This window comes from Diadema setosum, chromosome 4 (genome assembly GCF_964275005.1).
Source record: "Diadema setosum chromosome 4, eeDiaSeto1, whole genome shotgun sequence".
In the NCBI taxonomy this organism is placed as follows: Eukaryota; Metazoa; Echinodermata; class Echinoidea; order Diadematoida; family Diadematidae; genus Diadema; species Diadema setosum.
The window spans coordinates 13,389,203-13,641,306 of record NC_092688.1 but is presented as its reverse complement, the minus strand read 5'-3'; the positions used below and the strand labels follow the sequence as shown (position 1 = coordinate 13,641,306).

The window sequence follows — 252,104 nt, the reverse complement described above, 5'->3', positions numbered from 1 at the left end:
ATATTTTCAATTCCTATTTTTCAAAAATAGGTGAAAATTATGCTCAAACTATTCCTGCAACAGAAACTCATTTTACTGAATTTTTAGGTCAGCGCAACTCTGATTCCATATTTTTGACACCAACTAATAGATTTGAAATTATTGATATAGTTTCCTGTTTTGAGAATAAACGAAGTTCTGGTTATGATGAGATAGATAATTTCATACTTAAGGGTGTTATTTCCTCGATCGCTGATCCACTTGTTCATATATTCAATTTGTCAATCCTCAACGGTGTGTTTCCGGATAAAATGAAATTGGCTAAAGTAATACCAATATTTAAGAAAGGTGATAAACTTGAAGTCAGTAATTACCGCCCAATTTCATTATTGTCTTCACTTTCTAAGGTTTTAGAAAAACTTATTTATAAGAGAATGAGCAATTTTTTGAAGGTACATGAAGTTTTTACGAACTATCAGTTTGGTTTTCGTGAGAAACATAGTACTTCGCATGCTCTTTTATATTTCGTTGATAGAGTAGTTCATGCCATCGATAATCACTCTCATTTAGTTAGTATTTTCTTGGACTTCTCCAAGGCCTTCGACACCATCAATCATGACATTTTACTTTATAAATTATCGCATTATGGAGTACGTGGGAAGGCCTTGGAGTGGTTCAAGAGTTATTTGTTCGATAGAAAACAATTTGTAACAATTAAAAACAACGATTCAGATATCAGAGAAGTCAAATGTGGCGTCCCACAGGGAAGTCTTTTAGGGCCGTTATTGTTCATTATTTATATCAATGATTTTTGTCGTGTATCTGATGATCTCTCTTTTATTCATTTTGCAGATGATACTAACGTATTTTTTGCCCATAATGATATTGATTTTCTTGTTCACAAAATTAACATTGAATTGAATAAAGTGACAAATTGGGTTAGAGCTAATAAGTTATCACTTAATGCTCAAAAAACGAAATATATGATTTTTAGCAATACTGTTGATAGTTTAAACACTAATATAGTTTTAGATGATTCTCATCTACAAAGAGTATCAAATATTAAATTCTTGGGGGTCATTGTAGATGATAAACTTTCCTGGAAATCACATGTTGATAATATTTGTAATATAATATCGCGTAATACAGGTGTTACTAATAGATTGAAATTTCATATTCCTCAAAAAACATTACTTATGTTATATTCGTCGTTAATATTGCCTCATTTGAATTATGGAGTTTTAGTATGGGGCAACACGCATCAGAATTTATTTGAAAGAGTGTCCCTCTTGCAAAAGAAAGCCCTCCGCATTATCTGCCATTCCCCTGTACGTTCTCATACAAACACGTTGTTTACCTCCAATAAGCTCTTAAAAATTAAAGATTTGTTTTTGTATAACTTAGGCCAATTTATGTATAAGTATTGTAACAATTTGCTTCCGTCTATTTTTAATTCCATGTTCCTAAAAAACCAATCATTTCATGAATATCCCACTAGGCGTTCCAATGAATTTCACTTACCCCTCTTACGCACGATTCTTGCTAAAAATACACTTATTTATATCGGCCCAAATTATTGGAATTCTCTGAATCATGATATAAAAAACGCCCCATCCATACATTCTTTCAAGAGGAGACTGAAGTCCTTTCTATTGCAGTCGTATGACTTTCCAGGACTCAACTAGCCATTTGGCCTTCTCTCTCACATACAGACTTACTCTTTCCTCTTTGAAGAATAAATTCTAATCTTTTGGATGTCTGCTGCTATCCACGCTTTCGCCAAAAGAGTCAAAGACATGAACAATAATGATGAATGTCTATCTTATTCCTGTTCTCACGTCCCTTCAATTCCTTGCTTTTCTCCTTTCAGACGCTACAATCACTTTTTTTCCCCTCCACATCCATTTTCTGTGTCCCTTGATACACTTCTGTCGAAGATTGCTGTCTCTCTCTCTTGTGCATTTTCGTTTGCTATTTTGTCTTCTATTTGTTCATCGTTTCCATTCCGTTTTGTCCCGTACAGCCTTTTCTTCAGTAGTTGTTTTGCTGTCTAGTCTTGTTTCATATTTTTTCGCGTCTGTTAGTCTTGTCCATCCCGTTTTGTCCCGTACAGCCTTTTCTCCAGTAGTTGTTTTGTTGCCTAGTCTTGTCCTATGTTGTTCACGTCTGTAATAGTAAGTGTATTTATCTGTGATTCTAGTTCTCAGTGGGCTTCCAGACTTCTTCCTCTTTTTTTCCCCTCTCCTATAGTATTTATAATGCTTTAATTAATTTTTCCATTGACGTTATTATTCCAGAGGGGCCCACATTCTACAAGCTCTGTCTTTTTAGTGGGTCTCTCCATTTTTCGCACTTTAAGCAAAGTTATACATGTACTATATTTCGATCACTTCTGTTTTTTTTTTGTTTTTTTTACTATAATGTATAATTACTATGTGGTCCTCCTCAATTGTTTTATATTCTTTTCGATACATAATGTTATGTTTACCTTATTCTCTGTTGTCAAAAGAAGTGCAACTTATATGTTTTGTCGAAAAATGAAATAAACTTTGAATTGAATTGAATTATATATATATATATATATATATATATATATATACATATATACAGAGAGAGGGAGTGATTATATCAATAGATTCCATGCCTCTGGCTTATCACAATTTCTTCTAAAATATCTCACCCATGCACTTTCTCAAGTACTTTAGGATCCACAGACCCATTAATGTTAATGGATATTGAATTCCTGCTGTCATCTTCTCAAAGGAGGAAAACATTTCCCCTTACTTTAACTCTAAATGATTGATTCATTGCATACACCTTCCATGGCATATGCCTACACTGCAATCAATATCATATGTTTCAATTTACACAACAGAGGGGAATGCTTATATAAAAACAACAACAAAATGGTTCTGAATAGATAAAAATATGTTTCAATCTTTCAAATATGAAAAAAAAATGTGAAAGTTTTTGATTTATGTTTTATTACATCATATACCTACTCATTTGTGTAAAAGAACCAAGAATATCATGAAATTATTACTGAATCTTTGCCTGGAAACCTCTTATCTTGAATTCCAAAGGAAAAATGAGACAGACTTCCTAAAGTGTAGAATAATAATGTACCCAATGGAACTATATGTATGTAATCCCTTTGCTCATAAGACTCACATTTAAACAAACCTGCATTTTTTTGGAAATATACAGACATCATCTGGGGGAGCCTTTAAAACATTTTGCATGGATTCAGATTGTTTGTATTCAATTCTCAATCAAGGTGAAAGATATCAAACTAGAGCCAGACGGGCACTTGAACGAATGATTTGACAAGGAGATGTAAATATAGAAATCTTGGCGATACTGCAGGTCTGTTCAACAAGAAGATCCACTAGACCAAACACACACAAAACTCTCCTTTGTACTGGCACTGGAAATCTTGGTGATAAGTCAGGCTACTTCAACATAAAGATTCACATAGACCTCATACTGTGCATGAGGAGTACCAGATGGAACGGAAACACTGTGCACAGAATAATTATTCTACTCACAATGCGATGCTTTATTCCTAGTGCAAAAATATACATACAAATAACAACTTATCTCGCCCTTCATTCTACCACTCTCTCTCTCTCCTTCTGATTCTGATTTTCCTCACCTGACAACAAACTGCAGGGTACACAATATGCAGCTTTCAAAGTATGACATGCATTCCAAGTATGCTACAGTATGTTAAATTCCTCCTTCATCAAATTCATTTATAAATGATTTTCAGATGATATGAGACTTCAGAACCTTCAGTATGTCTACATTTTATCACCATTGTGTATTGGTCATTAATCAGGGGAAAACCCCCCAGAAAATGTGTTGTGCATTGCCTCAGAGAAAAAGAAAAAAATGACATGATTTGTGCCTCTATGCATTATTGGCAACATGAATGCTCTTCAACAATGGCTTAATGCTGTTAGGAAAATTTGATCATAGAAGCATTACTGGCAAATTTGCCATACATTGAACAACTGTTAGACCACACACACAACAAGCACAAAATACTGCTAGAAAGAAAACCAGGAATACAAGCTAATAAAGTCTGATAACAAAAATCAATTCATGAAGAAAAAAAAAAGAGTAGAAAGGTTGGTGCATTAATATGCCATTTAAAGCTAACGATTGCCATTTCTGTTGTCATTAGCACAATCCATACATAATTGTCTGACTAGTATGTGAAGAATGATACTTAGACAAAAGGCTAAAGTACCATCAAGAATGTGTAAAATATTATTGAGTTGTGAGCCTGAGAAAACAACAACAAGGTAATAGTTGCAATGGGCAAAGATGCAGTAAAAAGGGGACATGTATCTTCCCTACAGACCGTGGGAAAGTCACCTGTGATGTGTCAAGGCAATTTCTTAATTTTGTAGCAGCATTTGATAAGAAATGACAGTGCCTTTGGTAAGTACTGACTGATGACCAAACCAACTGGTTTTAGGGGGTGGGATGGGACCATTTCCTGGAATGAAAGTAAAGATTGCATCATAATACAGGGCTCTCAACCAGAGATGAATAAGGATGTTATCAAACCTGGAAAATTCTGTGAGGAAGCTATGCGTAATTGTCAGTGTGCTGACATCAATGTGGTTAGATCTAGGAATGCACTTTTCAATTCAGAATCAAACGGGGGTTACTATCAAATTCATGAAAGAGCTATGAACCAAGTACACATTTGCTCCCACACTCACCATATCCATAGCACTGTACATTGCATGCTGCTTGCTAGTAGAATAAACTATGTATGATACATGTGATTACCATGCATTACATGGAAAATCATTGCAATACAATGTATAAATACATATTGTGCATTTATTGATACACATAATATCTACCTGCTGGAAACAAGACTACACTGAATAATGCATGGGGTTGGTTTTTTTTCTGACTGTAATCTACAGAAGATGTGAAAATGTTCCACAATTCCCTTATCTTCTACTTGTTCTCCCATTTATTGCATGGCATGGCAAGTTCATGCATAATGTTATGGGTCTGTCTTTATCACATAAAAATCAATCTGCCTAGCCATCAGAGCTTAAAGTAATTTACAACATATTTCTTTCAAAAGATTGCATTTACTTCTGAACAAGGGATGATTATTACACAATATCTTCAGCACTAATAAATCGATACACCATGAAATGGGATACCAAAGCAGGATATTAGTACTGCATTGTGTTATTATACCATATGACTAGAAAAACATATATGTTACACCGTGAAAGCTACTTATAACAAGGAATATAACTAACCTTACATCCGTACATGAGATGTACCTTTAATTAAACTAAAGATATGTTACTTCACTTAATGAAGAACAAATTGGTGAGATAATTCACATATCATATGAAAAATGTTCATACCTAAAATATGTTTTTTATCCAAAATGCACATTTTCACATTTTGAATGAGAAAAACACATAATTGACATCATAAAATGATACCTATTTGACATTGTCATGACTGCTATGTTCAACATACTCATTTGTACTGACAGGAGGTATTTGCGAAGAAGAGGCTTTGCATTCTAAGAGAAATAGTGAGCTTTAGAATGCAAAACTTTCTGAATTTACAAAAATGCACAGGTATTCTTATACTGTTGAATAAACAAAGGCAGCCATTTTTTTCTCTTTTGTCTCATCTATTCATCTATAAGGCCAGACTTACAGTGCCACACTGTAGGTCTGGCCTTGTAGATGAACTGTGGGATAACATATTAACATAAATTTCTTTTAAAAAAATGAAACCATGGTGTCTGATGGGGCCAATGATCGAAAAAAATGCACAAAATAGTAGGAATAGGAATTATGAAATAATGATTGTAAGAAAAATCATCAGGGTAATATCATGTTAATGTAAGTATATCATCATTGTGATAATACATGAAAATGATTATGATAGTCATTATCATAGGAATGATAATTATAAGAATGAGGGTGATGGTAACAGTGAGTACCATTCCCACACTCAGTTGAACTAGATTTGCAGATTTAGCTGGATGACAGTGGCAACAGTGGGTCCTATGAGGCCTCTGCAACAGTCATTAGGGATCAATCAGGGGTAATCAATGTACCAATTTGTGAGTCAAAATTGTGAGCCAAGCTTGGGGCACAGACCACGAGATGAGGAGTGAGAAAGAGAAATCACTACCGTACCACAGACAAGCACATGAACATGAGAAAGCCATAAGTGATGGTGGTGGTGGTGTTTGTGTGTGTCTGTGTGTGTGTGAGCAAGTCTGCAAGCATTCGCTTTTGTATTACATGTATGTGTATGTATGTGTGTGTGTGTGTGTGTGTGCTAGCATTTTGGATTTCTTCACGCATGAATACTCCCAGGAATACACACCTGCTAGTCATGGTGATCAATCAGGGAGAATCATTGTACCAATTTGTGAGCCAAGCTTGGGGCACACAATTGGGATTGAGAAACAGAAATCACTACCACAGACTAGCAAGTAAGCATGAGACAGCATTTTAAAGTGGTGTGTGTGTGTGTGTGCACATGTATGCATGTGTGTGTCTGTCTTATTAACATTTTTGGATTTCTTCATGCATGAATTCTCCCAGGTATACACACCTGCTTGTTATGGGGATCAATCAGGGGAAATCAATGTACCAATTTGTGAGCCACGCAGGAGGCACAAGATGGAGGAGAGAAGAGCAGAAATTTCCTATGGCCAACTAGCAAAGGGAACATACGTGTCAGTATGTGTGTGTGTGTGTGTGTGTGTGTGTGTGTGTGCATATTCATATGTTTTAATTTGTGTAAACAGTGTTCATTTGTGTGTGTGTACTTCCATTTGTATAATTGTTCACACTGGAATACTTCCAGGAATACACACTTGCTAGCCATGGGGACCAATTGGGGGTAATCAATGTCCAATTTGTGAGCAAAGCTGGGGTACATGCACACAGCATGCATAACAGGGGATAACAGAAATGTCTGTGGCCTAAATAAACATGAGAGAGTCTTAACTGTTAGCCTGTGTTTCTATGTGCGTATCTATGCGCTCGCATAATCCTCCACACATGAATCCTTCCTGGAAGCCATACCTGCTAATCATGGTCACAAACCTTAATGGATGCCATTGATGATTAAATGGGTGCCCTTGGTTGCTTAATGGGCAAAATAGACCTTAGGATACACATAAGGATTCTTTAAAAAAAAAAAAAAACTTGAGATGGGTCTTTACATGAATGGGTAAAGGAAGACCCAGAGTTTGAATTTGTGTTCAAAGAGAAAGAGTTCTGCAACAGATGATAATGACAGAAACCATCATCATCACCACCAGCATAACAGAACAGGCATTTTGTTATCATCATCATTTGGTAATTTTTTTCTTGTTTTCAAAAAAAACTAGAAATATCACTGAAGGTGATTAATACCCCTGCCCCGTGACGAGAGTCTTACCCAAGCAATGATCTTTCCTTGATCTTCTGCCATTTAAATGCCGTTACCATGGCAACGCAGCTTCCGACACGTCCGAAAAATATGTCTTGCACATCTTCCCACCAAGACTATTGTGTGTGCCACATTTCATAAGCTTTTGTCAAAAACTGAGGAAGTAGTTCAATCCACAAGATCTTTCCTTGATCTTCCGCCATTAATATGCCGTTACCATGGCAACGCAGCTTCCGACACGTCCAAAAAATATGTCTTGCACATCTTCCCACCAAGACCAATGTGTGTGCCACATTTCATGAGCTTCAGTCGAATACAGAGGAAGTAGTTCAATCCGCAAGATCTTTCCTTGATCTTCTGCCATTTATATGCCGTTACCATGGCAACGCAGCTTCCGACACGTCCGAAAAATATGTCTTCCACATCTTCCCACCAAGATCAAGGTGTGTGCCACATTTCATAAGCTTTGGTCAAAAAACTGAGGAAGTAGTTAAATCCGCAAGATCTTTCCTTGATCTTCTGCCATTAATATGCCGTTACCATGGCAACGTACTTTCGGGTACTGTCAAAAAATGCGTCTTGCACATCTACAACCAAAGGCACACATCTGTACCAAGTTTCATGGAAATTGGGCAAAAACTGAGGAAGTAGTTTGCAACACAAAATTTTCCATCATTTTGGCTCATAATATGTGAGCTGTTACCATGGCAACATACTTTTTGTCACTGTCAAGAAATGTGTCATGCTGACCTATATCCTAAGAAAAACATTCAATATGAATTCCATGAGAATTGGAAGAACACTGATGAAGCAGTTTTGCCATGAAGCATTTTGCCCTATATTTTACCAATAACATGCCGTTACCATGGCAACGCACTTTTTGCCACTGTGGAAATATATGTCTTGCACATTAACATATTCAGATGAACATCTGTACCTAATTTCATAAAAATTGATCAAAAACTGTGGGAGGAGTTCGCGACGCAAGATTTGTACCCATTTTTGCCCATAATATGCCGTTACCATGGCAACGTACTTTTGGGTACTGTCAAAAAATACGTCTTGCACATCTACAACCCAAGGCACACATCTGTGCCAAGTTTTATGGGAATCGGTTGAAAACTGAGGAAGTAGTTCGCGACGCAAGATTTGCAACGGACCGACCGCCCGACCGTCCGCTGATTCCTATATACCCCCTTCAAACTTCGTTTGGCGGGGGTATAAAGAAGAAGAAGAAGAAGAAGAAGTAAATCCAAGTTGGCCACAGGAAATAGACATGACCTTTTACAGGTCCGTTGAACAACAAGCAACTGTTTGAATCTAGTACATATGGCTGCTGGTTACATCACACAACCGCAATCTTCATTAACCCCTCTGCATCTCCCACATTAGGAAACAGATGGAATGATAGAGAGAGATGAAAAATCACACAAAAAGGTCAGTTATTTGCAGGAGTAATTTCATACCTATCACCAAACATCTGCCATAAAGGTCAGTGAAGCACTTGCATATTATCTAAAATACCAGTAGAACTGGTTACATGAACAGAAAAGTGCACATTCATAAGCTACATTTTATTTCAAAGTAGAGTACAATCTTTGATGCAAGCAAGCTCCATTTATGATGAATTTCTGGTGGATGAATAATACAAGGACTGAAAAGAGTCCAAATTTGTTTCTATTTGAGTGGATATTCACAAAGTTTCTGCCAATTTGATGGATGTCATATGTAAATATGTTTGCCCTTTTCTTTCAAATTTGTGTTGTGTTTGCATGCCGAATGTTTAAGTTTTTTTTTAACGTCTCTATGTCTGTCTGTCTGTCTGCCTGTCTGTTTATTTGTTTTAACCAGACTTAAAAGAGCCATGTCACATTGTTTGCTACACAGTGTCATCAAAAGGAGCTATCACCAGGAGAAAAAAATGATTTAAATATATTAATATGACTTGACACAATGACATACTGTAATGTCAAACTGAAGTGACAGTGATCTGAAATTACATACCAAGAGTAATGTCTAGCACCCATGATCTCTGAATCCACTTTCTCCTGGGACCTCCTCATTAATTAGAATCTGAATCCCACACTATATTCAGGACACAATCCAGCTGTTCTCAGGTTTTGCTGTTTTCTTAAAATAATGTATGGAGTGCATTTTATTGTCAGGATCATGTATCAAGTTTCAAGTTTCAAGTTTCAAGTTTATTAAAAGTTTCCACAATACAAAAATTACATAAGAACAATAATATGTAACAAGGAATACATTGTTGAATATGTGATTAAAACAATTTGCAGAATTGAATATAAATTGACAATGCATGTAGATGCATATAGATGTAAAGTGGAGGGGTCTTAGAAAAGCAAGCTTGTATAATAAGAACCCCTGGAAAAGCAAGTTAAGACATGTAATATAACAACTCACTACTATATACAAACATTAAAGCCATAGAATAATTCTAGTGGAATTCCTCAATCCCTCACACACACACACACACACACACACACACACACACACACACACACACACACACACTACCTATGGAATTTTAAAGCAAAACATAATTGGCATTAGACTATGTTACTCAAATGGAAAGCGATGAGATGAAGTCATGTATGTAGAATTTAAAAGGAGCAGCATCAATGAGACTGAGAATATCGATGAAGCAAATACTTCCGAGCCAACACTTTAAATCTGGAAAAAGTGGTACTATCTGTAACATCTGAGGGCAACATGTTCCACTCTTTTATGCAAGACACATAAAAAGAATTTAGGGCAATACTGGTAGCTACACGAGGTAGATGCAGAAGGTTTTTCTGTCGTGTATTATGGGAATGAACAACTGAGTTTTTGACGAACAAATCTAGAAATAAGGAGGGAGAACTGGACATGTGAAGCTTGTACATGAATGCCAATGAGTTAAAACACACTAACTCGTTTAGAGGTAAACAACACAGCTGTAAGAACTGGGGGGCACTTGGCCTAGTAAAGTGTGAGCTTGTTATTAGCCTGATAGCTCTTTTTTGTACAATAAACAATTTATGAAGATGGCTGTTATAAGTATTACCCCAGGCAACATTACAATACATCAAGTGAGGCATTATGATGCTATTATACAGTGTAGTCAAGACACTTTTAGGAACAATAAATTTTAGCTTATGCATCACACCAACACCCCGAGAAGCTTTGGAACATACATTTAGTATGTGTTGCTTCCATGACAGAAATTCATTGATAGTAATACCAGGGAATAATACATTTTCGCTTGTAGCTACCTGATGTCCACCAATAATGAGAGAAGGGGTGTTTACAGGTATCCTCTTATTCCTTGTTCTGAAAATAACACATTGTGTCTTCTGAAGATTAAGTGACAATTTATTACAACAAAACCAACAATAAAGTTTGTTAAGTTCTTCATTTGCTGAAGATATTAAACTGTACGCATCCTTGTGGGAGGACAGAAGACTTGTATCATCAGCAAACAGTGAGTAAGTAAACAATGATGTAGCACTGATGATATCATTGATATAGATAAGAAATAATAGTGGGCCTAACACTGAGCCTTGAGGCACTCCACAATCAATGTGGGTGGAAAGCGATTTGGTCCCATTGACAACCACAAACTGCATTCGGTTTTGCAGATAGCTTTTGAACCAGTCTAAAGGAACTCCACGAATACCATAAGATTTAAGTTTGCTTATAAGAATGTGGTGGTCAATGGTGTCAAATGCCTTGGACAAATCTAAGAAAATGCCTAGACAAAATTTCCCTTCATCAAGTGCATGAGCAATAATGTTAGTTAAATGCAATACACCCATACTGGTAGAAGAATATTTGCGAAAACCAAATTGCTCGGGGATCAAAATGCCTTCTACAGCTAAATAATTATTTACTCTTGAGCATACAATCTTTTCTAACAATTTAGAAAATACAGGCAGCAAGGCAATGGGTCTGTAGTTTTCAATGTTTCTGTTATCACTTTTCTTATACACAGGAACTACTTTGGCAATTTTCATCTTGTCTGGAACTATTCCTTGCGACAGAGATTTATTAAATATGTCACACAATGGGACAGCAATGCTATGGATACACTCTTTGACAACCCTAGGAGCTATATTATCAGAACCTGATGACTTAGAGGATTTCAGTGATAAAGCTAGCATTATTATTTCAGATGCAGTAGTGGGCTTCAAAAATAAGGATTTGCTGTTTTTTGTAGGTTTCAAATAATCCTGAAAAGTATTGGATGTACTTGGGATCTTTTCACTTATCTTAGCAGCAATTCCTGTAAAATACTGATTGAAATGTTCAGCCTTTTGCGTATTTGTACTTAATGAAATATCACCATTATACATTTCTGAGGGAAGGTTGTGACATTTCCCCTTTCCGATCAATTTGTTTATATGGAACCATGTTTTTTTGATATCCCCTTTTATATCATGGAATAGATTTCTAAAATATTTTTGCTTTGAAAAGCGCACAACATTTGTCAATTCATTCTTGTAATCAACATAATTCTTCAGCCTATATTCTCTGTATTTGAGAAAAAGAAAAATGTTGAATATACATGTAGGTATGAGTTTTCTTCAGTTTGTCTTCTTATGTACAAATTTAATTTGTACAGATGGAGACAAATGGAACAAAACTCAGACAGAGAGAAATTGAAGAAAAGTCATACCCCGTATCTTCACCCCTACATGCTTAATAATCTCTTGATTTCAAGAAGAATGTTTGTTCCCTTCAACGTGATGGCACACCATACATTCCTTGAGTGATGTCCACCTCTTACGGGAATTCTAAAAGTGTTTCTATCAAGTCTATAAAATCTTCATGGACTTTGCAGGAGACCCAAAGAATTCTCTGGATGACTGATAAAACTTGAACTACGAATGTGAAGTCTTTCTGTTTCTCACATCCACAGGCACACAAATCAAAGCTTCTACTGAACTACATACTACCATGTACGTATGTATATAATCTGTTTTTAAAGCAGTTGGATCAGCATCTACTGTTCACATCCCAGAAGTGAGATGTCCCTGTCACAAATTGTCACAGTCTCAAGAATATGTGACCCACCACGACAAAAGGATCCGAAAGTCGCTGATGGCTGAGCTGAGAAAATCAAGTTTGAAGTCAGATCACCACATTGGTCATAACCATCAAATTTCTGTTTGGGGCATATTTTTGTAGTCTAATGTATTGTCTATCCTCTACCAAAAATTTCAAAGGTAAATGATTGAAGGAAAGGCGAGAAATTAGCATTTTCCGGGCCATGATTTTCTGACTTTCAACGGAACAGAAACGTGTCCGAAGATTTGGATTTAGTGTTGTCGATAGACTCCATCCCTAGCAACGAGGGATTGATCTTATTGGTCAGTGTGTGGCATACTTGTTACTGATTGGTTGTGCATATACCACTGGCGCTAAGCTTGAATAAACATCACAGAAGTTGCTAGGAGCATACCTTTTGTTGCTAAGAGGCAAAAATTGTCTTACCTCCCCTTGATCACAATTGCGTCAGAAGGAAATATGAAGGTGGTTTTCTCGAAACGCTGATTCCCTAGACCACTCGACATGCTCTCATAAAATCATTGTTATCCATGCAATCAGTTATTTTATGAGTTGTGTTATATTTCAAATCAAAGTGGAAGAGTAAGGGAATAATGTAATGTTATTTTTAGAAAATCAACCTCCCCCGTCTTTTGGATCCTTTTGTTGTAGCGGGTCACATATGTGATTACATTCTTTTAATTGGTATATGGGGGTGATGAGGATGTGTGTTCCAACAGAAAGTCTTTAATTTGCAGTCCCGGCAGCAGTATAGAAAGGATCAAGAATAAAAATCAATCCATTCTGAGAGTGCTCTCCAACATACTCAGAACTCTAAGTCTACTCTCCATGGGTTTTTACGATCAAGTTGTTAGTGAGAAACAACTTCACAATCGGTAATTAACAAATGCCTTGAAAATGAACCTCACTAGTTGTTGAAGATGTTATACTATCAAGCTTAGCACATGCTCGACAAACTCTATTCCAATTGTTAGCACACTCATACCATTTACAATAATCTCACTGAGTGTGAATCAGGGAAGGAATCATATTCATATTTAATATTTCATTATACTAACATGAAACTTGGATCCTACTCTTTGTACTTTGAAGTCTTTGTAAATATCTTTTTTCTCATCTAGCATCTTAACAAGTTACTAAATGGAATTGATAAGTACAAACTGTTAGTGACACACCAACGTATTGTGTGATTTAAAAAAAAAACCAAGATACATTGAATAGCACAAGCCATTAAAAACTCTTTTATTTTCATTATAACTTTAAAACATTTAAACATCTAACCCGTAACCCTTTGGTTGTAATCTTTTCAAAATGGTCTAGTGTATAGTGTCAGTTGATAACCAGAAGGTTATTGATGCTGTAGTGAGCCGATGGGTTAAAGCCCTTTGCTTTTAAGTTCATAACAGCAATATGGTTTGTACAAAATAATTGCCTTTTTTGTCTTTTGAATTTGTTTCATATAAAAATTAGAATATTTTGAATATATTTTATCAAAACAAGACAATGATGAGGCTTTCCTACTTGATTTAATAGAGGTGCTACTCTCCTGATAAATATCTAAATGTTCTAACTTTGACACAGATCCCTAATTATAACAAGAAGAAATAATGGGTCTGTCCAAATCATTGCAAGATAACATACAATCTATCATTGCCTCATCTAGAGTACCGTATATAGAACCAGTAGTTCACCACAGTGTCGGACATCTGACGACTGCTCCCAAATGTATGGATGACACAAATTCAGCATTATCAATGTAGCTGGAGTCATGTTTCTGTGGTCCCACTGAAATGGTGACATAATTTATATCATGTCCATGTACTGAAAACATTAATGAAAATTTTCAGGATGACATGGGAATCAATCTTCAGGGTCATATTTCTTCATTTTATTTGCTAACACTTACTGAGTCTTTTATCTAAAGAAAAGCACATGTGTTCTCTTCTCCAGCTCCTTTCTACCCTTTTATCATTCCTCAGTCTCATGAGTTTGTATCATTCATTTCCTTTCTTAGCCCTCTGTACCACTCCATCTGTTATCTCTGTCTTTAAATGCCTTTACTGTGTGCCTGGAATCCTTTAATCTGAAGCCTTGTAGAGGGCCAAGGGTATGACACATGCAAACACAAGACCACAGCCTAAAAGGCCTTTAAGATGATGGCCTGTAACTTTCTAGACCCTCTTGCCTTTATCATGAATTCGACAGCTTGTTCTGACCCCAGAGAAGTAAAGCAAGATCATCATGATTTCGTCAGAAGAATATCAAGATGAGATGATTTCAGAGCCACTTTTCAGAGCAGCTTGTTCTGACCCAGAGAAGTAAAGCAAGATCATCATGATTTTGTCAGAAGAATATCAAGATGAGATGATTTCAGAGCCACTCATCTTTCACGCCAAGGTGAATCTACTCCAGCGCCGTGATTGAGTTAGCGATAAGTCTGTAATATCCTGTCATGCCTTACGAGGAGGCGGTGGAGGAAGAGGGATTTCTCATCTAAAGGATGAGCACGACTTCATCTCCCGCATCCAATTTCTCCCACAGAGATAATCCCAAGGGACTTGGGATAAGGCTCACATCTCAAATAGCTCATCCTCCAAGTGTACAGAGGCTTTTGAGAGCACGTTTACCCACACGCCACCGTGAAGATACTCTACGATAATAAGCCATTTGGCAATATGTGCACTCCTATGAAAGCTCTTATCTGACTGCATGCATTCGATAAAGTTACTGGCAAGATGCATTTCTACATGGGAGAGGAAACCCGAGTAGAATTGAGATGAACATGGGCACGGCATGCTCAATAATAGGTAGAAAACACGAGAAGAGAATCCTGCTGGAGATTGCCGTTCCTCTTATCACATTCATGTTATCTTCCTAGCTGCATTGGCAACACTTCAGCCTAGGACATTCACTGATATCGAGGCATTCGCTTTCGGGCCACTGCTAGCATGTTTGAATTATGCAACAGCCATACATGCAATTGCTATATGGCTGAGATTTGTGCAAATTTACACCCATTGCATTTCTGTCAACCGAGGGCATTCCGCTCGTCTCTCCACTCCTGAAATCTAAACATGCCTCAGCATCTCAAACTCTGATTCAAAATAAGGTCGAAGATGTAGGCTGTACTCCACACTTTGTGCTTTGCATAGCAGTATGGGCAGTTGAAATCAAAGAAGTCTTCTGAGAAAACTTTTTTTTTCTGGAACAAAGCCAAGAACACGTTTAGGAGGAGAATATAAACAAGAGAAAAAAGGATCCTACATTCTACACAATAAACAGTGTTATACCTTGAGGTAAGACACTTTTAACTGCAAGAATTACAGCATGAAGGTTATGTGGAGAACATGTGCCCATCTGCGGAAAACTGTCTTTGTATGACCAAGCTCTAACAAGTTGAAGATGGACTGATTTTCCTTTGAGATGCATTTCCCATCTATCCCAGCCAAAGAATACCTGTACTTGGGGCTAGTCTTCAACATGATAACTCTTAATTGCATTTTCAGCAGCAATGATGCTAAACTTATGAAATTTCACATAAATCTGACATCATGATCATGTCAATCATTGCCAACATGCTCTATAATTAACAAAGTGTTCTTTCACACAGTAAGTGTCCCTACTTCTCTTTTACAGACCTCCTGAAGCGGCCCACATAAATGCCAATATGGCTCTTGAGTTCAAAATTAGCTACCAAAATATATCCTAATCTTCACCTTCATAGACTATTCTTTAAAAAAATAATAAATGCCCTTTACCATAAGGCCCCTGGTCATTAGGAAGCGTTATTTGTCATTGTAAGGACAAACATAAACAGCCCTATGGACAAGAATTGGAGCTGTCAGTACACCGTCATAAGAACTGACGTCATTGCAACTCAATGTATCGTAAGACGTTGTGCTAAAAAAAAATCAACACACCATTCTCTGGTTGAGATACTTATCTTGACACAGTGTATTTATAAACCAGTCCTCATCCTGTTGAATGGTAAAATGGACACCGGGGGGCATGTCAACTTGAAATGGGTACATTTTCTTCTTTCTGATACGCTAAATGGAAACGCGGATATTGTTTTTGAGTACTCATTCCGTGCTACACCACCACATCCTGTTATTAAGGGATGCAAACATGTTTTTGTTGTTGTTGTTATGTTAGTATATACTCACATCTGGCAGAATATTTTCAAGTCACATCTAAACCATACAAATAGTATTTTTGAATAAAAGATTTCATGTCAAAAGGAGGGGGTCATCATTCCATCATTTTCTTTTAAGCAGTATTTCTGTTATCACTGTCATTATTTTATGAACATCATCATTATTATCAGGTACAGTGCTCATCAATTAATTGGGAACCGCTGTAGCGGGAACCCCACTTAAGTGCAACAAAACTTGATGCAACGAAATTTTCATGTGTCACTTCCACCGCTTAATCAGAACCACAAACTGGTTTATCGGGACAAATGTGGCTGAAACACCTCCATTGTTTCAGACCTCCATTAATGTCTAAAGATAATAAGTAAATCCATAAAAATTATTGCAGGGACTGAATTTCCTTACCAGAAGGATTATTTTCTAACTAGTTCCTGATAAATTATGCTGACTGCAATCTTAACTTGCCGTTAGGCAGTGAGATGTAGCGCAGAGGCGGTCATCTAATTGAGCGTCGTTAGTACTGTATATCACCATAACTACTCTTCCAATGCATGTATGTGGTAACACCGCATCACACACCAACGTGACTGTTCATCACTCTAATCCCTTCTGCATGAAGTATTTCCATACCTGTGCACATCATGGAAGAAACAATGTACTATTCAGTGTTGTAGTCTTGAGCTAAAGCTGTTAATAGAAAACTTATCTCGCTTATTATAACTTCAATATGTTTCATGAGGTGAGTATATTCTATGAAAAGTGAATCACAATAACCTGTTTGGAAAGATGCACTGCATATAATCACTTTTTTCGATCAGAAGAATGGAAATGGCTTCAAGGGATCCAACAGCTTTTTGATTATTAATAATACAGGTCAGCTTATTACCAGGGTATTGAAAAGTATTGATATAATTCTACCAGGGACCTCGTGACATGCTATTCCTCCATCTGTACACACTAAATGTATGTCAATATTTGCAGTGCAGTTTGCATGTATTGGTTGTTGCTATGCCAGACAGGCAATAGGAAACCCTCTTGGTTATAGGAGAAGAAGAAGAAGAAGAAGAAGAAGAAAAGAAAAGGTGTGCATCAGATCTGCATCAGGTGTAGTGAGCAAACTGGTTTACTCAATTCAGCCTCAAGGGCCCCTCAAAGTGTGCAAGTACAGAGGGAAAAGGGTTTGGTTAGCCAGACTAGCATTGCCCCACCTCATTTTTTTCCCTCTTCCCTTCTGTGCTGTCAGGTGTGTGCTGCTTATTACTGCACCTGCCTAGCAGAGGGGTGAAAACTCATCTCTATCTCTTCCTTCTCCTCTTATTGCACACAAGATTGAGCCATCATTTCATTATGCACCGGGCAATCAAATATTCAGACAAAGTTGTTCAAGAGAGAGAAGGAGAGGGAACACAGATAATCAATAGGACGTTTACCAGACTATTCGGTTATAGAGGATAGTTTTCTCCTCAGATAAACCGACATGAATTTATTCTGTTCGTTTGCTTGCATGAATTAGTTTTTGCTCTGTCAGGCAAGTCTTGAAAGAGCTTTTTTAGCTGTCAGGAACAACCTTGGATATCAAACTTTGCATGAGATTTGAATAATATGTTAGTAAACCAGTTTATTCACTGTGCACAGAACATTTCAACAGAAATCATACCAAGTATACTGCTACTGATTCTATGTCTAATGCATGTTTACCTTGTATGATTCATTCATACGTCTTGTCCTGAGCAAAACAGTGCTGTTGTTTTCTCTATTGTGTTGTCACATATTTCAATGTTTTCCTTTGCTGTTTGACATACTTAAATAAAGTGATGATGTACACCAGGGGCGGATCCAGGAATTCTGTAAAGGGGGGGGGGGGGCACAACTAATATTTCTGGTGCCACTTCCGGGTTTCATTTCATTAAAAAAAAAATCTGTTTTAAAGAAAAATAGGGGGCGTGCGCCAGTTGCGCCCCCCCCCTCTGGATCTGCCACTGCACACACACCCTTGAGATTCGCATGTACAAAATTTCTCTCCGGAGGCAGATTTGAGATGAATGTCCTCAGTGTGAACGCACCTTGACAGCAGTGCATGGCTGGGAAGTGAGAGAGCTTGAAAAGTATGATCTTAGGAGGCACTGATTGAAAGCAAAGCACACTCTTGCAACCACTCTAATGCCTTTATCAACCCATATATGCTGACTTCATGAATAAACCTGCACCCCTCGAAAATTCTTGCTATCATCCACAGCTCTGCAATCTTTTCGGAAGATGTGGAGGGACGGGGAGGGAATACTGGATACCGGCTGATGGATGGTTATAATCTCTCGACTGTGATGTGGACACCACTTTGGCAAAACAAGGAGATGGGGCAAGAGGGGTAATGAAGTCTGCACACTCAGTTATGTATGGAAAGAGAATCCTTTCGATTCACCGGGACCATGTCCATGCTATCACGTAAGAACCGCATGAAGGCCAGTGCTCTGTATAAAATGAATAACATCATAGGCTTTTGCTCTCAAATTAATACTGTTTGTGTGAAAACTAGGTTGTGGCATTCTTTGTGACTGCCACTAAACTACCCTTTGAATGAATTAAAATTCTGCACTGTTATTTCTGTTTTAAAATGTTCATGCCAGTAGACACAATGTGAAGGCCTGGGTTGTGGAATGACACTAAATGTGCCTCACTTCTGTCTAAAAAAAGATGAACCTGTATTTTCACTTATTTGTACATTCACGACTCAATAACAATTTAATCCATGTCACTAAATATCTAGTTAAATTAATCTTTGTCTGTCCATCAATCTATTCATCTTTTTATCTGAGTTAACTATCAAGCTGTCTAGCTATCTATTACCTATTTTCCTCATCAGCCCATCCATCTAAAATTCCTTCTGGTCTTTGGACTATCTTTATCTTGCTCTTAAATGTCAGAGTAACCTGAATTTCTAAAGGTCCCCTCATCCTCTCTCTCCCTTGAAAGATTATGATATCCCAAGTTCTGTGAAACATCCCATATTGAGCACCCCAGCTGGCATGATGCTCGCAAACCCCCGCAAAAATGGGGTCTTGCGTGCCACTTGATTTGAACTCAAACTTTTTGTGCCATGGTGGAGATGAATAATGGAAGGAGGTTGCACCTAGATGTTAAGCTGCTCATCATCCCATGCAAATGAGCGTTTCCATGGGAACGGACACCAGATGCAGATGGATGCTCCTCGTGAAATGGGGTCGACAGAGTGTGCCTTTCTCCTACACCAGCTCAATCAAGATCTCATAGAAAGACTTCTCTTCTGGTCTTAAAGGTTGCAGCCTTCTTTCTACAGCCCTTTAAATTTCCACCTATTTCATAAGTGTATGTTCTTGTCTACATGCATTGAAGGCCAATGGCAATTCATGAAAATTTCAAGCCTCGAAAAAGGCTGTTGGCTCGAATTCCTAAAAATTTCATGACACAAATATTCTTGTTTTACAGTATTTGCCTCATACAACACCTCAGATGTCCACAGACGTTGTCCACACTGATTCTTGAATTTAGTACAGAAATGGCAATCATTTTTGTTGTTGTTGTGAAAGGCAAATGGGTGGCACAGAAAAGTCTAGTCAGTCATATGCAAAAAAAATCAATCGGTTGCAGTTGTTGACAGTAAAATGAGTGACTGCGCGCTTATAACTTTTTCAGTGCGCGTGGCAAAGATATGTTCATTGTGATGTCAGATGTGTGCAATAGTGCAAAAACTACAAGTTTATCATGAGCTTATCAAACACTGGAGTCAATGTAAATAGGTGACATCAGCTGTGCGCTATCCATTTTTGCTCAAACAAAATTGCCTGGCTCAACAGCGACAGCATGCAATGGTACCTTTAATTGCATGTTGAGTGATGAGTGATCGACCAATCGGATAGCTAGAATCCTTTTCAGTGTTGTATAATATAGTAGTAAGATGTTAAGACTGCATTGTGACCTACCCTATCCTCTCTTGTTCCGAGACTTCCAGCTTCTCAGCTTTCTCGATGACCTTGAGGATGGTGTCCTGCTCATCGCGGTTCAGGCCCTCGCTCTTCTGGAACTTCTTGGAAGAGTTGGTGTGAAACGACCAGCCTGTCCCAAGTCTGACAAAAGATAAATTAAATGAAGGTGATATTCAATGACAAATAGATATGGGCTGTGATGCAAGAATAGGGCCCTTATGGCATAAAATACTGAAAAATGAGTTTTCACTGTCACATTATAGAATGAACTCTGGTGTAATTAGATACAAATATGCAAACCGTTTTCTGAAATTCAACTCCTAAATGCCCCAATTATGACATTCTTAAAAGGATGTTTTGTCCACATCCAGCCATTTTTTGATGCGTCTATGTATGAGTGTGCAGTCACCTAGCTGATAATTTTTTTTGTTTCTGCACGTATTGTTTGTCAAACTTCTGTGGCATTTTCTGGCGTTCGTGCGTGACAGCGCTAAGAGCCCTTCTCTCGCGTTACGGCCCATATACAAAGCATAACAACACACTTAGTATGCTGTACTAACATCCAATGAAAATGTTCTATCCAACAACTAATTCATACCAATATTAAAAAAAAAAAAATCATCATAGGGAGATGTACTGTAGACTGAAAATATTTCAGGGGCATGACATTTCGTGATCGGGAATGCGTACATTGTACTAATTGAATGCATTCAGCACATAGGCATATGCACGTGCAAATACAATGTAGTAGACCAAGCATCTGTGTGTAGCTGCTGCCTGACCATGTTGCATGTATGTGTGGTGGGTTGTCAAATTTACAACACCCCCCCCCCCACACACACACAGAGAATATTCACCATCTATAGTATTTGATCAAAGGAGTTTGTAATCCAATCACCCTCTATTTTCTCCCACCCCAACAATTTGCCCCTTGCCCCAATAAAAAGAGCAAAAGAATTATGGTCATTGTTTATCTTAAAAGTTTTCAAAGAAAATATCACACAGATTAGCTGGCATGTGTATAATTCACATGTCCATATTTACATACTTATACTACCACATGAATGCCTGCAAACACACACAACGTAAAAATTTGTTTTTTTTAAATTGTTTTCGTTGTTATTGATCAGTAATCTTTTTGCACTCAAATAGGTAGGATTAATTTTATGTGTGTTTAATTCTGCAGAATCAAAATATAAAATAGGATTACAGACAATGAACAAAATAATCACGTTTTTAAAATCACACTAGTTTCATGTAACGTACGTGAAATGCGTGAAAATTTCCACATCATGAAAATTTCCACTTTTATATTAATACCACAATGTACATTGCAGAAATATATATGTCTTATAAAATGTCACCCATGGGGTACTCACTTTGCCCTAAGCGCAAGTTGTCTGTCGTTGGGGCAGGTCCACCGGTCCACCGAATTGCCCCCTCCAAACTCGCCCATCATGAAGAGGAACTAAATTATGTCACGCTGAGAAGGTCCGGATCTCAGGACGGAATGCTTGGCTTGCTCTAATAGCGCGAGGACCACCGGCAGCAAAGGACCAAGGGCCAGTGAGGGTGGGGTACCCGGGCCCTGGAGTCAAGGTGATACAGTGAGGGGTGTTACTTTGTTGGGGCCCCACTCAGTCCTCAGAAAGGGCAGCACTCCTTCAAACATCTGCCGAAATGCAAGAAAAACAATGTGATACACACAATTATTGTGATATTCATGAGAAGAACAACAACAACAAGTAGCTCATGAGAAAAATTCATTGGAAACTTACTGATGAAAACCTCCTGAAAAAACCTGCTCGAAAAAGCCTGCTCCTTTGCTAATAAATCTCAGGAGAAAGTATATGAAATCATATCAAACATGAAGAGTAGTGAGGTAAAACATTATCACCATAATAATAGGGTGTGTGATATGTCATTGGTCATCCCACAGCAAGCAAAACTGGGTTCATACAGCCCCCTGGGAATAAGAAGCATGGCTGTTCATGGGTGTCTGCACTTTAGATGCAAAGAGCCAAGACAGGGCCACTGGACGCTGTGTTTTACATTGAATAAATGCATCTTGTGCCATCAAATAACCTATTAGAGCCTCGCTGTCTGGAGCAAATATATGTATACAGTCCCTCAAAGAAAAGATGATCAAAGGCATTAGTTAAAAGCTGTTGGTAGGGTCTTTTTATCATTGTATCTTATTTGACAGTTTATCTATTTCTAGTCTTTTGAAAGCCGGTACTTATCATGGGGAAAATTAATTCCTCCACTGATAACACAACTTACTTTTTAGGTTTAAGTATTGAAGTAAAAGTCTGTGAGAATACATCATGAGGAATAACCTGACATAGCAGATTCTAAAATTCCTCTGAGATTTTTTTCAAAAAAAAAAAGAAGAAGATAATTTTGTTTCCAAGAAAAAAACATAACATGAGCTGGCTATGAAAACTACCAGTCCAATATCGGATGTCATATGGTCACACTGTGTATATGTGCCAATGTATTTTGCAATGATATGAATGTGTGTATAAGCGGTAAGTGTGTGTGCACACTGGGTATTTGAAAAGAGAGCAGAAGACAAGGGTTGGTATGTGTTTATGCAGCATGAATCACATAGTATAATAGGGTGTGATTGGGTGCCAGCATGTAGATTTCACTAAAATGTGACCAATCATTGCACACCTCTGAACAAATATGTTATGAGAGGGGTATGTTATCTCAATCATTACAAATGTAATTTTGCTGAAACACACTGTACTGCAACTAAACACACTCCGCTTGTAAATTATATGTTTGCCTCCAGACAGATAAGAAAAGGATACATGCCTTGGTTGGTAGGAAACCAGTATGTTCTCTGTACATCAGGTAAGCACACTTACACACACATACACACACACACACACACACACACACACACACACACATTATACACACAGGTAATTTGCCAGGGGCAGGACTGTCAATATTTGCTATCTTCTTCGACTTTCCGAACACAAGCAGCATACTCTGTGAAAAATGAACATGTGGCAGTTTTCCCCTCCTCAAGCAAGGGGTCACTGCACTTTGGAACAAATTGTCATGTGAACAATATCAAAAGTCATGTGATACCCCCTGGATAGAATAATGATAATCATGACTCATAAATTTCTCTTTAGTACAATGATCATTTGTTAAGTTCATTAGCACTAGCTACCACGACACTACAAATAGTATAACCAGGTTTAATGAGTCACATGTAATACTGTATACGCTGTTATTTTCGCGAACAGATATTTTCGCGAATGACGAGGTCATAGACATTTTTGCGAGATATTGTTTTCGCGAATTGACACCAACGCTTACATTAATACTCTATTAACACAGCACGTGGAGTCATTTTCGCATGTTGTTAAATTTGCGATCCAACTGTGATTCACGAAATTTGCGAAAATTAAACCCTCGCGAAAATAACAGCTTATACAGTACATCATGATACATATATGATAGATAACATCTGCCAAATAATGTGCATGCATGGGTAAACATTTCAGCTGATATACAACTTAAATTCTCAGTATTTCATGGGAACAAAATCAATGTTTCATAAGATTCTCACTTTGCAGAATCCTCCTTTCTCCTGATCAAGATCGCTGAAAAATTTGTATAGGCAATCATGCAACATGATTTATGCACTGCTAGTTGTTATCTAAATTAAGAAATACTAGTTCTGGGACTGCAAATACAAAACAATAGAAATGTCAAAATTCCTGTTTATCATATGAGGGTGTGTATGAAACAGGAAACAAAATAACCAAAGATTTTGATAACATATATAAGATGTTGTACAGATGACTGAAACAGTGTTTTGCAAGTATGCCCTTTTGAACAAATTGATTTAACCAAAGATATGGTCCGGTCTTATTCTCACCTTCATTTTGAAATTTTGATTTAATATTTCCTTTCGTGCAAGTCACAATACTGATGTTAGGTTTACTACTCGTATATAAGGATTTAAGGATAGTCTCAGGCAAGCTTTCTCATTGGATAAAAAAAGGTATAAATATATGCATTACATTGGATCATGTTAGCGTGTATTTGTAGGGTATTGTATCTTAATGGGATATTACTGTAATTGTTGCTTTTGTCAGTACTGTTATGATTTTATGTAAATGTATACCGCTATCAGCATGAAATGAATTCAAAGGAATGCGAACACGATGTACCCATTTTGTCCCACTGTGCACAGCGGAGCAGGAGGCTTGTCGATAAAGCTTGATTACATTCCCTGTGCCCGACTATATACCCGCCATGGAGAGTAGATCAAATGCGTACATGTAACAAACATGATTACTGTAGTATGCCTCTGGCGAAAAGGAAAAAAAAAAAAAAGATTGAGGGACATGAATAATGTGGTCTCTTGTCACTTTCAGTTGCCTCCTACCAGGAACAGATTCAACTGTACAATCGGCAGGGTACGCCTGTGATACATTACCGCAAATATATTGGATAGCCAACATTCGCATATATCAAAATCAAGATGGGTTCCAAAGAATTATCACGGAGATACTTGCATATTACATGCACTTGAAGGTGTAGTGACATTTCTTAAATCAGGGACAATTTTCTTTGCCGTTGTTGTTGTTGTTGTTGTTGTTGTTATTGTTGTTGTTGTTGTTGTTGTTGCTGCTGTTGTAGTAACAACATGCAGAAATAATTGCAGTTTCCGAGGAAGTCTCCTGAGCCTATCTCCAAATTGACTACCATTATGAAAACGTGAACTCCACATACGAAATGTCAGCCATTCACAAGCACTTCAGCAGACTGCAAGTTGTCTTTTGATACATCGGCATACAGAAGTTGGCTGGCAAATTCTATCCATCTATACAAGAAATCTTGTCTGCTTACGGACAGACAGGCTTTGTCTCATTAAAGTTGATGAAACGAGATGTGCAGAACATGCAGACGTCACTGCTACCTGTGGCCTAGCTACAACTTTATCTGCATTCGGACATGCACTCCATGTACTGGGAAGGATTCAGCTGTATAAATGTGATCCAGACTGCCGCTACTAAGTATCGGGGGTTGATTTATGGGATCTCATCTGGCAGTGGCTCCACGTGTATCATCCGCCACCGACAGATCTAATTCCATTATCTCAATTTACGGACACCGCACTCAGGCCCAATCCATTACCAACAGCGCTGATTTCCGGTGTTCAACCATATACACCGGGGGCTTCAATTTTTCTATCTTAATGCCTGCTTAACATTTTTACAGTATTTTCTCTTGAGTGTTATATGGCAAAGGAGATAATGGTTTTCATCCTATCCAGAAGATTAGCACACATCCATGGACTGATTTTTTTTTCTCTCTTCCAAATCTGATATGCAGTATGTACTTCTAAGACAAAGAGTTGTACATGCAGTAGCAGAAATGTATTGCAACTCCTTTCGTGCTATAGCAAAAGAGTTCTGTAGTTTTGGATCCCGAAGAAAATGTACATTGTATTTCATATTGGAAAAATGTGATGTTGAATAAACTCTTACTCTGCTAACATAACCAAGTAATTCATATATGGAGCCTGTATATAGGCCTTACACGAATTTGAATCAGAATATTACACCACATACACAGAAAAAGTGGAGAGATACTTGGAAGAATGACATCTTTTCTTTACAAAACAAACAAACAGTGATTGAAATAATCTTCACTTTTTGTTGAATAATCTGATACCCCTTTCAGGTAATCGTGGATGCGGGTAATAGGAGCAATAAGTCGTAAAATTTCGATTACATGAACGGGAGAGGAGTAAAAAAGTGCGCATTATTTTGATGCTGCTATTATCCGCATTATTGCAGCATGAGGAGTTGATCGAGAATACATGAACGCGTTTTACCACTTATGCGCACTAACATTCCACAGTTCGGTCAAAGGTCACTCGATTTCCCGCACAACCGCTGATTGCTGAGCTTGAGCGAGAGCTGTGCATACACGTGAGTATATCACCGGAAACATTACGTCATTATAGAGGCGTGCGCAGTAACCATAACAAATACTCCCGTCTTTCGCACCGTTATATGAACGGGCGCTCGTAAAAGTAGTGCGCACTTCATGGGATATATGAACGCGATTTTGATTACTTCATCCGCATTATTTGGATGCGGATAATTGAACCGCGATTACCTGAAAGGGGTATGAGAAGGCTAAGAAATCGTCCCGACCAGATTTTGAGGAAAAATTACACAGATTACATGGGATTGAAGGCCTGAATTTGTTGGTATGTAATCATGTTTACTACATTATTGTACAATGTCCAGCACAAAGAGAGTGATTAGAAAAGCTGTGCATCAACACTAAGAGCACATCAATGTTGGGATTAAAATTAGCTACTCCTCAACCCTCTCCCTACAATTTTATTAAAGACATTACTCATATGACTATGTAGCAGGGAGAAACCTCTACATGCCATTATATTTTCCTCTTCTTTTCCTTGCTATCCTCTTCAAGATAGCCTGTTTACTGATTGCACAGTAGATAAACAGATGGTACAATATCTACAAGAGTTGTTTATCAGTACAGATACACTTCGGAGCATGCTCAGGACAATGTGAAATGCAAAACTGGCTCTAATTGCCCTTGGCCAATCATCGCATGCAGTGGACATGTCACGGTCAAGTACGCACGGTGTTTGCAAGTGTGTGTGTGTGTGTGTGTGTGTGTGTGTAATGTGACAGATGGTCTTTTCAATGAAAGTCATTCAAATTTAATTGATTTTAGCCAAAGCCTCGTCACCTAAACCATGGCTTACGGAATATGAGTATGCCCTGTATAAATTCCACGGGGAACTACTCTCTCACAAAGGATATAGATTAACTTGGTGCATAGGCCTAAAGATCACCTTTGGTGAATGATATACAGCAATATCAACATCTAGGGTGCAATATATATGAATTATGATTCTGCCAGCTTCCACTCGATAAATTGATAGTCAAAAACTGCACGTATCTGAGAAGACATCAAGTTAATCTTTGCAGACAGGTGCATAATTGCATAATCAATTAAGCATGACCCACTGTGCAATGTTTAGTAAATGGAGCACAGAAGCAGCCAATTTAATCTTACCCACAAATTGAGAGAAGACTCTACTCTAGCCTAGACAGGTGTTTCAAGTAATTAAAGGGAATGTATAGTTTTGGTTGAGACGTAACTTAATTTTTGTAATATTTTTGGTGAGATAATGAGAAACATATGAAATATGAAAGAGCCTCTAATTCCAAGAGGGATTCAATGTTTATTTGATGAAAATTGGTTTGGAAATGACTGAGATATCCAAAACAGAGCAATCTTAATAAAAGGTGGGACCCACCTTTTATTAGGATTGCTTTGTTTTACTTTGTTTTTGGATGTCTCAGCCATTCCAAAACCGATTTTCATTTTATAAACTTTGAATTCCTCTTAATAGAATTGTATGCTCTGTATTATTTCATAAGTGGTTTCTTGGTATCTCGCAAAAAGTTGAAAGCCCAATCCTCTTCTCTACCAATACTGTACCATCTCTTCAACCCTTTCAGAATCACCACGCTTGAATCCTTGTGACTTTTGTATGTAATTATGTTGTCACTGAGATTGAAAGAATAAAACTGTATTCCCTGCAATTGCTTTAAAGACAAACTCTGATGCACATCTATGCAAATTATTTTTGCCATGCACTGCCCACATGACAACTACAATTACAGCACCCCACTGAATGCAGAACCCGTTTAAAAATTATAGACTTAAAAGGAGATTTTAAGCAAGCCATCTGCATATTGCCACATTAAATTTGTGTGACTCTTATTAATTGAAATGTAAACGACAAGTCTATTGGATGACACATGATGATGATAATATGATGATGAAGTAGAATAAGATGAGGAAGGAGAAGAAAACAAACAGAAGCAGAAGAAAAAGAAGAAGAAGAGGGAGAAGGAGGAGAAGAAGTTGAAGAAGAAGAAGAAGAACAACAACAACAACAACAAGAAGGAGAAGAAGAAGGAAGGTTTAGGATACAGTACTTAGGGCACCACAGGTTTTATGCCACTGGTATTGTAACTGCAGCCGAGAGAAATTCATTGAATATTCACGAGGCCTGGTGGAACGCCATGTTTGACTCCTTTACTTCATTCATACTAGCACGGCCTGCCCCAAGTGACCTAACACCCATCGCTAATTTGCCCCAATCAATAATACGAACCTTGCCACTTTATGTAATCTCAATCACATAATTGGGAGGTAGGCCACAGTCAATAAAAGCTGCATAGAATGTAGGCCACACTGTGTCATGAACAATTTTCTTGTCTTCACATGCTCTGCATACATGTTTCTGGAACCAGGCATTGCTGTAATGTCCCAAAGTGTGAATATTTTATCATAATTTATTCAGTCAAAAAAACAAAAAGAAACCCAACAAAACATACCGGTATGAAAACGAACAATACACACTAATGACATAATTAGCAAAACACAGAAAAAGCTTGCTCCCGCATCTAATCCTATGCAAACAATCATTATGTACTGTAAAAGTGGATATTTTCGCGCGACTAATTTTTCGCACTTGGCCAGACGAAAAGAGTTTCGCGTGTTTTTAATTCCGCGGAATCAAGACATCTACCACTGGAACATACAGCACGCAAAAATATTCGCGTACTTTTATTTTCGCACTTGTTTCTGGTTGCGCGAAATGCGCGAAAATTTCAACACCGCAAAAATTTCCACTTTTATAGTATGATATATGTTTGCTGCATAACACATGGAATAAAGTTGTGTATGAAATGAAGTACAGTCAAACCTGTCCATATATCGGCCATCCAAGGGAGACGGAAAAAAGTGGCCGTTATAGACAGGTGGCCGCTATAGACAGGTAATCCAACTTTGTGTGCATTGCTTTCATGTACATGTATCATCGTTGTATCCTTACATGTACACGTACAGTGTATGTGTGTACGTATGCATACACCGTGTTTCATGCATTTAACCATGCCGGTGTATATGATATTGTTGCACAGTAGCATGTTTATTGTCGTGAAGAATCGTGCATTATTATGACTGAATGAGGGATGAATGCAGCGGTGGCGATCACTGAACGTTGCTCGCACGGCTACCAAACAGAAAAATACGCTGAATTATCGGCTTGGCTACGGCTCCATTGGGTTTTTGGCCGCTATAGACAGGTTAATATCTCCCGCAGGAAACAAAATTTGTGGCCGCTGGCCGCGTTAGAGAGGTGGCCGCTATACACAGGGTCTTTAACAGGGCTTTTCTCTCGGGGGGATTTTGCAGTGGCCGCTATAGACAGGTGGCCGCTACAGACAGGTGGCCGCTAAAGCAGGTTTGACTGTATTGCATTCATAGCATTTTCCCAATCACATTGTGCATTCATATTCATATTGATCAATGTTTATATTATGCATGTATGTTTCATATTTGATATACCTGGTGTGAAGGTGAGCCATTACATGTATATCATTGCAATAGATTGTTTACTGCAAAATATTCTGCAAAGTGCAAGTGATAGAATGGGTATCATTTTCTTTGTATTTTTCTGTTACATGAAATGTGTGTATTAAACTTCAATAAAATGAATATTTTGAAAGGGTATCTCTTTTCTAGTCAAATGGAAAACATTGGTGTATGATGCAACACTCAGTACCTGCAGAAGCTCTTCATGGAAATCATGTTGGATTGGACATAGAAAGTCATGTTACCATAACGACAGAAGTTTGAATCTATATTCAGGAGGTTGTCATGACTACTAATGGCTTTCTGTAACAATTATTTGCCTTCCTTACAAATCAAAAACATTTTGCATGAGCGCAGCAGTTATTTCAATTCAATAAAAATATGAGAACAACAAAACATTGAGAGCCGCTCTTCAATAAACATCTGGAGAATACAAATGTGCATAGTTGTGTATCATGCCTTTACAAGCCACGCAAAAACTATTCACAAGAATACAGGATGTGGAATCAGGTATCAAAGTCTTCTCTACACACACATAGAAATGGGGAAAAAATATTTAAAGCAAGCAATGAGCATCTCTTGCATAAATCATGCATAGAAATCCACAGGGGTGGTATAATTGATATTATCCTGATCTAATTCTGATGAGATATTGATAAAGTTATAGTAAATTATCACACAGCAAAAAATTAGGTGTTGCGGACAATAAGGCCTGAATTCACGAAGGTGGTACAAATAAAACCATGGTTTAAACCATGGACAAAAACCATGGAGCGCCAAGTGTGGCATGGAATATTTCGTTACGAAATCAGTCATTTTGTCAATGAAATGATTACTTTGTAACAAGATGACAACATTCTGTAACTAAATGAATATTTCGTCCACGAAATGATATTTTCATTAACGAAACAGTCATTTTGTCGACGAAATGACCAATTTCGTAATGAAATATTCCGTGCGACACTTGGCGCTCCATGGTTTTTGTCCATGGTTTAAACCATGGTTTCATTTGTACCACCTTCGTGAATTCGGGCCTATGTGGCTATCAAAATCAAGTGGTATTTGTGCTACCAATATAGGAAAAGACAAGCTTCCTCACTGAGATGACATAGAATAAATCTTGACATTCAACCACAATTGAAAGTCATTTTCATCAGATTGAATTTCTGCCTTTGTTTCATTAAGCCCATAGATCGCACATAGGGGCAGAAATTCACGGAAGGGTGACTCTGCGTGGTCTAATGACCAATGCAGAATCGCAGCGCTCGTGATGTTAATCTCATCGAAAAGCGAGGTAACAGGAGCTAAAAACCGCAGCTTGCTGGTATACAGCGAGTCCTGAGCTTCCAACCAGCTGTGTTATACACTTTCCTGATTTCACCTTGCCCGTAGAGTGGCATGAAATCTCGTCAAAGTGTAAAGCGATATCGTCCCAATCCTCCTCATCTCGGCAAAGCACTGGTTCCACATGCATGCACACAGTGTACAACAAGATTCAGCAGTTGCTTTCCTGCAGGAAACCCACTGGCGATTTCTGTTACACACCAACAATATAATAGAGCTGTGACTATTTATTAGGAATACATCATAATATTCCCCATCCTGAATTATTTCTTTTAATCATCAATACACAGGCATAGACACTTTTTAAAGTCCATGGAGTCAATGCCTTTTAGCTTTTCAATGAACAATACAATGGCTTATGATGAAACCTCCTATAAAGCACCTGCATAATGTCACATAATCCCTTTGAACACAGTTGCACATAATCAGGGCAGTCAACTGACATTCTATCATTTTCATTTTACACATTTCAAGCCAAAGTACACTCTGCAGGCATGAAAAACATTACTGTAAAAGTGGAAATTTTCGTGCATTTTCTGCAGCCAGAAATCAGCACAAAAATAAAAACAGGCGAATGTTTTTGCATGTCCTATGTTCCACTAATACATGTCTTGATTCCATGGAATTAATGCAAAATTCATCATACCCAGCTGAGTGCAAAAGATTACCAGTGCAAAAATAATTACTTTTACAGTGATGTATTTTTTATGGGGGGCGGGGCAAACCATTGACCCTTGGACGTACCCCCAAAACACACACACACACACACACACACACACAAACACTAAAGCAATTCTGCATTTCCTGAAATGCAATGATGCAATACACTCAGAAAGTACATAAACTTTCAGGTTGGTTTTTCATTTTTCCTTTAAAATTTCTCAGACACCACACATACCACCAACAAGTGGGCACACATCATCAACCAAAACAATGTACTTTAAAATAAATTAATTTCACTGCTTTTAAATAACGACTATCTGATTACACCATATAATCTGTGTAATCTGGTATGCATAGCTGGATATACCAGAGTGTATTTCACTGTATTTTTTTTTTCAACAATTGTAGTCAGCTCTAAAGATTTAAGGCATAAAAGGGTTGTAGAACTGCAAGCTTTTCAATGGAAAACATGATTTTTTATTTAAAAATAATGATATTCTTAATGCCTTACCAAAAGGGAAAATTGTGAGCTGCTGACATCATCAATGCTCATTTGCATACATGCTTGTGGTTTTAACCATCAGCATTATTGTGAAACTTCACTATCCATAACTCCCTTATGCCCAGTTCAATAACAATTTTCAGGAAACTGTATGCTCCCATTCTGGTCATTCCATTCTTATTTTACTCTATTCATTAACCCGTTGAGGATGAGTTCCGAGTATACTCGGGCAAGGGTCTATGGGAAATGCATGTTGTAGCAAAATCAAACCATCCTCAACAGGTTGAAGCCAAATTGAAGAAGGTGTGGAATTCCACTTTGTGATGAAGCACTGCATGAAATTACTGAAAATAGTATGGTTTCTCTCTTGATCAAAAATATTTTCAGCCAAAAAAAGAAACATATCCCTATAAAAACAGTCAAGCTATACCCTCACAAAATATTGCAATTATTTTCACATTTTTTGCATTACTGCAAACATATCAGCCAACTAGATTGGCATTTTCAAAAAAATGAATCCCTACTCTTCAGTATTCATCACTCATAATCAGAATGGAAGATACAATGTGATTATAAACAAATAAACAGAATATAGGATATTACTACACTCTTAGAAAAAAAGGTTCTTTCGAGCACCATTAAATGGTTCTCAGCACTGTCACAATAGCGACACCCTTTTAGGTGCTCGTGAGAACCTTTTTTAAATGGTGCTTGTCGGCACCTTTTGCAAAAGGTGCCCATTAGAACCTTTTTCCCGATGAAATGGTGCTCGTGAGTACCATTTAAAAGGTGCCCATGGGCACCTTTTTGACTAAAGATGGGCACCTTTTTGACTCTTTTCAAAAGGTGCTCATGGGAACCATTTCATTGGAAAAGGTTCTAATGGGCACCAATGTTAAAAGGTGCTGACAGGCACCATTTAAAAAAGGTTCTCACAGGCTCCAAAAAAGGTGTCGCTATTGTGACAGTGCTGAGAACCATTTAATGGTGCTCAAAAGAACCTTTTTATTTTTTCTTAGAATGTAGTATGTGATTTGATGTCTGTGTATTTTTTGTGTGTTTCACATGTAGTGCTGGTAAGGTGCTTCATTGGCACCATTCTTAAAGGTACATTACCTATCTGCATTGAAAATGTGCATCACAAACTCATTTGAAATGAAATGAATTCATCTGAATTTCATCTCATCAGTCAAACATACGTTCAAAACATGTATATTAGCAATACATTAGCATGTCACACATTATCATTGACACTGGAAAAAAAAAAGAGCAAGGATAACACACCCATGCACACAGAGTTTCACAAGCATGAATACATGTGCATGACATTCACCAATATTTTTTCATGAAACATTACTCAATAACTGAAAACCATAGAAATTTGCTCTTTCACAAATTCGCAAAAATGTATTTATTCATCTTCACTTTTACAATCTAAAGGTGAGGTTTGTATTTGTCATGTTATAATCAGTCAAATATTCTTAACAAAATATTTTAATTTGTTCACTATTACAATTCTTTTTCCACAATATTTGTCATTTGTGTACCGAGCAGTTCTTGAAATACCATCACACATCTCTGTACAGATGATATGAAATAGCAAGAGGTGCATCAGGCTTTTGAAATACATAACAAAATTTCTAATTCTCTGTGAAATGATTCCTGCATGGATGAGATACAGTAATTGTGTCAGTCTCAAGAAAGGCAGAGGTCAAGTACATTACTTAAGTAGTATGAGGAACTTTTTCCACATATTTGCTAGTTTGTTCGGTGTTTTTTTTTTTTTAAGCATATTTGTCCTAAAAGCAACTACAAAGGGCAGGAAAACAATTCCATTAAACAGGACCTTTGGCATTGTCACAGAAAACATACATTATATTGCAGGTATGATACTTGGGATAGGATAAGCTTTACACTTCTTCACTTCACTTCACATTCATAACGTCGAGTATTTGAATTAACTTATCTTTGTTTGTATACGAGTGACCTTTTTTGTTGTTGTTGTTCTGCAATTTGAAAGCACCATAGACACATCTATACAACTGCAAACACAAGAAGCGTATCAATTCAGGTTAATCATGACTTCTGACAATTTACAGCATGTCCTACGAAAACACACATAAAAAAACAAGAAAAAAAAAAGAGAAAAGAACACATTGTTTTATAATGTGAAGGATAATAAGAATCCCAAGGGGAAAAGAGCTAGGATACGACACCCACACAGTTTCACAAGCATGAATGAACAAAATTCCTCAACCATGATCTAAAATATGTAACATTGGGAATCAATAAAAATTTACACTTTTTTTAAAAGCAGAGCAACAAATTCATTAGAGTAAACTATATATGATGCAGGCCTAAAGCTGAGGTTTGAATTTGCTGTTCTATAACCTGCCTATGACAATAATATGTTGTTAGCATTTTTCATTTTGTTCACCAAATTTGCCAACAGTCTTTTAAACACCACCACCACGTACATGCACATTTTGTATTTCTGCAAAAGCAATATAAACTGGTGACAAGAGGTGCATCAGTGCTTTGAAATAAATTACATAATCTTCAATTGTCTACCCAATACGTAATTCCTGCGTGGGTATAAATGCAATAAGTTTTACCAGTCTAGGTGCAAACTTTAAAAGTGTGCAGAAATCGACCACACAATGACAGGAGAAGTATAAAGAACATTTTCCGTTTGTGCTTTTAAAGTTTAGAACTATGAATGACTCCACTTCTCAGATTGGCATGTGGTCTGATCTCGGTACGTCTACCCCCCACCCCCACCCCCAATACAGTTGATTCAAAGCTGTTAAATGCAAATCATAGTGAAACATTATCACTGGTACATTGTAAGTTCAAAATACTGTATTGGAATCATAACAAAACATATGTGACCCTCCATCACACAAACCAACAAAAAGTCGCCTGACATGAATATTTGGTTGACGGCAGATTCTGAAAGAGCAGCTATAAAATGTACACTATAAGTCAATGCAAAGGGACTTACCTACCCTATCTACATATTTCTCAAAGGTTTTCTCTGGCAGCATCAGTGTTTTTTCTTTGACTCAGCTCATTCTTGGCTAGCGTAGGTTTCTGGTCGATGCTGTCAATGGGCTATCGGGCTAAAATTGTCATTCTGATCGATGTATTCTGTTGGTCACCCAGATCATTCTTGACTAGCCCAGGGTTCTGTTTGATGCTGTCAACGGGCTATCACGGGCTGTCATTCTGATCGATGTATCGTCTTAGCCACACAGCTCATTCTCGACTAGCCCAGGGTTCTGGCTGATGCTGTAAATGGGCTATCCCGGGCTCTTATTCTGATCGATGAATTCTTGTGGCCGCCCAGCTCATTCTTGGCTAGTGTTAAGCCTGCGACGGTTCTGGCCTATGTTGTCAACGCTCTGTCACGGGCTGTCTCTCTGATCAATGTAGAGTCTACCTTTTTCCCTAACCGCACCAGCGACCCAAACACGTACGTTCTGCTTCATCGTCCCGGCCGGAGTTACTTGTTCCCTGGTTTCTGTGCATGTTGGTGTGTCCACTTCCCTGACATATGAATTGAAAGAAACAATAGACCTACACCGCGTTAATAAAACAAAGTCATTGCTATAATTCGATAAACAGAACACGGCATTTCATGACGTGACTCCTTACTTAGAACAAGCCTGAAAACACACTGAAGAGATTTTGACCTACCAAGTTAGGCCTACTGGGCTGTAGACAGACCTCTATTTATGCCTCTATTAAACGTTAACAATGACAGTTATAACTTACCGTATAGAACAAAAGTTATTGCATGTACCGGTAGACCTTACCATGATACCCCGGGGCGCTCCTTGTACACAGTTATCTTTGCGTTCGGCATTCGGGCTGTGTTTCGGAGTTAGTAACGTTAGACTCTATTTTTAATAGGCATAAACGTACATGCAGGCCTAACTGCGACCAGCCCCAACAGTGTGTAACAGTGTACACGGAGCGTCCCGGGGTTATATAATGCAGGCCTAGCTAAGTAACTTAGCCCGGCCCAGTCGCTGTAAAAACGTGACAGCCATGCTCCGGCCCCGCACGGCGTCTGTTCGGGCTAGCCCATGGGCCATTGCTATGCCAAATTTCTAATTGTAAAGTGTTAGGCCTAACATCTTATTGTTAGATCTGGATGTACTGTACCTGGTAAACATTACACAAGATAGCAGCTTGGATCAAATTAGATCTAACATTAACGTTAGAATCTAGATATAGCTAACCGTTCACTGACTGAAAACGAAAACTGAGTGATGAATCTAACTTGATTTTGTACCAACGAATGTCATCTAAAAATGAGATAAAACCACATTAAAACTAAATATCTTACCTATATTCTCCTAAATTGTGATGACTGCCATGGCGAAAATGGAATTGACAGTGACACGTTTCCAGTCCACTTCAGACAAAATTAATGTCTAAACGTAGCCGGGTGCCGTTCGTTATATGGGTGTGATACTGGTGATGTATGTCCACAGCCGTCTGCAGCTTGCTGCTGCATGCATGGTATTGTATTGGTACTCTCCTCTTTCTGCCGCTGTGGTCGTAGGTTTGCATAGGCGCGCAGCAGGCAGGCAGCACAGGGCTACATATAGCCGCGGCGCGTGCCGCGGCGGTTACATAGTCCTACAGTGCAGTACTAGTATGTGTACGTTTACGCGTACGCATATTTGATCGAGCGCTAAAATTGGATCGTGGCAGCAGCTGTCAGTTGGCACGCAGCCAAGAGAAGTCATTAGTCTACGATAAAAACAATTTTATGTACTTTTTATTATCAAAGCAGTAGAAACACATACAATATTTTTGTACCAATACCACAGTTTTGGTGATTCTTACATCTGGCATTCGAATATACAGCAAAGGGAAAAATGAAAGTGGACCTAAAGATATTGTTTGACCTGCAAGAGTACCACAAATAACACTCGGGGACTGGGTCGCATACTAGCAAATGGTGACGAACGGAACCATTTCGATTGGGAACCATTTATAGGTGCTCATCGGAACCATTTTGCGAGAACCATCTGATGAGAACCATTTTGGAGCCGACGAGAACCATTTGAGAACCTTTTTTTCTTAGAGTGTACCACTTATGTGAGAATGTAGGGGCATATACACACAGTCCTAGAATTCCTACACAAATTATCAAGAATGAAACAGTAAGCTGTGACACAGGAAAATTACAAACATACATAAATCATGAACAAAGCACCCTCGTAGCCTGATTTCATCTAAAGATATGAATACATTTATGCCTTTATTTGTTTCTTGCTATACCTATATTCAAAACTATTGGGGGACAGCTGACACAATTTATTCATTTCAGAAGGTAAACTAATCCATAATATCTGGACCTTAAAGTATAATGCATTGGTGGCTATGTAAAGATGCATACACTGGAAAGTGGCTTTGTTTTTGGCAGTCAGAAATTGAGACAGAAATACTATCATGCAAATTATCCCATGCTGAAACTGCAATATCTACATTGAACCTCATTTGGGGAAAAGGAAATTGTCTAATTTGGGGAGGAAATGCCTGTAAGCTATTGACTTATCATATTTTGCTCATATTTGCACAGAAATTACTACAGAATTTTCTTTAAAAAGTTTTAGTGTGACACCAGAATGACAATAAAGGAAACTTCTGTGACTGCCTTTCACTGTCAAATTTTTGGTACAGGGTAGCTCTATCACAGCTCTAGGTAATTTAGACTGCAGAGTACGGGACTCTGAGCAAGCTTTCACTGAGGATTGCAAAGAAATAGCAAGTTTTGTCTGTCAACTCTCATATAATGTAAGATGTGTGTCATCTTGCACCCAACCTTACACTCTGAAAAAGTTGGAATAATTGGTGAAAAATAAATGATGAAGTATCCATACATTATTATGTGAACACACATGCTTACAGCTACATATTGGACTTACCAAACAGATTCAATTTCACCCAAGCAACAAAATCTATCGGCTGGTAATGGTCGGTCTCTTTAATACATCAGTTGTTAGTGCCAAAGAAGAAGGTGATATCCTCTAGACCTTCTTGTCAAAAACAATCACACACACCAGAAAAAGAAATGGTGATACCCTACAAAAAATGTAGATCAGACAGTAGCCGCACTGCGTTGAAATGAGAACGGAGGCGAACTCGATGTTCAATGCCGAGGAGACAGAGCTACAACAAGCGTGCATCCACAGCGGCCTACAGCCAGCTAAAGGGTGTATCTGGGCATGCTCCGCAGATCGTGCTGGTCATGTAAAGCGCGGCGCGGGGAGAGCGAGCAGCAGATGAGGAGAAAGGGAGAAAGGGAGAGAGCGAGAGTGGCACACACACGAGCTGACGAGGATAGGGTAATCATATGCGCAGGTTTAATTGCTTCTGGCTGCAGCATGAGTGAGCATGTAGCTGCTCTCATGAGGGAAGAAGAAAAAAATTGACATGGTGTGTGTGAAAGGTAGGCAAAGAGAAAGTGTATTATGCAAAAAAAAAAAAAGAGACACAAGGTCTATTGCTCTCTTTCCCTCCCTCTCTATCTATCTATCTGTCTGTCTGTCTACTATTTTTCATCTCTCTCTCTATGTACATTGTACACCAATATCCATCTGTCCATCTATCTATCTATCCCTCTATATATTCACCTTCTCTCTATCTCTCCCTCTCTCTCCATGTATCTTTTGAATACATCACATTCCTTTTAACAATCAAAACAATTACATATTTCTCTTGAAAATAATGTCAGTTTTTAAAGAAGAATTGCTGACCAAAAACATGATTTCATGACTTTTGTGAAGAACTGTGCTTAGTTTGTATACATTACAAGCATGGGGCTTAATATGATTGCTTGTTGTGCATGAAGTAACTTGGTGTCCAAATAAATTGCACATATATAACTATGAAAACAGACTTTTATGCACAGTCAACACTCCTTTCTTTTTCTTAATATGATTCTCTAGAATTTTTTTCTTTTAGACTCATGACTATAGTTCTGTAGCCATGACAATACATTAAATCTAGTTGTACTGCTCAATTTTCATGTAAACTTGTATGCCAATCTATGTGGTGTACAATATCCAATGACAAAATGTGCAGAGTCTGAGAGTGCTGAGAGCAATTAAAATCCCAAAGGGCCAAACATGGAATGCATAATGAAGGAATCAAAAGCTCATTGAAGATTCTCAGGATGATTACACAGTGTGTACAGCATCAAGGGCTGCAAGATTTGGGAGTGGGGGTGTAATAGTTCGAACAACAACTTCAACTGGCTGACAGAATGCACTATGGAAAGTTCATTTAAAGGTGAGGAGCAAATACAATAAAGAGCACAATATGCTTAATTCAGCTAATTAAACAAAAATGCCTTTATGAATATTAAACAGCCCATGTAGGATATCCGTGACAGCAGCAAGGTCTTCATACGTGAATAGAACCTCTATAATGTGTTTGACCTTGAAAGAGTGCAGATAATTTGAGGGATGTTCTTGAGTCTTGGAGTATGAATCTCTGTTCCAGAAATAAATCCACATCTACATAAGATATCCTGCAGGGAAATTGGAACAGGGTATACAAAATGAGATTTGGTGTTTATGTGCATTTCATCTTTCAGCTATAGGTTTTACTTACCCTGGCAAATTGTAAATTCATTTGGAAACTGGCAAAAGAAGTATCAAAACTGTTAATATGGAATCAGTGATTCGCAAGTGGGTGTGATCATTATTGCATCATTTGACACCTCCAGGGAAAATTTAGCATTTAAAAAAGCAAAGCACAATACATCATGTCTTTGCCATGAGAAAAAAAAAATAATGCAGCATGCAAAGTTGTTGTTGTTGTTGTTTTGCACACCTGAGCAAGAATAAACTTAACTAAATATTCAACAACTAAGTAGTTTTATAATGAGGTGTTTCAGATAGAATATAGGATGCATATAATCAGAGGATGAATCATAACCTCATTAACAGTGAAGAATATACTAACATATTTCACGAGGACAGGCAGTTACTGTCTAAAAAATCATTCTTGATTCAAGGTTTACCATTTTTCTTTTTGCTGTTATCTCTCTCTCTCTCTCTCTCTCATACATTGTACATTCTTTACTATATCACACTAGTTCTGAGCTGTATTCAAACCAATGAATACTTCTCACATAATCTCTGCCTTAGTGAAGCTGTAGAAGTACAGAATAGAATGCTCTTGTCACATCACTTTTGCACTGTAAAAACATCGGTGTTAGATTTAACACCATGGGTGTTCAATCTAATACCTATCAATCTTCAATAGAGGACCACACCCACAGGTGTAGAAAATGTATTGTGACGGTGTTAAAAAGTGTTCACCTGGCACTTCGTGGTGTTAATTTGACACTGTAGCTGGTGATATTTTTGACACTGCGCTAGAGTTAATTCATTAATGACACCGCATGGTGTTGATTTGATATTGGTGGTGTTAATTTCAATGGTATAACACCCGTCCAGCTTCAATAGGAGACCACATCAACTGGTGTTACTGTGGTGTAAATGTGTTTCAACATTTTTTTCAAAAATCAAGTACTTTATCGGAAAATTCTTCATCGTCTTGTTGAAATTCAGAATTAACAAGAAATTCAGTACCTAAGAAACTATCAAAAAAACAATTTTATATTTTGAAATAACACCCGGAGGTGTTAATCTAACACCATGAATGAGCACCGGAAATTTAACACCAGCTCGGTGTTTCATATTTAACACTGGACTTTTTGTAGTGTGCCTACTTTATATGACCTTCCACTATCTACCATAATCACAGAGTGTAATGGTTCCACCACCAGTCTCATCTTGATTAACTATAAAGTACATCTATTTCAAGTGCACCTATTTGAGCCTATCTCCAAACCAAATCACATTTTAACTGTGTAAACATGATGCAATGCAACTTCTGCTGTGGAAGTACAAGGTAACATAAAGAAAAAAAGCACATGCTCGTTATAAGTGGAGACATGCATGGTATGGGAGAAGTTATTGATCCCTCGAGTTCATGCAAATCTTCTCCAAATATTATGTGCTGCGTGCACAACCTAGATCGTCTACTGACAGCATGTGAGCCGGCTAGGTATTACCGTGACCTTTCGAGGGGGGAAATGTCAATAAAGGCTCACAAACCCTTCGCTTGTTGACAAAAGGAGGCATGGCATAATTGGAAAGTGAATCTAATGAGATTAATGATGCCACTGTAAACCTGATATGATTATAAACTAAATACATTGCTCCCTAATTTAATGCTTTAATAGGTAAACTGACATTGTCTCACTACTACATTTCAGATGTACCTGTAGTAAAAATCAGGGCCAGGAAAGGTTTCTGGCCAAGCATCAGTTTAAAAGCAAGTGAAATCAGAACTAAATTAAACTGTCTATAAATATGTAGGCTATGTCACATTTAAAAATAATGCTAAAAACTTACAACTTATAACCAGGTTTTTTTTTCATTGGTTCACAAAAGTATAAAGGTATCAAAACAAGGAATTCACAATGATCTAGATGATATTGTGAGGAAGATTTCATGACAGCCATAATGGATTCAAGAATCAATTTGTCTTTTTAAACTTACTATTGTCATGACTAAATGATAATGCCTCTGTTATCCATAAACTTGAAGCTCAATAATTCTTCATCACTAATACAATAATTTCTTAGCCTATCTCATATCACTATTTCGCAGCATACCTCAATGAAAAGAAGCTCTAATTACTTACAATTAGCACTGAGTACAAAAAATGCAATTTTTAATCATTATCATAAATCATGTCATATTGCAATAACTCTGCAGTACTGATCACCATGGCGATCAAAAAGTATGTATTGTGTGTGCAGTTATCTCTAGTGTATATTGGGTATTTCTTCATTGACAACCCCTTGGTCTCGATTATCTAGCTGTTGCCAGCAGCAACAGTATACATTAACCTCTAGAACATTTTGAATTTAGTCATTAACACATAACAACATGTTTTATGAGGAATTAAGTCACTTTACAAGATTACAATTTTGGAACTGAGGAAATAAAAATATAACTTTTGTACAGCTACTTGGCTGTACAGATACAATGATAGTTGATTCAACAGGAATGCAATATTGTCTACTCCCAACAAGTTTACTTCTTTATATGGTCTATCTGGCAATTGCACGACATCTTAACTAACCAATTAGTCTGCCCTATTTTCCTTTTATTTTGAAACATGAGTAATATCCTTTATGGAATTATATGTCCCAATATCAATATACAAGCGATGCTATCATTGTAACATGTATGGTCCAGGCACACAATTTAATATTATGTTGTCATCAAATACCAAACCAAGTTTAAATGATTTAAGCCTTGAAATATGTTTTGAACATAATCATTAACTCTTATAAATGCATTCTACTTTCTATACACACTAACACAAATTGTGTGGAAGTATGAAAAGTACAATGGATTTAACCCCCCCCCAACATATAGGAGAATAGATCGTATCACCCGATGCCCTTTTTTTCGGTGGTTCTGAATTCCGAACTCAGCTCAGGATGAAATTTCGGCCGAAAAAATAACACTAGTTATTCACAAAGCCCTGAAAATTAAGAATTTTGCAAATTTATATAAATTATTCTCTCTGATTGTTTTTGAAGATAGACTTCAAGTTAACCCCTCTTCAAAAAGTTATCTTTTAGTACGGTGTAAAATCGTATCATAATTCCGAATACGATTTGTGCAAAGGAATAATCAACATCTTTCACATCTTTTCCATGCACCAGAATCACAATTCATCAATTCGTACACATTCGTACCAAGCAGACAACAAAGAGAAAATCGGAAAACAAGGCTGAAAGTTCTTATTGTATGGTAAAATTTGTAACATGAAGATTTCGAACAATTTACATTGTACGTGATAAAGCTTGTGATGAATCGACATCTTCCTCCAAATCTGATGTGAAATATGAATTTCTTAGCGTTTCTTCATTTTTGAGTCACATTATTGGCAATTTCAGCCAATACAATGCTCTGCAAGGCTAATCCATGAAGTTCCACTAGTATTGAATGTCATTATCATGAAGAGATGTGCGTGTCCAGAATACCGGTACTGTATACGCTAGCTGTTATTTTCGCATACAGATATTTTCGCGAATATCGAGGTCATAGACATTTTCGCACGATCGCAATGTTGTTTTCGCGAATCGACCCCAACACTTACGTTTATGCTTTATCAACACAGTGCATGGAGGCATTTTCACATGTCGTTAAATTCGCGGTCCAACTGTGATTCGCAAAATTCGCAAAAATTAAACCCTCGCGAAAATAACAACTTATGTATACAGTAACCATGCTGTCTGGTAGGCCTAATTATTATGCGTATATATTTGGAGAATGACATGTACACAGAGAATAAGTAGTTGTTGTTGTTTTTTTATATTCATGCAAAGGAGAAATTTTTGGACCGACGAAACTGAGTTTAATAAAAAAAAAGAAATATTAAAATGTTAGGAAGTAATTCTGCACTTGGCATCCATTACAGGGCCTACCTGTATCCCAACTGCTGTCATGGTTCTGTGAAATATATCAATATTTTATATATAATTATATTACTGGTGGAAACCATTGTTTCAACTCATGCACTACTTCCAAAAAAGGAGGAACAGTAACAGGAAGAATTTTGTAACCATTTTTCTCATTCCTTATATCTCACATTTACATCTATAGACCTATTCTTTAAAGAGATGGTACGTCCTACAGTTTCAGTTGGGACGGGACTTCAGGTTTCCAGCATATTTTGAAGATTACAATTTTTAGAGAGAATGAGAATCCTTAATTATAAAATATGAAAGAGGATATAATTCTAAAGAGGAATTCTATTGCTAGTTTATTTGATGAAAATTGCTTTTAGAACAGCCGAGATATCCAAAACAAAGCAATCCTAGTTAAAGGTGGGACCTATATTTTATTAGAGTCGCTTTATGAATTCATTTGTTTTTGGATACCTCAGCCATTTTAAAACCAATTTTCATAAAAGGAACTTTGAATTCCTCTTAAATTGTATGCTCTTTAACATTTTATAAAATGGTTTCTAAGAATCTTGCAAAAAGTTAAAGGCTGAATCCTCACCTCAACCAAAAGTATACTATCCCTTTAAGAGAGAGAGATGGAAGAAGAGAGAGAGAGAGAGATGGAAGGGGAGAGAGAGAGGGAGAGATGAAAAATTGTTTTAAATCTTAATTCATTGTTTAATGTTTATATTTAAAAGCTAGGTTTATTTCATTTATCTTACAAAAGCTTGTCTTTACATCTCTCCTTCAATTCTCAGACATCATAATGCATGTAAGAGCAGGGGTGGATTGAGGAATTTCGTAAAGGGGAGGCACAGGTTTATACAAAATTAAAATAAAGAGGGACGTGCATCCGGTGCACCCCCCTCTGGATCCACAACTGAAGAGAGTGCTATACAAATTTGTGATAACACCACCCCCCCCCCCCCCCCATTATATGCTATGAATGCCACTTTTTTTCTTCTTTTTCTTTTTTTTTTTGTCTACTGGCTCATAGCCAGTTCATTTGTACTGCTCGCATAGAAAGGTTTATCATGTATTGCACGACGGCAAAACAGGGCTTACTCTAGAAAGAATGAAAATATTTCACGTTAGAACTGAACCTCAAAGGCAAGCTCCAAATACGTATACTTAACCGTACTTCGAGCTGAGCGGGAGTTTAAACTTACCAAATTGTCAAGTGCTGCTTGATCGTGACCACCTGCCTCTATCTCCAATGCCTTTCAATGCAGGCAAGAATGACACCTTGCTTGGCTGCCGACAACTTTACAGTTTCCAGATGTCAAATGACGCACTGATCAACACAATTTGTCTCTCTCGTTCATCATACGTGGGTCAATTTAAATGGGAGTTATTTTAGAGTAGCACAGCACGGGTGGATGGAGGAGTAGATCAAAGGTGGAGCAGTTCAGCGAGCAGTTCAGGTGGTATACATACGATTGTTTGACTTGCTGGCGTGCGTGCTTGTCTAAAATCCACCGAGGATAGAAATCTCAATGCTGTCTGCTAGAGCGAGCGGGTGATGGAGCACACGTCCACCGTACTACCCTATCCGGTATATCCCACGCACTCAGCCAGCCGCCCGCCGCGGCCGGCTCGGCCAGCTTCCAATAAGGTGGAGGGAGACGCACGCGCATCATCTACTAACGTTAGATGGCAATTCAAGGACCTCGCTGCACGTCGTCGTAAGTAATCTAGAACGGCATGCATTAAACTAAGATGAAAAAGTTTTCAGGAAGAAAAAATGACCTGTATTTTGAATGACCAATTTGTATCCAATCTGCACTGAGAATTTCAGAGTTGATGGATCTTCCTACAATGCTACAATATGTTATTATTAGTAATCGTCTCATCGTTAAGTTCTGCATATTCGGTACAGTCCGACTAATAGCAAATTATGTTGGTATGCAATGCGGTCAGACGCAAATTGCATGCCGCCTTTAAATTTATCTCTCAAAGTGTATTTTACGCGCAGTGACTTTTAGATATAACCCCGGGTCGCTCCCTTGTTCAGTTTGGGAAGGTCATAGTTATTCTAGATCTTGACTCTAGGTATAGAATATGCTCTAAGTTAGATCTACTAATTACATTGTATAATAAATTTGCAAACCCTTTTTTTTTTTTTGCGGGTGCCTTCACGTAACTTTAATTTGGTCCTTCTTGAAGTCAGGGATGCCAAGTTCAAACAATTTTTATGAGTGAGATTTTCATGACTCTGCATCTCGGCGAGCGAATGTGCGCGCGAGCGAGGGCGTGGGAGCTGTTTTTCCCACCTGTGGCCTCCCACGGTAGGGAGCTTTTTTAAATTTTTAGCTCTTAATGGTGCTATCAGGTGCTTACTTAATAGACTATTTTTTACTTATTTTGAAAGACAAAAGAAAATATACATACAATTGCAACTATCACTTTAATCTTTTGAGTTCTGCTCATTATTATAGGCCCAACTTGCAGACTTCGCCCGATGCGTGAGAAAAATGGGTGCCATGCGTGAGATCATGAGACGGCCCCTAAATGCTTGAGTCTCACGCAGAATGCGTGAGACTTGGTAGCTCTGTGAAGTATGCTGGGTCATGGCTAGGTGGAGTGGCATCAAACTTGAACTTGATGGGTTTGTTGTTCCAAAACTTATCTAAACCGATTTCAAAGTTGTAGACACTGGTTGCACCTATTAAGGTTTCACAAAACTATTTCAGGGTTTCCTATTAAACATGCATAAAGAATGAGTTTCTACTTGTAGTGGTACGCGATCTAAAATTCAAAAATATGCAACTTTTTACCGGGTCCTCTTGGGGTTGTGCATTTTGTTATCAGACCTAACAAAAAAGTCAGGCACTATTATAGGGCAATTCCGCGGTTAGTAACGTTACATTTGAACAAATTTTGATATTTACTTTTACTACTAAATCACCATTTATTCATTTCAAGTCAAAATCACATAAAAAACATGTTCATCCTTCCCAGGTTTATGATATAACGTTAGAAGAGAATGAATACAATCCAATAAATATTAGAATTGCTATGGCAACTAAAAAGGCTGGTTAGTAATATTACGAAAAAAGGACATGACAAAAAAAAATCAATGTCTTGTAACAAAAAGTGTGCAAAAATTCAAGTTACTTCAAACAAAGTGTTGCATTAATTCCAACTATTGCATCATGACAAATGTTCACGCAAATATTTTTAGCAGTTCAACTGATAATTCATTAGGTAGACCCCCAAAAGCATGGTTAGTAACGTTACAGTTAGTAATGTTACATTTGTCTGGAGTAATTCTGTGGGTATTTCACCCTTTTGTAATTGACAAAATGTCACAAGACTTCTGGAGTATCTAAATGTATTCATCTTTTACCCTTTAGCAAAACTTTGAGGAAAAATTTTCAAAGGAACTCACTGTAAGTGAATTTCAGCGTCCCCAGTCCCACATGTACATTTCAATTTTTTAAATGATGGTTTTAGATCTCGCAAAACCAATAAATGCGAAAAATAAAATCTACTGAATTTGAGAGAACAACCATGGTATTAGTTGATACCTAAATTAAAGAGTAAGATAAAGAGGCACATTTCTTTTATCCATGTATGTCCACCTAACTGCGGAATTGCCCACTACCTTTTCATTGACATGATTTCTCTCCCTTGGCCTTTGGTTTGTGAAACTTCCCTTCTCTACTCTCCTTTCTCCATGATTTTCCAACCTTCAACTTCTCCCCCCCCCCCCTTACTATTTCATCTTTCTCCTCCCAAAAATTTCTGAACCTTTTGCCCGATTTTTCACTCTGTTCTTTCTTAAGACTCTTTCTGTCCTCTTTTCTCCCATCTCCACTAGTGCAACTTCCACTTCCAGCTCACTGCTGCCCTCACTTGTCGCTGTCTGGCTTCCTCACATTCTCTCTCCTCAAATCTCCTCTTTCCAGGCTCTTCTTCTGCCAAGCAATGTTCCCTGCTAGGACAACATACACATTGTGTTACTGCAAACTGTTCTCCCTTTGGTAAAAATAATTCAGTTTTTAAAGCTTAATTTCATATCAAAATACCAGCACCAAGATTCTCAATGCAAATCTTTACAGCCCAAAGGCTTTGCGTTTGCGTTGATTGCAGTTTAAAAACACCCTGGTACTGGTATTTTTAGATATTGTGGTATCACACTGCATGTACTATAGTCTACACTGAGCCTGATGTATGTGTGGATTGAGGGAATGCAGTAATATAAGAAGAACGTATCAATGAAAATTTAAAGAAAATCAGACTAAAATTTATGATTTTGTAAAGTTTCAGTGCCACCATTGCTGGATGAGAAGACTAGGCCTACTATGCATGCCATATGTTCCAGTACTTGTTGTCTTGATTCCGTGGAATTAAAAACATGCAAAAGTCTTCAGACACGGCCAAGCGCGAAAAATTACAGTCAGTCCGCAGCACCCGATAATTCGCTCGCATTTATTCAAGTCGTATGCAAGCCCGCTCGAGGCTTGCATACGTAATGAGCTGCGTAAGGGGATTTTGTCCTTGGGCTTTCGGTAACAAAAATACACCTTATATTTACAAATTTGGTATCAAATTCAAGGAAAATATGTAAGCTATCGTCACATGTTACTCAAATTATTGTAAATGAAAAATATCATAGCGTAATTTGAGCTTGAAAAATGATGAAAAAAGTAATTCGTGCAGCACATGTTCAAGACGTCAAAAGAATGCCAAATTCACCTTGCGTCTCAATGAAAATGCATTATTTGGTAGTCCATCTCTTAATCTTTGTATCCATGTGAATATCTTTACAATTTGTTGCTTAATCCGGTCAGGAACCAGTAAAATATACATCGATGTCAGGGCTGGTCAGCTTGAAACCGTGCAATCTCAAGAGTAAGCTCCCTCATTGGACAGCGCTTGCATTCAGCGCTTGCATTCCGTCACGCTGCTACGGTTTCATGCCACGTGCGTGCATAGCGCATGCTTGCATAGGCACGCGTGTAGATTTCTGTGCTTCGGACAGAAGCTAGAAGCTAGAAGCAGTGGTACAGCGCGCGCTGAAAGCAAGCACTGTCCAATGAGAGAGCTCTTTCGCGCCACTGTACACTTTGTATGGAGCATACTTCTGGCTTAGGAGTGAATTTTACAGACATTTCAAAACGGAAAAACTAGTATAAATCATGCTTGCGTCTCCTTGACTCCAATATATGACGAGCATCTAAGTTTCCTCTCTACGAAAAAGCCAAAATCAGAAACAACAGTTTCTTAATCCGGTCAGGAACCAAAAACGAACTTTAGACGACAAAATCTTCCGTGAAAAGCAGGTAAAATTTACGCAAATTCAACTGATTATATCGTCATGATAAGAACCGATATTATACGCAAATTTAGTATCAAAATAAAGATCAAAGTCTGGAGAACAATTTACCGTGACTTATAACCATGATGAATGTATGTACAAGTCGCTACACTGTGAAAACTATAGCCCTGTCAAACTCTCGCAAAATCTCGCACGGACGAGACACTTTTCGAACGCAAAGATCGTCAACGAGAGTGCTGAATAAATCTTGCCGGATCGGCTCATTAGCATACGTGCTGCGGTCTGACTGAATTAGTTGCGTGAAAATATCCACTTTTACAGTATGTTAATACTGACAATGTTAAGGGTAATATTATTTCCCCTGCCTTCTGAAGGAGGCAAGTCAAGTGCTCTTTTATTATGTGAAAAACATATTGAATGTTCTTAATATTCTTTATCATGTTCTTTTAAGATGTGACATCACAAACTGTAGTAGTCTTCTTGTCCAGCAACGGTTGCGCAGAAGCTTTAAAAATTCCTAACTTTTAATGGATTGTCCAATTTTACTCAAACTTTTACCATGATGTGTTCTGCATTCTCTCAATCCACAGTTATGTTTGGATGAACTGGTCTTTTAACCGACCAATGTGCTATTAATGACATACCCCCATACATAAACTCAGCTAACATTTGAGAAGAAACAATGACAGCAGATTCATCCCCCTCTATGGTATAACTTCTGCATACATATGCAATTTTTTGCCAAAAACTTTGATTGGAATAATTCATTGATAGATATTAAAAACCAAATATCCGTCTAGATTTCAGTTAGCACTTAGTAAGCCTGTGTAAACATGTCGCACAGAAGCAGCACTACCTCTGGACGACGATGCTATACAGCAGTGTCCTGATGAAGTTCTGAGTAAATCCTGAGTGGTTGATGAGTAGAGTCCAGATGGCAACTGGCTAATGGCAACAATTTATCTCTGCATGTTACGATGCACATCTAGACAGACTCCTTAAATATACCCGCATTGTCAGTTCATCACTTTCTGAAATATGTTTTGAACAATGCCATTAATCTAAGTTCACAATTTGATATTTGTGAGAAGCAGGATGGTGATAATGCCAATATATGGAGAAAGCTCTCCTTCTTGATCTTTGTATATTTCTAAGTTATACTCCACAATTTTACCAGACTCAAATTGTTTCCTGAAGTGAATGTCTCTTTGCCTTTTTTTTTTTGTCTCAAAGCAATTGTTTGTTTTGATCTCGAACTTTACAATTCATGGCACACTCAACATATCAGGAGTAAAGTTTAACATTGTATGGTTCTTATTTTCCTTGATTAGATGCCCCCCCCCCCAAAAAAAACAACAAAAACAGAACAAAACAAAAACAACAACAACAACCCACAACACATTTTTAACATACATCAGTAAACACATTAGAATGTGCCCATTTCCTTTGTCCATTCTCATCAATATTTCTTTAAAGGGGACCTCCGGATGATTTTCAAATTTTTACACTTGAACAACTATAAAATAGTTAAACTGAGTACAGAGTTTCAGAATTTATAGTGATTGGGATGAGGAATGGGAATGTTTTCAAAATCTATAACAAATTACAATGAACAAGGATGATGACATCGCAGCCTCACCATAAAAATGTGTGAGTTGGGGCTCAAGGAAGCAGAACAAAAGAAGAAGGCATGCATTGATTTTTCACAGGTGAACTTGTTGAGCAAGTGGTATTGTAATGGAATTACACTGCTACATTTCTGAAATATATGAGGCTCTGATGTCATCAACACTGTTCAGTGTAATTTGTTTAAGATTTTCAATTTATTGGTTTCTCTGCTCAAGGACCACAATAACTTCTACGAATCTATACATGGAGCTGTTGATTTATGTACTACATGATGTGAAATTATGAAAATCGTCCGGAATGCCCCTTTAAGGCAATTATTTCAATCAGTTTTTATTCTTCTTGAGTGCCAGTCTTTAAGACCAAGACATGGTACATGTACTTGCTCCAGTGCATCCGACCGTAGTTCATATTGTGTAACAAAAACACTTTGCTTTGACTGGTCATATCATATTTATGGTAATTATGCATAGCAAAGCTGATATTTCTTGTAGCATAACATGTCCTTCAATGATTTCTGTATTATAGAATGGGACGATCACCATGAAGACAAAACGTTCACCCCTCATCTGCATGATGTCCCCTCTGTCCCAGACTAAATCCCAGAAGAAAATTGTGAGACGTCAGCCCGCTGAGGGAAAGCGCCGTAAGAAATTATTCTCTCAGCCCAGGTCGCCTGTGACAGACTTAGCACATGAGTCCAGCAGGGTAAAGCAGTCTAAGCAACCATTTCACCAGCAGCAGACAGTATCAGTAAAGAAGAAAAGTAGAACGAATAATCCTATCGACAGTGAGAATAATGGTCACAGCAATTCCCTGCCAAAGGACAAAGGAAAAAAGGTTTCAAAGGTGAAGTCTAAGAAACTGTCAAAAAAGATGCCTTCAAGGAAGAGACGGAAATCCTTTGGAGATGAGCCACCTGTGACATCACCCATAAGATTATCAGCTTCAGCCACCCTTTGCCATTCTACCAAATGCAAGAGACAGAAGATGTCCATTGTGGCAGAAGACATAAGGAAGCTATCACCAGCTATGGACAGTGGCCGTGCTAGGAAACACCAAGGCAAGAATCTTCCTGGTAATGGTACAGATCGCAGAGGAGAATCACGGGAGAGCGAAGAAGAGAGATTTGTCAACAGGTTCATGAACTCAAAGAGGCTGGAACAGCTGCTGAACAGCAGCAGTAGGAATGGTTCCAGAAAGACATCGGACACATCGGGAGACAGTCAAGACCTCCATTCTGTGAAATGCAATGGAACTGGAGCCAAACACAGAAACAGATCTCCAAAACCACAGCTTCAGCAAACTGTGCAGCACGCAAGCAACTCACATTCTGGAGAGGTTGACAAAAGCAGTGACGGTGAAAGGGAGGCATCATCTGATACCACTCAGCCTATCACAACCAGAGATCAGAATGAAGTGGAGAATAATTCTCACCAATCTGATGGTATTGTGGAGGAGACACAAAAGGTGGAATCCTTGGAAAGCGTTCATGCAGTGGAAGGGAATGGACTCGCAAAAAGCCAGAATTCTTGCCAATATGACAGCTCTGTTCAGACTCCTGACAAAGAGTCAGAGTCACCTTCAAAGGATGGACGGCCTGCATCGTCCCAGACACAAAGGTTTCCAAATGCCGTCTCACAGAGAAGTCCCCAGCCTGCAACTGAGAGAACCACAGATGAGAAAACTGCTGATCCTTATTCCTCGTCTCAGTCCCTGTTCTCGGATCTTGAATCTGGAAATGAAACTGATGCACAGGATGTCATCAGAAACAAAGTGAATGACTATCTGTGCTCTTCGGGAGAATTTGCTTCTGACACCGAGGATATCACTGCTGATGATTCAGCTTCACAAATATCTCAAACCAATTCAAAATACAGAGGCAACAGCGATGTGTGTCCTGATCAAGAGCATGCCTTTCAAGGAAGTCACCAGAAAAATGAAATATCCCTGGAGGGTGGAGATAAAGAGACAATCAGAGGAGCCACCAGTACTAGTGAAAACATGCATGAAATGCAAACCAGATCATGTCCAATCTCTGCCCAGGAAATGGTTAATGTAGCTTCTGATCCCGTGAAGGTTAAAGAATCGCTGAATGGAGAGAGTAGTCAAACAGTGGGTGAAGGCAAGCAAAATGAACAAAGTAGCATTACAGAAGATGATGAAGAAAGTGATTTGTCTTCTTTTCTTTTTACTGGAAGTCCAAGAGAACGAGAAACAGGTGCTGCAGCGAGGATTGATGATCAGACTCCCCTTGTTGGAGAGACCGAAAGGACCCAAAAGGGTGAAATAGGACCATCATTAACTCCTAACGTGTCTGCAGTGGAGAGCTCTTTTACTGCTATGGAAAGTTCTTGTGCATCATGTCATCTAACACCGGGCCAAAGAAAGAGAGAAGGGACAGAAAATGAGGACTCTGATTGTGGGGAGTGGGAGGAAATTGAAGCCGGGCAAAGCCATCTGGACCCAGTAGATGAAGCTGCGGATGTGCACCTGGAGAGTTTGGATATGGCAGAAGAGAATGGGGTTGGTTTGAAAGATGGAGAGTATGGAAATGATCCTCGGTGCTCTCTGAAACAGAACCAGAAGGATGGACAGGAGATATGTAAAGACACAGCAGGTTTCCAAAACTGTGAAACTTCTCCAGCAGTGCAAGAAAGGTCATCTAGTAAGGGGCAGAGTTCAGATCAAGATCATGGCAACATTTGCAGGAGAGTGAGTAAGAACAGATTGTTGTTTGAATGTTATTGCCACGAGGACTTTGCATTTCAGATTGTCGAAGCCTTGCAGTCATGCCCACACGTAGATCATAGCTCTCTTCTCACAAAGTGCAATCAGAGTGTTGTCCAAATCAGGGGAAAGTTCAATGGAAATGGGAGGCAGTGTGAGGTAGATACACCATTACAAACTGTGACCATCAAAGCTGAAGAGGACAGCGACAGGGAACAAGTTTCTGTTTGTGGCAGTGGAAGTGATATGCTGTGGGGGAGCAAAGATAGAGAAACTCACGTTGGTATTAGCAGTGGTGTGTATGGCAAAGAGACAGAACAATGTATATCAGAGGACAACAAGGATGAATGGATAGCTATCCTACCTGATGAGGGTCATCGTCCAAATGATACTGATTCAAACGAAAGTGATGAGGGAGCATCTAGCCAGTCTCCAGTGGGTGAGAGGCGCGTGCCTCTGCTTGTTCCTGATGGCAGGGGTGCTGGAGGCGACACCATGACACTCTTCATCTCTGAGTCTGACCTCAGCATCATCAATCAACAGTTGGATAAAGTGAACACGTTCATGTATGGGCTGAACAAAGTGGACAGCTTCAGTTCAGGTATGCTCTTTCCTACTGCAAAGAACAAGAACACTGAGCCTTGCATGTCAAATGAATCGCATCATCTTAATAAAGGGGGGAAAAAGCTGAAGAAGAAAGAGAGATCTGCGAGAAAAATAAAGAAGGGAAAGAAGAAGGGGGCCGATGTAATCGGTGGAACTTCAAGAAAAAGACTCATAGATGATCAGACCAGCTTCTCCACAGGAAGTTCTGTGATGCACCCAGAAGAATGGGATCCTAATCAAACAATAACGGAAAGCGACATTGAGCATAATATGGTGGAGATTGATGTGAACAAAAAGAAGAAGAAAAGGAAATCTAAGAAAGACCCTTCAGATGCCTGTAATACGTGTTTGAAGGTGAAGAAAAGGAAGAAGGTATCAACTGAATCCACAAAAAAGAAGATCAAACTCAAGATGCAGAAAAGCACATCTTTGGGAGACACTTCATGCAAAGTGAGCAAGAATAAATCTAAAGAAAGGAAGCAGAAAGATCCAACCCAAACTCTGTCAAAGAAAAGTAGGACAGACTCCAGTACTTTGTTGAAGAAAAAGAAGAAGCGAACAAAATCTGGAGACAGCAAAACGATTCTTCCAAAAAGATTTTCCACAGATGGAGCTGGATGTGCAATAAGTAGTAACAATGAAGCAACATACTGTGAAAGTATTAGTTATAGTGATGTCCAAAAGTCACTAAACTCTTCAAAAAGCAAGACCAAACAGAAGAAGGAGAAGACCAAAGTCTCAAAGAGTATATGTCCTGTCTTGTCAGACAGTAATAAAGACAAGAATACCAAGACTGTTATCAGAACCATGGCTACAGAAAAAGTCAAATCAAAGAAAAAGAAGATCACAGCTGAGTGCAAAGACTCGCAGGTTGCAGAAAGATCTAGGAATGAAAGTGGGGAAAGTGTGCAGAAAGAACCAAAATCTGGTGTTGATGGGAGATTTGGCAGAAATGATGACTGTGGTAAAGAAGACCTGCTGGTCATTTCTGATTCTCTGTTTCAGAGGAGAAGCAGCAATACATTATCCAATGATGAGAGGAAGTCTTCTGTAAATGTTGGCATGGACATGACGTGTGATGATGACGAACAATCCGAAAACCATGGTACAGCAGATATAAATGCAGAGAGGACTGGGCAAAAGGCTGATCTCTCATGCAAGCAGCAGAATGAGAAGGCGGGGAAGGATTCAAAAGAGAGTGCAAAATGTGGGAAGAAGAGCAAGAAGAGACTGAAGAAAGACAGTTATGTAGATCCTATCGTGGGAGACTTGAGTGAGTGGGTGGAGAGATGGCTTCCTTCACCAGTGAGCAGCGAGGGTAGTCTGGGCGGGAAGTGCAAAAAGGCAAAAGATCGTAGGGCGCACCGGAAAAAGGGTGAGGCAGGTGGCTCGAAGGGGAATACTCCAGATGCTAGTGCCAATGCCAGCCAGCACACTGCAGTGACGCGTCGGAGTGTAGACAAGAAAAAGAAGAAAAAGAAAGAGAAGAAGTTGGAAGTGCGTCGCGGATCTCTACGAGGAACAGAGAGAAAGAGCAATGGTGAGTCAGACTTGCTGTTATGAAGCTATTTAATTTACTTTTTAATGTCTCTGCGTAGTGTTTATAACAGAAAACATTGAATCAAAGTTTAGATACCTGATTAGATAGGTGAAATTAAGTGCAATCATGTACATGTAGAAGGTAAATTCCATTGTGCAGTGGCTTTGTGTGTGTGCACACAAAATTCTCTGTGCTCTCACCATGTTGACTTACAAAATATGTTATATGATTGAGCATTGACTACAGTGAGTAAAGTATGCTCATAATAATGGTTCCCCCCTGTGTAAGATATTTGTGCTTAGAAAGTACATGACCATGTACCATGACAAATGTCGGTAATGTCAAGCAGTACTGAATTGGCCAATCAAATATCATATCAGAAATACACACTTCACCATATTCTTTTCATAGAAATTATCAAATCTAGCTAGCAAAATAAATGCATTGCTTGAATATCTACTTCTAAAATAAGTGACATGCTGACTGCAGTGCCGATTATTATTGCTGAGAAATATTTTTGTTCACAGATGTGTCATCATTTGTAGTCAGAATTGTGCTTTAGGTAACGCTGCACACTGGCACTGGTCTGACGGTCCAGGACCAGTAAAAATCAATGTCGGACCAGTAACTTTTTCAGGAATGGACCATTCAAAAAAAATGGAAAAACTGGGTACCTCCTGGTCTGACAGACGGGTCGGACCAGTAGAAAAAATGATTTAGTGTGCAGCCCTGCTTTAGGTTTGTGACATGCCAGGAAGAATTAGAGCTGCTGATTTCATGTAGATGAAATCACAGACTGACATGAGCAGAATTATGATAATTTGTGTCTACTTTTCATTTGTTCATTTTCCTTGTGAAAAGAGAGGAAATGGCAAAAGCTCAGTCATGACCGGGAGAAGGTAGCAGCCGAAAAGATTTCTTCGATCAAGTCCACCAGTAATGCAGTGACGTGCCACACATTCAAGTCTGTCATTGATAATCATCTGAAGCAGCTGAAAAGAGGGAGCAACGGGAAGAAAGGGTGAGTGTCAATTTCAATTAGTTTATTAGCAGCTTCAAGTAAGGAATATGTCTTGCTGCATCGGGAGCATTTTCACAGCAGCTGGTATTTATCTCTCCAGCTTACCTGCACTGCTCAGATTTAGCCCCCATAAAAATCACCCTTGCCTACCTGTTATTGTGTTAATGTGTGCATTGTTACCTGATTGACTTCATTGCCCAAAAAAGTCTGAATCATATTGAGGGTCACTGTTAGCCTAACAACACAACAATGTGGTAGCTCCTGAATGAAGACTACTGCAGTAATCATTTAGATTTTTTTTTTTTAAAAACACGATACTGCTTGTGAAATTGAAGTGAAAGTGAATGGAGGCTTTTATTTCACTGTAAACGTGCAAAAGGCTCTGGGGGTGGTCTCAGCCGCGGCTCGGCCCAGCCTTTTCTCACTGTAAACGCAAACTGGGCCAAATGCGGTACCAAATTGTGACTGGCGCACTCTAAGTAATAATCGTTTGTTTACAAGCGGAGCGCCACTATGACAAAATATTGAAAGGTTTGAATTTTAATATAACATATTTTGTAAGTCTGAATCATATTGAGGGTCACTGTTAGCCTAACAACACAACAATGTGGTAGCTCCTGAATGAAGACTACTGCAGTAATCATTTAGTTTTTTTTTTTTTTTTAAACATGATACTACTTGTGAAATTGAAGTGAAAGTGAATGGAGGCTTTCATTTCACTGTAAACGTGCAAAAGGCTCAGGGGATGGTCTCGGCCGCGGCTCGGCCCGGCCTTTTCTCACTGTAAACGCAAACTGGGCCAAATGCGGTACCAAATTGTGACTGGCGCACTCTAAGTAATAATCGTTTGTTACAAGCAGAGCGCCACTACGACAAAATATTGAAAGGTTTGAATTAAAAGCCTGGGCTGAGCCCTCCACTGTAAATGGACAGAATTGCGGGGACGAGTCCTGCAATTGAGGCCAGGCCTTGCACTGTAAATGGGGTCAAAGTCACTTGTTGTTAGAATACAAAAAGCAATGAAAAACTGAAAATTGTAGGAATTGTTTGATCTTGATTACGTGACTGTGATGAATAGGAATGGTCGGGGAGTCACAGGTCTGTAAGCACAACTTGTTACATGTCAACAGTGCCCCTTCAGGAAATTACGCACACATAGTTTTTAGCAGGGCAACTCCTCAACTACATGTCTTTGTTGTGCACAAAATAAGTTTACCACCTGAACCATCTAAATAAATGGCAACAAGAACTACATTATACCCATTGGCCCGAATTCTCGAAGGTGGAATAACTTTATTGCACCGCTTTTTCCGCCGATTTATTGCACCTCTTATGCAAATCAGGCCCTCGTGACGTAAAATGACCTGATTTATTCCACGGAATATTTATTCCAGCTTTGAGAATTTGGGCCCTAGTGTACTTGAAAAGTCACTCTTTTTATATCGGTCAAGGTTTGGTAAACACTTTGGAGAAATGTATGCACTAGTTGAGTAAATATGTGATTTGACCGCTAGTGTTGATGATGTCTATAGTTATCACATTTCAAAGTGTGTAGTGTTTGCATCTGCTACAAAACAGAATATTTTCTGCAATCAAAAGTAATGCCGGCATGGAAATGATGATAAATCAGAGAGGATTCCATACCCTTGTGTGAAAGATTACCAGAGGTGCATGCATGTATTTTGCCAGTCGATCGGAGATTCAGTGCTTATGTTATTAAATATTAAAGTGAATCTAGTTGATTCAAATTGATCCTGATGTTTGTATGGGGGAACAATTTTTATGCCTCCGCCACGAAGTGGTGCCAGAGGCATTATTTTTTTCTGAAACTCTGCTCACAGACCTTTTTAAAGCTTAACTTCAGACTAAAAATCACTCAAAGATGACATATGTTTCACACTGAAACTAAGAGTTTTCTCTTAAGATGAAGAAAAGTATGACCAGCTTCCAAAGATGACTCAGTTGTTTTGATGTATCATACGTGTTGTAAATGCTATCCCTTTATCCAGTATCTTATTCAACAAAAGCAGTGCATTTTCCTCATTTCTTTCTCCAGGACTTACTTGATGCCAGTCAATTCAAATCAGTAAATTTTATGTACCAGTATTTGCTACTTTTTTAAATATTTTTTTCTTCAGCTTATCTCGTATTAGTGTTGTATGCATTTTTTCCCCACTGCAGTCACATGGTAATTTGTATTTGTTTCAAGTATGTACATATTTGATGATGAGACAGAAAATATGTTTACATCTAATCAGAATATTAGCATTGTTTGTTACATGCACTTAAGGTTGCATTCGAACGCTCTCCTAAAGCGAACTGAACCTCATCATACCTGTGCCAAAGGAGCACTTGAACGTTCCTAAAGTGTATGGTAACAAACTGTACTAAGCCAAAGTGGACTACTTGCCGATTTGTTTCAAAAATGCACCAAAACAGTACCAGAACTTGGCATTTGAAGAATGCGTGAAACAGACACATACTTTTTAATGCAAAGAGTTCATTCTCTTTGTTTGGGACCTGTGCAGGCTTTAACTTTCTGTGAGATAATTTGAAACTACTTATACTGTATATGAGATAATAAAGATCATACAATTCTAAGAATAGTTCAAAGTTTATTTAATAAAAATCAGTTTTGAAATGGCTGAGATATCCCAAAACATAGTGGTCCTAATGAAAGGTCGATCCCACCTTTTATGAGGACCGCTTTGTTTTACTTTGTTTTTTGTTATCTCAGCCATTCAAACAGATTTTCATCAAATAAACTTTGAATTCCTCTTAGAATTGTATGATCTCTAATATTTCATACAAGTGGTTTCCAAATGTCACAAATAGTTAAAACTTCATTCCTCATCTCAACCAGAACTATACCATCCTTTTAAATGTGCCAGGTGAATGACTCTGTTGCTACAAAATGTGTGATCCCCTCTAAAAATAAATCCTGAGGTACGATTTTCCACAGAGAGCTTGAACGCTTCAAATCTGGCACAGCACAGTACGGTACACTTTGGTTCACTTTTGGGTGCTCGAATGCACTCTTACACTTCTCATGTGGTTGTTTAGGTGATGGGAGAATTTTATGATAAAGCTTGTGATTAATTGATGAGTTTCATTCTGTGTGGCTGCGGTAGTCTGCATTTTCATCACAAACTGTAGTTCTTCTCATCTAGTGATGGCGGCGCTGAAACTCAAAAAAAAACCCAAAAAAAACTTTTCAATGAATTGTCTAATCATCTTCAAACTTTGCTGATATGTTCTATCAATACTGAGCACTGCATCCACTCTATCCACATGTATGGATAGGTTTCCATTCCCCATTTAAGTCATCCAGCATAGGATCAGAGACTGCATGAACCAAGCGCAAATTGACACAAAATTTGCATATGATTTACACAGAATCTGGTATCTTTAAACAACTTTAGCTTTTGATGAACATAGATTAGGTGGTAGACTGATGTGAAGTGGCCAAGATGTTAACACTATCGTGTACATCTTTGAGCCTTTGCCATATATTTCTGAGGAAAGACCTTTCAGAATGGTGTGAGAGGAAAGTTCGGCCATGAGTCTTGTAGGGAAATAAGGGCATGCCCTCATGTACAATCAGCTGCAGGTGTTTACACTTTGTCTTAACATCATGAGGAGAACATGAAGTCGAATCTCTTCAGCAAGAAACTCTCTCCTGGCCAGGTTTTCTCTTGTTGTCATAAAGCATCAGATCACTGTTGCTGGTATTGACAAATGCTCAGAGTAAGAGCAGCACTTGCAATACTCACCAGCCATCGGTAGCTATGCCGCCATGCCCCTCCCACTGGCCAGAATACCCCTTTCAAAATCAAATCTTTCAGGGCCACAACACTTTATTACTCACTTGTGCCCTTTTCAGTGGATTTGTGCCCCCTCAAAAAAGTTGTCTTGACCAAAATTTGATGAAATTCAAGGCCTGAAAGAGGAATTTGGCAAAATTGTCCATATTTTTGTTGTCATGTATGTTATCAGTTTGAAAGCAAATATATCTCGACTTATACGAGACAGACAAAATATGATTTCCTCAGTGGGGACTATTAAATCATGTCAACATCTATAGGTAGATTTGTTGACTTTTAGATTTTGAGGTACACAAAGAATTTAATGTACAGTAACAAAGAGGAAAAGAGAGAACCTCATGATCCTTAGGCAAGGTTTATTTGAACAAGGTTTCACTTTTCCTTGGAAGGTTTTGCTGCTTATACTGTATGTGTGTCACAGAAAGTGCAGGTTGTGATTCCCAGTTTGTGGAGTTGTGGTTTTTGGCCCAAGTGTTATAGACCAGGTCTGAAAGAAGCTACCAAGGTACTTAATCTTCCCATGTACAGAAGACAATCTGTATCCATAGACTCTGGAAAAAAACTCTAAGTCTAATGAGACATCTTTCCAAATAAGGTATATCTCAGTTGATTGAGTGATATCACTTGATCCTCGTGAATCAATCGTGACTATAGTAGTTTCAGTTAATGTGTGTTTTCTTGATTTTATGAGCTACATCTTCAATAGTGAGCATTGAACCTTATGGGAAAGGGTATCATTGAACATATACACTGTATGTACATGTAGTTTGCATACATCTATGTTCGTGTGAATTATTGAAGAATTCTAGCACACAGTGGTTGCGCAGATACTGTGAAGATATCTCTAAAAGACCGGTATACTGTAAAACAAAAAAATTCGTGGCATGAAACTTGTGCGTCTTGCCGACCATAAATAATCATGAGTATACCATCATAATTATGTACTGAAATGTGTAGAAAAAAAATATTTGTGTTCCTTTTACTTTTGTGAATCGTGGCTCCTTGCGAAATTCTCGAAAGTTTCATGCATGAGAAAAATTCTGGTTTTACAGTTGTCACAGTGTATCATTGTGTATGATATGACTCCAGTAGCTTCACAAAGCAGTGTATGTTGTGACTGATGTGTTGTGACACAGGCTTTGCTCGATTTGCTTTCATTTTAACTCACAGGTCACTCCTCCTTGATGATGACGTGGACTCGGACTCCGGCTCGGATTCGTTCATCGACTTTGTCTCCTTCCCCGATGTCTTCCCTGCCTAGGAGGGTGAGGGGCCCCTCTTTTAGAGAGCCCTGCCAACCAAAACTAGAAAGTATCAGGTTTCTTTAACCAGACAAGAAAGAATAGAATGGATTTGCTTTTCCATCCATTCCCCCGTTTTTCACTCACTTTCTTTCTTCTTCTTTTTTTTTGACACAGTTGAGTCTCCATTTTCTGCAAAGTTCCAGCTGACTGAAGTCAGATTGTTGCACATTTGAGGAGCAATGTGTGATCACACACTTGTCTCCGTTTTAAAGACAATGGAGGGCCAACTCCCACAAAGTTACATTCCAGCACAAAGAGTGGGGACGTGGTGACTATTGGACTCCACTAGGAAGCTGTCCTTTTCTTCTCCTATCAAGACACCATGGGATCCGCCTCTTGGAAAAAGTGGCCGTACAAAGTCTGGCATTGGTGCTCACTGAAAACCGCTCTGTGAAGCAGTTCTCTTTCTAGATCCCCTCCTTATCTATTGCTGTTGTTCTATGCATTGCATCTGCTACCTGACTATTGGTTTACCCTAGTGCCTGTCCACTTTGCAATCCATCCATACCTATGCAGAGATATTTACTGAACTTTTTTGCAATATTTTGTTCTTTTTTGGGGGGTCAAAAATATGTCAGGTATCATAGAAAGTGCTGTTCTTCCCAAAATGTGTCACTGTGCATATCTATTGCAGGAACATTAAGGTACTGCTTTTCCACCAAAAATATGCCTTTTTTAGCCTTCAGAATGCTGTAATGCTGTTAACGAGGTTATCATCCCTGCCCATATGATATTACTGCAGATAAAAAAGAAAAAAGAAGATTAAAGGCATTGTTAACCATTTGCAGAAGAAACAAAAACCCAGATTTAGTGCTTCAAAATAGTTCTGAAATGTGAGTTAGGGATAGAAACGACCAGTGTAAAAATTTGAATCAGTATAATTGATGTTAAGTATTGTTAGATATGCAAAATGTGAACAATAGTTTTAACAAAAATGTTTCCAGACTAAACTGTCCACAGTTATGGTTTAGTGAGAAAAATAGTGATATCTCCATATATTTTAGGCTTTATTGCAAAGTTTTTACATGGTAGGATGTTTTGTAATAAAAAACTGACCTACACATGTGCATCAAGAGTGATATCTTGAACATTTTTTTACATCAATTCTACCAATGGTAAACAGTACCTTTAATGTGTTCTGCTTAATTTCATTCAGTAAAACATACCCTTAAATTTAGAAAAGAAAGTAATTCCACGTTCTGTCCTTTTTTTTTATGCTGTCCTGCTATATGTTTTTAATGCAGGCTACATTCTTATTGTTGTTGTTGTTTTTTTTTTTCCACTCCCAAGATTGGGCATATATGCAGACACTGGTGATGAGTGCAAATGTAAATATGATATTTGTACAAACTGGTTTATATTCATACTTCAGTGCAAGGAAAACTTGACAAGAAAGTGTACCCACTTTTTTGTAGAACAAGGTCAAACTGCAAAAGAGGATTATAAGGTGCTTGTTCCAACAGACCATTAATGACAGAATCTCCTTTCACTAGAACACGATCCTTTATGTTTTTTCTTCTAGCCGTCTTCTTCATCCTTCACTGTTGGGTTTATTCCTTTCATACACATGTAGTAAATTGTCAACGTTGTACTTTGTAGGAGAATGAAACCCAATGGCATGCATATATGTAGATTGAGGAAATGCAACAATATTAATAGAACATGTGAGTGAAATCTGAGGAAAACTGGACAATTCATTTAAATAGTTATTGATTATTAAACTTTCAGTGCCGCCATTATTGGATGAAAAGACTTCAACATTTTTGGATAAAATTTACACATGGAAAATAATGTAAAAAAAGATGTGAAGAAAATTGAACATATTTTCACATTTCTAGCAGAGTGAAAGAGCACTTGACTTTAATACCTCTTTCAGAAAGCAGGGGAATGATACAGTGTATTACCCATTACATATGTACTTCACATGTGTAATTATCAAAAAAAAAGTTTGTAGAATTCCCTTTATACATGTATTAAGTTTACAGCACTGAAACTTTAATGATTCATGAATTTTCTTATCTACCAATTTTCATCAAACTTTGCTGATGTGTTTTCCTTATATTGCTGCATTGACTCAATCCACATGTTTAATTTGGTTTATGAGATACTGCCAATGAAGTCATGTTTACATGATACAGAGCGTAGTTTTGCCTGTGCCCATAGGAAGGCTTGCCATGGGATTTAACCTCTACAAGTATAGATAAAGATGTTCAGCCTGATTTCTCTCTGGTGGTGTAAAATTTTTGTGCATTGTATAGATGCGCTTTTCTCAATGCTATATACTTGTTTGCAGGCAGCATGATCCCCAGACAAAGCTTAGGCATTTTGTTTGTTTGTTTGTTTGTTTGTTTTACCACTTCTGTTGCTGATCATTATGACCAAGTTTGAGAAAAAAAAAATCATTTGTATTTAGGTGTTTCTTTTGCTTGTGTTTTTTTTTAGCTCGAGTGTTAAGATATTTCTTTATCAGAAACATTTTTTTATTCATTTTTTTTTTATTTTTTTTACTGTACAGTGTATGTTGTAATATGATTTATGCAAATGTTTCTGATAAAGGGCTGTCTTATCACTCAGGCTAAAAAAAAAAAGAGTGAAAAAGAAATAGATTGATAGATTGATTTTTTACTCATATTTTGCAAGAGTAAGTATCAAATTACCATTGTTTACCAGCCCCATGATCCATTGTATTGTTATGGACCAAGAGGCAAGCTTATTTTGATACCTTCTTTGTTACTACATTGATTTAAAAGAGGACTTGCAAATATAAAATACCACCACTGCATTATGACTGTAAGAGGTTGTTGCATTGACAGATATAGTATATAGATTGTTGTGGTTGTAGTTGTTGTTCACAAGGAGTTGCAGGCTATTCAGTTATTTAATTTGCTCTCTCCTTTTGAATTGAAGACACTTGAGTACAGGAAACCCATCAAGCATGCTATTTGTTGCTGTCTGTGAATAATCCTGCGACAAACTCTTTTGTTAGGCAAGAGTAATTTTTTTACCAAGGTATGCATAGAATCTTAAGAATGTAGTAGTACACAGACTGCATGGTCTGCTGCAATAAACCTGTGGGAATTTCTTCAGTTCAATTGTATAAATTGTAGGTCACAACAATGAAGGCATTTTGATACAAACACAATTACAGTACTTTATCTATAATAAAGAGGAAAATTTTTTTTGACTCCTGCTCAATGCAAACTTCAGTCAGCCCATGGACCTACTTACGAATGGACTTTCAACAACTCCCACCACTTTGAAGTAAAATGATGATTGCATAATCATGCATCGCCACTGACAAAGGAACTGTTTCCCCCATTATAACTTCTGGTCTTATTTAGCTGATGCGCCTTTTCAGGCGGAAACGTCTTTGAATAATCGTCAGTGATGAGAAGCAGCGAACGTCAGAACATGATTAATTTCATGTCATTGGCTTGGAAATTACAGACTCGCTCATTATTGCTCACACATACAACCTTGCATAATAGTGTGACATACATATCCAATTCCTTTACTGTCTCTTTTTACTCTGGAAAAATGTGTAGAATAGATGGAAAATGAGATTACAAATCATAGTCAATTAGCTAAAAAGTTAGCTTTCTCTTTAAAAGCATCTGCATTTCGCTAATGAAGATATCTGAGACGTAATATACTGATACATACCACAACAGCACATCAATTTTCCTTGATTTGAGACAGTCATTATCTTCTGCGCATTTTGGTTTATAGGGTTTTCAAAGTTGTGTTGTGTTGACAGACTAATTGGTCCCCGAGTTCCTGCCCCTAAATTAGGAGCAGACAGATTTGAAGTTGATGTGGAGGGACAATGCCTGGTGTCTGATGGATTTGTCAAATTTGCTTGTTTGTTTTCTCTATTTGTGTTTTGTTTATTTGTTGCCATGTTTTTGCTGTATGGATAGGAGGAGAGATATAATGAAATAAATCAATTTATATATATTTAGATATATACATATGTATATTCTACATTGTTGTACCATGTTTTCTTTGTGCCAAGAGGGTCACTTGTCATTCCTCAGTATCAAGTGAGATTACATTGAACATCATCCGAGTTTGAATGAAGAGTAATAATGTACATAAACTCTTTTTTATTGAACAAATAGCATGATTATTAGGTAAAAGGAAAAAAAAAAACAGTAAAGAACATTCTCAAAACCAAAGAAAAGAAGGAGTGATCACTAACTGAACGTAGAGAAAGTGAGTCATTGCATTTCAACCAAAATACCGTTTTTTCATTGTATGCATCTCAAGTCAGTGTTAGGGAAATAGATAGTTGTGGCTGTGAACGAGTAACGATAAAGGAACAATTACATTTGTACTTTAGTTTGCTGGCAAGCTCCATGAATCTGTCTTTTGCAAGAAAATGGGAGGCTTTACATATAGCTCCTCATTCACTATACAACCCATCAGTATATAGTGCATTGGACTGTATAGGGACTACACAATTGTAACAAGTTTTGTTTTGTTTCGTTTGTTTGTTTGTTTGGTTTTTTTTTTGGGGGGGGGGGGTAGAGAAAGATGCAGGAAAGACCATGATTGTCAGCTGAGAGTAATTTAAAAAAAAAAAAATTAATGCAAAATGCGTAAAACCGTCACGTGTTGTCATCACTGTACGATGTATTTTGTCTGGGGGAAAATGGGTAGAAATCCATAAAATCATTTTCAGGATCAACAAAAACAACAAGAATAAATGCCATTTTACTCATTGTGGGTTTGCCCCTTCGCCCAAATAATGAGAAAAGGCGTGCTTTTAACTCGAAGTAATGCATGGACACACTTGCCCATTTCACCTCATATTCAGCATCGAAGTATACATGCCTCCATATAGGAGGCTTGTATATAGGAATAGGAAAAGGAATCTTGTATCAATGTACATTTTAAGAATTCTTGAAGCTGATGCTTTCTAGAATTCATTGTTGCTTCCTTATAGGTTTGTGAATTGCAGATAATAACTGAAGATTGCTATCTCTTACAACTTTACCAGCCCATTTGATTACAGGCACAATAGGCCAATGCATGTAATTTGTGTGTGTGTCGATGTAGGTGCAGGTGTGTGTTTCATCACACTAATTTTTTTTTTCTTTTTGTTTGGGGGGGGGGCAGTTCTCATCAGCTATATATCTATATATCTAATATATATATATATATATATATATATATATATATATATATATATATATATATATATATATATATATATATATACATCCTATATGCTCACCTTCATTAAAGGCGTCTTATAGTTTTGGTTGAGACCTAACTTCAGGTTTTTAACATTTTTTTTTTTTTTTTTTTGGTCGAGATGATGAGAAACCTCTCTTGAGTTGTAAAAGAGCATATCATGACAAGAGGAATATGATGTTTATTGAATGAAAATTGTTTTTGAAATGGCTGAGATATATAAAACAGAGTGATCCTAATAAAAGGTGGGACCCACCTTTTATTACTATTAGCAAAAAAAAAAGCTGCTGAAAACTGCTTATCCAATAGTGGCGAGCCAATGGAGTAAAATGGAGTCAAAAGGGGCCTGAGCTTTGGATCCTAGCAGAATCTTCCTCAGAGGCAAAATGACAAACAGGTAGGGAAAGCAATCACACATAAAGGACTTCACACAATAAGAACAGTCGGGGACAGGCAGGGTACACAGAACAAAGAAAACAAAGGAGGGGATGGAGGGTCACGGGCAAGGAGCCCAACAGGTAAAGGGAAGGGGATTAGAGCAGGGGGCATTTCATGAAGCATTTTGTCGGACAAAGTTGTCAGACAAATTTGCTCTCAGCCAATCAGATGCAAGGATTTCAGTAGCTTGTAACGCTTTGTAAGAAAAATATCCGACCAAACTGCTTCGTGAAATGCCCCCCTGGAGGGCGGACAGACAAAAGGCAGAGGAGGGTCAGTGATGATCCTGAGGACCATGGGGGCAACCATTGAAGGGAAAGGATGAATAGGGAGGCAACATCAAAGAAGATAAAAAAACAACAACAGAGGGATAAAGAAAGGGAAAAGAGTGAAATAGCAACAGCAAGAGAAAGGGGGGGGGGGGTTGCTGAGCAAACAGTGAGCCCTGAGAAGGTGTACCAGGAGGAGGCAACAAAATGAAAGTAATCAAACATATCAAAGTATATATAAGATACACAACCAGTAATGATAAATATAATGACAATAATGATAAAGATATTGATAAAAGAAATACAAAAGCACATATGAAAAGGGGGGGGGGGGGGGCGGCGAACACAACATCCGAAGAAGAGAAAATTGTATGCTGTACTTTGTATGTTGATAAGCGATAAATAAATTTTGAATACCTCTTAGAGTGGCGATCTAAGTGGTTTCTTGGTACATGTATATCTCACAAAAAAATTAAAAGCTCAATCCTCATCTTCACCAATACTATACCTTCCCTTTAAATTGACACTAAATTCTGGCGTTGATGATATGAATTCTCTAGCATGAAACACATTCCAACTTTCCTATGATAGAACAATAGTGATTCATATGTATGTTCAGTGTACCAAGTGTAAACACACTTCGATAAAAGGGAGAGACAGGGTGGGAACGCTTATCCAGCCGTTACAACTCGAGGCCTTTGAACAGCATAATGGTAAAAGGTTTCGTGATCTTTACTGTGTGTGTTTGGGCAAAAATTCATCGCGAGGTAATCGTGTACGAGTAACTTTTTTGATCTGGCAATTTTCAAGACACAATCTAGGCTTCAGTATACTACTTTTTGGGGGATTCATATTGCAATATCGCTCTGTTCGGGCACCTCCTAAGATCATGGCCGGATTATTCATGATGCAGCGTGAGTGATTTGATGCCACAAACAAACAAACAAACAAACAAACAGACAAACAAACCGTGGTCAATCTATTATGGTCAAATTGGTGCATAGAATAAACCATATACGGCATCTTCGACTTGAGTGATACAATCAGCTTAAGCAACTATTGATCACAGTGCTGCGTATAGCATATTGTAAATATATATATATATATATATATATATATATATATATATATATATATATATATATATATATATATATATATATATATATATAAAATGTATCTATAAATGTGTGTGTGTGTGTTACTGATATCTATTCAGCACCGTTTTAAAAAAAAGCTTTAAGCATCACTAAATAAAAAATGTTCTTTCACAATATTATGTGAATGATGATTATACAGTATATACAGCAAATATCATTACTTTTACGTAATGCCATTTTAGCCAATGTCTCTCTCAATAAAATGATGTACAATTGTATTTTATTCTGAAAATGATCGTGCGTGTAAAATGTATTGCAAACAACTGCTTGTGTGTGTTTTGAATATTCTTCGCGCACGGCTGCCAACATTTTACACGAGGAAAATTCCAGGAAGATAATCATACATGCGTGCTATGCATATCGCCAATTGGCAAAAAACATTCTCAAGGCAGAGAGGTTTTTCTACTAATTTTGTCAGGACAAGAAGAATTTCTCAGGGAGGCTCCTGCATGCAGAATCGCAGGGAAACGTGGCTGCTGCATTTTATGCATATTTCCAATTAGGGCCTAGCAGTGGCGGATCCAGAGGGGGTGTAACCGGCGCACGCCCCCCTTTATTTTTCGTTAAAAACAAAAGAAATGAAAAGAAAAAAATGAAATGAAACCCGGAAGTGGCACCAGAAATATTAGTCACGTCCCCCCCCCCCCCCTTTACAGAATTCCTGGATCCGCCCTGCCTATAGTGTACTTCGCGCGTTTCGATAAATTCTTGTTTTTAAAAGAGAATTCTAGTGCTGTTGAAAGTTAAAGGTCCAGTTTACCTTTGGGAGCAGTGATTTCAAAAATTTTCAAGATATCATATTTGATGCATATGTGTAGGTCTGTTGTATCATAAAACATCCTACCATATGAAATATTTGCAATAAAACCTAAAATATAAGGAGATATCAGGGTTTTTCTCAATAAACCGTAACTGTATACGGTTTAGTCTGGAAAAATTTTTATTATAACTATTGTTCACATTTTGTGTATTTAACAACACTTAACATCGATTATACGGATTCAAATTTTGACAGTGGTTGTTTCTATCCCTAACTCACAATTTAGAACTATTTTATAGCACTAATGCTTTCATCTGCAAATGGTAAATTATGCCTTTAATCTGAAAAGGAGTAGCATAATTTACTCAGCAAAGGAACGAAAATTTGATCAAAATCGGATAACAAAAAGAACGTATGACATTTTGAAGTTTTCCAAATTTTTCAGGAAACCGTTCTTGAACAGCCGATATGAATATCCAAATGATGTAGTGATGATGTCATCCCCTCGCAACTTATTATCATATATAGGTTGTACATTGTACATAACAATTGTCCAATTTCCAGTTTGTCATTTAAACGCACATATTATCATATAGTTTCAAGTCCTGAAACACTGTATGTAACTGATCATTATTCTGAAGTTATTCGATTTTTTTTTACCATGATCAATGGAAAGTTGTGAGGTGATGCTGCACCATCAGCTTTGGACAGTTAATTAACATCTGCAGCAGCTGGCAACGTTATTCGGATAAATCTTCCTGTACTGTTACATATATTATGACCCCTTCGGTCGAGTAAAAATACAAACTTATACATGTATACTGGAGTTTACCAATAAGTGTTCTAGTTCCTATACCGTATGCCCCCCCCCCCCCCAAAAAAAAAATATATATATACTCCTAGATGGGTCATTTGGAAGGCATTTCCATTTGTTTTATATGCAAATTTATTATTACCTGTTCAATGGCAGTTTACGCAATGGAGACACGAAAATTGTCTCCTTAATGACCAGTTGTCTCCCTAATGAAGACACTTCCCCCCAATATGTCTCCCTAAGGTGCCAACTAGGGATATATATATATATATATATATATATATATATATATATATATATATATACATTATACAACGTCACCCACCGCAATGATAACTTTTAAAATAGTGAATCAATCCAAATAGTTTCAGGGTATAAAACTGTAACTAATAATTGCCCACATCTTATAGAAAACCCCATTCGTTTTGCTTCAGCGGTCAAATAGAAATGGGGAATTTTGTACAGCATGTCAGGAATCTCTTCCCTCCAGGTTTTGTCTATTGTGTTTCGACATTGATATGCAGTTCCAAGAGCATCCAAGTGCTTAACTTGGAAAAATCAGACTCATGACATGCTTTACAACAATCCACATTTCTCTGTAACCGCTTAACCAAATTGAATGGGGTTTTCTGCAAAATAGAGTTAAGATAAGACCCTAAAGTAGCATTTGGACAGTTTATCGTATTGGGTGTTATCAATGCGAAAATCCGACTGTAATTTTTTTTTGTACCTTCTATATATGGTCTACGTTCTGAATTTAAAGTACTGTCACTCATTTGTCACAGTAAATTGTGTGTCATGGACCCTGACTGTCCAAGTATTCGTCAAACTCCACTCCGCTAAAAAGCTCAAATATTATCAGCTACTGTATGATATTCGCGGTCTCCTGTAGACGGTGATTAAGATAGCATAGTATGTTATTTTTAAGTGTATGCTTTCCCAAGATCATTCAAACATGAAGTTACAGAAATTGTGTAACAGTCCATACACTATATATTATACCGTTATCTTATAGGGATGAGAATTCGAGACGAGTTTCCAGTAATCAATGATTAGTTTATTAACCAGTATACTTCAATATGTATCTTATTTCACCATGGACATGACGTCACATGATTTACACTAAGACAATATAATTTCACATCTTGGTAACCATCTTGCAGCCATTTTGAAAACCAGAAATATTAATTGAAGCCTCTTTGGTATAATCATATTACAGGATATAATTATCTCTAAAGTTAATAATCATCAATCTCTAAATAGTGCGTGTGACAACATCCTTTGAGACATCATTCGGATATCTTACGTTCAGATTACCATTGTGGCAATTGTGTATACAATATATATTACTTTTCAAAATCAATTCCAAAAATCACTTTAGAGCATTTTAAAAAAATAATTCAACAGGAAATATGCAAAAACTTCAGCTAGTAGTATAAGTATCAATCTAAGTATATGGGACATCGGAACGCTCAACATGTTTCCGTGTGAATGACAACGTGATATTAGCTGTTATTTTCCTTGAGTCATCGTTTGCAATTAAAAACACACATTCATCAGAATATAATTAGTTTAAATATTGGTTAAAACATATATACGCACTGATGCTCAGGTAAGGAAGATCTCATAAAATTACCAATACGCAGGTATGATTTAAATATTCATATGATGCTTTCAAGGTACATGTATATATTGCAAGATACAGTGTAAACAAAGATAATTAGTGTTCTTGGCTTAAAGGGGTATGAAACCTAAATATACATCTGCATTGAATGAATGGAACAATGACAGCTATTCAGTAGAACTTATAAGTAAAAGTTTGACGAAGATTGGACAATCAGTCGAAAATTATAAAATCTTAAGTTTTGGTGTGCAGCCATTCCTGGATAAAAAGACTGCTGCAGTTCCTGACATCACGTAGGGAGATGTATAAAGAATATATAAAGAGAATCCCACAAAAATCATTGCTTTAAATGAGAAGAACACCTATTGACTTGCTACTGACATACTGTTTGTTTTAAGGGTAATATTATTTATTCTCCCTGTTTTCTGAAGGTGTATCAAGTGCTAAAAATCGAATCTGCTATGAGAGTTGAACATTTTTTTATGTTCTTTATATCGTTGTCACATAATGTTGTGGTTTCTAATCATGTGATGGTGGCACCAAAAGAAGAAGAATTAAAAGAAAGAACACTTTTTAACAGATTGTCCGATTTTGCTAAAACTTTCACTGATAATATTCTACTCAGTTGTTGCAAATACTCAATCCACATTTATATTTGGGATTTACTCTCCTCTGATAAAGTGAATATTCCATTCATGCCTAAAACCAAGCCGGGGAAATCGGTGCCAGTTTGTGTGTTTGTTTGTTTGGTGTTTTTTTTTTTTTTTTTTTTTTTTTTTTTTTTAAGCGCACGCTTAGAGTAATAATTATCATTGTTCATAGTCTTTCTTTTAACATCATAGTCATCATCCGGCTGAACATGATCCAAATAGCCACTCGGTCCAAACAGGCATTTCTTGTCTTTTGTACAATCCAACACTCGCCCTCATTTCGTCAATATGCATCCGTTCGAATATTTGGCACATGTTTTCCGGAGCTAGCAGAACCTCCTCTTCAACCGTGACGACCGAACCCAGTTTCTTCCACTCGAAATATCGGTTATACATATTGTCATTCTTATTCAAGAGATCGATGTGGTATGCAAGCGCTTGTATTGAGGGAAAGTCATCTATGTGTATAAACGAGTCTGGCGGTGCGACGCGCTCGTAGTCAATGCGAGGCGGTCCGCTCACGATGGGGATGACCCCAATCGACAAGCCGTAAAAGAAATCTTGCGTTATGAAATCACGACAGCGACTATTTTCCAACGATAAGTAGAATTTGTAAGTCTTTAACTTCGCTTCGCATGATGATCCTGTTGGACATGATTCTTTGTCACCGCAATCTCCAAAAGTATCGACAGAGATGATCGACTGCAGCTGCTTCACGAATTCCGTTCGCTTCCACGACGTGGACCGGCAGTCCGTCTCGACCCAGACCACCAAACCACTTCTATTATCGGCCCAGTTTCTGCTATCACTCTCCATGACTTCGGGCTTAGTCTCGTCATAGATCCCGTACTCCGCGGAAAAGTCCGATCCTTTCCGAAATGACATTATGTAATCGTACGAAGTGTCGCGATATTCCTCCGGCGGAATGATACGCATCTCCGTTCGCGCGGGATTGTCACGCCCGTAAAATATCCACTTCTGACCTCGAGGGCGCGCGCGGTGCATGTCTTTCCACGACCAAATCGTTCTAGGGTGGAGGAGCACGGCATCGCTCACTCTCGTGGTCGATATGTTGTTGTCGGCGACGATCATGGAGTCACATGGCACGCTTGCACATCGGACTACATGTGGTTTCGATGTATAGTCGCCGATGCGTTTATCCGTCCATATTTGAAGCTGCCTTGTGCACTTCGCGTTGGAGTGTTGCCCGGGCGACAGAACGCTCCTGGTAAGAGCCAGAAGTCCCTTGCTTTGGTTTTGTTCCCCTTCAGCTGGCTTGTTTGTGAGCCATAGAACGATGCAGCCTATGGTCGATAAACAGATGATTGACAAAGGAATGGCATTCTTCGACATTCTAACCATTTTCAGAGAGCCTCCTTTGTCGAAATATTTCTCAGAACGCGAACACAGACTTAGTCGCTTGCCACATCCATGTATCGCCAACTGCCAGAAACAAAGAAAAAGAATCGAGACATTTTTAATACACACTAAAATGATTTTCATAGCGTTTAACAGAGAGAACTTCTCTTCAGGGCTATCGATACAATTTGCACTGATGGCATTCGGCATGGTTACAATTGCCTATGTATATTCATCATGATGAGCTGTACAGGTTGGCCTTGAAAACCATTAACACTCTTTTCCACTTCAAGCAATCAGAATATTATCATAATTATCTTATATAGACAGTGATCAATTATTGTAATCTGTTAGTAGCTGTGTAGCCTTTCATGTTTGTTTGTTTGTTTGTTTTATTTTATTTAATCACGGGATAAAATGCCCTCGATCAGCCAGATGAGGCTGTTTTTAGAGAGGCCGTGAGTACAGTGTTACAGTAACAACAAAAACAACACAACAGTTAACAAATCACTCAAAGTAAATTAACAATTGCACAAAAACACATAAAAACAACAAGCATAACATAATGAAATACATTACAATATAGCAGAAACTAGATACCAAGAACAAAAAAAAAAAAGAAGAGGAATATAAAGGTAACCACTTAACACAAACGTTACAAAAGAGGGTGACACAAACAAGTTCACGTAAATTCAGGCAAGTTAGCTCAAACATAGTTATGAAATCCACAATATAACACATACTCTAACATTATTTCAAAAGCCTTCAAATTACCGAGTATTCTTACATTTTCGGGGAGACTATTGAATATTTTAACACTGGAATAAATGCATCCCAATTTCATGAAATTTGTTCTGGGTTTTGGAAGTATGATAATATTACGTGAATTACGTAAATTATATTTATCTATTTTGATAACTACTTTTTTACAGATAAATAATGGCAATAACTTGTGTAATAGTTTAAAGATAAATATTGCCGCGTGTTTTTCCCAGCGATTCATAATTGCTTCTACGCCAGATAATTCATATAAGGCTCGACTACTGAAACGATTATCTACTAATAGAATGGTGCGGAGAGCCCTCTTCTGCAAAACACTTATTTGATTTACTAGACTTTTACTGGCGTTCCTCCACACAATTGAACAATAATCCAAATGGGGCTGAATTAACCTTTTGTATAAAATAAGGGCGGTGTCTTGCGGAATATATGGCCTTATTCTCTTGAAGCAGTACAACGCAGAAGAGAGTTTGGCCTTTACATTGGCAATGTGATTGTTCCACGTCAGGGTGTCGTTTAAGGTCACACCTAAATACTTACAGGAGCTTTTTTGTTGTACGCAAAAATCATTAACCGTATAACCTTAACGTTATCAAAGAGGTGTTTTTTCCGCATAGGTGTGACAATCATGTATTCACACTTTTTCTCGTTTAGCAGCAGTCCATTGTACCTCAGCCAGTTCGTTATCGCCCTTAAAGGGACTGTACAGTACTGGTTGAGGTGGGGATTCATGTTTTGAACATTCCTCAGTGAGATAATGAAAAGCTTCTTATGAAATACGAAAGAGCATATAATTTTAAGAAGGATTTAACGTTTATTTGATGAAAATTGGTTTTCAAATGGCTGAAATATCCAAAAAAGTGCTAAAAATAAAAGGCGACATGCCACAACTTTATTAGGATCTCTTTGTTTCATCTTGTTTTTGGATATCTCAGCCATTTCAAAACCGATTTTCATCGAATAAAATTTTGATACCCCTTAGAACTGCATGCTCTTTGACATCTCATAGAGTGGTTTCTGAATATCTCGCAAAACGTTAAAAGCTAAATCCTCACCTCGACCAGAACTGTACACACCCTTTAAATCATGATTTACACACTTTTCTAAGTCATTGGGATTGTTTGATGCGTAGTAAAGGCAAGTGTCATCAGCGTACAAAGAGACAGTACAATGTTGTACAACTTCAACAATGTCATTGATAGTTATCACGAACAGAAGCGGTCCGAGGATACTCCCCTGGGGAACGCCACACGTAACGAGACGTTGTTCAGACATATTTCCGTTAACAACTGTGACTTGCTTCCTAAGCGCCAGATAATCTTTGAACCAGGCTAAACTGTCGGATTCTACACCGTATTTTCGCAGCTTCTCAATTATCACATCATGAGGTATTAAATCGAAGGCTTTTTTCAAGTCAAGTGTAATGAGTGCAACTGCACGCCCTTCATCTAAAGCCTTCCGGATATTTTCTGTAATTGTTACAAGAGCAAGCAAAGTTGAATACTTAGGGCGAAATCCAAATTGATTATTTGTTAAAAGATTATTTTCATTGAAATACTTGTATAATTGCTTAAAAACAACCTTCTCGAGGACTTTCGAAAGGACTGGAAGGACCGAGATGGGTCGATAACTTTGTGGGTCGGTCATGTCGCCTCCTTTGAAAATTGGCGAAACTCGAGCTAGTTTCCATGCTTCTGGTATTCTACCCTGAGCCAGAGACAAGTTTAATACATGACATAATGGTTTCACCATCACAGGCAGAGTATCTTTCAACACACTTGTTGGTAAATTATCTAAACCGGCTGCCTTATTTCTCGGAATTGTATCAAAAGATTTCATGATTTCACATTCGGTGACAGGATCAAATGAAAATTCGCAGGTTACTTGTTTGATGTACAGAGCGGAACTGCGATAATCTTCTTTCGGCAAACTAGACTTAAGACGTTTTGGCGCATCCACAAACAAATTATTCATAACATTGGCAATATCTTTGTAGTTATGAACATCCTTTCCTTCGGATTTGACATGGTGCAATACATGTCCCTTTCTCCTAGGTAACAGTGTATGAAGAAGCTTCAAGAGAACGGACGAGTCACCCTTATTTTTCAAAATACTTTCATTTATATATTTTCTTTTACATTTACGAATCAAAGAAGTTACACGATTTCTCAATTGCTTATATCTATTCCAATCAGATATTTGTTTGGTCTTCAATGCTATCTTTTTACTTTTATCTCTTTCAAACATAAACGACTTAATGTCATCATTCATCCATGGGGCTGATTTCTGCTTAACCCTTCTGCGTTTCATTGGAGCAAATTTATCTAATACAGTCACATATTTAGAAACCATCATCTCGTAGGCGGTATTGGTGTCTACTTCACAAAACACTTCATCCCAACATTCACTGCGTAGCTCATTACAAAATGTGTGAAAATCCAGATTTGCTAAATTGCGAGAGTTAACATATTTATGATTTGATGTGGCTGTTTTCACTCTACCAATGGCTGATACCACCATATAATGATCACTGAGTGTGATTGGTGCTACGTCACAATACTGCATATGTTCATGGTTAGATGAGAACAGTAAGTCAATGGTTGTAGCAGAGAGTGGTGTAATTCTAGTGGGCTTTGTCACAAATTGTTTCAGACCATAATCTGAGGCAATGTTTAACAGCTTCCTAGTATGATTAGATAACACAGGCTTCGTTACATCACAATTCAAATCACCGATCACAATATAATCAACAGATTTAGCATCTAAACACTGAAGAATATTTTCAAATTCTTCAAAACATTTCATTGGAGCATCTGGGGGCCTATACCACACCACAATACACATACTTATCTTCCAACGGCTCATGGTTATTGCAAGTCACGAGGTAACAAGTCACACCATGAAGTAACAAGTTAGTGACACATAAAGCCCACTTCATAAAAAAAAAATTCACAAATATTGTATAGGTATAGCATTAATTGCAGTATATAATAGCTACTGCAGCAACTTGGAAATGATAGCCAATCAATCATGAGTATCCAGGGTATTACAATGTGCATTTTAAAGAGGCAATCCACCCCCCCCCCCAAAAAAAAAAAATGAATTAACTCTACAAGGTAGAGGGAAAAATCCCTACAGAACATTCAAAAAATGGGGGGGGGGGGGGGGAAACCGGATGATAGTATGGAACATATGGCATTTTGTAATTTCAAATTTCTTTCGAAAACATTTCTTGGCCAGTTCTTGGTATGAATATTCAGTGATGAGCGAGTTGATGTCACGCCCTCACATTTTTTTTTTTATTTTTTATTTATAGCTTATAAAAGTCGGAGGAGCCCAAGTGCCAATCAGACAAAATGGTCATCAGATAAGGTGGCTATTAGACGAATTTTATATCATAGACGAACAGATGATTACACAATGTGGTATAATATAGACCAAATGACATTAGACCAAAATGGGTATTAGACGAAATGGGCATAGCCCATCTGGTAAGTAGAGAAACTGGTCATTATATAGGCTTAGTGGTAATTGGACTTCTCAAGTAAAATGTTTATTACAGACGAACTGGTTGCAGACGAAACAGGATTAGACCATCATGTATTGACGGAGTGGGAGTAGACCAAGTGATGGATCACCTTTCCAAAATCGTTACTAGGCTATACGCTGCGAAGTCGGTGATGGGGTTGCAGCACAGGAGAATTAGCAATGTGGAAACCTTATGAACGCGCTTGTTTGTTTGTTCGTGTGTTTGTTTTCTTCTCTTATTATCATGGATCGTTTGACTATCCTCTCAGTCGCAAGAACGGACATGGAATGATGAAGAATTCTAGAGAAAGAGAGAGAGAGAGAGAGAGAGAAAAGGATAGGAGGGCCAAGGAATGCATGGGGGAGGTATTTTTCTGGTAGGTTTAGAATGAGAAAGTGTATTGGAGAGTTCAGAGTATATAGCTTTGTAAGTCTTTTTGGGAGAAGAGCGTGACTGCATAAAATACCCTCCGTGCAAGGAGTGGTCACTCACAGATTTTTGACGCGCTGGGTGTCGGATGAACCAGGGCGGCAATCCCAGTCTCCCTCCGATCTGTCCATTATGATTTTCTTCCTATTAATCAATATTACCCCTCCTCTCGTTGAGGGATTGCTTTATTTAACTCAGGGGTACCAATAAGTTTAGAACATTAAATCTGTTAAATGTCAAGATTTTGTAGTCTGCCGTTACTGAATATTATTAACGGTGATGGGCGTATTATGTACGGTGTATTCAGCAACACTCACGGGATTACATCTCACAGAATTTTCCACTTATGACAGAAGTAGGCCTAAATTCTCTTTAAATGCTGCGGGCTTGTTAAGGTAACGTTATCATAATAAAGCATAGATTGCCAAGTCGCATTGAAAGGGAGATCTATATACGCATTTATCGCATTTTTAATCTCCAAAAAACCCACATGTTTGAGAGGAAACTATGATAATACACAACGTTGCAAGTAATAATCTTGATCAAGAGCCGGACTTTTTTGTTCGCAGAACCCACTAAGGTGCCTGTGGTAATTAGGTTCTTCTGATGGACAGATTTCTATCTTTCTTAGAAAATGATGAGAAAATTGAATTCTGTTTGCGTTTTGCTCACTACATTATATTAAAACTCACTCGAGCTGAACTGACCTTACCATTTTTTTTTATGAACAAAAAGAAAGAGAAAATGCAGAAGTGCCACATCACACGCACACACATTTAGGCCTATGAGTATAGTTGCAGACCCGCCCTCTATTGCTGTCTGCAACCCCCCCCCCCCCCACCCCTCGCGTCGCTCGAAGGGTTTACTGATCGTTTTGTGTGGATGTCGGCAAACCCTGCCTTCAAAGGACAATAATATTATGTAACATTATACCCACGAGAGCAACTGGAACACCTTGGTCCAGCGAGTGGGAAGCCCCGGAAATGTCAAAGCCCTCCCAACAACAGAAACACACACAAAGAAAAATATATTTGTACATTAAAAAGAGGGTCTAATCAAGATGTACATACATTGTTCATGGCAAAGAATCACACTGTTACGTACTCCTATGATATAATAAAAATGACGCAAACTTTCTTTTTCAATGGGTCATACAGTACTAAGTATACGAAAAACGACCCTTAGGCCTAATATGTATACCAAAAGCGCATAACTGAGCAGCGATGCTGGCGAACACCATGCGAACACAGATGCTCCAGAAGTGGCATATCAAACTTTTTCAAGCACAAACTCCAACCATCTCGCTTCGAGGCCACTTCCCCGTCTTTCACTCTCCCGCTTCAGTTTGCATGTCTCCCAATGTATGGCTGTTTCTATGTCTCCTGCTTCTTATGTTTCCCCTGCCCGGCCACTTAGCTTTCTTCCGCCACATACATGTACTTCCGTTTGTTTTGTCAAATTTTATTTTTAGAAAAATATGGCTAATCGGATAACATTATAGAGATCGAGCATCTAAAAGATCCTACAGGCAGCTTTGGGGCATTACGCGGGTTCTATATACCATGGAGCTACCAAACCGCTCCATGTATATACTATGGACCTGGGTCGCAAGAGATGCGGGTGATTCTCCTCTACAGGCCTCTATATCTTGGGATTCGAGTCTCTGAAAAGACTATCGCCAATCTACACTGAAGTTAAAATTCGGATTTTGGATGTAAAAATACACTATTGAACTGTATCATCCATCGTAATATTATTCCACTGTCAATATCTACCCTCTCCACTAGTCCTCGAAGGAAAAGAAAAAACAAACATAATCTAAAATCGTCCATGTAAAGTTTGAATGATTTTGATCTCTTCGAAGCATTATTACACAACGTATTAGTTCACACATGCTGACCAATCTATATTGAGTCTAGGCGTTGTCATTAGAAATACTTTGATAATATATTTTTCGCTATGTTTAGAAAGATCACGCGTGTGTTCATTCTCAGTCTTAGAAGCTTACCCTTTTGTGCGTACAAAAACGCTCCCGGCGACAGCTGCCTCAAAGTGGGCCCGGGTCCAACGGTGTACCTAATGCCAGTTGCCCGTTGCCAGCTCGGTTAGAGCATTTGCAGAAGACAGGAGAAAGGAACAAGAAGTCGGTGTCTTTCGACCACGACGACTCGCATCATGGAAAAACTAGCGCTACTGGGTACGGGTGAGACACGTAGAGCCCTGCAAACTAGACTGTGAGCAACTGAAGAACAAATATTTACTGCGGTTTTCTTGGCATTTCACAGAGTCCGCTTTCCCATGTTGATCTTCACAAAAGAATACTCTGTATAAATAAGACCCATCTACGGTCACGGCACTCAGCAACGCAGAATAGGTCCATATAGCTACAGGGGTGTGTAAATGCATTGAATGTGTACACACATGTCCATGATCCAGTGGAGTTAGCATTATTACGTAATCGCAATCCTTTCTCTTTCTCTCACGTTGCAGGGAAGATAGTAAAGGTGCGTCGTAGTTCAAGCGGGTGTGTCTCTCGCGGCCTTCAGTTCCCTCTTAATCTCAGCTCTTCAGCGATTTGAGGGCCACATCAACACTTTTGTGAAATATTGCTTACTGCTGCTTTAGCCACCAGTAGCTTACTGGTCGCTGATTCTTTACCTTGACAGATAGGAATAGGATAACGGGAACACAGAGACTCCAACTCTCCCGTTTTCGACGGGAGATCTCCCGCCGAAAGCCCATTTTTGCAAAATCTCCCGTTCTCCCGCTTGAGATTTGATTTCTCCCGCCCTGGCTCTGCGTCTCCCGGTGGAAAGCATTTCTTACTTATTGCTATCGTATGTTTAAAAAATAAGCCTTAGATAGTACCAGAGAACATCTAGAACTCTATAGGAACTTCGCACACATCAACTTGGAGTCTCCCGTTTGCTAGGGGTTTCGGGCGGGAGAATCTCCAGATCAGAAGGTACTTGGGGTTGGAGTCTCTGGGAACATGCCTTGACATTTACCTTCGTAGATTTAAAAGTTTCAGCTTCTACCAACCTTTAATTGTAGTGGGCAAGCTTTCGTTTGCCATTATGTGGGTCTACTAACTGAGCCTACTAACTGGGCCTAACTGTGTGATCTTGTAGGCCCTACCTTGAATTCAAAGAACCTCGAAGAATCCCTTTTGCAGCTCATTCAAGAAGCTGAACTGGGATGGCCCGGGCGGGACGCATGTACCTGCATTCCATGGCTGACAGTGACATTTGGGAGCATTTGCAATAAAAAAGTGAAAAGTGCAAGTAATGCAAATGCTATTAGCAAAGAGATTAACTCCTTACATATTTTATGAATTTTGTACCTCCATATACTTGTCAAGTGCAGGTGCAGGCCACTCTCACAGGGAAGGTGTATGTGTGTGTGGTGGCGGTGCCGCGGAGTGTATGGAAGTGGCGGCCCCGCCCGCCCAGCGCAGCTTCTGATGAGGTTAAAAAAGCGGATTTGTAAGCGTCTGCGATAGATCGATTTGTCTTTATGCGTCCTTGTTTTGTTTTGTTTTGTTTTTGTTTTGTTTTTGTCGACGTGATCTTTCTTCTTTAAACAAACCCTGTCCATTTTCATACTCTCCATGACCTTCATACCATAAAGTTTGCTTATCAAAGTGGAATTCCGGATGGTCTTTATTTATATTCTGCTAAGAAAGAGTTAAAACTAAAAAGCACACCGTGCTAAAAAAAAAAAAAAAAAAAAAAAAAAAAAAATCTATAAACTACATGTATAACCGAAAAAAAAAGTCGGCACACGCACGCGCACTCACATACATATCCTACACAAACAAAAGATACACAAGCACATTAACAATACATAAGGTGCCATTTTCACAAACATACCCCTATTATGCAAATCTCTTATCAATTCAGAATGATATCAATTGAATCTTAGTTACTCGATAACCGTTATGAAAATTGGTGGCCCAACATCAATTTTTAGTGGCCCTAATGGGCCATCGCACCACCGATAATGTCGAGACCTGCATGGATAGGGCCTATAGGTATAAAAACAAACCAACGTAAATTGTTTATGCTTATAATAGGTATAGGAAGCAGTTGATCGGGTTAACGGGAACATAAATCGCTTTATGGAATTGGAGCATCGGATCGCTGATCTGGCATTGCTGACGTTAAATGGAACAGGTCATTTTTTTTTTTTTTTCTCGTAGATGAACATCAAAGTCGGAATCAATGAAATCGTTTCTGATTGCCCTTTGGAGGCCTAATACAAGGGTCAATATTGTGCCCTTAGTCGGTTGTCCACTCTGTACACGGATAAGCTTATTAAATGTCCATGATTAAGTTTCCTGGAGTATATTCTACTACGCAGATGACACACAATAGTCATAATAATTTGTCGTTTACACCGGATGCACTTGTAACTCAGTATATAGCACAGCATCTCTCATATGGAAGCATTTTCAGTTCAGTTATACTTTATTTCTTATTTTTTCTTCTTTTTGATAATCTTTCCCTGTTTTATCAATGTTTTCGTTGTTTTATATTGACACTTTTGTACAATTTGCTCATATTCACATGCGTTTTATATCTATATCTTTATGCTGAATCGGAAATAAAGATTGAATTTATGAAAGATTGAATTGATTTTCATCCAGGAAAACAACAACAACAACAACAAACAAACAAACAAACAAAGCGAAAGGAATACTGAGTATATATCTGACAATTTATATTATTTGACAATTTGTAAGAAGTATACAATTCATAAGTTTTCATACAAAATGATATACATGAATGAGAAAACAACTGAAAATGCGTATACAATCATGAACTTTGCAATGGTGACATAAATGGCTTGCATGACGTGGATCACTCGAAAAACAATATGCATACAAGTTTTATGCAAAATCTACCTACACATACAGTTGGAACATAATTATTGATAAGTGATATACAATGCAAATGACATAAAAGCATATCATAAACAATGCATGTAAGGCCTTCTGTCATAAAAACCATCTTCATTATGCTAATAATCATCTCATAGAGCGCGCCGAATTAATTGACTCATCAAGTTACCATGGAAACCCGGCATCACAAAATATGTGTAAATTATACCATTAATATGTTATCTTAAGACGTATAGCTCGATGAGAATATATTCTAGCACGAAAGTAGTTCAGGCAAGCTTATAGTCGGACGACTGGTCTGCTATCGGTTATTCAGATATGGACTCCTTCTCTATGGTGTTGGGCGGCTGCAGCAGTCCAAATAAACTCCGTGTGCTATAGACTGGTCTGTGTAATATAGTAAACATAGTTTCTCAAATGTGTTAATCATTCCTCTTCTGAAAGATCTACACTGGCTTCCAGTAACCAAATCAGAATGTAATAATCGGTGCTAGGGTATTAATTGTCTACCGGTATAAGGCACTTATACTGGTCAGGTTCCTTGCATAATCAAATTACTGATTTATAAATCTCACAAAATGCGCATAGAAAATGCGCATTGAGTTCTCGGTAAATACACTCTTCTTTTATGAAAAAAAAAAAATATTGAGGCCTACTGCAAAACATACCATTTTGCTTGTGCAGCTCCCAAATTGTGGAATAATCTACCATTATACAAATCAGGAAATCCCCAACTGTCAGGTAAAGCATTGTTGACTCAAGACCTATAATACACATCTTTCCATTTAATTGTTCAGCATTGTTAAACTTGGAGTCAAAAGAGGCCTGAGCTTTCGATCCTAACAGGATCTTCGTCAGAGGCAAAAAAAAAAAAAAAAAAAAATTCTTTGCCGCTGACGAAAATTCTCCTGGGATCAACAGCTCAGGCCCCCTTTGACTCCATTTATTTTTATTCCACAACATTGGCTCGCCACTTTTCAACAAGCAGTTTTCAGCAGTCAATTTTAGTCATTTTTTTTTTTTTTTTGCCATGCTTATTCTCAGGCATATCAAGAGCTCTTACAGCGCAGAATATAAGTACTATTCTGCATTTCATTATCTCTATTACCTTGTTCTTTCTCCCATCACATTTTCCCACTCTCTCGACATACTTCTGACGAGATCGCTGCTCTGCATGAGAACGTTTTCGTCTGTTCTGTTCTGTTCTGTTCTTTTAGTATATTAGTTTTGTCTCATTTTGTCTCGTCTCATTGTCAACTCTCCGTTGTACTGTTACTCCTACACTTCAGAGTCCCGTTTCATGTTTATTTGTGTACTTTGGTATCTGCCTGTTTTTGTTGATCTCTCTTTCTAGTGGGCTTCCAGACTTTTTCTTTGCTCTCAACTGATATTTTTCCTCTGAGGGGCCCACACCCTACAAGCTTTGTCTTTTTAGTAGGTCCCTCCATTTTTCGAATTTTGCATATATTATTTACTTACTTCTAATCACTTGAGTTTTATGATAATGTATAATTATCGTAAGGTTCTACAATCATTGTACATTCTTTTCATCCTACAAAGTTTTATGCACCTTATTTTCTGTTACAAAAAAAAAAGTGATGTCTATATGTTCTTGTCGAAAAATGAAATTAAAAAAATGAAATAATAGCGGCATCGAGTGAACGGCGACGCGCGATATACAGAATACTTGCCCACCAATTTGTAAATTTAGTGCGATGCACAATAATTCAACAGCAGAATATTCTAAATTCACCAGTCTCAAGCAGATCTATCAGCAATTTATTTCTGTTTCAACTTCTCATTTGTAGGCCTAACCAAAAGTGGAGGACAGTTAGAGAAAATTGTATGAAACTTGGAAAGTTTGTTTGCTTGTTTGTTTGCTAATCCTTTATCATGTTGGCATTGAAAATGTATTGCTATCAATTAATGTGTCCATAGTACCTTACAAGTCTACGATTGCTCTGCATGATTTTCATTATACTGGTTAGAAACCTAAACTGATACTCGGGGCTGATACAGTAGTCTTTGCTATGTCAAGATAAACTCATTACATCATTGTGAGAGATTCTCTTCAAGACTGAAAAGCAACATGATGTGGCAACAACATCAAGAGGGCGCTGTGGCCACTAGACCCACAGAACTCTTGTTCTGTGACTAAACCACGTAGACTAACGATAGTGCTTATGCAATGCGGTGGTGATTGTACGGTGTGTCGTAGGATCTTATGGTGATGTACTGTACATATTGAAGGCGTAGTAGAAACGGATCGGAACTACTCACAATACAGGCAGGGAAGCCGTGTTTTTTGTCAGTGCACTGCGTCTACTCTTGGACAAGTTTGTCATCATTGTTGAGTCGCTTATATTCTGGGAGTCTCTCGATACTGATGTGACGAAATGAAAGAAATTTAGCTTTAAATGGTACGTATATTCTCTCACCATTGCTCACGGTAAAATTATATTTAGCCTGACCAGACCATTGTGCTGGCTGTATACGCGATACCGTAGCCTACATACTACCACAGCACAGGATTAACAACAGTGCGCCAGCCCTGTGCTCACATGTTAAATGTACTGACGTTAAAAAAAGAGATAGACTAGACAAAACCAAAACAGTAATAGAATGGTCTTGTATTGGCAAAATCGTGAAATAGGCCCCACCGCAGTGCGCGTGCACCCGTGCGTTAGCAAGCAAGGTTAGGTTAGGGTTAGGGTTTAGAGTTAGGTAGGGTTGTATTTATGGTTAAATTGGCCATTAAATTAGTCAAGGGACATTAGGGAGTCCTTCCGAGAATAAAAAGTAGAAGACTAAAGAAAAAACGGGAGAAAGGGAGGACGAAAGATGCTATGCTGTGGAAATCAGCCCCACCGCCGTATGCATCTCGCGTAAACGCCGTTTGGTGGGGCCGCATTCACGAGTATTATACTGTGGAAGAAAGCCCCACCGCCGTGCTTATCTACCGATAAACGCCACACGGTGGGGCTGAATTCACGAGTATAAACAGGCGAGCCGCCGTAGTATTTGTACGGACACGCAGTGGTGGGGCCTATTTCACGAGTATGCCCTTGTATTTACAGCAGGGGCCGTTTCATTCGTTGATGGAGATGCCCAAATGGCAATCGGGTATGTGGGTGCGAGAGAGAGAGTAAACTACAGACACAGTACAGTACTCGTCAGTAACAGGTTAGGCCTAACTCGTGTTAGACTACGACTCAGACAGTCTCACTAACGTTTAACTGCGACCAGCCCCAACACGCAGTGTTGGGGCTGCGCATTGTAGCAGATATGATCATGACAGGTGAAGTATAGCGCCTAAATATCAATATGAATACGCAAAAATTCTGTAATATTAAGACTTACAGGTGAAGTTATAATGTTGAAGACTGACTGCGTTCAACTTTTGGTCCTGCCAATATTCCATTCTTGCTCGAATTGATGAGTTAAATACGATTCGGTCGAAAGGAACTTGGGAGAATGACATCTTATACAGTCAATGGACTTGAAACTTGTGCGCATGTGCTGGCCGTCAATTCATATGTGCACAGCTGTAGCTTTGTTTATGGCAAGGCCGTATCATACTGTTGTGGCAAACCCTCTCGCTGTATATTGCGTTGCTTTCTGGGTGGGTACGCGCGTGCAGGCCTTGTCAGAAGGCTAAAAGCATTGCGACTCCGCCCAGCACATGAATATTTACGTGCGCAGTGTACTGCATACTGATTTCGAAAATGGTGAATGGGATGGGGAGCTAGGAGATGGACCTGTAAAAAAAACGTTTTTTCAAGATCATTGGACCAGTTTGAACAAGAACAAGGTGAACGTATGGTAGGAATTAGATAAGAATCTTATGTATACTATAAAAGTAAGTTTTTTTTCTAGTGAAATTCGAAACTTACGGAGGCGCGAAAATCTGTGACAGACTGTGTATGTTTTTTAAGCTTACCGATATAGCACTCTATTGACTCAGGACGCTTCCACAGTGTGTAACTGTGTACACGGAGCGTCCCGGGGTTAACTAACGTTAGACTCGACTCTGTGGGATCGAATTAACTGTCTCTAACAACACAGCCCATCCAGTCGTCTGGTCGGGCTACATTTTCATTAACGATAGCTCATAACTCTACTCTCTAGCTCTTGCAAGTGACTCCAAGTCCAACTCTAATGCATTAAACTAACCAGTTACAGCACACTTGACACTCTTTAACTCTTGACTTTTATCGATACATAAATGAAGCTGCACTACACTGCCACAAATAGGTAAATTTATCCTGTTGCAAACGCAAACAGGGAAGATTACTTTAAAATGTCAAGACGTAGTCTACTTGTACAAGTAGGTCTAATGTTATTCAAATTTTTTCTAGATTGCTTACTTGTTAGTAGATATGGTCTAACTGTTTGGCCAACTGCTGTAGGGTCTAGACCCTATATCCCTAACGTTAGAATGATAAATCTGCTTCTTGTTCGGTGGCCCTCTTCGTTCTACTGTACAGTCTGTACTGTTTGCCCCTCACCGCAACAGACACTAGAGTCAAAGTAGAGACAGATATCTTCCATTCACTTTGACCGAAAGAAAGTGACTGCATCTGGCTTCACGGATCCACAGAGGAGAGCCGATAAAGTCAAAAAATGATTAAAGACTCCTCCAGACAGACAGATTTTTCAGTCTACCATTCACTCTGCTGTGCAGACTCACACAGTGCTGTACTTGTCTCTGCACACATGCGAGTAGGGCCTACAGTGGTTTGAACATGACTGCTGTGTCTTGGCTCTGTTTGCTGTAGGCGAGCGAGCAGAGTTTGAAGGTCGTTTTACGTGATAAAGCATGCAGAATCGTGTGTACCGGTAAAAAGAGGAAGAAATCATTGAATTAGTGAGCTTCACTGGTTCCTTGAGTGTATAAAGGTATTCATGCTAAGTTTTGTGATGTCTTATAATAGCTGTATTTGGGGAGTTCTACCCCATTTCCTATTTGTTGCTTTTGGGTATATTACAGTAAGCCCGCACATTAAAGTGAATGGAAGATATCTGTCTGTTGTGAGGGGCTGACTCTATTACCGATTGTATACTGTATAAGCTGTTATTTTTGCGAGGGTTTAATTTTCGTGAATTTCGCGAATCTCAGTTGGATCGCGAATTTAACCACACATGAAAATGTCTCCATGCACTAGGGTAATAGTGCATTTACGTTAGCGTCAGCGTCAGGTCGCGAAAACAACATCTCGCGAAAATGTCAAGGACCTCGCTCATTTGCAAAGATAACAGCGTATACAGAAGATAACAAGAGGCCACCGAACAAGAGGCGGATAAATTGGTATACTGTACGAGCTAAAATTTTCACAGTGGTTTTATTTTCGCGGATTTCGCGAGTTGCCTTTGAACCGCGAAAATAACAACACACGAAAATAATGGACAAATAACTACAGTTTGTAAGTTCAGTTAGACCCTCGCAACCGCAAAATTAACAACACGTGAAAATGTCCTCCAAGTAGCAATTTGCAAAAATATCTGTACGCAAAAATTTCAGCTCGTACAGTAGTCTATTTTTTTATCATTCTGTTTGTGTGTGTGTGTGTGTGTGTGTGTGTGTGTGTGAGTTCAAGTGTGAGTTCAATCACTCCCAGAATTGTATTCTTACTTCAAAAGTAGATCTACTCTTGATAAGAGTCGTACATCAATCCCGGATTTACAAAATATAAATTTACTTGTGACATCTGTTGGTTGAGTGGCTCCACCCTGTAGTGTGTTATACCAAATGAAACACAGTCTACACAGTTGACACCTGTGTTATACAGAGCTATAGGCAGGCCTACTGTACATGCACACATGCAAATACAATGTAATTTCGAGAATGTAGTGACAGGCATTCCACATACAAAAACCTGCTTTTTTTCAAAATGTGTGATGATGAAGTTTGTTGGCAAACTGACAGAGAGTTTTGAACAAATTAGAAGATTTTAATTTGATGTCATCACATGCTTTCTACGTACTGAACTAACAGGCGGAGGGACGCAAGACATTGTGAGTTTCCGAGCATCGACCAAGTGCTGAATGATGTGGATTTGAGCGGCTAGAGAGAATCTGCCTGACACCCTTGGAAAGGAGCTTCATCAAACCTATACTGACAGCAGAAAGGATGCACTTCTCTCTTCACCCATCACCGACTGCATCACAAACTCTGGTCTCCTCGGCAGCTGAGCTATGACTTGCTTACGATTGATTTGACATGCTGCACACATGTTGCTGGAATAGTTTGCCAAAGTAGCCAACTCGGAAGAGTGGTCTGACTAGCTGCTTTCTGTGAAAAGACTTATTGGATACTCCCAAGCTTTGTGAGATATTGTATTTGTACTGGTAGGCGGATAAGTATCAAGACGTGTTATTGACAATGGCAAGCAATAGTACAGAGGATAGTAGCAATCCATCCAATGGGGCTTCTGCTGCCCCTAATGATACAGCCAGCCAAGAGAGTCTGTTTGAATGCAACATCTGTCTAGACACAGCCAAGGATGCTGTGGTGAGCAGATGCGGCCATTTATTCTGGTGAGTTGTGGGCCAACTATTCACGCAACCCTGTAGCCTATTATGCCCAAGGTTATCTGCAGAACACAATGTATACATTGTACCATCATGTGAACTGAAAGGAAAATATACCAGTAGTGCTATCATACCTAAAAAGAAACAAACAAACAGACAAACAAGCATAACAAAACAAGAAAAAACAACAACAAAAAGCCTTTTGCTGTTTTGGTCTAACAGTAAAGCAGAGTTGTCAAACACAAATGATGTTTGTAATTAAGATACACTAATGTGATTGCCAAGGTTTGAAGGGGGCACCACATTGTATTGCTGAGCTATTAACATGGTCCTTCCGAAGTCACTATGTAAAGGGCTAATGATGAATTGTGTATGGAGTATCTACTCTCTGTGCGTATAGCCTATTGGTCCTATACGATGTACAATGTGAGAATGGTAAATAGCTCTGTGTAACTTTGCAAAGCGTCAATAATAATTGTTTGGAAAAATTCACACATTATCTCTTAAAGGTAGGGGATACCTTTTACAGACCTCCCAAAATGCAGCAAAACATTAAATATGAACCTCAGGGGACTTGTTTAGGCCACTGCTGAGAAATTTGGAAGTCAACAGTTATCTACAATTTGAATAATGCACAAAACTCAACTACTGAGTAGTTCTGTGTGTCAGCTACACTTAAGCCTTTTTGTTGCAGTCTTCTGTATTTTTTTTTTTTTAATCTATAAACACAAATCTAAAAGTATAAGAGCTGATGTAATAACATATAGAGTGTGTGGCAAGAAAAGAAATGTTTGTAAGTTTTGATGAACTTTCTTCACAAAATATACATGATGGACACACATGCAGTGCATGGGTCTGCAAAGGTAGCCTAGTAATGTACTGGAATTTACGGTGAGCTCCGAAAAAAATTCAATTCAAAATCTAACGGTCAATAAAAATGTACTAAATGTTACCTTCCACTTTCAATACTTAATGGGAGTTTCTAAAATGATACTCTCTTCAACATACCACTGTATTTATACAACTCTTCATTTAAAGGCATGCAAATGGGATTCCCTACCTTTAAAGGGACTGTACAGTACTGGTTGAGGTGAGGATTCAGGTTTATAACATTTTTTGGTGAGATAATGAGAAAATCTCTTATGAAATATGAAAGAGCATGCAATTTCAAGAAGGATTCAACGTTTATTTGATGAAAATTGGCCTTGAAATGGTTGAGATATCAAAAAAAAAAAAAGCGATCCTAATCAAATTGACAGGCCCTGACTTTTATTAGGATCTCTTTGTTTTTCCTTGTTTTTAGATATCTCAGTCATTTTAAAATCAATTTTTCATCAAATAAACTTTTGATTCCCCTTAGAATTGCCTACTCTTTAATATTTCATAGAGTGGTTTCTAAATATCTCGCAAAACGTTAAAAGCTGAACCCTCACCTCAACCATTACTGTACAGTCCCTTTAAATGATTGATCATTCACTTCATGTATGTACAGTGTAATACACACAAGTGTATTCATTCTTTATTCCCGACCATACATTAGTTACTCATTGAAAAAAACTTTATTTAAAGTGAGTGTGACATTATTGGAGGAAGATTTGTGCTGACTGTACCTTAGAAATGTTTTCTTACAACAGTGAGTGTGCAAGACTTTCATGAGACGATTGTGTAGAATCTGTAAACTACTCCTGTACTATCACCCATCCCAATGCAAGAATTTCAGAAACTTGGGTTTGAAAATATGTTAAATTTGCTTGTTGCTGTGTAGTTATACTTGCTCACTGATTTGGTAAACATCAGATTTGTGCAGCCATCATATTTAGTGGAAAATGATGTGGATCAGTGCCCCTCCCCCCACACACATACATGTATGCACGTCCAAGTATACAAAATACTCCGAAGTGTTCTTAATGTTCTTCATTTCAGTTTCTCAATGTTTTACTTGAATTCAGCTCATCTGAGTTTAAAAAGCACACTTTGAGATTTACTAATACTGTGTTCTGTTTGTGTTATTTACAATGCAGCTGGCCTTGCCTTTACCAGTGGTTAGAAACCAGACCAAATCGACAGGTGTGCCCGGTGTGTAAGGCAGGCATCAGTCGAGACAAGGTCATTCCACTCTATGGCAGGGGGAGCACAAATCAACAGGACCCGAGGTAAGCTGATGCATACAATATACTGTAAACGCAGAAATTTTCATGGTACATAGTTTTTGTGTATTTCGTGCTACCTCTCGCTAGCGCGAATTCTAAAACCCGCGAAAATATCTTCACAATTTTCTCTGCACATTTTGAATGGGTTGACAATTGTGCATCGCGAATATGTTTTTGACCAGCTCAGCAAGAAAAATTAGTCACGCGAAAATATTAACGTTTACAATACCCCATGAAGTAGTTTGTATGATGAGTTAGAACTTACACAGTAGTATCATTCTCACTATTTGCTCTTGCATTGTCGTGTCATTGCAAGCGATGCCATAATGTCATTGTGGCATCATTTAGAAGGGAAAGTGCTTGCAGGTGCATGTATATCTCAAAAGTAGTTGAAAACTGCTCATATGTACTGTAAATAATGCAGGCCTGCTCATTTGCAGTACTACCACAAAGATTGACAACAAGGTGTATCAGCACTGAAGAATGTCAGTGACAATGCAGTTCCAAAACTTAGCTTATTTGTGCCAAGTGTCATGTGGACGTGAAATTTTGATTTTTCACTATTTGTTTTTTTTTTTTTAGTTGAGGTAGGAGTTTGAAAAATATTTACAAAAAGAAGTGCTGTTAAACCTTGCAATATCCAGGAAAAAAGACAGAGGTACCTGTGCATTCAGGCTAAATGACTTTCATGTATTTCAAGTATGTATTTCATGTGTGTTATTCTTATATTTCTCGTATGCAGAGACAAAATGCCCCCGAGGCCACAAGGAGAACGCCATGAGCCAGAAACACAAGGGGTAAGATCCGGGCTTTCCACCCATAAAATTGTAGTCATAAAATACCATTACAGTTCACTTCCTGAGAATATGCTGCTGATCTTGATTACGTTATGATTATTATCTTCAATCAAGGGCCTCTTTAAGTGTTGGGATTATTAGTGAAGCACCACTTTTAGCAACACTGAAACTCTACGAAGATGAAAATGATTACGAAAGTCCCGTTGATGCTAGCTTAAAATTGCACTGTTGTCAAACAAATTTATTTAGATATCTTATTCTGACCCTGGCTTGGTGTTAAAGAGTGAGTAAAATGCATGTCAGTCATGGATTTGTCCACATGATGTTAATTCTCATTGTACATATTATATTCATTTCTGTACACATTGGAGGAAATGATATACTAGAGTGAAACAAGCAAACATACAAACAAATTTTCTCCCAGTGTGTATCCAGTGAAGGGATGAAGTACACAAGGCATATCAGTGTACACACATATTGTGTATGTGTATCAGTTCTGATTGTTAGAACCAACCTGCTTAAACTTGAACTATTCAAAGCTTAGGTGCTACTGTACACTTATTTCAAGGGACTTTGATTGGATATTCAAGTCCAAACTACTTAAGCCTTTTTGTTGCAGTCTTCTGTATTTTTTATCTATAAACACAAATCTAAAAGTATAAGAGCTGATGTAATAACATATAGAGTGTGTGGCAAGAATGTATATAGAAATGTTTGTAAGTTTTGATGAACATTATTCACAAAATATACATGATGGTAACACATGCAGTGCATGGGTCTGCAAAGGTAGCCTAGTAATGTACTGGAATTTACGGTGAGCCCCGAAAAGAATTCAATTCAAAATCTAACGGTCAATAAAAATGTACGAAATGCTACCTTCCACTTTCAATACTTTATGGGAGTTTCTAAAATGATACTCTCTTCAACATACCACTGTGTTCATACAACTCTTCATTTAAGGCATGCAGATGGGATTCCCTACCTTTAAGATTCATAGACCAGTATCTGCTTGATATAACGAAATAACTGGCTTTGATGTCGAATGATTGACAATTCTTGTGTGTCACCTTTTACATTCACTACCACTATCTAGCCATTCCAAGGATTCGGCTTCGGGGACAGTGGCTTCCACATGTCCTTTGGTATAGGTGCCTTTCCCTTTGGGTTCTTCGCATCCACATTCAATCTTGGAGATGGAAGAATAGGTCATCCACGTAAGAATATCCCTTTGTCTAACTTCTCTTCCATTGTATGTCAGTAAAACAGCTTTTTTTTTTTTCCCCTCCCTCTCTTTCTCTCTTTGTGTTTCAGAATAATAATCTCATATAGGCTGCATAATGTCATTGATGTGCTCTTCACAACTCACAAGTGTGTTCACTTGTGATAATAGATGCATATATCTTTGCCATAGCTAACATTTGTTGCATTTATTAACTATCATTTATATCCGATTTGAGGTTTGATGAATACCTCGTCTTGCAGACACGTGTGACCAAATGCCCAACAAAAAGACGAGTATTCACATTAAATGCACTTATGACTTTGTGCATGGATCCACTCGAGAAAACTCCTCAAGTGAGAGGGTTACTTTCCTCAAAAAGTAATTTTTCAACCTCTTTTTCTTAGCATTTTGATCTGGTCTTTACAGCTATGTCATGTTATGTTTTGTTCAAGTGAAGATGGAATTCTTATGGCTGCCATGTTTTTTAACACGTTTGAATTTAGTTGCCATTTGTGGGGAAAATTTTAAGTGAAGGTGGAATATTAAGGGTGTAGTGTTCTTCGTCATGTGTGAATTTAGTTACTGTTTGATTTTAAGTGGAAAATTAAAGTGAAGATGGAATACTATGGCTGTTCTGTTAACAAGTTTGAATCGAGTTGCTATTAGTTTAAATGGAAATTTGTGCACATGTATATGTTTGTTGGCTTATCAGGGTTCACTTTGTGTCTTTTTCTCCCATTTAGCCCGTCCACAAGTCCCTCCTAATCCTGAGGAGCAGTTCCTGTCCAAGGTATTCTTGTGGGTGGCATTCCTCTTTGTCTTTTGGCTGCTAGTAGCATGAAGTCTGGGCTCGAACTGGAATAGGATCTCTACATATAGTGGCTCACGGTGTCTGGTGGAAAGGAGAAAGGTTGTGGTATAGATGTTGCACCTTTGCCACAAATGTTGTTTTGGTTGAAATGAAGTCTAGAGCAGTAATACTGATCAACTAAAAAAAAAAAAAAGTAATAAAACCAAACAGTAACATGTGGAAAAAAAAGGAGACTATTATGCATTTACTTTATGTTTACCCAAGAAGTAATTTTGGTCTCAAATGTTCCCTGAATGGACAAGTTTTGCAAATGTACTGTGCAAGGATATATTGCTAGTACCTAACTATTGCATTATTGGTTCTCCAAGGGTGAGGATTGAAATAGAAAGAAAAGTCAAACATAACGTGGGGAAAAAAAAAAATCACCATTGCTGCAATGACTCCAGAAAGTGTTGCAGATTCTCATTGTGTTGGTGTGATACTGGAGATTTTATGTTTTATCTTTTTCTTCTTTTTTTTTTTGGGGGGGGGGGGAGGTAGATGATTGATGTCAATTATGAAATGGACGGATATCCTACCGAACTTACTCAAAATTTGATTTTAGATCAAAATTGAATAATAGATTTAAATTTTTGTACAAGCTACTGATTTAAAGAGGATGATGTATACATGTAGATGTTTGCTACGTTTATCTAGTAGAGATTATTTTCTAGCTCCTACAACTCAACAGTCATTCATCCATATTTGGAAATATTAACTATATTCTAATCCTTGGGCATAGACATTACTGCTGTCTTCATGAAGCTTTGCCAGTTACTGAACGACATTTCCTGTTGTAGAATTACTCCAAGATTCTCTACTTTTAACTAAACAAAAACTGATATGATTCATTTGCAACTTTGTGAAACTCTGTGTAAGTGTTTGAAGCTTCTCATCTTCTTTTATGTAAGTACCTTTGATGACATATGTATAGTTTTTACTTCACCATCCCCCATATATATGTATCCTCAGGGCTGTAGATAATTTAGTGATCTTGGAATTTCTGTTGTAAGATTGTAATGCTGGACCTCAAACAGTATTTGATCCCTTGCACATTTATATGCTGCCAGAAAAAGAAAAGTATTTAAAGAAGTCATTGTGTTACTTCATGCTATCTTAAATGCTTATGTCACTCTCTGTTTAGAAATGAAACAAACAAGAGTTAAGATTATTCATCCTTTGGCCATATTCTGTTGATACTGTTCAACTTAAGACAAAACAAAAACTGAAATTGAAATCATTGTTGAGCAGAACAGTTATTTATATTCTGTATTGTGCAATTTAGGTTTTTTGTTTCTTTCTGAGAAAATGCCAATAGAACTCATTCTATTCAAAAAATTTGAAATTGATAGTTCAGGCAAACTGTTTCCTTCAGTTAAATTTTGATTAAAGGGGATGGCTAGTAACTGATCAGTGAGAATGCTGGGGGATGATTGTTCCAATCCTTATGGGATTCATTTAAGAGTACATTATATATCTATTGTTGTGTGAAAATTATTTGCTTCAGGATGGTCTCATATTCAAGTAATGTGCAGTTTAATGTTTCCATGTCTGTACAGTGACGGGGTGATCGTTAACTGGCCGTTAACGATCGCCCCGACACTGTACAGGCATGCTAACCTGGAAACATTAAACTGCACATTACTTGAATATGAGACCATTCTGACGCAAATAATTTTTCACACAACAATAGATATGTAATGTACTCTTAAATGAATCCCAATCATCCCCCAGCATTCTTACTGATTCCCACTGATCAGTTAATAGCCATCCCCTTTAAATTAAAATGGAGATTTTACAAAAGGAAATAATGTATAAGTAGTTTTCCACCTTACCATGCAAGATTTGGTATGGATTGTTGCAAAAGCATTGTATCATATATCTTATTTGTTTTACATTTTTATTTCACATTTTATTGTTATATAGGTTTGTATTCATGATTTTATTTTGTGATGACATTTATTGAATTTGCATCAGCCAGGAAAACCGAGAAAGGTTTTAATCTTAACTTGCCATTTCTTTGTAAGTCTAATACCAGGAGAATACCTATACGTTTAAGAGACGGACCAAATTACCATGTATAATTCCAGATATATTCTTCAGAGTAAGTGGTTGTCATGACTTCCACAGCTGCATTTTGCACTGCCCCGCTGAAGAAAGAGAACAAAACAAAACAAAACATACAAGTCAACGTCACAGGTACATGCATCTACTTTAACTTCCAATGTAAACTCTTAAATACTACAATGTATGGTAAAAGTCCTGCCCCCCCCCCCCAAAAAAAAAGTCTATTTGCACTTTCAAGTCCTTTATATCCAATTCTGTGGTATCTAAAAGTATGCAGGATTGTCTAGGTGTAGTTTTACCGTCTGGCATATGTGAAGATGTTCTTTATCTCCATTTAGCTGTCCACAGACTGGGTACAGCAGGTGGGGTACAGTATTAACCCTGACTGAGGTCAGTGAAACAAAAATGTTCCATTCAAAGCCAGTGTAGATGCTAGTTGGTTGTTGGACAGCAACAATGGGGCAGTTCTTATTCCCAGGAATTGTGAATGCACAGTGCAGCTTGTAGTGGATCAAGACTAGCTACAATGGCCCGAATTCACGAAGGTGGTACAAATGAAACCATGGTCTAAACCATGGACAAAAACCATGGAGCGCCAAGTGTCGCATGGAAAATTTCGCTACAAAATCGGTCATTTCGTCGGTGAAATGATTATTTTGTAACGAAATCACAACATTTTGTAACTAAATGAACATTTCGTCCACGAAATGATAATTTCATTATCGAAACGGTCATTTTGTCAACGAAGATGACCAATCTTGTAACGAAATATTCCGTGCAACACTTGGCGCTCCATGGTTTTTGTCCATGGTTTAAACCATGGTCTAATTTGTACCACCTTCGTGAATTCGGGCCAATGAGTCCATGTACATATTGACAAGAAAAGATTTTTTTTTTTTTTTTTTTTTTATTAAAGAGAAAGAACAGAGATAAATTACACAGATAGAGACAATGCTTAAGTAATGTCACATGATTGGTGCTGAGCAAGCAGACTATTAATGTGGTTTTTCGCAGATGATACAAATGTATATTGTACGATTGTGCGTGTAAAATGTAATGCATCCTTGCAACTCATGTGCCATTTGAATTTTGTCAGGGATTTCATCCTGGGCGTTTTGTTTGTTTTGATCATATGTGTGTTGTGTGTGTGTGTGTGTGTCTCTCTCTCCCCTTCTTCCTCTTGCCCATATTTTATCTCTTTTTCCTAGTTTTATTTCTATTTTCACATTCTTTCTCTCTTTCTGTAACACGCCCTTTTTTTTTTTGAGGGGGGGGGGGGGCATGGAGGTTGACAGTGAAGTAGGTGTAAGACACTCTACAACTGTATATTTATCAGGAGTTTAGTAAGAAATTTCCATACTTTATAGTATGATATGATGCCTATGGTACTCAATTTCAGGTTGCATGAGGAATTTTGCCAAATTTTAGATGCAGCCTTATACTTTCAGAATCCAAACCAGAAGATGTAGGATTGCAATGTTCCCCAGGATCGAGATAATTCCTGCATGAAGAGAATGTGAGATTATTTGTTAACAAGATGAATTGATTGCTTTAAGTTATCAGTATTAGTATTAGTAGCAGGGAAACTTTTTATTTGTTTGTTCAAAAGTTCAGTACCCTTCTTGAACAGGAAGAAGGTAGCAATGTAAGTCAGACACACATCCAAAAAAGAATGTAGAAATACTATACATTTGTAAATGTTTGGCAAAGTTCCATGACATTTGCCCCTACGACAGTTGCTCCCATGAAATATCTGCTTGCTAAGCCTACATAACTACCCACCACCATAAATTCTACCCACAAATATAATCGTACCCTGATCATAAACCTCACATCAAACTAAACATATTGTAAAACCCTATCACAACTCAAACACTAAGTCCTTGGAGAAAATAAGACTGGAGCAATTGTCATAGGAGCAAATGTGATGTCATCTTCATGCTTTCTTGCTCACCAGCACCAAATTAGAAGTGTTTGACTCGAGTGCTATCCAGGGATCATCTCTATATGTCACGCAGTATGACCATAAGTATACCAGTACAAATAATACGCGTCAGTGTGGACATAGGTATGAATTTGCCCACATGAGGGACTTTTTGAACAGTCTAACATGCCCTAGGCATCCAAGGCGATAGGCAAAGGTGTTTAGACCGTTTCAAAGGTACCGAGTGTGGGTAATTATACTAATCCCAAACAAAATGTGTATTATTTGTTTTCTAAAATGATAAAGCAGATCCTTGTCATCATGAGTAAATAGAACAATGAAACTTTGCCTGGTCACTTGTGTGACATAAAAGTGCTAATTACAAGTTATTCCTATGACAGGTCATAAGCAATATTATGTGTTTATAGTACGCAAAGTAAATGCCCAGTGATGTGTACACTCTTATCCTATACTTTGACTAGGATCTGCTTCATTACTTTAAAAATGTAAGTTGGAAATTGATGACTCCATGTGGTTTCACACACATGCACACACACACGCATACACACATACTTTGAACATGTTTTTTTTTTTTTCCGTGCTTGATACACCTATTGCCCATTAAGTGGCAAAGCTAAGTATGCGCAGTTGAATGCTGGGCACTGAGCAAGATATGTTGTACCGGGTATTGTCTTTATCACATTGTAACAGATTGCTCTGTAATTTCACTTACTTATCCTGTCTCGAAGACACTTTCACACTGTTTTAAGGAAGTCTAGGCCACAGAGGAAATGTTTAATGACAATTTTCAGGCACAATTTTCTCCCTGTCGCCCATGCGCCAGGAATGTAAAGCGAGAGTCAGTGTGCGATTTCGTTAACATGTACTTGAATGTGCACATACAATTTGTATTCACCCAGGCATGCATCATTGGTATATGATACCCACCAACATCTGAGCCATTTAATCTTCTGCACAAGTTCGCTTAATATGTGAGCTGTGCTAGCTGTGAACTTGGGTAGCAAGTAATGCAATTGGTGTGAGTCTTTTTGGCAAATTCTTCCTTTGAAAAAAAAAAATCCCTAATGCATATGACATCTACCACCTTTGTGATTGGTGAGCTGTAAATCATGGAGTTCGTGCCATCATTATTATTACAGTACAGTTGAACCTCTATTATCCGGCCTCCCTTTATCCGGATCTCTCTATTATCCGGACGCAATCTCGCCGTGATTTTTTTATCTTTTTTTAATAATTACGGGAGGAAACACACATGAATTACATATACTTGATACATTTCGTAATAATTATTTAGGTAAATCATCCCAAGAATTTATAAAAGAAAATGATTTCCGCTTGCAAACACGAACCTCTATTTTGGGGTCTGTTACTGAGTGTAACAATGAAAAGGTCGCAGTATACACATTACTACATGTGGTACTACAATGGGCTACATCAGTACATGTGTATGTGTATGTACCATAGAGCTCTATTATACGGTATGTACATGTATAAAGCATTGAGTCTCCCATATCCGGCCAAATCCCTTATCCGGATGAGCCCCGGTCCCGACTTGTCCGGATACGAGAGGTTCAACTGTACATGAGTATTATTGTTACATGGTCTGTTTTGATTGCCAAAACCCTGCCATGCAAACCTTTCGGAGGTTAGGGTTCAAATTTCTATATAACTAATGTGCTATTGTGTATTGGAATGCATACTAAGTGGTATTCATTCCATGCTAAAATTTGCTGAACACAATGGACTCTCATTACAGAGAATGCTGTTGCTGCAACATCTCTTCGTAATACAAGTACTGTAGTTTTCTCGGTCAGAAAGTCAGGAAGGTTTCTCTCTATCTCAGTGTTTTGGGCACCCTGATATAACATTTTGAAATTACAAAATTGTTGTTGTTTTTTTTATGTCTCTTTAATGCGAGTCCATTGTTCCTGGCACACCCTTGCATCTGTATGTCATTGTATGGCAATTTCAACTTATATTTGAAAAATTGATAATATGAAGCGAGTCTCATTTGTATTCGATGACCTGACTGGCCGAAATAACAAGGCAGATCAGTACTAATTTGACCTTCGACACTCGCTACCCAATGGATGCAGATATTTGACATCCTCAACTATATAGGTCAAGTTCCTTTTTGACAACCAGTAGTGGCATTTAACAGGAACACATTAGCAATTTTAACTCCCATCGGGCACTGATTTGTGTGAGTGTATGATAAACTGCTCTCAGAATGACGGAGCAGAAGAAGACTTGTAACCCCCAGTGTGAGAAATGATGTAATGGGTGATGGGGATGAAGGATTATTCTTATGGAATGCAAAATGTTTGTGTATTGCACCTAGATGTCTATAGATATACTGGTATATGCATGTATATCAATTGAGATCATATATCTGTTATGTAAATGTACAAAAACAATGCATACAATAAAATGGATATGTACAAAATCATCCCATTGTTTATTCTTTTTTTCTTGGCATTTTCAAGCTTGTAGATCAAGTTTTGGTGTAATATTGCTGTGAATTGTGAGCACATGTACATTCTCAATTCACGTATATCATGCTTTGTAATTATGAAAGCAACATCTTTGGTTGCAAAAGCGCACCTAACCACACTGAAAGCAACAAGACAAAAAGAAACCGAGTCTCTTTAACTATTCTTGTGAAACCTTTATTTACATTTATTCAACTTTCATAGGAATATATACATGCATTCAGCTACATTTTTGCTTGGTAGATTATCCAATTATATATTCAGATCTCCTTATACACACAAATCATAATTGGTCAAAATACAGTAAAACTCTCCGCGGGGCACACGGCACAAGTTTGAACACGATCATACAAATGTAGCAAAATCTCACACAAAGTCACTCACTGCTGCGTGCAAAGGATCTCTTTAAACATCAAAGTTATAGAACAGTCCCGTATCTAATAGATACCTATAAAATTAGTGCCATAGGTCAAAATATATAATGATCAATAATGCCTCACTATATCATTCTTACTTTCGTCCATTCTATTAGATTAATGCAAAAGTGCATGCAAAACTTTAAATAGAAAAGTAGCCCTTTAGAATAATGCACATTGAAGAACATACACTTCAAGCACAGGTATTTTACAAGAATGTAAATGCTATAGAGGCAGGAGTATTTTTCAGTTACAAATATGCTGTTAGTAACCTACAGAAAGACTGTCCATAGTTTGCCTCTATAAGCTTCAGTCAAACATTGACCATAAAGATAGGAGCCTGCATTTCAATATATGAGAATATAAATACAAGAGTTAAGTGTAATGCCGAATCAGTCTTCCCAACATGGCAGACTGCCTTGGGAGAACTGCCAAGTTAGATAAAATTGTCACACTACTTCAGCTGATGACACAACTCGAATATCAGACAGCATTTCTCTTTCAAAATTCAGGACCTACAGTTACTGTTTTTGTTTTGTTTGCTTTGTGATTGTGTATGTGTGCAAATTTGGGAGTGGTTATCTGGCTGTCCCCCCCCCCCCCTTTTCTTTTTCTTGTTTTTGACGTCTCATATGTGGACATCTCATGCTTGTCTGTCTGCGTGTGTGATTTTTGTCCAATATGATGGGATTTCAAACAAGGGGGCACTGAAGGTACATAAATGTATACACTAAGGATACTGAAGTATGTCCGCCACACATGATCAACCGGATGAGCAGTTCAATCAAGTGTGATGATCAAAGATCAGGGGGTGATACCGCTATTTTCAAGATAGCTTGTGCATACGATGACAACTTTAAAACACTGTGTGAGATTAAATGCCGCTTGTGCAATTCTTACTTCCTTTTGATTCATTAGTACACTTGGATATTACTGACTAAAAAGTTATATTTGCCTCTTTGAGAAACAAAGCATCATACACTCTATTTACTACTCAAGCCTCAAGAATCTTGACAAATCATGTCTCATCAAATAATATTATGTAGATTGGTTAGAAAGCATTTTGAAATGTGGTCTGAAACAGCCACAGCTACAACCTTGCTTTCACAAATGATGAGTGCCAAATTAGTACCAAATTATTCAAGACTACAAACTTCAACAAATCACTTCTCAGTATTAAAAGAGAACTTTCCTGTACTAAGAGAAGATTTCTAGTAGAGTGTTATGAAATGGGGTATCACTGCAGATATTGCAGCGTGCAAAATTTGACCATGGCAGAAACAAGATCCTTCAGCAAAATAAATTCACTGTTAAAACAAAGATAAAATAAATACTAAAAAAAAGGACAATTACAAAGACAGTTGGAGTACAAGTACAAGTAGTATAAATAATAATAATGATGATAAAATTGATTATAATAACAGTGATTATGATGACCCATGTTTCCTCTTAAAATGTGTTCTAGTGTAACCACATTAATTACAATCACATCGAAACTAACAATCAAAATATTGCAAACACTCCAGAAAAGGTTGAAATGATAAATGATTTAACTACGGAACAGTAATGTACATGGACAAATAAATAGACAGAAATCAGTTCAGGATATCAACCTATTGTGGTAAAAATATTCAGGCAATTTGTGCTACATAGAATGAGGATTGTCACGATGTCTGCAAAAGTAATGGTGCATATCTCAAAATAGTTCTAAAATATTAAAAGTTTCCTCCTCATTTTGGCATTTGTTTCGGGCCAAATCCCGACTCTGTTAAAGGTATTGAGGGGATGGGGGACCAAGCACAAATAGGTTCAAGCCATATACGTATTAAAAAGACAATGATAAGCACACGAAGTTTGCATATCACTTCATTCATTCAATCATGTAGGAGATGTTTACACCGACTACAGAACACACGTCACTTCCCAGACAGGCTGGAAGACTGCATGACATCTTGCTGAAGTGCCCTCCAGAAGATTACCTCTTGCTGGAGGCAAAATCTGTCCTCTTTTGAACAAAAATCACATACCAGCAGTGTCATTTCCAATATTGTAAAAGTGGATATTTTTGCGCGACCAATTTTTCGCGCTCAACCGGGAGGGAAGAGTTTCACGTTTTTAATTCCATGGAAACAAGACATCAACTACTGGAACATATGGCAAGCAAAAAATATTCGCGCGCTTTTATTTTCACGCTACCTTCTGCTTGCGCGAAATGCGTGAAAATTTTAACATTGTGAAAATTTTCACATTTACAGCATTCCCACACCCATTGCATGGTGTACAAACACGTGTAGGTACAGCAGATGGTCAACACACTCTGGATCATGCTCAGTGATTAAACAATACGTCTTGACGACTCGTGCAAATCTTGAGACACAGGGATCTGATGGATTGAGATGATAAAGGTGTGGAGAGTTGCGATTACTCTGTGCAGTTGGCAGGCCTGCTTTATTAAACGAAAACTGTACTAGTATGTTCTTTTTTAAATACGCTGCTCTTCTACTCCTAACAGGCCAAGCTGTGCAAATAAAAACAGGATTTCAAACAATATCGCCTGTGATTTTATTTTGAAATGTGCCTTTTTTTTGGGGGGGGGGGCAAATTTATGTAAATGAGCTGCTTCAACCTTCGTTAACCGACAGCAAAAACTTTCTACCTTTGAAAATATGAAGGCCCCAACATACAGGTAATCTGAGAAACTCACTTGGCACACCAAATTAATTTCAAATCCATTTGATTCCACAAGGTTACCATTATAGAGGGAAATTATTTATATCATATGAAAATTAAGGTAAACAATTTTCAGAAATATGTCATAACTGGTTTTTGTAACCTTGTGCATGAATATATAATGTGCATTATACATAATTAAAAGAAATAAATATTTTCTCATAATTTCTGTATCATAAAACAACCAAATCTCTAGGTTTTTTTTTTTCAAATAAATACACAGCATTAAGCACACGATCAAGTGAAACAAGAAAATTTATGCTTAATTACAAATTGCTAACCAACTCATATATGATCATTTATAGAACCTTTGTCACATACCAGTGATGCAGCAGAAGAAAAACCATTCAAAAAATTAGCACATGATAAAAGTCTACATCTAAACGCAAAAGCAATGCTGATAGACAAAACTGGATGAGACTGAGGGTGAAACAGCCGTGTCAAAACACCGCACTCTTTTAAACAGTTAAAGGTACTTTGAGTAATTCTGAGATTCTTGAGCAAAGTGAGTCTTGAGCAAATCAATTTAAGACTGAATTAGATAACACATCACAACATTAATTCATTTTTAAAATCTAAAATCTAACCAATCACAAGCAAAAATCAAGCATGAGCAACGGTATTTAAGCAGCTTAGAATTGTCTTTTTTTCGACTCTTTTTCTTTCATCGCATATCAATCAATCACAACTGTATTTCACGCATTGATACAAACATCTTAACATACAATATCATTCATTCATGTATCTATGTGAATATTATCATGAAATATATGTAGTGCCTTGCGGTCAGAAGTGCATGAAACATGGATTTTAAGCCCTGAACTTGAGCTACCGGAGGCGGTGACGCGAGCTCGCAAAGGTGCAGAGATACGTAGATAGAAACTCTCAGCATACTAGGTGACTAATCATCCCCTTTAAACATTTGACCGGAAGTGTTTCATTTGGATCATGAGAACAACTCGCACTTTATGGATTTTACGTTGTTGTCTACAGCTGTCAAGGTTAGTGTGATATGCCACTATAAAGGAAAGAGCGTTACTTGAGCCGCATCTCGTTCAACTTATCTATTGTTTATAGAAAAGATAGCTTTCACTGTTAAAACTTCTGTTTAAGACAAACACATAACCACTATGCAAACAGACCTCATGCTCGAAGACAAAGGGATTAAAAAGGTAGATGAGCTTAGCTACTGGTGCTGGCAGATTAACTTATCTACTACTACATCAAAAATTAGTCACTCAAGAATAGTAATAAGCCCACAGATAAAAAAAACACACACACACAAAGAAAAATGCAATAGGTGAACAATTCTGAACATTTCAGTCACACATTCTGAAATATAAATACATATATTCTTGTGTCAAGTCAAAAGGTAAAACAATTGTTACTGGGCCGTACATTTCCTATCATTTCTGCACGCAAAAAATATATGTCTCAGCATATTTCAAGAGATAAGGATGTTTGATATTTAGTTTCAAAGCAGAAGATCAAAGAGTAAGAAAAAAAGGGTCTATATTAACAAACCCAAGATGCATATCACAAGAATATGATTTTGCATTCCTTCACTGCGTAGTGCCACAACAAACATGCTTTTGCGATGCTGCTCCCCATTTTGATAGTGTCAAAGGCAAAATTCACCACAGTCAATTCATTAAACTGCTTCATGCAAACAAGTTTCGTCTCATACCATTTTCAAAAGGGAAATTTTTTCAAGGGTCAAAAATAGAATGCTCTTTTGCATGTGGGAGCTGTCCCTCCCTAGAAAAGCTGTACATAAAGAAAAGGGTTGACAATTCATATACTAATGGCATTCAACTTCAACAACCACTCATTTGTGCTCATTTTAATCAAAACAAAGAGAGGGCATAAGTACTCACTCCACACAATAGCCGACCACAACGAAAATTCATACCATAAGCTGTGCCATGCTGAAAGTAGTTCGAAATGTTTCTTTCTCTTCTGCTTATTCGTTAGTACTGATATCGTATACCTCTTTGCAACATTTGTGTTAGTGTCATATCTAACGCTCACATAGCCTCCTTCTCTCTCTCTCTTTCTGTCTCTTTTCTCTGTCACTTATTCACTAAATTCTTCCCTACTGAGATAAGGAATATGTACACTTAAGTCATCATTCTCTCTGCACACATACACATTATGTCTTATATCTAAATGTTAATTGGTCAGTTCAGCAAATGGGGTCTCTACAACCCCCAAGGCTATCAACAGACAAAGGATGTCTGTATGCCATGTCTCTAAAACTCCTTGGTCATTTCGGTAAGAGGACTTTGTGCTACAGAAAGAGAGCATCTTTTAAAATCTGTCTTTTGGTCAATACCATAGAGTGAAGGAAGAGGAAGGGGCATTTGGCTCAAGGAAAATGAAATAAATGAATAAATAAATGCACAAAATGGTCAGGTTAACTTTTGGCAATGGTGATACTGTACCATTAGTTTGAATCTAGTGAATAATTTTGCTGAAATGCTTCTCTGATGAATTCCACCAATCTAGACATAATCAGGCTCTCAGTGCACACACACATACACACACACTCTCTCTCTCACTGGATGGAAATCAGTGGCCGGGTGCAAAATACCCCCTGCAGAGACTACAACATGCAAAGCACTGCATAATGGTATCATGCACTGTCACTCTACAAACATCATTTGGCATTGTTACAAGGTGTAGTTTCCACGCACAGGAAAGGCTGCATGACTGCGTTGTTTTCCATCCCTTGGAGGACTTTGAGCACCTTAAGAGTACAATGCATAGATACGACATACCGTCTCCTTGGCAAAAAATAGATACGGGGCCATGATAAACGAGTGCACAGTCTCACTTGTAGAAATTGCATCAATGCACCACATAGATCTTACACATCAATATCATCATCATCATCATCATCAATTACCATCTACAATTGAATTCAGCAAACATGATGATTAAATATCTATGGATGTACATGTAATGTCTAATCTAATATTGCAACATCAAAGACAGAACCATTTTGCTTGCACACTGTAAGTCACCTTGAATGAAACTTTCATCCCCAATCCCGCCACCACAACAAGCAAAGGAAAAACAAAAGGCAATGCCCCCGCATGTGAAAGTACTGAACAACACAACTATACACCTATCTGTATGAAACTGGCTATTTTACTAGATGTGCATAGAGGCTGCAATGAATATGTGATTGCGTCACCATTTTACTATACAGTGATAGGCGCATAACTGCAACACACACAGATTTTTTCTTCTACGGAATTCACAGCTTCACAGCTTAATTAAGGCTCATAGAGTATGAGCTAAAAGTACCTCTCTTTGTATTGAGAGTTGCTATCGGCACATGACAGTTAAATAAAAAAAAATACACAAACAAACAAGCAGTCAATAATATGGCAAGTTTTTGTTTCCATTCACCACATAACAACAAACACAGCCAATTCGTAGCCTTTACATATGTCCTAGCCATGTGATGCACATATTCCACATAATGCCTGAGCTAAGGTGTTGGTCGCACACATTGAAGAAGATAACTGCACTGGTGGGAAGTGATTTGGCTGCCATCCACCGCATGACCCTGCTCCTCCTGTGTGGCCAGTGAAGTGCTCCCTGACTGCAGCGGATGGAATTCAAAACTGGCACAGCAGCTATTTTGGGTTCGCTAATAAATACTGGATTCCGTCCACTGAACGTCGTAGGCACAGGCAGTCTTATCCACTGAGAGGATCCTCCCTGCAGTTGATGGCATACAGTAGCTTCTCCTTCATTACAGACAGGCTGGAGTACTGAGGCAACTTGATCATGAACATACACGTCTCCACACGGATGAAGCGTTGGTCTGGAGAACCTGCAAAGATGCATATTTTCAAAGGATAGAAAAACAGAATTTAACAGCACATGTCAAAACAGGAAATCATTGTACACAATAGCTTTATGGCAGTCAGCTAGCTTTCTGCAATTGACAAAAGTCACATTTTTCACATTTTTCTAGGACATTTTGTTTCATGATGCCAACTTTAGTATACAAGTAGTACTAAATGTGAGTGTGCACAGCTATTGTCATTTATAACCGTGAACACCATATGACACTGTATGGGCCATGAAGGCAACAATACTCTCTTATGATTACCTGGTAGTAGATTTTCTGCTACTGTCACAGCAAATATCTGATCAGACATTTCATAAGATCACACTCTCAAAGACAGAATTTCAAAACAACAAACAGCTCACTGAGCTAAAGAGCATGAACACACAGTGATATCAAGAAGCTTGAACTCTGAGCACTGCAGAGCATGTATCATGCTAAACAAAAAAGTTAATGCATAAATAAGTATTCACCTAACTACATATTCAGGCAATATACAGCAAAATGTTCAAAGTTTACAAAACATCTGAAGACTCTACTTAGCACTTCCACTTCAAGTTATCATATTGTGGTCTTTTACATACACACCTACCATACCAAAACAAAAGAAAATTGAAAGAAAAATATATACATTTTCTTTTCTTTTAAAAAGCCAATGACAATGAGATGACACTGTAGTACAGCATCAACAAGACTCACCACCGGGTCCGTCAGGGGGTGCAATCTTCATGGGGTAAGGGGGCACGTGGGCGGCATCATTGGTCCCCTGCCTGCAGGGACAGGTGCTGGGGATGCGCTCCTGGTTGCAGGCAAACTTGATGAAGCGGCTGAGCTCCTCCTGGGAGAAGCTCTCCATGGCCTGCCAGAAGAACTCAATGTGGGTGTCAGTCTCCACCAGCCCCACCTGGTACATTGTGTGGGCCTGCATTGGGTGGGAGACAGGGTCAGAGGGAGCAGTATAAATATCATGAATGGAGGCATGAGGCCAATGATTAGGACAATCGATGCTAATATTACTATGCTGGTTTCTACAAAAAGAAACACATACATTAGAATTGAGAGAACAATGGTAAAAGCCATAGTGGAAATAATACTTTTAATGTAAAAATAATACAGAAATGCTAACAGCACCAAATTAAACCTTTGGTTTGAAGATTTTAAATCTTATAGATTTGGTACATACATTGTAGCATACTTGTGTCTTGAAGAAAGTTTTGATGTCCAAAATTTTTCTTTTTTCATAAAGCATTTTACCACGACGTTTTGACATGTTTAATTTCCTGCATGTATAACTACATGTAAGCTATCGAGCGAATTTCTCACAATCATTCATAAGTGGTGGCCACCTTTCCAACAAAATACGGTTAAACAGTTCAAAACACCTTATTAATTTTAAAGTTACCAATCTATAGTATAAATTAGATCTACCTCAAAGTCTTTGTTCATTTAGTGCCAGTACCCTTCAATTACCTCTTGCACAACATTCATGGGGCCATGACACTCTCTCCCAGTCTTTTTTTTTTTTCTCTCTGTAACTCATTGCCTGTGAAACTGAGAAGAGGCCTCCTCCATCCGTAACTCAGCTTTTGTGTAAATTGTGGTCCTTTCAAATGATGCAATGTTCAAAAAAAGGTCTCATCCTTCTGTGCCAAGAGTGTCATTATGTAACAGACATGGTGCATTAGAAGACTCCATCACTACTGTTATCATTATCATTCTTATTACTGCATTCTCTTTTTGTGCTGCCCTGGAACCATACCTTGAGCAGGGCCAGGTCTACATGAGGTCTACCACACATCCTTAGCTCCATGTCGGATGGCATCATGATGGTCAGTAGGTGGTGTGGGACGATGGACGCCAGACCACTGCGGACGGCCAGCATGCGTTCGGGACACGCCAGCTCACGCAGACGTAGGGCACGGACAGCCTCAATGTACTCCCTTCGCTTGTTCCAACTATTAACAAAACAAGATATCATAGGTGACTCAGAAGACATTCTCTTTTCTCAAATTTACCAAAAATATGATCACATGAAACTCATACAGGTGTTACTGCCTTTGATTTTGTACAGTGTTAACATTCTTCTGACTTAAATAATTATATCCTCTTTCATGCACTTTAAAGACCTAATAAAATGCTTGCAAAATGTTTTAATATGCAAAAGAAATGTAAAATATATGTCATGATTATCAATGTAAATATGTTGTCAGTGTCGTTCCGGTTTTTATCGCTTCTAGAAACTCCCCCAAATATCACATTTTTGGAGGACCCCGTTGCAGCTTTTGCGAAAAAGACAGTCACGTGACCAACACCCCTGAACCGATTGATGACGTATAAGCACGGAGTTGTGCTCAGTTAGCAGACGCTGCTCAGCACAAGCACTCAGATTACTAGCTTGGTACACGCGCGTACACGATAGCTAGCCCGGCCAGGCCCGGGCCCCGCGGGATGTGCGCTCCCGGTCGACACACTGACTGTCGACATGTACGCATTACCACGTACATTATCACTAAGTTAGCTTGCACAGATACCTGGTACCTCGAGCATAATGTCTTCCCCTATATGGGTAAACTTCGACATTGATGATGATGATGAAGACTGCAGCTCTGACGATAGCGGAGAGGAAGAGGAGGCACATGAAGTTGAAGGGGAAGATGGGGAGGGAGAGGCAGCCGATGAACCAGAACGTTATCGTGGGGCTGCACCTTACCGATATGAACCAGCTGCATCTCCCCCGCTGCCAGTGCAAGAGCGTATGAACATGGCACCAATTAGCCCGAGAATAGACCTCACGGAAACGATCGCCTGGGAAATAAGTCGGATTACAGAGTGGTATGTCTGGTATGCCCCCATATAGTTTAACGTTAGAAAGGATATACTGTATTCTACATGACTGACATTGTAAGTTGTAACTGTCTAGTAAGTAGATTAGAAGAACAGGCCCAGCTCGCTCACAAAGTGAGCGGCTACTCCGGCCGCAGCAAGCAAGCGGGAGCGTCCAGGCCGTGGCCTGGCCCGTCGGCCGGCACTTACAAGTTAGTAGTAAACTACCAGTAGTAGTCTAGTAGTAGATCTAGTAGCAGTCTACTAGTAGTTTACACTCAGTAATTTAGATGCGTCATTTTCTAAGAAAAACGATACCAAGAATGATCGTCAATTTTGGTCGAGTAGTTTTTGTTTTATGCTAAAAATCATACTGTGGAAGGAAGCCCAAACGCCGTGCTTATCTACCGATGAATGCCACGGTGGGGCTGGATTCACGAGTAGGTCTAGGCCTATAAAGCAGGCGAGTCGCCGTAGTATTAGTACAGACACGCAGTGGTGGTGGGGCTATCGTGAAATAGGCCCCACCACAGTGCGCGTGCACCGTACCCGTGCGTTTATAGCAAGCAAGGGTAGGTCCTCCTAGGGTTTAGGGTTAGGTAGGGTTGTATTTATGGTTAAATTGGCCGTTAAATTAGTCGAGCCGAGGGCCATATTATGAAGTCATTTTCGCCGCATTCACGAGTATTCACTGTGGAAGGCAGCCCCACCGCCGTGCTTACCTACCGAGATGAACGCCACACGGTGGGGCTGAAACAGGCGAGTCGCCGTAGTATTACTATTAGTACAGACACGCAGTGGTGGGGCCTATTTCACGAGTTTGCCGAAAATAATGGATATCCAAGCGTACCACAGTTGTAATCTGTATTATTGGCAGTATTAAATCCGATACAGTTCATTAAATATTCTTTTGTCTAAAGGCTTAGCCAATGACAATAGTGCAGCGCAGCACCTGCTATGCGCTCGCTAGCTCGCTCCCCCGCCAGCGCTAGCCAGTGCAGCCGCCGGCCGGCCGGCTGTCGCTGCGCTGCGCTAGCATAGCCTTGCCAGCTCGCTGGCTAGCACGGTCCGGCTAGACTGGTCGAGAACGACTCCGTTCTTAGACGTCATCACAATTTAGAAGTGATAGTGCGCCGCATGCGGTGAAAGTATAGCAAGTTTTCCAAAACGAAGGAAATTGCATCCAATATGTTAACAAATATAGAACAAAATTCAGAACAGTAAAAAACCCCGCACAACCATAGAATTACTTAGAATTTAACATTTAATATCATTACATCATTGAGAAAAAAATGCCTAAACCATTTTATTAGGTCTTTAAAGTAATGTCTATATGGAGGTTAGAGTGAGATACATGTACCATTTGACAGGACAATTTACGAGCTGGCACAAGCCCATCATGAAAGAAATATGAATTATACATATATTTAATTCTTACTCAGTATCATTTTTACAAAATTCCTCAATAACCTGCAGTTTGCTGATAAGAATTCCTGTTGGATCACATTCTCGAAGAAAATATGTCCCTCTATGTCCCTCTTCACTCGTCTGTATATTCTGACAACTGGAACACCTGGCAATACTGTGGTGAAAGTGACTGATGGGCCCTCCTACACCAAACACACTCCCCTGGGTGAATAAGATTTCATCATCATCATCATCATCACCATCATCACCATCATCACCATCATCACCATCATCACCATCATCACCATCATCATCATCATCATCATCACCATCACCATCATCATCCTCAATTATCATCATTGCCACCAACATAACCATCGTCGATACCACCATGGACATCTTCATTGCTATCAATTTCATCCTCATTATCATTATTGTTATCATCATCATCATCATCATCATCATCATCATCATCATCATCATCATCATCATCATCATCTTCACTACCACCATAATCATCACCATCATCATCGATATCATCATTGAGATTAGTACTAGAAGTGGCTCTCTTTTAGTACCTGACCAAGATCTCATGCCCATTGGGACAGAGCTCCACCAGATCTCCAACCAGGCTGGGATACTCAAAGTGGAGGGCGACAGAGAGGGCAGACTGAGAAGATGATGCTGTTGTCGGGGTGGACATTGCATCAGGGTCATGGTGGAAGTGTGCAATGGCCAGTTCAGTGCATAGGGCTTCAAACTCCTCCTCTGTCTGGGCCTTCAAGATAGAATTTGACAGTATACGCACAAGAGCATAATACCACAACTGATAATCATCTCAATGCTGCCTGTTCCTTGAAGTGCACCTGAATTCGACATTCACATAGACATTGTTGAATAGAGTAAAATCAAACAAACAGAACATTGAAAATTTCATCAGAAATGTAGAAAAAGACATGAGAAACAGAGAAAGAGAGAGAAAGAATGCTGCAGAATTCCGAAGTTTCACATGATTTTAGCCATACTCAGTAATTACATGGTGCAAATTACGTGACAAAGAGTCCGTTCTGGGACTTCTGATGGTAACGTGAATTGTGAGACTGGACAGGCAGGTAAAGAACCCCTGAGTTCATGTTCTCTCCCTACCTGTTCCATCCTGGTCAGAAACTTGTGGGTGATGAAGTCAGCCTCAGCCAGGTCCTGGTCTGGGTCCAGTGGTTCCTGGACCAGGCATTTCCAGAAGCTGGGCAGCAGGTCCAGTGACAGGGGGATGTCTGCTCTCATAGCAATTCCAAGAAGCTGAGTAGGAGGATACACAAGGAAATAACTTATTATTACGTTTTAGGGTTTGGGGGAGGGGTGTTCCATCTCTTCATATGTAAGGTTAGAAAGACTGCTGGCTTGCAAAGCATACATAATGTGTGTAGATTGTGTATAAACATATAACTACTCTGTTTCCTTCTTTTCTTCGCGTACCCATTGTCTTAATGCATTACTAAGCTATTCAGTACAAACAGCGAATAAAAAATTATCAAATGTGAACTGTTGTCTCATCATATTGTCTCCTACCCCAGAAATCAGAACTATTGACCAAATGCAATCTTTCAAACAGGAATGATTCATTATTCTAGCACCCTCACACATATGTACATGTAGTTCATAAAAATGCATGTAAGGGTCTGTACTTTTTCATAGCTTCATCTGCAATTATAATCAAGCATGTGATGTTTAACATGCAGACTTAAATGGAGTAATTTCTCAACACTTTACAACAATGTGTGATCACTTCCCAGCTGTCCAATAATGACTACAAGCTGTTAAGAAGAAATGTTCTTCCCAGACTTCAAAATTTGATTTCCAACTCACCTGCCCAAAGAATATGAGCATTCTCTCCTCGGGGTACGTCATTGCATCTGGCCGCAGCATGAAGCACCCTCCTGCCCCACCTCCTGCATTGCTCAGACACGGCATGAGGAGGCGGAGCTTGTCACCATGGAGTTCTCTGGTCACCTCCCCAAGGAAGTGGCGAAATGAACCACCTGGTTGGAACAATACACAGGAGTTATCAAATTTGGAATTTGGAATTTAGAATCAAAGTTTGGAATCATCATAATGCAATTGGCCTACACTGAGTCAGAAATCACAGCAAGAACATGTGCCCTTCAATGCAAGTACAGCATCATGTGGCAGAAACACACAAGAGGTAGGCCACAGTTGTGCATGCTACCCACCTGATTTCCCTGCCCAGGTTCAAACACACAGTGAATGAATTTTGAAGTAAGAATACAGGACTTCAATATGACTCCAATATGAACCCCTATTGCCTATCTGCTCTCTATTTCCTATATTAATCCAATAAACTGTTTGGTATTATGATGTAAAACAGATGCAGGGTTATCCACAGTATCTTCAGAGTAGTTAACCACCTTTAGCATCTTTTCTCACATGCCATAATTCTAATTCAATTAAGCTTTTGCAAGTCAAATGAAAATATTGATAGAGGGTGCTAACACTTTAACATCGATTTTTAGCAAAAAGTTGGGACACTGCATGTATTCACTTTATATCATTTCACAAAGTGATCTGCAAATTTCACAGAAGAAGTTGGATCAGGACCAACGGCATCGTATAAACAGACAACAAAGATTAGCATCAACAGGGCCAAAATCCCGCACATTTCACATTTACTTTGGAAGCCTATAAGTCTACAGGTTCAAAGCTCTCCTACTATTGTGGAAACCTGGAGCAAAGAGCTTGGGGACCCAAACTATCCCACTGTCACAAATTACAAAGCAGGAATGCTGGAAAAAAAAAAAAACAGACAGTGAAGAGGTGTACATAGAAATCAACAGGGCTACCCATCGACAGTCCACTACCAGAAACATCTGCACACAGTCCTTTCTTTTTTTTTTCAAATTAAATCAGCAAGATCTCTCGCTCACTTGTTCCATGGACTTCCTCTCCAACCAGTTTGACGTTGAAGGCATAGGTTGGATCCCCGCCGCTGGCGATCTTGACACACAGCTGGGAGGAGTCGATACCGGCCAGGGCAGCGGCAGCCTGGCAGAAGACTGTGGAGTTGTCCTTGGTGGCTGCTGTGGAGAGAGTGTTTAAAGAAAACAAATGAGCTCTCAGTGGTGCTACATTTACAAGGTTAGATTGTCTATGAATCTTGTTCTGTGGTCTATCCAGTGAAAGAAATATAGAAATTCACTTCGACAAATCTTCTCCATTTGAAATGCAAAAAACAGGGGAAAATTAAGTGATGGAGATTGGTAACATGTGGTATTCCAATGGCATGGTTCAAGTTGAAGCTCACGCCTGAGATAGTTTTGGTTTCGAGAAAAGAAAGTATGTCTCGAACTTTTTCTTATTTTCTTGGTCAAAAAGAATATCGGAACTTTTTGAAAAATGAACACTGAAGGTGATGAGCCCAGTTCCTTTGGCAAGGTATTCCATGTTGATGATCCACAAACAAGAAACTATGCTTAACAGCCTTAGTTTTTACATGTGGTATCTGAAGCACAGTAGTAACTATGGCATGACACTTTAACTACGCTGATATTTACTGAGGAGTGTTTCTATTTTTGAAAATCATCAAAGACTTCTCGTCTGTTAGCACTCACTGCCTATGACTTGCAGGGGGTCTAGGGAGACCTCGGGAGCTGCTTGGTCCACGTTCCTCTGGGCCGTGGCGTCCAGCAGGGTGTTGAAGAAGCGCACTTTGGTGTCGTAGAAAAGCCACGACCTGGTGCGGCTCAGCAGCGCCGCCGTACTCTCCTGCAGAGACTGGGCGGGCCGCAGGTCAACCAGCGGTAGGAAGTGGTGCTCCAAGTTGGAGTTGAGGGATTGGAGGAAGGCATAGCGCAGCCGGATGGTTGCCATGGGAACACCTGTTATAGAGACCGACGGATAGCCAGAAAATGTACAGTAGGTGGTTTGATCCAAGGATCGTTGTTGCTTAATTTGGCACATACTTCTGATTTCTGTGTTTGTTTTTTCAGCTCTTATGGTTATTCTATGGCAGGATTACACATTACCAAACAGTTAATATGGTAACATTCGCCATTTCTGGGATGACTATGATTTTTCATCATGATGGAGTATGTTATTCAATCAATGCTGCATAATAAATTTGAGCAATCTACAATTCAAAATGATAAGGCTCTTATATGAGGTGACAAATATTTTTTTGTGAGAAATGCTAGAGACATGCACACATAAACTACTTTCAGAAAAGGGTATATACAATTGTAAATACCCTGTTCAAATAGTTCCCTCTCTTCTTTAACATGAATTTATGATATGGGACCACCAAGATATACACATTATGATGACCCACTAAAACTCATCACACATGCATGCAAAACAGAAGGTGTGAAATAGGATCCTTATGAATAAAAAGAAGACAAAAATAATGATATTGTACAAGAGCTCAAGTTGACAAGTGAAACTGATCTTCCTGCTCACCAGAAAGACAGCTGAACTGTGACCGGGCCAGGTCTGCCTGTGAAAGGACTATCTCATGTGGGTGGAGCCTGGCGGGTGTGATGGCCAGTTTGAGGCACAGCTCGTTGGTGTAGTGGACCAGAGCCTGGTCCTGTTGACTGGTCCAGGACTGCTGAGAGGCTACAGCCTTGTTTGGGTCTTCATGTCTGGTTCTGAATTTTTGGTCATGCAAAATAACTTTTTTTCATCATACTTGCCCCACATTATGGGTGAATATCAGTACATGTACAGCACTTGTATGTTTCCTTTTTAACAGATACATAAATTTCAAATTTTTGACACAATAATGAACATGTACATGATTAACAGGGCATACATGTCAATTTTTAAAACTGACAATTACAGCTTACACATGTCTTTATTTTGCAGGAAAACATCACAAAACAATTATGTTCAGCATCAGCTTAAACATTCACTAGATTTTTCTTCTTTACTACACTTCATAAATGCAGACAAAGCGCCCCTGGCACAATAGAGGGATAATGCAAGGTAGTAGAGTAAATACAATTTAGAAATGTGTTCAGTGCAAGATGACATTCATAATATCTATGATATTCCATTTTACAAGAATCTATTATGGTTTCAGTCTACAAAACTGTCCAAGACAGAAATGAATGGACCGTTCAAGGAGTGAGTTAATACTGGAACACAAATGCCACTGAGCATTCAAATGAAGGAAACAGAGTCAAAAACAAACCTTGCAAAGTGGAGATCAAATCCAGCCCCTAAGAGCCCCCGCCACAGCATGCACACGTCCTCATTGGCCTTGTCCAGTCCCAGACGTAGTAATCCATGTAGGGTGAGGCCCTTCTTGATCTCCCCTCCTTTGATGCCAGTCTCTGCCAGCAGTGCTTTCTCCTTCATGCTCATGTCACGTTGGTTGGTCTTCTTCTCGGCGCTCTTCGATTTCTTGTCTGCTGCAGATGACAGCCTGAGGCGGAACAAATCCACACTCACATTTTTCATTGATAAAAATCACAAACATGTAAAATTCTAAAATGCTCAGCACAACAGAAAAATTTAATCACTTTTAACAAGCATTTAGTATCATCATGATGCAAAACATAATGTGGAGGACTGGGAAGCCAGGCTAATGGAGCAATCATTTCTAAATGAAGCATCAGGGCGAAAAAAGGCTTTGGAGGATAACGCTCTCCTGATTGAATTGAACCAATTCATCATATATCAAGCAGATAAACTTTATTTTCTGGGATTTTCGTAATTGACTCTGACCATTATTACATGGTCATCTCTAAGCATGGATGGTTGAGAGTCGTCACAGTACTGCTGCGTAATTGCACTCCTGTGTCACTGTGTTCTGCAGATTTTTTGACCCACCAAAACGCACGATCGGTGTCAGTCATATGCTCTAACACAGTGCGTACTTCATGCTTGCTGCCCTTGTTGTTAGAAGCTGCTCCTGAAGCATTTTTCTAGTTCTTGGTTTGCTTGTATCTTTATGCAAAACAGATGTCTCCAGTTGTGAATAAACTCCACAAGGTGGTATTTTTGAGTTGACAACCACTTCATCGAGTAAGATCTCTTTTCATTCTTATGTGGCAAATGGTAAACCAGTAGTCCTTGCATGAAGTCACTTTTCCAAAAGGGCTTGCTCAATCTCATTCTTTTTGTCAGTATCTCAAAATTTCTCTTGTTCTTCTTTCTTTGATACTCACTTGACCTTGCCTGAAGACAGCTCTGATGAATATCTCTCTTTGGTCATCGTCTTGCTTGGCCGCCTTCCAGAGCCCTTGCCATGTTCCTTGCCTGGTTTTGTTGCTTTAAACAGACACAGAAGAAAGAAAAATAATAACAACTTGAGCAATCTCACACATTAATTTACTATGTAAACTCTTTTGAAGACACTGTACAAAATATATTTTGCATTAACATAACCTGTCATTTGCCATGTAATGTAACTTACTATACCTACTGAGATGAGTTACATGTGTACACAGGGATATTTCTAACATTACTATAGTGTATACCTACTACAACAAATTACATCAAGTAAATGTAACACTGGACTTTACGGCTTTAACAATGATATTGCTAATATCATAAAACTTATTTTATGAGAAATTATATTAAGTTTATGTGTTTCCTAATTTCAATAGTGATATTTCTAAATAAGAATTGACCTTGCTTTCTGTTGTCAAGTTCATACCTGGCTTCTTTTCCTTGACCTCCGGTAGTGGTACACCATACTTCTGAATGATGTCACCGACAAACTCATCGACAGTCAACTTGGCGGGATGAATAGCACTGAAAAATTCCCTCAGGAGGTTGCCTGGACAGCTAGAAAGCACCTGATCCTTGGATAAACGGACCTCTGGGTGGGCAGCATCAGAGTCAACACTTGCCTTCTGCTTGAAATGTAAACACCTGACACAGCTGTTGAAGATCTCTTCCAGGGAAGAGGAGGTTTCCTGGCTAAGGGATAGATGCTCAGAGTTCTCCTGCCGGAGGAGTTTGTGACGAAGGTACCCTACCAGGGCCTCCATCTCGGAGGGTTCAGTCAGGAGGGATGGTGTGACCGTTGCAATTGTGAGGAGATCTTCCCCGGTGACGCTCATCATGGAGCCATTGTCAAACGCTACAGATTCATCCAGAATGCGGCTGTTGAGGAGGGCATGTTCAACGTCCTCCACTTTTGCTTTGCTGCGCACCTCCAGGACGGCATATCCTTGCACAAAGTGTTTCTTACCAGCACCATCTGTTGCATCACTGTCATCACTTGGCTCAGAGTCACCATCCGGAGATGGAGTAGCACCTTTGTTGTCAGATGGCGATGGTCTGGCCTGGGTGTCTGAAGTTCCTTGGGGCCTATCATTGCCCATGACTGAGTCCAGCGTCTCCTGTGTTTCTCGGGAAGCATGCTCAGCAGAGTTTGTCTCCGGAGGGGTTGACACTTCAACCTGTTGGCATGGTTCTGGTCCCCCTTCCTTTGAGTCATCATCAATTGCTGTTGGCGGCTTCACCTCCTCCTGAACTGGTATCCAAAGCTCATCTTGGAAGAGTCCACCTGCCTGATTGCAAGCCTTGAAGATTGCTCTGCGTGCAGCAGGTTCTTCCATATTGGGAGGCAGCCCTGAGATGATCATCAACCTGGTGTGAGCAATGGGTGTTATCAGACTTTGATGCGCATCCTTGATGGCTGTCTTCATGGCTGACTCTCCCTGTGGATCCTGACTGTCAAGGTGTCTGAGAATGAGGTTAAGCGTCGAGGCCCGGTGGAACCACAGCATGTCCTCCGGTTGGCTGGCCCCATTGGAGGACGCCTCACCGCTGTCGCTCTCACTGTTGTGGGGAGTCCTCTTCTGCTGCGCTGCACGTTTCATCTTAGGTCTTCTCTTCCTGGAGGTAACTTGAGGGCTGGAACGCACCAGCTGCTTGGGGCTCACCATGGATGATGGCCTGGGAGCGGGCAGGGTAACCGTCACCGAGATGGAGGATGATCCAGAGAGGGGGGCCACCTGCAGCTGATCGATCTCAAAGACAGCCAGGCACACCTCCATCAGGGCTTGGAAGTAGGATGTATGCTGCCCAGGTGTAACAGAGCCACTCCCAATCACAGCCAGCAGAGCCTCCTCGTCAAAGAGCCGACTGATTTCACTCCGGAACCGCCGAAGCTCCATCAGCACATTCTGCGGGATCAAGGTGATGGGAGAGGCACTGGCCCCATCTGCATCATCTGCCTTCCGGATGAGCCTAAGAATTTGTGCCATGATCAAGAACAAGCGCTCTTTGACAATCGCAGGAACATCAGCCTTACTTAGGTACCCACAAAGTAGCTCTAGCACTCGCACGTACACTGTGGTGTTGATTTTCATTTGTTTCTTCAGAATCTCCTCTCTTTCCCCCTTTGGTTCTGCCACAGGTGTCAAGGTGACATCGGCATGACCTTTGACCTTTTGATCCCCCACTTCCTGATGGCAACCAATCAAGCATTCAACAAAGGCGACTGCAAGAGGAAACTCCGCCGGCAGTCCGTGGATGCAGAGGATATACTTTGGGGCAGGAGAGACGCCGGCTTTCACATGGATCTTGTTGCAGGGCATGACCACCGAAGGGTAAGGGTCAATGACCTGGGACGACGGGGTGGTCAACCCACCCGATGTATTGCCGGTGGTGTCAGCGGGGTAGCTGACCACCTCTAGGGGAGCGACACTGCCAGACTTTCTGACCCTTTGTCCCATGCTGTAGCTGCTCACTCTAGCCCAGGGAGCTTGGTATAATGATGACCTGGAAACAAATCAATTCACAAATTTATCTACCACTGGCAATCACTGACCTTTGCTTTAAATCCATTATGTTTAAAATTTCTACTTCACTAAATCAGTATCTTCCTCTGATTAATTGATATCAGTCATCATTTGGTGCCTATTGGAACTAATTTCATGCTCTTATTACATTGTGTTAAAAAAGTCTCCTCTAAAGACTACAGACTTGTTCACTGGTCAGAAAAATGAACTGCTCAGCTTTATTCAATGTTTTCCGAATCAATTTCAAATTGTTGTCTGAATTTACAAATTCCTTTGTCACTTATTTTATTTTGTATATTGATACCTGCATAAAAAAGTCTTGAATTTTTTCATTTTCATTACCACGTTGGAATACCATGGAAGAAACGCACATCATATCATAATTTTAAGTTGATCTTAACTTTCAAGATCAATTGAAGTTCTTTGTGAAACATCCCCCGATTTAAAGTTCAATCTCACCAGCTTTTCTGAACTTACTCTCGGTGTGAAGAGCTAGGGTCTCTCTTGCAGCTGACGACGAGGCTGACAGCATTCTTGAAGATATAACTGCTGTTGATCTTATCACCTATTGTGATTGACTCTACATCAAAGGAGGTTGTAGGATCCTGTGCACAATGAGAATGTCAAAATTAACAAATTACTGAAAAATGAGAATGAAAGCAACATCGGGTAAAGTGTCACTTTTCTCTTTATGCAGATAAGCAACAGGGATATGTTTCAGATATCCTTAAAGTACAGCATAAAGTAGGAATCTAGCACATATTTTGGTGCATTTGTCATTCACGTAAAGACACAGAGAGGTCACATGTCGGGAAAGTATCACAGAATGATATCAGATACAAAAAGATTCTGTTTCTCAGACACCCGGCAGCTGAGCACTGATAACTGTTTGTCCATTAACCCCCCCCCCAAAAAAAAAAAAACAACAACAAAAACAACAACAACAACAAACAAAACAATCTACTACTTGAAAAAGAGAGAAACCAACACTATCTTTATTCAAAGAAAAGACAGGTATCTTTTCAGAAATGTAACAAAATTGTCCCATATCACTTGACTGACACAGATTTCATGCTATGCTTCTTAAGTCTGAAGTACAATCTACTGTAACTACACATGAACAGATTTATAGCATACAGAGGTCACAACAATATCAGAATTAACAATAAGCTATTCCTTTCAATGCATGAGAAATGTCACTGAAATTTAGAGCCCAGGTACTTGATGGTATCATGGATATGATCCCTGTGGGTAGTACCTGAAATATTCCACAGATGTGATTGGTCAGTTCCAGCAGGTGGCGCTCCCCTTGTTGGGCCGCCGTAGCTATGGAGATAGCCAACTCCCGCTTAAGGTGAGGCCACGCCTTGGCACCGTAGAAGACGGCAGTCAGGCTTCGGGTTAGGAGGGGTGAGAGACAGCGTCCAACCCCACGAGAGGTCAGGAGGGAGGGGTCCCGCAGGCGGCCGTTCTGCTGCGAGGCCGCCAAGAGTTGGTTGGACAGGAGCTGGAGATGAGAAATATGCTGTCTGGCGCCCCCACCGGCTGTTGCTTGGGAGGCGGAGGAAGAGGATGAAGAGGAGGTGGAAGAGGAGGGTTGCTGAGCGGGAGAAAGGGCCAAGGAGCAAGGGATGGCTTCAATGACCTCCGGACTCTGGCAGTGGGAGAGGAACTTGGTGAGAGCTGTGCGGCAGTACAGGCTGGCCAAAGACGACTCTCGCTGCAGCAACTCTCTGTCAATATAAATGGAACGAAATCAAACTTGAGTTTTGTATGCCCTGCTAAAAATGAAAGTCATTCACAAGCTTCATGAAGGATCTGGAAACCAGTTATATGACATCATGCACCATTGAAGTAATGAGTAACTGTTAAATTGCTGTTGTAGTTTTCTGCCTTTTGGCACCGTTGACACATCTTTGCACATATGCACACACACCACAAAAGTAAAATCTGTCCTAGAATAGAGTACACAGCAAACATGGAAAGTATCTCTTCACACTCCTCACCTTTGACATGCATGGCACTAAAAAATAATGCATGGCGTTAAAAATAATGCTCTATCAAAAGTCTGCTTATAGGAATGGACAAGGAAAATAGGATTGCTTTATTAATATGCTTTATTGCCACGGTTGCGCCTTGTGCTAAGTTCAAGATGAAAATAATCTCCAGATGTGAATACTTCATGCTCTCTATTGTCTCAACAGTTTTGACGTACACTTTCTTATTCTTTTTTTCATTGAACTCTGATACAAATCATTTTATATACTTATCTCACGCTTACCAGTGACAAATACGCAAATCTAAGAATTCAAAACTACAAGTTTTTTCACTCCCTAAAAGGAATGGAACATTCTATTAAGGTCTGCCTCTAATTTAGGCACGTACATGTATCCCCATGCATGTTTCTTTGTTTCCAGTAGTTTGGAGAATTCCATAAATACAAAGCCAAGGTGACCATGGCAACTGTGGTAACTAACCTGTGCAACTGAATGTTTGAGATGTCAATGGATGTCGTTCCTGTCAGTGAGCTGCTGGCTCGCCGCATTCCACCCTGGGGACGCTCCAGCATGTCGAGCGGATACCAGTAGCGCACTAGGACGCCCTCACTCTTCAAGTAGGACTCTACTTGGACCAGCTCATGTTGCTGCAGTAAAATTCATCAGGTTATCGTATTTGGTTTAGCTTTAAAGAGTAAAGTTTCTTGGAATCTACACATATATTGTCTCCTTTTATCACTAGTTTTTTGGTTTTTCTTTTGTACAACAGAAAACAATCTTCTCCTACATATGATTGTTTGAACAGAATGGAATGAATGTGGCTACTGCTTCTTGCTGACATTCAATATTTACACACAGCAAAGAAATGTACACTAGTATTTACAGAAAAGATGCAGATTGTCTGACATACGACACAAAATAATACAAGTACATCTAACGATGATGATGATAACGATGATGATAATGAAGATGATGTAACAAGGATACTAGATATATCGCTACGGCGACTGATATGCCTCCGCCATAATGCATAGTTCTCCTAATAGGTCTATAGTACAATGTCTTGACAATGTGTGATGACAGTTTCACACAATTGGCAAAATATTAAAATGACAGGTTTGCCACAAATGTGCTGAATGTTCACTTTCCTAGAACTAGGTTCAATTGGATGAATGATTAAAATGTCAGAGTGCAGGTATTTGGGGAACTGATAATTTTTACTTGACTTTTGACCCTTTTATAAGTTTATGCATTGAGTAATTTTCAAGGTATTGAGAAAAAAGTATAATTTCAGTATCAAAAGGGGAAAATAGCATTATCTAAACCTGGCCTTTGACCTTTGACCTCACAGTTCCAAAGAGAATCACTGTTAGGTTGAACATGCATAAATATGTAAGTTTCATGATGATACCAGGAATGAGTTACTTTTGAGATATGGAGGAAAAAGTGCAATTCAGCACTTTCACTTGACTTTTGACTTTTGACCTTTGACCTTTTGGCAAAAACTTCCCACAGAATATATATTGGGTAATACATGCATACATCAAGTAAAAAAAAAAAAAAAAAAACCTTCAGGCATTGCATAAATATAAGGAAAGTAGTGATATTTTGAGGAGTTGACCTTGACCTTTGACCCCCCTGACCTTTGACCCATGACCCCCAACTTCCCTAGATAATCACTGACCATCGGTACAAGCATATATACTAAGTTCCATGAAGATACCTTGAACCATTTGCGAGATATGGAGAAAAACATGAAATTTCAATTTTTTTTTCACAAAATAACCTGTGACCTTTGACCTTTGATCCTGTGACCCTAAAATCTACACAAAGTATTATCCCCCAAGGATATACCCTCATACCAAGTTTGATGTAAAACCACCACACGGTTCTTGAGATATCGACAAAAACAAAACGGGACGGACGGACGGACGGACCCAAAAACATAATGCCTCCGGCCACTTCATTGCGGAGGCATAAAAATGATGATGATGATGATGATGATGATGATAATAATAATAATGATAATAATAATAATAATAATAATAATAATAATAATAATATTAATAATAATAAAGATAACAATAACAATAATAACAACAACACCATTACTACTACTACTACTACTACTACTACTACTACTACTACTACTACTACTACTTCTACTACACTACACTACTATTAGTCTCTCAGTAACACATGTAATGGCAATCTAACTAGTGCTTTACCACTTACCGAATCGACATCTAGGACAACACCAGCAAGGCCCAGGGTCTTCAGCATGCTACGAATGGCGTACTTGGGCACCAAGGTGCCTCCTGCGGCACCAGTGCTCTCCTCCCCCAGGGGACGGATCAGAACCGTGGTGCCCTTGCGCACCTTGTCGATTGTGAAGCGTGCCGCCTCCACCTTGACGTCGTCGATCGTCGGCAGGTGCAGGTCGCGTGGGATCCCGCCGTTCTCCTCGTACAGGAACTCTACAGTCTGCCGTGCAATGTCTGTCATGCCTACAGCCATTCAAAGAGTTTTTAAGATTAGTGTGGTCTTCATTCATTAACCTTCATTGATAATGTACTTTGTCTAGGGTTGCTTTTTCAATGGGGAAAAGGGCAAAATGAAAAAGACTTATGAACAGAGATGCACACAATATGAAAAGATAGATATCACGTCTGTTTGTGAACAGTAATACAGTGTACTATGCTGCTACGTATTTCTGATCTTCAAAGGACTGAAGATAACTTGTCAAATCATTCTGTTGCTTTGATCCAATTAATTCTATGCACTGACATGTATTCCCCCAATAGATACAGAAATGAGGGAACAGCAATTCTTTCACCTTCAACTGAGGGACAATATAATCTTACTGTGGATATAACACTAGATACAAATCTGATGAAGAGAGATTTAAAAGAGGACATACCCAGCTGTAAGGCTCCTTTGATTTGCTCCAGGCCAGACCTACGTTCCGCCTCATTCCTGAATCTCCGCCGGATGACGGGGAAGACTTTGAGCTCCCAGGCTCTGACGAGGAGCGCCACGTGGTCCTGCTGCCCCTCCCCATCTCGGTCATCATCGTCGGAATCATCTGTTGTGGCAGAGGGCGCCCCCTGGTGTTGGGAGAGGCCAGTTGTGGTGAAGTCGGCGTAGGCACCGGGCAGACTGTAGTGCTGTGACTCCGCAATATCATATTCTGGCAAAGGGACAACAAGGAAAAAGTCTGGTCTGTAACAGTGTGCAAACTTACTACTGTATATGCCATATATTTTGCAGGATGTTATTTTTGCGAATTTCGTGACTTGGATGCTATTCACCAATTTCAAAACATGCAAACAGTATGAAGTCTGATCCGAGCATGAATTCATTGTACAGGCATTCATTTCTCTCTCCACTGCTGTACTCCTTGACTGCAATTTTAAAAACTCGCAAAATTTGGGGGAAGTCCTGATTCACAAAAATACATGGCGTGTACATAATCTTACTTTGAAGAAGAGAGCAATTATCTGCAAAAAAAAAAAAAAGGTTGAAGAGTTAAAGTTAAAAGGCAAATTGATCATATTGATGATTTTTGGTGGGGTGCACATGGAAATTACATTCCTCAAAATAAATATCATGTCAATTAATGCAGCAGAACTCTTCTTTGGCAGGGTTCTAAACTGGTGAATCCTACAGCTATAATTTACCTTTTCTTATCTTTTGTGGAGTCGCCAGTTTGAAATTGATCCCAGCATCTGCAGCGAGTGTGGTCGATGCCTGGGCGGTGGGGGTCTCCGGGGGCAGGCTCTCATGGTCGCTGTCGCTGTCGAAGTCCCCGTGGAAGGGCAGGGCACTAAAGTTTGCTGTAATCTCCTCCATGGAGTCGGAGGATTCCATGGCCGCTGTGTGGTGGCAGTGGCCGTCCACGTAGGCGAAGGGTCGGCTGCCAAAGTTGGCTCTGACCTGGGTGTTCTGGGAAGCGGAATAACGTGGGGGGGGGGGGAGATATGTAAATCTGTGACTGAATTCTGTTGAATGGAAAGTTCCCCTCAAACATTTACATTGTGCAATTGTATATGAACGTGGAAAGATTCAGACAGACAAGTGAAACACTGAGAGAAAGTTATTTTTTTTTTATCATACACAAAATTGTTACATTCACTACATTTTTCTCAACGTCAACAGCATCATCATAGCTGCCACAAGCAACAGCACTTTCATCATCAATACTGCACCAAGTGTAGCATCACACCCAAAGCTACTGCCACACCATGCTAGTGTCACTAAAATGCAATACGACAATTATCTGTACAAACGACTCTACTATCTTTATAACAAACGCAAATCATCATTAGGTCCCAAACAATCCCATGTTGATGAACATCATTTGTACATTTAATAATAACACGATCATAATCATCATCATCATCATCTTTGTAATCAATATCAGGGTCACATGTATCTCCTGTATCACCACCAACCCATCACTGGATACCTTCTTCTGGACGTGGACCACCGGCCAGAGTCCGCTGCTGACCTCCTCAAGTGTGGGAGCAAATTTGTGGCCATTGAGGGTCATGAAGACGTGCCCCATGGCCGGCTGACCTGGAACGCCCTCCCCGCCGCTGGCCGCTGCAACTGCCGATGATGCATCCTCGTTGCGCTGCCAGCCCATCCCAATGGTGTCGCCGACTTTGAGGACTATGTCCAGACGGACGCTCTTCCAGCGAAGCAGGCTGGCTCCACTGTAGTGTATGGCATGTCCACTCCTACAGCATTTGGGGTAAGAAAAGTGGTCAAACAAACATTCAGGACATGCTACAATGAAAAACTACAAATCTGGCTAAATAAAACTTACCCCATGGCATTAGTGCATTCAAAGTCTCTGTTGCCTTTAAATGGTGCATAAAATATTTCAGACCATTAGAGATATCAATCAACCATGCAAAACCACTGGAATATTCACTCTACTAAAGACATATCATTACGCACAAAATCATAACAGCACTAACTGCATGAAAATTCTTCAGAACCATATTTGAATGCCCTGTTAACCAAGGAAAGCTGCCTTGGTTACATTGAATTGAATTAAAGTGACTATGTGTATTCCATACTACAATCTACTTGAATAAAATATATGAAGCCCATAGTTCTGTGTTGCATACATACACCAATCCAAGGGCCCCTTTGTAAATCAGTTTTTTAACTGAAAGGGCTACCCTGTGAAAATAAAACGGAATAAATAAATAAATAAATAAATAAATAAATAAATAAATAAAGTCCTGTCCTTAGTAATTCCCCGCTTTAGGTCCTATATGTACAAGGTTGACAAACAAGAATCTCATTAAAAAAAGGTTGGACTTACACTGGGAACAGCACCGTTCCAATTGGATTTGTCCAATTGCTTGTCCCTTCCCTCTTTTGGGCAGGTGGGGCCAAACCCATCGACACGTTGGGTCCCGAGTCCTCGGCAGCGTCACCATAGGAACAGATTTCCAGCTCCCAGTAGAACGAGGGCGCCTTGGGAAAGGAAGTAGATGCGATTGATATTTCTTAAACACGTGGTACTTGCTGCTTGACCATTATAAAGCATACAAACTACCGGTAGTTCAGAAGCAAAGGGGTGCAGCCTCCTCTCACAATGTGTAGTGCTAATTCTATTCTGATTTTCAATCTGGCACCATATGTGAAACAAGTTTGCACAGGCCTACCCTGTCTAAACCATTTGAAATGTGCAATGTGCTGAAAAGAGCTAGTGTGTGGCAAGAATATGGCACATATTGTAGTACAGCAAAATCTAAATAAACACACATCACCAACAAATCCCTGTGAGGAATTCTCCACCTATGTATAAGAAATCCATTGCCAGCTTCACAGCAGACTTGGCACCCCATCTGTCGAATGAGTTTGTCCCACAGTGTGGTTATACATGTATGTTTGTATGTCTGATTGTCTGTAACCATGAACTTTCAACAAGTCCATGGTTTTCATTTAGTCCAATGACTAAAACAAGCAAGAAATAGGTGTATCCTTCACATGCACATATCAATCTGTCATGCACATTTACGCAGACAAAATTTTCATCATCTACAGAATGAATATAGACAACCTTTGTGAATTTGGGTCAAGCATGCATGTAGATATGTGCTTGTGCAAGTGCAGCATGAATGTACGCATGAATGTATGTTTGCATATGATGACATAAATGGTATCCCGGGGTACCAAACAAAAATCAGCCATTTTGCTGAATTATTTATTTTTTTAAAAAGGTTGTACCCTCGGTGCCAAAAAGAGGAAATTATTTTGGTGCTGGGGCTAGCCACTGCACTGCACTGCACTAAAGCACACGCTAGTGGTATCACAGCGTGCCATGCACGCATAGTATAACATGCAGTGGCATGGGAGTGACTATGTACACGCACACACAGTGCATGCATTTTTCTCTGGCTGTCGTCGAGTGGACGTGAGGTGGTACTACACAATGCGGTAACCCGAGGTACTACGGTACCCCGGGGTAACGTGTGATGCATCATATACTGTACATTATGTATGCAAGCATGCGCTAATGGTACATGTCTGTGTGTGTGTGTGTGTTTGTGTGTCTGTGTATGTATGTATGAAAAGGTGCATGAATGTGTGTATGTACAAGTGTACAACACTGTGTACATTTATCTGTCTATCTATAATCTTGTCTATAATCCTGTCTGGAATCCTTTCTCACCTGACTTGGAACTGGCTGAGAGGCATAGCACATGACCCCTGCAGGCAGTCCTCCTGAGGTCGTGGGGTCACCCAGGAAGGTGAGGGAGGACATGCATCGAGAAAAGAGACACGCCTTCGATGGTGGATAGGCTCTAGCAGGGTCAAAGGTCATATCCTGCAACTGTGAAGCAATGGAAATTGCACAGACAGATTGGCACGCATGTGTTATTTTGCGATCTCGGTACAATGATATGGTCACTGGTAGTGCTCAAGTGTGCGAACTCTTCACTGAGGGAAAGAAAAAGCATTATACTGCATCGTCTACGAAATTCATCATAACCTCTGTCATTGTAGGTCTAAGAAAGTATTACAATATCTTTCATAATTTCACTATGATGATCATGTTTCTGTAAAAGCAACAAACCTATCGTCATCATCATCATTCGTATCATCATTACTCAACAATACTGTTATATTGCAGCATGAGCTCTATTTGTTTATGTGAATGCTTCATTACTGTACATTTGATAAACTGCTATTACATGTACCATTACAGTTCCTAAGAATTTGTGCCATCACCAAAAATGAATTGTCAATTAATGAAGGCATCTATTTGTAAACTATCCCCTATATACTTTAACTCCGAATACCGCAATTTGATGTCTAATGGAAAAACATGCAGTGTACATCCTGCAGACAAAGAGCCAATAGAAGCCTCCAAACACTCCAAATAAACACTGATTATGACAGCCTTATTGAGCAGGGACTGTTGCAGATAAATACTACACCTTAATTTTGACTTTTTTCTTCGTGAACCACTTGTAAATGAATTACTGCACTTTTGTTCCTTTTATAATGCACAAACATCAATATCATCTGAAAGGATCATAAAATCTGGAAATGCATATTATCAAAAAGAAGAAGATGAAGAAGAAGCAGGAGATTGAAGAAAAGAGGAGGAGGAGGAGGGGATGAAGGAGAAGAACAAGAAGACAACAATGATGACAAAAAAGACTGTAAACGTGTTCAATTATTATTATTATTACATTGAATAACAAATTCATTTATTCCTAAACTCATTCATTTATTCATTCATTAATTTATTCTGGAAGAAGGAGGAGGGGGAGGAGAAAAAGGAAAAGAAAAAGAAATGAAGAAGAAGATGTCAGGAAAAGTGACTCACACTAGAAGACGTCTGCTTGGCCGGTGGGGTGGGGGGTCTGGCGCAGTCGCGGTACAGCATGCGCAGCCTCTCGCACTGGGCCGCCACCACTGGCTGCCTCTCCCCGGTCCCACACTGCTGGGAGAGCGACTTGAGCACCTCCAGTGGCAGGTTGGTCTGCCGTACAAACTCGTTGGCAAAGGCCTGATCTGTCATGTGGTGGGCCAGGACAGCACATGCTCTGTCGCATGGAGAAAACAACCACACACAAAGACAAAAAAATTACAGTGTGATAACACTAACTCACTGCAGGAACTTTCTGCGAGGCTTTCAAACTTCAGTTCAGTTCAGTTCAGTTTATTTCATTTTCGCACGGAACCGGCTTCAGCCAATGGCTGTTCTTCAGCTGGTCCGTGCCCGATAAAATCACATATACATCATCATACATTGTACAATAACAAACATATCAAACAAACAAAACAAAAAATACAATACGTTGATTAAAATACCCCCCCCCCCCCCCCAAAGATAAAAAAGAAAAAAGGAGTTTATATCCAACATTACTCTATGCTGGAAATGCCATGAATATTCAACTGCAGTATTTACTCTCTGCCGAAGTTTCATACTCAAAATGAAAAATACTGTAGTACATTGCACCTAAACAAAAATGCAGGAAATGATGCTGTGATAGTGGACAGGTATTCTGAGTATAACACAAAATATCTACACAGTGTTTCTGTTTCCTTTTCTCCTGCAAAGTTCAATCAATTCACATATAAACAATTATGACACAAACTATCAGGGAAGAACAATAACATGTAGAGTAAATGAACAACAGCATGCACAAAGTGCATAAGAATCACATAACCCTAGGATAAATATAACTAGAATTCAACTATTTTGCAAGCAGAAAGACACATCTGTGGGACACCAGATATAGATAACAAAAAGGAATTTGAATTGGTGGGACTATTAATGATAAAACCAGTTCAACCTTACAAATAAATGGGCTGTAATAATACAGTGATCTCATATTCTCACCTGCTACTGATCTCAGCCAGGACCCTGCAGGTTGCCATGGCCTGGCTGTTCCCATCTCCAACAGCCGGGAGAGGCACTAGCATGGGACACGCCCCTTTCCCCTCTGGTGGTAGTAATAGGCTGTGGAGGGCTGAGACCAGCTTTTCTGTGATTGACAGCTGCTGCAGCGGAAGCACCTTTGGGACAGGTGAAAAGAGATGTAGAGTCAGTTAGTTTGAGCAGAAAATACAAGACCAAGAACTGTATTTTTCAAATTTTATTCTTCTCTTAGAGTTAAGGGCATTCAATTAAAAAATGCATGGATAATGTCTTTGTGTGGGGCACCATAATAACAGTGATTTTGCAACCTCTTATCTACTGTATGTTTCACTAACTATTTTGATGCAGCTCAATGGCAACTGATATTTATAATTCTAAAGGCCTAGGAACAATCTCCTTTCATTAACTTTCATCATGCTTGACACAATTACTAATATCACACTGAAAAGAAAAGTTTGATTTGAGATAGGAGTGGATTGACAGACCCTGGAGATGTGAAATACATGTACATATTGCATACAAGCCAAACGATTTCAATTCCTCTGAAGGTAAACAAATTCTCTTACTATATTTTTGGGTGGTTGGAGTCGGGCCACGGAAACATCCATTGGGTTACTGATCTTGGGAACATCTGCATCCTTGACGGAGACGGAGGCCACACCCTGATGCTCTGAGATGGTCAGAACCTGGACCTCAATGGGAGCACATCCCTCACCAACAATCTGGGCACACATCAAAATATTTTTGTGAGCAAAGGGTCATGCATTTCAACTCAAATGAACTCAGACAGGAGACAAAAAATTAAGCATTTTTTGGTAATTGGATATGTATATATATTTTTTTCTTCTTCTTCTTCTTCTTCTTTCTTTTTTCAGGGCAAATTATTTCTCACTAAATTTCCTGCTGCAATTGAAAAATTACATGAGTCTTTCAATGTCTAATTGTGTAACTGGAAAACTAACAAGAAAAACAAAAATCACTCAACAATTATACAGCCACACATAGCATAATGTAATCAAGAAGATATGAAGCATGAAACTGCAAACAAGAAGCTGTGAACATGTGTATTTTGTATGCCTCCACAGAAATAGCACTCTTATATTAGATTTTTTAAAGGTTTGTCAAAATTTCAGCTGTCTGGACCAATTGAAGTCCTTTCCATTCAGTCTCGTGTACATAGTGAGGATAATTCTGTCAAGACTTAGGAAGAAGAGTAGAAACTATGAACAAAGGCACCCTAAATGTATTCTATCTGTACCATACAGGCATCATCTCAAAGACATTTGTGGGATACAATTGGCCCTGTCTTTGATTCAGTAAAAGTTGTTGACCTCTTACACATGTCAGATCAATACTCTTCAAACTTTGCCTGAGAAAGTTGTTTGTCAAATATGTAAAAAACAAAGTTGTATATTTCTTTCAGAAAGACAATAAGAAAACAAATGAACAGGTGGTTATAAAAATTACAAATACATGGTCAATTTCTTCACAACAAAAGAATGAGGAGCTAAAAAAAAATCCACATTATTGATTTTTTATGCCCGAGGTGTGACTGCAATCTACATCAACACTGTTTGCTTGGCATTCCTGTTCATACAATACACAGTTCATAGTCAGGTTCACAAAGAGCTGCCTGGACTTTAAATCAACTTGGAGTTCATTAACTTTTAATGACTGTGGAGCCCAAAGGGTCCCTAAATAAAGCTAGGTACCATGAGAACATAAGTCGCAGTTAGCTAACTTAAAATTATCCCTACGCTCCTTCCCACAAGAAATCTTGCGGTTAGGATGTACGTACAATTGTAGCTCTATGATGAGGGCACCCCCTGAGAAGCACTGTAACTACTGGGTCCATGTAAATACAGTTAACAATAAGCCCACTGTTAAGCTTGATGTCTGTGAGTGCTGAATTACTTCTGGTAAATGAACACTTGTAATTACTGTGCTAATATCAGGGAGGTTTTGCGCACATGCTCAGTATACATACTATGCCTGAAATGGGGATCATTGTGCACAGTGCACTGCACTTCCACATATCATTAATGCTGGCTAACAATGAGTACCATCATCGATAGTAAGCACAACATGAATGCAACTCATAGTGAAAAGCTAATTTGCCTTAGCCTACCATCAATAATAGGGTGACTGTGAGAAGCTCTGGCTAAGTTGTTGACCTCTTACACATATAAGTTTATTAGCCTTCAAACTTTCCCTCAGAAAGCTGTTTGTCAAATATGTAGAAAACAAAGTTGTATATTTCTTTCACCCCTTGACAATGAGAAAACAATTTAACAGGTGGTCATAAAAGTAACAGTCATAGTAAAATTCTTCAAAACAAAAGAATGAGGAGTTACAAATCAATATTATTGATTTTCTTTGTCCAAGGGGTGACTGCAATCTACACTGATACTCTATTTGTTTGGCATTTCCTTAGGTACAAACAGGATGGGGTGGGGGAATGTACATTATGCACCTGGAGTTTGGAATGCAGTAAACAAATGAGTCATGAACTCTGCAAATAGGTAAGTAGGACACTCATGAGAGATTGCATTTTACTTTAACCCATTGAGAACGACTCCTGAGTATACTCGGGCAAGTGTCTAGTATGGGAAATGAATATTATAGCAAAATCAGCCCGACCTTATAGGGTTAATTTACTTTTCAAAAAAAGCAGAACTGGGAAAAGATACTGTTTGTCTACAAACTGCACAAAGTTGAGGAATTGCAATAAAATTTGTACACAGTCATCACCAAGATATCACATCTGGCAAAGTACAAATGGAATGACAGAGAGCCAGAGTAACATCCAGTTTCACTGTTATAAGATTTTTGAAAACTTACCATTTTAAAAACTTGCCACATCAAAATATTGCATCTTTTGATTACGGACGTAGTCAACAACATTTTAAAAAAAAAATCAATATGTAGTGTCGGCGAATTGTGTCAAGAATATGTCATATGTGTACATGATGACAGATATATTTAATTAGTTCAGATTTTTTTAAAAGTCTGTTTTATAATGGTTGCGGAGAAAATAAGTACCTCTGCCGTAGCTCCCGTCTTGACACAATCCTGAAAGCCGCCAAGTGCGCAGAATGCTGCCACCACTTGACGACATGTGGAGAGGAGTTGATCAACGGATGAGCCCTGGGGCTGGGAGGCCAGCAGGGCCAAGTGACTGGCCTGAGAAGAGACAATGGCTGGTACTTGGTCCAGGGCATGTGACAGGACCTACCAAGGACACAAGGAAAGGGCAATGAAATGACATACTTACCACAAATGTGGTATAAACACATTAAAACTCTTCCAAAGATGGTCTATTACAGATTGTCTGTGACAAACTGGGAATAGTGGGGTGATTACTGCACCATCTAATATAATGATAATAATAAATAGTCCTGTCACAGCGCATTTCCAATAAACTGATGAATGTGCTTTACATTCAAATTCATCCCAATGACAAAATCAAAAAGAAAATAAGAACTTGTTCAAAATCTTCTTGAATATCAAAACCGAGGGTAATGAGCGGAGTTCATACATGTACCTTTGGCAAGGTATTCTATGCCTTGGCCTACAAATGAGAAACTGTGCTCACTAGCCTTAGTTTTTACTTGTGGTATCTGGAGTTCCCTAGTATCTAGAAATAAGGATCCTATCAGCACAGTCAATCACAACAAAATTTTAATGCCAATCACAACAAAATCTGGGCATCGAAAACTTGCATGCAAGTGTCTGACAAAAAGAAGTCATCAATGGAAAATTTCAGATTCTGCACAACCAAAACTTACCACAACAATTTGGGGGGAGATGGGGGTTACTGTGCACCCTTCCCATAGGGGTGAATTTTAAACCTTGTCATTGCTCTATCACTGCATTTTAACGATGATTTGTGCACAAAAAGAAATTCTCTAACTCCTGCTGAGTGATTGGCAGCAGGTAAAAAATGTGTCTCCACAGGGACATGAAGCCCCCAAAACATCAAACATTCTTGAATATTCTTCTACTCAATTCACATATAGCTAACATATTCCTTAAGAAAACAAAAATCACCTCCACATTTCAAGAAAACATGCCACTTGAGGGACTTTGGCACCCTGTGAGGCATAGAATAACACCCGTAACAAAAACATTCATGTTCACAAGGAACTAAGTACAGAAGTTCACTCAACCACATACTCCAAACAGATCGCAAGTTCAAAGACCTTCAGACTTTGTACTCTGCTCACAAGCTCATGGGGCTATTGACTCGATAACCAAGGCAAGGGGAGAACATTGACCTACCCTCTCCACAGCTGATGCCCAGATCTCCGCCGTGTTTGACTCCGGTGCCGTCAGGAGGCTGTGCATCAGGGCGACGACCTCCGAGGCCATGCTGTTGGCAACGTGCCCACTGATGAAAGGTCGCACAGGGTCAGTTCTGGGAGGTCACATTAGAAAATGCACTGTGTGAATTTATTGCATTTCCATGTGAATTCAACAAATCAGATTTTTTTCTTGGAAAACTTAGGCTAAATCATAACACATGAGCCTTTATTCCGCGGTTACAGTGGAGAACAGTCACAAGCACTTTCATACTCGTGACAGGGAACAACACAACATCTTTTGCCTTCTATAATACTTTGATACAGTATGTCTTTATAATTATCATCATCTTATAGGGAAAAAACTGGATATCTTGCCAGAAGAAATCAAGAATATTTGACCCAAACTGGCTGTAATGTAATAAAATTTTCTACACTTTCTATTTTCTACACGAGGAACAATTAAAAGATGTTCTCTTCCTCATTCACATCACCAAGCAAAACTTTCAAACAACAAATACAAAGATAGTTTTTTCATCTTAGAATACTTTGAAACTCTGTATGACATATTCACCAACAAGAAGTATGGGTTGCGAAAGGTCTATAAATCCAAACTCATTGGCTCACCTGGCAAGCTCAGCATTCTTCTCCCGACAGACTGCTTCAGCAGTCAGCTTCAACTTCTCCTTGTTGCTGTTCTCTGGGTCGGCCACCTCCACTGGGGCACCGACGCTAACGATGAAACCAGACTGGGCCAGCTTGCCTGCCTTCTGGATGGCTGTGGCCGCATCTTCGGTGAAGAGTTCAGCCTTACCCGTCTGCGAATCAAAGGCCATTGGGATTAAACTTTGGAAGGCTTCTGACAACTATGGGTATTATACATGTATTCTTCCAAAAGCTTTTTCACAACTTTGACACATTTGTTCACATTTTGTTGACATTTGACATTACAGCCATGCACAGCACATTTCTATCATAATCAATTATTATTACTAAATACACTGATAAACACCGATAGGAGTGATGAACAGGTCAATGATGGAATGGGTTTCATGTCTTATTGCATATAGTTTTTGTTCAGATAGATTTATTATGAAACGTGACATTAATTTGATTGGAAGGTGACAAGCATCTAGGAAATCGTCACATATTGTCAATTGGGATTTGCTCTACAAACTTATGCGATGAGACGGCAGTAAAGGGATCATATTGTTTTGGATGAAACCTAACTTCTCTATCTAACATTTTTCGGTGAGATAATGAAAAACTTCGTAAGAAGTATGAAAGAGCATGTAATTCCAAGAGGAATTCAATGTTTATTTGATGACAATTGAATTTGAAATGGCTGAGATATTCAAAATAGAGCAATCGTAACAAAAGGTGGGACCCACCTTTTATAATGATCGCTTCGTTTTACTTTGTTTTTGGATTTCTCAGTTGTTCCAAAACTGATTTTCATCAAATAAACTTTGACTTACTCTTAGAATGGTATGGTCTGTACTATTTCATACATGGTTTCTTGGTATCTCGCAAAAAGTTAAAAGCCCAACCCTCATCTCCACCGATACTATACCATCCCTTTAAGCATGATAAAGCTAAAGGGAAGATTGCTTTTTATGGATATTTTTTTTTATCATATTACATAATATAATTGAGCAGTTTTGCAGAAAAACATCAATGAATGAAAAAAAAAAAAGACCCTCCTTACAGTATGCATGTTGCGATCCATTCGCAAGACCTTTTCCATGTTTGCACCGCTCCCCAGACGGAATGGTCGGCCCTCCGAGCTGTTTAGACCAAAAGAGAAATGCATCATAAATCTTTACCAATTAATGCACTGTTTTCTAAGTCAAGTAAGTGAGATACTGTCTGCATATCAATGTCAGATAAATATTTAGCATTGATATTGTGTACACGTAATACACAACACATACCAAACTGCAAGTAAACATGAATATTCACAAAAGGGCACACAATATTTTGATAGCCAAACTGCGAAATGACATTTCCGTATGAAGTAGTTTTCGTGGGGCTGAAATATTTTCATGCGACAAGTATCATTCATTCACACCAGTCCTTGTCCTAACGTATCAAGGATTACAAACTACAAGCACAACTCTTGAAATTCTGCAATTTCTTTCACTCAGAGAAAGGTGTCATTGGGTATATACAAGTGTATCGCTGGTGTGTATTTGTGTATGTGTGTTTGTATATGTGCCTGTGTCTCAGTGTTTATAAATGTGGGTATGTCTGTCAAACTTGTGTTGAAATCCATTTTAATGTTTTCTCTTTATCATGTAAACCATGGATAATTCAATTGTTTGGCTGCGATACAAGTGTTACATTTAGACCATTATCGAATTGAACAGAGGTGTTTGTACACTGTGTAAATCTACCACCTTTCTGTTGCCACACAAATAAGTAAAAACAGCATTTTCAGCCTGTATATTATGTCAAGAGACCAGAGATTCCATGAGAGTGACTAGCCAAAGATCAATTTAGTCAAAATCTCTTTCAAGGCGTCCTCTACCCAAAGATGTTATGCAGGAGCTATGTATAGCATTCCCCATCCTTTTCAAAATACCTGTCGGCCGCAATCTATCAAGGCAGTTAAAATTTAGTTCATGGATTATGGAAATATCATCTTCGTAAATGTGCTTGACAGATCCATTATGCCAATAGACATCCTAATAACAAATGCATCTGCTCTAACATGCACATGTGAAAGGTACAGATAACTGACACTCGTTCTAGTCCATGGACTAAATCTAAACCATAGACTTGATTTAAACCACCTTTGTTCATTCTGGCAAATAATGTTTCCCCATTCATTTTTGGAGTCTTTACTCTAACCTTATCACTAACCAGTATTTAGAAGGGGGTTAATTGCCCTGATACGCAATGATAACATTCACCTGCTAAAGCTGCACCCATTCCCCCTGGTCCCATTCCCCCCTGGTCCTCACCTGAGCAGTGCCTGGATCACCTCCCGTGAGGTCTGGTCCTCCCTCTTGTGGAGAAAGACGGACAGTCTGCCATCCTGGTCCTCGAGGTCATCCTCCCGGCTGGGCACAAAGCCACCGGACGGGAAGTGACCGAGCTGCTCCGGGGCCAGCATGGTCTGGCATCCTTTGGGGGATACAAAGGGGGAAGAGAGTTGTGAGGAAAAGTTTCAGTTTCCAAGGCATCAAAAGAAAATGCAACGCGTGGCAAGATTTGGTTGGTTAAATTGTCACAACTTACACATTTCATTTAACTTGAAGATCCAAGAAACGTATCTCCACTAGTGTACTTATGATTCTGATCTAAAATCAAAGCTGCACTTTGTACAAGAGTCTTTACTGTGTAAATGCATTTGAGGATCACATTAACACATTACACCTTTTTCATACATAAAATGAGCCTTTTACAAACTATTTGTGACTCTGTCCATTCTTGGATGAAAGGGGAAACACTGCTAACCCCTTCCAGATACTGGGACAAAGTTGTAATGGAATTCTTAACTCTCACAAGACATTTTTTTTTTTCAGCAACAGGCAGGACATCAAAATAAAATTTTAAACCAGCTCACCTGGCACCACACAGTCTCCAAGCTTAGCCAGGAGAAGGCTGGCGATGCGGGCCGGTGGATCGCCGTCAGCAACCGATGTTCCATCTCCCCCGTCGGAAATCGCGCTGGCACCGGGTGTGGCCAGCTCCGACCCCCACACCGGCAGGCGTACATGGGCACAGTCCTGAGCGCTCATGAGGGGCAGAGCCACGCGGCAGAGCTGGAGGATGATGAGGACCAGTTTGGGGGAGGGGCGCTGGTCCAGGAGGAGAGATAGGAGCTTGGAGACGCAGGCTGGCTGGCTGAGGATGGCACGCCCCATGCGACTCCTGCACACACATGGATGGAGGGATACTGAGACAGTATGTCTAAATAATTTTGTCTGGAGAGTGTATGCCACCAGATTTCTAAAACAATTTCAAGTTATAAGCAAAAAAAAAACCCCTCCAAAACAACAGACAAAATCAAATTGAAGGATTTTGATAAGAATTACTCTTGCTTTTAAAAAAGAAAGTATATAAGACTCCCTATTGCACTAAAAAACAAAACAAAACAAAACAAAACAAAAAATACATCGAAAACGGCCAATAGTGAGAAATGCATATGGACAAGCACTTTTTTTTTTCTTGTACCCATTAGAGATTCAAGTAGTTTGAGAAACATTTCAATATATTGAGGTTATACAAAAGAGCGAGTACACACATATGGAAATTATACAGACAGTATCACACACACAAATGTAAGAGCACACAGGAGAGTATATGTTCAGTTTTTCAGAATATTTGTCATCTTGAGGTTATTGAGCAGACTGCCTGTAACATTATCTATAGAAATTAAATGTGCCTAGTATACCGCAAACATACACATACATTGTATACACAAATTTGTAAAGGAGTATAAGAGCACATACAGTGGTTGCAAAGTTTCATCACCTTGATAGGTTGTTGAGTAGACTAAGAACCTCTTGAAGGGCTTCGCTGCCCGCCGCTTCATTACCACAGGTCTCCGTGGCACGCGCAAGATGATTGGTCAGCAGCAGGGACACCTGGCGGGCAAGTCCGGCATGTCCCAGTGCATTGTGGGATATGTCATCTGTCTCCCATGACACACATCGATTTGCAAGGACCTGATAAAAACAGGAATAGATGAGCAACGTAATACAACAATCATATCTTGCCCTGTGCAATACGATTCAAATAATCTCTCCTACACAATCACTGAGTGTGCATTATCACAAAGTTCTGTTAAGAGTGGAATATTTTGCAGGTTTTTTTTTTCTTGAATCTTGTGAGTCCACTGCCATTTGTGGTGAGATTTGCAAAAATGAGCAACTTGAAAAAATGTCGCTTCCTCTTACACAAATGTCCTGAATATTATCTCAAAGACGGAAAATCTCAAACTTTTCTCCCAAAAACCGATAATGCATTTTCTCATTCTGACACTGGCAAATTACCTTCACCTCCCCATGCTAATGTAATACATGTATGTAGTCCTTGCAGTGATTCTGTAGCACATTGTCCATACATAAAAAACACACAAAAACTAAAAACAAAAACAATAATTTCATCTTACAAGATCTTGAGACAAAAAACAAATAAAAACAAACAAACCCTGTTTCGCATTTCAAATGTAGTAATAAGCTGCCTACAGGGCTACAAGGGCCTTTTATTTATTCAAACTGCTTTTCTTATCAATCTTCCCCTATGTCTAACTTGGCACAAACAAAGGCACTCATCAAACTGCTAGGAAACAAAATATTGCAAAAAGCCATCTTCAGTGTGACTTCATCGAACATAGATCTCTCAGAAAGACTACTGTTTTTCCCCTGCTTGACTGATAAGTTCTCATGAATATTCATGAGCAATATTCTGCTGCATTATTCATGAAATGAGCTTTTGAGGAGTGGCATTGTTTGTCTCACCTGAAATCCTGCCCAGGCTAGGGCAGACACTCTCTGACCACTGGATTGCGTCTCAGGTCGTGAGGGCTGACCGACCGAGTGACCAAGACTGCAGAGTCTGTCCAGTAGGCTGACCAACTGACTGTCTACAAGACACTTCTCTTCACTCCTGCCGAGAAAATATGAGTGGAAAACCTTGACACACACTGAATACTTACAAATTTGTACATAGTTGCCATAAATCAGCACACATGATGATTGAAAATCTAAGTATAGTGATCTAGGATTAAGCACTTCTACTCACTTTTTCACATTGACGGCGAACATAAGCTGTTTGACTTAACTTACTTGACTTAATATCAGTGGTTGCATTATTGAAGTAATGTAAGAAAATTAAAAAGGATGAACACACCTTGCACAAGATATGCAACAAGCAATTTCATATGTAGTGCCACAATTTGGAAAGGCTTCTTATAATTCTTTTTCTATAATATTTCAATATGAAATGATTCTTCTCTTCATATGGATGATATGAGATTTTTAACTCAGAAGTAACTTTTGCACTATCCATTGACAAAAGTCAGAAATATTTTCTACAAGTCACAGAAATTATGAAATACGGGATGATTACTATACAGTCAACCTCACCCAAATTGAATCCATAGGGACTGGGAAAAATCCCTCAACTTGGATGAATTTCAACTTACAGACTAGAATTAACACATGTTCATTTTCATCCAGAATAGAATTACAATTTTTCTTTTGTTAAAGACACCCAGTCGCGAGGATACATGGACATATTTCAGCCGCGGGCGGCAGCACGTAAACTCGCTTCCGAAGTTGCTACGAAGCGAAATGTGTGTGTGCGCAAGACATCCCTAAAGCAATGTATCGCGCTATAATATCTCGTTTGCTCGCTTGATTGATCTGAGCGCGGGGAGTACGTTTTGTGTAATGTGAATTGAATGTATGGTATACTGTATGTACTGTGTGATGCAATGTTCGCATGAGCTATAGTAGCTAGCTGCCTATACTTCGTACGACTACAGTGTACGCCTTCTCTTCATCGCACCGTCGATCGTCGTCACTCGTTAACTACACTGTAATCGTCAGATCAGATTATATATAGGTACAGGGTGGCCATCATGGACGATGACACATCGTAGATTGGGTCGGAGACCCTGTGTCTTGTATGGTAGCCCTACTACATATCGACCACCCTTATTGGAACCGACCGCGTATAATTCGCGCACTGAACACTTAGTACGCACTTCTCTGCGCGCAAAGCACATAAAAATGGATTGGCTTTGAATGTAGATGAGGATGGTGTGGGAAAACGCTATAATTCATTGTTCATTAATGGTTTTAATCAAGGACAAAATTTCGAATGAATATTTTCACCGAATCGTAATGACAGCACAATGTAATGTCTATGGAAGTTTCTAAAAGGCTTCTAAAAAGCTTCGTACAACACAGTGTTCAATACAACTCGGTTTGCGTGCATTGTCAATGCAAAAACAGCGGTCGATCCTAATAACGCGATTTACCGCGGGGAGCTGAAACGAGGCCACGCAAGTTCGTCGGCGATATTTTTGCACTGAAACTTCGAATCGAAAACGGAACAACGGCATTTGATAGAGCTGGATTTTCTCAATCACGTAGGTCAAGTTTTTTTACGTGAATTTCAGTGTTAAATATTCTTATCAAGCAGATAAACATTAGGCGGTCGATTAGTAGTAGGTCCAACCATACAGGTACTTGCCCTGGCGTGTGTAAATTCAGGACGGGGAAGCGACTGTGCCCGTGCAGGGCCAACGGCCACAGTTGCACTGCACAGTGTAACTGGCCGTGGTAGAAGGGGGCCGTGCACCAACCGACATACCTTCAAGTCGAAGTAGGGCCTAAACTAGAATCTATTATTGTTAGATCTATCATCTTTGAACCTATAGTTCCCCTGTTTAAACGTTAGAGTTCTACCAGATCTATTGGGTTAGACTACATGTATGATGGAGCTTGCGATAGATCTATTCATTCATTCTCTGCGTTCTCCACTCATCGATAGCGTCAAACCAGTAGATACGTTGCCTCGAGTTGGACGGCTGTTTGATCTCCATTGTGAGGTTTCAGTACTAAACCAAAGCCAAGGCTAAGCCGAAACAGTACAGCACTTTTTATTGCAAACAGTACACGCATACCACACACAATATTGATATTGACATACCGGTACCGACGACTTTGTTATGTTACGATCCGGCCCAACGTACTGTAAGCTGTACGCATGCAGCTGACGCAGCAGACAACATTGCACGATGAGATCATAACAACCTGCCATATGGCCATATGCATTGCAACTTGCTATACATGAAGCTTAGAGTTTTAATACTTCTTCATCAAAGCATATTTATAAACACCAAATATTAAACAACGTAATACATGAATAATTTATGATATTGTTATATAATATTTTCAGACATTTTGAAATATTATTGCTTAGATTGCTGAAATTGGCACCATAGTGCATATAAACAGAGACTGGAGCCAGATACGTACGTACGTACGTATACACCCGACAGCTCTCACTACTTGTTGTGTGGCGGACCGGGAGAGATTTTCATGCGCATGGCTGTTGTGCGGTTTTGTGCATGCACCCATTCGGCCCCATTCGGTAGGTATTCGGGCGTCCATGTTGAAATTACAGTGGACAGCTCGCACGGCGCTCGTGCCCCATCTGGTTTTCGCTGGTGCGCTGCGTAGCGTCGTGTTCGGCATTCGGTACGTACGGGGGTACAATAACGGGAGGAGCAGCTTGTCGTGCTTTTCTACTGAGCTGCGAATCGCCTGCGACGACCGGCTGCCTTTAAACTTTTTCTTTGACCAATTTTTTTAATTGTGTGAGGTTGACTTTGGCGAGGTTGACTAAATGTATATGAGATGCATTTCTACACAGCACTTATCCCCATAGCTGGTTTTCACCTGGTATAGGGAATGGTACAGAGAAGTCCGATGCTGTAGGCACTGTCCGTTGGATGGCACGTGGCCAGCTGTACGATGGCTGTCATGGCGTCCGCAAAGGCTTGCCTGACAGTCTCCACAAAGCCTCCACACACCAAATCCTCAATCCTGTATCAGGAAATGGCATTAAAAAAAGAGGCTTAGATTGGGGGTACTTGTTACTGTACACCATTAAGAGAAAATGCTCATTACTGTTGAGCAACGGTAGTCCACATTGGACAATTGCTATCCAGAAATCATTTCATGCTGATGTTCATCTAGAAACAAATGAAATGAGAATGAACCATTACCACTTAATATGGATAACAAGAATGATATTCTAACCGAAAATTAATCCTTTGTTTTCCAAACTAGTATCATGAATGCTAACCTCTGTAGATAAAAAAAAAAATCACTTTGAGGGACGGAAAAAAACAAAATGAAACACATTTTGAAGGTGAATAACATACTGAAGGTAAATAGCATATCAGGTATGCTTATAAACACTGCAAAATATTAAACATGTTTCTTCACAATTCAGCGAAAATAAACATTCTGTTTCCTTCTTGATGAACAAAACAAAACAAAACATACCACCAGTACATTTTTAACACATATTAGGTGGCAGCATCCATGCAAGATTGCATGTCAGCCAAGATGTGTCCTACTTGTGAAATACCATAGACCTCCTCAGGATTCTAAGGACACATTGTAAGGGATCTCCTAACCTGGGTCCCTGCTGAAGTACTGATGTGACAGTGGTCACAAGATGGGCATAGCCCTCCGAGTGTCCGGCAGTGGTCATCAGCTGGTGCGCATGGACCAGGGCCTGCTGTCTGGACTGTCCACGTCGGTGGCGGGCCTTGACCGCCGACAAGAAATCTTCCCTGGACACCTACAAATCCAAAGCACCAATTTTAAGGCATGATGAAAGGTTACAAAAATCGCTAAATCAACATGTTCTACATGTCTTAATCTTCTGTCTGTGGCTGGGTTGTTGGTTATGGTAACAACAGATCATTAGAACAGATGCCAAAGCTACTCTAGGGCTACTTACAAATACCAAGAGACAATATGATTAACATACGAATGCAGTTAGCTCTTTGACACATGTAATGTAAAACATGATATATTCGCCGCATGAAATTTTCGCGAATTGGAGCCGATAGCCTTTTTCGCTGCATGAAATTTTCGCGAACTGCCACTGGCATTCAATGCATAAAGTGTAGACAAGAACTTTTGCGTCAATTTTAATTTCGCGAATCTCAGCGCTCGCGAAATGCGCGAAATTAAAATGCACACGAACATTCCTCGTTTTACAGTAACTCAAAAGTATGACGGCAATTTTTTTTTGAATGGCAATATAAGCAACATATTCCTACCAGGTAAAAGTTTTCTGCATCATTTGAAATCCACTTGCACTTTATAATGCACACTAGTAGAGATTTGCAAAGGGGCTTTGCCATTAATTAAGAACAAAATCACTCTTAGAAATAGAAATATGAGATACCAATTGGTACTGTAAATACAGGTCTACATATAAGTGGAGTGAATCACACCTAGAGAGCATGATTTGGTTAATTTCTGTCCTTATCACATCTTAAGGGTTAATCTATAGAGTAGAAAAGATAATCTGAATAGTCTTGAATACAGGAAGACTTCACATCATTTTAAGTAATTTCAACTTTTTTTCATATGGCATCACAGTGCAATCAGACAGAACATATGTCTGCTTACAGCCTGCCGGACATTGGTCCCTATGAAGGCAAAGAGTTCATCCAGTAGCTGACTGAGATTCTGCTTGCTTTCTGGTGGACTCCCAGAAGCGCTGCTTCGTGATCGCCTCATCTGGTATATCCTGAAAAACAATTCAGGGAAAATAAAACACATTTTTTTTTTTTTTTTTTGTTCAGCTCATGTCTTGTATTCTGCATAAAGAGTGATCATGTTGCTTTCATGTGATCCTGTTTTTTCCTGAAATTCTAGACGGAAAAAATAGATAGGGAGTTTCATCTTACCCACAGAATATAAAGAGGCAACATGAAGCAGTGGAATGGATTCCCACTTCCAGTAGTTCAGAGTCATTACTACGTTCTCTGAAACTGAGGTTCTTAAAAAAAACCCTGTGATTTCAGTAGAAATTACTGATAGATTACAGATTCATGTCTTGATGTATCAAAGGAGGTTGCTAATGGCTTCGAATTAAATCATTCAGAGAATCGAACATACGTTTGCATGGAAATTTCATCCAACTGACAAGAACTTTTTCACACCAGTAACAAAGAAACTGTAACAAAACAGCAGAAATAAAGTAATTGGTGGTGTTGCTGACCTGGCAGTTGACTTTTCACTGGCGGAGGGTCGGGCTGTTGTGAGATCAGCTGGCATGGATAAACTCCTGGAGAAGAGACTAGTACTGGGGGGCGCCTGTGAGGTCACACTTCCACTCCCTTGAAAAGAGAGAGAGAGAGAAAAAAAAAAAACCCACCCCAAATCAATGAAAGAAGTCAATTTGCGCCAACATGAAATTCATATAGAGACAAATAAAATGGCTTACTCTTCATATAGGTTTTTCATGCAGCTGATTAATTTTGCCAAGGGAATTCTCTAATGCCGTTCAATGTTATACTTCTTCTTCTACGGTGCTTCTCTTCAAAGCCTGTTCAACAACTGGATGAAGGTAGCAAATGCAAGGATTTCTCCTGCTGAATTGCAAATCACTCACACGACACAGGGCCAAGCTCATCGACACCTTGGAAGACGCTTCTACCGGCGATGCTTGGAGACCCCGCCTCTGTTACCATGGCGACCTGGAGGAGGGACTCTGCACGCAGCAGGATGCTGGTAGTAAGGGATGCTGTTCTTGCCAGTTTAGTAGCATCCTGGTCTTTTGCTTCTCTGCTTTCTTCTCCGAGTTGATTTCTAAATAATGGAGGGTTAGGAAAAGGGATTACGGCAATTTCGTTTTTGTCTTTCTTCACCAAAAGTACTAAGATTACACATTTGGATATTCAATATCATAATCATAAGCTAGTATGAAAACATGATCATAACTTACCTAAGGCATTTGCTTTTCAGGTGTAAAGTCCCATTATAACATAATGCCAGTCTTTCACTACTTTCGGGGTAATATGAATATCAATCATAACAATGCTGATTGCATTTACTGTGAAAATGACAAAATACTGCCCTTTCTCAAATCATATATTACACTCCTCATAGAAGCTAAGGAACCACTGTGCAAGACCATTCATATCTAGTTATTCCTGTATCGTAGAAGTGTTTGTAATTACACAATTGCCAGATCTTTCCATCCTGAACTTTCATTCTATTCTTGCAGGTCGAAGGGTGCGGACGTGCCGTGGTGCTCTCGCTGTTCTACTTGTACTATTAACCGAATTTTGCATCTATCTTCTGCCTTTCAGCTTTGATTAATATTGTTTGTTCTTCTTGATCATATGAGTGAGCCTGTTTTTCATTTATTTGATCCTTATGTGACACATTTCTGCTGAACTTGTTTTGAAATTTGACTGCGGATCTGAACCCAAAGGACAACGCATATCATCGTAAGTTGTTCGACTCACGGCAGTCAAGCACTGCTTTGCACAGTCTGTCGCAGTGAGTGCACGTCCGCTGCTCTTTAGCTTCCGCCCTATACAGTTTGAGTTACCGTGATTTATACATGTTATCACTTACTTTACTACTTTGTTGTGTTGATGTTATATACTTCGTAAGATCATTTATCATTCATTGTAGCGAACAGTATATTGTCTAATTATTATTTTTCTTTTTGTCTTAGATGTGTAGGCCTATTTTCCTCTGTTTTGAGTTATAGTATCCACTATTAGTATTATCCATATATCTATATCTTTGATTGACTTCACCTGTAGTTTATTTGTGAAAGGAAAGTATTATCTGTCTGTTATTGTGTTATTATATATCCACTGTGTATTTACACCCAGGTGTCAAAATACATCTGATTCTGTGTATACTTGTGTAAACTGCAGTGTTCGGTCGCTGCACGTTGCCAAAGCTATAGTGTGTAGCTACATGTAGCTGCCATTTTGTTTCTCACCTCCTCTATACACGCGTTCTCTTTTGTAATTCCCTTTGTTCTATACTATCCGACCTATTTACTTTATAACTGAGAGGCCTCATACTTTCTTTAGAGTTCCTTATCGCTTGGTCTCTCTTGTCATTGCCTGGTTTTTTCCTTTTCTTCGTATTCGGTCCGGTGCGCCTTTAGTCCTCCTTTTCCCTTTTATTCATTTCGCCTCTCCCTGCCCCACTCTATTGTTTATCCCCACTCGATCCTCTCCCTACATGGCCGTCACAATGGCGGCCATGTCTGGAATTCAGGACGTCCCTCCCCTCATTGTTCCCGCTAATGACTCCGAAGAAAACCCCAACAACCTCTCAGAGATAGAACCTGACCCCACTCCGATTCCTATCCGCGACACTGGCTTTACTGAAGTATCACGAAAAAGACAACGACCGAATTCCCAACCCTACTCCGATGACGAATCTGATCTGTTTCACACACCCACCCGTCCTCCCTTCAACCCGCATGTAACTATCATTGGCACAGTCAAAAACATTACTCTCATCAACCCCATCCAGATCGCACGTGAAATAAACAAGCTAGTAGGAAAAGTGTCTCAAGTCCAACGCAAACAAAAATCCTTCACTATCAAATGTTTCAATCCTAAACAGGTTCGTACTCTTATGGAACTGAATGAATTCTGCAAAACCCCAATTCGTGTCACTAACGACAAGTCATTCTCTCCTGTTCTAAAAGGTGTCATCAAACGCGTCTCGCCCGAGTTAACGGAACAAGACATCAAGGAGGCGCTGGCGGGCCAGGATGTGACCGAAGTTAAGCGCATCTCAAAGCGATCAAACGATGGTCCCACCCCAACCAATGTACTTGTTCTCTCTTTCGACTGCCCCTCACTTCCAGAATCAGTGTGCATTGGCTACGAAACTTTCCCAGTAAGTGTATATGTTCCCCCTGTTTCTCGCTGTTTTCACTGTCAGAGGTTTGGTCACACAAAAGATACATGTAGATCTAAACAGCGTTGTGTAAGGTGTGGAGAAAACCATGATCTCTCTTCTTGCCCGTCCAAATCCAATCCAAAATGTCTGCGATGCAGGGGCCCCCATAGCGCGGCATACGCAGGTTGCCCAAAGTTCAAACTTGCACGTAAAGTGCAAAATTACTCCACTTTGAATCATGTTTCCTACGCTGAAGCTGCCAAAAAATTACAGGTTACCCAATCCAACACCCAGGCTATGAATTCTAACCCAGATCAATCTGACCCGCAACATCTCCCAGGTCCTCATGTGCCCGATTCTCCTCCTCAATCCACCATACCTGCTCCCATTCATAACTCCAAGTCCAACCCTACCACCTCCTCCATCACTACTTCTCGCTCCCATCCTACCACTGTGAATGTGACCCATGCATTTACTCAACCCCAACAGGCTACTGACAGGGCCCAGGTTCACAGAAGCCTCCCAGTCCCCACAGATACAAATACGGCCTCCACTCAAACTAACAAACGGCAACTCCCTCCTACAACATCCATTCTCCTAGTAGAAAAACTAGTCTCCTTTGTGAGCACAGTTATCAACAATCTTCATGCGGCTGATTCTGACCACAAGAGAATCATGTTAGTTGTTCAATCTGCAAACACTTGCTTCGATGTGGTCGTTTCCCAGGAAAAGATATTCGAACTCCTACACCAGAACCAATAATGGATCTGAACCTCATTATTTGGCAGTGGAACGCCAGAGGGCTCCCCTCTAATGGCGCGGAGCTGACTCAACACATCTACTCTTCCCCTTCTCCCCCACATGTTATCCTCGTGCAAGAGACCTGGTGTCACGATGACACAAATTTCTCCATTCCTAAGTATACTGCTCTGTGGCGCAATCGCGTCTCATCACGTGGAGGTGGCTGTGCAATTTTTATTCATCAAGACGTAAATTTCAGCAATGTTCATTATTTCCCTCACCTAGAGGGCTTAAAAGTCAATATTCTGTATAGAAATGTTTCTGTCACTGTGATAAATTTTTACAATCCCATAAAAAGATTGTCCACACAAGATTTACTTTCACTTACAGTCGACTGCCTGCCATACTATGTCATTGGAGGAGATTTTAACGCCCACCATCCTGCATGGGGAGGAACCACTATGGACCTCAACGGAAAAGTCATATTTGAATTTTGCAATGATCACGATATTGTTATGCTTAACGATTCCTCAGCAACACGCTTTGACATTGCTAGAGGATCTTCCACATCAATTGACCTCACTCTTGTTCCTCCGTCATTAGCCCCCCACTGTAACTGGTCGGTATCCCCGTTTTCCCTCGGGAGTGATCATTACCTTATATATTGCAGTGTTCATTTTACTTTGCCATTAAAGCGACTTTCCATACCTAGCGCTTCCTCTCAAAATCATGACAATCTTCCGCCCCGTTGGGCTTTTCGAAGAGCCAATTGGGAATTATTTCAGCGTGAACTAGAATTGTTACATCATTCACACAGCTCCCGTCCAGCAAATATTTACGATTTGTATGATCTTTTTCTACAATGTATTACCCAAGCTGCTAATGCTTCTATTCCCCTCCAGACCCCGACCTGTCGCCCACCTCTTCCCTGGTGGTCGGCGGCCTGTTCGAGAGCTGTCCGCGACCGTCATCGTGCCAAACGCAAGCTTGATAAGTCATATCTTTACGATGACTTAATCACTTATCTACAATTCAATGCTGCAGCCAGGCGCACCATTATATCAGCCAAACGTTCTCATTTCACTACTTTTTGCAACTCTTTGAACCGTTTTTCCCCACTCTCAGATGTATGGTGCAAAGTAAAACTATTGTCTAACAATAACACCAGGAGTACCTTCCCACCCATACTTATAAACAATACTTATACTCATGACGCCCACTGTATCGCCAATGCTATGGCAGTTGCTTTCTCTCAAAAGCCTTCTTTAACTCCCACTCTCCCTCTCCCTACTTCCCAACCCCCATCCTATATACATGACAATGATTCTCCTCTCAATGCTCCTTTCACTCCCAAAGAGCTCGAAATGGCGATCAAAGCTTCCAAAAACTCAGCCCCTGGGGGCGATGGAATCAACAAACAGTTGTTAAGCCATTTAAATGACAATATGTTTTGCTCTCTGTTAGAGATTATTAACATGAGTTGGGAAACGTCTGTGATCCCGCCCCAATGGAAACACTCCATTATCAAGCCCATACTAAAGCCTGGCAAGGACAAACACTCCATCAGCTCCTACCGCCCAATTTCTCTCACACCTATTGTATGTAAACTCATGGAACGTATGATTGTCCGTAGACTCTCGTACATTATTGATAAATATGATTTAATTTCTTCCCATCAGTCAGCTTTCCTCCGACATCGTAGAATTCTCAATAATCTCCTTTGCTTAGAATCCGAAGTAAGGAAATCCCTATTCAGTAAAGGATATACGGTCGCTATCTTTCTTGACATTTGTCAAGCCTTCGACTCTATTAATCATCAGGTACTGCTTTCCAGACTATACTCAGTGGGACTTCGAGGCCGATTTCTAAGCTGGGTACAAAGTTTTCTGGACTCACGAACTTTTCAGGTGCAAATAAACTCCACACTTTCAGACATTCGTACATGCCAAGCTGGCCTCCCGCAAGGTAGCGTCATTAGTCCTCTATTATTCAATTTGTTTATTGATGAAATTATACATTATTGTGCATCAAACGTGTCTATGTATGCTGACGACATCGCTTTATGGCATTCTTCTACCAGTCTTCGTCACATCAATACAAAACTCCAGTCCGATGTGAATAGCATCTCTGATTGGATGACACAGTATGGACTCTCTCTGTCTACTAATAAGTCTAAAGTGGTTATATTTCACTCTCGCCCAGTTTCTCCCACAGGTTTCTGCATTCGTCTCCAGAACGCTCCGCTTGAAGTCGTCCCTTCTCATAAATACCTAGGGGTTACCCTTGATTACTCCTTGTCATGGTCCCCTCATGTTCAAGACATCTTAATGAAATGCAACAAACGGTTAAACCTCCTCCGTTCGCTAACCGGTTCAAACTGGGGCGCCGATACACAAATCCTTCTCTTACTCTACCGGTCTCTAGTTCGCCCTCATCTCGACTACGCCTGTGAAATCTATGGTTCTTTATCCCCGCTCCTTTCAAGCAAACTAGATACAGTACAGGGCCATGCCCTTCGAATGTGCACCGGCGCGCTACCATCCACCGCCCTGCATGCACTTCAAGTAGAATGTAACGAACCACCACTCCATATACGCCGTGAAAGGGCCGCCTTCAATTACTGCGCCTACATATACACACTGTCCCCACTTCACCCCGTCCGAAAAGCCATTGTCAACTGCTGGCAATACTCTTCGAATAAATGGCCACAAAACAAACTTCCTTTCGCTCTCCGAGTAAAGCCGCTTACGGACACTTTCCTAAAGCTGCAACCAATGCATGTTTATCCCAGTCCCCCTTGGTCCAAAGAACATCCCAATATTGACTTCTCTCTTCACAGCTCATGTCCCAAGACCGCCCTCCCTTCAGCGCAACATCAAACTGCTCTTCAAACCATAAAGACCACATATTCAAACCACCTGACAATTTACACTGACGGTTCCCATGATCCCTCCACTAACTGTTCTGGCATTGGAATTTACGTACCTCACTATCGTCATGAAATAAGTGAAAGGGTTTCACCCATCTCAATTTGTCGTACAGAACTGGTAGCAATTCTTCTTGCCCTATCATGGCTGGAATCCTCTCCCCCTCTCAGAGCTGTTATTTTCTCAGATTCTCTCAGTGCCTTGACACTTTTGAATAACCACACCTCAAATATCCTTGACCTTCCCAGTGAAGTCCTTCTTAAATGCTCAAATCTTGTAATGAATGGGTGTGACATCACTTTAGCATGGGTACCAGCTCACTGTGGTCTAGCGGGCAACGAAAAAGCCGATTATCTTGCCAAACAAAGTTTACGTAAGAATATTACAATCAGTGTTCCTGTAAGTGTTGGTGATATACGACATGTAATTAAACATAGGTGTCTTGACGCTTGGAACGCGTTATGGCGCTCGTCTAAGAAAGGACGCCATCTTTTCAACATCCAACCCTGTGCCTCAAACACCTTCACCTTTGAAAGTCTGAATAGACGTGATGAAATAATAACTCACCGACTCCGCATGGGCAGAGCCAGATTAGCAACTTTTTATCATATTATCCGTAAGCATCCCACTGGTCTTTGCTCAATATGCAATGCACTGGAAACCGTGGAACATTATCTATTACACTGCAAACAACACACAAATCAACGTACAAATCTCATGCGTGCTATCCATAAGCAATCACTAAACATCTCTGATTTACTCGCAAATCACAAAGCTCTGGACGCAGTTATTGCCTATGTCAAGGAAACCAACAAATATCACAGTATTTAAGATTGCATAACTTTGCTGTAGCATGGACTTTGCAAAGTCTTGCAGAATGTACATGTACTTTATCATTTTGCAAACGTAGATTTCAAGATATTTTGTGAGTCGTATTATATGTTATTATGCATTATTGGTATTATCAATTACTTGTTTATTAATAATGTCTCCCACGTTGCTGTGGAATGCATTTGAAGAGGTATGTACATGTATCATACATCTTCATAAATAATTGCGAGTTGCCTATACACACGTCATGTTGGCATATATCTGCTTATCAATGATATGTGGGTTTTTGTGTTTGTTTGTTTTGTTTTGTTTTGTTTTGTTTTGTTTTTCTTTCTTTTTTTCATGCTTGATCATTGTGATAAATCTCACTTATGTTTTATTTAGTCTCGTTTTCCCCTTCCCAGTACACAGGGGAAGGACTTTCATTCTCCCCTATCCTCAGCGTAATAGACCTTCACGACATTCGCAGCGGACATCGCTCTCCGGTCCCCTCCGACAACAAGCCCACCTTTGAATTGGTCAGCCGTCACGTCGAGGCCTCCATCCGTCCACCTCGCCTATAGGTGCCGGAATCTGCAGCAAGCGGGTTTGGGGAGTCACTCGCTGCTGCAGATCCCGGCATCTCCCTCAATGGGTCTCTATTATATAAAATATATTCATGTATATTGTCTTACGTTCCTTGCGTGCGTTTCCCTAGCAAGAACAGGGGATCCTTTCGTTCATATACCTATAGTGTAATTTTATAAATGATACACCTTTCATCATTTTTGTGGTGAGAACAACTTAAAAATATTTGTTAATCCCCTTTCGTATGAGTCGCCTGCACCTAATTAATACTTTAAATCTATGGTTTGAATTTATTTTGAAGATTATTATGACTCCCACTTTCTGGCACTAAATTGTACTTTTTATTTTTTGGGGCTTGAAGCCCGCAGGTATACTCATACGTCTTTGATTCCAGGATTATATCTGTATCATATTTCTCCGTTGTTTGCTGCAAATATTTTTCTGTATCAACGCCTTAGAGCTCCTTGATATAAACACTGCAAATATTTTTCTGTATATGCAAGTATTTTTCTGTATCAACGCCTTAGAGCTCCTTGATATAAACACTGTATATATATATTTTTTCATCTTATTCTTTCTTTCGAAACAATGATACAGTTATAGTAATTTTATCTATTTTGTAAAAAACATATCATTGTGTGTGTGCTCTATTTAAATACTGTACATTATTTTGGGTTGAACCATGATATGGATGTGTCTGTGCGTGGTTGAAGGTGTGTGTATGTGGTTGAGTGTGTGCACGTGGATGAGTTAGTGTGCGGTACACGCGCGCGTGTATTGTGTAATTATTTGAGTTTGTCTGAAGAATAATATGAGGTATTCATCAATATCATATGAGCTCCCTCGTGGAGACGTAATGAGCTCCTTTATGGAGACAATATGAGCTCCCTCGTGGAGACTTTATGAGCTCCTTTGTGGAGACAATATGAGCTCCCTCGTGGAGACGATATGAGCTCCCTCGAGGAGACTTGGTATGCATTTAATATTCTTGTTTATATCTCTTTAAGATCTATAATGTTTGTTTTATGTTATAAGTGCTGTCTGGGGCAAATTATTTGTATAGGGCCCCATTTCTCTCTCTCTCTCTTCTTTCGATCTTTAAAATAACAACAACAACAACTTTAAACAAGTTACTTTAAAAAAAAAAAAATAACGATACATTAATCCTGCATAATTCAGAATACATAATTCCTATGATGTAATAATTCAAACAACTCAGCACTGTATGATCCAATGTCACTGTTCAGGAATTCAATCTTTTTTTCTTTTTTTCTATTCATTTTTATTAAAAAAAAAAAAAAAGGGAGGAGAAAAGGGTGAAGAACTGGAAGACTTACTTGAGTTGAATGACAGCCTCTTCCAAAGTGATCGTGTCAGTATTGATACCTCTGATGAAACACAGTGTTTCCAATTCCTTCTTCTTGTCCTGCAAGTCCCAATATACATAAAATACACAGTAGCTAATTTGCTCATTCTTTAACTACCGACATGTTTTTTTTTTTTCCTGTAATTTTGTTTGATGGCTCCTGTAACCTATCGATCTTTATGCTGAAGTATGGAATATTCTCAACCCTATAACCAATAAGAGATGCCCATTTTGTTGCAAGCCATGACTTAAGAAAAAACATGGAATTGCTGCACTATACTGGGATGCTATACTTGACAACATCATTGCAGTATTCATTCCGAGGGCTGAAACTGTGAATTTTGGTGGAAAAGCAGTATTTTTACCTTTCTTCCAATAGACATGTGTAGTAATATAATTTGGGAAAGACAGCATTTTCTATAAAACCTGCAGCATTATTGGCATTAAAAAAAAAAAAAAAAAAAAAACGGTATCAAGGTTACACTGATAAAAGTACAATTTCCATTGTCAAAAAGAGTCATTCATTCAGAAGAGAAGAAAAATAACTCCAGTGATTGATAGGTTTCAAGGCTGCCAACACGACAAAATCATTCTCTTCCTTCTGAAAGGTATAACTCATCAGTTACTAGATGCCTGGGGGAAGAGGTGGCTCAATCACTAGTACATCTAGCTTGTGATCGAGGGACATGGGTTCAAGTCCCACCGAGCAATGGTGTGTTTTCCAGAGGGGGATAGCATACTAGCATTATGGAGGACAATAGAGGATCTGTGACAAAGAATCACAACATAAAAGTTCTACATATTTGTACTTCACTTTCTCTTGCAGAGAAGGGTTCTAATCCACTGGCACGGTTCGCCTTGCACACATCACAGAGAAAAATGGCTAAAAGATTCAAATTCCCTCTAGTTTCAACCAAAGTGAATAGCAATAGTCAGCAAACCATATCAATCAGATGTATCATGCTATACAAATGAATAAACTAGATGCCTCTATCGACAGTAAAAATTTCATTTTGTAAAACATACACTACTGTCCATTCATATGAGCATTGTATGTAAATTTACCCGACATACCAGTACAGCACTAACAATAAGTTAACATCCCAAATCATAATGCTTTCAAGCTAACAACACAGTTTGGATTTACTTGAGGCTTATTTTGGTCATTACACACCTCTTGCAGATGGAAGTCATTGAAGAAGGCGTGCGAGGATGGACGGTTAGCATCTTGGCGTAGTTCGTTGACCTCACTCTCCCATCGCTGCTCCAAGTCACCAATGAACTGTGGAAATGAATGAAATATTCTCTTCTTGAGAGTAACTTTCACTAGTAGCAAGCAATGTCCTTCTTTCCACTCGGCGCTTTTCATTATGCAAAGATGTGAAAAATCAATGCATATTGACAAATACAATGTAGTACAAGACAGGTAATTTGATCACTGTACAAGGAAAATTACTAAGCCACCAATATGATTATGCCAAAAGAGCAGAACCTTGACTCTAAAAAAAAGAATAATAACTTTGAATCTACTAATCATAACTATTCTCCCAGTATATACATTACTGTAAAAGTGGATATTTACGCGTGACTAATTTTTTTGCGCTTGGCCAGGTAAGAAGAGTTTTGTGTGTTTTTAATTTTGCAAAATCAAGACATTAGCTGCTGGAACATATGGCACGCAAAAATATTTGCGTGCTTTTATTTTTGCGCTAGCTTCTAGTTGCGCGAAATCCGCGAAAATTTCAACACCACAAAAATTTCCACTTTTACAGTAAGCACTAAGTGCAGGTTCTCCTGTCTATTTGTTTGTTTATTGGTTTGTTTTTTTCATAATTAAAAGTCTCCCTTGGCTTATACATGTGACATTGCCTCTTCATGACCTAATCAAGTTTGGTTTCTGGGTGCATTTTCCCCCCAGTAATCTACCACCTTCAATAATTTCTACTCAATAAAACTTTCTCTTTGTCTATCCTCTCATAGGATGTCTCTTTTCTCTCTGCCATTGTTTCTGTCACTTTCTCTTGTCTCATTTAACATTTTCCATCAGTCTTTCCTTGCCACTTCTTCCAATGCACATGGTTTGATTCATTTTATATGCAAGGTTTCATCTGATGTGACTCACATTAGCACAATACCACTCATTCCACCCAAAGGTCACTATCAAACACACCAGATCATCCACATACAACTTGTACAACTTCAAAAATGTACACAAACATACAAACACACACTCATACATACACATCCACACACATACATGTAAATGGATACAATGGGTACACAATGTTCTGTAGAAGCAGAAACTCATGTTGCATGAAACTTTCGTGAATTGTCACTGGGATTCAATGAATAGTGTAGACAAAACCCATCACATTCATTTTACTTTTATGAATATTGGCTCCTTGCATAATTTATAAAAGTTGAATTCTAGCAAAAATTTCTGGTTTTACAGTTAATTTACCTGGAGCTGCCTCTCAAGATTGTGCACCCTGCAGAAAATGTCCACTAGGGTCTGAATGAAAATGCCCTGCTGGCTGAAGTGGCTGGAAGGAAGACTAGAGTCATCGGAACTGAGAGAGTTTAGCACAGGCTCTAGGCCAAGGTGTCGAACAGCTGCTGATACAATAGTCTCCTCCAAGACATCAGGATTTATTACTTCTCTGGGGGAGGCAAAAATGTGAAAAAAAAAATATTGTATCAAACCTCTTGCCAAAGCCACAAGTGATATAAAATCCTGCTGTGTAAATCATTGCACCATAAATATCTGATAAATAAGCATTTCACAATTCTATCACATCATCATGGAAAGGTCAGAAGGCCGAAAGGTCAACGAAGAATCTTTCCCATCACCTATCCCAACAAACACACACAGCAGTATAAAGCAACCAGCATTTATGATATACATTTCACAAGCTGATAGTGACAGGTACGTAACACAGACATGTACACCTTTATGCATTGTTTACCAAACCTTGTATCAAGTTCAGAATGGCGTATGAGCACTTCAGAGAAAAATACCCTTCTCTTTCTTTTACTGCCACAGTGACATCACCAGAACTTGGAGGAAGTTCTAGGAAAGTGAATGACGCATGTACCTATTTCTTTACAAGATAGAGGAACTAATGTTGCCATGCTCACGTAGGAGTATGAAATGTTCTGAAGCAAACATTGCACACCAGTTTAAATCTCTAGGAAGTAATAAAGAGTGAACTCTAGCAATATAAAACAGTTCATTTGGAAAGTTTCTGTGGTAATCAAAGGTAATCGATTAATGTTGGAAAAACATTTTAGGTGGTGTATGCATGTGTGCAGGCAGTTATGTGTGCGTGTGTGTGTGTGTGTGTGTGAGTGCGTGTGTGTTTGAGTGTGTGTGTGTGTGTTAACTTAAAGGGGTGGGCAAGGAGAGTGGAGAGGTAAGGAGGGGTGAAGAGATGAGGACATTTTAAGAGGAGGTGACAAGGTATCAGGAAGGGGTAGGGAGAGGACAAGGAGGAAGTAAAGAGGGGTTAGGAAAGGGTGAAGAGGGGGTGAAGAGTGATGAGTGGAGGAGGAAGGGGTAAGGATAGAATAAGGGTGAGGTTAGGAGAGTGTAAAGAGGGGTTTGAGGAAAGGGTAGGGAGGGGAGAGGAGTGGTAAGGATGGATGAGGAAGGGGGTAAGGATGGAATAAAAGATGGGATTAGGAGGGGTAAGGAGGAGTGGTGAGTACTGAGGACAGATGAGGAAGGGGTAAGCATTGGATGAGGATGGGGTAAGAAGGGGGTGAGGATGGGGTTAGGATGGATGGGGACAGATGTTTAGGGGTTGTGGAGAGGATAAGGAGGGGCCTAGGAGGGGGTAAGGAGTGGTGAGGAGTGGGGATGGATGAGAAGGAGTTGAGAAAAGGGTAGGCTAAGAAATGGGTGCGAGAGAAAGAAAGGAGAGGTATGGAAGGGTAAAGAAGGGGTAAGCAAGGGGTGAAGAGTGATGATGACAGATGAGGAGGGGTTGAGGAAAGAAGATAAGAAAGAGGTGATGAGGGGGATGGGAAGGAGGAAGGAAAGATGGAGAGGGATGAAGAGGGGGTTAAGAGAGAAACATTGTAAAGTGACAACACACAGTGAGGATTAGTTGAGGATGGGTTGAGGAGGGTGACCAGCTTACTTGATGCTGGGCCTGAGGAAGGGGGCAGCCCTGCCTGTCATGGTCCTCAGCCTCTGCAGGGTCTCCTGGGAGAGCTTGAGGCGGGGAAGACTGGTATCCGACCCTTTCTGTGTCCCAGGTGAAGAGGAGGCCACGGGCAGCTGGTGGATCATCTGGTGCCAGGTGCATCTGTGAAAAAAAGGATAACAGGTAAACTAATCAGTCATCACCACAAACTTTTGTGGTCAGGTTTGTCTAATATCTGTAGACCTTCTTGGCAAACTGTCAAGGTTGTAGGTTAGGAGAAAGGCTCATTTTATGTGAATGTGATGACTCATGAATATGATCAAATACGATGCTGTATTGATTCATTCACTTAAAATTTTTGGAGTATGTCAAGCATCATTAGAGTAAAGGTATATGGAAATATATTTGTTACAAATCTGCTCTCACTGAACTCTGAGCTCAATTAAGATGAAGCTTCAGTAAGATGCGGAAGTATCATAGTTGTCATCGTACTAGTATCATCATAATCACAATCACTGTTGTCGTCATTATCGCCATTACCTCTGCATGAGTCTGGAAGACAGGAGGGCGTGGCACCGCTCCTCAGCAGCGGTGACCTTTGGCCCTTCATACAGGATTCCCAGGAGGCTTGAACCCAGGACTGTCAGACCAAGAGCCAGGTCTGCTATGAAGGGCAGACCACTGGTACAGTCCTCTGTGGACTCCTGAGCAAGAAAGCATTCAGAGACACAGGAAAAAATGAAGAAAACAGAGATGCCAGTTAGAATCTATGAAAGACAGGGTAGGACCTTTGATATTACACCAAAGCCTGAAATAGGCTTTTGTATGAAAACTGACACACCTGAGAAGAGGAATGGAAACCACGGAACAACTTCCTATCATTCTTCAATCGATACAAACACCACCAGTCAATATCATTAAATTGGGTATATCAACACCAGTAGACAATACAATGTAGCTACTAAACATCTTGGTCATTATGAGATGAAGGAAGTAAAAAGAATGACACACCATGCAGATATTTCATGGGTATAACTGTCTGTTTCTGACATAATAGAGAGAGAGAAAGACAGAGAGAAAGGGAGAGAGGGAGAGATGGGGAGGGGGGGGGGGGGGTCTGTGTATGTCACAACCCTCTCCCCACAAAAACACTATAGTCACAACCAGATCTCATAAGCAGGATAATGTCAAAAGCTACAGCTTAAATTCCCCTGTTGTAATTAAAAAAAAAAAAATAAATAAATAATAATAATAATATATATATATATATATATGTTTCTCCTACATGTTATCAGGAAATATGACTACTGCGTTAGCACTTGGGTAGGTACAGTGTAATTAACTTTGTCTATTGAGCACACTCAATGAGATCTCAAGTCTGTACATACCACTGACTCCACAATACCTCCCACAAAAGCTAAACAAAATTTCATCTAACTGTACAACCACAATCGCCCTTGGATACAAAATGAAAGCAGTAAAATGTTACCTGTACAACAATGTCATGGATATTGTGTATGATTGGCAAGTAGTTTAAATAAATAGAAAAAAAATCACATAAATAAATAATATAATATACAAATGCGTGCTTCCACACCTGACTGGCTGGAGGTATCCAGCACAAGTGTATGAAATTATTCACAAAATCATCTAAAGCATTGTCTCAAGGACTGGGTGACACTTCAGGGTTCTTTATGTGACCTCTTTTATTTTAAGAGTTTATTATCAGGCATGGAAATTTAAATCTAAAATGGTGAGAACATAATTGTTAGGAAAGGATAGAGCAGTTAAGTAAATACATATTTCTTGAACAATGTTCAGAGTTGTGGGAGAAAAGGCCAAACACAACTCATAGCAACTAAAATGCAAATCAAGGCATTATTTATCATTTGCCGATATAACAAAAAAAAAAAAGATTTAGTGCAAGAAAATAGTTCTAAAATGTGAGTTAGGAATAGAAATAACCAATGTTAGAATGTTAATCAGCATAACCAATGTTAAGTATTGGTAAATATACAAAATGTGAACAAGTTATGATACATCTGACATACACATATGCATCAAATGTGATAACTCAAACATTTTTAAAAATCACTGCTCCCAACGGTAAACAATACCTTTAAGTGATTGGGGTTATCAAAAAATGGGGGGGGGGGGGGGAAGAAATTGCCTGAGTTGATGATTCCACATTTATGTACAAGAAACGTCTTTCATTGTTGCTCAGTTGAACTTGACAGCATCCTAATAAAGTAGCATTCTGACTCATGTTTTTTTTTGGTCAAGCCCCTCTCTTGATCATATTGTTTTTCATCACATTTGATAGATGCAATCGAAGCACATGATTTGATGTCACAAAAACTTCTAGCAGACAGATGCTAACTGCTCTTATTCAGCTGCAGAATAAAGCCTTGCAAACCCTAACAAGGTCAACACTTAAAAACGCAATCCTACCATCATGTTGTATTAGTAACAGGCTGCCAATGGAAACAACAATATTAAAGTTTGTGTGCCCCTTTTGCAACTGAAAATTAGATTCCTTTCAAAAGTTGGTAAACAACCTCGTAGTACAGGTAGGTAACCTGGACCTTTCCTCGCAATAATATAACTGAAAACTTCTTTATGATGGAGGGACAATGAATGTTATAGATTTCAAATGAATTCAAATTCAGACCCCCCCCCCCAAAAAAAAAAAAATAAATAAATAAAAAATCCAACTGTTATTCTCAGTATTGAAGGGGAGCATATCCTCAAATGACAAGGGGGAAAGAGCATTAAAAGAGCATTAAAGTACAATTTCACAGTAAATGATGTTGAGTGACTTTATTCTTCAACCATGCAAAATTTTGTGATGCTTAAAAAGGATCCATATCCAAACTTTAAGCAAAGTTACTGATCAGGACAACAGAGGGAACCTTGCACTTGACATCGATACAACTGTGGGTGTGAATAATATCAGATTACTTGACAGTTTTAAGAGTTGTGCTGAGGATAAGTTACGAGAGGTGAGGGTACTTGAAAAAGTGACATGATCATATCACAATTATGTGGGGGAAATCAATACGACATAGAATACGAGACAACATAGGGAACCATGCACTTCACACTGGTACCACTGCCAGGCAGTGTATGGGTCATATCAGATTTCTTCTTCTTTTTGACAGAGTGGTTGATCAACTCTGTTGAGGATAACTTGCGAGAGGTGAGGGTACTTGAACAATCGAGACGATCACATCAAAATTATGTTGGGAGAAATAAAAAATACAAAAGGGGGGTGTGTTGTTACCAGTGGAAACCATTGTGCTGGTAATACACAACATGCATTGAATGAGTCATCCTCGCTATAAATTTACACATACAAGGACTTGGGAGAGGCAATGCTGCCAGGCATTCAAACAAACAGTTGAAAGGTAAAGGGGGGGGGGGGGGTGGGTTATGTGGGATGTGGTGTGAGGAATCATGTTTGGTTGGAGGAAGTGCAGAGGACATACGGTTGATATTGACTGAATAACCTCTGACTGTACATCATCCAAATTTGTATGTATTTAGTCACCAGTAAACAATGGAGTTTCCATGAAAGTCTGTACACTCACCATGCACACAAGTCTACCATATACCACATCCTATCAACATAATACAAATGTATTTGCTTATATGTGGTTCATATATTACATATATCTCAAATATACTACGCATATAAATCATGAATAAAATACTGCTCAACACATGGAAAGGCAGATAGACAGAAATCTGTACAGAATGTGTCAAATGTATACAAAAACGGCATAGAGTTAGTTTATCCCTAATGGCAGAAATATGAAAAGTGGTTAATAAGAAAGGGAAAAATATACATGTACTCTGGGGAGTCTGTACAAGTTGTAATTCAGCCTTGCTATGAAAGGGTAATTTCTATCAACAAAAACAACAACAACAACAACAACAACAACAACAAATATACAAGTACATATTGCCATGGTAACTACATACCTGTGCTCTGACTGTGCAGCTGAATCCCCACAAGGCCTTGTCAGGTGTGTTGTGTTCCCGCCCACTTCGCATCTCAAAGTTGAAGGTTACTGTGTCACCTTCGACCTGAAAGACAATTTTCAAGTCCATATTGTTATACATATTCACATATTTTTAATAAGTCATTTTGATGTACAAGTTGTTCCTTGCTGAAAAGAGTAACTATCTGCAACTAACACAATTATAATTTTAAACATCATACACATTCTTTCAGAAACAAGCTTTGAAAAACAGTGTTACCCCTAATGGAGGAACTTTGCAGCAGAAATTATGATTGGAATTTATGTCATTTGAAGTGGCATTTTTGAATTTCACTCCCCATTTTTTTTTTTTTTGTAGGAAAAGTGGATTGAACTAATCAAATTCATGAAATCTGCCAAAATCAGAAAAAACAACACAAATAGTTGCTAATGTAATACATGAAAAAGGAGCTTTACTCTCCTAAAATGAGCAGCCAATTTTAAAAATCAGTCATGACACTACAAAGTAAGATATTCTATAACAAAAAATTTAAGTCTCAACTTTAAATTCTCAATTGTTCTAAATGAAAAATAGAGAAATCTAATGGAGATTATTTTTTTTTTCCTTGATAGAGTGCAGAATCAAAAGACTTCCTGAATGATTTATACTATCACTGAAAACACGGAACCAAGCAATATAGAAAGTGTTTATAGGCCGAAAGCCTTCTAAAAAAAAAAAAAAAAAAAAGCGTGAAAATGGTTAGGCTTGTCATAAAAAGTTCATGAACTGCCTTCTTTTAAGTACAACACAACTTCTGCCAAGGTGAAAAAGAGGTATTAGCATATCGAGAGCATTGCTGGTTTCATTCAATGCACTATTAATGGTATTAGGAGCAGTGAAGCATTTTTGTGATGTCTGCAGATTTACACACACTGGTAAAACTTGGAACTACAGCACAATAGCACATTGAGACAAAACCACTGTGTATTGATCACTTTGAAAGCATAACTACTAATACAATACAAATGTGGCACAACTCTATGACTCGAAACTGTAGCACAATAGCATATCAAGACAAAACCATTTGTGTAACTACATTGTATTAATACAATACTAATGCAGTATGATAACTTGCAATATGAAATAATGAAGGAGACCATAATCAAATGACTGGGTGTGAGTGTACATGGGACCAGGTATTTATTTTGCCTTATTTACATGTATGTATTTTTGCTAAGGACTGGTCGTTAGTAAAGTAAAATGACCAGTCATTATCACTTTCACATTGCTATGGTGACTGGGCGAGATGTCATCATTTTATTTACTGCCGAAGAGGATGATCTATCATATGACAATAATTAATCTGCTGCACAATTTTATCAAGCAAATACCTTATATGCATCATTTTGTTCTGGCCTTATTATGATTACCCACTCTCAGTACCTTCTAAATCGTCCAAACATGGTTACACTGTTCCACTGGTATCTATTTTAAGTGTGGGCAAAATTATTCAAACTTACTAATGCCATTACTGCATCCCTGAAGTGTTTTATATTGTTTGTATTATTGATTATTCATTGTTTGTATTGATGCAACACACATAAACACAGCACTCCCTTCAAGATCAAATGGCAGCTAAAGGCTTCCAACCATTTATTTCCTAAACCAGTACTCAGTCGCCCATGTGTGAGTGTGTGTGTGTGTGTGTGTGTGTGTGTGTGTGTGTGCTTGTTTGTTAGCATCTGCAATGTGTGACAAAGTGTTTGTGCAGCAGCCTGGTTCAAATTACCCCTGTATCACCCTACTTTGGAAACTGATCTCCATCTAATAGATACGCAATAATCCATGCAAAGCAGTGCAAGATTGAAAGCTTCCGTCATCTGTAAACAGAGATTGACAAGCATTAAAGAGTTGAATCGGCTCAAGGACAGATAACAGAATAATAGCAATGTGCCCGAATAATGAACTAGAAAAAGTTAACACACACCAATTAAAAGCACCCATGGACAAACTTCCTACTCACACATCAACCACACACACAAACACACACACAGAAAAAAAAAGTGGCAAGCACAGCATTTCACGGTCCACTTCCTCCTGAACCAGTTCCTACTGTACAGTGATAGTGACGTCACTTTGTGGCTGGGAGAGAGATGGATATCCTGTCTATTTGCCAAATACCCTTATATCGTCACACACAGTAACTTCTACTTAAAAAGGTAGACTTTAATGGGGCAGGGCATTTGATCACCAGAGCATAACCGGATCTGATTTTATTGCAGCTTGATGCATTGACTCGTCTTCTTGCTGACATTTCTAGCTGGCTCCAAGTCTTGCAGAGTGAGAACCCCATTGAAGAGTGCCAGCCTTTGGTTCATGAGTACAGTGTACTAAGAAACGTGCTAATATGGATCCTGAAATGACAACATCAATGGATTACGCTGCCACTACAGACTCCCCAAGTAATGGGACTGTGTACGTCGACAGCATCGGCTATGCTGCCAGGATCGTCATAGCGACCGCATTCTTCGCCATGGCAATCGTTGGGATAGTAGGAAACATTTTTGTCATCCTTGCCGTCATGTTCTCCCGCAAGCTGCAGACCTCCATGAACGTGCTGGTGGTCAGTCTCAGTGTGGCCGACCTGCTGGCCTGTCTCACGTACCCATTCCAGGGATTGCAGATTGTCTTCTTAGCCACGTGGTCCTGCTTCCCTGTGACTATCATAGATTCAAGCTCCCAGGGATGTAGTCTCATCACAGTAACATTCATCGCAGTCAATCGTTACATTCTCATCACGAAGCCCAGAAAGTTCTACCAATGGTCCTTCACTCCGTATAAGATGGCAGTGATGGTTGGGGCTTCCTGGTTAATTGCCCCCATACTAATGATCATCTCTTCCCAGCGAGTTTGTGGTGTCTACATCATCAAACATAGTGTTCCCGAACTCAGCTGGTTGGTCCCAATCCTCCTCATCACTTCCTTGGTTACCATCCTCACCTGTTACATTCTCCTCTTCCTCCACATCAAGCGTCATGTGGCACGCTCCATGGTGTCCACTCCCGGCTCCAGACGTCTTGACATCGATATCACAAAGAATCTCCTTATTGTCATCTGCGGCTTCTACGCCTGCGTCCTGCCCTACACAGCTATCGTCGTCATTGCCAAATCCAGTGCAAATCCATCTGCCTTCAATGCCATTGTCGTGTTTTTCATAGTCGTACTCCACTTGAACAGCGTCATCAACCCCATCATCTATGCTGCAAGGCATCCCATTTTCAAACCGGTCTTTGGATGCATGATCACCGGTCGCTTCTCCCAAATCCCGGAGCCATCCCGGATTCTGAAGTCTCTTGTGAAAGATGCCGGCAAATCACGGCTCACTGACAAGACAGGAAACACCAGCCGTGGCACCGAGTCAGAGTACGTCTGAGAGTAACCATGGCTCACAGTCAACTCTGTCAAGATTGGTTTTGTGTGACATGGCATGCAAGTGTAGGTTGAAACTTCATTATACATAGGCTGCAGAGTAACTATTTCCTTGCTATTTTTCTCGTTTCCACATACCAATACGTTGCGGTCAATTCAGGCTGGAAAATTGCATCAGTCAGTACAAGGAAATATATGACTATTCTCTAAGATGTGCTACATGTACATCAACCAGCAATAATAACCACATGTCTCAAAAAACAACCCATCTGTTAAAGGACCAAACTACAACTTACATCTGTTTCACTTCAGAGCAGTTCATAATGCGTAGGCCATTTATTTTGCGAGAATATTTCATGATATGTGATTTGTACGAAAATTACATTCAAATCAGAGTAAACACTCACACAAGATGTTTGTTTGTGTATACTAAAAAGGTAACCCGCCGATTAAGATTTTGTGTCTCCAAGAGTGGTCTCCCACAAGTTTTACCTTAAAGGTAGGGAATCCCATTTGCATGCCTTAAATGAACAGTTGTATAAATTCAGTGGTATGTTGAGGAGAGTATTACTTAGAAACTCCCATAAAGTATTGAAAGTGGAAGGTAACATTTAGTACATTTTTATTGACCGTTACATTTTGAATTGAATTTTTTCGGGGCTCACCGTAAATTCCAGTACATTACTAGGCTACCTTTGCAGACCCATGCACTGCATGTGTGTCCATCATGTATATTTTGTGAAGAAAGTTCATCAAAACTTACAAACATTTCTATATACATTCTTGCCACACACTCTATATGTTATTACATTAGATCTTATACTTTTAGATTTGTGTTTACAGATTAAAAAAAAAATACAGAAGACTGCAACAAAAAGGCTTAAGTGTGGCTGACACACAGAACTACTGAGTAGTTGAGTTTTGTGCATTATTCAAATTGTAGATAACTGTTGACTTCCAAATTTCTCAGCAGTGGCCTAAACAAGTCCCCTGAGGTTCATATTTAATGTTTTGCTGCATTTTGGGAGGTCTGTAAAAGGTATCCCCTACCTTTAAAGGGATCGTATAGCTTTGGTTGAGACCTAATTTCCGGTTTCTAACATTTTTTGGTGAGATAATGAGAAACCTCTTATGAAATATGAAAGAGCATGTAATTCTACGAGGAAGTCAACATTTATTTGATGAAAACTGGTTTTGAAATGGATGAGATATCCAAAAAAGAGAGATTCTAATAAAGTGTGGGACCTATTATGATCGCTTTGTTTTACTTTGTTTTTGGATGTTTCAGTTATTCCAAACCCGATTTCTTTCAAATAAACTTTGAATTCCTCTTACAATGGTATGCTCTGTACTATATCATAAGTGTTTTCTTGGTATCTCGCTAAAAGTTAAAAGCCCAAATCTCATCTCCACCAATACTGTACCATCCCTTTAAGTTATTTTATCTGTGTTGATATGCTGCTGAAACAGTAATTGCAAACTCCTCACCATTTTCTCCTTTTTATATGTCATTTCTTCAATTGCATTTTTAAGCGTCTACTGTATAGAAGGTACTTGCAGACGCTTGTGGCAAGTGGCATTGTTTAGGCATAAATTATGTTTTAAATTTGTATCATGTATATGTCAGATAATTAAACATCATTTTTCAGTTTCTACAAAATATAGCTGATTCTCTTGCAGAACTGTAGAGTGTATGATAGGCTTCTCATTGTAAACCTGGTGTCTGAAAACAAGAAGAAGAAAGTAATCATACCTTTCACAGCAAACTTTGATAATTAAAGTCCAGTAATATTGGCACATCTATACATCCCTTCAGTTTGATGTCTATCTTAAACCATGAAATGAGGAATATCATCACTGAATGCCATTACAGAAATACATGTCAAGTATCCGTGAGTCCCAGTGAAGCCGTGAAAATTGCTGGGACCACTGAGTAAAAGTTTTCTGATGAAATAATATGTGAAGAGGCAAAATCACTCACCTTCAAGAAATATCTTCTTAATAATTATTAGATTGATCTCCTAAATTTGAAACCTATCTTCAATTTCTGCTAAAATGCAATATGTAAAATAAAATAGAGACTGCTCCACTTCTACTTAATACATTAGTATGCTATAATTCTCTTCATGGGATGCATAAGTATGTACATGATACATCTTCTTTTTTTTTCTTTTTCTTTTTTTTTTTTTTGCTATTTCTGCCCACCATAGGTGGGGACAGTAAACTTCTAAGAATATACCAACTTCTAAACAGAGCTCCAGATTTTGGCATACTATTCCTCTGAAATAACGAATGCCCTATCACAGACGGTTTCTACTGAAAGTTGTGGCAACTGCAATTCTTTTAAGTCTGAAATTGCATTCAGAATCGGCGTACTGAATATTCAATTTCTCATGTACAATGTCCACTTACCAAACCTCCCAACCTTTCTGACTGAAAAATGGGGATGATTTGGCTCAAAAGTAGGAAAGGAAGAGCAATTCCCATAGGAGTGTGTGGTAAAATTATCAAGAAAAATAGGAAACTCCTGTTGAAACAAGAGCTGGGAATGGTCAAAATTCAGATTCTTTCCTCAAAATTCAGCATGGTTGGGAGGTCTGCCTTACTGACATAGAATTTGTTTGTTATAGTATTGAAAAACAAACAAACAAACAAAAAACTTCAAAAACTTGAAAGACATTTGATCAAAATACTTCCAACTATTCTTTCCTTCGATGAGAAAATGAAAGTACATGTAGTTACTTTCTATATGAAATAGTGATGTCATTCTATATGAAATTGTGATGTCATTCTATATGAAATTGTGATGTCATTATTGCTCTAATGTCTAAACTCTGAGAACCTCATACAATATCATGGTCCACAAGTGTAAGTACATTGTGTAAGCCAGTCTTATCTTCCAATGTCAACATAAAATAATAAAATCACATGACAGTATGATTCGTTCTTCTGTACAGTTCTGAGACATCTACACTGTAGATAAAACAGACATATTTGTTTAATTTGATAGTATACATTAATAAAAACCATGAATTGCAAAGTGATGACTTTTCTAGAGGCATTGCAAGTTAGATGTAGGTCATTATTGTTGGACAGATTTTACATTTATGTACGAAAGCAGTTGATAGGTCTATAAAGTCTTCTAATGTTCCGTAGAAGTGGAGATCTTTGCGTAAACACTTTTCAACACTCGGGTGCATGAGATTGATTCACATGTACCAAATTATATTGACTATCAACGCATCACTGCTGCTAGCATACATTCATATGGGCCAAATATACTGTATACGCCATATATTTCGCGAGTCTAAATTTTTGCGAATCGGGACTTCCCGACAATTTTGCGAGTGGTTGAATTCGCGATTGTGGAGTCCTGTACTGAATGGGGAAATGTGTACGCGTACGTCACATTCATATTGCCATTTGAGTCAATATTTTCGCGTGTTTTTAATTTCGCGAATAGCAGCTGACTTGCAAAATTCGCGAAAATAAAAACCTCGCGAAATATTCGGCGTATACAGTAGACAAAAGTATTGCATGCCGTCACTATCGTATTAGTGCATGTATGATGTTACTGGATATATTGTGTGTCAAAGTTTTCGCATTTCCAGATGGAAGAGGATGAAGGGGGTTGCTAGTATAGAAAAAACAGGTTCTAAAGTTGAGTCATTCCCTCTTTTAGATCTTTAATTTAGCTGGTACAAAATATTCTTTAAGCATCATTCGAGCAGCAAATGAAATAAATGCAATGTGATATAATGCTATGACTTAAAATAAAGCACCAATACTTCGTGCCAACCATATCACTGATATTTTTCTTGTGGTGTGCTTCAATTTTGTCACCATCTAAACCCATGATATCAATTCAAAATTCACACATCCTTAATGTTGAACAATCAATTCATAATGGCTTGATACTTTTAAACAGGGCTGCCACACTCTGCAGATTAATAAAAAAAAAGGAAAAATAAACAACAAAAACCCAAAACTAATTCATGGTAATACAAGAAAGCAACAAACAAAAACAAATTCTGACTGGAAGAGGTATAAAGCATGCACAATCAAACTGAGAAAAAAAAAAGTAGCACTTCATCATTTCAAAATATTGTATGTTCTGTTAACTATAAAAAATCAGTAGTAAGTACATGTTAAACCTACTACTCTCCAGCGGTGTTTATATTCAATGCTCAAGCTCTACACAGAAGTCTCAAGCAGATTTACTCTTTGCATCTGGGCAAGTCCAAGATATCGCGCACCTTACGTATGGGACATTCAGAGATTTCAAACCTCTGAAAAGTAATGAAGGAGCACTTGGATTTTATTGTTTATCATCAGGAGGACTGGTATCCCTGAGAAGAATATTGTGTTTAAGTTTGATGTCATTTGACCTTGGGTTGATGGTTTTATTAAGAAAAATATGCCAACTTACGTATGGGACCAGAGAAAAACTGGATTTTTCAAAATAAAGTTTGAACTGAAAATTCTCTGAAAGTACCTTACTGATCAAGTTCTGTTTGGAAGTGAAGAAAGGTACAATACTGAAGTATCTTTCAGCAAAGTTTCACTGCAAAAGAATAAAGCATATTTTCATGAAGTTGGTTTAATCAACGAAAGTACACCTTACGTATGGGACATGGCTCAACTTACGTATGGGACATTTGTCTTTAGTGCACAAATGCATTCATGGGATTGACTTTAAATTTCCCCATAGTGTCATATTCAGTTCCACAAATCATGCTACAACATGTAACAAATGAAATAGACTTCTAGGTGGGTACTTTCCCGGTTCAGGTACCTAGCAAAAGCTAAAATAAAACAAATAAAAGTATTTACCAATTTATAATTAAATGTCTTAGTTTGGATTCCGTCATGCATCAACACTGTCCTCATGATGTCTACACATACAGATACAGTATACTGACACTCTATTTCTAGCCCATTTGTAATTACTCTAGTCAATATTTTTTCATCAAATGAAAAAAAAATAAGCGAATTCTAGCTTGTGACCTTGATATAGCATACATGTACATGTACAATAACTAATTTGTAGTCTTGATAATTTCAACTTTAGAATCAAATGTCATGTACAATGTAATTTGCAAATACAGTTTGAAGTGGGTACTTTCAGAAGCTCTAGGCTTACCTTGCAAGTTGTCTAAGTTTTTATAAAGCTTTATAATTGTTTGAAATGCAGCACAAAACACAACAACAACAAGAGTACTTCATTTTGCTCTGTAATCATCATGTTTTGCCATGTGAATTTTAGCTGAACTGCAAAATCAATCAAATTTTAATGAAAGTTTTAGATTTTAAGGAGATAGAAGAATGTATGTACCAATGCTGTTTGTTTTGTTTGTTTTTTTTTTTTTTTCAAATTGCTTGGCTTCGTGTCTATGAAACCAAAGACGACAAAATTTGTGTTACTTTGTGCATACATACATGCTTGTGTAGTGATACAGGAAAGATTATCATTTGCACATTCAAATCTAGATTTGAAACACTTAAGTAACTCACTGATCTGCAAATTACAATTTTGAATAAATTCTAATAACCTCATTTGATCATACACTACCAGATTGCAATGTATGTTGATAATTGTGTAGATGTGGGGTACAAAGTAAGTATGAGTTGATGAAGGTGTCTCAGAGCACATCTGTCTCTTCAAACACAAAATAGAAAAGAAAATTGAATTCCCTATTTGTTTGTGTAATTTGTGTTTTTAGCACTCCAACCACAGAATCAGTATTGATATTGTGGTTTATAGCAAATGTAAACTATAGTCTTCATTTTACAGGATTTTCAGAAATCATGTTCATGACCTTGATAAGTCATGACATATTCTGAGGGTGAGCAGTTGAAATATTAACAATCATATCAAAATAAAAAGTATTCTCATAAGGTTTTTCCTTTGCTATCAACTCTAGTACTGACAAAGTTACCTGCTCACACCTTAAGTGATTTTTCTTTTCAGTAAGACCTATAATGTTGTCATTGATGCGCGCCATAAGCACAATTGTTTTGATTTCGCTTTTGAGGCTGTACAACCTGTGGTACATGCTGAACAGTGTACTGCACCTAAAATGACACTCAGAGAATCCCATTCTTGGACAAAGTCATTTTGTAGAGAGGTAAAGTTGAAAATGATAACTGAATTAAGAAAATGTCCAATATCAAAATGTTAACGGGGAATGTTAATTTAAGACCAGCTGCACAGCCTGTAATGAAAATAAGAAAATACAAGTATAAATGAATATTCTTTATTTTCCTTTCTTAATCATAGAATGACTCAATAATGCTGTTCTTACACTCTCCCTGAGGTCAACTGAGTAGGAGAGGCAGATATATAGACATATCCTTCAGAGTAGGTGCAAAGATAACCATTAACCAAACAAATGTAAGGACATATAGCATCCATGTCAAAAGGCGGTTTTCCCATTCACTTTGCATGTAATGTCCCATACGTAAGGCATTTGTCCCATACGTAAGCAGACTTTAATTAGTTATAAGATGAAGGACTAATTAAATTTCCTCATTTAGTTTTGCTAATCTGGAGTTGAAATGAATAAATTAGAACTTCCTAAAGTATGATTGGTCAATGTTACAAATCTTCAGAAAAAACTTAAAAAAACATACTCAAATCCTTACGTATGGGACACTATGTTCTGGGAAAGTGCATAATTTGCATAATTAATGTGCTGACCTTGTCTTACCAATTGCAGATTATACTAACTCATACAGGGGTCATGTCCATAAAGGAACTAGGTCAAGGACAAATTCAACTGATTTTAGATGAATATTTATAATTTGTCCCATACGTAAGGTTTGTTTTTGATTTATGCAAATCAAGGCCATATTTCTTGCATAAATTTGCATAATTCAATATTTTCTTTGCTGGAAATATATGATTTAACTCTTTGGCTACAACATGATATCAAGAACTTTTTGATAAAATCAAGATGAATTTTGAGCATCTGAGGGGACATTATCTTGGACTTGCCCATCTATGCTCACTCATTCATTCCAGGTTAAAGGGATGGTATAATCTTGTTTGAGATGTGGTATCTAGATTTTAACTTTATGCGAGATAGTTAGAAACCACTTCTAAAATACTAAAGAGCACACAATTCTAAGAGGAATTTTAAGTTTTTTGAGGAAAATCAGTTCTGAAATTGTTGATATGTGGAATCACATAGTAAAACAAAGTGGTCCTAATAAAAGGTGGGTCCAACTTTGTATTATTACATCTTTGTTTTGGATATCTAAGTCATTTCAATGCAAATTTTCATCAAATACAATTTGAATTCCTCAAAGAATTGTATGCTCTTTAATACTTCATTTTAAGAGGTGTCTCATTATCTCACACACACAAAAATGGAAGCCTTTGAAGTCTCATCTAAATCAAAACTGTACCATCCCTGAATCTCACAAAAATAAGTTGTCAGATATCTGATTTCCAATGGATCAAATATTGATGATAGATATTGCTTTGTATTCCTACATGTAAGTCACAATCTTTCATCTCTACAATCCTCCAGAAAATCATGATTAATATGGGTGCATGCTGTATGGCTAATATCCTCAAATTATACAGTGTGTATAAAAAAAAAAGTAATCCAACTTTACAGGGCTACTGTTGGATAATTATGTCAACTATGTAGAGTGCAATGTTGGTTGTGAGGAAAGGGGAACTCTTCCTCTTTTCATTGATGCCAAATTGTGTTGACAAATGTCATGCATGACTGAGCACATTAACTTTAGAGACAACAATGACAAATTGCACTTTCTTCCGAGTGTCAGCATTATCATGAAGAAACATTGAGTGTCTCAGTGAAATGGATGAGATCTGTCAATGAAAGTGGTCAAGTTAACAGGCCAGCTTGCACGACTGCAAGTTTGTGTGTAGGGTTTCCTCGTACCTTTTGAGGTCCATAATCTTCAACATGGCCACCTATTGGATAACCTGGTTACTCAAAAAAAAAAAAAAAAAAAAAAAGGCCAACCCAAAAATCCATTTTTCTCTGTAGTTGGATTACTTTTTTTTTATATGCACTGTATAGTGCTGAAAATCATGAGTTAAACTAGATCTTTTCATTCATGAAATACCACTTATCTCTTATGAACACTGGTTCAAACAGGCTAATGTCATTTTTTTAATGACAAAAAATTACTATCCTTTTGAATACAAAAGGAAGGTTACATCGATATAATTTTGACCTATTCATTTGGCAAGTACCTGTCAGTTGGCACAAAGTGTGATGAATAGCTCACAACGTGGGAGGAAAGAATGACATAGATCATTTGCTGTGTAAGAGACTGAAATCTGTATGACAGTCAGTCTGTCCTGCAGTTTACAAAATGCCAGCTAAATGCTTCAAAACTTGGATCAGCTGTAATGCCAACTTTGATCGATTAATTTTGTCCTTTATCGCGTGGTGAGAGCCAAGTGTTACACCTAAGGTCTCAGCCTGGGTGGTTTGGCTATACCAGCAAGATTCCATGTTGGAACGAGGAACGAAGGGAAGAGGAACAGGAACTGGTAGAGGTGACGTGCTGGAAACAGAGAGTCAGACACACATAAACGCACAAACGTACACACAGAGACATGTATACAAATCCACACACACACTGCGCAGGCGTACACACGCATAAAAAAAAAAAAAAAGTGGTTGGCATGGCATCTTGTGTCCACTTTCTCCTAAATGCTGGTGGTATCTTGACGGCCACATTACAGTTGAAAACTTGTTAAATGAGGCATTGCATCCCAGTTTCCCACAGTATGATGGGCTGGCTGAGCTGACTACGCATCAGCGAGTCAGACTGAGTGATTACGTGATAGCCTCCAGACGGCTTCACAGTGGCTTCCTGGTTAATATTACACATCATTATACTACAAGACAAAGGTGCACTGAGACTCTCGAGTTGATTTTGAAAAGCATTGTTTCTTCGTTATTTACGAGTACAGTGCCAGAAACTCTGTCACTATGGATCTTGAAATGACAACATCAACGTATAACGTTGATACCACAGACTTCCCACTCAATAAAACTGATCTAGTGCATGTAGACAGCATCAGTAATGTTGAAAGGATCTTCATAGCGACCGCATTCTTCGCCATGGCAATCGTCGGGATAGTAGGCAACATTTTTGTCATCCTTGCCGTCATGTTCTCCCGCAAGCTGTAGACCTCCATGAACGTGCTGGTGGTCAGTCTCAGTGTGGCCGACCTGCTGGCCTGTCTCACGTACCCATTCCAGGGATTGCAGATTGTCTTCTTAGCCACGTGGTCCTGCTTCCCTGTGACTATCATAGATTCAAGCTCCCTGGGATGTAGTCTCATCACAGTCACATTCATCGCAGTCAATCGTTACATTCTCATCACGAAGCCCAGAAAGTTCTACCAATGGTCCTTCACACCATATAAGATGGCAGTGATGGTTGTGGCTTCCTGGTTAATTGCCCCCACTCTGATGATCATTTCTTCCCAGCGAGTTTGTAATGTTTACATCATCAAGCATAGTGTTCCCGAACTCAGCTGGTTGGTTCCAATCCTACTCATCACTTCCTTGGTTACCATCCTCACCTGTTACATACTCCTCTTCCTCCACATCAAGCGTCACGTGGCACACTCCATGGTGTCCACGCCCGGCTCCAGACGTCTTGATATAGACATCACCAAAAACCTTTTCATCGTCATCTGCGGCTTCTACGCCTGCGTCCTGCCCTACACCGGTATCCTTGTCGCCGCCAAAGCCAGCTCATCTCCCTACAATGCCGTTGTCACTCTTTTCATAGTCATCCTCCACTTGAACAGCGTCATCAACCCCATCATCTATGCTGCAAGGCATCCCATTTTCAAACCGGTCTTTGGATGCATGATCACCGGTCGCTACTCGCAAATCCCGGAGCCATCCCGGATCCTGAAGGCTCTTGTGAAGGATGACCAGAAAATGAAAACCCAGAAGCAAGAAAGCCACACCCACGGTTCCGAGACAGACAGTGTTTGATGGAGGCAAATCGCTCCACAAGACATTATATAACCAAGTTGTGTTTAAGTTTGCTGACTTCAGACATTACATAACCAAGTTGTGTTTAAGTTTGCTGACTTCAGACATTCTAAACTTTCGAGGGGCTCTCAGTGTTTACAACTTACACAACATTCTGCAGATATTCAATATTCTTTACGTCTTCACAAGTATGAATGCAGAGTAAGACATTAAACTTGAATTTGGAGCAGTAAGAAATGTATCACAAAGGTTGTAATTTTGCACTGAATAAAGCATCCTTTCCCCTCATGTTTCTATACATGCCAGTGCCCTTCACTTTACTAGTCCAATAGGGAACTTATATTGACTGGGACAAGTAGGCATGAGAATTGGCAGTACCCTAAATATGGGTAGGTAAGTAATTACTAGGTAATCTTTCATACGGCTGCAATAGATGTATACATACAATAATAATAATGATAATAATAATAAGAATAATTGATAATTATGCGCTATATCCACAGAAGTGCTCAAATTGCAAAAGAAGTGAAAATGGATAATACAAATAAGGAACGACTCATAACAAATAATCAATGTAGAACAAAGCAAACTACTAATATGCAAAATTCAAGAGAAGTGATTTCAGTTACATTTTGATCAAATCAATATTATTATGTGTTTCCTGAATATCCAATGATAATCTATTCCAAAATAATGCCCATTTATTCCCCCTATCTGATATCAACTTTTTAGTATAGCAATTTTGGGAACAATATACTGTATCTCATAAGCACGTCTGACACTAAGTTGTAATTTTACTATTCCTCATGTCACTTAAAAATGCCATATTTCCTATATTCTTTAGTATAATTTGCTCTAAAGCATAGTCGAATGAAAAGTGTTACGTACTGACTGTCATTATGCACACAGTGTATATACAATATTTTATCTTGAGATTCTGGTCAACATAAACCAGAATAAGAACAGCACATTCACTTGAGCATGAAATGCTACATACTCTTGTACTCAGCTGTTCAGTAAGGAAGCTTAATGTCTAACCTGCTTAAAGTTCAGGAAATCTCACTTATGTAATTCTGCAAATGAGAATATCACTATCTTCACTAAAGATTTTATTTCTAAACAAGAAATACTTGTGTGTTTTGATATTTGTGATGAGCACAGAAAATATAGCAAAATATTTCACATGTACACCATGTGCTATCAGGACAAACACCTCTAGATCGGCTGCTCTTTTGATCTTTCACACTGCCGATTAATTCATGAAATGAGAAATGTACCATAAAGGTGACGAATGGTATGAAATTCATCAGTGTACTATTCTTTTTAAAATCTAAATAATCGAGATCATTTCCCAATAGGCTGCAGTAAAACGCAATTCAATGTACATTTGTACCTATTCCCTAATAAAAACAACTCAATCAGGCAAGGCCAAAAGGAAATACAGTACCTCTGATACACTTTTGAAAGTGCACCTTCCTGTTTCAAGGGCAGGGCAACATTTGTACCGGTAGTCATAAGTTTTTGAAACTACAATGTCAAATACTTCCTCTCTATCTCTCCCTCTCTCTCTCTCTCTCTCTTTCTTTCTTCCTATCCTTCTGCCTGTTTTACTTTTCCTGGGGAGTAAGAGGGGTGGATTCAAAAGTTATCTCTAAATTCAACTGCACTAATTATCTTCAGATGTCCAAAAGGCAACCTTTTTTTTTCTTTTACTCTTTTCCTGTGTCTGTACAAGGACTGCAAAAATGTTGCCTGCAATTAGCTCTTCCTGGCTAACACAAGATTTGGATACCTGGTTTGATTTCCTGAAAAGTCTGCTCAATTATCCTATCTTTGCTTTTTCTCTGCTCTTTTTTTTTTTTTTTTTTTTTTTGGAGGGGGGGGGGGGGGGGTGTCTTCCAATCAGCTACTCTGAGTGCATATTAAAAAGGCAGCAACCTTCCCTAATAGCCTATTCCCTCTCCACCCCAATCATTCCTGCAAACGCCAACCTTTGTACTACAGTCCGACCTCTCCTATCTGGACATGTCGGGACCAGCGCTCATCCAGATAGGGGATTTGGCCGGATATGGGAGACTCAATGTTTAGAACACGCAGCTGCCGAAGATTGATCGCCTGTACTATGCCATGATTTAATGAAAAGTTTTCTGTCCATGTTTTTGCAGTGACTTGGGGGTAGGGAATGTCTGAATGCGTGTTATTTATATGAAAATAAGATGTGATGGTATTTTAATCATGTTGGGAATAATACCACGTAATTCATGTGAGTTTGTGTAGGAATTTTGCTCTGAGTTTGAAATCTTCCTTTTCCCCGTAATTATAAGATTTGGAAAAAAAAAAATCACATCAAGATGGCATCTGGATAATAGAGAGATCCGGATAGAGGGAGGCCGGATAGGAGAGGTCGGACTGTACTAGCAATGTCACACAATGTAACCATCAGATATGTTTGATTTGACAATAACATTTGTGTCATATTTCAGCACAGAGTGTCATCAGGCCCAGTACCGAGAAGTAAGAGTACTACTACTTTCATTGTTTTACTTTTATAGATATATTGTAGGCCTCTATCGATTGCTGCCATATACAAGAGTTTAGTGAATGTATTACAGATTTAATGTAACCGTGGTGTGTATCATTGTACTTTCAGCTGCAGTTACAAGTCTGTTCTCTTACATTGTTATTGTTTTTTAAGCAACATAGTAAATATTATGCCTGCCTTTTATAGCATGTTTGTCGTAGATGCTACTTCAGAAAGCAAAGAAAAAAAAATACAGAACATTTTAGAATGATATGGCTGAAAACGTACATACTACATTGTAAGGACAAAGCATTGTAAATTAAAATAACGATTTGTAAAAAAGTTATTCTTGGTGCATTCTTGCGTACTCCGATAAATGCCTCTGCCCTAAACATAAAACTTTTTCTTGTCAAGTAAAATATTAGATTTTCTTCAGGCATAATTCAAATTTGTATCAGACCACTCACGCACTGCAATTCATTTGCATACACACATTTATTACCCCTTTGAATACAATAGGCTCATATCAGCCTTTTTTCTCTGCATTCATCTTCGTAAATCCCTTGCACTTTGATAACAGGCTAGTCATTTGTCCTGCATGTGTGCTACATGTCTAATGCCCGTGCCCCCTTCTACCCAATATGGGGACAAGCTGATGGTTGTCTCAACACTAAAACAAATCTCCTGGGCCCTGTTTCACTCAGCTCTAAAATCGATCCTAAGTTCAATTCAAGAGATCTCAGGGACATATTTGGGATTGACCAGTTCTCAGAAGTTAGGAGCTCTTTCACTATTTAAAAGCTATGTGGGAACAATACATGTATCTTACATCCACCTTGTCATGTTCTGCTAAACATCTTGAATGTAAAGATGTATCCTTCCCAACAAAATTTAATCTGAATCTGTCCCAACTGTGGGTTCATTGTTTGGCTCGATATTATATACAGTTCCCATGTTAGTGAAACAAGGCCCTGGTGCAACCTCTGACCTCAGACAATAGCGGACACCTTCCACACAATTACATGTATGTAAGCTTGTATCATCACACGCTAACATACGTTTACACTGAGTGACAAAGTGCATCAATGCGGCAGTTGCCAACAGCACGAAAACTTCCTATTACGTATAGACAGGATGGAACAAAAGGAAGCTAGTAAGCTTTCAATCAGCCACAGGTTATCAGCATGACTCCACAGATGCATCCACTTCATTTGGTTTTGAACCAAGTTGCGTTTTCACAAATGGCCGAGACTGGTTGAGATAATGACACGTACACCCACTAACAAAGATAGTACAGTCAAACCTGTATATAGCGGCCACTTAAAGGTGGCCGCTGTAGACAGGGACGTTAACATGGCTTTTCTCTTGGGGGGGGGGGGGGGAATCGTGTTTAGTGGTTGCATAAGGAAGAAAAGCAGGACAGCATACAGACATACTCGCTTTTAATTTCCTACACTTTCATTCCTTCCTTCCTTCATCTGTTTTTTCCTTCCTTACTTCATTCATTCATTCATACCTGTTGATTTACTTTACATTCTTTCATCTACTTCATCATATCACAGACAATCACTTGGTAAAATCAATCAGCAAAAACAGCATTCACAACACGAAAATATTTACTCTGGCCAATTTCTGACTTTTCTGCCATCATTCATTCTGTCAATAAATCATTTCGTTCTGCAGACAGATCTCTGGTGGCCGTAATAAAACAATACAAAACAAAACATCACAGCATTTCTATAGCCCCAAGATATAAGTACCAGACTCTGAGCTTTGCTTACATGATACATGCATATATGATACACGTATATGAATGGCAATCATATGATATTGTGATCATATTATACAGATAGTGCATGCTCTATGATGCACTATACTGGATTAGAGAACGACAAATACTAAATTATCCCGAGTGTTTTGTTTCACCGAGGCCGCAGGCCGAGGTGAATAGAACTGCACGAGGGATAATTTAGTATTTGGAGTTCTATAGTCCAGTACTGGTGCATCAATAGAACATGCACTAATTGTTATAGTAAATAGGTTCCTCGATCTACATGCATTTCCGTAGGTCTAGGCCCTAATTTAGATCTAACAAGACTCACCGTACCTCCGGCACTGCAAACTACTTGTACGCAGAGTTAACCGCAACCTACCGTAGTTTACGTACACAGCGTGCGATACGCTAGTACAGCCGTGTATGCGTATTGCACATCACAGAGCAGACTCGCTTATAAACTCCTACATTCAGAGCTCAACACGCGCATACGTTGAAATGCTTGGCCTTGTCTTACTACGTAACGTACGTCCCTCGGCGGCCCTTCCTAGGCCTTGCGCGAATCTCTTCGTACATAAAGCGTAGGCACGCACTGTCACAATCGTTATAGTGGCACGGTCGTGCCACTATAACAAAACTTTTACACAATCACGTGATGCTATCCAACCAATCACAACGCAAATTTCACTCTACCTATTTACTATAATGATATAATGAAATGGATGGGAGGGGGAAACAAAATACAGTGTCTAGAAAAAAAAAGGAAAAAGAATGGGTGTACAATTTGTAAGTCATTGACCTCTATAAGTATCTGGATGTCTTATTGGCCCATTCACGCTGTACAAACAAGTGAAGCCACCACACCGCCATCTTACCAGGCACACTCTATGGGGACTTGCACACATTTTCAAGCAGAGACTGTCACCAAGATCATGCGATGTTGTTAGCTCCATACACAAATGTATGGGTGATGTGCACGGTAAGATGGCGGTGTGGTGGCTTCAAAGCAATTGGTCTCTGTAAGATGTCCAGATATCTCTTATAGAGATCAGCCGTGTACGTCAAAAGGTTTACCTTGACAAGGTCCTTGGGCCAGCCTGATCCCAGCACACTCCTGCTCCCATAACCATACATGTTACCCCCGTACTCAGCCACTTTCCGGGAGTTTGTGTTTGCGCCTGCATAGATCACAACCTGAAAAAAATAACACAAATAGACATGTACTGTATTTTACATGAAAAGAAAAATATCAGAATCTCATTTTCAACATTATCAAACTCCCTCAAACACTAACAAAGTTTGATTTCAAATCAGTGAACAGGAAATCAAAGATGCAATGGGCCACAATACAGCAGACAAATCTGCTTCATAACTTTTTGAAATAGCTACATGTACATGTTTTGCTTTGACAAATTTATGTGCTGCGGCATGAAAAGTGCAGAGTATACATTGGAATGGAAAGACAAGCAAATGAATGTTGTTGCAGACAGTGGTTAGTATTCTTGAGGCAAAGATATCTCAATTTAGCACATATCTGTGAAGTGACACTGTTAAGTCTGCAGGAATGGAATATTATAATCCAATTTCTGCAAGATCCAACCAAACAATGTATACTCTATGCCCGGACAGTGGTACAGAAATGAGGGACGTACCTTGTCATAGTCATACTGCGAGGCACAGCGGGGTTCAAACCTCAGGTAGAGGCATCGGGCACCGGGGATGTGCACTGTCTCCCTGAACTTATAGTTGTCTCTGACAGGATGGATGGTCTCCACAGTCTTGCCCGCCGCCCAGGGGGCTGGGATGCGCAGCCTGGTCAGGTAGTTTTGGGGAGCTTTCTCGGGCCTGTGAAACAATCAGCAGATATCAGTCACATTCTAATTCATCACAATTGAAGATGAAAAGTGGTTTTCATGATTTCCATGCACTTACTATATAATATTATTGACATATATACCTAAAGTTATAAGACATTTAAAACGTTGTCTGAAGAAGGGATTTAATGATGTATTCAAAAGAGATGTTAGCAAAATTTAAACATAATTTTCTTGACAGTTTCCAACATCTCTGTTCAGGTACTGGTAGGAAGGCGTAATATTTTACTCTACGAGAAACAGTTCCTGTTCAGGTAAAGAATTATGACATTTAAGAGATGTTACAAAATGGCTACTTTGTATGCTGGCCTGGGATTGTCCCTCTGGACAAAAATGACATACAAAAAGACTCTTACTTGTCCTTGATGTGACTGGCCAAGAGATCACTGACCACGTCGTGGGGCTGGGAGCTTGTCTTGTCCGTTTTCTTGTCCTGGGAAGAGGCATTGCCAAGCATCATTGCAACCTGCACATGGTGAGAATGGCACAAGAAACCAAACAACGGTTAAATTTTTATGTGAAACACACAAACACACACATACATAGAGATATATAGTACAGATAGATAGTATAAATAGAACGAATAGATAGATGGGTAGATAGATAGATAGATAGATAGATAGATAGATAGATAGATAGATACATAGATAGATAGACAGATAGATAGATCCTTCAATATTTCATGATCATAACTATTGTATCATAATTTGTTTTTAATTGGCCACTAAGAAAGCAATGGATGTTTGTAAGGAAGCCATCATGGGACCCACAGCTTTAAGTCCCCTCGAAAGGACTCGGCAAGGAGGACAAAGCGTTTTGCCTGGGGGCACAACTGCTGCAGCCAAAGGAGTTGAACCAGTAACCTTTTGATTGATAGTCAGTGATCTTTACCACTGAGCCACTATAACTCCTCTAGGAAAGTTTTGCCATGACTTCTGTGAAATGAGGATACTGATCACGACATGGCTGCAAGGACACACATCCAGGTATACATCAACATACACGTATACATCCATGTTAATAATATATGAATGAATACACACATTTCTTATTTCTTTTTTTCTAACCTGGCTGATGAGCACCACCAGACGGACCACCTGTGGTACCAAGGTCTCAGCCAGGGTGAGGCTGCGGAGGCTGGGATGGCGTAAGGTGGTAATGAGCATTGGTAGCAGGTAGCCCAGGATGGACCCTTTCACCACCCGGTCCAGGCCCTGCAGGGTCTGCTGGTGAGCCCGGTCCGAGTTCAGGAGGTCGCAGCACTTGCTCCGTAGCGTCTCCAAGATCTAGTCAAATGCAAGCAAGAACATTAATGAATTGTTTAGTAGGATGTTGAGGTACGGATGAAATAACACGTTGCCTACAGGATAAAAATTTTTCTTGGGCCGTTCTCTCGTGCTGATATTACATCAAGTCAACTTTGTTGTTACACAGATTAGACAGTCATGAGCAATGTAATTACAAATGCTCAATCTTTAAAAACATACTAAAGCAAAAGAAAAGACAAGGGAAACAAAATAAGGCATGGTCACACATATAATTCTACTATATCCCTTGACTGCTACTCATGAAGACATGGTGATATAAATGTACAAAGCCAACTGTGACTTTAAAGGTGCATGGTCCCGGTGTTTTAGTCAAATGCGTACGTGGGCGCACGGCGCAAGTTTCCTATAGAGACCTACGCTATCGACTCCCCTTTAGCGCTTACGCTTTGGCCCACTTCTCCGAGTTCAAAGAAGTCCGATTCACTGTAGCCAGTAGTCCGCTCACAGTTCGGCTCATGACTTGGCTGAGGGGGATGACCGCTTTAGTAAACTTCTTTTGTGATGTCATAATAACAAGCACATATGCATGCACCTTGGCATTACTACAGACTGCGCGATGCGCAGAGAAGACAACGAAGGCAAAGTTACTTAGCAACACCTACGCAATTTACTCTTGATGACAGCTCAACTTCGGTAATCTTCGTATCAATGGTAACGGTGATCGGCAGTATCATCAACAGCGCCCTCTACACTACCGGGACTATGCCCCTTTAAGAAATCACATGTAGAATGGTTGCACTCAAAGATGTTAATAGCACCATGAAACTATCCCTTTTACAATCATTTCGATGTGCTTTAGATCTGGAAATTAATCATAACAGCCACTGCATGCAGGATAATTATTTAAATTTTCCCCCCATCCCTAATTTCATACTCATTCCTTCCCTCCCAAACGCCAACTCTGTAGCCAGAAGAAATTGCCACATCCCCACTTTCTTACAGCCATTAAAGATTTGGGTGGCCAGCTTGAGCACCCATGTCTTCAATCATTCCCTGCAGGTCACATTACAATAGCAATTCTACCCCACTTCTCATCTTCACCTTCCTCCCCCTCCCCCCTCCTCTCCCCTACCTGACACCTTCACTCTCTATTACATGACGAGATTGCTGCACCCTCACCTCCTCACATCCATTGAAGATCTTGGTGGCCAGCTTGAGCACCATGTCCTCCACCGCTCCCTGCAGGCCGGGGAGGGGCAACACGGGGGCGCTGCCGGCCCCCTCCTTGGAGCTCGCCGACCCCTCTTCTTGCTTCTCGCCCTCCATGATGATGCTCTGGAGGATGTGGATCTCAAGTGCCATGATGAACTGCTGGCAGGGACTGGCCATCTTGGGGAATCGAAAAAAAAAAAGAAATAAAGTGTTAGAGTCATCTACACTACCTATGCACATCAACAAACACTACATGTACAGAGCCAAAAACAGTGTGGTGTTCCTCACTAAAATAGAAAAAATTCACATGCTGAGCAGTCTCTAACAAATTTCACAAATGATTTCTTTTTTTTTTTCCATTTTGCAAGCATAGTTTGTATGTCCTCATTAAGAAAAAAAAAAGAAATATGATTAAAAGAAAACACATAAATTGGCAGCATTGCTCTACAGGATGGAGAACGATATTACCCCAAGTATACATAGAGTAGTCTTTCCCTCTTCTTTCCCTGTCTCCACTGTCTTTGGTCCAAAACTGACTACATATACCACACAGGCATACAATACTTACTGGAACACTGGCTGATGCTGTGTCCAAAGACTGATCAGCACTCAGGCACTGGGTTAGAAGCTGGCGGGACTCCCTCACGGAGATATTCATGATCAGCTGGACGAGACCGTCTTCAAACCTGGAAAATGGTGGGGGAGGGGGTGGACATGTCAGAGGAAGGTGAGAGGCGATGTCAGTACTCTTAAGTGGTAACATTCAAAGACAATGAATTTTAGGCACAGCAGTCATGAGCTTGACATCCATGTTGTGATTATTGTCATGAAGATTGCGATGGCTGTAGACATTTTATAACAGTCATCTTCAAAGTGTCATAATGTATGACATCTATTGTAATATTTTTCTGTATAATGTCTACACAGTGACCTAGAGTCACAGAGACACAGAGCCTATTCATAGTTGTTATACAAAATAAACCACTGGCTTCACAAATACATGTATCATCATTATCATTACCATCAGTAATATAGTTATAAGGTTTTTTTCAAGACTATAATAATTAATAATTATCATCACCACAGTCATTACCATTGCATCCATGAAAATCATTATTTCTGCCACCACCATCATTTTTGCCATCATTCTAGCAATCAACATCATTATCCTTGCAACAATCACTTCAACAATCATCACTTCAATCTTTATTACCCCCATCTGCCACTGTCAAAATCATCATTATCATCATTACCATCATTCTCATTATCATCATCATGTGTCATCACCATCACCACAAATTAATTTCCCCATCAGGACCATTATTACTACTGTCATTTTGATCATATAACCACCATCACAACCACCACCACCACCACCGTCATCATCACCATCATCACTATCATCACCACCACCACGACCATCATCATTATCATCACTATCATCATCATCATCATCATCATCATTACCACCATCGCCATCATCATCGGCATCGTCATCCTCCTCATCGTCATCGTCATCATCATCGTCATTATCGTCATCATCGTCAACATCATCATTATCCCCACCACCACCATCAGCAGGAACAGTGATGTTACATGCACCCACTGCTACGGAAGAAGAAGGAGAAGGCGGGGAAGGAGGAGGAGGAGGAGGACGAGAAACCTACATTGTTGCCAGCTTGTCCGGGCTGCTCCTGGTCTGCCGCAGCTGGAGGGAGAGCTCCACCAGGATCATGTCCCTCAGTCGGCCCAGGGCGGGGCGGCTCTTCCCCTCCCCCAGCAGCTGCCGCAAGAGTCCGTTCACCTGTTCTGTGCCACTAAAGAGCGTGGACAGACCAGTCCTGGATGAGGCAATAGTGGAGGCATGGGGTAAAACAGGGCATGAAATTCCAATGTCGACATAGGGTAAGGAGGGAAAAAAGCAAGGAACAGCAACTTACATTTCTCAACACCAACAAAGGGACATAAATTTGTACTGCATTTGAACATAATTATATTCAGTTCTTAGAAATGTACATGTATGTCACCATAAGATACCATAGGTCTCCAGATATGTATATGAAAACAAAAATTATACAAATATATCAATATAAGTCACTTGACTGTACATTTGACCATTTCAACCTTTTACGAAATGAGGGGCTGTAGCATGGGTGATAAATAGTATTTAAAAGAGAAGGATTTGCCCATCAACACTTAACAATAATTTGTTGATTACTGCTCAGTATACATATGACATGCGCTATCTTGTTGCTGCCCTGGAATTATATGCCTCATTAAGTCCATAGAATGAATAATAGCACCATCAAACTGTTTATTGACATCAACCATAACAGCATAAGGCAGATATGGTCACTGTTTATTGTCTATGGGAGGGAAGCAAACGAGGCCTCCACTAGTTAACATGACCACCAGTAAGTTTACATGTGCAAAGAATGTAGTACCTAAAGTAATTGCACACTTTATACACACAATAATTGATATAACGATGGAGACAAACATTCAAAAAAAAATATAAGAAAATGGGTGGAAAACATTGATGGAAAAGGAGCAGCATCAAAAGAAAGGCATTGAGAGAGAACAAGAGAAAAAAAAAAAGAGCAAGAGTATGAGAGAAAAAGAAAAATGAAAAACATCCAAGGAGACACACACACACACATACAAAAAGAAAAAAACCACAAAAGCACAAAAACACAAAAACAAACAAAAGGGCCCGAATTCACGAAGGTGGTAAAATTAAACCATGGTTTAAACCATGGACAAAAACCATGGAGCGCCAAGTGTCCCATGGAATATTTCGTTACGAAATTGGTCATTTCGTCGACAAAATGACCGTTTCATTAACGAAATTATCATTTCGTGGACGAATGTTCATTTAGTTACAAAATGTTGTCATTTCGTTACAAAATAATAATTTCATCGACAAAATGACTGATTTCTTAACGAAATATTCCATGCGACACTTGGCGCTCCATAGTTTTTGTCCATGGTTTAAACCATGGTTTCATTTGTACCACCTTCCGGAATTTTGGCCAAGATGTCATTTGGGATGAAACAATGACAGCAGTTGCTGCCATACACATTTCTTGATTAACCACAAGCACACCTCCAAGCATTTGGGCTTTTTTTTTTTTTCAGATTCAAAGGGGGGGGGGGGAGGGGGAAGAAAAAGAAAAAAAAAGAAGGGAAGGATGCATCAGCCAAGTCACTACCTGATGACACTGCACGCTTCAGTTGTCAAGGTGTCTGTTGTCATCGTCTCATCTTCCGTTGTCAGGAGGCCCCAGACAAGTTTCCTGCCAAGAAAGAGGAAATGTCCTCTGATTACATCCTGCCATCAAGATGATTTAATGCAGCATAAAGTTTATAAAATCATAACTATACCAGGGCTGCACATTAACCCATTTTTTTTTCTACTGGTCTGACCTGTTTGTCGGATCAGTAAGTACCCAGTTTTTCCACTTTTTACTAGTCCATTCCTGGAAAAGTTACTGGTCCGACAGTGATTTTTACTGGTCAGGGACCATGGGACCAGTGCCAGTGTGCAGCGCTGACTATACACAACCCTGTCGCTGGACAGAAGTTGCGACAGGGCTGTACAAATGGGGTCCGAAACACCAGCCTACTCAGTACGATGATGCTGACTGTGAATTCATCACATCATGCTTGTTACCTCAGACCCAATTATGTAATATCTTAATCAATTAATCTACCGACTGGTGTAATTGATATTGACATACACAATTTACAACTTACTGAACACAAAGATTTAATACTTCATCTGCACACTGCAGATCATTTTTCTCCGCACAGTAATCACTTATCATGCCATCTGAAGGGTCATCGCAAATGGCCTCCTTGCACGCTGCGGTACAAGGTTTCTGCAACACTTTCAACACACACGCCATACTCATCATGGAGCACTGGCCATTCATGTAATAGCCGTAATTCTGAATTGGTACAGCAAAGGGTCAGGCTTTGCAGTCAGAAATTGAAATTTTGCTCTGGCGCGAATGCACATTATGGATTGATTTTATCTCATGTGAGCGTAACTGAAATTTATGGTAGAATGTAGACATTTCAACAGTTTTGTACCTGTGTTGAGGGTCATCCTATAAAAGTGTATGGGAAGCACAGCATCTGGTTGGGCTAAGAATGACACTGTAAGTTCATGGCTTATAAATGAATAGAGATTGGACATCAATCAGTGGGTGACTGCCTCAAGAAGGCGCATACAGAACATAGGCTTGAAAAGGGAAATGAGTATTCATTTATCACATATTGTAGGTGAAAATTAGTATGTACCTTGTTCTGTCTAGAATGCTCTTCTCAGCAGGTGAGTCAGGACTGAATGAGTGTGACTTGAAGACAACCTTTGCAAGAACAAGAAATTGACAGACAATGATTGTAATTATGACTCTATCAATAAAGTAGTATTGTCATTCAACTATAAAAAGTGTTAGGGTCGATAAAATAAACAGAAATTAAGGAACAGAACTACCTGAAAATATGTGTATCTTTGCTTGATATCTAGAAGCATAAATTTTAGAAGGCAAACAATTATTCATTTGAAAATGTATGTTCCATCAACACGCAATGTTGATATCCATATGAAAAGAAACAAGGCATACCAAATACCACATAGGTTCACATCAATGAGAGGGATCACGATATCATGCTGGAAATGTAGTCACGGACAAAAGTCTCTTTTCTTCCATTCAGTGTTACTGGATTGCATAACTTGTTGATGAACGCTCCACACCTCCCCTTCAATCAGTAATAAAAGAACACACACACACACACACACACACACACACACACACAAAAAAAACCAACCACATACAAACAAACGAACATAAAACAAACAATAATGACAGAGTCAAATCACCTGCAGGACAACCAGCATACACTGGACGATGGACCGATTCTTCTCCGCTACCGCCCTCTCTAGGATGGCGCACAGGCGGGCCAGGTGGGGGAGGGGTGGCGAGGTGGGGGCAGGGCCGGGGCCAGCCAGCAGACGACCCAGGCTGCCAGATGGGGGCGGGTCACTGTGCACCTTGTGGCAGCTGGCGCTCCCCACATGGTGCAGCAGCAGGCGTACGACCTCTGACACTTCCAGCATGTTGTCTACTCAACCAGGATGGACAAAACAATACGAAGCAAAATAATCAGAACAGATTTCATCAAACAGCAGTCTTATTTTGAAAACACAATAATTTCAGACATGGTCATTTACCACCACTGTCTTGTTAAAAATATATTGCAGTGCTGGAAGTTATACATCACAGTATTAATACACTGTCTTCACTTCTTTTGAATACATCTGGTTTGAAGAAAGTAGATACAACGAAAAAAGACTACAATTCACTTTTAAAAAAAATCAAATGGAAATACAAACAAACAGCACCAACATAGCAAGAAAGACACCATAGGTCAATCTGTAACATTATCAGAGGAAACACTGATAACACTATAACATACGTGTACGGTCAGAATGGAGTATTCTGTGCCCACTGGCACTCAAAGTACAAAAAGGGCTGGGAGGAAAAGACCACATACCGTGGGGAAGTGAGTCACCCAGAGGGGAGTGGGCCACGCCCAGCTGGCTGCAGACATGGTGGGTGGCTCTCAGGCCGGGATTCTGCCACCGGTCCACCCAGTCACCCGAGCAGGTCCAGATGGAGTTGTTCTTCATGTCATAGCAGATACCTGGTGGAGGAAGGAGATGGGGAGACGGAAACAGACAGACAGACAGACAGAAAGCGATAGAATGAGAGTAAGAAAGAGAGAGAGGAGAGGATGACAGAAAAAAGAGAGAGGGGTCAGAGGAGACAGGTCATGAGAATAATTTTGAAAGCACTTTGAATTCTAAAAAGACATTGCTCTGTTACAAACTCTACATACACAACACACTGCACACATCAGGTCACATTTACAGAATGCATCCAGCATACACAAACACAAACAACAACAACAACACACAAACACATATTGAATGCAACATGAACTTATAGTTGTGGGGAACTTATGAACTCAGACAAATAAGAAATTGACGTCTCTAAAACCACACATAAGTGATACCACAATCTTGCTCATCATAAGGACTTTTGGGACACCTTTTACGATAATTGAATAGCTAGGTCTGATTCATCAGCCAATTATAATGCAGTTTTTCCAATGTTTAACATGTTATCTGTCATAAGCTTTGGCTGGTGGAAATATTGTGTTGCCATATGTGTTTGTGTATGTCTGATCAATAAACAACACAGACTTGCAAAAACCAAATCTCCAGACAGACAATAATATAATTAAAATCAGTTTCACATAACAAGCCAGTCCGTAATTACCTCATGTACACATTGGTACAAATGACCTTTCTTTTTTCTCGGTTGGTTAGGCACTTCACTCGTTTTCAAAGCGACATAATGCATAAGCTTGCTCGATGTAACAGTTTATGGAATTCATATTCAAACAAAGAATGAACTTGCGTTTAGACTAGGTGACCGGAATGGCCAATTGACATTTTCAGGAGGCATCCAGTGCATTGTTTTGTATTAAATGCATTAACAACATTTTCTTTTGATATTGCCAAATACCAGGCTTGCTGTCAGGTGGATGTACTGGCAAGCACCATCTATATCAATATAAGGATACATGAATAATCATCACATTATACATGTAGATGCTTATCTCAGTGAATTAACAAACCAAAATGCCTGTTGGTACAAATGACCTTTTTCTGCTCATGCACAAAGTGGAACAACGAACTGGTCTATTCATGTTACCCCAACAGGACGGACTCACCAAGTCCCTGGACATTGGCTCCTCTTGCTATTGCACACGCCGGGGCATCGAGCAGGTCAAGTCTGTTGGTCAGCAGACCGTTTGAAAGACTGAAACACAGACTAGTGGCCAGAGCTGTCCATACAAACAAAGAAAAGAAGGGCAAAGCATTCCAACATTGGAGATACATACCAGCAAAGCTTTTTTTTTTTAAGTCTAGCAAAATTCTATTCCATTTATGCCATGAAAAACAGTCCCTGACTGCAAGTTACATATGATTGAATATCAAATAATCCAAAATACTAAAAGCCAAACAAGCACAACCAGCAGTGTAAAGATGTAAGTGGTTACTATACACGGACAAACCACTCTGCATGACATGCATTAAATGACAAGTTTACACAAATATATGTGTGGATTGAGTGAATTCAGCAATATTAGTAGAACACATCAGTGATGTTTGAGAAAAATTACACAATATGTTAAAACATTATCAATTTTTAAGTTTCAGTGCCGCCATCACTTTATGAGAACACTGCAAGTGCAGGACAAAATATAGAAAATATTCAGAGATTTTCACAAAATTCCTTTTTTGTGAAAAGTACACATTCTCTTGACTTGTTATTGACACTTGATAAGGGTAATATTGTACCCCCCTGCTTTCTAACAGAGGCAAGTCAGTGCTCTTTTGTTTTGATAGAAATATAAAAATATGTTTAATTCTGTTAATGTTTTCTTTATACCGTTGTCCTGTAGTGACTTCACAAACTGTTGTAGTCTTCTCATCCATCGATGACAGCACTGAAATTTTAAAAATGTGTAACTTTTGAACAGATTGTCAAATTTTCCTCAAACTTTCACCAAAGTGTTCCACTCATAGTACTGCATTCACTCAATCCACACATACATTTGGGTGAGTTTGCCCTTTAAAGCTTCAAATACTGGCTGATCCCCCCCCCCCCAAAAAAAAAAAAAAAACAACACCCAAACAAATGAACACATAAATAAACATAAAACAAACTTCTTGTCAAAGCCAAACTCACTTCTGAGACCACTCAGCCCTGCTGTGGTACTGAAGAGGGAGCGATTGGCGGTGCTGGCACCGCCTCCAGGGGGCGCCGTCACCACTACGACACTGCTGCCACAACAGTAGATGGGAGACCTTCGCAACAGTTTCAGGGTGAGGCCAGAACTAGTGGTAGCTGCAAAGAAGAAAGTATGCCATTCAAAAAATAACTTCACTCTATCACTGATACAACAATCCTGTAGTAATATTTAAGATATATTTGTGACTTTTTTCTGGTTGTTTTTTTCTTCTTTTTTTTTCAAACTTGCCTATAGCTTGCAGATTCAAATCATCACGTCAGCAGCATGGAGAGAACAATGCTTGTGTGTGTGTTCTGTTTACCACGGCATTTCCAACACTGGGTGGAGCCTGGTAGTTATGCCGCTGGCTGGTACAAAATGTCTGTGATAGTCGATAGGTTATAGTCTAATGGAGTTATTTTTTTCTTGCTTGTAAAGATAAGCAGATTGAGCATATGTCAGCTATCCTACAGATAGCCCAGCAAACTGTGCTTGAAAACAACAACAAAATATCACACAAGGCACTGACGTGAGTATAAATGGGAACCTAATATCTTGTAATGATATTTTTAATGCTTGATTCAAAATCAGATAACCATTTCACTGGTTTGCAGACAAAATAAAATCATGTTTTTGGTCAATCATTTAATAAGTATGACCTCTTATTCCCTAAAAGTCATCATTGATAGATTATCACAAGCTACAATAATTTGATGCAAACCATTATCTTATTCTTAATGATTCTTACAGTAAAAAGGACAATTCATAGAATATTTGTGTAGAATTCAACAGGAGACGTGTCAGGTTATGACATCATCACCTCTACCAATATTAGTTCTATAAAAGTGACAATTTTTTGCATGAGGAATTTTTCACACTCGCTCAAGAAATATCAATTTGACATTTCTTTAATTTCACAGAATCAAATGGATATTACATTATTACATATTACCAGCAGACACTATTGTGCGCTTTTATTTTCGCGCTAGTTTCATGTCGCTGGAAATACAATAAAATTTCCACTTTTATAGTATGTGGTTGTGACTGATATCACTGATTCTGAAAATATGAGAATTCTTCCAACATTCCTTTCCTTTTTAATCTTAGGCTTGATTTTAATTGGACATTTGCCATGCTGTTCATCTGATATTACTCTATGCAGTGAGGAAATCTTGAATATGATGTGGAATTGTACTTTCAGCATAGCTTGTATATTGAAACTAGAAATGTCGCTTTGGCGACTGGTATGCCTCCGCCATAATGCATGATTTTCCCAATAGGTCTAGATAGTACATGTGGACACTGTGTGATTACATTTTCACAAAATTGGCAAAATATTGGAATGACAAGTTTGTCACAAATGTGTTGAATGTTCACCTTCCTTGACCTAGGTTTAATTGGATGAATAGGAGAGCATGTATCTAGGGATTTAAGGACTTTAACTTGACTTTGACCCATTCATACATTTAGGCATTGAGTAATTTTCAAGGTACAGGTGTGGAGAAAAAGTGCAATTTCTGAATTGAATAGTAAATTGTTACCATTTTCATCTGGCCCTTGACCCTAAAATTCATAAGATAATTACTTTCAGGTAGAACATGCATAATATGTACTAAGTTTCAAGGTAACTTGAGCCACTTCCGAGATATGGAGGTAAAAGTTAGTTCAGCACTTTCACTTGATCTTTGACCTTTTGACCTTTGAGGCAAAAAGAGAAAAAAAAAAACTTTCCAGAGAATTTCTATTAGGTTACACACGCATACACCAAGTGTAAAACAATAACCCTGCTGGCATTGCATAAATATGAGGGTAATAGTAAAATTTTGAAGTCTTGCACTTGACCTTTGACCCCATGAACCCTACATTCTCTAGATAATCACTTCCAGTCAGTACATGTATATACTATGTTCCATGAAGATACCTTGAACAATTTTCCAAGGTACAGAGAAAAAAAAGAAGTTTTAATATTTTTACTTGACCTTTTGACCTTTGACCTTTGACCTCATGACCCAAACTTTCACCAGAGAATCTTAATTGGGTAATACATGTATACACTAAGTTTCAAGAAAATATCTTAGGCATTCAATAGATACGGTGGAAATAGTGAAATTTTATGTATTTGACCCTGACCCTTTGACCTTTGACCTCATGACCCAAACTTTCACCAGAGAATCTTAATTGGGTAATACATGTATACACTAAGTTTCAAGAAAATCTCTTCAGGCATTCAATAGATATGGTGGAAATAGTGAAATTTTATGTATTTGACCCTGACCTTTTGACCTTTCACCTTTGACCTCATGACCCAAACTTTCACCAGAGAATCTTAATTGGGTAATACATGTATACACTAAGTTTCAAGAAAATATCTTCAGGCATTCAATAGATATGGTGGAAATAGTGAAATTTTATGTATTTGACCTTGACCTTTTGACCTTTGACCTTGAGCATGTGCACCCAAAAGTTGATAGGCACAACTTCACCCCCTAATTCACATACATGCCAAGTTTCATTAGGATACCTCAACAGGTTTCGATAGTTACCTTGTCCACAAAATTCATTACGGACGGACGGAAGGACGGACGGACGGACGGACGGACAACCCGAAAACATAATGCCTCCGGCACCACTTCGTGGCGGAGGCATAATAAAAAGTACCACCGCTTGATTGGGGAATCCCTAAAAATGCATTCTCTCATAAACACTTACACACTTCCTCCCTTCCACTGGCGTTATTGTTGACAGCCGTGAGCTGGGCCAGACTCGCGGCGTTGCCGGGGCGATAGCTGCGGAGCCGCACCAGGAGAGGGTCGCTGACACCTCGCAGGGCGTCGTCGTTACGCTGCAGGACGAGAGACTGTCGCAGCGGCTCGGCCACCACCTCGTCGTTGCATTGCTGTCAAGGAAAGTGGCATGGTGCTGAATAAATCATCCACTCAAGCTCTTCAGCACTGGATATATCTACCATCTCATCATCGCAGTTTTGTCTGGATACTGGCATGGTTTGACGCTTACCAAGTCTTACTTTTGTCAATGTTTGCCACAAATTTTTACAAATCTTGTGCTTTGTTACACCAAACTACACAATCAAGTCTCCCTCTGTCTCTTTCTCTCAGAGTACAGGTTTCCTATGCAATCATATCAGATCATGTAATGATGAACTCTATCATGACAACCTGGGACAATTTTGAATCTGTGGAATAAGCACATCACTGGCAAAGTTTTCTTATGCAGAAAATACATTACAGAGATAAACTTTTTTTTTTTTGATGAATGTAGAAAATGAGTTCAAACTGCCAACATCTGTACTGTTTAGTACTTTGAAATTCTTTTAAACAGGGATTAAATTTCCTGGTAATGGACCACAATTTGCTGTGCATTCTTTTTTTTTTTTAGCAGGTTTCTTCCACTGAAGTGTACAGGGCACCATTTGAAATGTTATTTATCGTCTAAAATTGCTCATAAAATTTGAGTTGGAAAATCATTTCCTGTGTAACCTACCAAAGCTTTGACTGACCCATTCTGTAATGTATTCAAATTTCATGCATGCTTTATTAACAAAAGTTGCTCCTAAAAACCACAAAGCTTGCTGGAGGATTGCCCGACCTAGCAACAACCAAGTGAATTCCTGCGTATGGAACTTAAGCGGAGGGAGCAGGTGAATGAAATACTTCGTTACTAGGCTGTAGGAAAAAACACATCCATAAATTGTACTACATTACAGAAACGGTCTGTTGTCAATGCTTATTTCCCTTAGCTGAGACATAAAACTTCAACAGCTGTTAACTATTGCTCCGCTGGCCGAACGGCTTACCTTGATGTCAAAGATGTCCACAGTCAGGGGTTGGCCTTTGCCGCTCTTGTCCGGCCCCGGAGGGCACCAGACCCGGTAGAAGTAGGTGCCATCACTGCACAGGGATACGGTGACCTGGGCCCCTGCAACCAGGGCCTCTTGCATCTTCACACTTCCCTCAACCTGGGGTGGAGGGGAGGTGGGGATAAATGGAGGAGAAACATTTTGTATCAGAATGTTTGTCTTTTCAGTTGCATGACATTGTGGCCTGATTTCACAAAGGGTGTTCACTGTACATGAAATGCAAATACTTATAATTTTTACTGACTACAATCAAGCTTTTTCTATGTTTAGAATTACATTTCATTGCGTCAGTACTTGAGGCTGCAGTGCAGCCACTTGGGGCAGGTCTATTTTAGTCACCTTGAGCGTGTTTCTATTAATGATGGTGGCAAGCACGTCTGTCTTGGCATCTGCCTCCAGAGGGCGGTGCACCAGGAAGTTGTTGTTGCAGGTGACCCATCCTACTGGCACATCGGGATTGCGGGCGTACACAAAGCCCCTAGAACACAGACACAGAGTAGATATTTATGTACATACAATATTTCCCACTAACAACACTTTGATATATAATGGTATAATACTGTACATACATATATGTGCCAATATGAAATATGGGCATATGCAAAGCATGTATAAGGAATTGAAGGAGTTGTTGAATTCCATTTGATAACTACTGTAATTGAATGAATATTACCTTTTATCCCTTTCCAAGAAGCAAAATTTGCAATAGTCCACCTTGGTGCAGATACCTATATTGCACTTCAGTTAATATTTTTGTAAGTTGCCAGTTTTGCAAACATCAGTTGACTTGTGAAATTCATGAAAAACATGTGTCATATAAAATATCATTATAGTCAGGAAATCAAATCAATCAGAAAAAAAAAAATGTGGAGATACATTAGTACATCTATTCAAATCACTTTGATTTAATAATTTTGTTTTCATTTATTCATTTTCAAACACCTAGAACTCACCGGCACCAGATATTACATGGTCGCTAGTTACTGACAGAAAATTCCTGACAGTGGAATAAGAAATAATTGAACATTCCAAATCCACACAATTTCCATCACATTAGTACAAGACAAAGGTTATAGCCCTCTCTTCGACAAGGCCCAGGGCCCATTGCACTTCGGTGACAGGTGAAACGCACTGGGTTGAGATAAGGTAACTATTCACCATATGTGACTTCCTGTTTGCAAGTTCCTGCAGTAGCTAGTAATGTGCAAAATACAGCACATGGCAGAGTGCACATCAAATACTATGACATATGTACTTCACAGAGATATATGAATATATGTACACCTCTCCCTCTCTCTCTCTATCTATCTATTTACCTATCTATTTATCTATCTACCTACCTATCTATCTATCTATCTATCTATCTATCTACCTACCTACCTACCTACCTACCTACCTATCGATCGATCAATCAATCAATCAATCTATCTATCTATCTATCTATCTATCTATCTATCTATCTATCTATCTATCCATCCATAAGAGAATATATCCATCTTGGTATCTCTTGAATGTGCAATTATTAATAAATGAAGGCAGACAATAACTATGACAGAGGAAATGAATAGTAGGTTTCGCTCGCTCCTCATATCCTGGTTGTAATTACTGTAACTGTAGGCATGAGGCATGTAGATAAGATGTATGCTTCGGATAATTCTGCATGGTGATCGAAGGAAATTTGTGAGAGGTCATTCACAGTTTCAGTATCATTCAAAGAGTGGTAATGTACCATAAAATATTACCACACTGGCATCATTTCAGATAATATGATATGACTATCTCTCTTGAAGATTGTTAACAATGAGTGCTTAATGCCACACAATTTCTTCCTCCCCTCCCCCCCCCCCCTTGACAACAATTTTCATTTAGCTAAATTGGTCTATCCTTGTGGGTTTTACTAGCAATAGCACGAAGTGGTGCTTTATGGTAAGCTTTATGAGACAGTGAAATAAACAGAATGTACATACTTTGATTTAGCATTGTCACATTCACAACTGAGCAACTGTTGCACTCATCAGCAGGTATTGGTTGTAGGAAAAATGTAACACATGCAGTAAAATCAAGTATGGCTGCTACAAGACAGTATACATATGTACAGAGTATCACTCAAAAACAAAAACAAACAAACAAATAAAAAAAAAACACTACACGAGTCATCAAAACTTTCTACTAGACTTTGGATAAGCAATAATCAAAAGTAACTACTGACAAGATACTAATTAGAAAAAAAGGAAAATATGCAAAATTCGATTTTCAACAAAATGAAAGAATAAAATCATCAAACACATTAGTCATTCAAGAAATGCTACAATATTTTAGAAAAAAAAAATATATCAAACAATATATATGATATTGTTAAAAAAATACAATAACTCATTCTCAACAACATCTCGTATCATTCTGTTATGAATTTATTCATGTCTTTTATATACCTCAAAGAGCCATGAAGGCCAGAGCCAACTTTAGCCAGTCCCTTCCCTCTGCCATTGGTGCAGTAGAGAAAGGTACCATCACATGCCAGACTCCTGCCTATACTGGACTCTACAAACAAATAAACAAACAAACATTCAAATAGAAACAAACTAGATATATCGCTACGGCGACTGATATGCCTCCGCCATAATGCATGGTTCTCCTAATAGGTCTATAGTACAATGTCTTGACAATGTGTGATGACAGTTTCACACAATTGGCAAAATATTAAAATGACAGGTTTGCCACAAATGTGCTGAATGTTCACTTTCCTAGAACTAGGTTCAACTGGATGAATGATTAAAATGTCAGAGTGCAGGTATTTGGGGAACTGATGATTTTTACTTGACTTTTGACCCTTTTATAAGTTTATGCATTGAGTAATTTTCAAGGTATTGAGAAAAAGTATAATTTCAGTATCAAATGGGAAAATAGCATTATCTAAACCTGGCCTTTGTCCTTTGACCTCACAGTTCCAAAGAGAATCACTGTTAGGTTGAACATGCATAAATATGTACGTTTCATGATGATACCTTGAGTTACTTTTGAGATATGGAGGAAAAAGTGCAATTCAGCACTTTCACTTGACCTTTGACCTTTTGGCAAGAAACTTCCCACAGAATATATATTGGGTAATACATGCATACATCAAGTTAAAACAAAAACAAAACCTTCAGGCATATTGCATTTTAAGGAAAGTAGTGATATTTTGAGGAGTTGACCTTGACCTTTGACCCCCCTGACCTTTGACCCATGACCCCAACTTCCCTAGATAATCACTGCCCATCGGTACAAGCATATATACTAAGTTCCATGAAGATACCTTGAACCTTTTGCGAGATATGGAGAAAAACATGAAATTTCAATTTTTTTTTAAAACAAAATAACCTGTGACCTTTGACCCTGTGACCCTAAAATCCACACAAAGTATTATCCCCCAAGGATATACCCTCATACCAAGTTTGATGTAAAACCACCACACGGTTCTTGAGATATCGACAAAAACAAAACGGGACGGACGGACGTACGTAGGGACGGACGGACGACCCGAAAACATAATGCCTCCGGCCACTTCGTTGCGGAGGCATAAAAAAGAAACCAACAGCAATAACAACAGAGAACATGTTACAGCAGGTACAGACATCTCATCTGGAATATCTTTACACAAAAGTGCTTACCTTGGCATATGTATACATACTTCAGCCTCACCCTGAATTTATTGCTTTATTTCTATTAAAGATAGTGCAGCCTTATCGCCGGCGAATATGGTACTTGGGAGAACTTTAAACACAAAGAAGAAATTATTTAATTTTGACACCTATGCATCATATTGCAATACTAGTAGAATGAAAGGCATACTTTAATATTAACCACATAGCATGTCATGACAGAGCAGTTATCAAAGTTTTATCTTGAATACTCATAGTGAGCATTGCTCTCATATCTTCTGTAACAATCAATCACTGTCTTGCATGGTCTATTGACTATACAAGGAAACACAAACATGGGTATGAGCTGCCATGTATTTATCAATAGTCTTTCTTTCAAAGATAAAAACAGCAAAACTTATCAAAAAAAGCTCTGGCAGTTTCTTCGAAGAATGAAAAAGCAATTCATCATTTGGACATACAAAGAGAACAGAAACAAAATCAGAGAAAGAAGATAATTCATTCAAAAAAGAGATTTCAACATATGATTGTTTTGATCTTTTATTTGAAGCAGCTGGATATAGTTTTCACAGATGGTGTCTATCTAAGTCTTGATTTTTGATGTATGCCCACAAGTTGCCAGACACTCATATTTGCTGGTTCTGGATGTTTTTGCTTTGTTTTGTGTTTTGTGGTTTTTTTTTTTCTTCTTTTTTTAAAGGGAAGATAAACCCCAAGAACAATGTGGATTGAGTGAAAGCAGCAACATTAGTAGAACACATCAGTGAAAGTTTGAAGAAAATCGGACAATCGATGCAAAAGTTATGAATTTTTAAAGTTTTGGTGTTGGAACCGCTGGATGAGGAGACTACTAGAGGTTATGACGTATGAGTGGACTACAATATCAAGAAAATATAAAGAAAATACTACAAAAATCCATTTCTCATGAAAATTACAAATTCCATCAACTTGATATTGACATAGGTTAAGGGTAGCAATTATTCCCCCTGCTTTCTGAAAGCGGTTGGTCCACTGCTCTTTCATAATTCTAGAAAAGTGAATTTTTGTTGAATATCCTTTATATTTTCTTTGTATTGTTGTCCACTCATACGTCATATCCTCTAGTAGTCTCCTCATCCAGCGGTTCCAACACCAAAACTTTAAAAATTCAACTTTTGCATCGATTGTCCGATTTTCTTCAAACTTTCACTGATGTGTTCTACTAATGTTGCTGCTTTCACTCAATCCACATTGCTCTTTGGGTTTACCTTCCCTTTAAAAGATGGCGACTGCAATAGAGGGTCCCTACATTGTAGCTTCTGACGAAGCAAAAGAGGCTGGGAAGAAGCAAAGTTTACAGGAAGTCTAAGCAGTTTGATCCTTCATTGCTTGATCCTCCACTGCTCCTACCTTTCTCCTTCTCCTTGTCCTCCGTCTTCTCCTCCTTGTCCCCCAGCATGTCCTCAAAGCCCCAGCAGACGACGTGACAGCTGCCGTGGAGGTAGGATGGGGAGCCCGGGCCGCCTTCCAGCCTCAGGAGCCTCTGTAAGATATCAGCCACCGGCAGGGGCCCCAGGGATGGCCCCTGGGAAGACCCCTGGGCAGATCCCAGCTGCTGCAGGAGATGAGTGGTGTGGATAAGGGTACCAATGGAACCCCTGGGACACAAAAATAAAATGAAATCACATATTTATAACAACAATAGCATTCAAGAGCACACTGACAATATGTTAATTAACATGACAAAGCAAATGCATTTCATGTTCACAGAATGTCTATTTGGTACCAATGCTACACATACGACAAAAAGTACCTGAAAAGAGTTAGAACTGTGTTTAACAGGGGTCACAGACATTGTGACACTTTTACAAAACTGACAAGTAAATGCTTCCCATCACATGAGAACATATTATCAGATATACCGCCTTCTACTTCACTTTGCGCACAGTTACCTTCAAGTCAGAAGACCCATCACCAAACCATGTGACTTTAATAGAATTTAGTACAAATAACTTATGAAAATTCCAATCCATACATAGCACTGGAAGAGAGATTACCAGCTTGCATATTTACTTAAAGGGGATGGCTAGTAACTGATCAGTGGGAATCAGAGGGAATGCTGGAGGATGATTGTTCCAATCCTTGTGGGATTCATTTAAGAGTACATTATATATCTATTGTTGTGTGAAAATTATTTGCTTCAGAATGGTCTCATATTCAAGTAATGTACAGTTTAATGTTTCCAGGTTAGCGTGCCTGGTCAGTGACGAGGCATTAATTTGCAAATTACTTGAATATGAGACCGTTCTGAAGCAAATAATTTTCACACAACAGTAGATATATAATGTACTCTTAAATGAATCCCACAAGGATTGGAACAATCATCCCTCAGCATTCCCACTGATCGGTTACTAGCCATTCCCTTTAAGTGCATTTACATACATTACATGGAGATAACATGATTCAGTTAAAAATATCAGTTTGACCTACATGTACAGTGAGGAGGGCAGTGAGCCGTGTAATATAACCTTTGTGTGAATACTTGTAGTGTACTGATAAACCCCAAACTACAAGTTTATGTCTGATAAGAAAGCTTTACCCAGCAACAGATGATCTGAATCTTGTTTGGATTATTAATTTGCATGGCTGATTCTCTTTACTCTTGATTTTGTGACATCAAAGTGTCAAAAACATTAGATCACAAACAGTAAACATTATAACCACAGATTACATGCATTAAAGGGGAAGGCTAGTAACTGATCAATGGGAATCAGTGGAAATGCTGGGAGATGATTGTTCCAATCCTTATGGGATTCATTCAAGAGTACATTATATATCTATTGTTGTGTGAAAATTATTTGCTTCAGAATGGTCTCATATTCAAGTAATGTGCAGTTTAATGTTTCCAGGTAAGCGTCCCTGGTCAGTGACGGGGCATTAAACTGCACATTACTTGAATATGAGACCATTCTGAAGCAAATAATTTTCACACGACAATAGATATACAATGTACTCTTGAATGAATCCCATAAGGATTGGAACAATCATCTCCCAGCATTTCCACTGATTCCCATTGATCAGTTACTAGCCTTCCCCTTTAAGACTATAAAGACTGCTACCAATATGAAGATGGGTGTATGGGACCAGCACAGATATTTTCCATTTCAAAGATCATAGCATAAATATTCAGACATGTCTCATTTTGACAAATGCTGGATTTTGGCAGAAGTTTCTTGTTTGAACTCTACTTGTACAGTATGCTGTATAAGGCATTCCTTCACATTAACAGAGACATTCACAAGTGCTTTTCCTTGTATCATTATGAACAAAGACAAATTTAACACAATAAAAAACATGAATTAAGTTGCGATAATAAAGTCATGGCCTCCATAATATCTTTGAAGCCAAAAGATTAATAAAGGCTAAAACAGAGGAAAATGAAGAATCTTCTGTCAATTCAAAAGAAATGAGAAAAGAAGCAGTATAAACAAAAATGACAGGAATTCAAATCGATTTCTCAAATTAGAAAAAGTGTAAATGAAATTTGATTCTTGAATTTGTATCATGAATATTCTTAAAATACTAAATAAAAATAATGAAGTAAAGATATTCTGTTCATTCAAACATCTTTGTGCCCTTACTCCCTATGTCATTTGAAGTTCGAGTTGACAGAAAATTCTTATTTTCCCCCTTTCATTTCCAACTTTGATTTTGTTTGACATTATAAAGAGATAAAGAGAATAAAAAATCATTTTTGCTACATTGTATGTCAGTAATGTTTCCAATTGTGTTAAACTGGTCTTTTGTTATCATTGCTATCTTGAAGGACATTTCCAAATGAAAGACAACATGTCAATTTTTGCAATTTTACATTTGTATTTGTGCCTTGGAAGACAAAACAAATGTGTTCACTCATGCGTAACGTTTTCCTTTATATTGACCTACAATGTACTAGTTTGATAGCCAATTAAATTACCTTCAATATGGTGTATTTCATAATACGAATATGAACTCGACAAAGTGTTTACTTTCTTTTTTGCCAAGTGTATTTCTATGAACATTAAAAAATCATGGTGTTCCACACAGACAACCATTGGTATTAATAGATAGAGTCTAAATGAGGAATTTTTATTTATTTATTTTTTTTTTTGATGATCTTTGTTTGGCTTCCATTCTGAGCTATCAGCAGTGGTATATATTGTGAAGGCTTGCTATGGTACACCCCTGAAGACGCTCAATCTCAGAAAAACTGAAATTCCGCTGCTCAGCTGGGCATACATCCAAAACATTTGTATGTCTAACATTACTGTCTGTACTCACTAACATTTGAAGTTTTGGCAATTTAATAAAAGGTATGAATGACTACAGTACATTTGTATGAAGATTTTGATTTAATATCAACAAAAAACTTGCACAAGGTTCGACCTCCCTCCCATGACAAAATTTGACCGCAAGCAAAAGCACAGATTTCTACATCACATGTAGCCAGCTGTTGAATTAATTTGGATGTGGATGGCACTGTCGAATTATGGGCACCCTGTTTTATTTGTTTACAACTTGACCCGAGTCTTCACTCAGGACACTCTTATTTAACGAACCTTGCACAAGCAAGAGCCACCAGAGCCGAGGCAAGCTTTTGTTGGTTCTGAGCACTCTGTCCTTGTGGCACGACAGTTCTGCTGCCTTCTCCATCATCAGCTTCTCCAAGCCAGGTACTCAAAAGGTTCTCAAGTCCATCCAGACAGTCTGGCGGCTCTTTTGACAGACTTAACGGTGGACAGTCTCTCAAGCAACTCAGGAGAAGGGTTGCAGTTTCGCCACTTAGCTCAGGATTTACTCTTTGCTGAGACCTCAGGAGTGGAAACACTAGAAGTAGACCTAATCGGCTGGAAAAGGCCGCTGGTTCCGCTGTATGCCATGGGTGTTGCCCCACTTTTTTCAGCAAGCCAAGGCCACCAATACCCGCCGCTGCCGCAGTGGCGGCTTCCTCCTCGCTAGGGAACGCCTCCTTCTCCAGCTGCTCGACATTGCTACAAATTTGACGGTGAGCATTCCACAAACCCTTCAGGGCATTGAGTCGGTATTCAAGAAGTCTGCCATACGCGTAAATATTGTTGTGTCTCTCGCAAACAGAAACTAGACGTTGACTCAGTTCAGCGGGATTTTTAGTGTCAAACGATACAACTTCATCGCTGTCGCTCTGCGGGCTGGCATTGTTTATGTATTTCGGAAGCTTTACGAGATCGCTAACCCGCAGCAAACCGTCATGTAAAAACAACGATTCCTCATTGACAGACAACCACTGAGAAGTATCTGTTATACCAACTGAAGACATATTGGATAATCTATGTCATTCAATTTCGGAAAAATCCATTTGAGCTCACATGATCCTTTCCTGTTGATTTTTTCCACCTGACAAGAAATTCTTGATTGCACTGGAGGCAGCCATCTTGTTGCAATATGTAGATTACCTGTCGTCGCGAGCTGCTGATCGTCTCTCCTTTTTGGGCGATTCCATTTTCAATAACAAACTGGACTGAGGGATCATAATGTGATTATAAATAGTGACAAACATTGATTTCTTGAAAGTATTTTGCATTGATTCGATGAAGAATGAAGCTTCTTTTATTGTATCTTAACCATTTTAAAAAGTGAATAAATAAAAATATTGGGTAATCACAGTTACAAAAACGGAATGTAGCTGTCGATTGTTGTAATGGTGTATATATTTTAAAAGGTTGCCCGTCTAATGTGTGCAATCCCATATGGTCTAGTGGTTAGGATCCGGCGCTCTCACCGCCGTGGCCCGGGTTCGATTCCCGGTGTGGGAACACGATTATTTTTTTTTCTTTCTTTCTTTTTACATTTTCAAAAACACATCTAATGTATTTGTAATTCAGGTGTAAGTTGCACTGAAGTCATGTTGTTGTTGTTTGCTCAATCTCATTTATTTCTAGCAGTCATTTTGAGCTAGTTATTCCTGCGTGGTACCGCTACCGGTAACCTAAAGAGTAAGACCTAAAGTATACTTTACTTTTTTGCACAGAATAGATAATCTACACCTGACCAACACAATATCTTCAATTTCTTTTACACACAACTTTTGCTGTGTACAACCCAGCGGCAAGCTTTTGAGGCTGTGACATCATCGCCTCATTAAATTTGAATATTATTATTCATCATTATTGCAACACTGTTTCATGAAAATTTTTTCATAGATAAAACATGTAGGCCTACTTGGTACTGGTACTGCGCGCCAGTCGATATTCATTGCTTTTGCCTTTTCACTGCTTTGCTTAGCTTGCTTTACTTTATTTTTCATTCTTGTGTAGATGTTTAGTAGGGACCATAAGCTGGGTATCAAGGCATCATGGGCCCGTTTCATAAAGAGTTGCGATTGATCTTACGCTTGATTTATTGAGCGTAAACTCAGTGAATCAAGTGTAAGATCAATGATCGTAAGTCAGTTACGGTTGATTTAAAGCACAGGTTTCAGTGCAGATTGCATGAGGGTAACTTTTTTTTTAATTCGATCAATCTTATGATCAATGATAAGATGAATCTTTACATCAAAAAGAAATTGTATAAATTGGGTTATTAATGGGCTACAAAGCTCCCTAAACCCTGCCACACTTACAATCTATCTACCGTACATGAAGATGGAGGTGTGGCACTTCAAGGTAAATTCGAGGTAAATTTATAAAACAGGCCCAAGGAGTATAGTGAGGTGCCCACATCTTGTCAGGGGCCCACCATCACCCTGCATAAAATTGCTACCCTACGAGAGCACCGAACAAAAATGTACGTCAGGGACTGTGTTCAGTATGATTGAAACTTTGCATTGTTACTACAACCAAGCAAACTGAGGTGAAAATCGAACGGTTTCTCTTGACAATTTTAGATTTTCATAAGGAATACATGTTATAAGTACTATGTACAACCGTGTATCTTCACGGTTACCCGCACACGTCTTTTACGTGCTTTGTCTATAAGAGCGTGGGGTGACGAGGTGCGGGCCCCTTCCTTAGCGCACAACTATTCCACATGTTTGATGATAGCTGCAAATTTCCGGTATCAATCACTAAAACTTGTTGTTCCATTGGAATCTTCAGCATTTTTCCTGTATGCGAGTGGGATTTCATGGAATTTCAGTGACGTAATGTGATTTAATTACATGTGGGTCACTCAACTATACTTTCATGCATGCCACACTCAATCCTAGTTTGTTTTTTAAATTCTCTGCATTACACTCCTGTGAAGAGTGTTCAATGTTCTCATAATAATTCTTGAAGAAGTTGGCAGCCTGTGGCATTTGTGCTTGTGATACATGTACATGTATGTGTACATGTATGCAATACAGGGCATACTGTACACATACTTGTACTAGGTACTGTAAGTTGTACATAGGTACATTGCCTCCCAGAAACTGACTTTGATTGTTTTAAAGGAGTCATCATACCATTGCCACAGCAAATATCCCCTTTACATATAGCCACATAGTCCCAATAACAGTAAAAATACACGATGTACACTACTCTTGGCATTAATACATTCATCATCAGTGCAGGTAACATCACCACACACACCCCTGTTTACCATCACTATACATCATGAATCATCAAATACCACTACTCTACCACTACACCAACATTGTCCTCATCGTCACCTGATCACCAGCATCAACACCTTGTTAGCACTCTTGCACGACTTTATAAACTTAGGGCTCAAAATTCATCTTCAACCATTTGGAATTTGCTTGCAATGCATCGCAAGGTTCAACCAAGAAAATTAGCTGGATTATGCAATTTGCTAGGATGACGAGTAGTTTTTGGAGTATTTTGAGGTCAAACGCATAGAATAATTTCAATAGTAGCACACAACTTTTATTCCAGAAGAGCCTGGATCCCCGTTCAGCACTGTGGGGAGGTAAAACGTTACGTGATGATCGACCTTGCCCTAACAATCATGTTTTCCAAGCTCCCCATGCGATTCTTCACTCTATAGCACGGAAGATTGGCGACAACTGTTCTTACCCTTTTTGTCGATAAACAATAATTGGTTATTAAAAAAACAAAATAATAATGTAGCAACCACAATTAGGTATGCTATAACTGTAGTGCTTCCTGCAAACCTTTGTGGCTAATATTCTGCATTTTCGTTACTACCCATTATTGTATTACCACATTATTTCCCACTCTATGCATATATGTGTACATTTTAGAGCAAAAATCAAGAGTTCTGCAGGCACCCGAGAACAATGTTTTCACTTTAAAATACAAACACAATTCCAAGATTTAATATATTGTCATGTAGACCCTTGTTGGGGGGGGGGGGGGGGGGGGGGTTGACAAAATTTTAAGAGCAAAAGTTTAAAAAAACAATAAGCAAGGGGAGGGGCTTGACACTTATTCATTTTGACCATCAGTTGAGAAGTAAAATAGAGATAACTCCCTGTGATTATAAAGCATTCATAACCATCTGGCTTTCAGTCAACAATATAACTGTCAAATTCCTTCAAGATACTAATCACTGTCCTTTTCATCATCATCATAATTTTCATCATCAGTCCCATCATCAATTACCATCATGTCAGTAATGTAGTGATCTTTGCCTGTACAGTGCACTCCCGTTGTAACGAAAAACATTCTTGTTACAACGAAGTAAAAATTGAGGTCTCAAAATCATCGTGGATATATCTTTGTGTACTGTACTGTTCAGCCATACCAAAATTTTGATATAATGCAAGAAAACTGCCAGTCCCAAGAACTTTGTACTAACGGGAGTTGCCTGTACAGGCAGGGATCACTACATTACTGAACAAAAGACACAAACTCTTCGAGCTCTTCAAACAAACAGGGAGGGGAAAAAAAAGACACAGTAGACATTTGACTGGTATAGTCTCAGCTTGAATTTTACTTGGAAATGTTGATCAAAACTTTACGTCTTCTACCAGGGCGATAGCATAAGACTGTGCTTTACCAGTTGGGAGATTATCACATTTATCATGCATCTTTAAGAAACTTCACAAGTCTAATTATCCCCAAGCTTGCAAAAGACAGTGAATTTTATCAAGTGGCATAGGACAGTACAATCAAATACACGAAAATACATGTTGACCTGGGTTTAGGAAAGAAGTCTCCATTTTGGTTTATACCACATTTTTGCCCAAACACAATATATCTCATTTCACCACCCACATTTCTACACTCCAGTAATTCCCTTCTAAATGTACTCGGATCTTATTTCTAATTCACTCCTCGCAAGAACAGAGAGGCTGTGGTAAGTGAAAACATGAATGCTCTCAATACCAACAAAAACTAAAAATCTAATTGTCTGTAAAAGCACTTTTATTTCATATGCATAATTTCTCCTTAGGGGTGTAATAATGATGAGCATTGGTATAAATTGATAGTTACTTTGCATTTGAAATAGCCGGTACAAAAGGGGAAAAAAAAAACACAAGGAAAAGTGTCATAAGACTATTCTAAATTTCATCGGGTCAAACTAAGCAACAAAAATAATATCAAAATAGCTACCATCATTGCATAAACCAACTTTTGCAGACTGTTCAACATCACAGATATCCTCTGGATTCGAAAGCATAGGAAATCAAGCTTAAATTAGACAGTTTACTATTTTCTCTTGCTTATGAGGTATTGTACATTTATGAGGTACAAAACATGCCACAAAATGAAGGGGGGATCAAACGTAACTGTAAATTTGGAGGTGTACTGAGAGGGTCTTAGCTGGTATTTGTGAGAAGAGATGTTTTGTATTTGCAAAAAAAAAACTTGAACCATGTCATTAATAGTATGTATGCCCCTTGAGCACTCTACAGAGTGGCTTTGGCGCAATATAAGTCATATATATTATTACTATTATCATTAACTACACAAGGTTATACCTAACATCACATCTTAGCAGATTCGTGAAATCACAAGGCATCAAGTCACCTGTATGGATACAGAGGGGGTGAAAGTTTGCCAAATGTTGCTCGGCTGTCCATGTTGATCCGATACTGTGTACTTTGCATTACGCTTTGAATTGTGCTCGAGTTACAATAAAACTGTGCAAACACTACGGGGTGACAGAAAATGAATTTGGCAGTTTATCGTCAGAAAATTTTTTGGCAGTGCCCCGTTCTGTCTTACCAAGCTTCTCTTTTCTCTGTCCTTCATTCATTTTTTCCTCCTTTTTTGTGTGTTAGGTTTTTTTTTTTTTTTCCATTTGTTTTGTTCAAGATCATGTGTGGACCTAGGGTTACAGGAAGCCAACACAGCACCTGCCCCATATACACAAGAGGACGTGGTAGAAAATCCCCCTAGGTATTCAACATGAACAACAGAGCAGCAACTCACAACTCAAAACAGCAACATTTAAGAGCAGCTGTGACGGGCAAACATCCCCTCTACTGTACGGGGAAGAGTTGATATTGCAGGCATAAAGACAAGACACAAAATATCTGATTCATAAATGTGTAGGACATGGAGCCACATTACAGAGAATATGGAGGTTAACATCATGCCATGTCAAAGGAAGCCACTAAAATTCTTTAATTTCATTTTTGCGGTAATTTAATGTTTTCCTACCAGATTTGTGTCAACATTCTTAACTTTTGGCACTTACTTCGACACAACCCCGGAGTTTGACATAATAGTGTCTGTACTTATATACTTCATGGATTATCCATTGAAACTGCTACCTCTGAATTTGCTTCTACGAAAGGATGCCAACAAACAGCTATCTTGTGAGTCATACATTTGGCTTGAAGGTTGGTAGCTTGACATTGTATTCTTCACTGCTAAATGATTATAAACACCTCCCATGCGTTTCTACGGATATGTGCATTCAGTGGGCGTAACATAAAGATACTTCAGCAACTTTGCTGACTTACGCCGAGGCTTTTGAGATTCAATGTTTCAGCCGTGAGAAAGGAGAGCTGGTACTCGTAGCCCACTGATCAATGCATCAACAGTTTTACTAAAAAATTATGTTCTGCTGTTAGCCGATGCTAAAGCACTGTCCAATGTTGTACTCATGGTTGTTTGTTACTTACAAGCTGAGACTATCATTTCTCCCCCTTCTTGATCAACATCACCCTGGCAAAAAGAGGAAAGACATTCTAATGTCCAGTCAGGCTCCTCACCAAGAAAAGGTTACCTCTTTCTCCCTACAAGAAGGGAGAGCTTTAACTCGTTAAGTACTGCGGCATTACATTGTGACTGACTTGAGTATTGCACTACGCTCGATCAGTTGTTCAGTGCAGCAGTACCAAAGGAGTTAACTTCACTCCTTTATAAATTTATGTGGAGAAACATTGGGGGGGGGGGGGGGGGGGTTATCCTATGAAAATTTTCCCCATCATTTTTCCCAGACCAAATGGGTTGAGCCACTTCCAATGCATAATAATTATTTTCTCTTTATTTTATTGTTCCCCCAAAGATAAAGTGGCATTTTATATAAAACAAGATCTTGTATTTCCCAGTTTGGAGCAGTCTTTTAAAACTGCTTTATATCATATCACATATGTTTGTTTTTTCTCTCCTCTATTTTCACACAAAGCAGCCATTGCATTGTTGATTTTTCTCCTTCCTTACACATATTGTTTTTTCTTATACTCCTGTAAAGCCGCGCCACTGAATTCTTTACTTATTCCTTGTTCATGCACATGTGCTTCAATGTTCACATGAAGCTGACTACAACTATTTCATAATAAAGTGTCTCTCAAATTCTGATATGCTTTGCAATTATCATTCCCTTCCTGATGTCCTAAAGATATTTTTTTTTCTCTCTTTGAAAGATCCTCTTAGCGAAAGCTTTGTTCCCTCTCATGTTGTCTTGTTTATTTTGTTTTTCCCTGCTAGCAGTTTTGACTCCTTCACGGGCGCGTCGTACTCCACTCTCGACACGCTCCCCGCGACTCGAGTGAGGTGAATGCATGCACCAGACACCACTGGAAAGTTCTCTCTACAAAACTGGAATGCTCCAACTTCACTCTTGTCGCATAATAAATATATTGACGATGCCAGCTTGTTTTCTTTGAAGTGAACAGCTCCCTCTCGCGTAAATTACTCTCGCCTCGCGCTCGCACCCGATCACGGCACGACAGTCCTCTCTGCCTCATTGGACAGCCTGCAGAGCGTCCAGAGAAACATCTTCGGCCGTGTGTCCAGCAGCAGCATTTTCACGGCTTATAAGACAGGAAGGCCTGATTTAAAAGCATTCCTTTACAGATGCATTCATTTGGCTAAAAGATAACATATATAATATCATTATAATCTTTGAAAACAGTTTTCTTCCCTCGCTTCTCCGACGACGATGAGCAGTTCCGTCGGGTTTCGACATTTGATGGGAGCCGCGCCGGGTCTACGGTGGCTTCCTCTTCTCTCTATTCGTCACCGCTACATTTGCTTGTTGCGTGGTGACGGCAAACCCACAGAGCACCTTGGCATCTGTCGTTTTCTTCCGAATAACCCGTGCCACTGGTTCATTTTTGCTTCATTGTTCTTTCAATAACATGAGGTTTGCAGAAATATTTCTAATTTGCACAATATGCTGTGATATGAAGAAAAAAAAAATCCATGTTCGCTAGATGATTTTCCTCGATCAAGCTCATGCCAACAATTAGTCTGCCGTTGTTTAGATTCTCCTTTCATACACTCATACAAATCTCTCACTTACTCTCTCTCTCTCTCTCTCTCTCTCTGTCTCATACACACACTCTCTATTTCTGATTTAATCTCATGAATCCACAAGTTCGACTTACAGCAGCCATGAAAGAATTGTGCTCATAACATATTACAGTAGTCTTTTTTTTTCTTCCTATTTTTTTTTTTTTCAGACACATTGCCCTTCTTTGGCTACAGATACATCTGCATTTATGTTTTTTGTCCTTTCTCCTTTGCCTCCAACACTTGAATCACTAGAAGACGTTTTGGGGCGGAGTCGAGCAAATCGTCCACGCCGCCCAAAACAAAGATGACGGCACATCTGTGGTTTACGCGAGAAGTCGCTCAATGCTGCTACGAATGCAGTGTCCGCGAACGGAGACGACTCCTCTAAAAAAAAACAGCCATGCCGATGGGCCACACTTCCGATGTCAGCAGACATTACGCTCCCCACTGGGAATACTCTTTGTTTATCACACACAGCAGCATATCCGGCTGTTTCCACATCAAGTAGCCCCGTGCAGCATTCACGGTTTTTGAAGCAACCTGGATCACTGATCCAGATACAAACTGCATTCCTGTCAATAAAGACACATTAGAAAAGGGAAAACTGTTAGAGGTAGGGAATCCCATTTGCATGCCTCAAATGAAGAGTTGTATAAATACAGTGGTATGTTGAAGAGAGTATCATTTTAGAAACTCCCAGAAAGTATTGAAAGTGGAAGGTAAAATTTAGTACAGTTTTATTGACCGTTAGATTTTGAATTGAATTTTTTTCAGGACTCACCGTAAATTCCAGTACATTACTAGGCTACCTATGCAGACCCATGCACTGCATGTGTGTCCATCATGTATATTTTGTGAAGAAAGTTCATCAAAACTTACAAACATTTCTATATACATTCTTGCCACACATTCTATATGTTATTACATCAGCTCTTATACTTTTAGATTTGTGTTTACAGATAAAAATACAGAAGACTGCAACAAAAAGGCTTAAGTGTGGCTGACACACAGAACTACTGAGTAGTTGAGTTTTGTGCATTATTCAAATTGCAGATAACTGTTGACTTCCAAATTTCTCAGCAGTGGCCTAAACAAGTCCCCTGAGGTTCATATTTAATGTTTTGCTGCATTTTGGGAGGTCTGTAAGAGGTATCCCCTACCTTTAAAGGAGCATTTAACCATTATGTGCATCTACCACTGAGAGCAGCCACCCAAGCAGCGTATCAGAAAGATGCTATCCAGCTTACATAAAACTCTTTTTTTTTTTGGCCTAAAATGTACTGTCATAGTGTTTTTTCAACAACTTGATAACTATGCTTCAGTAGGCAATGTAATCTTAATATGGTTCAAAAGGATATTAAAATGCTCAGAAAAGAAAGAAAACCCCCTCTATTTGATTGTTTAGAGTACACAGCAAAGTAAGAAGTTGTATGCAAGAAACATATTAAAGTCTTTTTAGACCATGATGGCTAATTTGAGGTTTCTACATGACATGTTCAATGACTTACTGGTAATCTCATTTAGAATTTAAGCCACATTTCCTTTGCATCTTGTATTATGTTGGCATTATGCTGATAAACACATTGGCTAGAATTTCTATAGGTAGTTTGAATTTAATTTGTGGATTATGCAAACTTTGCCAACAGAAATGTGCATGACATATTGCAAGTGCCAACATATATCCAATAATGAATGTGTGCTGACACATGCATGTGAAAAGTACGCCTATTACGTGCTTGTTTTAGTCCATTGATTGAATACAAACTACGGATAGGAGTTAGACTACCTTTGTGAATTCAGGCCTATGGGTACAACCTCCTTGAATAATCCATGTAAAATGAAAATACGTTCATCTACAAGTTTCCATGAATTTTCAGTGTTGCAAAACACTAAATGTGGTTATGGGTTCAAGAATGAAATCATAATAAAACAGGGATTATCATATTCTTGAACAGTGAAACTTGTGCAACAACTTTGAGTAAACACTATGGCAACAGTAATTTTGATGATTAAGAACATGAAGAAGTACGAACTCCTCTGTCACATTATTCATGACCCTGCAGGCTCTGAATACCAACTCCAATAACATCCAGAAGAGGATAAATACATCAGCACATAGCTTGCTAGAATTGTTTATGTTCAAGGGCTGGTCCGCCTACCTACCTTTAACTATAATATCCACATAACACGCCTACTCTCTCTTCAGTTGCTAGGTTGATACTGTTGGACTTGAGGTTGTTGTAATTGTCCTGAAGTGACCGAAGGACAAAAGGACATGAAAAAGACAAATTACAAATTAATCGCATGGACAACTTATGGAGAGAAAAAACAAAAAACAAAACAAAACATAACAAAACAATGGGTAGTACATGTCCTCAGGAATGTCTCATCAAAACAACCTGTGATCACAAATAAAAATACAGAGTCATGCTTACAAGCATCTCATATCCACTCACATTAGGCCCGTGCACACACAACGAAAAATCGAAATTACAATTTTCGACTGTTCATACACAAGGAAAAATCTCACTTCGCAGCAAGGAAAGAACGATCAGTGGCCAAATTGCGCATGCGCGAAACTTGCATGACCGAAGACTGATCCCGCGGTCCCAATAATGTTGATGTTAACGCGCTACGAACGATGGGATTAAAAATACCGATTTCCGAATCTCGATCGCGCTCACAAACACGAGGCTTGGCAAAATGATTGCGATTATTCTGAAAAATCGCACTAATAGTGCGAGTTGGATCGCGATTAGGATCGCGAAAATTAGTGAAATTTTTCTGTCCACACAGGAAAAAATTTCGAAATTTTGATCGCGATAAGAAAATCGATTTTTAAATTTCACTTTTTCCCTTTTGTGTGAACGGGCCTATTGATGCACAAAACAGAGAGATTCAGAGAGATATACATGAGCACTCCGAAAGAGCTATGTACAACTAGATGTCCTCGATATGTTACTCTGTGTATTTTGTTGCAGGGCCCCCGAGGATAACAGAGTATAAACCACTGATGGGGCTACCCTGGTCAAAGAATACTCAATAGATAGATAAATGAATAAAATGGACTAACAGGAGAATCATCAGTAGGAAGGAGTTCCAGGTGAAAGTATACAGATCAACTTTCTTTTTTTTTTTTTTTTGCCTACCATGTGCCATTAATATCTGAGGAATATGACAAGGCTAATCAGCCAATGCGTGCTCAGATGCTATTGAGAGAGGAATATTGGCTACAAAATAGTACTGGGCCTATTCTTGTCCTCAGATGTGAGAATGGATGGCTTTTACAGGATTACTGTTACCTGGTGGAGTCTGCATGTAGGGTCCTTGGACGGGTGATGACATGATCGAGGGCTGGGGGTTGTGCATGGGTATAGCCTGCAGACCCTGCTGGCCCCCAGGCCCCGTGTGCTGCCCCTGGCTGCTATGAAGGAAGACTGGCTTGGGGTGCGGGTGGGGCGTGGAGTGGACCGGCGTCACGTTGGTGATGTTGGCCACCTGCTGGGGCCCCTGGGAGTACGGCTGGTGGATGACATGGTGGGTGTGGGGGTGCATCTGGGAGAGCATGTTCTGCTGCTGGGAGTGGTTGTTGGCTGTGTGGGGGCTCCCGGCGGCCCCGCCCTGCTGGTTGACGGCCGCCATGGCTGCCATCATCTGGTGGTTCTGGGGCTGGGGCTGGCCAATGGCCGGCATGATGCCCTGGGGGTGGTAAGTGGCCTGTTGAGGCTGCTGTTGATGCTGCTGCTACATGAGACACAGTGGCAAAAGTGAGAAATTGGTTTACACTGGCTGAGGTAGACCAAAAAAAAAAATTAATGAAACCATCTTAATTATGCTGTTGTTGCTGATGTGAATTAAATGGCCTTCAACTTGCTAGGCACATTGACGTATATTAATGAAAGTGATTTAGATCTAGTCCATGGTTTAAATGCAATTTCTTCTGCGTAAATGCGTGTGACAGATCGCACACTCCAACAAACATCCAATGATAATCGCGCATTGATACACGTGCAAGGTATGCCTTCTTCATGCTTATTTTAGTCCATGGACTACATAAAGACCATGAGTTTGACTTCAACCATCTTCGTGAATATGGGCTGATGTGCTCTAAAACTGCAGTTGGACAGATATGGGTAAATGGCACTGAGTTCAATGCTATTCAGGACCGAAGGAAGTCTTTTCAATGTAACAAGGTGCAGTTTTGCCTCCTACAAATAAGTTGTGTGACAAATGTGAAGTGTTACAATCTGTTGCCTTAACTTTTGTTGGAAACAGCACTGGCTCAAGAAGCTAAGTGTACATAGCTCCTTGAGATGAAATATGGCCAAATTGGATATCAGCTGTTCCAAACATAGTGCAGGTCTCTCCATTTTCCTTTCATGCCAAGCACACAATGCTGTGGGCCTGGTCATAGGCCGCCAGCATTCTACTCCTACTGTGAGATGTAAAGACACTGTTTGAATCAAATTTTAAGAGCTCTTTTTTGTATCAACTGTCATTTCAAAAGCATTTTTTATTTATGGATGACCTTGCAAAAGGTAGCTCTACAATCTCATTCACGAGTGTTCATGGCACTAGTATGGTTCTCCATGCTCAGTACTGCACAAATGATTACTGGTAACTTGGAATACATAATAGTTCATGTAAAGATGAGGCAGCACATTATCACTGAGTGAGTGTAGGAAGATTTGCAAAGATTGATGAACATGAGACACAGGTTCACACCTGAGGACTTGCCTGGTGCATGACCTGGTTGACAGGACTTGGGGATGGTCGGCCCCCGTGGCCTGGCTGCTGCGGCTGCTGCATGACCCCAGTCTGCGCCTGTCCCTGAGGGGTGTGGGGCGCCTGGGGCGGTGTGGTGTGCTGGTGGCCGCCGTGAGGGTGCGAGGCCTGGTGGTGCACCTGGGCCTGGGCGGCCGCTGCAGCCGCCGCCGCCTGGTGGGGCTGCAGGTGCACCGTGGGGTTCTGGTGGTGCTGGGGCTGGGGTTGGGGCTGGGGAAGCTGCTGCTGTTGCTGCTGCTGCTGGTTGAACTGGTGGTATGGTGTCGGCATCTGGCTTGGCGTCTGCGAGATGGGGATGTTCTGGGCCCCTGCAAAATTGTTTATCCCAGCTGAAATACACACATCAAACAGACATTTTGAGGCAGCATGAATGACATGTAATTCTACTCCATATTCAATTTGATTTTTACCCCTAACATGTCACAAGCTTATGCAATCACCTCAGTTGAAGTATCACAATCATGCTTACTAGCCACCAGCAAAGGACCAAATGCAATGTTATCAAGCACCTTGCATGCAGTCATTGTTTGTTCTTGGCAATCAGCTTGTACACACGATTGCTTGTCCTGTTAAGGTAACCAGATTATCCATAAGCACAGACACATAGTCCTCTGCTGGAGTCAACTACCATACTATTAAAAATCTGAAAATAAATCTGGCAATGGAGGGTGAACATCTTGGCACTACCTGTACACTCAGTTCTCATAGTTCTCATATGCCTGTGGAAACTGTCAGGATTTTTTTTTTTTTTTTTGCACATATGCATTTATAAGAAATGTGTTAAGTAACACTGCACTAACACAATTGCAGTCATGTAGTGACGGAAATCCAAAATATTAGCTGAAAAGGAAAGCAACAGTATTGGAATCTAAAAATGTACCCGATTGTGGTTGCTATGTAGTGTTTCATAATCGATTATCAATATCTGACAGATCAGGTCATTGCAGTATGCAGGAATCTTCTACGTGAGAGTGAATCCCACGTGGCTTGTTGGGAAATATGACTGCACCAGGCTGCGGGGGTCATTACCTGTGAAAGTGGGAAAGACCATGACAGGACCATCCTGGGACATCTGGTGCTGGCTGGACCCTGGGTGCTGTCCCGCCGCCACGATGTTCTGCTGGTTGGGTATCCTAGGTGGTATTTGCTGCACATGCCACAAATTGGAAAAACAAAACAGAAGAATGATACATAAAAATAAGAAAGATACACTTTAAACAGTTGCTATCAAGCCTCTATAACCTATCTGAAATGGAAGTAATACTCTCAAAAATCACACATTGAAACAAACAGATAAAAAACAACGAACTACGTCTACAGGCAGAACAAAGCACATGATGTTGCAGTTCATCAGCCAAAGGAACAAATGCAAATTTCTTGGTAATAACACACTAGAAAATGCTAGCGCAAAGAAAACAGTAGTATTTATCTGTATTTGTGTGTGTGTGTGTGTGATATCAAAGGGATCTCTTTGATTGCTCAAAATCTGATCTCATGTCTTGACTATGCACGTTGCCTGGTGCTGCCAGGTGACCCCCTATGACATACCTTGGCCTGGTACAAGTAAGGTATGTGCTGCTGCTGGGCGAGGACGTGCGAGCCGGAGCCCGTCTGCGTCGTGATGGGGCCACTGGGGCCGGGGTGGGGTGCGTAGAGCTGCATGTGCGGAAGGTGTGTGACCAGGGGCTGGCCTGCAGCCATGGACACTGGCAGGATGGGGTGAATGTCTCCCTGGCCCCGCAGCTGGGGTATATTGCTGCCACCTTAAAAAAAAAAAAGAGAGAGGCAAGGGTTAGAATCCTTCACTTTAACAGCCCTTTCAGAGACAAACATGCACAAAATAGCTTTGGTGTTGCATGTCATAGTCTTGCTGTTGGCAGGAAAAGGGTTAACATTGAGGCACAAACAAGTAACAGGCACTGGCAAGATATCAACCTGCCATCCTTTAATGCCCCAAGGCACAGTATTCACAAGCATTCACTTCCGCTAGCTCATCACAATGGCAGTACACGAGCTAAGGTTGAGCCCCGCCACGTCTATGAGTTCTCCAAGATCCTTACAATTTCAAGCTAACGCCTACTGTATGCATATGTGTGCTCTGCTAATGTACATCAACCATTGTCTGTCTAAATCAAAAGAGGTCTAGTCACAGGTTGGGAGAGGTGATTTTTATTGTTCATTGATTCTCCCTCACAATTGACTTGGCACTGACTGAGATTACCTTGGCACTTGATTAAATTCTCAATAGAGTACCGAAGTGATGATGTCATAGTCTTTTATTATAGCTTAGGTTGGAACCAGGTGCACGCATCAACACTTGGGCAAGGTGAGGTTGTTTAGAACTAGTTTCTATGGTGAGGGGTGGTTATGACATCACACCTTGGTACTCTATAGGTCATCAAGGGGGCTGAGGCAAAGAAACCCTTCCATAGCAATTAACCAAAATCGTAATCAGCTAATCAAATGGAAACATTTCTGCTTGTGGCAATGCTGAAATAATCCTAGTCTTGTGGGCTTAGTGAAATAGAAGCACACTTAACAATCCCAGTGTCACCAGGCAAACAGTCACTCAAACAGCCACCTACCTTTCCGCTGATTGTGAGCCCTTATGGGTGGGTAGTGCGGCTGCACGGGGTAAATGGGTGGGTTCATTGGATGGCTGAAGGGAGTTGGCATGACTTGGGCTGGACTGGGTTGGGATGGCGGCCGGGGAGGCGTGGGCGTCTTCTGCGGCTGTATCCTCTGTGTGTACATGTACGTGAGAGAGACAGAAATATGCGAGGAATAACCAGAGAAGGGCAGAGTGAGAAAGAGAGGGTTGGCACTACAGGATATATCAATAATTTTACACAAATCAATGACTTTTAAGAGAACGAGGGATATTGAATTTCTGACTCTTCCTAAGCTCCAACATACTTCTCACACAACTCAAAGAACGATAATATCAAAAGTATGTTGAAACCACTGGGAATAGATTGCATCAACTCACAAATGTCTTGGCCATCGGGTTGAATTCCTTGGCGTTGGGGTTTAGCGTTGATTTTGCCACCACCCTGCAAAAGAGAATAAAAGCAATCTTTGTGGTGACTGACGACAATCCTATCTACTATACACAAGATACACAAAATAACACATGGGATAGTGCAACTGCACTGACATGATGATATTACATACTGTATTACACATAAATTTCACTTTAAAATTAATACATTACAGATTTCCATTGATTACAAATGATTCAAAACATACACTGTAAATATGAAGGAGAAGAGTAATTTTGTCCTCAGTAAAAAAAACATGATGAAAGCCAGTGGGTATTTCACACATTCCATTTGCTCTATAAAAGGAAATATAGGCAGGATTTTTGTAACTAAATTAGTGCAGGATTTTAGTAATTTAGCGACAGATTGATAATCTTGCAATAGCACCTTCATAAGCACGAAAATCTAACAAACTATACCACCTGCTCTTTAATTTGAACATATGCAGCTGATAACAGGTAGGTGCTTAGAGAGAACCGCAGTCTAAACTGCTTCTTTCTTGACTACTCCCATTAAAAAGGAAAGAAAACAGAACAGATGCTTCAAGGGCCCTTCAAAAGAATGCACAACGGGAGAGGAGTGGATTGGACTTACGACTTCATGGCTTCTTCTTTCTTGGATTCTGATGAAGATGTGGTGGGTGGAGTTGCTGCTTTTTCTGCCGTCTTGGAGGCTGACGTAGGCGTAGTTGCTGCTGAAGTTGCACTCGTAGTGGTGGCTATCGTTACCGCGGGAGCGGCCGTCGTTGATGGACTGTTAGCCACTTCGGTGGCGGGTGTTGTTGGTGCTGCAGACACCTGGGGTGGCGGCGCTGCTGCCTGGGCCACTGATGGCGTCGTCGCCGTCTGTGTTGGTGTTGCCGCTGCCGTCTGCGTCGGCTGCGCTGGCTGTTGCAGCTGTTGTATCTGTTGGGGGGTGCTGGGAGCTGACGTTGCTGACTGAGGAAGGGATGTTGTCGCTGCGGAGGATGGACCTGCCTTCTCTTTTTCCTGCAGCTGTAGTGCACAAAGGATGCAATAGTCCTGCAGATTTTCTCTTTCATATGCAATAGGTCTTCAACATTAAAAAAAAATTACCTCTGGTTTCCTGACATGCACACATTAGTGCTGCACAAAGTTCAATGCAAATGCCACTGGTAACTCCTGGCCTATGACAATTAAATCATGTCCCCCCCCCCCCCCCCCCCCACCATTAACTTTCTCTGCTACGAATTGTAACTTGTTTGACCTTCCAAATACACGCTATCCTTTCTAATGTCATAATCCAATCACGAACTTTGACACTGACCTCTAGCAAATCACATTTTGATTTTACCCCTACATTACCATTGTGTTACTGCTATTTGACTGTTGCTCAAATTGCACATTCAGACCAATGACAGTAACATACAGTATTTTTTTTTTCAGCTAAAGCAACCAATAAACAAAGAAAATTAATGTCAAACCAACAGAAATATGCCACAGTTTACTGTAAAAGTGGATATTTTCGCGTGACTAATTTTTCGCGCTTGGCCGGGCAAGGAGAGATTCGCATGTTTTTAATTCCGCAGAATCAAGACATCAGGCACAGGAACATATGGCAAGCAAAAATATTCGCGTGCTTCTATTTTCGCGCTAGTTTCTGGATGCGCGAAATGCGCGAAAATTTCAACACCGCGAAAATTTCCACTTTTACAGTACTTTCACACTAACCAAAACTTACCAACCTCATGCTTTTCTCCCTCCCCCCGAAAAAGAAAAGATAGAAAAATGAGGAAGAGATTAATCATCATACTTGATATAAATTCTAAGGTTGTCATCAAAGAAATGCAGACAAAGGGAAAATATTGACTCACCATGAAATTTTCCTGAAACTCTCGGAACTGTTCTATCGTTTGCCCTGAAAAAAAAAATGAGCAAAAGAAAGGAAAATATAGAGAATAGTTACGAAACATCAGTTTTGGGATGTGAGCATTCAAGTACAACATGTAACACTAGATATTAATGCACTACTTTTTTTTTTTATTCCATCTGACAATAGCATATAAGGCTTGGTGATGCACCAGAGTAAAATATCAATTTTAGCAAAGGGGGGTTCAAGCAATTACAAGGGTGATAACAAGAGCCTCTTCTGTGTTAACACTGATCTCCAAGAGGGCCTAACGATTTTCATTATCTCAAGAATGCAAGGTAGCCATCTGTGCTCTTGGGTTCTTGTGAGAGAGATATCATGGGGAAATCAAACAGATAAAATGTGTCTATGGATTATAGTCACACCTGGTAGGGTTCACACTCCTGTTCACAAGACTAGAGCCATATTCACAAAACAATGTTCCTTCCATTCGTGAGGGAATATGCTTAATACTGGGCATGGTGAAATCTAGCTGGTGACAGGACTTTCACAATTACTGAGGTGGAATAATCTTTCCTTGATTATAAGGCAGTCTGTATCCTCAAACTCTCTCAAAAAGCTCTGAAAACATACCTAAAAGTATTCTAAATCAAATATTCAGCTCTGCAAAGGTGTATGAGTATGTTGTGTATGTGTGTGCATATATGTATGAATTGTGTACATACATGTGTATGTATATGCCTGCATTTACCTATTGTAAGGCATCTAAATGATGGATCTAAGTTGATCAAAATGTTTTGATTGCTTTTATTTACTCCATTTTTCTTTTTTCTCCATTGTTGTAATTTTGTAAGCACTCTGAGTCTCATGGGAAGAGCATATCAAACATTCTTTGTATTGTATTGAATTGTATAGCATTGCATTGTATTGTACAACAAAAACAAAAGCAAAGACTAAAGGCAAGTCTTGTGCTCACTTTTGCTGGAATCACTGATGCCAGAGCTGGGGCTCTTGTCACCAGTCGTTGCTCCTCTCTGGGCCTGGGGAGTCTCTGCTTGCGTCTTCTTCTCTACATCCTGGGGACCAGCCCCATCTCTTGACTTATCTACTGTGGGGGGAAAAGGGGGTTTGCAAAGAATGGTGGCGCACAGAAAATCAGCATCATTTTCTCAAAAATGGCTCGATGAAGACGTTACTGCTCTAGGAGTTTTTGAGGAGAGGTGGTCCTCTTTCTGCGCCAACACAAACAACTGGAGCTTTCCCTATCATCACCATCACCTTCACCTTGACAATACATCTCTTGACTATCTTCTGTGGGGAAAGGGGGTTGCAAAGAATGGTGGAGCACAGAAAATCAGCATCATTTTCTCGAAAATTGCTCGACAAAGACATTGATGCTCTATAGGAGTTTTTGAGTGGTGGGGTCATCTTTATCTATACCAACATATACAACTGGTGCTTACCCGATCATCACATGCCAACACATACAACTGGTGCTTACCGTATCATCACCATCCCCTTCAAAATACATCTCTTAACTTATCTACTGGGGGGAAAGGGGGGTTTGCAAAGAATGGTGGGGCACAGATAATCAGCATTATTTTCTCAAAACTTGCACGACAGGAGACATTCCTGCTCTTGGATTTTTTGAGGAGCAGTGATCCTCCACGCCAAAACGTACAACTGGAGCTTACCCTATCATCACCATCACCTTCGCAGTACATACAAACATACAAACAAACAACACACATGTTCCTGCCACCACTATCAACATCGCCATCTCTACACATATTTTGCACACCTTTACGTACCACTGACACAACAGTAACAACAGACACAATCACACAAATGCTACTTAGAGGTTTTGAATGTCTCCTGGAACAGCAACCCTTTTTTTATCCAAATTTGAAGTAACATTTCTAGGAATGTTTGGAGCAACCATACTTTTCCTGTCTCAAGAGATGTTTTCTCCATTTTCCATCCAGGAGACACACTAAAATGTGCATGAATACCCCACAAAGTCAGACGTAGCATATATATTTTTCACAAAATCATGAATAGATTGTTGTGAATTTGTAAAAGAACTTGAATTTCAAAGCTCCTTACGGAAAATGACACAGCATTCCAACACATTATGATCTTTCATCAAATTCGACTGGACTGCGTTCCCGGCACTCACCATTAGACTGCTTGCTGTCAGCAGTGGGAGCAAATGGCGCTGCCACCACTGGGCCCACAGATTGCACAGGTGGACGTACTGACCCACCTCCCTGGACCACCTCCGCTGCCGTCCGCCGCCCTGTCGGGGGACCTCGCTGGGGGAGGGGCTGGTGGGCTTGAGGTATACCAGGCGGGGACCTGTGATGTAGCAGATTGATGACAACATGTTGTTTTGTTACACAGGCACTTAAGTCTAAATTGCCAATTTTTTATTCTCAGCATGCAGTAATACATCCAAACTTGACCTAGTTGTTGAGTTGGCAAAGCCCACTGAGTTATAGAAGTGCTCTTCTATGACTGAAGTAATCGTTAAAACTGTTGGCAACCTCATTTTCACTAAACACTTTTTCATTATGTTTTAAAACAAAAGAGGGCAAAGGTTTGTGTGTGTTTCTACCGAGTATCTCTTTCAGAACATTCCACGTCTTTTTCAAATTGTTTCGATTAGTTTCCAGGAGATGTGCTCTTCAGTTCAACAGGAAGACCATGGTGGCACGATAGGGATTAAGTACTCTCTGACTCTTGACATATGTGTTCTAGACATCAGTGCCAAGCGGTGTGCATGCGTGCCTATCAGTTCACATAGCACACTAACAGTTAATTACAGAAAATTGATGGCTTAAACAGCAATGACACGTCTCTCTGTGAAAAGCTGATAATTGTTGTAAAAGTAGAAACTTCCCCATGAATTAATATTACTGTTATTTTTTGCGCTGGCCCAGAAACAGTGAAAGATGCCTGAAAACTGTAGAGTCTTCCCCTACATAAGGAAAGAGGCTAGAATCATGGTACCTTGGGGTGCTGCCAACACCATGGGGTGCCTGCTGTTGGGGGTTCATGTGTGGACTCCTAACCGCTGGCTGTGAGTGGGGTGGTGTCTGAACTCTCTGCTGTGGCGAAGCCATGCCGTGGGGGGAGCCTGGAGAGGGGTGCGAGGGGTGCATATGCTGTGTGTGGGGTGACTGCGCCCTGGCACGGCCAGCCGGCGGCAGGGACAGTCCGGGGGGCGTGGCTCCCCTGGGGATGTTGCGATTGTGGCCCTCGCCTCCTTGCCTGTTTCTCAGCGCTGGAGGCACATACCTACCACTGGGTTGACAAACAGAAATGGCATAATTCACTCATCAGCCATTATCAGATTGATGTACTCATAACAAAATTTTGGTATTTTGTTCTTGCTTTATATTTACAAAACAAAGAGGGCACAGAGACTCAAAGAAGTAGCAACAGTTTTCCTTCGGTTTGCTCAATCAAAGAGTAATGCAAGCAACTGCAAGATTTTGGAAACGCTCTATCGATTCATATGCAGGTTGACAAACAGCTCTTGGTTGGACCCCATGAACTACATATTTTAAACACTATGTAACACCTAAAGGTGGAAAAAAGTAAAACACAACAAATAAGACCAAGACAATCTGCCCATGACCTTAAAAATGTGTTTGTAGTCTTACCACAAGGTGACATGACCTAAACTCACGAGCACAACTTGCATCTTTACCTTCAGGCAATCTATTAATTTCAAACTTGGTTAGGGGTAGGAACGGAGTAGCCCCGAGCTCTTCTTCTTGATCAAACTCACGTATTAAGGCTTTCTGCACTACTGGAAGCACTGGCTGGGGACGAGGAAGAACTGTGGCCCGAGGGGCGCAAGACGGCGCTAAACTTCTCATCCTCTGACGTCTCCAATTCCTTGTTGATGCGGTGCCGGTAATCCGTGGACCCCTCGATCATCTGGGCCATCTTCTCTGCCCGCTGTATCCTTCTGTGATTCTCTTCCGTGTCCTTCATTTCAAGGGGAGTTCTGTCCCCGTACAGGCAATGAAAAAGAATAAAATAAGATGCAAACGAAAACAGGATGAGCCAGGTTATGACTGAGAAGACAGCCAGGTGTTTGCTCATCCAATAGAACTTGCCTCTCCAAGAAGGTGTAATAACTACCATTTTACTTTATGTCAAAAGTACACATAAATTTGCTACAAGACACTTATCACAAATTCTGCAAACATTGCTTTCCATGGCACATTGGAACGCGCAATACTATCTAAAGTGCTTTCTCCCCATGTTCAGAACATTTCAATGCGTCATCTTCATATCACCAAAAAGAACCATCAATCTAAAAAAACAAAAACAGGTCTCAAGAAGCATTTCATTCTCTGCACAGATAAAAAAGAAAGTAGCTGCCACCATTTCTTCCAACATACTACATCCATAAACTCCTCTATGATTGCACTCATGCTTCGGTGGCTTGATTTAACAGCTATGCAAATGTATCTCGGTCTCACTCTGACCATTCACTGGATGAATACTTACGTATATTCTGGTAGTGCACTGTCATATGATGATGTCACACCCATCTGCTCATTTTTCCTAAACATATCTTCTGCACTCCAACCGTTGGACTGTACAATGGAAAAAACAACAACAACAGAAGAAACATCAACAATAGTGCTTCAACAAGTCGATGTAGGGCAATTTGTCAATCAGTTGCAATCAAAACATCTCGACGGAAGAATTTCATGAATTTGAATAATTACGCAGTACCCGCTACATGCTATAAAGATTGGAACCAACACTTGCTGTCGGGCAAAAGCTCGGTGGTCTAGTGGAGATGGCGCCTGTCCAGTGATCAGGAGGTCGTAGGTTCGAATCCTGCTGGAGTATGTACGCCCATGATTTTTATCATGGCTAATACTAAAACACTGATCAATTCAGTGCTTATTTACGTCGATGTAGGGCTATTTGTCAAACAGTTGCAATCAAAACATCTCGGCGGAAGAATTTCATAAATTTGAATAAGTTAGAAAGCCTTTTACTCAATTTCACACAATATGCACATTTTCATGAGTAATAGGTGACATGGCAAAGAAGCAGAATTAGCAATTAGCTTTAACACACCATAAGAGCATGCTGTAATGAATGCATTACAGCACGCTCCTACGGTGTGATAAAGTGGAATCTTCTTTGTTCCGATGATGAGAATAATACCACACATTTTTGTTCCTTGACAAAACAATAAGTTCAATTTCATGAGGTCACTATAAACATCATATAAACTCAGTATCATATCTGCTTCTTGGGTGACATGATATTTGCTCCTGCGACAATTGCTCCTGTCTTATTTTTTCCAAGGACTTAGGGTTAGGGTTAGAGTTGTGATAGGTTTTAGGTTTAGTTTGATGACAGGAATAGGATTAGGTCTAGGTTCAGGTTTGTGGGTATAAACCATATTTGGCTTACCATGCAAGTATTTCATGGGAGCAATTGTCGCAGGAGCAAAATGTCATGAAACTGCTTGAGGGTCAAAGCTGGGCAACCTATGTGAGAGTATTATCTATTCCCTAATGCTCTCAGAGACCAACAAAGCATAAAAAATTGAATTGTGCAACAGTGGAGGTTCACAGTCATCGATCACGAGTCAGTCAAGACTTACGTTTCCCGACGAGAGGGGGTCGTCGCCGTAATCCGATATTGTGTTGCCATCCTCCCACACCTCCAAATCTCTCTCCATGATCTGGCCGTTCTGCTTCCGCGCAATCTCCGCATCCGTCTGGAATGCATCGGCTGCTTGCGGGAGATGGAGGAGGTATACATACATTAATAATACAATTCAACGGTTGGTAAATACTCGTGTAAACCTGGCATATTTTCTGCAGTGTAGAAACTGTAGTAAAGCTAGTGCTCTACTGAAACAGCCGTAAGACACAAACATGGATATTTCGAGGACATATTGAAATATGTGCATAGTTAATCTCATGCACAAGATCAGGATTATCACCTGACAGTGTCCCAAAGGCAAAATATCAATCATGTGAAAACTTCCATTGTATCATTTCTTTTAATGTAACAAGCCTTGTTACTGTAAAAGTGGACATTTTCGCGGTGTTGAAATTTTCGCCCATTTCACGCAACCAGAATCTGGCGCAAAAATAAATGCACGCAAATATTTTTGCTTGCCACATGTGCCAGTAGTTGATGCCTTGATTCCACGGAATTAAAAACATGTGAAACTCTTCTTCCACTGCCGAGCGCAAAAAATTAGTCGCGCGAAAATATTCGCCTTTACAGTATTAAGCAAGAAATTTTAGCTCATTATGACTCCAAAGTTTCAGTGATAGTCATCCATACATTCCGGTCAGGAGTACAGTTAGCCATCGGTTTACTGTGGTGCATGTGTGTGTGTGTGTGTGTGTGTGTGTGTGTGTGTGTGTGTGTGTGTCTATCTGTTTATATTTATGCATGTACACATGTATATGTATGTGTGTACGAATGTTACTATGTGTATAGTTACACATGCACAAACAAACACTCCTGGAGATAACCACACCCAGGCCTCGAAATAGGATTTTGGAGGGGCAAGGTCATTTAGAAAAGGGCACTTTTTCCAAGAGGCCAGGGCACTTACTGTAGGTCAGTCAGAGGGGCACCATGGCCACATTGGAAAGGGCATGTTGGGTGTTTATACATGATGTGAATGCCCCATAGAGCTTTATGCTATCGACCGTGCTGCTACACTCCAGCAGCGCACGCACGCATAAGATCTCTCCGCAGCAGACGACGTTAGGCAGTAGGCCATACGCAATACGATGTAGGTTCTGTAATACAGTACGTTCTAAATGCGTACACCGCACTCGCTTTGGAGCACTTCCGGCGCCATTTTGCTTTGAGCATGCGGGCATGAATGCAGAGCGAGAGAGATGGCAATGCTCGCAGCCGTCCGACAGGCCTGGCATTCTTTAGCATGGCTTGCGACCACTTGCTCCGGCCCGCTGCTGCCTAGCTAGTAACTTTATGGCCGCTGCGCTGCGGAGGCAGTCGGGACGGTAAAAGCCGGTCGGGCGTACATGTACGTAGACTTCTACACGTCGTCTCGTATCTCGGGAAGATACTTGAATTTGAATCAGATATATTGGGACGCGAGTGAGTATGATATTTGAGATCAGGAAAGTTGTTCAAGCTTATTAAAGTGTAGACTTTGAGAAAGGGCATATTATACGTCATAAATAATAACTTTCATTCTAAAAGGGCACCACGGCAACAAGAAAAAGGGCACAATTTTTTTGGCCGTAACTTTGATCAAGGAAAAAAAGGCATTGCGGCCAACGAGAGGGGATTGTGGCCGTCGGTTAATTCGAGGCCTGCACACCCACCTCCTCTGTGTGCAAAGTCCATGTCGACGTCCTTGATGTTGATGCAGACAATGCTGGAAGCCTTGTACACCATCTTCTCGGTAACCTCGCTGGGTGACGGGATAGCGGAGCTGTTTTGAGGATCAACGGCGTGGACCTCCTGGAGTTCTACGTCACCCTGATCAACAGAGAAGAGATTTCGGTCTTGGTCACAAGTGTGGCGAAAAAATGATGAAGTCACTGGGGAATTTCCCATGAAATCAATGCAACAGGATTCTCATTTCTGGTACACCAGTTTCATAGTTTCAGCCTTTCAACTTACTCAACGTTATTCAACAGATCATGTGACTTTGCTTTGTGCAGCATATAATTGATGCCACTGATTCAACAATGGACCAATGGGTGGAACGTTGAAGAAAAATGGGACCAAAGCATAAACCACAAAATCTTCTCATCATGTTCATAGCAGAGGGGCTCTTTCTTCTTTCATGATTACCTATGTCAATTCTAACTTTCATGCTTTGAGCAATTGACACAGCAACATAACCTCAACACCATGTCACGTCTTTACTAGCTTGAACAATGGATCCAAGACAGAAGAAATACTGTTACACATTCACATATTATTACAAAAGATACCACAACGTTTGATATAACACAAAGAGTAGGTGCATCACCGCAAGAAAATTGTTATTTACACAGTAATTTCACTACCAGATGTTAAAATACAAACACACAAAGGAGGTCTGAAAATGACTACTGATTTCTCTTAATGCACGTTTAATAGTTTTGCTTTGTGTATGTTGTGGGAAATGTTGAAGGGGAAGGCACTTACTAATGGGGAAAATGTGTTCAGGATCCCCTCAAACGTTTTACCACTCTTGACCTGAAGCTCTGCAATACAGCCCTGGGGAGAAATCAAGACGTATCGCATTATACCTTACAGAATCGAAGGGTCATAAATGACAATGTACTAGCAAGATAAGAAAACACAAGGGATACCTCTGCCCTCAATCTACATTTAGAGGTATTTTTGTTTTTTACTACCTTGACCATCAGCCTTGGGGATTGATCTTTAATTATCTTTGTGCATAAGGAATATTTCCCAGTTATTGCATTAAAAGAATCAAATAAATGGACATCTCAATGAGACTTCCTAGCTAAAGTTATGGTTGGAAAAAAAAAAGCAGCTTTTTAAAGCTAAAGTTTGGTGAATTTATCCTTTCACCCTTGTTATTCTACCATTATGACCGTTTGTGTATTTTTCTTTCCTACCTAATGATATTACAACTAGACAATCCAAGCTAAAATTATGACAAGAAATTTCAAAGCACATTGACCTTTGACCTTGGCCTTGGCCCTTGATCTTCCACCCTTGTCATTTCTGACATATTTAATCATATCATCAGAGAACATTTTCAGCTGAAGTTACAGCCAGAAAAATGCTGGTTAAAAAGTAGAGAGACTTTCAACCTTGTGGGATATTATTCTAAATCTAATCAGAGTATCTATAATTTACATGAAAGTCCTGATCACTGTTTCAAGGACATCCACAGAACTTTTATTCTTCCATATATACCACTTTAACAAAATCTGAGGTATATAGACAAACAACCAGCGAAACATAATGCCCCAGCACTTAAAGGGTTTTACATCTATGATCCATACATCATCAATATGTGCTAAGTTATCTAGCATTTTGTCATTCCATATCAAAATCTTATCTTTCATTATTTCAGTTTGAACAACTCATAACACTGATAAGTAAACCTTGGCTGTAACTAATGATACTCACTCTAGACACACTAGCCATGTGGACAAAGTGTTGGTTGGCATATACACCGTGCAGACTCTGGAGAGGCGAGATAAGAACGCATCATGCATTAGTCACCAAAATCAGCCATTAGTCAGCACCTGTAGCTACAAGCTCACATCACAAATGGAGGCTGCTAATTACACAGACTACTAACATATCTCACTTTTGCCTGCAAAGAGCTGACTTAAATTACATCACTGGGATCGGAATATACCACCAAATTCAGTTCTTCTGCATGTTCAATTCTCACATGTTTGAAAAAGTCTTTACGAGCTGAAGAACTTTGTGTGTTTGTGTGTAAAACAGTTTAATCCTCTCAAAAGATATTATCTTTTAATAAAAATTCCCACACATTTCTGCAAGTATCTCCTCAAGGTGTCATTCACGGAGCTAAACAATGCAGAAGGATGACTACAAATAAAGGATAAAAAGCTGGTTCACATATATAGTTCAATTCAATTCAATTTATTGATTTCACAAAAGCAATGTAGCCAATATTTTGTACAATAGTCAAATGTTGAGGAAACCACGAAAAAGCCAGTGGCTTTAAGACTGGGATTCCCTACACAGACGTACATTAAAAAAAAAAACAACAAATTACAAGTACGAGTACTCTAAGGTATGCCCTCAGACAAAAGTGCACACACAAATTCAATGAGCTTGCTGTACTGCACCACATCTCAAAACAAGTTCAATACATCTATAACTCAGTCAACTATCCAAACCACACTGTCACAACATGTCTTGATCTATGACCATAAGAGACAAATTAAAGAGGCTAAGGCCATCTTGCTGAAAATGTGGGGGCTATCTGCATCATTCTCACCCTGTTTGACAGCAGTGGGTTACCATCACAATTTCCAAGAGCAACAAAGCTGGTCCCCAAATCAAGCAAGACTTAAAGAACTAAAGCTGTGGCGATGAGCTACACCATATCAGGAGTATGGATCATTATATTAACCCGTTCCATACTGAATTATAAAGTCTCCACAGACTACAAAAGTAATGCACAGGCCACCATGTTCCCGCATTAGGAACAAGTTAAGAAGACATCCTTTGAATACAGATATGTATTATTACAGTTTGAAGGTCACAAAAACCCACAAGAAAGAAACTTATAATTTAAATACTGTCTCAGCAAATGTAAATCCACAAGTGCTAGTCTATCTTACACCTAAAAACAAATTACTTACACTAGCAATGACAAATCCTGACACTGAGAAAAGTCGCTATTAAAATGGCTGTGAATGCTGCCATGCAATCATGTCAAAAGCCACCAAAGCATCGCCAGAAAAATTACACACATAACAATTAACTTGACATGAAATTTGCTTTCATGATTGATAGTATGCACCCTAACCATAGAAAACTTGTGATCTCGGTCACCTGACTTCCCCTCTGTGTTACGATCACTCCCCCTGGCAAGCAAGGCTAGTCTCAGCTGCTTCAGAAGCCTGCAAAGCGATTTATACATTATGGGTGCTCCAGCAGCTAGCAACTCACTGTAGATATTCTATTGCATTGTAACATCAGGACTTTGAGTTTCAGAGTGGATGGCACTGTCAAACATAACCATTTATTTTTTTTTCTTTTTTGTTTATTGTTGTGACATTTCTTAGTGAGAATGGGACAAGGGCGATCATAATCTGGTAAGAAAGCCCTTGGGATGGCTCATACAGTACCTTGAGAGATGTGGTTGGAGGGGATGCATTCTGAGCCACAGCATTCCTGGGTGGTGCCCGGCTGGTTCTGTGAAAGACAGGACAGGAATAGACATAAGGGAAGAATGTAAGCAAATCAGATACACAAAACTGAAACCTTTGATTAACAGATGGCACACAATTCAATCTTAACTCTTTGATTAATAGCTACTGTATTTATGAGATGTGTGCATGCACATGTGTGTGTATTACACTAGAATAAGCTGAATCACATGTTTTTAACACAAAATGTATACACAAGGAATGTGTCATATGTCCCTGAACCTTTCCCTAATCTAGAGCAAATCCTGTACACAAAGAATGCGTAACCCATTGAGGATGGTTTGATTTTGCTACAAAATGTATTTCCTATAGACACTTGCCCGAGTATACTCGGGACTTGTTCTCAACGGGTTAAGACAGCATCATCTATTGCTGCATCCCTCCCTATTTTCGAAGTGAACCAAGTGCTGAATCCATCCAATTTCCAGTCACTTTCAAATTTCCTCAAGCACAGGTATGTAGGTCAACCTGATACAGCCATCAACCATCACATCATCCAGTGTTATTGTACTCACATATCTACTCTTTGTGGATAGAAAAACATAATGAAAATGCAAGATGCTCTGTAGTGACAGGCTTAATAGGGCAATTCATAGCACTATTGAAAGACAAAAAAAAAAAAAAAAAAAATCAACTCAATCACAAATCAACACAACCCCTAACGTACATCTTTTTGAGAGTACATGGTCAGCCCACCATGTTGAATAAATAAAAAAAAAAAAGAAGTCTTTGCATTTTAATTTTGCAAATATTGCAAGAGCCAAGATTCACAAAGTTAAAATGCATGTGGATATGTGAAAGTTCTTGTCTAAACTACATGTACTGAACGCCAGTGGTAATTTGCAAAAATTTCATCCCGCGAAAAAGGCTGTCGCCTCCAATTCACAAAAATGTCATGCCGCGAAATATCTCGAATTTACAATAATGGGCCCCAGAAATGAGTAAAGACTTAAGATGGAATTAAGAGGGAACATTTTCTGCTTTTTAATGAACACACTCCTCATATCCTTTCGAAAAAAAAAAAAAAAAGATTCACAAGGACCACTAAAATCAGCTACAGTATTATACAAAGCTCTATATCCATTCCAAAATTTCCGATGCAACGTCTACTACAAATGATCAGAGCAAACAAAGTGATTAGCATGAATTGTTTACACAGGTTCATTGTGCGTACATGTATACGTACAATACGCAGAAAATTGGGAGTATAAAATACACAGGATAACCTATATAATGCTTTCTGCAAATAGCTACGTGTACGATGTGTGGATATAGAAAGCAAAAAGGGAAAATCCCTTTGTATTCTCCTCTTCTCTCTCCCCCCCCCCCCCCATAAAAACAAACAAATGAACAAACCTTGACAGAACAATGTACATTTCTGGTTATTTTTTTCCCAAACCAACTGAAAGATGAAAGGAGAATATTGGGGGAAGAAACAAAGAAAAAACAAACCAACAGCATTGTATCAACTGCAGAAGGCCTGTTCATGACACGCATAGCCACCTACATCATTGCACAGCATGCAGGTGGAGGAGTCTCTCATCTGGACACAAAGAACTCTACTGAAATACTAAAGCTACATGTACGTCTTTGTTCAAAGAGAACAATCAATATTGAGAATACACACTCAGTATTGACAGCATAGTAGCCATATGCTATAAAAGCTGGTTGTTGGCCGGCAGAGAACAACACCACTCTGCGAATATGCATACACTGGGCATTGTCAGCACTGCGGGACACTTGCCCATTTTTCATAGTGTAACATGGATCAACATTCTTACATCATACAACGTGTACTGTAAAACACAATATTTTTGCAGCATGAAATTTTCGCAAATGGGAACCGACGGCCTTATTCTCAGCATAAAATTTTCGCGAGTTGCCTCTAACGTTTATTGCAATCTGCATATACAGCTGTAGTGTACACAAGATCTTTAGTGTGCACTTTAATTTCGTGAAACTTGGCTCTCGCAAAATTTGTGAAATTAAAATGCATGTGAACATTCCTCGTTTTACAGTACTGTAGTTGTTTGTACAAGAGAGCCACCACAAACCTATGCCGAAGGTTTGCCCAACACTCAATTAATGTATGCATAGTAGTACCAATATGATTTTAGTTCAAAGCATGTGAATTAAACACCTCATTACAATGTTGTATGTCCTCAGAGAAAATTATCCACAAATATGAATAAATCTGTGTATTGACCTACATTTCGAGCACTACTACACAATAAATAGCACAGGCAACACATCAGAACAAAACATACAAAAAACAAGCAAACATATGGAAGGACCTACAATGTAGAGAATGCCTACATCACATAAGGTAAGTTGACATATATTGCACTGTTTACACTACCAGCTCCTCTGTCTTGCTGAGATATGGTGTGTGCCAATACATTACATGTACATAGACGATGCAGTGAAAACCCTGACATTTCAAACATGCCACGCAGCTTAGTCTGCCCCTTTTACAAGCTTCACGAATGTCCGTGTAGCGAAACCTTCCAGTACAGTTTGGGCATCAGCTGTGGCTAATGAACATGCAAATCCCCCTAAATACCATCCCTCTGCACTCTTACCCCCGTCACTAGAAGAAGCACTTGTCGGTCTTCAAATGTAGCCACTTATTCCTCCTACCCCACCCCTTCTCAACCCTGACCCACATACAATGTATACTGGTACATGGGCACAGTAAATGCCAGTACGTCTTCACAGAAACACTCAAGAAGACCACGCAGAGATACAGGAGCGAATTCACAACCATGACTGATGGTACAATTGTAGGTAGAATGGGATAGTGAACCACACCATTATGGACATTTCACTAATTTATGAATAATTTCCACAAAGCACATGCTCACTGATTGAAACTGTCATAATGCTACTAAATTTTCATGATGATGATTAAAATTATTATCATCATGTTTCCAAATATATCTATATCCAATGACGTAAAAAGAAACAAAAATCAGTTAAGAGCAAAATGCACTTAAAGAGCACTGACAAGTAGGCCCTACACACACCACAGATACTGCACTAAAAGATTTATGGGGCTTGATTGTCAAGACATAACGCACACCAGAATAATACAACAAGAAACTCTGTTTGCTACATGTATTAAGGTCAGAGAGGTTTCAGCATTCAAGATGAGATCATCTGAAGAACATGTATATCGGAGTAAAAGAACATAAAAACCAGAAGTGTCTAAGTACGAATGAAATTTGAACAATTTAAAGATAATCTATCCATTATGCTGGATCACAAGAATTCTTTTGACATGCCATCAATAAAAAAGTATAGTAATATTAATCTGTGTTTAGATGTTTAGGACAAACACCCACACACACACAAAGGTATGCTAATGCATAATACTTATCATTTCTTTATAACATAAACTAGTCTTCCAACAAAAACAGAAGCAGCAATGTCTAAGGGGAAAAAAGTCTTCTGAATGTGGTGAATGAAAGCCACAACATGTTGACATTCCACCACTGCAAACTGCCATTTAGTGGAAACAGTCCATTCCAATGAAAATATCCTATGGTTTGTATTCTGACAGCGTGTCCTATCACATGGGCTCTGCTGAATTACTCAGATTTCCTGTAAAATGATACCAGGGCGAGTGAACGAAAAAGCCCCTTTCCAGTCTATGCATCTCACTTTCATCTTGATTTTCTCTATTTTTCATGCTTCTGAATGCAACACCTCGGCTCAATATCATGTGCAGAGATGCCTTATCTTTGTATAAATCAACTTTGTATCAAAAACAAACTGCAAACAATGACAATACACCATCATTTAAAACAAACTAAACTCCTGAGGGATCAACTAATTTTAGGGCCCCACCATATTCAACTATGGAAAGAAATTGTACACCCTCTGAAAGAGAATGCACCCAAAGAAGGAGGAAAAAAAAAACTGCAAAGGCGCAAAAAAGGGAAAACAACAATTCAACAAAGTCCAACAGAGTATCAATCCTTTCTGAGCAAGTATTTACTATGAAATATGTTACATCTGCAATTTACCGTAAAAGTAGACATTTTTGCGCGAGTACTTTTTCACACTCGGCCGGGTAAGATGAGTTTCACTCGTTTTGAATTCCACATAATCAAGACATCAACTACAGAAACATGGCAAGCAAAAACATTCACATGCTTTTCTTTTCATGTTAGTTTCTGGATGTGCAAAATGCATGAAAATTTCAACACTGTCTAAGTTTCCACTTTAACAGTATTTTTGATGGTAAATGGAAAGTATTATGCAAGAGACACTAGATACAAAATGTCAAAGACTACACAGGGTCCTCAGAGAACATCTTGGCTGAAAGAGCTCTGTAAAATCATACTTTATCTTGGTGGGGTATATTCTGAAGTTACGTGGAATTATGTTTCACAGAAGTGATACATGTATGATACATAGTGTACGTATGTGTACTTGCCCAATCTTATTTGCAGCTATCTATACACTTTTAAATAATTTTCGAGGTTCAGCTTGTGTGAAATGTGCAATTATCCAAACCTGACAGAATCAAGTAGAATTCTTACTGTGAACATAATTTTCTTTCTGTCCAAACTGTCATCTAACAAATTCCATCCACCCCGAATAAGAACAGAAAATTCATGCTGGTAGTAGACTGGTTCTGGAATGTATTAAATTTTATGCATGCTTTGTTCACAAAAGTTGTCCTTAACAACCAATAAGCTTGACAGAGCTTGCCCTACCTAGCAAATAATTAAGTGAATTCCTGCCTATTAAACTTAATGGGAGGGAACAGGTGAATGAAATGCTTTGTTACTACACTGTAGTAACAGAAATATCCATAAATTGTAATACAGTACAGGAACAGTCATTATTTAGACCTAATTAACTTTTTTTTTTCAAATACACACAATGAACATAGCATATGCGCTATAAACAAAAAGCAAATACTCCCATATAAGAAGTACAATGTTAATCTTCTGATGGGTGGCAAACCAAGATCTTGTTTTTGAGTGGCGTAAACCAAATATGCCCGACAATTTTGAAGGACTCCTGCAGTTAATTACTGTTCAATGTATGCTAAAGTAATACTTTCCCTTCACAACAAAATCACTTTTCCCACTTGTCCTGAAAGGCGCCTGGACAAGGGTCAATGCCCTGAACAGCAAAGTACCAATTCATTTGACTTGCCTAACAGTGAGTTTTAGTTTCCCCTGTCAAGAGGGCAAGTAGATTTATAGCAACCAGGAATGACTTGCAAATATGTGTCTGAATGCTAATTTTTGTCAGACACTTGAGCAATTAATGTATATTGACTTTGTTTGTTTTACAATGTGCACCTGCACATTCCTCTTCAGCTCAGGCATAGATAAGGGTGTGCATATGGGGTGGGGGGGGGGAAGGAATTGATCTATCACAAGCTTCTATTTCATGCTACCAACCGTACACGATAATTATGTAAATCATTTGACAATTCTTACCACCCAATGCTTAAAACTACATGTACTCTACATGTACTACATGTACACGTACAATGTACACAATGAGCGTTTATTCAAGGGTTATGTTCCTACTCCACAAAAATACATTGTACACCCACCCATGCACATACAAAAACACAGAAATTTTTTATCAGTTTAAAATTTCCAGGTTAGCATGCCTGTACAGTGACGGGGCGATTAAACTGCACATTACTTGAATATGAGACCATTCTGAAGCAAATAATTTTCACGCAACAATAGATATATAATCTACTCTTAAATGAATCCCACAAGGATTGGAACAATCATCCCCCAGCATTCCCACTGATTCCCACTGATCAGTTACTAGCCATCCCCTTTAAAAATTATGACACCAAACTTTAGCAAAGTTATGATTAAAGCTTAAATAATGAAAAGGGCAACAGCTGTGATCTTTTCAAAACTCTTCGAGTCTTGTTTTTCAGAGCCATGTTTGCTTATGTCACATCCGACAGGAAGAGTCTTGCAAAGGAATGATATCCCAAGTCTTGCACCACACAACATTCATGTTTGCACCCAAAAGTGAGCAGACACTACACAAGCAAATTATCCCATAAATTTGATTACCCTTTACTGCTGCTTACACATTTCGGGAGAAGCCGAAAGCCCCTTATGCTTGCGTGGGCAGGAACTTCTCACTCTGTAGATCTTATGTACATCGACAAACTGTAAAATAGCAAATGACATCTCGGAAATTTCACAGGACTTGGGCATACCAAGTACATACAGTGTGTACAGGGCTCATACTCGAGCAGCAGCATGCTGCGATGAGAAAAACTGGTTCTCCCTCGTCAAATTTTTGTTACTCATCGCATGATTTGGCAACAAAAATACCCAAGGGAGTCTGGACAAGCTTGAGAAGGGTGAAAAATCAAAAACTCCGAAATGAGACAACACTGCTAGACAAAGCTACACTTGTACAGGAATTTCCATCGCATTGATCTTAACTGACTCTGTCAGGAAGGAGAGCCATATTCACAACAGACGCACAGGCTTCCCCAAGATTCAGAGAAATCGTCGAGGATGCAGACACAAAAAGGCGACACAAGGAGAAACAAGACGCTGCTTCACATACAAAAGTGTTCAAAGAAAGAATGGAAGAAGTCAAGGGAAATAGACTAGCCGTAAAAATTCACATGTGCACTGTTCCATTTTGATAAATTCTTTGCACAGGGACCACTTAACAAAATGCTGATAGTTAAGTTTAATATATCATTTGTTTCTGATTGATTTTAGGTTAAGATTAATATTAAGAGATATTGTCATGGACACAAATCTGGTGATTCAGTCAGCCCTAAAGAAACAGCAAAGATAGTGTACGGTCAGCAAGTAAAATATACATTCTTGACTCCACCGACGACACTGGAAGTAGACAGTGCTGTCATATGTAATAGGGTTATTTTTTTTTTCTTGCATACAAATATTCTTATATCTGCTCCAAAGAAAGAGTATATTTATCCTTATCCTGCTGAGGACGAGTCCCAAGTATACTTGGGCAGATGTCTATGGGAAATGCGTGTTGTAGCAAAATCAGCCCATCCTCAACGGGTTAACAGGGGGAAAAACAGAGCATTTAATCTTAAGGCCCAGACCAGAAGCAAACAAATGATACCTCAAATATTGCAAGAATCTTTGGCCTGTCACAGTCATTAGATTTCAGCTGTGTATTGCACATCAATTAAAAGACAAACACAAGTAATATTTCTGAAAGAAACTAAACACATAAAACAAAAAAAAAGAAGAAAAAAAAAACAACAACCCTCAGGTAACTAACAAACCTATGGACATTAGAAACAAGATTTCTAAACCTTGCATAATGCCAAATGGTTTTCACAAACACCAACCACAATTATTACCTCCGCCAAGGGAGGAGGTAATGTTTTCATTACCGTTGGTTTGTTTGTCCGTGTGCAAAATAACTCATAGACTTGTGAACGGATTTGGATGAAACTTTCATGAAAGGCTGAGAATGACACAAGAAACAGATTATTAAATTTTGGAAGTGATCCAGGAATTTTTATGAATTTTATGAGATTTTAGATATTTTGGCCAGTAGGGTCAATGAACTTGGGAGTTCAAGCTGCATAGTTTTGAGGTTTTCATACGCGCACTCGAGTGTGTGCTGTAGTTTCTGGTCCAGGGCGAGGCGAAGCGCGCCGCGGGCATTGATGACTATAACAAAAGGCTTATATTTTGGGAAATCTGGCGATTTTCAGCATGCATAACACAGTATGGGTAGAAATCACTGATCTCTACAGAAGAACAAAATCAGTGGTTGAACTGAGCTGCCTGGCAAAGGTCTGCCCTCTCAGAGTGCTTCCCTCATTACATAATGTCACTAGAATGCACACATATGTTCATTTTATGCTACTGCAAAACAAGGAATGTTCGCGTGCATTTTAATTTCGCGAATCTTGCGAGAGCCAAGATTAGCGAAATTGAAATGCACAAGAAAGTTCTTGTCTACACAATATGCACTGAATATTAGAGGCAACTTGCAAAAATTTCATGCCGCGAAAATATTGTGTTTTACAGTATCTCTGCCTGTCACACAAAACTCCCCAAATATATTGAAATGTTTAGATCCCCTAGTCATCTTGCGCAAGGTCGGCGTGCGTTTCTACGGAGACCAGTGGGCGGACGTTTCTCCTCAAGAGAGGCAACAGTTTCTTGTGCGCACATATGGGCACTCCATCACAAACAGCACCGGAAGTGTGTGCTGTGTTCACCCAAGAGACCGTTTGGGGTCCCCGTCATCTAGAGCAAGTCTAGCATAGCTCTCGAATGTTGTGCTACACTTGCGCAAGGCTGTGTGGTGCGATCTTTACCTCAGAGTCACCCCAGACTCACCCCAAACGCTTTGTGCCCTGACCGTTTAGAGTCCCCTTCTTCTGGGGTGAACACCGAACGTCTCTTGGAGGTTGTGCCATGTTTTGGGGGACTCTAAACAAAGTATAAAATAATATACCAGGTAATTTAAAGGGATTGTACAGTTTTGGTTGAGACGTAACATCAGATTTACATATCTAACATTCTTTTCGTGAAATAATGAGAAACCTTCTATGAAATATGAAAGAGCATGTAATTTCAAGAGTAATTCAGCATTTATTTGATGAAAATTGGTTTTGAAATGGCTGAGATATCCAAATAAGAGCAATCATAACCTTTGTTTTTCTTTGTTTTTTGGGTGCCTCAGACATACCGAAAACCGATTTTCATCAAATAAACTTTGAATTCCTCTTAGAATGGTATCCTCTGTACTATTTCATAAGTGGTTTCCTGATATGTAGAAAAAAGTTAAAAGCCAAATTCTCATCTCCACCAATACTAAACCATCCCTTTAAGCAACTGATTGACAAAATTGCCCTACATCGACGTAAATAAGCACTGAATTGATCAGTGTTTTAGTAGTAGCCATGATAAAAAATCATGGGCGTACATACTCGAGCAGGATTCGAACCCACGACCTCCTGATCAGGAGGTCGTGGGTTCGAATCCTGCTCGAGTATGTACGCCCATGATTTTTATCATGGCTACTACTAAAACACTGATCAATTCAGTGCTTATTTACGTCGATGTAGGGCAATTTTGTCAATCAGTTGCAATGAAAACATCACGACGGAAGAACTTCATAAATTTGAATAACAAAAGCAGTACCCGCTGCATGCTATAAGGATTAGAACCAACACTTGCTGTCGGGCGAAAGCTCGGTGGTCTAGTGGAGATGACGCCTGTTCGGTGATCAGGAGGTCGTGGGTTCGAATCCTGCTCGAGTATGTACGCCCATGATTTTTTATCATGGCTACTACTAAAACACTGATCAATTCAGTGCTTATTTACGTCGATGTAGGGCAATTTTGTCAATCAGTTGCAATGAAAACATCACGACGGAAGAACTTCATAAATTTGAATAACATCCCTTTAAGGTCTTTACAGATTCCCTTTTTTCTTTGTCCATTTGTGTTCTCCCCCCCCCCCAAGAACAAATGGATACAATGAAATTACTGCCAACCGTAAAGTTCCGCGTATAAGACACACCCGTGTATACACGTAAGACGCACCCCTACTTTTGGACCTAAAATAGAAAAGAAAAAAAAAAAAAAAACACAAATTTCCACGCAAATATTGTGTGTCATACATATCATTTCAGCTCAAAATTTCCCTAGATAGTGGAATGCAGCATGTATTTGCTCTATTTTTGGTTTCCTTTTAAACTTTCTTTTCACGGTATTCATCGGACACTGGCAAAAAATGGAAGACGCAAAATGCGAGACTTTTATCGGAACTCACTTGCTATTGTTTCGCCTTTCAATCGTGGTATCAACCACAAAGATTGTACTCATGAGTGTACGGTACAATCTTTGCTATCATATTACTACCGTAGACGTGTCTCGCATATTGGTGCGTGTCAGAAGCAAAATGTTCATTATGACTACCGTAGACGTGTCTCGCATATTAGCGCGTGTCAGAAGCAAAATGTTCATTATGAAAATAAGAAAAACATTAACAATGAACAAGTGTAGCAGAGGGATCGTACGCTGAGACGTACGGTGGGTACGGTACTTAGATCACTGTTGTTTCGCCCGGAGGGATTACCAATAACATGTGTCTCTTGTACCATGCTTGTATGTACAGTGCTAGCCTTTTGCAAAAGGCAGCTCGCTATAATTTCAGCACACGCACACAGAGAGCAGTGCAACGGGCAAGCTCGCTCCGAGCCGATCGCTGTGTGCACGCTAGTCCACTGCAAGAGCCTCTGGGTTCTGCCTTTGCAAAAGGCTAGTGAAGAGCAAACGAACACCATGGATATGAATATCTAGTACATGCTTGACACATCGTTCACATCATGGTGACATAGGGTCAATCCTACTCCATATTTTACAGCTTTTGTCTATGGCCAGATTAACACTAATACATCGATAAGTTTCACTTTATCGGTAATTTAGTAATGATACCTGTACATCGCGTATCTACAGCTTCTAGATTGGCTTTTGGTAGCTTGGGAGACCGATATACATCGGTAGGTTTTAATGATACATCGTGTATTTACAGCTGTTGTCTATGGCCAGATTGATACATTGTTACTACACTAGGCCGACATACAGTAAGTTTATCCTGTATTTACACCTGTTGTGTGTGTCCAGATTGATACATCGCTCGTTTATCGGTAAGTTTTAATGATTGCCTACCCTCCGGATGTCGATGGGCATACATGGCCCCAAGATGACCTTATAAAATTGGGTGTATGTGACAGATTTTTTTTTCTGTGATTCGACTGTACCCATGTATAAGACGCACCCCCGATTTTTTATATTTTCCGACAAAAAAAAAGTGCATCTTATACATGGAACTTTATGGATTTTTTTTTTTTTTTTTAAATTGATGACTGACCTTCTTTAACCTCCCAGTATTTCAATCAATGAAATGGACACTTGGGTGAAAATTACAGCAGTAGTGGCTCTGTCACATTATTTACTTTTCATTTCAATCACATTTTTTTCGACTTGTTACTGACATGTGTAAGGGCAACGATATTTCCCTTGCATTCTGAAACAGGCAAGTCAATTGCTCCTTCATTTAGTTACAAATATGAAATTTTGCACAATTCTCTTTAAACACCGTATTTTCTTTATACATTTATTGTTGTAAAGAACTGTTGTAGTCTTCTTATGCAGCAATGGTGGCACTAAAACTTTACAAATCACTTCTTCTAAATGGATTTGTCGAGTTTTCCTCAAACTTCACTAATATGTTCTGATATTGCTGCATTCACTTCAATCCATTTGTATGTTTACAGAAACTTCCCCTTTAACAGTAATGACATGGAAAGTAATCCCACAAAATTTGTGGGGATTCCCAATTCCAAAATCAGAAAACAAAGACCAGAAACCGACATACAAGTTGTAAGCTTAGTGGAAAATTGTCTCTCAACGTACAGAATCAAGAATGTCCATGGCCCAATTGTAGGAGACACACACTTAAGATACTACTGAATAAACAAAAACTTTTCTGATAAACATCCAATTTTTTTTTTCTTTTTGCTCTGTGCCCATATAATTGAACCTCAATGGTTCATAATTTGGCAGATGAAAGTAATTCTGTACATGTTCTAATAGTTAGCTAAATACCTGTATGCTGCTACGATAATTGTAGTTTAGTGCAGCACAAAATTTGAAAGAGGGGAAAAATCAATTACAGTGCACATGTACCAGACAAAAATCACAGCCACATGCACTATGCAAACAACTTCAAACATGTACAAAGTAACTTACAACTATTACCATCATGAGGACATACATTTTTCTTTACAAGGGTTTTTTGTTCTCATTAATTATAACCACAATAAAATCATACTTCTACTACCCATAATACTGCTACAATATACAATTTGTAAGTATGATAACACACAGACCTAGTCCCTGCTTATAACATTAGGCAAAATTAAAGAAGAAAAAAAAGGAGTTTCTCATCTGCATTTTCAGCAAAAAGCTATGAGGGAGGTCCTTATTATTTGATATATCTTACCAATTTTTTCCCAAGGATATTCAAAATAAGAACCCAAGTGAAGTGAGACAAGGGTGTGGGATGGGTTGTTCCCCACACCCCCCCCCCCCCCCCCCATAAGGGGCTTTAGCATTTTTAAGCTGTAAATCATGCAATCTGGTGCACACTAAATTCAATATATTAGTTTATTCTGACAACAAAGAAAAAAACGTAATAAAAATAATGTTACTGTCTCAAAATGCAACTCTTTTGGTAGTTGGAATTCCTTAGGTTGTGTGTATGTGTATGTGTGTGTGTGTGTGTGTGTGAGTGAGAGAGAGAGTGTGTGTGTGTGTGTGTGTGTGTGTGTATTTTGGAGGTTTATTTTGTGAAGCTCACTACTCCCCGATACAAATGCACATACGCTTAGTGCACACATATCATCTGCTGAAGCCAGCCACTCTGGTGGAAAGCAGGAATGCTCTTGGCCTGGGCCCACCCAGTTGCAACAACTTGAAAAATCAAACTCAAGGCCCCAAACCGTACAAAAATTTGCGATTAAATGCAAGTCTTTTGCTGAAAAGACGTTTGATTTCGCATACAAACATCAAATGAGACTTTGTGTTTGATTCTGATCACACGCAAAGTTACTCTGTTGGTGACAATTCATTCCATCAGCTGGCCAATTTCAGCTGAACATGCTCCTCCGACAGACATACGCCCGTATGCATACGATGAGAAGTGAGCGAATCTCAAACTAGCATTCATAACTTCTGCATGTACTCCGTGCACAGCAGCGTTTATTGCAATGATTTTATTATTAAGAGAGGGATTCTAACTAGATCAAGGGCCAAAATTGCAGTGAAATGACATTGTAGAGAAGGTGAAACATGTGAGAATATAATTCTGTAACCAAATACCAATTAGACTGCAGTCATTTTCAGGTCAAAACTCTGTGTGTCCCCTGGCCTAAACCAATGCAATGGATTGGCAACATTTTGAAAACAGGATCTAGAGTAAAACCCCCAATTTTCGGACGCTTAAGCTTTTTTGCAATATTTGTTCAACTCAAATAGTACTCTACAAAATTATTTCTATAATTATGTTTGTTACATATATCAACCTACTTTTTCCCAATATTGATTTTGTTAAACATCATAAAATTTCACAAAATCCCCAAATATTATCACCTTGTCAATTCCCTGAAATTCGGACAGCCTCTCCAAAAATCGGACACGTGCGCAATGTCAATACACATACAAGGCCGCTGAAAAATGAGCATGCGCCATACCTTGTTGGCGCAAGGTTGCATCGAGGACATTGCGGTGCCCGTTCGTGTCCGAATTTTGGTGACTCTGCACTTGCATTCAGCCTCTGTACATTTATTCACTGTATCTGCATGCACGGAGATTTTAGTTTTTCTTCTGTGTTTTTGAGGATACCATCACACCCTGAGCTTGCGATAAGCGAAAAATCTCACAACAGCACGGCGTAATTTTAAAATTTTTAGCGCTTTTTCGGTGATTCTGATTCTTTAGAGGGGACCTAATTCGCGCGCGTTTTGGAAAAGTTTGCGGCGATTCTGCTTTTTTGACGGCAAAATTTGGGATTTTAGATTGATTTTTGGAGGTGACTCAGGCACTTTCCTGTGGTGAACGAGTGTAGGGTTGGACCTACTACTAATCGACCGCCTAATGTTTATTTGCTTGATAAGAATATTTAACACTGAAATTCACGTAAAAAACTTGACCTAGGTGATTGAGAAAATCCAGCTCTATCAAATGCCGTTGTTCCCTTTTCGATTCGAAGTTTCAGTGCAAAAATATCGCCGACGAACTTGCGTGGCCTCGTTTCAGCTCCCCACGGTAAATCGCGTTTTTAGGATCGACCGCTGATTTTGCATTGACAATGCACGTAAACCGAGTTGTATTGAACACCGTGTTGTACGAAGCTTTTTAGAAGCCTTTTAGAAACTTCCATAGACATTACATTGTGCTGTCATTACGATTCGGTGAAAAATATTCATTCGAAATTTTGTCCTTGATTAAAACCATTAATGAAGAGTGAATTATCGCGTTTTCCCACACCATCCTAATCTACATTCAAAGCCAATCCATTTTTATGTGCTTTGCGCGCAGAGAAGTGCGTATTAAGTGTTCAGTGCGCGAATTATATGCGGTCGGTTTCAATAAGGGTGGTCGATATGTAGTAGGGCTATCATACCAGTATGTGAAACGATGTGATATGCGTGTGTTGTGACAGCAGAATTTGCTGGCTTGTGATAAGTGATAGGCAAGTGTCCAGATTTTGAGGGCGGGCCGAAAACACTGAGGGTCTTACTCTAATATAGCCCCGGAGACCGCGCCGCTATGCGGCGGGGTCCTGGCGGCTACCCCGCAGTTTCGCTAAAGTGAGAACCACGAACAACTCCCTATTGCCACATACGGCGACTTCACGAGTAAATCACGGGTAAATTTCAATCATAAACACAGTGACAATAAAAAATGAAATACACATTACCCCATTGCCTTGGTTCTTTTCACGAATTTATCTGGAAACTGCAAAATTTTCCACATTTTTTTAGGAGTAAGCGGCCTTCCAGAGCCGTGCTACCATTTTGAACGTGTATATCCATTAGTAAGCATCTGCGCATGTAGCGAGTAATACGTAGCCTTTTGTCAAGGCCCTCTCGCTGCGTGGTGTAGAGAGCCCAGCCGAGTAAGGTAGCGCGACTCGCTTCGCTCGTCCGTTCGCTCGTCCGTTACAGCGAGAGGGCCTTGCCAAAGGCTAGCATGCAACGTTAGTGAGCATCGGCGAGCTGAAGACAATTCGCCTTATAAGACAACATTTTCTGCATCATAAGCAACGAAATGCATCAAAAAGTCGCCGATTTGAATCATTTAGGTTTAATCGACCCATGTAAGTATTCCTAGTAGTTTTTGTTGAAAAATTAAGGAAATATAGCGCCGCAACGGCACCCGTTTTGTACAACATTAAGATCTGAATGCGAAAACGGCGCAGCCCCAACGCTGCACGTTGGGGCTGGTCGCAGTTAACTCTAATATGTCTCTATACCAGCCTGACCAGGAGCCCAGCCAGTCCCAATACACATGCATCACAAAATATCATGTGGCAAGCCACATCTACAAAACTACAAGTAAGAGCTCCGAAGCTTTGCATGCTAGTTGTCTAGACTTATCGGCCTACTGCATGCATGCAGCACTGTCAACGCCAATGGCTGGGCGCGTACCGTACAATGATACTTCATAGGACGTTGCATTGCATGCTCACACTCGCACGGTATGAATGAATGGCAGCGTTGATATATCGTGCATTACAGAGAATCCCGAGTGTCGTCACACGCATGCTGACCCATACATGTCATTTTGTGTGGTAGATCGTCCATGTTTACAAATACAATACACACGCACTTTCGGAGATACAACAAATACAGCAGCAAACTGTATGTCTCATAAGGTACTTGATCATTCATAGAATCATAATGTAGCACTTCCGCACTTGCCAACAGAATATCTGCCATTCTACGGGGTATTTTACTTACCTGCCGGTCCCTGATTTTATCGGTCGCTCTCTGGGTCGCCTGGTACTCATGTTCAATACCGGTGCAACCAGCGTTTTACATTCACGTACACGACCCAAAGCTGTCAGGAGAACGTATGATTTTGAAGACACGTCAAAGATCAAGCCCTCATATCGACGAGCTACGACTCGCTAAATTTCCCCTCCTCGTATTCCGTGAGAATTTTCCTCGCAGGGTGCAAAATCAACGGTAAATTATAGAAAATTGTATGAATATCAGGTTCCACTGCGTTAGAAAGTTACTACGGCAGTGGCGCACTAATTCTACGAACGCACTTATGAGGACATCGAAGTGGCAGTCATACGTTTCTTTAATACTGAAGATCAGGAATAGCACAGGCTATATGTTGGATAATAGAAATCATATCATTGAATAAATATCGTTATTTTATGGTGAAAATATCACGTTAATGATTATTTGTGACATTTTTTCAGGGAACTATATTTTAGTTGAACGCACAAACACCATACTACACTGTGATACGTCCCCCTGGATCTCACCCGGCGCGCAGTACGAGGGGAACCCT

At 39.3% G+C, this 252,104-nt stretch overlaps 6 protein-coding genes and 1 non-coding gene across 7 annotated transcripts in view; 3 read left to right on the top strand and 4 right to left on the bottom strand.

Annotated features, from left to right (window-relative positions):
• The window catches only part of LOC140226891 (rabphilin-3A-like), a 63,362-nt gene extending 41,292 nt beyond the window's left edge, over positions 1–22,070 (bottom strand). Inside the window, exons 1-2 of the mRNA XM_072307319.1 lie at positions 21,991–22,070; positions 20,609–20,752 (exon numbers count right to left, since the gene is read on the bottom strand). Coding sequence (XP_072163420.1) covers positions 20,609–20,752; positions 21,991–22,070 — 224 coding nt within the window. The remainder of the gene's footprint in view (positions 1–20,608; positions 20,753–21,990) is intronic.
• A 51,131-nt stretch (positions 22,071–73,201) lies between these two features.
• LOC140227628 (alpha-(1,3)-fucosyltransferase 7-like) lies at positions 73,202–74,359 on the bottom strand. Its single transcript, XM_072308047.1, has one exon. The coding sequence runs from the start codon at positions 74,357–74,359 to the stop codon at positions 73,202–73,204; it is 1,158 nt and encodes a 385-aa protein (XP_072164148.1).
• A 16,029-nt stretch (positions 74,360–90,388) lies between these two features.
• LOC140226890 (E3 ubiquitin-protein ligase RNF185-like) lies at positions 90,389–96,029 on the top strand. The gene is made up of 5 exons (XM_072307318.1): positions 90,389–90,543; positions 92,559–92,690; positions 93,430–93,484; positions 94,578–94,698; positions 95,450–96,029. Exons 1-5 carry the CDS (start codon positions 90,389–90,391, stop codon positions 95,545–95,547), a joined length of 561 nt encoding a protein of 186 aa, XP_072163419.1. The 3' UTR covers positions 95,548–96,029.
• An 11,822-nt stretch (positions 96,030–107,851) lies between these two features.
• LOC140227563 (probable E3 ubiquitin-protein ligase HECTD4) lies at positions 107,852–208,133 on the bottom strand. The gene is given in 63 exon segments (XM_072307980.1): positions 107,852–109,053; positions 109,771–109,993; positions 110,831–111,026; positions 113,880–114,079; positions 114,448–114,600; positions 115,168–115,340; positions 116,244–116,396; positions 116,928–117,194; positions 117,772–117,962; positions 118,508–118,741; positions 119,487–119,589; positions 119,978–122,055; positions 122,553–122,680; positions 123,334–123,808; positions 124,553–124,719; positions 126,308–126,579; positions 126,993–127,262; positions 127,753–128,017; positions 128,541–128,814; positions 129,411–129,565; positions 130,767–130,928; positions 131,931–132,150; positions 132,951–133,126; positions 133,556–133,711; positions 136,032–136,220; positions 137,271–137,406; positions 137,918–138,108; positions 138,999–139,077; positions 140,257–140,419; positions 140,862–141,169; positions 141,773–141,966; positions 142,762–142,909; positions 145,714–145,860; positions 146,460–146,626; positions 147,469–147,589; positions 148,064–148,181; positions 148,457–148,639; positions 153,877–153,887; positions 157,130–157,218; positions 158,333–158,440; positions 159,620–159,818; positions 161,301–161,468; positions 161,847–162,010; positions 165,291–165,395; positions 184,093–184,212; positions 184,671–184,863; positions 185,249–185,358; positions 185,960–186,178; positions 187,340–187,549; positions 187,941–188,058; positions 189,052–189,213; positions 190,585–190,668; positions 191,678–191,745; positions 192,261–192,502; positions 192,935–193,084; positions 194,180–194,293; positions 195,202–195,360; positions 197,954–198,140; positions 199,059–199,220; positions 199,461–199,599; positions 201,554–201,662; positions 204,152–204,399; positions 207,340–208,133. Coding segments are annotated over 63 exon segments (13,347 nt in total). The 5' UTR covers positions 208,077–208,133; the 3' UTR covers positions 107,852–108,916.
• On the top strand, positions 177,701–178,723 carry LOC140227023 (delta-type opioid receptor-like). The gene is given in 1 exon segment (XM_072307455.1): positions 177,701–178,723. A coding segment is annotated over 1 exon segment (1,023 nt).
• A 367-nt stretch (positions 208,134–208,500) lies between the features above and the next one.
• Trnae-cuc (transfer RNA glutamic acid (anticodon CUC)) lies at positions 208,501–208,572 on the top strand. The gene has a single exon. It is a non-coding gene; the product is annotated as a tRNA-Glu (tRNA).
• Positions 208,573–214,079: 5,507 nt separating this feature from the next.
• LOC140227627 (uncharacterized) lies at positions 214,080–251,811 on the bottom strand. The gene is made up of 21 exons (XM_072308046.1): positions 251,540–251,811; positions 235,913–235,979; positions 234,210–234,266; positions 233,250–233,321; positions 232,436–232,592; positions 230,719–230,849; positions 229,599–229,687; positions 228,868–229,089; positions 228,084–228,377; positions 227,251–227,429; positions 226,048–226,179; positions 225,076–225,119; positions 223,836–224,236; positions 223,190–223,253; positions 222,786–222,942; positions 221,749–221,963; positions 221,230–221,347; positions 220,141–220,529; positions 218,718–219,159; positions 217,579–217,664; positions 214,080–215,987 (listed from the first exon to the last, which is right to left on the bottom strand). Exons 1-20 carry the CDS (start codon positions 251,587–251,589, stop codon positions 217,618–217,620), a joined length of 3,327 nt encoding a protein of 1,108 aa, XP_072164147.1. The 5' UTR covers positions 251,590–251,811; the 3' UTR covers positions 214,080–215,987; positions 217,579–217,617.
• Between the last annotated feature and the right edge of the window lie 293 nt (positions 251,812–252,104).

Coding starts and splice junctions, on each gene's coding strand:
- LOC140227628 (XM_072308047.1), bottom strand. CDS start 74,359: ATGTCGAAGAATGCCATTCCTTTGTCAATCATCTGTTTATCGACCATA.
- LOC140226890 (XM_072307318.1), top strand. CDS start 90,389: ATGGCAAGCAATAGTACAGAGGATAGTAGCAATCCATCCAATGGGGCT. Junction 92,691..93,429: donor ACAAATCAACAGGACCCGAG/GTAAGCTGATGC, acceptor TCTCGTATGCAG/AGACAAAATGCCCCCGAGGC. Junction 93,485..94,577: donor ATGAGCCAGAAACACAAGGG/GTAAGATCCGGG, acceptor ACCACTATCTAG/CCATTCCAAGGATTCGGCTT.
- LOC140227627 (XM_072308046.1), bottom strand. CDS start 251,589: ATGAGTACCAGGCGACCCAGAGAGCGACCGATAAAATCAGGGACCGGC. Junction 232,593..233,249: donor TGAACACATTTTCCCCATTA/GTAAGTGCCTTC, acceptor TCTGTTGATCAG/GGTGACGTAGAACTCCAGGA. Junction 227,430..228,083: donor GGTGTTGGCAGCACCCCAAG/GTACCATGATTC, acceptor GCTACATCACAG/GTCCCCGCCTGGTATACCTC.